General features: G+C 36.6%; 3 protein-coding genes and 1 pseudogene across 6 annotated transcripts; 2 read left to right on the forward strand and 2 right to left on the reverse strand.

The window, feature by feature from the left end:
- Positions 1-9,137: 9,137 nt before the first annotated feature.
- Positions 9,138-10,043, forward strand: LOC145689475 (uncharacterized; annotated as a pseudogene).
- A 27,470-nt stretch (positions 10,044-37,513) lies between these two features.
- LOC145690686 (queuine tRNA-ribosyltransferase accessory subunit 2) lies at positions 37,514-168,301 on the reverse strand. Of its 2 annotated transcripts, XM_081765829.1 has the most exons (10): positions 168,145-168,300; positions 159,322-159,471; positions 156,108-156,226; positions 150,114-150,267; positions 147,565-147,753; positions 141,837-142,003; positions 138,103-138,270; positions 136,130-136,369; positions 48,601-48,726; positions 37,517-46,877 (listed from the first exon to the last, which is right to left on the reverse strand). In XM_081765829.1, exons 1-10 carry the CDS (start codon positions 168,259-168,261, stop codon positions 46,754-46,756), a joined length of 1,554 nt encoding a protein of 517 aa, XP_081621955.1. In that variant the 5' UTR covers positions 168,262-168,300; the 3' UTR covers positions 37,517-46,753. The 2 variants fall into 2 exon arrangements, with proteins under 2 accessions (XP_081621956.1, XP_081621955.1); XM_081765830.1 differs by lacking the exon at positions 138,103-138,270 and having other exon boundaries at positions 37,514-46,877; positions 168,145-168,301.
- Positions 168,302-208,673: 40,372 nt separating this feature from the next.
- Positions 208,674-238,567, forward strand: LOC145690685 (uncharacterized). 3 transcript variants are annotated; one of them, XM_081765826.1, is made up of 4 exons: positions 208,674-208,880; positions 217,957-218,138; positions 228,312-228,507; positions 233,001-238,562. In XM_081765826.1, the coding sequence occupies exons 2-4, from the start codon at positions 217,964-217,966 to the stop codon at positions 234,247-234,249; spliced, it is 1,620 nt and encodes a 539-aa protein (XP_081621952.1). In that variant the 5' UTR covers positions 208,674-208,880; positions 217,957-217,963; the 3' UTR covers positions 234,250-238,562. The 3 variants fall into 3 exon arrangements, with proteins under 3 accessions (XP_081621952.1, XP_081621953.1, XP_081621954.1); XM_081765827.1 differs by lacking the exon at positions 208,674-208,880 and adding an exon at positions 208,941-209,001 and having other exon boundaries at positions 233,001-238,564; XM_081765828.1 differs by lacking the exon at positions 208,674-208,880 and adding an exon at positions 223,257-223,410 and having other exon boundaries at positions 218,001-218,138; positions 233,001-238,567.
- Positions 238,568-283,810: 45,243 nt separating this feature from the next.
- Positions 283,811-284,515, reverse strand: LOC145689476 (zinc finger MYM-type protein 1-like). Its single transcript, XM_081763646.1, has one exon. It carries the CDS (start codon positions 284,513-284,515, stop codon positions 283,811-283,813), a length of 705 nt encoding a protein of 234 aa, XP_081619772.1.
- Positions 284,516-288,358: the final 3,843 nt, after the last annotated feature.

Below are 288,358 nucleotides of genomic sequence, written 5' to 3' on the forward strand. Positions count from 1 at the left end.
CAGCTTCCAAGTTCCGTAAGCCTCCCGCCGGACAACTCAAGGAGGGGAACAAACCATTGAAAAGGAAATTCACCACGTTGGGCACCGCCCCCCGCCGCCGCCAGAAAGCGCTGCTCATGGCAGCCACAGCCCAACTCAACAGCCAAGAACAGCTAGGAAAGATACCCACGCAAGAGACCGACCACTCATCGCAGTCCCCCAACAGAACCAGACGCGATCAACCCAGCTCAGGACGAATTTCCCCTCATCCCCGGAGGCCCAAAAGCCACTGAAAGCAATGATAAGATGGACATCGCAAGGGAAGATCCTCCAGCAGAGACGGCTTTGTTCAACCTCGCCGCACCGCCAGGCTACCCCACAACCAAGCGCCATCCATCACATCGTTAATACTATTCAGCATCAAATACGCTCCCCTTTGCCCCAGGGCATCAGAAGAGGACTGGGGAAATCAAGATCACATCAACAACCAAGATAGGCAAGAAGAAATGGAATATGGTATGGCAACCGCCGTCCCCACCCTCTCAGCAAAGAAGATACCACCTCTATACATTTATGGGGTCAACAGGAAGTGCGCGCTTACAAACTCACTGCGACGGACGTTGGAAGGCCCTATAACTTCGTACCACATGTACAACACGCTAAAAATCCATTGCTCCACTTGGGCGGACTTCTCCAAAGTGGAAGCATTTCTCACTCAGTCGAACTACGAGTTTGAAACAGAGATGCCCAATGCTAACCGTCCACTCAAGGTTGTCTTACGGAAGCTGCCCATGGACGCCGGGCCAGCAGACATCAAACAGGAACTAGAGCAGCTAGGATATCCAGTTGAGTCCGTCAGCCAACTCAGAGGTCGTCCCGACGCAGACGGCAACCGCCCTTTGTTTCCGATCTTCCTGACCACCCTCCTGAAGAGCCCCGGTCCCAATATATACGACGTACATCTACTGAGCTACAAGGTAGAAATTGAGCCATACAAGGGAAGGGACATCTTGCAGTGTCACCAATGTCAAAGACTCGGCCACTTGCAGCAAACCTGTCGAGCAGATGCACGATGTGTCAAGTGCGGAGGAGCTCACCTAACGCAAGACTGCCTGAAGAAAATGAGAGACACACCACCCGTCTGCGTCAACTGCCAGGGGTCGCATCCGGCGAACTACCAAGGATGCCCCTACATCCAGGCGGAAAAGAAGAAGCGGAAGGGGCAGAAGCAGGACATCCCACCTCCCGCCAATGACAAAGACAAGCTAGAGATAACCAACAAGCAAACACCACCAGCGGACAAGAAGGTGAGCACCAGGACCAGGTCCAACACCCAAGAAACTGTGTCCACCACACAAACTCAACCGGAGCAGACCATCGAGACACCGCCAGTCGCATAAGACAGCCAGTCGACACTCCAAGCAAAGCACCAACCACACCACCGCCACCCATTGCAGGGACAGCAGCAGCCACTACAGCAGAGACAACAGATGCCACAACAGCACCGCCCGACCACAACACCGCCACCACTGCAATAGTAGATACCTCCCTGGTCACCACCCTGAAAGAGATAATGAATCTCCTGACCGGATTGAACGTTAAGAAGTTTTTCGAAACGCTCAAGAGCGGACTGCACAAGATCAATGACGCCAAAGACCAGGTCTCCAAAATGACCGCCATCGTGGAAGTAGCTGCCGCACTCATCGATGATGGATCCCACTAGAACCAGAATTAACCGGGACATCAGACTGATCTGTTGGAACGCAGATGGCATCAAAACCCAACACGAGTTCACAGACTTCCTGACCAGGGAGAGTGTCGACGTCGCGCTCGTCAGCGAGACTTGGCTCAAGTCTCACGACATCTTCCGCATCAGGAATTACATTGTATACAGAACCGATCGACCAGGCATCAAAGGTGGCACGGCAGTAATCATCAAGAGACAAATCCCACAGGATCCACTCCCACCCCCAGCCATGCAGTCAATAGAAGCAACAAGCTTAACTCTGCACTCACCGGAAGGACCTATGCACCTGATCTCGGCGTACAAGCCTCCAGCTCAGCCACTTCACGCCCCGGACCTCCAGCTGTTACGAAGACTGGGTTACCGCATCTTCATCGGTGGTGACCTAAACTGTAAACATCCGGAATGGAATTCCCGTGTGTCCAACGTTAATGGAAGAGCACTTCAGCGAGCGTTGAGAGGAATAGACCTCATACCTGCAGCACCCACGGAGCCCACCTTCTATACGAAGAACGGGAACCTACCTGATATACTGGATATAACTCTGACAGCCAACGTAGCAATTCTGGAGGGACCAGATGTCATCCATGCGCTACAGTCAGATCATATTCCAGTGATAACAATCAGAGCCATCAGGCACTACACACCTGCATACCAACTACCGCAGGAGAAGACCACTGACTGGAACATGTACAGACAACTAATGGCCGAAATGGTGGACACACAGCTTCCAGTGGGAACACCAACGGAGATAGATGCAGCGATCCAATCTCTGAACAACAATGCAGTCTGCGTTATGCCCAGCAACAACACGGGCGGCAAAACACCAAGAGCAGCAAGCAGACCACGAACAACTTCGCACCACCGCACTGATGCAAATGAAAAGATGGTGTCGGAAGAAGTGGCAAACTTCGAGGCAACCACAATACAAGCAGCTGTGGAACGTACTTGCCGCAAGCGTTAAGAGGAGGCTGAAGCGACTCAAAATCCAGAAATTGGACAAGACGCTGCAAGAGCTGGACGCACCATCACCGGACTTCTGGAGGTTCCTGCGCTCTATCACGAAACCCCAAGTACCGACTCGCACGCAGCCGATTCGAGGCCCACAAGGAATGGTGTACTCAGCTCTAGATCAAGCTGAACTCTTCGCGGCTCATTGGGAAGACACGTTCAAGGAGCATCAGATCCACCCAGATTCAGCAACCTTGGAAGAAGTAGAGGAAAGCCTACGGCTCATCCAACAACCAACCCAGTGCCCAGCAGACCAACTGACCACGCCAAGAGAGGTGCAGCAGCTCATCAGAAGAATACACCCAAAGAGAGCAGCCGGAGCAGACAAGATACCTCCTCTAGCATTCAAGTATGCCCCACGGAAAGTGATAGTCCTCCTATGTAGAATCATCAACGGTATCCTGCAAACAGGCCATTACTCTTCCTGCTGGAAGGAGGCTAGACTGATAATGATTCTGAAAGGAAAAGGATTGAGGTCGGAAATCAAGAACCACAGGCCAATAAGCTCCTATCACACATCAGCAACGTGGCCGAAAGGGTCATCCAGAGCAGACTCCTCCAGCAAACAGAAGAACTCAACATAGTGCCGCAGCATCAGTTCGGATTCAGATGTGGTCATAGCACGACCCTGCAACTGGTTAGAGTGACAGAAAACATCACATACCAATTCAACGCCGTAGGCCACACTCTTGGAATTTTCCTCGATATCGAAAAAGTCTTCGATAGAGTGTGGCACTCCGGACTCATCCACAAACTCAGGATAGCAGGAATACCACCGTACCTAGTTAAAGTGATACACAGCTACCTCCAGCATCGTACCTTCAAGGTCCACCATGCAGGGGTAACGGCAGCAGCAAGACAGATTAGAGCAGGGGTCCCTCAAGGATCATGCATATTCCCTCTGCTATACAGCATATACACAGCCGACCTCCCGACGACTGCGCGCACGATGAAGGCCACCTTCGCTGATGACACTACGATCTTCGCGAGTAACCGCAACCGGGGCTATGCGGAAGTGGCGCTCCAAAGACATCTGACCTACATAGAGCACTGGACCAGGAAGTGGAAAATAAAAATAAACCCAGCGAAGACAACGCTCGTCGACTTCGGAAAATACCACAAGAGGAGGAACTACAACCTGACGCTGCACGGCACCCATCTCAAACAACAACCACATGCCAAATACCTAAGAGTTATCCTTGACAGAAAGCTGACGTTTGAACATATCATCGAAACGACAGCAGCTGTTAACAGAAGATTCAAGGCACTCCTTCCGATTCTTCTCAGCCCACAACTATCACATGAAGCACACAGAAACGTGTATGTAATGTTCATTCGTTCTCTACTGCTGTATGCGCACCCGGTGTGGGAGCATGCAGCGCAATACCACCTTCGGCGCCTCCAGTGCAAAACAGAGCAGCAAGGGCGATCACAGGCTACTCCCTGAACACACCTATCGCGCAGATACACGAGGACTTGGACCTGCCTCTCCTCAGCGAAGTAAGGCAATCGCTCTCGACCAGATTCTGGACCAATGCCCGATCTCAAACGAACCCAGCAGTCGCCCAGATTGGAACCAGACCACCACCGCCAAGAAGAACGTATCCAATGCCACGCCCGCAATAGGCTAGACAGAAGAAAGCACAAAGGACTCGCGACAGTTGCAGTCCTTCAGAAGAGATACGTCAACAACCAGCAGTCAAGTCGACACAGCACATGGAAGGCAGGAGCCTAGGCTCGTAACTTTTCGCAGGAAAAATGTCAAGAATACTCAATGCTCAATGCTATATGTTCCCGTCTCGAGCGCTCACAATCTGGGGGCTCGCAGTAGCAACGCACGAAGTGGGGGCTCGCAAAAGCCAATCAGAAAGTGGGGTATCGTACTAGACACTCACTTCTAAGACATCTTGACTTCTAGATATCAACATCGACGATACTCCAATTCCTCCAACAAACATATTTACCTATCTTGGGATCACATAGGACTCGAGGCCAGCTTGGACTCTACACCTGCAAACCATTATCTGAAAAGTCCGAAACCGACTTAATCTTTTAAAACGATTATGTTGCATAACATGAGAACTCAATGCACATATACCCATCCATACCTCAAACCCTTCTTAAGACGTTCTTACCTATGACCACACTGCATGGATCTCAGCAAACTAAAACTTCTACGAGAAACTAGCCTCACAGTCTCTAGTTTAATTCCTGGAAAGGCATATAGTCCGCCTCACATACAGAATTAACATCGACCAGAAACTGACAATTACCACTTTTGCTCAGAAGAAGCGAATAGTTTTGTGGAAGAACACAATGAAAAATCCAATGGAGAAACTAGTACCAAAACTTCTTTGGCAAAGCGTCTTGGCAAGTCGAGTGCGAAACATTATACAGAAGACAGTAATCAGCTTAGTTTAGGCGAAGTGAATGTGCATGAAAAACCTAGTTTACTATCTGGCGAGGTGAGCGAAGAACATCGACCAGAAACTGACAATTACCACTTTTGCTCAGAAGAAGTGAATAGTTTTGTAAAAGAACACAATGCAAAATCCAGTGGAGAAACTAGTACCAAAACTTCTTTAGCAAAGCGTCTTGGCGAGTCGAGTGCGAAACATTATACAGAAGACAGTAATCAGCTTAGTTTAGACGAGGTGAATGTGAATGAAAAATCTAGTGAGGAATCCACTACACAATTTCGTTCATTGGGTCGTCTTGTATTAGTCCCATATTCGGACTCTGAAGAGTCTTTTGACGAAGATTCCTCTGGCTGTAGTGGCGTTTCTCTCCAAATGAATGAAAAAAAAAAAAAAAAAAAAAAAAAAAAAAAAAAAAACTACGTCAGAACTTTGTGCTAGTTCTTCCTTTAACAAAACTGGAGATTCATTTAGTGAAATATCCGGTTATAGTAGTGAAGAAATGGAAACTGACACTCACGTACTTGATTCAGATGATTCCGAAACTGATCCTACGACACTGATACAAGCGAAACTGATACAAGCCGCAATTATTTTTTTAAGAAATCTCCCACATACATCAAGGTCTACTGTAAATTATTTTAGTATCGATAATAATACCAATCATACGAGCGCTTCTGAAAATATTACTGCAGTAAACTTTTCAGAAAACCAATCCGTAGCAGATTCAACATGTAAATTGGATTATTGATCTTCTGAAGAATATTGCGGTACTAGCTTGTCACACAAACAACCATTCTCTTCTGCAGAGAGAGAGAGAGAGACTCGCGATGTTTTTCCCGAACCAGTCTCCAGCGACATTTCCGAAGCAACGAAAAAAAACATTGACAATATTCTGAAGAAAAAAAATGTCATCATTAGAGGAGAATAGAGATGAACTGAGTGTGAACACAAGCGCAAATATCTCTAATACCCAGACGAAAGCAGTAATCAGTACATGTAAAAGCGTGAGAACTGCTAATGTACACTGCTACAACAGAAGATCTGTATGTTTGTATTGCTCAAAAATTGTATCAAAATTATCGAAACATATTTATACAAAGCATAGCAATGAAAGCGAGGTGGCCTTATGCCAAAGTTACCCCAAAAAATCTGAAAAAAAGGAAAACAATATTAAAGAAAATTCGATATGCCGAGAACTTCAAGCATAACAAAAGTGTAATATTAAATAATAGTGGAACGGTAATTCCAGCAAAAAGGCCATCTAGAGAAATACCGATTCAACAATACGTTCCTTGTAACAAATGTTTAGGTTTTTTCTTAAGAGAGATTTGTGGAGACACAAGAAGAAATGCATAGGAGCTGAAAACTTCCAAAAGCAATGTCGTCAAGATGCATCATTAATGTTATTACCTTCACCAGAATTTTGTACAGAAGAATTCAAAAATAACGTGCTCAACCGTATGCAAAGTGACCAAATTACATTAGTAGTAAAAAATCATAGACATATTTTGCAATACGGACGAAAGTTGTTTCAGAAGCATGGGCATGAACGTCACTTACATAATTATGTAAGTCAAAAGATGAGGGAAGTAGCTAGATTTCTTCTTTGTACAAGTAAACTTGATAACAGCGTAAGTAACTTATTAGATTGTCTAAAACCAGCTAAATTTCCTGTAGTGATAAAAGCCGTGCGAGAGTTATGTGGTTTTGATTTTGAAACACATAAATTCAAGAATCCGTCCTTGGCTTTAAAATTGGGGCATAGTTTGAGGAAAATTGCATTAATAATTAAAAGCGATGGGATAACCATGAATAACCTGGAAATGCAGAAGGATTCCGATAATTTTGTATGTTTATTAGATATGGAATGGACAAGTGAGGTATCTTCAAATGCATTAACTACCTTATCTACGAGAAAGTGGAATAAATTGCAGTTATTTCCAGTGGCAGAAGATATTAAGTAACTTCTTAAAACTATCAAAGAGGAATTTCAAAAGTGGAAGTCGTATTTGGAAAACGATTATGACAAACATGCTTGGTACGAATTAAATAAATGTACAGTTGGCATCCATTATTTTGTTCAATAGGAAAAGAGGTGGAGAAGCACAAAGGGTGTTTCTTCAAACATATTTAAATCGTGATACCGAACAATGTCACCCTGAAATACAACAGACTTTGTCGAAGTTTGAGCAAACTCTTGTGCAGAATTACGAAATTGTAGAAACAAAAGGGAAGGAAAGTACCTATTTTCCTTTCAAAAGAGGTAGTAAATGCGATTGATTTACTGATATCACACCGATCACAAGCAGGAGTTTCAGATCAAAATCCTTATTTATTTGCGAGACCAAACGCCATGTCAATATCAAGCATCAGAGGCTCTGATCTAATGCGACATTACGCATTATTAGCTGGAGTTAACAATGTAGAGTCACTTACTTCTACTAAATTAAGACAACACATTGCAACTATGGCTCAAGTATTCTGTTTGTCCAAATCCGAGTTAGAAAATCTTGCGACATTTTTAGGCCAGGATACTACTTTCTTCCATTCTAGCTACATGGCCCGCCCACCTAAGCCTCCTAGTCTTGACGACCCTAACAATGTTGGGTGAACCATATAAAATAATATCTCGTACATTTCTAATAAATAAGAACGTAAGTAAAAAGTAATTGTTCATCAAAATATGTGAAAAAAGTGAATGTTGTTAAAGATACATTGTGAAAATTACGAAGTATGTTGACATTAATTATTGTTCCTTTATTTTACAGTGACTTTTTCTGCTATCATGGACACCGCCAATGTTGTTGGGCTGTCTCGGAAAGACCTCTTCGTGCTACTGAGGGACCACTTAAATGATAGCGCGGCTATCATTTACAGCACAATTGAGGCAAAAATGACCAGTCAACTCGGTCGCTCTTTCAAATTGGCCCAAGGTTCGAAGTCCGGAATTCACAAGCTGGTGAGCGATTTTCGATCTAAGTGGCAGGAAGTTAAGAGCACTGAACTGAAGCCTTATTCTTCGAAAAGTTCGGAAGCTTGCTAGAGGTTGTTGTTTCTTTCAACGAAATGGACAGTGCAAAATGCGAGCAAAGTCCACAAAGCTCAGGTCGACCTTCGTTGAGTTTCAATGCTGCCAGCGAAAGGACAAAGCGGAGGAAGACAGAAGTACTACGGGCAAGTACATCTCTCGAGGAACTGTCTTACGCTACTCAAATGAGTCTTCGGGAAATGTGAATGCTGAAAATATCGTCAAAGGGGTTTCAAATGATCCATCAACCGCTAGTACCTACAAAAAAATCGGCATCTTTCATTCCTGAAACGCAGTTATCTGGCGACTCTGCTCTGTCTCTTATGATCGAACAGAAACTGTCAAGAAATCAGTACCAAGGTTTACGAAATACAAGCTAACAAAATAATTGTCATTTATATCCGTCATATAAATTAGTGCAACAGGCTAAGCGAAAATGTTATCCCCCTAAATCTGATATGACAATAAATGAATCTAATGCCGAGGTAAAGTTGCAATCCTTGCTGAATCATACCGTTGAACGTATTTTAATAATGCAAACAGAAGTTATTAAGAAGTTGACTTCTGATAACGCTTACAATATGAATTTGATTTGCAAGTGGGGATGTGATGGTACCTCTGGCCAAAGCATGTATAAACAAAAATTTACTGACGATGACGGATCTAAATCAGATTTTTTTTTTTTTTTTTTTTTTTTTTTTTTTTACTTCGATTGTACCTTTGCAACTGATTTATATGAAAGACAATTCAGAAATTGATGTTTGGAAAAATCCTAGACCTTCGTCTCCTCGGTTTTGTAGGCCTATTATGATACAATTCTTACATGAAAACGCCAAAGATACACTTTGCGAAACCAATTATATTAAAGATCAAGAAAAAAAAAAAAAACTTAATACCTTTTATTACTGTGATTGATAGGAAGGAAATAATTGTGTCGTACAAACTGGCATTAACGATGATTGATATGAAAATTTGCAACGCAATAACGAGCAATACGTCCACTCAACGCTGTTTCTTATGTCAAGCTACGTCAAAACAATTTAACGACTTAGACAAAATTTTAAAATTAAAAGTAAATGAAGATCATTTAGATTTTGGAATGTCCACGTTACATGCGTGGATAAGATGTTTTGAAATGTTTTTGCACTTGGCGTTTAAGCTTGAAATAAAAAAGTGGCAAGCGCGAACACCTGAAGAGAAGCAAAAAGTTGCGGATGCAAAATATATATATATATATAAACCGGATTTCGCGTACAGCTTGGACTCATTGTTGACAAACGCAAACCTGGCTTCGGTAGTACCAATGATGGTAATACAGCTCGTCGTTTTTTTGAAAACGAAGCTGTTTCTGTGGTAATCACAGGGGTAAATGAAGATTGAGTAAAAAGATTTCATGTAATTTTGCAGGTAATTTCATGTGGTCATGCTATTAGTTTGGATGACTGAAGAGTACTGCTTACAAACAGCTAAAAAGTACGTCGAACTGTATCCGTGGTTTTTCATGCCGACTTCCGTACATAAATTGCTCATACACGGAAAACAAATCGTGGAAGCATCATTGCTTCATATTGGACAAATGTCAGAAGACTCACAAGAGTCGTGTAACAAATTGTTAAAAAGGTATAGGGAAGATTATGCACGGAAGTGTAGTCGAGTCAAAACTATGGAAGATGTGTTTCTACAATTGTTAGTGTCTTCAGATCCTTACATTTCTAGTTTGAGAAAATTACCGCGTAAACAGATGAAATCGTTGCGACCGGAAGCTCTTCGATTATTAATTCCTCCAAACTCTTCCCCAATTATTTACACATCTTCTGAAGAGTCTAGTGATTACGACACGGACGATTCAGGCGATTACTAGACTTTAATTCCAATTTATAGGCGCAATAAACAGTTGAAATAAGATTCATTGTTAAGAGAGATCTCAATTAAAATGTTAAACTTGGCCGACCTTAAATGATGTATCTGTACACAAGATTAACGAATAGTGACATCGTTAGTTTCGAAAGCGTAATCTTCGTATGTTAAACACTTGTTCATTGTGCATATAGATGAATTTGTGTTTGGCTCCAAAACTTAAATTATTCACCTTTAGTTAAATTTAAACATTCGCACCCATACTAATTCGCCATCATCGCGTGACATCATACGTGTGTGCGCGCATTTCTAATTAGTTACTAACTTCAAGTTGCATTTAGTTTTAAAAGAACAAAAATTGATCTGTATTGTTTTGATTGTAATAATTAGTGTTGATAATATTGAATTATTTAACATTTATATTTTGTTACATGTAAATAAAGAAAATAATTCAGTAGGACATGTGACTTATTATTTTCCACTTTTTCAACCTCGACAATATTAACAACGTTTTTTTTGCCAGCTTTAGGTACAGAATCGTAATGAGCAACCTCACAAACTCCTTTATTACCACTTTTGAGAACATTTCTACGACTTTTTCGACTTTTGCAAATTTTATTCCGCCATTTTTTTTTTTTTTTCAACTTTAGTTGCAGAATCGTAATCAGCAACCTCAATAACCCCTTTATCGCCACTTTTGAGAACATTTCTACGACTTTTTCGACTTTTGCAAATTTTATTCCGCCATTTTTTTTTTCAACTTTAGTTGCAGAATCGTAATTAGCAACCTCAATAACCCTTTTATCGCCGCTTTTGAGAACATTTCTACGACTTTTTCGACTTTTGCAAATTTTATTCCGCCATTTTTTTTTTTTTCAACTTTAGTTGCAGAATCGTAATCAGCAACCTCAATAACCCCTTTATCGCCACTTTTGAGAACATTTCTACGACTTTTTCGACTTTTGCAAATTTTATTCCGCCATTTTTTTTTCAACTTTAGTTGCAGAATCGTAATTAGCAACCTCAATAACCCTTTTATCGCCGCTTTTGAGAACATTTCTACGACTTTTTCGACTTTTGCAAATTTTATTCCGCCATTTTTTTTTTCAACTTTAGTTGCAGAATCGTAATCAGCAACCTCAATAACCCCTTTATCGCCACTTTTGAGAACATTTCTACGACTTTTTCGACTTTTGCAAATTTTATTCCGCCATTTTTTTTTTCAACTTTAGTTGCAGAATCGTAATTAGCAACCTCAATAACCCTTTTATCGCCGCTTTTGAGAACATTTCTACGACTTTTTCGACTTTTGCAAATTTTATTCCGCCATTTTTTTTTTTTCAACTTTAGTTGCAGAATCGTAATCAGCAACCTCAATAACCCCTTAATACTAAATTTCATTCAATTTGAATATAGTTATAATATTTTGGCCAGCTTTTTGCGTTTTCGCCCCACTGTGGCGGCAGTTCCCCACTTCGTCGGATTACACCCATTCTTTATTTTTAAAGATAGAACAAAGTGAAATATATATTTGTAATCAGCGTGATGAGACCAACACGAAAATAGGTGAATTTTCTCCTAGGACCATTATTTCTATGGGCACCCACAACGTTGTGTTTTGAACGATGGCCCCACAAAGCACAAAATACAAACAGGGTGTGTGTGTGTGTGTTTTCTCTCACAGAAAAAGTGTCAATCAATATCCTAAAGAACTAGAAGAGTCTGAATAAGTGATTTGGATTAATCGCTCTTTTCACTTTTTCTCTTTTAAGTGCAACGTTAAGTTTTTTTTCTTGAAACGTCAGTGACTTGCAGTCCCTTCTTAGGGAGCTGCTAGAAATATTTGTAATCACTATTTTGGTTATTATTCTTGTATATATTATGTGTTGGTAGTTAATATAGATTTGGAAACAAACCCCGGCGAGTAAATCATTATTACAGTATATAAAATCTATATTTATTCTTGTCTTTAATATAATTCGTGTTTTATGTAGTTTAATTGTTAACTAAGAGCAGTTTTCCTTCTTTCCGAAACATATATATTTTTTTAAGAGATTGGTCTAGCAACAATCTATAAGGGGATCTTTAATTAATAGTTCTTTTTTTTCTGCTCACTTAGGGGAGAGCCAAAAACGCTAATCTTGCTTTTCAATTTCGTTGCTTAAAAATAACTAAATAAATAAATAAATCAAGTGTCTGCATGGTTACCGTTAAAGGTAGTATTCCGTGGTAGTATGCTTAAGGCACAGAGCTGCTTAGTTCTACATACCAAAACAGTAATGTGGATGTAAGTTCAAGAAAACAAACTTATTCAGTGCATATAAATACAAACAGTAAAAACTCATATTCATGTCCGTGTCGTGGTGTTAGTTCGAAACAGCAAAATACGTCTCTATTAAAACTAGGTTGTTAGAATATACCCAAAGCCTACGAAACAGGTGAAACAAAGTTATATGCAGTCTCATTATGTATACTGTAGTCTACTTGTTAGACACTGCTAAAACAGTCAGTCTGGACGTCAATCAGCAGTCTCTTCTTTAATACCTCATCAACCCATCAGGACTATAGCAGTATGTGAAGGAGACCTATCGGCTACAGAAAGATTTGGCTATCAAACTGGTTCGTCATTTAAGAAAAAAAAAATCTTGATCCAAATTCCTTCGAGAAAGTTAGTATACTGCATGCCGTACAACTTTTGCTTCTTCCGTCACTTCCACAATAGAGTACATCATGGATAACGACCTGCTCTTCAACACACAAATCAATTTTTCCGAAGCGGCTTCCACAATCAAGTTCATGAAGAACGTATGCATGTTTTTCAATGTGCATGATGTCAGTGACACAACAAAACCTGCAAGGCACAACCATGAAAACGCTATACAGTTTTAATCACTTCCCGATCACCGCCTCAAATGGCTAAATGAAGAATTTTGTGTGTATTTAAAGGAAATTTAAGAAGAATCTAAGAGAAACAAGTCTCAGAGGACTAACAAGAGAAACCTCTGAAGCTTTAATCTTCACTGCGCAATCCACTGTATCATGCATCGCTCATCTCTTAGACAACGACTTTTACTATATGTTGACGAGAAGGTTTTCTAGTGATCCCATAAAAGCGTTGTTTAATTCTGTAAGAATGGTGGGTGGAAGCAATGACATGACTGATGCCAGAACAGCCCGAAATGCCATAAAAAGAACTGTAAGATCTGGACTTATTCTAGCATCAAAAGATGTAAATATTGCATGCCAAAAAGACTGATTCTATCTCAGAATCTATCAATTTGAATTCGAATACTATAATGCCGCCAATATCTGAACTACCACGTTCAGTTCTGGTAATATTAGAGGAAATTCACGAGCCAAGAACGTCCCTTTATGTAAATCTGGAAAGTGCAGCGCAGAAAATATAGGCTGCACTACATGTATCGAAAATATTTCGGTGTCACCAACTAGAACACGATTAATGGATTTGATACGCACTCAGGATAGAGGAAGACTTCGTTATCCTACTCCTTACTTTCTGCGAATTGTGAAAAATATACAGGCATTTATTGAAACGGCTTTATTCTGTTGCAAAAAGTCAGACTGCCTTCTCCAAACTATGAGTCATTATATAGCTCCAGCGTTATGCCAAACTACGTTCAGATGCCCAAAACATACAATTCACTTATCTCAAGTGGCAAATATAGTGCTACAGAAATTCGTAAAATCTCTTCTTACAAACATTGGCAAGAGACAGTCGGAGAAAATGACACGAATTCGTTGCAGATCAAGGCCTCTTTCACGGAAAATATTAAAAAATTGTGATTAGTGAACTAAAAACCTACGGAAACAACAGAATTTCCAATGTTCAATATTGTTCTTCACATGGCTCTTCTTTGATATCAGAACACGAAATTATAATGATACAAGTATGTTTCAAATTCTCAAAACATTATAAAAATGAGTCTATTTAGGAATACATGAAACTCTTACGTGAACTTTTGTGTAGATATTGCTTTATATTTGGAGTGTGAGTGATAGCATCGTGAATGGATGAACCGCGAGACTTACTAACGGTTTGGAACGGCATCGCAAGAAGGTAAGTAATTTAGTGTTTCTTTGCTTAGATTTTATTAATGAAAATAGAAACACGCACACAAAATGATAAATACTTTGTCAGATGTGGCCTAACAATTTCACAGAAATTTCTTGGTAGTGTCCCTTTGAACAAACATTCAAGAAATAATTATACTCAAACATTTAGAAGCTCGAGTCCTGTGGTGGTATAGTAGTGACGCCACGCGGCGAAGTCTGGCGCTACTCGTGTACATGAAAACTCACACGAGTAGTAACGAGCGAACCTCCCGTCCGTCCAGCAGGTGGTAGTTCAAACATAATGCTAGAAAACAAAAATGTGCACTCCAAGACGGCCACTACGCTCTAAAGAAAAGACCACGGTTCGAGACCCAGGAATACACATTACAGTAACTAGGGGTCTCCAGCTGAACGTCTATACGGACAGACAAGGACGAGAAGCCAAAACCGTCTACTAGCAAATTTTAGGAGTTGGAGGAAGATTTAGACTACCTTGAACTAATAACAGACAGGGGAAAGACCTAGATGTAGAATCCCTTCCGAAAACGCCGGGAAAAAATCGAGAACTAGATCGGGATATACACGGAGAGCCAGCGAAACGTAAGTTAAGATTCTGATCGACACTGTGGAGTAACGGACATTCGTGAGTGCAATGCCGTGAAGTTCCATTTGTGTGTTTCTTTACCAAATCTGTGTGAATAATTTTGAACAGTTCCGGACTGGAAACGTTCTTGATTACACTAGTTAACAAATTTAAACTTTTTGTTTATTACATGAGAAAAATCACCTGATCTTAAAGGAACTTTTTGCGCTGAATTCGAATATGCACTCGGTTTCTCTCCATCACGTACAGTTTTCCCGTAACAGAGGGATTTTCGGGAAATTCCCTCAAAAATTTCCCTTTTTCAGATATTTTATTCCCCTAGCTCCTGTCCTCTTACATATAGTAACAGAAATTATACCTAAGTATACCTTGATTTATATTTAATAAACCCTAAAAGTCTCGTAAAAATCGCTTTGTTCTTTCTAGAGAAATAAATATATTTGTATGTATACTGTGTGCACTGTTTATTGCACTTGATAGTAATGCTTTCAGATCTCCTGAGTTGGGGTAAAAACGATTTGCTTTATTACTACAAACCCAGACATAAAAATGAATATTTACAATAGTCAACAACACACTTGTATTGCTCTCTGTAAATTAGAAACGTGTATAAAAATAGAATGTACTTCCAACGTATATTTTTTTTTAAACGTACAGTATATGTATATCTTAATACATATATATACAATACTCCAAGGTAGTTGTTATTTTATTAGGACTGCAGTGCGGTTACACGAAGTACCAATGTTTTTTATGTTTATGGGATAGCCGAGCTGATGACAAACATTATGAAGTGAAGGAATGGGAACCTAGAGTGAATTACGTACCTGGAGAATGCAACGTCAAATACGCTCCTTTGGTAGATCCTAATAAGATATTACTATCGCCACTTCATATCAAGTTAGGACTTATGAAAAACTTTGTCAAAGCCATGGACACATCTGGTGAAGGTTTCAAGTATTTGCGACATAAGTTCCCTAACCTGAGTGATGCTAAGATTTCAGCGGGAGTGTTTATTGGTCCCCAAATTAGGAAATTAATGCTTGATGATAGCTTTGACAGCAAGTTAAACAGTGCTGAGCTAGCTGCCTGGACAGCATTTAAGTGTGTTGTGCGGAACTTTCTGGACAATAACAAAGCTGAGAGTTATACAGAAATCGTACAGGACATGATACAGAAATACAAAGAGTTGGGTTGTAGGATGTCTTTAAAAATCCATTTTTTGCACTCCCACCTCAGCTTCTTTCCTGCTAACCTAGGTGCTCTCAGCGACGAACAGGGGGAAAGATTCCACCAAGATATAATGGCAATGGAGAAAAGGTACCAGGGACGATGGGATCCTTCAATGATGGGGGACTATTGTTGGGGTCTTGTTAGAGAATGCAACATTTCTTACAAAAGAAGGAAGTAGTGTACGTTTTTGTAACCCAATGGAAGTTTCATATATTGTGATAGTTTTGATTGTCTTTTCATGACCTTTTGGTACATTTGTATTATTGTTTATTGTAAATTGTCACACTTGTAAATTATATTGTATTATATTTTATATATGTGTTTGTGGTAATAAAGCAAAACATTTTACCTCAACTTAAGAGATCTGAAAGCATTACTATAAGGTGCAATAAACAGTACACACAGTATACATACAAACATATTTATTTCTCTAGAAAGAATAAAGCGATTATTACGAAACTTGGAGGGTTTGTTAAATATGAATCAAAGTATACTTAGGTATAATTTCTATGTTAGTATATGCAAGGGGACAAGATCTTGGGGTGTAAAATAAACGAAAAGGGAAATTTTTGAGGGATTTTCCCGAAAATCCCTCTGTTACGGGAAAATCGCATGTGATGGAGAAAAACCGAGTGCATATTCGAATTCAGCGCAAAAAGTTCCTTTAAGAACAGGTATTTCCTTTTATGTAACAAAACCTTTGTTAACTAGTGTTATCAACCACTTTTTTTTGTTTGTTTTCTCTTTTCCCTTTCAGCAAAAGGTGTATTTAGTGTGTGTTACTATTTTTTTTTTAAAAAAAAAAAGTGAATTACAAAAACAGTAGGAGGTTATAAACAGTCGGGCCACAGTAGCCCTGAAAAATATATATATATATTCACTTTTTCTTAGTGAAAGAAGTCTTTTGTGTGAGTGTGAAACTGTGAGTAAATATTAGTGATTTCTCTAGTTGTTCACCAAGAGAAATAGACAGTTAGAGACTAAGAGCTGTCAAGGTTTGGAAAGACATATCAAACTAAGACTGACCAAATTTCTTTCTTTCTTTTTTTTTTTTTTTTTTTTTTTTTCAAGAAAGGGAATTTTGCATGGAACCCCTCCAGGCCCTCTTGTTGGTTTCATACATATTTCTAAATATATATATATATATATATATACATACATATATATATATATATATATATATATATATATATATATATATATATATATATATATATATATATATATATATATATTTCAGGTACCTACATAAATTAAATGCGTATGCTTGTATATTTGTAATTACTAAATAGATATAAGGAAACCAGCGCTGGTTCAAAGGTTTAAAAGTTCTACTGAATATATATATTTATTATTGCTATTACTAGTATTCATGTAAAACATCTTGTATTTACTCTGCATAATTTGTATATTAATCTTGTATATTCTTTCTGTAGCATTTAAATGAAAATAGATACTTTTCCTCTTCCATAGATATCTAATACCAGTTTTGGAAATATTGTTCCGTTAAAACCTGTGTAGGATAGCGACAGAGGGGAACGGGGACCAGATTTACTTTCTTTTTCTGTTAATTCCGCCAATATCTTCTATAAGGCTTAGTGGGTAGTTTGCGAGAAAGGCGATTGGAAATTGGTTCTTACTCCATTGATTCTTAAGTTATTTAATTTTGAAATTTGAAAATTTCGAGAAAATTAGACGCGTTTCGAAATATTTAATGAAGTGCAGAGCAACCACCAATTAATACACAGATTAATATACAGACCTGAGAGTGGTATGGTTTAAAAGCTCTTTTAACCCTTAGATGCATGACAGGGGTCTTTTGGACCTTAGTACCATTAAATTTCTTTGTAGGTTTTATAATATTTGGAAAAAATGACATCTTTAAATTTTACGTCCCACGGATATGGCGGTTAGGCTAAAGGAGACGGTGATGATGAGAAATGAATGAAATGGTGGAATGAAGAAAGTGGGAGGAAACGGGAGAATCCCAAGAAAACCCACGAGCACGGTGTTTGTCCACCACAAAGTCCACACGGCGCGAGCTGGGATCGAACCAGGGTTTATAATATTTGGGTTCGAACGAAAATATTCTATGACATTTTTTCAAAGTTTATTCTACAATGAAATTTGCCCTTTTTATATTTTCACTGCCTTATATTTCATAAATAATCACTAATTTCCCTTTGTACTCCTTTAATGCATGACAGGGGTCCTTAGGAGCCCAATCGTCTATCAAGCTTTATATTACAATACCCTTGGATATAATCAATTAGTAATATGCGCAATTTATTTTTTATGTTTCACTGTGGTCAATAGATGGCTCGCAAGTAGTGCTGTAATTGTAATTTCTGCCAGCAGCACAATATCACGTAGTATTTGAACATTATCCTATCAAATTTGTATAATCTCCATTGCATCTACAAATATTATTCTGAACTTCTGTTTTGCCTCTCAAACTAATTTGTTACGGGTTGTACAGCAGAATATACTTGTATGTTTGTAGTGTAATGGTATATAGTGGACTATTGTATACGACGTCTGTGTTATATTGGATTGATCCGTGCTCAAGTTAGTGAAGTGTGTGGGGTTCTGATGGCGTCTACGAGCAGGAAAACACCAAGAATTCTGTGAATTCTCTTGACGAAAATTTCACAACAACGGTAAATGAATGGTTGGAAGAAGAGTATGAAGATGTTCTGGACTCCGATGATAGTTCTACTAGTAGTGTGAATGAACATGATAACAGTATCTTTCAGACTCAAAGTGAAAACAGTGATTCTGAACCATATTCTGACAGAGAATATGAATCAGATAAAAGTGACTCAGATGATATATCGGACGTAGATATTTCCACCAGAAGCAATACTAACGACACATTCGTTAGCCTTGATAATTCTGTTTGGGGAAAACAACCACCGACTCTTCGTCAAACTCCTGCCCACAACATCTTCAGAAAACCTCCATTCTATTTCTGGCACCAAGACCAATTCACCGAAAGATTCTTGGAATTACTTCATCACTTCCGAAATGATTGAGGAAATTGTTAAGTGTACTAACAAAGAAGGAAAGAGAATAGTTGCCATAAAACAGAAAGTCTGGCAAGATGTTAGCGTGAACGAAATGGAAGCATTTCTTGGTACACTCCTATTTGGCGATTGTGGCAAGAATTGGGATGTATCAATAAAAGATTTGTTTTTAGATAAACATGCCAGTCTCATGTTTCGGGCCGCTTTCTATGTAAATAGATTCAAGGATATACGGTGAGCCATTCGTTTCGACGACAAACGAACAAAAACTACTCGAGAGAAAGACGACAATTTGGCGGCTTTCAGATACATCTGGGAACAGTTCATTCAGAATTTCCGGCGAAGATTCAATCCCAGTGAATCAACTACAATTGACGAACAGCTCTTGCCCTTTCGAAGATGTTGCAAGTTCATTCAATACAACCTGCGAAATCCAGCGAAGTACGACATTAAAATATTTTGGCTCTGTGATTCATCGACATCTTATGCCATAGATGGAATGATCTATTGTGGAAAACAGCCCGGTAAACCTGTGTAGAAAAATCTCGCTGTTCTTGAGTTGTTAAGTTCTGTTTGGGGTACTGGTGTTAACATTACAATGGATAGTTATTTTACAAGTGTGCCATTATTTGAAGAGCTGCTGAAAGAAAACATTACTGCTCTCGGAACAATGAGACTCAACAAGAGAGAAATATCACAGGACTTGTTGCCGGACAAAAGCAGAGAAGTCACTTCTTCCATCTTTGCGTTCAGAAAGTACTTGACCATCGTAAGTTATGTTCCAAAGTAAAAAAAAAAAAAAAACGGTTATTTTAATTAGTACTTTGCACCACGATAAGAAGGTGGGTGAAACTAGCAGTAAGAAGAAACCAGAAATTATTCTTTTTTACAATAAAACTAAAAGAGGGGTAGATTCTCCTGATCAAGAAGTGCGAAACTACTCTTATAAGAGACAATGTAGAAGATGGCAATTCGTTTTGTGGACAAACGTTATGGACGTGGCTGGACTCAATGCATTTATTTGGTTTATGCAGCAACACCTGGACTATCAGAAGGGATCATTCAATAGACGAAAGTTATTTCTACTGGAGCTTGCAGTGCAGTTAATGCTTCCACACTTGCAAGAAAGGATAATGGATCCCAAGCTGAAGGCAGTAACTTTGGAGGAAATGGAGCGCTGTGGAGTGAGAAGACCTGAAGAAGAGAAAAGCTATGAACCAAGTGCGAAGAAACGAAGGTGCTCAGGATGTCCTGTAATCGTGACAGGGAAGTTTCGAAAGTGTGTTACAAGTGCAAAAGAAACATTTGCAAGGAGCACAGCATCGTTCAGTGTAAAAACTGTGCTTGGTAGACTCACGTAGCAGAAACATTCAGGTACCATAATATATAATTATTATTGGAAACAGAGTGATTTAATTTAATTACATTTTTGAAAAATTATGTTTTTATGTTTCTGTGTGTGAATGATAGACTGGAGTGAGCAAGTGCGATGTATTAGGGATGGCCAGAACCGGTTCCTGGTGGAACCAGTTTTCGGGTATGAACGGATCCGGTTCTAGAACATTCCGTTCCGAACCCGGCTTTTCGTATCCAGGTCTGAACCGGTTCCCAAGATCCGGTTCTGAAAACCAGATCTCCAAGAACCGGTTCCGCTAGAACCAAAACTTTGAGACCATCCCTACGCTAAACCCGAGCTGTTGGCAGGCTGTGAACAGTGTGCTAGATGAAATGGTGGAAGCGACAGGCAGGCGCCCAGGCGGCGGCCGCTTCTCATTTGGCTAAATTAACTGGGTAACTGGCTAACTCATTGGCTAAACAGGAAAACTGGCCAACTCATTTGGCTAAACATCGACTGGTGGACCAATTTTTTTTCTGGGGGCAGAAGCGGGTCTAGGCCGGGAGGGCACAAGCGCATGGTCCTCTTTGCACTGTTTTGAAGGTGAACTTTGTGCCTCCTTTACGGGTCTTTGGGGGCTTTCGGATCCAGGTCTGGAGCCGGTTTCTAAGATCCGGTTCTGGAACCGGGTTTTCAGATCCAGATCTGGAACCGGTTCCTAAGGTACGGTTCTGAGACCGGGTTTTCGGATCCATGTCTGGAACCGGTTCCTAAGATCCGGTTCTGGAACCGGGTTTTTGGATCCATGTCAGGTTCTGAAAACCGGATCTCCGAGAACCGGTTCAGCCGGAACCGGAACTTTGTGGCCATCCCTAGTGTGTATACCTTGAAATTATTGAATTTCAGATTGGGATCTGAAGGACCCCTGTCTTGGATTAGTGTAAATTCTTCCTTTCATGCATCTAAGGGTTAATGGGCTTTCATATGAAACGGTACTTGGTAGTTTTTTTTTTTAATCAAAATTTGTTTTTGAAATTTTCAAAATTCAAAAAGTAACAATTTTAAAATTTTGAAAATATTCTCAGAATAAGTTTATAATGTCTCCTTGCATCACCCAAAGTTTTGTTCTGGGATCTCCATGGGATCAGAAGTTACAGTGCATAATACACACACACATTCAGGAAAAAATGCACTTGTATGACTATCGTGTTCTTAAGACTGACAGAAGTTTCTTTTTGCACAATTTCCAATGGCAGGTTTTGCCACTGTAAGTCTGGACAAGTTTGTGCGTATCCACACCTGACCATGAACTGCTCCTTCCACTTCCAATAGCGAGCTATAAATAGGGTTTTGAATTTAGTCACTTCGTGGCTAGATCTGGGCATTTTGAGAAACTTGAAAGCCACAAATTTGCGAAAAAGCCACTGGTGGCTTTTCTAGGCATATGCTTTTTGCTTTTAGCAATTTCTAGCAATTTTTGGACTTCAGCTACTTCTGGATATATTCTGAAGTTTGATTCGTTCGTTCTCTAACCGAGATCTACTGCTGGAATTGACCCCCCTAAACGATTGCATTGATGGTCATATTGATCCCGCCCCATTTCTTAGTTACACAGTAAAGGCGCTCGAAACCTGTAAGTTACCACCAGACGCTGAGCAAAATCTTCGAGGAAGAAGTATAAGTTTGAGAAAAAAAAAAAAAAAAAAACTCGTTAAAGAAATTCAGAATAGACCTCCTAATAATATAGACACCCTTCAGAAAATGTCGCTTCTTATCATCCATGAGGATTTGAAACCACTGAAACAGTCTTTTAATAACTTAGTTTTGCTTCACTTGGGGATTTGAAGATAATATCGATAAAATTGATAATCAGTGACGAGCATAAATTTCATGAAATGGGTAAATAAGTCTTCAACTAAAGAATATTTGCAAGAGGTAAATCTGTGCACAGATGCTGAGGGAGAGTTAGTTTTGTTGGCTTTTTTTAATGCTAAAGCTTCCACATTCAAACACGCATGTGAAATATGTATTTAACCAGGTAAATATATTTAAAAAAACTCAGGAACAGGTTAAAAACAGAAACGTTTCTTCAATTTTAAGTGTGAGATTTAGGTTGCGCCATGTGCGAAAATATTGTTTTCTATACGAAATTTCAGCTACAGGTTTGCAACTAGTTGTAACTAAAGAAGCCGGGTACTAGCAATCGAGATAAATGAAGCATCGCCTCAATCTGAAGATGATGATATTGATGACATTTACTATATTTCTGTTAGAGGCGTCTTGTTTTAATTTTATGTTGTTATAGAAATCGAATTTATTTCGCACGTCTGAGCGCGAAAGCTTGCTTTTTTCCCTAGCCAGTTCTGGCCATTTTTAACTATTGATTGTAGCCACTTTTTCTAGTTGAGTGTTGGAACACTAGCCGTAATCAGTCAGTGGAGCTCCAGACCTGAAGGAGGGTAGTTGATCCATGTGAGTGCATTGTGTTCAGTGATTAGTTCTAGTGGGTCGTGTACTACAAATCTGCAGAATGGATCCTTCAGACAAGAGACAGATTAAATTGTTTTAATCCTTTTGATAAACCTAACTATTCACACATTAGGAAAAGTCTGACACCTGTGACCCAGTGGATGCGTGTCTTGATTCCAGAAACAAGTGGCAATTCTAGTGTGTGATAGTTGCAGGAAGAAACTTTCCAAGTTGAAAGAACAAGATACCGCTTCTCATCTACCAGACAGAACTCAGGAAGATGCAGATGTTTGTGATTTACCTTATTCAAATACAACAGAGGCACTTCAATCTCTAAACTGATCTGCTTTAGAGATGGGAGAGTCACCTGTGGATAAAAGGCAGATTGGTTACAAGTCATGCTCGAAGAAGAAAGCAGCAAGGATCAGTGTTGCAGTCAAGAGGAAATTGGTGAATGCTTCTTCTATTAATGAAGACAGTGATACTGAATGTGATTTGAAAACATGTCAAAAAGATACATGCAAGCTGTACTAGTAGAAAAAAGAAAGTTATGTTGCTGGCTCTTGTGCCTGATAATTGGAGTATAAGAAAAACAATGAAGGAATTTCAGGCCCCAACTACATTGTAAGACAAGCGAAGACACTTTTGGAAGAAAAAGGTGTCTTGTCAAGACCTGACATGAAACCAGGGAAAGAATACCAACTGAAACTTAACTGTATCAGACTTTTGTGCAAGTGACGAAGTCAGTTGAGTGGTACCAGGAATTCAGGACTGCATTTCTGCAGTGAACAAACAGGTACTAAAGTTAAAGTATCCAAAATCTGACACTTTGTAATTTACAGGAGGTCTACAAACTGTTCAAAGAAAAGTTCGCTTTCAAAGTGGGTTTATTCAACAAGACCAACACCTTTTCCTAACCTACAGCACCTGATATACTATGAATTCCCACTGCAGATGTGATATGCACAGTCAATCCAGTCACAGCAACTGGTCGAACATACATTTTACCAGAAAAGGAAATGGAAACAAAAATGTGGAGTCATTTCAGCAGTTCAAGGCTTGTTACTAGAGACAGTAAGTGATACAAGTGCATTTTTTACTGAATATGTGTGTGTTATGCACTGTAACTCCTGATCCCATGGAGATCCCAGAACAAAACTTTGGGTGATGTAAGGAGATATTACGAACTTATTTTGAGAATTTTTCAAAATTTTAAAATTGACACTGTTTGAAAAAAATAATTTTGAAAATTTCATAAACAAATTATGATTTTTTTCAAAATAACCCCAATCAAGTAGCATCTCATATGAAAGCCCATTAAAAGAGCTTTGAAACGATACCACTCCCAAATGTATATCTTAATTGGTTGCTACTTTACACTTCATTAAAGATTTCAAAAAGCGTCCAATTTTCTCGAAATTTTCAAACTTCAAAATTAAATAACGTGAGAAACAATGGAGCAAGGGACCTAAAATTTGAATTTTTCTTCATAGGTCTATGAGGCCAACAACTGTACCAAAATTAATCGAAATTCAAACATGTCAGTCTGGATTACTGTGCTGAGTTGACGTGGAATGACCCTGTAATGGATTATGAAGGAAAGATATATCAAGATGTATACGGTGTACCTAATACATTTCTATGCTATTTTCAAAAAACATTTAGTAATTCCACGAAAACTAAAATCGAAAAGGTACATGAAAATGTTAATAATGGTATTATTGGCATTCCTTTTATATCTGCGGCTGATGTTTTCACAGTAATTAAATGTTTGAAACCTTGTACATCAATAGGGCGGGATCAAGTTCCCAATTACGTCATCAAAACATGTGCCAACAACATTTCACCAGTCCTTACTGACATATATAATATTTCTTTACGGACAGGTATTTTTCCAGATCAATGGAAGAAGTCCATTATTGTGCCAGTATTCAAAGGAGTAGACAAAAGAAATCAAAGTAATTATAGACCAATAACTATCTTAAATGCCTTCGGGAAAATATTCGAAACGTTGATCTATGAATATTTGTCCTTCCAATTAAAATCGCTTATAATAGAACAACATAGTTTTGAAAAAAAAAAAAAGTCCATAATGACACACTTAATAGAATCCGCGCGCAAAAAAAAAAAAAAAAAAAAAAAAAGTGATATATATAGACCTCTTAAAAGCATTTGACATGGTACAACATTCTTTGTTATTACAAAAGTTAGACTGTTTAGGTATGTCACCACAATTTATAGCATGGTTCAACAGCTTTCTTAGTAATAGAGCTTTTAAGGTAAAAGTTGATACTGTGCTATCAGATTGTTAAAGGGTACTCCTCAAGGGTCGGCCCTAGGACCATTATTGTTTACAATTTTTATTAATGATATAACTTACAACCCTGAGGATATAAAGATTTTATTATATGCTGACGATGTAAAAGATTTTAAAACGGTGACAAGTGTAAATGACAAAACATGCATTCAAAAGGTATTAGATAACATTTATAAATGGGCGTGTATAACGGTATGAGTATACAAGGTATGGCTAGAAAAAAAAAGGATTGATTTAGCTATTGGCAACCAACGTGTACCTGAAGGTAAAGCAATGCATGATTCTATAGCATGATACTCTGCCTACTAAATGACAGACTGCCCTGGATGCAGGTCCACCAGTTTTGCTGTGGTCTTTGTAAAAAACGGAACGTACGTATGTGCTCCGTCGGAAAAATGATGAGTGTTAAAATGGAACAGCGTGCTAATGTGAAATTTCTGTGCAAGCTGAGAAAATCCGCAACAGAAACGTACGTTCCGTATGTTAAAATCAGTGTACGGCAGGGGTGCCCACAAGGAGCGTAGGACAAAATCCAAGCGGACAAAACCCAAGAGGACAAAATCCAAGCTAAATTCTGGCAAGGCGGACAAAATCCAAGCGGATAAAATCCAAGGAACAGTATCATGTCAGTAGTGCCTGTGAACACCCTAATTAAATTGTACGTTTGTTTCTTTCTTCAATTGTCATGTATTCTAAAGTAATTTATTTGTAATTTATTCCGGTGGAGGCAACGAAAAAACACCTCAGCATTCTAACATTACCATATTCATATTTTGATCTTGATAGGTACATTTGAATTAAATTTTTATAAAAGAAAACATACAACACTACAAAAAAGGCTTCTATATGCTATCTCACAAGAATGAAAATCCAATATAATTTAGATAAAAACAAATTGACTTCATTACCTTCAAAGTATTTACATCAGTTACACTTGCCGAAACAATTAATAACCTATACATTTTCACATTTCGATTTTCTAGATATTGCATTATTAAATTCACATACGTTATTATATTATTTAAAAAAAAAACACACCTCTTGCTTGGATTTTAGATTAAATTTTTATAAAAGAAATCATACAACACTACAAAAAAGTCTTCTATATGCTATCTCATGAGAATGTAAATTCAATAAGACATGTAAGATTTTCCCAGTAAGAATGCAGATGGACATAAGCATCCATCCATGTGGAGTGCAATCCAAGGTATCAGGAAGGATCAAGTTCTGGTAGCCACAGTGATAGAGCAGGCAAAATTTGGCAAACCACCAAAGAAAAGGGTAAAAAAGTCAACAGTTCATTTTCAAAGAAGAATTCAGAATTTGTGCACTAGACTAATTGACAATAAACTAAGTGTAAGTGATTTTCTGAAAAGTGCATCACGTTGTATACATTTAGATTGAAGCGTACTTGGTATGTGATTGATGTAAATTAAGTTGTAAAACTATGTATTTTCATTTTATTTATATTATACATGTAATAAGCATATAAAAGCCTTTTTTGTAGTGTTGTATGACTATTTTTAAATAATGTACTTTTTTGACTTGTAAGTGTATGACTTGTGTGCTTTTTTAAATAATGTAATAACGTATGTGAGTTTAATAATGCAATATCTAGAAAATCGAAATATGAAAATGTATATGTTACTAATTGTTTCGGCAAGTGTAACTGATGTAAATACTTTGAAGGTAATGAAGTCAATTTGTTTTTATCTAAATTATATTGGATTTTCATTCTTGTGAGATAGCATATAGAAGCCTTTTTTGTAGTGTTGTATGATTTCTTTTATAAAAACTTAATTCAAATATACCTATCAAGATCAAAATATGAATATGGTAATGTTAGAATGTTGAGTTTTTTTTTTTTTTTTTTTTTTTTTTTTTTTTTTTTTTTGTCCGTAGCCTTCACCGGAATAAATTGAAGAATTACAAATAAAACTTTAGAATACATGACAATTGAAGAAAGAAACAAACGTACAATTTAATTAGGATGTTCACAGGCACTACTCACATGATACTGTTCCTTGGATTTTGTCCGCCTTGCCAGAATTTAGCTTGGATTTTGTCCGCGCCCCGCCCACAAGGGGGTGGGCTATGACGCAAACTGCGTCATTGAAATATTTGATGGGGGTAAAAATCTATATAAATATGTTTGAGAGGGGTGTAAAAATTAATCGAAATAATTATTTTATTTTCATGGAAGAACACCTACAAATAACACAACGCATAAAATTTTTCTTCTGTTCTTTATACTACGATACTGACCATTTTGGTTAATGATTGAAACGGTTTTAAGGTTTTCGGTTGCATTTATAACAGTCTTGATTAATAATTTCTCATACTGAGGATAGTGGATCGAACATATTGTTTTATTTTTCATAATGGGATATTATTTCTCCGCAGAGACAGATAACTAGAGGTTGCCTGTTTACCGCTGTTTGAAGCTGGTGTGAATGAAGAATTAAGTTGTTAATATTTGTTATTATTATACCTAGGTATGTTAATGTGTGCGAAGAGAGCAAAGTGTAATTTTATTCAAATTTACAATGCCGAAGAAATAGAAACTCTATAAATACAAATGTTTGGAAATAATGTGCAACCAAGTGTCGAGGCAGGACAAATGAAGAGAGCATTGTAGAAAGAAACATGCTTACAAAATGAAAAACAATTTGAACATAAAATTCAAAATTATAGAAGTCAAGTCAAGTGACAGTGCTAAATGGAAACCCTACAATCAAAATGAAGAACTTGCAACGGGCATTTGCTTTCAAGAGAAGTTATTCAGATGAGCCATGAAAATGTTGAAAAAAAAAAAAAGTTCCAACCATGTATCTAGTGTAGTGTGGTGTAAACGTGTTCCTAAATTTAGCTATTTAACTGGAATCTACATATTACTGGTGGAGTTTTACTGACGTACAATGAATTGTAAGTACTCTGGAGCATCATGGTTTAATTTATATACAAACATATAAAGAATCTTTCCAGTAAACTGCAATTTTACATGTATGTGTAGTGTCAACAAATGTAAACAAATGGACAGTCAGTGTTGGGAACTACGAAAAGTATTGAAAGTGTACAATACTGTGAATCGTATCGCGTCACATCGTATTGAATAAAGAAATTAATTGATTTTACGCTCCAAATTGTAGTTATTTTCTTACTAACGAAAACAAGTGTAATATCTTAATACACGTGCATAAATATATCATCCAGTGATATTATTAAATTGTAATATTTGAGGACACATCTTCACCAATTTTTTCTTCTTTCTTTTCTTTTTGTCACAAAATGGGAATTTGTAGTAAATGTTCGAAACCAGTAGCCCGGCAGGAAATTAATCAGAAAATTTAATGTAAATCATGTAACAATATGTATCACAGTACTTGCGCTGATTTAACAGAAGAGGATATAAAGTTTATTCGGTCAAGCGATCAAACGTGGCGTTGTAACAATTGTGAGAAAGTACGACGACAAAGTATGGGTAGTGAGAATGCTATCGACCCATCTCTTCAGTGTCCTTCCTTAAGTGAAGTGTATAAGTTATTACTGTCTATAAAGGAAGAATTAAATAATATTAAAAAATAGAATGAACAAACTGAGGAAGAAATAGGCAAATCTTTGAATTTATGCCATGAAAAAGTGGACGACAATTCAAACTTACTGAAAAATCAAAGTGAAGTCCTACAATCATGTATGGAAACAATTGATAATCTTAAGGGTGAAAATATAAAATTACAGAAACAAATTGACAAGCTTCAAACACAGTTAGATGATTTGGACCATAGCAGACGTAATACGCTAGAACTCTATAGTATCCCCGACACACCAAATGAAGACGTTCTATCTACTGTAAAAAATGTAGGTCGTGCACTAGATATAAACATCGAAGACAGTATGATTGATGTATGTCATAGATTGAAAAAACACCAAGGTCAAAATTCTGCAGGTATAATTGTAAAGTTTGTAAGAAGAGTAGACAAAGATAAATTTTTACAGAAAAGGAAGGTAAAACGTAATCTGAATTGTGCAGGTATTGGGGCTTCTGGTAGTACCATTTATGTTAATCAGAGTCTTTCGGTACAAAGAAAATTAGTGTTTAGTGAGGCCCGAAAAATTAAAAGGGAAAAAACATTGAATTCTTATGGGTTGACTGGTCAGGTAACATAAAGTTAAGGAAAAGAGCAAGTGATACTGTTGTGTATACTCTTAGAACTATACATGATGTTAGAGCTTTATTATAAAGATTTATGTCAGTTCATGTTTTATATATAGTTAGGATATGAGTATTTCCGATGATCGTATTTCAATTTATTACCAGAATGTAAGAGGTATAAATACGAAATTACATGAAATTTTTACTAGTATCCTTGCTTAAAATTATGATTTGCTATTATTAACAGAAATCTGGCTAAATAACTACGTATATCACAATGAGTTTATTGATGATAGGTATAATATTTTTAGGCAAGATAGATCTGAAAGGATGGGTGGCGGTTCGTTAATTGCAATGTCTAAGAAATATCAAGTAAAAGAAATTAAGATAAACATGGAACACGTATCTGTGTTAAGGTAACATTAGGCATGCGTTTATATATTAGAGTTGCAGTAGATTTTCCACCAAAATCTAAAATTGATACGTACTATAATTTTTTAACAGTTTTGAGGATGTTCTACATTTTAAATCTAACAATATAATAATAATGGGGGATTTTAACGTACCTTCAATATTAGATTCAAGTTATAATCTCATCGAAGGAGATCATATATGTGCAGCTCTATTTAATTTTCTATCTTTGTTTAATTTAAAATCAGTTAATAACGTAAAAAATAAAAATGGAAGAACACTTGACTTAATATTAACAATTTTATCCAAATATAATATCTATCAAAGTGATTATTCTTTAATTACAGAAGACATACATCATCCTCCAATATTGTTTGAGTTGCCTATTTTTATTAAAATATCACATGTTAAGTGTGACGCTATTTCTGTGTATAATTATTGTAAAGCTGATTTCTATAATTTATACAAAGACTTACAGAATGCGGATTGGGAACGGATATGTGTCTACGAAAACCCAAATAATGCTCTATGTTACTTTTATACAATATTAAATGAGGCAATCAAAAATAATGTTCCCAAAAAGAAATTATATAATAAATGATCCTATCCAAGTTGGTTTACTCCTGAAATAATAAAACTTTTAAAGGAGAAGCAATTTTACAGAAAAAGAAAAGAAATTTCGCTTTACAATCACAGAAAATTTGTTCAGTTACGTAGGAAAGTGAAAAGTGTGATCAATCAATCGTACAAATCATTTGTACACAAAGCAGAGAATAATACCCAAGAAGATCCCAAATCATTTTGGAATTTTATTAATAACAAAAAGAGAAACAATAGGACCGTACACGAAATGATACATGAAGTCCAAATTATACACTCTAATAAGACAATTGCCGACAAATCTGCCGAACACTTTGAGCACGTATATTGCTCAAATTCATCTTCTTATGAGATACCTGGAGAGACATGTAATGAAATGTCATATTCTTTAGATATTACCGAAATAAGTGAAAACGAGTATAAAAAAATCAATAAGAAATTTAAGATCAAGTAAATCCACAGGTTTTGATGAGATTCCTACACATATATTTAAAGGTTGTGAATTGCTTTGCATGCCTCTACGTTACTTATACAACCTCATATTAAAAACTCAAATTTATCCAGACAATTGGAAAATAAGTAAAATAACAACAATATTTAAATCTGGTAATCTATATGAGATAAAAAATTATCGACCAATATCTCTTATATCAGCACCTTCTAAAATATTTGAACAAATCATATATAAACGAATATTTACTCATGTAAAACCATTTATATCCATCTTTCAGCATGGTTTTTACCCAAATAGAAGTACAACTACAAACCTAGTGACTTTTGATATCTTTTTCATTCTTTTAATGAAGGTTTTTCGGTGGATACAATTTATACGGACTTTAAAGCGTTTGATAAAATAGATCACGCAATTTTACTTCAAAAGCTATCAAATTCTGGTTTCTCCTTTCGCTTATTAAAGCTAATATCTTCTTACCTGAATGGTCGTAAACAATTTTGTCTCATATAAAAATGTAAAATCATATAGTTTTGAAGTAAGATCTGGCATACCTCAGGGCTCTAATTTAGGACCATTATTTTTTCTATTATTCATAAATGATCTGCCACGTGTTGTTAAGTTTTCAAAGTGTCTTTTATTTGCCGATGACGTTAAGTTATACAAGAAAATAACGAATTTCGCTGATTGTTTAGAGTTACAGGATGGTTTAAATAAATGTTATGACTGGTCTATGAGAAATAAGCTACATTTTAATATTAGCAAATGGTTTGCAATCACACTCCAGGCAACATACTCTTGTCAACTTCGAATATACAATTAATAACACAGTAATTACCAGAACAGCTACTATAAAAGACTTAGGCATATTATTAGATAGTAAACTTAACTTCAAGGCACATATAGAAAAATGCGTTAATGAATCACTCAGAACTCTGGGTTTTTTACTGACGAATTCAAAAGATCTAACAAACTACAGAACTTTAATAACTTTATTTAATATGCTTATTAGAGGTACGTTGGAGTATGCTTCTGTAATATGGAATCCCTTTTACCAATGTTATGTCAAGAAAATCGAGAGAGTTCAAAATAAGTTCTTACGGCATCTGTATTACAAGAAGCACAAAAAGTCCTCGTACAAAGAAAATATTTCGTATATAAGTCTGATTAAGGAGTTTAAATGTGATAACTTAATTGCTAGAAGGAAAATTGTAGACCAGATGTTTCTGTTCAAAATGGTAAATGGAATATTCGATAAGAAGAATGTTTACAACAATTGAGGTTTAATGCTAGAAGAACTAATTTACGGACTAGACAAATGTTCTATCCAAAAAAAATCAAATTCAATTGTACATCTAAACTCACCACTACTAAGAATTACAAGAGACTACAATGTTTTAACTAGAGAAGGTAAAAATATAGATTTCTCGATGTTACGTAATATGTTTATATCGCAATTAAAAATATATATGCATTTAGATAAATAATTGTACAGAATAATTCTACAGGCTATGTATCTTGTTACTTGTCTCTTCTTATATATATTCTTGTATATATATCGATTCTATGTATTTAATATATAGGGCTATATTTCAGTTGTATATTGTAGATGCACTCACTTATCAATTATTATTATCATAGATTATTTGCAATTATCTAAGAATAATCTGTTTAAAATTATATGGAAATAAAGTCAAGTTTTGATTTCAAAAAGAATAAGGAAAATGTAAACAATAATGAGTAGTAAACTATTACACATGGTTTTGTTATTGTTTATGTGACATTGTCTAGACACAATGTCTGCAATATGTTGTAAAGAAGAGAGTTGAGAAAAGAGCGTGTAAGCTTTATAATGAAGCAAGATATTTTGTAAATTCAGCTTGTTAACAAAATACACAATTTAGGATATGACATAATATGCAGATCGGCAGAAATAAACTGTCTGAGAATTTTGGACATGGCATGACAATGGAGAAACGAGAGTTTTCCAATAGCTGTGGCAACTGACGTCAACCCAGAGATGAGCTGACAAATTCCATCGTCTGGAACAGGACAATAAAAACCAAATCTTTGTTGGATTAGGAGAAGTTGAGTGGAGGTACTCAAGCGAGATTAGTCGAGAGAGAAGAGGTCGATGAGGTGTGAAAACCTCGGTCTTAGGATCGAGACCAGACGGTCTCCAGTAGTTGGCTTATAGTTGGATAATGGTCGACGAGCCAACGCCAGTTCGAGTCCAGAAGGAGGTCATATTATTGTTCCAGACTACGATCAGTTCCAGGTATGTCATCAGCTATGTTGTTGCCTATGTCTAAATTCTCTGAAGTTTTCGAATACTGAAATCTGAGAGTGTTATGTCGTATTCATCTTTAACATCACACGTTACATCTTACTCAATTAATCAGAATACATTAATTATTTAAAATAATTTAATGTTTGTCATTTAAATATCCTCTCGCAAACTTATATCAGAATTGGGTTAATACCTGTCCATTCCGGATAATGGACGGAAGCAACCTGCTGGCATCATTACGCAAATCATCCCCAAATTAAAGGCACGATGCAGCGAGGTTGTCATGGCGGAGATGCTCGAGGTTCGATCCCCGGTGCGTGTATAAAAACTAGTTTAATTACTGTGTTTAATCACCATTGTTATGGTGGTGATAGTTTAAGGTGGAGATTCCTAACATAAAATTTAAATAGCTAATATTTAAGTGCTTAAAATCTAAAGAACTAAAATAACCATCCTCCCTCACAGAAATTTGTTTGAGAAATTAAAGTCGATATATTGGTGAAATATGTTATCGTTAATAAATAATCATAGGGTTCATTACCCTGTGATGAAAGATAATGGGAAGCCTGCAACCATGTTTTCGGAAGCACGGTACTATTATCTGGATCAGGGAGTATTGCGACACTTTGTCGAATACAGTCCAACATTTGGAGAAAAAACTGAGGGTAAAATCACAGATAATATACTAGGTAGAGTATACAAAAGTTATTATGTAGTACAGTTTACAGAAAAAGATCTTAGCATGGATGATTTCGTAGAACTGGGTTTCAGACGACATGTGCTTGCGACTATATCAAATATTTCGGAAACATGCATTACATTGCGTGGGGCAATATTTTTGTCATAAAAACAGAAGGGTACAAATATAAGATTTGTGCTGTATTCAAAGCAAGTAAAGATCAAATGAGAGTAAATCAGTGGCTAGAGAGATTTAGGGTTCGTTTTGAGTGCTCTCAAGCTATTCAAATTGCCGAATTACTTCCTACTGTTGCTCAATATGAGAAAGAGGCCAAATTCATTATAGCTAATGACAGATTGTCATTAGATTTAGCAGCTTTTGCTGACTTATTCATAAAAAGAAATTTTAAGATGTTCCAGTAAAGTGAACAGTCAGTTATGTAATTATATGTAGATAGTTAGGCTTAGATTTAGTAGCAGAAATGAAGTTAATGAGTATTATAGTTAAATATTATTATATATAAATATAGTTAGAAGTATGGTTATGGTTATTTTAGAAATAGGTTAGTGGCAGTATTATTATTATATTATTATAAGGTTAGGTTAGAATAATAGTAGAATTATGTAGTAACATTACGAAGTTAGAAAGATTTAGTTGATATAGTAAATAAATATATTAAGTATATAGTAAATAAATAAATTTAAATGCTAAACCAGTGAGATAAATTGAGTAACAGATAAATATATATATCTAAAAGATAAAGTAATTAAGTAAACATAAGGAGTAAGTAGGAGTAGCAGAAATAAATTTAGTTGTGAGATAGAATATATAAGGAATAAATAATGAATACGATATGTGACTATAAGGAAGAACGGAGATATAATAAATAATGCTATCTATAAATGAAAATATCGAAAATAAGAACAGTTCAGTATAAGAGGAAGGCAAAGACTAGACAAAATGAAAAAAAATGCATGATGAAAATTAGTGGTTAATGGCTGTAGCTGGTAAGAAAATTAAATTAGACAATGAATTAATTGGTACATGAACATTAAAATTTAGGCGAATTTCTTGGAGGATAAAATACTAAGTAGATGGGAAATCACATTCTCGTTGAGTTAAAAGTGGGTCTTTCCAAAACGTCAATGAGGATATTTTATTTAGAGTATCACATAAGTCTTCGATGATAGAGTTAGAAGAGACACGGAGGATGCCTTGTTTATCATTTGCAAAGCGGTGACTAGTTTTTTTTTTGGGGTGAATCCAGTCTATTTAGAATAAAATCTAACGAGCACGAAATTAAGAGTTAAAAAAAAAAAAAAAAAAAAATATGTACGAAATTAAGAATAAAAGAAGTAAGAAGTAACAAGAGAAGTAATTTTAAGATAACAGTAATTTTAGTAACTAATAGAATAGAGGCTGGCGGATCTAGTAGAAGGCTAGGTTAGTTTCAGGCTTAGAAGTAAGAAATAGCGAGTCATTAACGCTTATTTTCATAAGGATTGAGACGAGAGATGAAAGAGAGAATGAATGTAAAATCAGGATAGTAAGAGAAAGAGAGACGTAGAATAATAGATAAATGGAAAATTGATAGCATAATGATAGAGAAAAATAGTGTGACAATTAAAAAAAAAAAAAGATAAGTATGGATTTGACATGAATAATACCTAAGTTAGACAAATAGTTGATATATTATAGTAAGTAAATATGAATATGAAGAAGAATATAGAAAATAAATACGAGAAATAGTATAGAAAATAGACGAAATATAACTATATAGAAATAAGTATGTATACGCTAATAAAAAATATAGAGAATAAACAATAAATAATGTTATAGAGAAAATATAGTAAGAAAAGAAAAATGAGAGAAAGAATAAATAAGTTTAGGGAAGAAAAAAATGCAGGTATTACCGATCTAAAGTTGCCCTAAATAAAGATAAGAACAATTCTGAGACGGTAGACATATATCTATGTTAATATACTAGATTTACAGTGATCGTTTCAAAGCTTAGGCCAATGGCAGTTAATATAATAAATTTATAAGGATAATATAGATACGCTGGATGTTGCGTATGGTACGTGATTTAAGTTATACTTATAGGATTATACGATAAAAGATACACTGATATAGACGATGGCAAAAATTGTTTTGTTGCTGGTTAGACACCAACACAAGAAATCGAGCCAATATACAGATCTAGAAGAATCATACCGAATTTGATAATTTATTAAATTTTATTTATCTGCGTACGAGGTAATTTGAATTTTATTACGAATAATGAAGAGAAAATAGTTAGGAGACGTCTTGACTATTATTATTATTATACGGAAGTATAATACCGATATTTGACGAAAAAAAAATGTATTTATGGGTGTGAAGAAGAATGACGGTTTTTGAAAGAAAGTGATAAGTAAATAAAGTTTTAAATATAGTGATATATTTAATAGAGTTTAATATTAATAGATAGGTTTTAAAACAAAAAGATAACTAGAAACAAAGCAGGTTTATAGATACACGGCTAGTCGAGCAGCCGTTGAACATCCAAAGCTCATCGAAATCCAAGGAAATGTGAATTTCCATCAATTAAAATCACGAATCTGTAAACAGGTTTTGGTTTTAGTTATCATTAGGTAGGTTGATTAAATAAATATATATAATCAAGTGCAATAAATAAATATAATGATTTAAATAAAGGAACGCGGATAATATTAATAATAATGTTAATAATTTAACTGTAAATATAATACATAAATATATGTACTTACCCAAACAGTAATAGTATCCATTCTATGCGTAGTTCATGAAAAACATAACTAATATAGCGAACCTACACTACACAGAACATAGCACAGATAAGTTGAAAACATTTCATTCTCAGATTGCGGTGTTTAATATGAGTTTAGCATAGGTTAACGCGGATATAGATGACGGACCAAATTCAACAAAATTGAAGAATATTGGTGAGGATTCCGAATGTAATTCATGATTTGTGGAGTAAAAAGAACTTGGTGAAGACCGGCTTGCTGATTGTAGACTAAAAGTGGGACACGTCAACGGGAGTCATTGTCAAGGTTGACTGAAAAAAAAAAAAACACTGACACAGCAGTGCGATCAAAAGTGTAATTAAGTGTTGCCAAATACACAAAAATAGATTGTGGAAGTTGGTACAGTAATGGCATAGTGAAATTTTTTTTAACGACGTAGGTTATGAAGATAAAGTGCTAAAATAATGAAATAGTGTAAAGCTAATCTGTTGGTGTTTTTCGTGTGTTAAATTACAATAGCATTAGTGACAAGAATATGGGAACCAGGTAAGGATAATTTCCTGGCGACTAAAATAAAACTATTGGAGTTGGAAGTTATGGTAATGAATTATATGTGGACATCCGGAAGGAAAATTCCATCATTCAGATGTGTGAAAACGAAATGATAACTGAAGTGAGTATATATATATATCTTGGTTGAAGTGATCAGTACCATATAGTTCATGTTTTAACTAATAGATGGCAGAGGAATACATTTTAGAGACTATGTGGATATTATGAACGTTTGAAAAAAAAAAGAAAATAAACAAATATACAGAATGAATTAATTTAATAAATAAAAATAGTAGAAATGTAAATAAATAAAGAAAGTCTTAGAAAATGAACGAGATAAATAAGGAAGAGAATTGCAATTTATGTGTTTTTGAATGATTAATAGCATTTTATGTTAAAAAAAAAAAAAAAAAAGATGTACGGTAATTTATTATTTAAAAAAAAAAATAGGTAAAAGAGAGACCGATCTCCACGGAGATCTAGTCGGTAACGGTGTTACCTCAGTTTTGAAAGGGGGCATGTAGATGCACTCACTTATCAATTATTATTATCATAGATTATTTGCAATTATCTAAGAATAATCTGTTTAAAATTATATGGAAATAAAGTCAAGTTTTGATTTCAAAAAGAATAAGGAAAATGTAAACAATAATGAGTAGTAAACTATTACACATGGTTTTGTTATTGTTTATGTGACATTGTCTAGACACAATGTCTGCAATATGTTGTAAAGAAGAGAGTTGAGAAAAGAGCGTGTAAGCTTTATAATGAAGCAAGATATTTTGTAAATTCAGCTTGTTAACAAAATACACAATTTAGGATATGACATAATATGCAGATCGGCAGAAATAAACTGTCTGAGAATTTTGGACATGGCATGACAATGGAGAAACGAGAGTTTTCCAATAGCTGTGGCAACTGACGTCAACCCAGAGATGAGCTGACAAATTCCATCGTCTGGAACAGGACAATAAAAACCAAATCTTTGTTGGATTAGGAGAAGTTGAGTGGAGGTACTCAAGCGAGATTAGTCGAGAGAGAAGAGGTCGACGAGGTGTGAAAACCTCGGTCTTAGGATCGAGACCAGACGGTCTCCAGTAGTTGGCTTATAGTTGGATAATGGTCGACGAGCCAACGCCAGTTCGAGTCCAGAAGGAGGTCATATTATTGTTCCAGACTACGATCAGTTCCAGGTATGTCATCAGCTATGTTGTTGCCTATGTCTAAATTCTCTGAAGTTTTCGAATACTGAAATCTGAGAGTGTTATGTCGTATTCATCTTTAACATCACACGTTACATCTTACTCAATTAATCAGAATACATTAATTATTTAAAATAATTTAATGTTTGTCATTTAAATATCCTCTCGCAAACTTATATCAGAATTGGGTTAATACCTGTCCATTCCGGATAATGGACGGAAGCAACCTGCTGGCATCATTACGCAAATCATCCCCAAATTAAAGGCACGATGCAGCGAGGTTGTCAATATGGATATGTATGCGTATGTGTATGAATGTACGACAAAAGATATATGTATATGCATGAATGTATTTCTATTCAAGTATGTGTGTATGTATACATGTAAGTACATGTGAATGTGTGTATGTGTGTGTTGCGGATATATAATTTTTGCTGCATTTCTCTTTATTGATTGATTGTATTACAGTTGTTTCTCTTATTCTTTTCATTTTTGTAATAAATCTTGATATTTTTTTCAATTATTGCAATGCTTATTGTAAAAGGAGCAATAGCTCTGTCATAGGTGAATGATAAATAAATAAATAAATAAATAGAAATTGTTCACTGGAATTATTTCTTTTGTAAAACTAGCAGTACCGTTCCACGGACAGACAGAACTAGCAATATTGTGAATAGGCCTACAAAATTACACGGATTAACTTCCAAAGTTGGTCGTTCGTTTAGTCGGTTATATTAGTTTTTTTTTTCTTTTTCTATCTTTCTTTTTTTTTCTTTTTTTAATGTAATAGCACTTTAAATGTTTTATAGTGACAGAAACTTCCACGTATCAATTGCCCCAGATAAGATATTCGTTATCCTGGGCCGCTATCTTGAAACTATTTCAGGATTTCTTTTATTTTTTATTTTTTTTATTTTATTTTATTTTTTTTATTTTTATTTATTTTTTTTTTTTTTTTACTTTTGGCATATTGTAGGTGTGCTTGAATTTTAGCCAGTGTTCTTTGCATTTTTCTTGCTGAGAGCTGTTTGTGGCTCGCAGCATGAATTTTTTATTTGAACTTAAAATTATGGGTAGTAGAATAGGCGATTTGGCAAGAGAAAGCGTATATAACATTTAAATTTGAATTGTCATAATTATTCGGTCAGGCTGGGAGGGGGGGTATGTCAGACAGTTGGGGGGTGCGTCATGGACATAAGGGGGGTGGGCATCATTGGCGTACGGAGATTATTGCTTATCACGCACACTAGTGTTTGAGTGGTTTGAACGTTTTAATGACGAACGAGAAATGATCACAGACGACCGGCGTCCAGGACGACCTAGACCGTCGAGAACGGAAACGAACATTCAAAAAGTGAGTGATGTAATTCGGAAAGATCGTTGATTGAGCATTAGAGCTGTTGCTGACATCACAGGAATAGACAAACAAAGTGCTCATCAAATTTTACACGAGAATTTGAACATGAATAAAGTGTGTTCAAAATTGGTGGCAAGAAACCTGACATTGGAACAGACGGAAGCTCAAGTGAACATTTGCATTGACATTTTGACAAGCATTGAAAAGGATCCTACATTCTTAGACAAAGTGATTACGTGTGATGAATCGTGGTTTTTCACGTACGATCCTGCAACAAAGCGCCAATTAATGCATTGGAAGAGCCCGAGTTCTCCACGCCAGAAGAACGCTCGAATGAGCAAGTCGAAATTCAAAGCCACGATGATTGGTTTTTTCGACATTTTTGGGATCGTGTACGTTCATTGGGTACCCGAGGGTCAAAATGTAAACGAACATTATTATCTTGATGTTCTCACAACCCTTCATGAGCGAGTAAGAAGACGACGAACTGATTTGTGCAAACGAAGTCATGGATTCTGCACCAAGATAATTCTCCTATCGATACCGACATATCAGACAAGACATTTTTGGCTAAACATGGCATTCCAGTGTTAGATCACCCGCCATATTCGCCGGATCTTGCTCCGTGTGACTTTTCTTATTCCCCACTGTGAAGTCAGCCCTGAAAGGAGCCACATTTGAGACAGTACAAGCTGTGAAAAGAAAAGCGAAGGATGTCATGAACATGATTTTAAAAAATGACTGGCAACACTGCTTCCAAGAATGGAAGAATCGTATGGAACGATGTAAAAATCGTGAAGGGGAGTACTTTGAAGGTGATAAGAGTTCCCATTGTGCAGAACGTCCAATAAAAGATTTTGTAGCATCAGTCAGGTATCTTTCTAGCCACACCTTGTAAATAGCAGCAAATGCAAACATGTAACATATATAAAGAAAATTCAGTACTTGGTAATAAAATATAGTATAAATGGTAAAACTATAGAAAGGGTAGAATCTATCAGGGATCTTGCAGTAACTTTTGATCGTCAACTTACATTCAACCTCCATGTGAATGACGTCATCAAACATGCAAATGTTGCAACAGGTAATTTACTTAGAAACTGGTTGGATTTCAAGAACCACGTCACGTATATAAGACTATATAAAACCCTTATCAGACCTAAACATGAATTCGCAAGTGCGATTTGGTCAAACATTAGTAAAACAAATAGTGACAAGATAGAAAGGGTCCAAAAAAGGTTTATAAAATATGTATATTTCCATTTCCATTTGTATCAATATTATTGTGACTACGAGAGATTATTAGAGCTTTTAAATCTCGACCTTTTATCAGAAAGAAGAGAACAACAAGCGTTAAGATTTTTAGAGTCCATTCTAGAAAATAAACTGAACAGTGAGTACCTTGTAAATAATATTTCATATAGAGTACCAACTCACAAAGTAAGGAAAACAAATTTATTGTGCAAGAACGGTACAAAGAACTCTGTATTAAGCACCTTACTCACTATGTTTAACATCAGAAGACAGGACTCTTAGAAACCAGGGTTGTGTTAGGTTTTTAGTACTTTTATCCTATCTGTTTTATCCTGTGGTAACGGTTCATACATTGAATTTTTATAAATACTTGTATTTATATCTTATTATTAGACAACCTAATCATTAGGATTAGGGCTATTTTAGTGGTTTTACGTTCTTGTACAGGGTGCGGAAGCGTTCATAGCGTAATTTGACTTGCGTAGTACAATGACGTATTGCATGAGTGCGCGCAAGCGTGCCGCATTCGTGTACTAATGATTTCGAGTGTGACAGTGATATGGAGCGGTGGAGTGCACAACATCGTGCCTTTGCTGTTGAAAGTTATTTCAAGAATAACGACTCTGTTATTGCTACCCATCGTCTATTTCGGCAACATTTTAACTTGGGACGTCATAGGAAAGTTCCAGATGGACGGACCATTGTGAGGTGTGTGCGTGCATTTTGAACAACAGGTTCTGTCTGCAATTGCAAACCGGGAAATGAAAGAAATGTGCGGACACCAGAAGCCGTGGAAAATGTTCGTGATGCAATATTGCGCAGCCCAAAAAGATCTGCTCGTCGTCATTCGCAAACTGTGCATATGTCCAATCGCTCATTCAGGAGAATATTGCACGAACATCTCCATTTTCACCCATATAAGCTGTAGATTGTTCAGGAAATTAGGCCTCGCGATTGGGTTTCACGAGAAACATTCTGCTTAACCATGCGTGATCTCCTTCGCCAAAATCCACAAATGTTGCACACCATCCTGATGTCAGATGAAGCTCATTTCGAGTTATGTGGTTCAATGAATAAACAGAATATGCGTTATTGGAGTGATGTAAACACGCATGAACTGCACATCAAGCCCTTGCACAGTTCTCGTGTCTCAGTGTGGTGTAGAGTTGCTTCCATTGGGATTATTGGCCCTTACTTCTTTGATGATGACAGCGGTGTGGCTGTAACTGTCACCACTGAACGCTACCTAAAGATGCTGCAAGACTTCGTTCTTCCCCAATTAGGTATGGTCGATGTGGATGTGGAACAATTATGATTTCAACAAGACGGAGCGACCTCGCATATAGCCAGAATTTGCATACATTTCTTGCGACAGACATTTCCAGGTAGAGTAATTTCCCGTTTTGGTAACATTTCCTGGCCGCCATGCTCATCTGATCTTTCATGTGCAGACTTTTTCCTTTGGGGCTACCTGAAGCAAGAAGTTTTCCGAACACGTTGTGCCACCATTCCTGAGTTGAAGGATCGCATCAGAACTGCCGTCGGCAATGCCCCAGGGAATACGTTACGCAGAGTTATGGAAAGCTTCCAACGCCGCCTAGATGCAGAGGGGGCATCATTTCACAGAAGTCATATTCAAAAAATAATCCACGCAATGGACAATGACTTATACATTAGTAAATGGCATACCTTTAACTATTAATTGACATAAGAGGTAATAAATAAATTACAGTTACTGCCTGATGGTGTGTTTTTAATATTCTACTATGAACGCTGCCGCACCCAGTATCTTACTTTATATGGCTCAGTTTTAAATTATGTTGTGAGACAGTACTATACTTGGCCAACGCTGTTCTTAGCACTTTAAATATGTTATTAAATTAAATTAAATTATTGGATTTTTTCTCTGCTGAATACAACTAACTCCTTCCTTCTTAGAGACAGATTCATTCTATAGCAATCTGTTATTCGTATTTATGTATAGGTGTCTTCAGTACCAAACCCTGAAAGCAAAGTGTGACACTGCATTTAATCTGAAAATTACTAGGTAGTGGCGGGTCTTGAGGGCAGTCCCCAAAGGTGTTGAGGTGTTCACTTCCTTATTTGTGTTTTATCATAATACCCGTTACTCATTAACGGCTATATTGTGCCTACCGGTGGGTAGGCAATTTACACCCACCACAATCACAAAAGCCCAAGAGAACGTGATGCCAACTCCAGCCAGTGCATCAGGAACCCCAAAGGATGCAGAGGAAATGATCAAATTGGACTCAGCCAGTGAGTATGACACATAGGATAACGAGTTCCGTGAACAGAACAGAAAAGAAGCAAAGAGAACCACGAAAGAAACCATCAACTCGCTCATTCAATTCCAGAATCGTTATACCTCCCTTACAGATCCTACAGCTTCCCAAAGTGCAGCCAGTGAATAAAGACCACAGGTACCGACCTGCCCACCACCAGTGGTAAGCTCTTTTCCCAAGAAAATACAATTTTCCTCAACATTTTCATGAAGAAGATACCATCTTTGCTTGTACATTTACGAGATGGACAAGACACACACCTTCGTAAAGCATGATTCAGCGAACTGCCACACTCCCTCTAGCGTGTATCCCACCAAGCAATGTGTAAATATACACTGCCAATCAATGGAAGTCAACAATAAAGTTGAAACATTCTTCTGTATTTAACAAGGATATTCGTACGCGTTCGAGCTACCCAAGATAGCCAGGGTATAGGAACAGTACATAATGATTATAAATAGGATGTCCTTTGACAAAAATATATTGTCAATGCTATAAAAAGGTCGTATAGTTTATCAGGTTTCAGTTTCTTAGGTTACCTCCAAATCAGGCTTTATACGTACATAAAGAATATTGCTATCTATAAAGGAAAAATGAAATGAAATTTGTGAGTTTTCCGTCCCACGGTTATGCCAGTTAGGCTAAAGGAGACGGTGATGATGGAAAATTAATGAAATGGTGAAATGAAGAAAGTGGGAGGAAACGGGAGAACCCAGAGGAAACCACGCACACGGTGTTTGTCCGCCACAATGTTCACTTGACGGGGGCTGGGGTCGAACCCGGGACCTCAAGCACCAGAGATGAACGCTCTAAAACTGAGCCACCGCGGCCCACTATCTATCTATAAAAGAGTCACCAATTTCTACGAAAAGCTACAAAAGCAAATCCAGGCTTAATTCAGCTAATCTAAATTATACTTAAGTTAAGCAAACTTATGTCTACGAATTCCACGTTCATTTAGGCCCTATGTTAAGCCACATGATCAATATACGTAAAGACAATTAAAAATAGACTAAGCTAGCCTATCCAAAATTAGAGATCAGTTAACCACATCTGGGCTAATCTGAACTCCATACCCGCAGCAAAAATACATTTCTAAAAGTGAAACGAAATAACACCTATCTCAATGCTTTCGGCACTCCAAACCTGTGCTTTACCTTCCACCACTTCTCCGGCTCCTAAACTCCTTAGTAGGCTAAGACACACTTCTACTCATATGCCATAATAGAAATAATAAGAGTTGCTGTTACAACTTACAACAAATAATTTTAAGGAAATAGGATACGAAATATATAAGTATTAGCACATGCCCACCTAAAACTAATTTTCACCTAGAAATGTAAAATCGTTTACACAACTGAACTTTCTGTGGTTTTGGAAAATGTTCAAAGAAAGTACATTCGCAGCCCTTGTCTTTATGCAGGTCCTAACTGAACTTCCATGCGCTAAATTAATTAATACGAACTCTTACTTACAGACCATAAAATTATTGTTTCTAACTTAATTGCCATGTATCAAATGTGTCAAACAATAATTTACTTCCCAAGTTAATAACAACATATCGTTTTACCGGCTACCGAAACCGAGAATGTTTACCTTTCTCGTAGTCACTGCCTAAAAGTATTGTTGCTAGGTCCTGTTTAGTTTTCAATATTAAACAAAAACATCACTAACTAAACTCATTATGGTATATAATACGTGTTTGAAGATTGTAACTGTACCAATAAGTGATCACTGACAAATTTGCCAGTCTTTTCCATGAAAGTTTATTTAAAGCTTATGTTGTTAATACTGCGAATTGCATATTTAGTTGAATACTTTTCTGGCATTATTCTGTGTAGTTTGAACTGGCAATAATGGCAAATACAAGGTGATAAACTCTGAAACTTATTTGGCTGTAAATTTTAAATTCAATAATACATGTGTGTAGATTCTACGATTGTGAAGACAGTCTTAGTATCAAGGTATCTTACGAAAGGTAACAAATTCGTAACTGTCTCCACTTACTCGTTTATTCATTTACCCCCCCCCCCCCCCTCACAATCCTGGTTTCAATAACTCTCAATCGGTATCTCTATGTTTAGTTTAGTCAATATAAAATGTTGACAGTTGATATTTCAAAATTTTTAAGATACGGAAGGTTGTTTCAAGTTTATGGTAACGAATTCGATCGCTAGGTTGAAGCATGAATGAACACACTGAAGATATTGCAAGTAGTTTGAGAAAGTGGTGTGTGCTGACTTGCAGAAAGAACGGCTGTTGTGTGTAGGTGATCATATGGCTTCAAACAATACGATCTTTTAGGAGGGTTATATTTATTCCCTTTCCGACGTAGATTATAATTATAGCCAAATAAACAAACAAAGTATGACGAAAGGTTTCTGTTTATCAAAGAAAAGGATAAACAGGTATTGAATCGCAACGGAACGGATAACCGTATTGTTGTTGGATTCCAATATTGGGCACCGTAGATATCGGGACTCTAGGTATATCACTGATGTGCCGTAAAAGAAAAGCAGGGACAAATGCGACCGTAAATCACATAATTACGCAAGATTTACATCTGATAAAGAAGCATAAGGCTCCAGTTCATATTTTCTGGCTCTCACATATCATGGAGAGAAAGATGAACAGTCGAAAGATGTGCGAACGCCATCTTGCAGAAGACAGGCAGACGTTTGTAGTCAATCTGGACGGTCGGAATATGACAAAAGGAGGGCAATCTTCTATCATCCCCTTCATGCATGAGATCGTTCTGACTGGGTACGTGAATATGCGGGAAGTTTTTCACATTCAGCTTTATGGTTGTTGGTATTTGCTGCTATAATGGATAACTTAAGGATATGCAGAGTGGTTAAAAAGGCTAAAATCAATGCAGCTTATTACTAGACGAACATTTTCGAGCCACAATACCGCCTTGATATTCCATGACTATATGGCAGACATATCTCGCGTTGTCTCTCACCAGTTACACGACGAAGTCAACGGTCACATACATGACGCGAATGGTACGTCAAACGGAATTCTTGTAATTCCTTTTAGATATTCCGGTGAAATCCTATGATGCATTCCCCATGGTTATCTGGGTTCCCGTTGTTGAAAGGGCCGTCGACAACACCCGCGCACTCTAAACCGTCTTTGGAAAGTATGCAAATCAGATTGGAACAAACTTGGTCAAACTGTGCTTCAACACAGCTAGTAGAAATTGAAATGCAAGGTTATAGCTAACAGGCAGGGTCTATGCATCTTGCACGACCATTGTGGCATCGCAGTATTTCTTAAGCTGGTTAGGGTGCCAAATTCGTTACGATGAACCCGAAACGACCTTCTGTAAATACACACATTGTTTGTATAATTGCCAGAATCGTTTGTACGTTTTCTGCTCTCAGGTATTCTTCGTTAAATACGCCACATCTATTCAACAATTAGTATATCACAGACATACACTTGTACATTATTTCTGCTTTGGTTCTACATTCTACCTATTTTCCTCGTAAGATTAATGGAAGAATTGTCAATTCAACCCGTAACTTTGCGCATCAAAGAGGAATGTGTTAACTAGTCGGTACTAGTTACATATAATACTTGGCCCAACATTTACGCCTTCCTGAAAGGTATCACCACAAAGTAATATTTCAGTTCTCGGTGTCACTTCTTCTATTTTCTTTAGATACAAGGAGCTTCAACTCACTCAGCGATCCCTTCTTGATGCTATCTCTGATAGATTTGAAGAATTCAATGTAATGATGAAGATTATGTCTGCAAGAAATAAGAGATTGTTAGATATCTTTAAGTAAATATGAACATTCTTTTTTTAATACACAGACGTAGAAAATAACATATTAATACAAACACACACACACACACTAACTCTAGAGATACAAGTTTGTTTTAACTCAATTCCAGCTACGAAAAAATTAAAACAAAGTCCAACGTGAGGTGGTAAGGGGTAGGTTCTGTGTTTCCATAACAGGAACCACAAATAATATAGATTCATAATACAATGCATTATAGAAAAAAAAGGACTAAGTTAAATAACACGTAAAATTATTTGTGAAACAGGAGCACTTGATTTAAAAGGATCAAAGGCAATAGGATGCTTGTCGAAATCATGCCAGGAATATAAACACCCGATTAGGATACCCAAGGTACATAAAATGTGTTAGTTAATCTTAGTAAAATATGCAAGATTGTGTGCATTAAAAGAACTGGTAAATGCAATTTGAAATAGACAGAAACAGCAACCATCTATAGCAAATACTTAGATTACATCATATGACAGATTACTTCACCTGCTACCGACAAGCCGAATTACAGCCCATACCGAATGGAAGATATATTTGGAGGTAATTGACAGTCTATTCGAGGAGAATACTATGCAATATAGTAGTAAATAAGTACTACAGTATAATAACAAAATACCCAACAGGTATTCTTTTCCTTCAATCTACTCTTCTTGTTAATTTCTGTATTTTCCAAACAAGTTCAATGTTCATTTCTGCTTATTTTATCGAATTACATATAAAAGGATAAAATCTTATTGAATTACATCTTTTTTTTTTTTTTTTTTTTTTGAAAGAGAGAGAGAGAGAGGTGGAATGAATTTTTAATGTTGTTCAGAATCTTGGTATTTAACTTCTGAAATTATAGGGAAGACTGAAACACTTTAATCAAAATGGAAAATATATTCTAAACACCTATTAAATACATACTATTGCACTTGTAAGCAGCGCCTAAATCAACAGCTCAGAGGGGGCCGCGGCGGCTCAGTGATAGAGCGTTCACCTCTGGTACTTGGGATCCCGGGGTCCATCCCAGCCCCCACCAAGTGAGCTCTGTGGTGGACAAACACCGTGTGCATGGGTTTCCTCGGGGTTCTCCCGTTTCCTCCCACTTTCTTCATTTCAGCATTTCATTCATTACTCATCACCACCGTCTCCTTTAATCTAACCGGCATAACCGTTGGACGTAAAAATCAAAGATTTCATTTCATTTTTAACAACTCAGTTACAGTTACATGTTCTATTAAACCTAAATGTTAAAAATGTGTACAGAAGTTTCCTATCTGCATAGAACATTAAAAAGATATGACAGTTACAGTATCATAAACAATTCCATTAGTTTTCACAGCTGAATTAAAAAATAAGGAGTAGAATAAAAGTAACTGTATGCAGCTACGCATAACACATACAATTCTGTGCCCTTTGCTTTTCAATGACTTAACATTTTAAACAGACCTGCAGTATACTGATGATGATGACATACGGTATAGTGTATACACGATGGATTCTAGTATATCATTACATTATCATCAGCAGTTTAGCGAAAAATGTATATTAGAATTCGTACTTATAAAATTGCAGAAAACATAGCACTGAATTATGAAAATAGTGTTGAAAAGATAACATAAACCCTGTTCTTTGTCGTATTACTATAGGTATATTGGGAATATTTTTCTCTAAACTTGTATATGAATACTTACATCATTAGTAAGACTGGTCCTAGCATTTCTTTTGTCATCAGAAGATGGTGAATATATGCACGGGTATGTTTCCTGCACGTTAGACAACTGCAAGATTGACACAATGGAGAAAAGTCTTCAGCATATCTGAAACAATACGTTGAAATATAGTCAGTTAATTTACAACTTGTGTCATTTTATATACATTACCAAATAAAGGAAAAGAACTGATTATTCTACCTTATTTTTCAGAAGTGTGAAGAGTAATGTAATTCAAGAGTGCAGTAGTGCGACTGAATCGCAATGGAGCCAATCTTACCAAGTTATGTGCTAACTATTCTATCCAAAGATCACTCATACACTTTCATGCTCAGCCATTCAAATCATATAGACTGTATAGTTAGAAACAATATAAAGTATATATTGGAGGTATCATTTCTTATACCTCCAACGTATACTTTATATTGTTCTTGACTGTACAACTCATTTAGTGACTGAACAACCTAGTATCTGTACCAGGTATATGAAAAATATTTAATATTACGTATGTTATCTTAGTTGGGTAGGTTAGTTTGTAGGTTTTATATCAGTAGCGTATTCTGAATATATGGACGTGTTTACCGCTGCTTATATACGGCAATACGTTGTCAATGCAACAGAATTTCTCGATAGCCAACATATTATATTTTGATATTTTATGATATGTGCATAAATGCTGTCTTCGCAACAATCATGTATCTACTGTAAGTTGTAAATTGAGCAATTTATTTAAAGCTATCAAGCCGAATTCAGAAAATAGATTTCGACAATATCTATCATACATACCTAGGTATATATATATAGTGAAACCTCCCTTAACGGACACCTCTATAATACGGACAGATTTTTTGGTCCCGGCAAAAACGTATGTTCTCTTACGGAACAAAACCCTCCCTTTTACGGACACTCTCAGATACGGACGCGGACATTCCTTCTTTCCCCCAAACATTTCAATAACCTCTTCATAACGGACAGAAATTATTCTGGTTCTGCGATACATAAACACACACACACACACACACATGTTTCTTCATCAACCGTACTGAGGATTCTCAGTGAACACTTGCTAAAGAGTTCTACTACCGAATATAATAATGTATCTACCAGCAATAATATTATTTAACAGAAATAAATTTCTCCTTCATCCCTCCCAGTAACTCAAATACGTACTAGAGTATTTTCATATTAAATTTTACGTATTTACGCTCATACATAATGTATTTTCTGTATATTACTGCATATAATTACCGTTGTGAGAAATTAAATTTCTGTAACCTCTTTCTAACGGACACCTCTCAGTAACGGACAAAAGTTCATGTCCCATTGGTGTCCGTTATTCAGAGGTTTCACTGTATATATATAAACAATTTGAAACTGTTTTAGAATGTAACTTTATATAGTGTAAATTTTAGATATTTTTTCTAACACTTTTTTTCTCTCATCTTCTGAATAGCATATCATAATTAACGTTACATTTATGAAGAGGCACGCTGACGCAGAAATGCTTGAATTCGGCACTGAAATTTGGACATATTAAGAAACCGAGCTCTACCACCACAACGCAAGCAAGCACAAGTTTACAGTCACAATTCTACTGTAGTTTTTATTATTATTATTATTATTATTATTATTATTATTATTATTATTATTATTATTATTACTATTATTATTATTATTATTATTATTACGGGTAGTTTAGTGAGTGTGTCCTGTTGGTCAGATATCATTTTAAACGTGTCTCGTCTTCTATACCTCTGTTGCTGATGTAGAACGTAAATACAAACTAATCAATCATTTATTTCGTTTCGCCCTACGCTACCTTTTTGGACGTACTATTTTTGAAGGTAATATCCAAAAGCGAATTAAATAATATCAACTTGCAATTTAAATATTACATTCTTTCTTTCACACTTTTGGAAACAAGTACTGAAGAAATTTAACTACTAAATATGATAAAATATCCAAAATAAACCAGGGCTTGCTAACTTAACATAATGTGCGTTATTTTTAATTCGTTATTTGTTACCATACCTATATGATAACAAAAATTAAGACTAAATGAATAACGTTACTGCGTTAAATACCGTTTTAGCTGTTACCGACACAATTACGGTACTTATTAAAAATAACGTTATTGCCAGGCGAAGAGAGCATTTCGTTATTAAGATTGGGTTAGCACTGTAATAAAGTTAATATATGGTACCGTAATAGGTCTCATAAAAATGATAACGTTAAAGACATAACTGTTTAACTTAATATCATTGCATTTAATTGCAGTAAATGTATTCGTTATTTGTTACCGTTCCTATATCCTAACAAATAACGAAACCAATTCAGTAACGTTATTGCCACGAGTATTATTTCAAATGTTACTCTCACAATTACGGTACTTATTAAAAATAACGTTATTGGCAGGCGGAGAGAGCATTTCGTTATTAAGGTTGGGTTACTGCTGCAATCAAATTAATGTATCGTAACGTAATAGGTTTCATTAAAATGATAACGTTAAAGACATAACTGTTTAACTTAATATCATTGCATTTAATTGCAGTAAATATATTCGTTATTTGTTACCGTTCGTATATCGTAACAAATAACGAAACCAATTCAGTAACGTTATTGCTATGGGTATTATTTCAAATGTTACTCTCACAATCACGGTACTTATTACAACTAACGTTATTGGCAGGCGAAGAGAGCATTTCGTTACTAACGTTGAGTTATGCTGCAGTAACGTTAAAGTATGATAACGTAATAAGTTGCAACAAAATTATAATGTTAAAGACATAACTGTTTAACTTAATATCATTGTATTTAATTGCATCAAATATATTCGTTATTTGTTACACTTCCTGTATCGTAACGAAAAACGAAACCAATTTATTAACGTTATTGTCATAGGTATAATTTCAAACGTTACTCTCACATTTACGGTACTTATTAAAAATAACGTTATTAGCAGGCGAAGAAAGCATTTCGTTGTTGAGGTTATCGTACCAAGGGTGCCGACTTTCCAAAACTTATGTGGGTGCATATCAATGGCAGGACTTGTTATGCGTTTTCAGGGGAGTCTCGATATTTTTTCATTGATTTCCTTTTAGTTAAAAGATTTTCTGAACACTGTCATAAAGGGCTGTGGTGTGATAAAATAAAACATACCGGTACTATAAGGATAAGTTGGGGCTGCCTTAACACGTCTGATTTAAACGCAAGAGAAACGGGTTCAAACCCGGGTCCAAGGTTAAGGATAAGTTACTGTAATGAATATCCTCAACATATGTAATCGTACCATTAAGTGTATATTTTAAAATAACTTATATGATGCACAATGATCGCAAGAGGCAATGATATTATCAACACGTTACTAAAAGAAAACACCACATTCATACATATTAAAGTAAAAAATCTTCATAAAAACAAATAATTTTAATGGTATTGCAGAAAGAACTGTATAAGGGTTTTGTTGTGAACATAAACTACAAAATAACTGACTTACAGTAAATGCATGCCGAAGATACCTTGCGATCGAGATCGAGATTTAAGTCGCGGTCGCTACCTCGATGTTTAAGTCGCGATGATGAAGGGCGCACATAGGGAGGAGGTCGCACCCTCGCTGTTAAGTTCTCAGTTTAAGGGAAAATATTGCTGTGACGCATGTGAAATTATTCCGTCAGTGCACAAAAATCACTGCAAAACCAGAGTTTGAAATTGAAAGCACCAAACAGTTTATAAATAGGGATGGACGCGAGACGGGATATGAGAAATACCAAAGTCTCGTCTCTTGTTTCGCAAAAATATTTGAGTCTCATCTCTTGTTCATCTCTATCAATATTCTAAATCAAAGACTTTTACATTTTATTCAATTTTCTGTGAAGGAAATGGCCTCTTTCAGCACTCAGGCGAGAAGTCGTTTCCCAGTAAAATTTAATAAATAAATAAATCAGGTATGTCTTCAGATTTTGGGGTGGAGGTGGTATTAACTGCAGCAAATGAAATTTCAGCACTGCAATTCCAGTATTCGACGTTTCCTCCCTATGGATACGTGCCTGTCTTTACAGGTATTTCTTTGCCTTACGTCAATAACGAATTTAGAAGAAACCCTTTTTATTCATCTCGGAATTGGGGGAGGGCGTGGAGTTTTTAAGCATAGATATTATTTACAATAGCTTCTTAGCAACTGAAATGGGAATGTCAGATAAGTTATTTATTTGAGAATTATACTGTAGGTTATTATTATATAAGGCACTATATACGTTTAATACTCGAAATGGGGGTGGCGTGGAGTTTTTAAGCATAGATATGATTAACAGTAGCTTCTTTTTTTCTTTAAAAATTCTACAATTTATGGACTTCAGTCCGAAAACCCCCTCCCTGTGACCGCCACTGCCTTATATAATAATAAGCTACAATATAATTCTCAAATAAATAACTTATCTGACATTCCCATTTCAGTTGCTATTTTCTTCCATTCTGTATTTAAAACGTGCCTATTATGAAGTTGTTTGTATTTCTTATTCCATATTGCTGGAACATTATTAGTTCTATTAATATATCTTTCATAGGGCCAATCCTATCATCTTCTGATATCTGTCTGATACAGTGGCGTATTTACGATTTTGTTTCGGGAGGGTTTTGCTAACTTTCGGGGGGGGGCTTTGCCTGGAAATGAGAAAATTCTGCATTATATTTCATTTACTTTACTATACTAAGTAAGATTTCGGGGGGGGGGCTTAAGCCCGGAAGCCACCCCCCTAAATACGCCACTGGTCTGATATAAATATCCTCCTGACATTTTTCCGATAAGTGTTCTACAATGTCCTGATAACAATCAGGTGGCTGATAAACCCTATCGGCTGGTTGGTACTTTGACAGGAAGTTCAATTGCCTGTTAACAGCTATCAGCTACTTGTTAGTTGTCGTGTAGTGAATCATGGACGAAATCGAAGAATTGTTGATGTTGTCCGAGGACGATGAGGAGATTGTTCGATATATAGCGAGGCCTAGAAGACCATTTTAGCTCGAATATATGCCAATTTATAATGATAAGTAGTACCCGTTGGCTACAAGTGCCCGCACATAAGCGCCATGTAATTTGTATAGTTAGAAGATGAAGAAATATATTCTATATAAAATATAGAATTTAATTATTGAAATTGAATGATCTATAAAATAATATCTAAATTATTAATCTAATTTACATATTTTTAGAGGTGGAATATCAAATAAATGAATTAATTAAAAGCTCAGATCGTGTTATTACGTGTAGTATTATAAAATGGAGTGTAATATATAACGAAATTAACGTTATATATTTTAGTAATGCTTCTTAGGTTGTATTGACGAACAGCAATATTTCTATCCTATATAGTACCAATGCATATGTAAGTGTAGCCTAAAAAGTGTTTATTACTTAAGTTTGTGTTTGCCTTTACGATAGTGTACTACTGGACAATAACGTGCATAAGAAAAAATACCCGGTACTCATTTCTGTTTCCCATGTTTTCAATAGGATAATTTAAACAAGCATACTGAAAACGCACTTGACGTTTCAATTGTTTTCAGTATGAGCAACAGAAAACCAACCAATCAAATGGTCCGTTAAAACCTTGATTCGGGTTAACTATCTGACAGAGTATATATCAGGCACAGTATATTGTAGAACGAACCACGGGTTAAAGTAACTGACAACTTCCTGATATCTAATTCTGACTGATAGTAATCAGAAAGAATATCAGGATATTGTAGGACTGGCCCTAATCAAATATAATAGTGCAGCAAAACCTCTTGAGCATAGACACACTCAATCCGCTGCAGACGAACTTCTAAACAAATGAAGACTTTATTCCGTGCAGCGCTTCAGGGAGAACCAATGAAAATACGAGCCACAGTAATGCTTCCGCTGAACATCGATGTCAAAACAAACTCAGTTCATCATCGCGACCACTAATTCACCCTCGCAGTCGACCTCTAGGTCGTCATGTAGTGTACGTCATCGGCATGCGCTTACCCATTTGAATCCATGTTTATGTGCTAGTATCGAGGGTGCGACCGCGACTTAAACCTCGACGTCGATCGCAAGGTTTCTTCGGCATGTCCCTGCCCTTAAGTGTGCTGTTTGGTTGCCTTTGCACAAACACATTTGAAACAAACAATTATGTTTTAGAGGTTAGAAATTTTAACTTCCATCTCAATGTTTTAATTGCTTATTATTTTTTGGTAATGGCAATCAAGTGAGAAATGTTTATTTTATTTTATTTCTATCAAATTAAAAATCTCGTGGCTGCGGCTCACCCATAAGATTATTTGTGTGGGTACTAGAGCCCCGGAGCACACACGTAGTCGGCGCACATGTATCGTACAGTTGCAATAACTTATTGCATGCTAACTTAATAGATTGGATGATAATTTAAAAGACAGAACTTTCAAACGTAATATAATTTCATTAAAATATACGTTATTACCATTTCCATTTGTATAAAAAATAATGTTATTGACAGAAAAAAAAACAGCATTTCGTTACTACGATTAAGAATCAGTTGCGCACAGTTGTATTAATGTTATTGAATATAAGTGTGGTAAGTTGTAAAGGAGAAGACTTGTTAAAAAGAAAATGAAAATAAAATATTTGAATTTTACGTCCCATACTTATGCCGGATAGGATAAAGTGCATGACGATGGTAAGAATAAATGAAGTGATTGAAGAAAGTGGGAAGAGACGTGATAACCCTAAGAAAAAACATACATATTGTGTTTGTCCTCCATAAAGCCACTTGGCGCAAGCTGGCATCGAACCGGAAACCCCACGTTGCATTGGTGAACGCTCTACGACTGAACTACCGCGGCCTCATTCCTTTTTCATGCACGACTAATATCCTTTATGTAATTAAAGAAAAGTATATTAAAACTTAACCAATATCCAATATTTGTTAAATTTACGAATACGTTCTCCCAAAGGGACAGAGTATTGGAATTCCATCCATAGACGCTTCAGAAAATGTTAAGCACGGAAATTAAAGAAATTTTGATGAATTATTATAGTAACTCGTAAATGTTACAGGAAAGTGGACTATTTCAATTTTGAATCCAAACTATTAAATTATAAACAGCGTTTTACTTCTTCTGGGCACTTGTCTTTTGTGCGGGACGCCTGGGGTTGATTTCCGCCATGAGCTCATGTGATTTGGATCCTACGTAGGACACATCACACAAAGTTTGGACAGTAAAATTTACATTAAACTCCAGACATGTAAGCTTGTTTTAGTCACTCTTCAATGTCATATTTTCCATTGTTTATGATTGGTTAATTGATTGGTCTGGAGTTTACCCGTATTAAGCACTGAAGCTATGTGAGACGTGGGTCTATAGCTTACGTAGAATTATGAGGACTTGATTTTCTGCCAGGAATCAAATCCTGCTCTCCCACACCAAAGGTTTGTACAGTAATCATGTAGCCACGAAAATATGAAGTGTAGTACTTTAAAATTTGTGCCTGCTTACGATGGAGGGCGTTTATTTTTAAACAATAGCATAAAAAATAATAATAAAAAAAACAAAGCACTCGGACTTCAGATCCATCAATTGCAACAGCACTATGAAACCTTTCAAGTAAAGTTATCTTCCAGTGTAGTTTACCAACAACAGTTCATCCAATGAATTTACGTTTATGTGAGAAAATATGAAACATTTTGGTTCACTGCTATCTCAATTCTATAAATATAGATGTGAAGGTCTTTCAGGCAGGTGAAGTTTACGTAAGGATTACTCCAGTAACGTCTCATTTTCTTCTTCATAAATAACTGACTTGACGAATTCTGTGGCCTATGGAACCCGGAGATTCGAAGCCGTATTCAAAAAAGCTCTTCATTGAGTTCTGTCTTTAGCCAATTGTCCTTTGTACTCCTATTTCTGTGAGATCCATCTTAGTTTTGTCCTTCCACATACGCCTAGGTCTTCCTAATGGTCTTTTCCTGATTTGCTTTCCAATTAATATCTTTAAAGTGGTTCTACTTTCTTCCATTCTCGCTACATGACCTGCCCACCTGAACTTCCTAGCTTAATGACTCTAACAATGTTAGGTAAATGGTATAAATTATGTTAATCGTTATGAAGTTTCCGCCATTCACCATTTTCATCCCTCTTGGTCCGAATATTCGCCACAGGATTTTATTTTCGAATACTTTCAGTCTGCGTTCTTTCCTCACAGTAATTGAGCAAGTTTTGCAAACATACAGTCCAAGAGGCATAATAACTGTTTTATATATTTTAAGCTTCAACTTGTTTTTCTTTTTAGAGAATTCACGAAGACAAAAGAGTTTGGACTGAATTCAATGCTTTCAATCGACATTTAACTTCTTCACGGATATGATTCTGGTCTGATAATGTGGATCCTAGATATTTGAAAAGGTCTACTATGTCGAAAGTATTGTTTGATATTTTAACGTATCCATTACTTGAGTATTGTGATCACGGTGCATTTTCATGTATTTAGTTTTATTCTGTATTTACTTCTAAGCCCATATCCCTGCAGGCATTTAATAAAACCTCTGCATGTCTTTCAATTGTCCTCACATAATCTCCTATCAGTTTGACATGATCAGCATAAGCCATAACCTGCTGAATGCCATTAAGCTCTAAGGCCTTGTTGCTATATTTAATTTTCCTTATAGCATATTCCAGAACAAATTTGAATAATAATTGCGACAGTGCATCTCATTGTTTTAGTCCCTTCTATATGTGAAAGATCATGGCAAAATATTTTCCTACCCGGACTTTTCTTTGAGTTTTATTTAAACATATCTTTACTAATCTAATTAGCTATTTTGGTATATGCCGAGTTCGGTAAGAATATTGTATACACGACTCCAAAAGTGCATTACCACCTGCAATTCTCGTTTTCCTGCAATAGCAGGCAACCCAAAAAGCTCGGCGGTTGGGTTGGTTCCGAATTCGAAAGGCGTTGGACCAAACCTCAATTTTGTTAAAAATATATCAGTGTGGCAAACTGAAAAATAAGGAAATAAAACAAATTGTTAAGAATGACAATTTTATTATCGTGACGGAGTTGGATGACATCAAAAGATACAAAACGATCTTACTTAAGCAGTTCAAAAAAGATAAATGGCAAAAGACACATATCAGAAAAAACATTTCTCTCCTTCTCTCCCCCACAAAAAAATAATTTTAAAAAAGAAAAAGTTACATAAAGTAAAGGTTTAATATAAAAGACTCACCCAAAATTTTGAAAATTGACACGCGAAAGGCAAGAATAACTGAACCCAAGTGAATAAAATTGTGCACAGATATTGCAGACGTAAAATGTGGGAATACAGGCTTCATATTTTCCTGAAAAAAAAAAACGGTAGGGTGGGGCACGGACCCCTCCAAACCCTTGATCACGAGATATCAAAAATGCTTGTAACAGTATGTCAGATGTGTGTAAAGGACATGAAGAATTGTAACGAAACTTTTTCTATGGACAACACGTAAAAAATAAAGGAATACGAGGTTTTAATGTTCTGCGGAAAACAGTTTTAGGGGGCAAAAACCCCCACGAAAAATTTTGAAATTTGACGTCCGAAAGGTAAGAAGAAGTGAACCGAACTAAATGAAATTGTGCACAGATATTATAAACATAAAATGAGGGAATACGGGTTTCTTATTTTCCTTTAAAAAACGGCTGGGTAGGTCGCGGACTCCTCCAAACATTTGATCATGAAATATCAAAAGTACTAGTAACAAATGTCAGATGGGTGTAAAGGACATGAAGAATTACAACGAAACTTTTTGTATGGACAATACGCAGAAAATAAAGGAATACGTTCTTTTTTATTTTCTGCGGAAAGACAGTTTTATAGGGTAAAAGAACCCACCCCAAAATTTTAAAGTTGACGCGAGAAAGATAAGAAGAAGTGAACCGAAGTAAGTGAAATATTGCAAAGATGTCGTACGTTTGAAATGAGGAAATACGGGTTTCGTATTTTCCTGCAAAAAAAGGTTCGGTGAGGCACGGACCCCTCCAAACATTTGATCACGAAATATCAAAAGTGCTAGTAACAGTATGTGAGATGTGTCTAAAGAACATGAAGAATTGCAACGAAACTTAATGTATGGATAATATGCGAAAAACATACGAATACTGTTTTTTTTATTTTCTGCGTAAAAATGGTTTTACGGGGGAAAGCACCCACCCAAAATTTTGAAAGTTGACGAACGAAAAGCAAGGACAAGTGAATCGAAATAAATGAACTTGTGCACACATATTGTAAACGTAAAATGAGTGAATACGGGTTTCGTATTTTCCTGGAAAAAACTGTTGGAAAGGGCACGAACCCTTCCAAAGTTTTGATCACGAAATATCAAAAGTACTAGTAACAGTGAGATGTGTGTAAAGGAAATGAAGAATTGCAACGAAACATTTTGTATGGAAAATAACCATAAAATAAATCAATACGAGTTTCTTATTTCCTGCGGAAAAACTGTTTTAGGGGTCAAAGGGTCCTACCCAAATTTTTGAAAGTTGACACCCGAAAGACAAGAAGAAATGAGAAGTGAATGAAATTTGCACAAGTACTGCAGACGTAAAATGAGGATAAGGGTTTTATATTTTCTTAGAGAAAACAGTTAGGTGGGGCGCCGACCCTCCCAAACGTTTGATAACAAATAATCAAAAATGATATTAATAGTATGTGAGATGTGTGTAAAGGAAATGAAGACTTTCAACGAAACTTTTTGTGTGGGAAATGTGCTGAAAACAAAAAAATACGGGTTTTTCATTTTTGCGGAAAAATGGTTTTATGGGGCAAAAGGCCCCACCCCAAAATTTTGAAATTTGGCACCGAAAGGGAAGAAAAAGTGAACCGAAGTGAATAAAATTTTGTGCAGATATTGTAGACATAAAATGATGGTATACGGGTTTCGCATTTACCTAAAAAAAAAAAAAAAACGGTTAAGTGTGGAACGGACTCCTCCGAATCTTTGATCACGAAATTTCATAAGCGCTAGTAACAGTATGTCAGATGTCTGTAAAGGACATGAAGAATTGCAACGAAACATTGTGTATGGAGAATACGCAAAAAGAAAATGAATACTTGTTTCTTATTTTATGCGGAAAAATTATTTTGTGGGCAAAAGAACCCACCCCAAAATTTTGAAAGTTGATGCCCGAAAGGTAAGAAGAATTGAGCCGAAGTGAACGAAATTGTGCACAGATATTGTAGGCATAAAATGGGGGAGTATGGGTTTCGTATTTTCCTTGAGAAAACGGAAGCGTGGGGTGCCGACCCCTCCAAACCTTTGATTACGAAATATCGAAAGCACTATTAATAGTATGTCAGATGTGTGTAAAGGACGTAAAGAATTCCAAAGAAACATTTCGTATCGACAATACGCAAAAAATAAAGGAATACGGTTTTTTTATGTTCTGCGGGAAAACGGTTTTAAAGGCTATAGCCCCACCCAAACTTTTGAAAGTTGAAACCCGAAAGGCAAGAAGAAGTGAGCCGAAGTGAATTAAATTGTGCACAGATACTGCAGACGTAAAATGAGGATATGGGTTTCGTATTGTCCTGGGGAAAACGGTTCCGTAGTGCGCCAACCCCTCCAAACCTTTGATCACCAAATATCAAAAGTACTAGTAACAGTATCTGAGATGTGTGTAAAGGACATGAAGAATTGCAACATATCTTTTTGTATGGACAATACGCAAAAAATAAAGGAATACGGGTTTATTATTTTCTGCGGAAAGACTGTTTTATGGGGCAAAAGAACCCACCCCAAAATTTTAAATTTGAAGCTGGAAAGGTCAGAACAAGTGAACCGAAGTGAGTGAAATATTCCACAGATATTGAAGGCTTAAAACGAGGGAATACGGGTTTCGTAATTTCCTGGAAAAAGAGGTTGGGTGAGGCACGGACTCCTTCAAACATTTTGATCACGAAATATCAAAAGTACTAGTAACAGTATTTGAGATATGTGTAAAGGACACGAAGAATTGCAACATAACTTTTTGTATGGACAATACGCAAAAAATAAAGGAATATGAGTTTCTAATGTTCTGCGAGAAACGGTTTTAGGGGGCAAAAGACCCCATCCAAAATTTTAAAAGTTGACGCCCGAAAGGTAAAAAGACATTAGCCGAGGTAAATGAAATTCTGCACAGATATTACAGACGTAAAATGAGGATATGAGTTTCGTATTTTGCTGAAGAAAAAGGTTGGGTGAGGCACCGACCCCTCCAAACCTTTGATCACGAAATATCAAAAGCGCTAGTAACAGTATGTCAGATGTGTGTAAAGAACATGAAGAATTGCAACGAAACATTGTGTATGCAAAATAACCAAAAAAATAAATGAATACTGGTTTCTTATTTTCTGCGGACAACTGTTTTAGGGGTCAAAATCTCTCCCCCAAAATTATGAAGTTGACACCCGAAAGAAAAGAAGAAATGAGCCGAAGTAAATGAAATTTGCACAGATATTGCAGACAGAAAATGAGGTTACGGGTTTCGTATTTTTCTAGAGAAAACAGTCGGGTGGAGCGCCGACCCCTCCAAACGTTTGATAACGAAAAATCAAAAGTGCTACTAACAGTATGTCAAATGTGTGTATGGGACATGAAGAATTGCACCGAAAGTTTTGTATGGACAATGCACTGAAAACAAAGGAATACGGGTTTTTTATTTTTGCGGAAAAACGGTTTTATGGGGCAAAAGACCCCATCCCAAAATTTTGAAATTTGACGCCAAAAAGTAAGAAAAAGTAAACGGAAGTGAATGAAATTTTGCACAAATATTGTAGACATAAAACGAGGGAATACGAGTTTCGTATTTACCTAAAAAAAACGGTTAGTTGGGGCCCGGACTCTTCTGAACCTTTGATCACGAAATATCAAGAGTGCTAGTAACAGATTGTCAGGTGTGTGTGAAGCCCACCAAGAATTCCAAAGAAACTTTCTGTATGGACAATACGCAAAAAATGAAGGAATACGTTTTTTTATTTTCTGCGGAGAAACAGTTGTAGGGGGCAAAAGAACCCACCCAAAATTTTGAAAGTTGATGCCCGAAAGGCAAGAAGAAGTGAGGCGAAGTGAATTAAATTGTGCACAGATATTGTAGACATAAAATGAGGGAATACGAGTTCCGTATTTTCCTGGGGAAAACGGAAGCGTGGGGCGCCGACCCCTCCAAACCTTTGATCATGAAATATGAAAAGTGCTAGTATGTCAGATGTGTGTAAAGGACATGAAGAATTGCAACACAACCTTTTGTATGGACAATACGCAAAAAATAAAGGAATACGGGTTTTTTATGATCTGCGGGAAAACGGTTTTAGGCGGCAAGAGACCCACCCAAAATTTTAAAAGTTGACGCCCGAAAGACGCGAAGAAGTGAACCAAATTGAATCAAATATTGCACAGATATTGTAGGTTTAAATTGAGGGCAAACGGGTTTCGTATTTTTCTGAGAAAAACGGTTAGGGGGCTCGGACCCCTCCAAACCTTTGATCACGAAATATAAAAAATGCTGGTAACAGTATGTCATATGTGTGTAAAGTCCACGAAGAATTCCAACGAAACTTTTTGTATGGACAAATACGCAAAAAAATAAAGGAATGCTTTTTTATTTTCTGCAGAAAAACAGTTTTATGGGGCAAAAGAACCCACACCAAACTCTTGAAAGTTGACTCCCGAAAGGTACATGTTGTCTCAAAGGTCGAGGGCATTCTTTATTGCTATTTTAAGGAAAAAAATTTTCTAAGTCCAGCTTCGGGTATCTTCGGGAAAAAGTAAACCAGGTTCGAACCTCGAAGTCACCCTTTGCAATCGGGAGAAATTTTGCAGATGTGTTTTTCTTCTTTTAAATATAATAAGACTTGTTGTTAATTGTATAAAAAAGCAACATTGATTGAAATACTTAATAATTCAATATTTCGAAGCTTTGTATTAATATCAGCACATGACTGTTTGTCATTTAGCTCTCCATACGTAATGAAACATTTAGATACGTAAACGAATCTTTCCATATGTGAAAGAATGCAGAAAATTAAGACATAGAACACAATTCTCGTCTGAGTACTAAAATAAAAGTCAAAATGGAACAAAAACAGCATTTGCAGTGGATATGAATCAGAGCCCTGCACGGGCCGGGCGCGCCCGATTCGGCCCGGTGCCCGGCCCGGCCCGGCCCGACCGTTTCAAGTAATATCAAACTGGACCAAGCCTTAACCGGGCCGGGCACATTTCGGGCCGAACCGGGCCGGGCACATTTCGGGCCGAACCGGGCCGAGCCGGGCCGGCCCGGCTCGGCCCTATAGTCTGAAAGACGGTTCGGAAACTAATGTTGTCTGCCTACTTGTTTTTTTAATGTCCTCCACTACCTCTATTTTTGCCGTGTTTGTACGGTCTTACTGTCAGCCTATGTTAACCGTAATGTGTTTGGGAAACTGACTCTTTATTCAAGACTGTGATGTACTGGTAATACTATTACTATTACTACTTCTACTACTACTATTACTACTTCTACTATTACTACTACGACCACTGCTAATACTACTACAAGTGCTACGACTTCGCGTCAGAGTTGACATGTCTGATGGTACCGAATTTACCTTCTAAGTACAGAATAAAATTGAGAAATGCTAGTTATTATGGCCGGTCTGCGTAGAATGTGAACCGATGCTTGATCTACGAGGGAGAATAGTGGCTCAATAGAAAAAACACTCACATCTGGTGCTAGAGGTCGTCGGATCAATCCCTGCTCATGCTATGCGAGCTTTGTTGTGGACAAACTTCGTGTGCATGTGAGTTTCTGGGGTGGTCCCGCTTCCTCCCACTGTTTTCTTTCCACCAATTCATCCCATCATCATCCATTCAGCCTGAGCCGTAGTTACCTAAAGAACGTATGGTAAAGTCAAGTACTTGACCTAGTAAGTAGAATTTGGTACGCTACCATTGGACCACGGAGGGCAAAACCATAAACTGGCGTGCTCATAAGATCAGTGAAATTTCTAGTAATGTTCAATTAGCAAGGCAAATATCGAATGGTGTTACATGTTCATGTATTGTTTATAGTATGATGCTACAAATATAACAAAATATAATGATCAAATAAATCACCAAATCGCCAGGGTCGATTAGGTGTTCCTGGAACGGTGGCTCAGCGGTTGAGCGTTCACCTCTGGTGTATGGGGTCCCTGGTTTGATCCGAGCTCTCGCCAAGTGAACTTTGTGGTGGACAAACACCGTGTGGGGGGTTCGCGGCGTTCTCATGTTTCCTTCCACTTTATTTACTCCACTATTTCATTTATTTCTCACCATCGTCTCCTTTAGGCTAGTTGGCATAACTTGGAACCACCTACCAAGAAGAATAAACTAATGGATTGGGAAGATAGACATTCAGTCTCTGGTGAATTTGATGATGAAGTAGACATCTACCTCAACATGTCATCATGTGTAAGAGAACTAGATATACTGCAGTGGTAGAAGCAACAAGAACAAACATTACCAAAATTGTGAAATTAACGCGTCAGTATCTCGTCATCCCTGCTTCTAGTGCGTCTACTGAAAGAGATTTTAGTACTCAGGAACGGAGAAATGCTCTAAAGCCTGAAACTGTTGAATCTGTTTCCGTGCTATTCGATGCGTACAAGGACATACAGTAAAGCGATGTTCATTTTGCACTATTGGTTTCTTAGGAAACCTTATATTTTCATTTTCTTAATATCAACTATCCCTTCTATTATATGAGATGTTAAGAGGCATTTTTGATAGCTGATATCTATACATTTTTCATTCAGGGGACTTTTGAGGTATTTTTTGATCAACAATGATATGTGTGGATTTTGTTTTGATTTACTGCCTCGCATTCCGTCATATAGCTCTGTTATTTACTTGTTACGCACCGTTCCAGGAACATTTCATCGATCCTGGGGTCTGGGTGATTTATTTGATCATTGTTTTTTGTTATTATTATTGTAGCATCGAATTATAAAGAATACAGGAACATGTAATATGATTTGGAATCTGCCGTGCTAATTGAACATTACTACAAATTGCGCTAATCTTATGAACACGCCAGTTCATGGTTTCGGCCTCCGTGGTCTAATGTAGCGGAACAAATTCTAATTAGTAGGTCAAGGACTTGACTTTCTCATATGTTCTTTAGGCAATTACGACTCAAGACGTATGAATGATGATGGATGAATTGGTGGAATGAAGACAGTGGATGAAAACTGTCTAATCCAAAAACTCCCACGCTTACGATTTTTGTCCACAACAAAGCTCACATAACACGAGGAGGGATCGATCCGACGACCTCTAGCACCAAACGTGAATGCATTTTACTGGCCAGACTACGCAGACTGGCCATAATAACTAGTATTTCTTCGATTTTTTCTGTACTTAGATTGTAAAGTATGTACCACCAGACATGTCAACTCTGACGCTCGTAGCAGTTGTAGTAGTAGAAGTAATAATAATAATAATAATAATAATAATAATAATAGCAGTAGCAGTAGTAGTAGTAATAAGAGTAGTAGAAGTAAAGTACTTTACAGTCTTGAATAAAGAGTTAATTTCCCAAACACCAGTGGCGGCGGTTGGACGTTAAAAGTGAGGGGGCAGGACATGATCTGAATATTTGTATATAAATGTTAGTTTTCCTGGTTGTTTCTAACATTTTGTTTGACGAAAGGTTGTATAACTAATAGGATACTATATTTTCAGTTAAAATACCGTATATCGTATATAATAGTTTATTAAGTAAATTGAGAAGAACAACGCAAGTAGATACTAGCCCTTTGTACTCTTAAACAACGAAAGTGTAAGAAGAGATTTGATTCCTTGCTCATGAACATCTTAAAATTCTGTCTGGAAAATTGTGTGATCAGATTATTTAATAAATTTGCAAAACAAATAAATAGAAACGATAATATTAATCATAGTAATGAATAATGATGCTTGTTTTGCAAAAGTTATATTGAAACTGAGGATTACTGAAAAACTTAATATTTAATTCCACACATGATATTAAATGTATGTTATTACTCTTAGAAAATGAAAGACAGTAAATACTACAAGCATATGCTACGACATTTAAAGAAATATTTGCTTTTGCAACTTCTTGAAATATGTTCGTTGCCATTAGGTGCAGATTTCACTTTCTTGGAACACATCAAAACACAACAATACTTACAATCCACACTTCAGTTATACAAAACAAACTTAAAACCTAGAATTATGTTCAATTTACTAAATTTTATTGTATATACACTCGTACATCCTTAAACACAACACTTCACTCGTATATTACACTACAAAACAATGGAAAAGGTAGAAGTTGTTTCTTATCACGCTCTTTTTAATCGATATTCCTTACTTTAGAAAGAAGAAAAGACATTTTAGGAACTGTCAATTTTTGTGCAATTAAAGAATAACTTGTGAAATAGGCCCTACTTTTTTGCATAATGTTCTTTCGATTAGCTTCAAAACGGCTCACTAACATATCGAGCCCTTGTAAGAAGAAATGAAAGTATGCTGAAATTGTGCTCCAATAGGTTATTTTTTGGGGTTATTTTCTGTGGCGATTAAAACGCAATTACTGTAGCTTTCTTTACTCCACGGGAAGACAACCAATACGTATTCACGCAACAGCAAATATTATATGGCAGCATTTTTTCCTATTAATCAGTAACACATACAAAATCGTTACATTTCGAAATGAAACTATATACATTAATTGGTTACTTAAAAAAAGTGCGGGGGCAACTCCCCCCTAATCGCCGCCCATGCCAAACACATTACGATTAACACAGGCTGCCAACATTAGTTTCTGATCCGTCTTTCACAGTGTTCGGTCCGAGTCGGGCCGGCCCGGCTCGGCCCGATTTGTGCTCGGCCCGTTTCGGCCCGATTTGTGCCCGGCCCGGTTAGAGCCCGGCTCGAGATTCGGGCCGGGCCGGGTCGAGCCGGGCACAGAATTCAGATCCATTCGGGTCGGGCCAGGCCGTCTCCGGGCCTGGGTTTGCAGGGCTCTGCCCTGCACGGGCTGGGCGTGTCCTGTTCGGCCCGGACACAAATGCTATAGGGCCGAACCGGACGCACGTATTTCCGGGTTGGAACCGGGCACTCAAGGACGGATTGGAAACTAATGTTGTTATTTTTTCCCTTAAATGTCCTCCACTACCCCTGCCTTTGCCGTGTTCGTACGGTCTTACTGTCAGTCTATGTTAATCGTAGTGTGTTTGGGAAACTGACTCTTTATTCAAGACTGCAAAGTACTGTAATACTACTAATATTACTACTACTTCTATTATTACTACTACGACCACAGTTAATACTACTATAACTGCTACGATTTCGCGTCAGAGTTGACATGTCTGGTGGTACAGAATTTACCTTCTAAGTACAGTATTTTATAACAAGACTTGTCAAACAGGGTGAAATATCCCTATTTTCATTTTCCAACCATTTTTGACCATAAATCGACTTTTGCGAGGTGAGAAAGGAAGATACGACAAAAGGAAAACAAAGTTATTGTAGAAGCATTATCATCAATATTTTGCATTCCAAAATACGGAATGTTACTTAAAAAACATAACTTTAAAAGAAATATCTACTAAAATGAAAGAACAATCATGGCATTTTAGGCGTGTGCGTAACAGTAATATACAAAATAAATATTACAATACTTTTGAGGATCTAGATCATTTAGATTAGATATTGGTATTCCAAAGGTAAACAAATGAATTTTTTTTCTTTTGAGTGAAAACGTGATTTTGAATTATATATATATATATATATATATATATATATATATATATATATATATATATATATATATATATATATGTACAGACTGTTATACAATTCGTGTAATTTTCTACAGCACTGGGAGAAGATGAAGTTTTCACACCATTAATATAAAATTTGGCACTGTTGTTGAGAAATATATGAATTTTTCTAATTTCTAAAGGAAATAGAAGAAAATTAATGTTTAGCCCCCCTTTTGGAAGTGTAAACACAGAAGTTCATTTTCCTTATGGGAGGTTCAATGTTAAATTTTGGAAGCAGTTTTCTCCAATAATTATTCGTAAAGATTTTGGGGCAAATGAGTTGTATTTGTTACGAAATGCAAAAACACTCATTCACAAAGCTAGTAAAGCCGTCTCAAACATTATTTTGGGAAGGCCCCCCTTCGGGGGGCAAGGGCCGTAAAAAGCTGGTGGGTGATGTGTTACCAAATCCCAAAATTTATTTTCTGAGTGCCAGTAAACGTCAGATTAATCACGAATGTCACATAATTAATGCTCCAATGCTCCTTACATGTAAGAGTGACTGATAATGGAGCTACAGCCCCCTTTCAAAAGTAAGAAAATCACCAGAAATATCCTTAGTAGGGACATACGAGAAGAAGGTGTTTTTGTTAATTAGTGTGAAATTTGGCGTCATTGTAGCAAAAGAGTACGCATTTTTGAAATATGGAATGCTATTTTGGTAACGCACCGCCTTAGGGGGGCACAGGGGACGAAGCAGTAGATGATGTACCTTTATAAAAATTCAAAATTTTGTTCCGGAAATGCCAGTGAGCGTCAGATTTTTCACAAATGTCACAGAATTAATATTCTAATGCTCCTTACATGTGCCAGTAACTTGTGTGGGGCTATAACCCCCTTTCATAAAATATCCCCATAATTCTTCAATTTATTTGAGGTGACCTTTGTGCTGCCTCTGTACCATATTGGGTTGTGCATTAATGGAAGCCATGGCTAAAAATAATATACATTTCCTTTTCCCCGACTTCGATCCGACATTTTGTTCTCGAGTTACGGCTGTTTTGGGCATTTTTCCGATTGGTTTTTTGCTGGTCATAGCGCCAAAAGGAAGCATTGTGCACCCAGGTTGTCTTATCACGGTGTCAGGAATGAGCTCTCAAACGTTGTAAGTGTTGTTTTGAAACACCCTCTATATTTCTATCCTGTTTCTGATTAGCTTCTCTTTGCCAATCAATTTCCAGTATTTCCAAAATAAACCAAAAGTGAACTAAATTCACTAAATCGCCTTCCCCCTATGCTTTCTTCTTGTATAGTACTTATTATATATTTATATTGTAATTGACAGAGATTGCCAATATTGATTGAAATATCTGGTTAAAATTCTATTAGAGGAATTCCCTCTTCAGTACAGAAATTCCCTCCTTGCATCCTACCGCCATTTTAGGCGAGATGAGATTAAGTAAGATAGAAATTCCCATCTCGCCTAAAATGGTAGACATTCTTATTTTGGAGATATAAGTGGCTGATAAATCGTTAGGCGAGGTGGGATTAGGCTAGATGGGATGGAATCATCTGAAAAGGTAGGGGTACGGTAGGTAGCGGCATGACGTCACGCCGTCCCCCATGTCTATCTTTGCCCATTGTAATTGCTTAGGAAGTGGGAGGACGCCGTACACAGTTTTTTGGAGGTGGGGATAGGGTCCCCCGCGTTCCCACGCACTTTTGCCCCTGCTGCTAAGTATTCATTGTTGTGAGGACTAACGAAAAATATTATGTGATAATAATAATAATAATAATAATAATAATAATAATAATAATAATAATAATAATAATAATAATAATAATAATAAAAATAATAATAATAAAGTATCTGAATGATACAGATATTTTTTCAACTTTTATTACAATTGCTGTGGGTTCCCATGAATCTGGTTATATTGTTTTTGAAAGGAATAAAGATGCTTCAAACAACAATATGATTTTTGTAAAAGAAAAAAAGCCTTATCAGTTGCAAGAACTGACAAGTGGCCTTGTGTCTGTTTTTTTAAACACAATGTTACGAGGCACAGAAGCCACCACGCCTGCGGTGTGCTTGCTTTTTTGCCTCAGGCAGCTTCAGTACTAAAATTGACTTTGCTTCAGGCAGACAGTACTAAAATTCTGTCAATTTATGTGTAGCTATCAGCAACCCACAGGTTCTTTGAAACGCTGAATTTTACAAGAAAGGTTTTGTCCATCGGATAGGAAGCGAACGAAGCCCATCGTACGTTGTAATCCCTTTCCCTCTTTTGCACACTGTGTGAAATTTAACTTGTATACTGTAGTAAGTTACAGAAAAGAGAATGCTATTTTTAAAAAAATGACATTATCGAATAAGATTGACCATTATTACAATATATTCAAGATGAAAAATATTCTTTTAACAGTCGTCGTACTCAGTTGTCTGCACTGAAATTCCCATAATGTGCTTTCTTCTTTTCTAATATGAGCTCCGAGCTTCTTCGTGTCTAAGTGGTTAGCGTACGTGCCTTTGGCGTGGGAGACCCGGGTTCGATTCCGGTGAGAGCTCATGTAGTTCGGGTTTGTCAATTAATCAGTAGGTCCCGTCTTATATAGCCTCGCTGCTGAAAGGGACGACAAAATCAACTCAACTCATATTGAGCACCATAGGAGATATAACTCCGAGGTGAATTTTGTCCCTGGAAAACCTCCCAAAATCACCAACGGTACGAAATATGTCTGCAATGCAACATGTCTATCATTTCCAACTCTATGCTCTGTGATCTAGTTTGCTTTTCATGTTTTCAGTAAACTAGACAGACAAAAGGAAGAATAGAGGCTTTCTTCCAGAAAATTGTGTTCGAGGGTGGGGGGTCACACAGGCTCGTATCCACGGGGAGTCTAGGGGGCAGGGCTCACCAAAAATTTTTACATTAGAATGATTTATGAGCATTAAAGTAGTCAGCCATTAGGATTTTTTTTTGTTTTAGGATGATACCAGATTCGACTCCTGGTGTAAGCTCAACTTTCAGTATTGTGTCATTTGCAGGTCTCGTCTCATACAGATTCGTTGAAAAACCTCTAAACATGTGCTATGACTAGTATGCGAACTAAAGTTTTTTTAGCAAAAGAGATAAATTTCTTGCTTTAGACTCTGCCCTGTAATCCAGTTTTTCTGGAGGCGAGATAGTATGGTTGGGAACGACCTATCAGATTCAAGTTCCGAACCCACATATAAAATACCTTCCTTTATAACCTTGGTGTTGTATAAAGACGAAAAACAAAAATATACTGATAGCTCCAGTAATAGATATTATAGCAAAGAGATTTAAAAAATAGGTGGTTTTGAAATAGAGAAAGGACAGTACCTGAGCTTTATTAGTATTACTAGCATATATTACCCGCTTTGCTAAGTTAAAATGAAAATTTTAAAGCACAACTCCGTATTTCATGTGTTTATTACCCGTGAAATATGCTGTTTTCGTTTTTAATGGCATCGATTTAAACAGCATCGGAAAGATCATTGATCAACTCGGCGACCCCAAAAATCATGGATTCGACACCAATAATGGTCATTTTCGGTCATTTATATATATATTTCCTCCTCCCCTATGTTGCGGGCCATGGCAACGAAAGTGTCACTGTTCATCTCAGCGACCCCCCACAAATGTGGATTCAGCACTAATTAACGGTCATTTTCCATTATCTTTAAATATCTCTTCCTCCCTTTCCCCCAAGTTGTGGGGTTGAATTTGAATTTAAACATGATCGAAAGTACCACTGCTCATCTAAGCGACCCAGAAAACTATAAATTTGACACTGATAGTGGTCATTATCGATCATTTTATATATCACTTTCTCCCCTTCCCGCAAGTGGCGGAGCTGATTTTGCATTTAAACCGGATCGAAGATGTCACAGTTCATCAGAATGATTCCGAAAACTATGGATTAGGCACTAATATTGTTTATTTTCGATTATTATTATTATATATAGCTCCCCCTCCCCCGTGCTGCGGCACACGAAATCAGAATTGTCACTGTTAATCTCAGCTACTCCGAAAACTATTGATTCGACACTAATATTACTCAGTTTCGATCATTTTTAAACGTTTATCCCCCTCTCCTCCATTGTACCCTCCACCTTCCCAACTATTAGGGCTGAACTTGGATTGAAACAGCATCAGAAGTGTTACTGTTTGTCTCATCGGGCCCGAAAACTATGGATTCAACATTAATATCGGTCATTTTTTTTATCATTTTTAAATTTCTCTCCCTCTCGCCCTCCCCTACGTTGTTTCGTCAAAGTAAATAGCCTAAAGTAATCCCTGCCCCTATACTCATGTATATTGAAAATTTGATTTAGATCGGTCGGGTGGTTCAAGAGTGATGAAGTCACAGAGACAGGCATTTTTATTTTTATTTTTTTTACATATATCTGCCCCCTCTCCCTCCCCTACGTTGGCTCGTCAAAGTGAAATGATAAAAAAAAAAAAACACCCAAGGCCCGACCCTCATATTTGTTGAAAATTAGATCGAGATTGGTTGGGTGGTTCAAAAGTTATTAGGTTTTATTAGTTTATATTTATAGTTCCCCCTCCCCCCTAGGATGTACCGTTAAAGTAAAATTACAAAAATGTTTCCAGATCCAAACCTCATACATCTTGAAAATTTGATTGCGATCGGTCGGATATTCAAGATATAGTTCAAGAGTTATTAAGTTACAAAAATAGTCGCTTTCAGTCTTATATAAATTGATTTTTATATATATCTCTCCTCCTTCTCCGCCCCCACGTTACTTCGTCAAATTTAAATAACACGATCCCAGGCCTGAGCCTCATCTATGTTGAAAATTTGATCAAGATTGGCCGAGTGGTTCAGGAGTTATTAAATTTTATTTATTTCATCCCCCCCCCCCCTAAGTTGTACCATCAAAGTGAATAGCCTAAAACCAGCCCAGCCGTAAAACTCATCCATGTTTCAAATTTGATTAAGATCAGTGGGGCGGTTCGGGAGAGTTATAGTCACAAACATAGTGTTTCTCAATTATATATATATATATATATATATATATATATATATATATATATATATATATATATATATATATATATATATATATATATATATATATTAGTAGTGTCGAATCTAGATTTTTTCCTATGGGAGCAACGTAAAATTTTACGGCACATTCCACCAGCCCCCCTTCCAACAGAACGACGAATATGCATCGTTTTTACCACTACCACTCTACATTGAGACTTTTCCCAAATATGCAGTACTGGCTTCGATAGAAGGAAAAAAAAAGTTTGAAGGGCCGGATCGGGACAGTGAAGAGAAGAGTGGCAGTGTTGGGCAAATTTCAATTGAATTGACAATTAACAATTAATCTGTAAATTTAATTGTTAATTGCAATTGACAACGGAAGTAAGTAATGGTTAATTGTTAATTGCAGTGGCCCATTAATAAAGGAGAATCAATTGCAATTAATCAATCGATTGAAAGTAATTGCAATTGAAATTAATTAGCAATTAATTCAATTGCAATTTTTGATTTCCACAGCAATTACTTTCAATTGATTGATCAATTGCAATTGATTTTCACTGATTAATTTTCAACACTGTAGTTCAGAGAGAGTGTGGGGCAATGAAAACTTTAGCCACGACCAACTGACCCACCACCCATCGTGACCCATGACCCACCGTGACCCACTCTGTCCCACCACCCACCATGAACCACTGTCACACACTGTGACCCAAGACCCATCGAAACCCATTGTCATCAACTCTGACCCACGAATCATGCCCTCTTCTCTACTGACTAAAGAGTTTAAACTTGTAATAAAACAAGGCTATGAAATTATCACTCATTGGATTTTAAATTTCTACGATCAATCACTCAAGCACCGCTCTATTACAATAACGGTGGATCAGACCTTTCTAATATAAATAAAATAGAGTTTGCCTGAGTGTCTGTCTCTCTATCTGTGTGCGGCCCGTGGACCAGACGAGTGGACGAAAGTTTTTAAAATTTGGTCGCGGGTAGCTTGGTCTAGGCCACAGATCAAGACGAAGAGTTTTTTTTTTCAACCGGGATCGGCCTGGGAACCAGACAAGTTGGCCGAGAGTTACCAAATTTTGGACACGGATACCTTGGTTCAGGTCCCAGACCAAGGTGAAGCGTTTTTGACTAAATTCGAACCAGGGGGGTCTCAGGAGGGCGTTAACCCAGACATGTAAAAGTAGTAGAAAATGACCGATATTAGTGTCGATTTCATAGTTTTCGCGGTCGCTGAGATCAATGGTGATACTTTCATTTGCGATGATTTTCTAATTCAGCCACCATTGTATGTGGGCCGGGAGTCACCGGGGTGGAGAATTGCGAGACATGTAAAAATAATGGAAAATGACCTATATTAGTCTCAAATCAATAGTTTTCACTGTCGCTGAGATGAATGGTGATACTCACACAGGCGTTGACTTCCAAATACAGCCCCCATCGGCTGCTGGCCAGAGGCATGGTTTTTTTTAAATTGGAACCAGAGGATCATAGGGGCTTTTATCGGAATATGTAAAAGTAGTAGAAAATGGCAGATTTTAGTGTCACATTCATAGTTTTCGCGGTATCGGCTGGAGGCCAGAGGCGATTTTTTCACAATTCGAACCAAGGGGGTCTCAGGGGGCGTTTGCCGGGACATGTAAAAGTAGTAGAAAATGACCAATATTTGTGTCGAATCCATATTTATCTAGATTGCTCAGATGTATAGTGACAACCCCGATAGTGTTTACGTTCAAATTCAGCCCCCATCGGCCTTCCCAATGAAAACACATGTATATATATTATTTTGTTTTCCATGTAGTTAACATTAATGTCATAGTAGATTAAATGATAAAATTCGAATTAGTAATTCTGTTTTGCATTGCTCCATACATACACTGGAGCAAATCCCGGGGGGATGAAGTGGACATGTCCCCTCCAATCTTGGAACTGGGGAGATTGTCCTCCCCAATAATCCGATTTGAAATGTGTTTTTTGGGAGAGAAATTTGAATATTTGTGTCCGATCGCTAGAAAGGAAAGTGAGATGAAATTAATGTCCACTCAGAATAAGCCTCAAATCTGCCCGCCTCTCAATGTTGAAGACAATTCTGCTCCCCTGATCCTCTACAGCATTGTTTCTCGGCTACAGAAATATTTTGAACATCGCTATATATGTATATATATAATATGGGAACGATCTTACCCGTCCCTCCCTAATGTTGAAGACAGATTTGCGCTGTTGTATACATACCTGTCGTTTCTCGTTTCTTTTTGTCCATGAACTCAAAATCCTGGACAAGGCTTGCATAAATTTCTCGCCGTGCTTTTTGCTTTTCAATCCTGTCCTCGAAAGAGTCTGTTATCTTATTCCATATGCAAAGTCTACATTCCACAAGTTCAATAACGGTTAAAATATCGAATTGAAAAATTCCTGCCATCTCTAAAAATCTAAGCAAAACTAGAAAGGTAAGAATGCAATAATACACAACCTTTTGATCCAGTCACTGTAGCTAAAATGCAGAACTCTATCAGGGGGTCGATCCCGGTACAAAGGGGAGAGGGAAAACTTGGATACATAGCTTTGGTCTTTGTTTTCAATTGCCATTCTACACATTATTTTTTAAAATGGGAGATTTGGGATAGTTTTGGAAGTGAGAGAAAAAATCTGTAACAAGTGAAGCATGAAGTCACATCCCTATTGTTGAGATCACAATCAAGAAAATGCCAAGTGAGTAACTTGTCCTTGGAGCTTGGGAAAGAGTGTTTGATTGTGTTGGTTTCGTTTCAAAATAATAATTCTACTTTATTCAATCACTGCTTATTGAGTGGAACCGGGAAAAGTGATCTGCACACAATTCTAATGAAAATAAAAGGAAGTAATAATAATCAGGATTTTTTCCATATGCTTATGTTCACAGTGTATCAAAATTTGAAAATTACGCTTAAATTAATTTCCAGAATGTATTGAAATTTAAATGCATTAATAGATTAAAAAATATACCATCAAAGAGTGTGTGTGTGTGAGAGAGAGAGAGACAGAGAGAGAAAGAACAAAAATTAAAAATTAGTGGAAAATAATCAAGAACTTGGTTATCTAAATTTTCTATATTCTATTTGGTAATAGCTATTTAGAGGGAAACCAGTACTCTTCAAACTTACCACATTTTATACTTATTTAATAAAGGGAATTAGCTATTCCAAAACAGAGACTGTAAAAAAATAATAAGCTGTTCCGAAGTTGTTTATAGGACAAGATAATAATAATAATATTATTATACAATTATAATAGAAAAAATGGAAACAACAAAATTCCAAAGACAAAAAACGAAACAAAAATATACAGCGCCTTGTCACTCACTCTCTTCATCTAACCCACTGGCCGGCCGACATTATCAGCCACATGTGCATCCAATCATAAGAAAACATTGCCACCGACAAAATCGGTGTCGGCGATACCGCCGACATTATCTGGGGCTTGGCCGACAGCATCTGCGTGTCGGAGGATCGGCCGATAATATCGGTGGCGTGTGTAAGCTACGATTTGAGTACATTGAAGTCGATTTCACCGCCGACATTATCGATGCTTCCACCGATATTATCGTTGCCGTGTGCAAATGCACTAAGACTTCTCTTTGATCTGTATGTAAACTTTTGTCAGTTGATGCAAAATATAAGTGAGTTTGTTCTACGCTCTACATTTCGAAACTGATTTTATAAGATGAACAGACTCCCCACACTTGAAAACAACATAGACAGATTTTCTGAAACTTTCGTACGTTGTTATCTGCAATATTCCTGTACAGGTAATTATTCGCGGAGATGTTTACATAGAATCAAGGAAATCTTTACGATCTATGAAGAGAAAGAAAACAGACTTTGTTCTTATTAGCTGTCAATCTGCATTCCATCGGTTTCTTTTTCTCCGCGGACAATCCTAAGTTCACGCACGTGACCTAGCGAGGGAAGAGAGAGAAAGAAATCTACCTGGTTAGATTCCTATCTGCTGTTCTGCACTGTTGCAAAATGCAGCCAATATCTTAAACAGCTTTTAAACGGAAGAAAATTAATTTTTACTTAGCGCGCTATAATATTACCTTAGCAAGAAAAAGTAAAAGTGAACATGCAATATTAATACTAATAAACATTTGGCCGAATTTTGAACTCTATAAAATAAATAGTTTTTATAAAATTTTGGAAAGAAATATGCTATGTTATTATATATATTAGGGATGGCCAAAAATTTTCGGATCCGGATATCCCGGATCCAGTGAGATCCGGATCCGGATCTCGGATCTGGATCCGAAATTCGAATCTCAGATCTTGATTCGTATCCAAACCTACATCTGAAATTGTGATCTTATAAAATTGAATATCTAAAATTCGTTAACACTTTTTTCGGATTCACTGATATAGTAGGTTGCTGTGCTTTTAAATGTTTAAGTAACACGTTTGTGCTACCTTTGTTCTTTATTTTATTTTAACCTTGCAATATTTACATGTTGCACTTTCTGTCGAAGTCGCTTTAGTAAAATGTTTCCAAGTTTGATTTCTTCCCATTTCAGAGTATAGTGAAATGTCTGAAAACTGATGTAAATGGTAACAAATTCTTCTGTTTAGCTCCTCTTCGAAACTTAATGTTAACTTCACATTGATAATATTTATTTTATTCTTAGAAAATAAACTTTCTCCTTTTCTCAGATACAAATGAAATATCTTTTAGATAAGGTCCTTTTAATCGCAGGAATACTAGACAAAACAAACCCTTTATTAATAGTAGTTTCTGACTCACTGGTGTCCAACCATCAACAAATGTAATAATGAATATCTTTCACTTCGAAGGTATATACAACAAAAATACAGACTGGTTGGCGTGAGAATTTCAGGAGAGCGATATGGTTGTGTTCGTTGTATGACTTTATTACCTAACTTATGGCTTCTGAGGTCGGTCGTTTGTTGAAGGAGTAAATATAAAAGAGATTTCTATTATTTTTTCTTCACCCTCCATGTTTCTTTAAACATACATTGCAGGAGGTAACCAAAACATATCCATGCGACGTATCATTGAAGCGTTTTGTGTTTTGTATATTAAAGTGTTCAAAAATATTTAACATATTCGCATTTGTTCATGTGATCTCAGGTTCAATTCTCGGTGGAAACATACATGAGAAAACTGAAAGCTGAAACAATATGAAAATAGTATATAAAAGTCAGGAAATTGATATTAAAACTTTAGCTATATATTGGGACTGTAAGGCTGTAGTTAAATTAACCCACACGTTTCGTGAAGATATATTACGTCGTTATTGTTTTTTCACTGTAAGCTACCAGATACATCCTCAGAGGCTACTTTACACTGTAGTAATCAACAGATGAAAACATTGGAAAAGGAATGGAAGGAAGATCTCCAGAGCCTTAGATCAAGGTACTAACCTAGCATTTGCCCAGTGTAACTGAGAAACAACCCTGGAAAATCCTCAGTCAGGATGGCTGGTCTCCGAATTCGAATCCGGTATTACCCAATTGCGAAGCAAGAATCATAACAAGTAGCCTGAGCTCGCTCAGTATTATTATTATCATTATTTAATTAATGTAATGTTTTAAAATTAGTGCAAATTAAACCGTACTTTATTTATTGCTGATGTTATAGTTAATAAGTCTACATGAGACATCAGTCCGCTATCAAGAAAGAATACTAGAACTGGAATTCAGGAAGCGGGGGTAAAGAGATTAATGGGGATGAGGAAACTATGTACGATGCAAAAACTGAGTAATTATGACTTCGTCAGAGATATATTCACTTACATACGTCAATTAATATTTCTCTGATACAGTGCACTCTTACTTTCTATAGTGGCAGGAAAATGGCCCGCTTTTGTAAACGAACACACTAAGCACGTGGGTATAGGTGCAATGTCCGTGCAAAGAAATATAGGTAAAACTAGAAAAAAATAGGGAAAGCGAGGGGAAATGATAAACCGCCCTTCAACTTAAAAAAAAACTAAAGATAACTAAACTTAGAGCTACGAAAGACGCGAGACGAATTTTATTGAAAAGATTGTTTTTCCAAAGTGATTAGTTCTTCTAACTATGAACATGAATTAAAAAGAAAGCAAGTAGCTAGCTCCGAGTTTCGCAAACTAGTTGAAAAGAAAATATTGGATAAAATTTAATAATAAAGAAGGCATTTATGATAATTAAAACAAACTAAATTCTTTGCACGACAGTCCTTTGGTTCCTACCAGCGGCCTTACGTTCAAAGTGGGGATGTGTAGTCAACGCATCGACACCCGAAGTCCTTATGCCGGCTTTCTAGACTGGAGTCCGCTACCTCTTACTTAAGATAGCTCCCCCACGATGCTGGGTGAACATCGAAATTGTTGAGTGCCTCTCCGGAAATTGAACCCATGACCACGGGCACCGAAGGCAGGCTTTCAGTCTTCTATAGACGGAAAGCTATAGTTACCCACATTATCTAATACAGAAATAAGTTCTGATTTTCAAATAGCTGCTGATGGTGATAGTCAAGGTTCACCGAAGCATGAACCCAAACCCAAACTGAGATATTGATGTCACTGGAACGCCTGAAAAGTCATTGTGGGCAAGTGAATTGCCCGGATGTCCGGAATTGTCAGGATGAAGGGCGATGGTGATGTGAAATGCGGGGCTGTCAGAGGTACTACTTATGATAATTGGATTTATAATCTATGTTGCCATAAACCCTCTTCAAGAACATAACTGTTAATCTTAGCTTTGAAAATGTTACATAAGGAGTTTTATTGCTATTATTAGGTTGCATTAGGAATTATCGGATTTATTTTAACGCTTAATTTTTACATCTCTTCTAATTTACGAATATTTAAATCGCAATTATACCCTTAAGGTCAATTAGTGATATTTTAAATCATGAAATGAAATGAAATATTTAAATTTAACGTCCCGCGGTTATTCCGGTTAGGCTAAAGGAGACGGTGATAATGATAAATGAGTGAAATGGTGGAATGAAGGAAGTGGGAGGAAACGGGAGAACCCCGAGAATACCCACGAGCACGATGTTTGTCCACCACAAAGTCCACACGGCGCGTGCTGTGATCGAACCAGGAACCGCAATCACCGGAGGTGAACGCTCTACCACGGAGCCACCGCACCCTTCATTTTAAATCATTTCGAACCAACTTTATATACGGTTAGTCTTACTATATTTGAATAATTGAGACCAGAAGCAGTCTACACGCTAAGTCCAAAAGAATCTTGGTCGACCTCCTGATAAACCACGTCTTTCAGAAAGGTGAATTGTGGCAATCCGATACCCACATGAGGAAATCTTCGGTTCAGTGTGAAAGCTTCCAAAAGAACCAGCACTCTCATCAGTTAAATGTGCTTTGGTAATTTTTATTCAATGTGAAAGTACCTAACTATATTGCTAAAAAAATGGCATTTATTTCAAACAAGTCGCCATTACAGTTTTCGTATTTAAACACAACACCCATGAAAAGTCATGTTAAAGCGCGACTTGCCCCTGAAAAAGAATATATATCTGTTTTTAGTTTCTCGTGTTCCCCAAAGTACACCCGGACTTAGTGCAAGTGCCTTCCGCTCGCACTACCTAGGTACAAACGGCTACGATCTTGGTACTAGCACTTGTTTCGGTTTCCAGATCTCAAATATTTATCTTTCAGCCTGATTCTATGTATGAATCCGAAATTTCAAATCTAGATAAGGGGCACCAAAATTCATAGTTTATTCTCGGTGCTCATATTGTGATTTATTAAATAATTATTAAATGTAATTGCAAGTTATATATTTGATATTTTGAGCAGACTGAGCAAGATAAATATACGTAAAAACTAGTCAATACTTATCTTAACTGTTTATGTTTTCTTAACTGTCAATGAAATAGGTGTGTTGAGGAATTTTAAATATTCGTGTTTTGTATTCCGGTTTCAAATATAAATATGTATGTATTTCATCTCGGTCCTGCAACCGGGTGGACTTAGATTCGACATTCGAACTCTCATCCGGATCAAATCAGATTATTTTTTAGTTAGGCAAGCATTTAATCGTTAGTGTAGATTGAAGGAGACAAATAGACTTGCCAGTATTCTTCTTAATTTTCTGTTTTCTTCTTCACTGTCAGGACTTCGTGAAATTTCTTTCGGCGAATTTTTGATATTCAAGTTTATCACAATTTGGGTGGGATGTGGGTTTGGATAAGAATCAAGATCTGAGATCCGAATTTCGAACCCAGATCCGAATTTCGAATCCAGATCCGGATCCAGATCCGAGATTCGAGATCCGGATCCAGATCCGAGATCCGGACCCAGATCCGAGATCCGGATCCAGATCTTCGAATCCGACCAGATCCGGATCCGGCCATCCCTAATATATATAACGTTACCCTCGCGTTCCCCCTCAGTTTTACCCCTACTATATATGAGAATTAACATTTCCCTTTATACTTATTATGGACATAACAAAATGGATACTCAGAACAGTTTTGGTTTTCAAACACTAATGCCAAGAAGCAAGCATATCTCCATGAAACAAGCATATCGTTTTGTTTATTTCTTTCTTTCTTGACTCTTCGATCTAGTCGATCGCCTGAAGGCAAAACATCGCACAGCAAACAAGCTGCTTCGACACGTGACAACGACAGAACGAAGTCTTGATTTTAGTACTGAAACTACACTCAAGCAAAAAAAAAAGCAAAATGCCCGCACGCTTCTGTGCCTTGTAACATTGGGTTTAAAAAAAAACAAACACAAGGTCAGCTGTCAGACAACTGATAAGACTTTTATACAAATCTTCGTTGTTTGAAGCCTCTTTATTCCTCATAAAAACAATATTTCCAGATTCGCAAAAGCCCAAGGAGATTGTATTAGAAAGTTAAAAAATATCTTTATCATTCAGATCATTTATTATTATTATTATTATTATTATTATTATTATTATTATTATTATTATTATTAGTAGTAGTAGTAGTAGTAGTAGTAGTAGTAATAGTAGTAGAATTACCACATAATATTTTTCGTTAGTCCTTACAGCAATTAATACTTAGCAGCAGAGGTAAAAGTGCTTGGGAATGCAGGGGACGCCGTCCCCCACCTCCAAAAAATGTGTACGTCATCCCCCCAGTTCCTAAGAAATTACAATGGGCAAAGATAGGCATGGGGGACGGCGTGATGTCATGCCGTTACCTACCGTTCCGCAACCTTTTCAGATTCACTTTATCTTTGCTTAGCAGGAAAATCGATACAAGAGTTAGTAGGACAGCCACTCTTTATTGATAAAAATCGTAATTTGGCGTTACTAAAAACAAAATTTCTGTGTCTAGAGGTAGAAGAGAGGGGACCATGGAAGTTACTATTTCCACGTACAAAAATGAAACCTGTATTCAACACTGACTACGTATAATTCAAGGATTTTTTTAAAGCAAAATGCTTACACCTTTTCAAAAGTAAAATTAAAATAATTATTAAGAAATACATTCATTGAAAAACTCAGGGGTGGCAAGTCCACCGTTTTAAATCTGCTGCAGAGCGTTCGAGTCCAAATTCAAGTAAAGTTAACGCATGGAAGACCCAGGTTCGATTTCCGGTAGGAGTTCATGTCATTCGGATTCGGCGTTAATTAGTAGGTCCACGTTTTATATAGCTTCGCTGCTGAAAGGGACGTTAAGTTCAAAATCAACTCAAGAAAAGTTAAAACAATGAGAATGTTTTCTACTGTTTTGTCGTATGCAATTCTATGTTAAATAAAACTACATACACTATTTGATAATGGAAGCATCGTCAGAAATACAGTATCCAATAAATAAAACTTTTCACGGAGGGTTTATCTGAAGATACATACAAATATTGAAAATAGTTTAAAAAGGTGCATAATGCGGAAATACTATTTTATCTCGTATGAACTTAAGGCTTCTAGAACAGCAAGTTCTGACCAGATATTAACACCGCAGAACCAGAATATGATCAAGGGATGGACTAAACCAGCGTTTCCCAACCGGTGTGCCGCGGCACAGTGGTGTGCCGCGAGGAAATCGGAACAAAATTAGTAATTCTATAGCAATCAAATTGCAAGACATACAGAAAAAGGTATATTTGTATTTCAAATTACTACTATGAATCTAAAATTTAAAGTTTCATACTGTGTTACTTTTCTATTAGAACATTTTTCTGTACATTTCTAATTTTGAAAAAAAAAGTATTTGTTATCATTGTTATGACCATTATTGCTTCTTTATTGTTGCAGACTATTTCGTAACTTGAAATTTTAAAATATTATTCAATCCTTCCGGCAAAGTAAACATGCATACGAATTACCTATATTTGTGTTTTAAAAGTAAAAGAGATTCGTTTGTTCGTTCGTTATGTAGTGATCCTCCTTCTTAATGAAAGGTGGACACAGTTTTCGAAAAAGAAAGTGTATTTTTAACAACTTGAGCCCTATATCTGATTGTAATTGTTTTCTATTTTTAAATTAAAATGAAAAGTAAGCATAATGATTTACCACGGGGAAAAAACAGTGGTCTAGCTTTCTTCTCTGTGAGAAGGATGTCAGTAATCAGAAAAAAATACTACAGTATTTTATATTTTCAAATAATAATAATAATAATAATAATAATAATAATAATAATAATATGTGTGCCGCGAGAATTCAAGTTACCCTGAAGTGTGCCGCAAGTTGAAAAAGGTTGGGAAACGCTGGACTAAACCATAGTTTCCAACTTTACCCAGTGTAAATAAAGTAGGATTGAAACCCACTCTATCCAGTGTACACCTGAGCGTCATGGGGGGGGGCTGTATCCCTATCCCCTATAAAATTCCTCTTGGATCCGCGCCTGTTTAAACCAATTCATATTTCATAACTTCATACACGGCACGATCAAGCACAGAATCTATTGAAATCTTACTACATAAAATAATTATCGAGTGTCTACACTTTTTCTATTAAAGCTCATAATATATTCTATCATAATATAAATTGTCACTCATGTAGTGTGTGCTAATATAACTAGGGATGCGCACGAGACAAAATTTGTGGCTGTCTCGTCTCGAAAATGTGCTGTAAAAGTGATGTCTCGACTCGAAAAATGTATATTTCTCTATTGGAAGTGCTATGTCTCGACTCGAAATTTGTCAGGAAAATCCTGTCTCGATTCGTCTCGTGCGCATCCCTAAATGTAACTCATGACAAAAATGTTTTGTTTTAAAACAAAATTAAACGGTTGAAGTGGACTCTGCCGAGTAGAAGACATCCAATTTATTAAACTGCCTCGCAACTCACTTGGCAGCACACTTAGGTTACACTCTTCACCTTTTTCCCATGCTATCTAAAGTATCGGCTAATCTTAAATTCGCATTGCCGATTGGGGTTTTCTAACAAGGATTATTATGTTGCAACTTAATTTGGATGTGAAATCCTGACTTAATCAGCATTTAAGAACTTCGAAGTCTGCATTAAAATCATGACAGAAATATAGTTAAATCTCAGTTCTAAATTTTATGTCTACCTTGCATCTAAATACTTGTGCTGTCATTTCTTTCAATGTTGGTAGGAGCCGAAGTTCCAATTGATCCCAATTTTTCGCTTTAATTCCCTCTATTTGTTCATAAAATTTTAGAGAAATATTATTATTAACAAGCAACTCTTCTGAAGTGTAACACTCCGATCTTGATAAAATTTGGAAGGTAGATATTATACATGAAATAAACGAATACGTGTTTCTTATTTTCTGCGGAGAAAAGAGTTTTAAGGGGCAAGAGACCCCACCCACAATTTTGAAAGTTGACGCCCCAAAGGCAAAAACCAAGGAAACCGAAGTAAACGAAATTTTACACACATATTGCTGATATAAAATGAGGGAACACGTGTTTCGTATTTTCCTGGATAAAACGGTTAGGTGGGGACCGGATCCCTCCAAAACTTTCATCACGAAATATCGAAAGTGATAATAGCAATATGACAAATGTGTTTAAAGGACACAAAGAATTGCAACGAAACTTTGTGTATGAACAACATACCAAAAAATAAAGGCACACGTTTTATTTTGTGCTGAGAAACGATTTCAGGGGGCAAAAGCTATCACCCAAAATTTTGAAAGTTAAGGCCCGGAAGGCCAGAGGAAGTGAACCGAACTGAATGAAATTGTGCACAGATATTGTCGAGATAAAATGAGGGAAAAAGAAAACCGTTTACGTGGGACACACACGCCTGCAGGACTTTGATCATGAAATATCAAAACTGCTAATAACAGAAGTGTTTGAAGGACATGACGAATTGGGACGACACATTGTGTAGGGACAATACGCAAAAAATAAACGAATACGGTTTTTCTTTTATTTTCTGCGGAAAAACGGTTTTAGGGGGCAAAAGCCCCCATCCCAAATTTTGAAATTTGAGGCCCAAAATGCAAGAAGAAGTGCACCGAATTAAATGAAATTGTGCGCAGATATTGTAGACGAAAAACGAAAAATTTGCCGTTACCTAACGGAGTGATGTCATGCCGTTACCTACCGTTCCGCAACCTTTTCAGATTCACTTTATCTTTGCTTAGCAGGAAAATCGATACAAGAGTTAGTAGGACAGCCACTCTTTATTGATAAAAATCGTAATTTGGCGTTACTAAAAACAAAATTTCTGTGTCTAGAGGTAGAAGAGAGGGGACCATGGAAGTTACTATTTCCACGTACAAAAATGAAACCTGTATTCAACACTGACTACGTATAATTCAAGGATTTTTTTAAAGCAAAATGCTTACACCTTTTCAAAAGTAAAATTAAAATAATTATTAAGAAATACATTCATTGAAAAACTCAGGGGTGGCAAGTCCACCGTTTTAAATCTGCTGCAGAGCGTTCGAGTCCAAATTCAAGTAAAGTTAACGCATGGAAGACCCAGGTTCGATTTCCGGTAGGAGTTCATGTCATTCGGATTCGGCGTTAATTAGTAGGTCCACGTTTTATATAGCTTCGCTGCTGAAAGGGACGTTAAGTTCAAAATCAACTCAAGAAAAGTTAAAACAATGAGAATGTTTTCTACTGTTTTGTCGTATGCAATTCTATGTTAAATAAAACTACATACACTATTTGATAATGGAAGCATCGTCAGAAATACAGTATCCAATAAATAAAACTTTTCACGGAGGGTTTATCTGAAGATACATACAAATATTGAAAATAGTTTAAAAAGGTGCATAATGCGGAAATACTATTTTATCTCGTATGAACTTAAGGCTTCTAGAACAGCAAGTTCTGACCAGATATTAACACCGCAGAACCAGAATATGATCAAGGGATGGACTAAACCAGCGTTTCCCAACCGGTGTGCCGCGGCACAGTGGTGTGCCGCGAGGAAATCGGAACAAAATTAGTAATTCTATAGCAATCAAATTGCAAGACATACAGAAAAAGGTATATTTGTATTTCAAATTACTACTATGAATCTAAAATTTAAAGTTTCATACTGTGTTACTTTTCTATTAGAACATTTTTCTGTACATTTCTAATTTTGAAAAAAAAAGTATTTGTTATCATTGTTATGACCATTATTGCTTCTTTATTGTTGCAGACTATTTCGTAACTTGAAATTTTAAAATATTATTCAATCCTTCCGGCAAAGTAAACATGCATACGAATTACCTATATTTGTGTTTTAAAAGTAAAAGAGATTCGTTTGTTCGTTCGTTATGTAGTGATCCTCCTTCTTAATGAAAGGTGGACACAGTTTTCGAAAAAGAAAGTGTATTTTTAACAACTTGAGCCCTATATCTGATTGTAATTGTTTTCTATTTTTAAATTAAAATGAAAAGTAAGCATAATGATTTACCACGGGGAAAAAACAGTGGTCTAGCTTTCTTCTCTGTGAGAAGGATGTCAGTAATCAGAAAAAAATACTACAGTATTTTATATTTTCAAATAATAATAATAATAATAATAATAATAATAATAATAATAATAATAATAATAATATGTGTGCCGCGAGAATTCAAGTTACCCTGAAGTGTGCCGCAAGTTGAAAAAGGTTGGGAAACGCTGGACTAAACCATAGTTTCCAACTTTACCCAGTGTAAATAAAGTAGGATTGAAACCCACTCTATCCAGTGTACACCTGAGCGTCATGGGGGGGGGGCTGTATCCCTATCCCCTATAAAATTCCTCTTGGATCCGCGCCTGTTTAAACCAATTCATATTTCATAACTTCATACACGGCACGATCAAGCACAGAATCTATTGAAATCTTACTACATAAAATAATTATCGAGTGTCTACACTTTTTCTATTAAAGCTCATAATATATTCTATCATAATATAAATTGTCACTCATGTAGTGTGTGCTAATATAACTAGGGATGCGCACGAGACAAAATTTGTGGCTGTCTCGTCTCGAAAATGTGCTGTAAAAGTGATGTCTCGACTCGAAAAATGTATATTTCTCTATTGGAAGTGCTATGTCTCGACTCGAAATTTGTCAGGAAAATCCTGTCTCGATTCGTCTCGTGCGCATCCCTAAATGTAACTCATGACAAAAATGTTTTGTTTTAAAACAAAATTAAACGGTTGAAGTGGACTCTGCCGAGTAGAAGACATCCAATTTATTAAACTGCCTCGCAACTCACTTGGCAGCACACTTAGGTTACACTCTTCACCTTTTTCCCATGCTATCTAAAGTATCGGCTAATCTTAAATTCGCATTGCCGATTGGGGTTTTCTAACAAGGATTATTATGTTGCAACTTAATTTGGATGTGAAATCCTGACTTAATCAGCATTTAAGAACTTCGAAGTCTGCATTAAAATCATGACAGAAATATAGTTAAATCTCAGTTCTAAATTTTATGTCTACCTTGCATCTAAATACTTGTGCTGTCATTTCTTTCAATGTTGGTAGGAGCCGAAGTTCCAATTGATCCCAATTTTTCGCTTTAATTCCCTCTATTTGTTCATAAAATTTTAGAGAAATATTATTATTAACAAGCAACTCTTCTGAAGTGTAACACTCCGATCTTGATAAAATTTGGAAGGTAGATATTATACATGAAATAAACGAATACGTGTTTCTTATTTTCTGCGGAGAAAAGAGTTTTAAGGGGCAAGAGACCCCACCCACAATTTTGAAAGTTGACGCCCCAAAGGCAAAAACCAAGGAAACCGAAGTAAACGAAATTTTACACACATATTGCTGATATAAAATGAGGGAACACGTGTTTCGTATTTTCCTGGATAAAACGGTTAGGTGGGGACCGGATCCCTCCAAAACTTTCATCACGAAATATCGAAAGTGATAATAGCAATATGACAAATGTGTTTAAAGGACACAAAGAATTGCAACGAAACTTTGTGTATGAACAACATACCAAAAAATAAAGGCACACGTTTTATTTTGTGCTGAGAAACGATTTCAGGGGGCAAAAGCTATCACCCAAAATTTTGAAAGTTAAGGCCCGGAAGGCCAGAGGAAGTGAACCGAACTGAATGAAATTGTGCACAGATATTGTCGAGATAAAATGAGGGAAAAAGAAAACCGTTTACGTGGGACACACACGCCTGCAGGACTTTGATCATGAAATATCAAAACTGCTAATAACAGAAGTGTTTGAAGGACATGACGAATTGGGACGACACATTGTGTAGGGACAATACGCAAAAAATAAACGAATACGGTTTTTCTTTTATTTTCTGCGGAAAAACGGTTTTAGGGGGCAAAAGCCCCCATCCCAAATTTTGAAATTTGAGGCCCAAAATGCAAGAAGAAGTGCACCGAATTAAATGAAATTGTGCGCAGATATTGTAGACGAAAAACGAAAAATTTGGGTTTCGTATTTTCCTGGGAAAAGCGGTTGAGTGAGGCACGGACCTTCTAAACCGTTGATTACGGAATATTAAAAGTGCATATAAGCATACGCAAAAGTTCCTAAAGAATATGGAGAATTGGAACGAAACTTCGTAAAGGGACTATTTGCAAAACAGTATATGAAACGTGTTTTAATTTTTGCGGAAAAACAGTGTTGGGGCCTAGGTCCCAACCCCCCCCCCCAAAAGGAAATATTACCGTAATAGCTCAGATAGGAGTGGACCCAAGCAAATCAAATTGTGTGTAGACATTATATGTAAAATAAGGGCTCTCGTCTTTCTCAAGTGTTCCTATCCGTTTTCCTTCAAATTTGGCATACCAATAGCAAACTGGAAATAAATCGACACGTGTTTTTCTTTATGCTGAAAAAACATTGCAAGGGTAAAAGTGCCTCCTGAAATACTATAAAATACGCTATACTGTTTGTGTTTGCTGTTACTTGATCCGCCAAATTTGAAGAAATCGGATGGAGACACGACACTTGTGAAACACGAGAGGCCATATTTTACATATCCATACTCACAATTTTTTTCTTTCAGGAAAATACGAAACACGTATTCCCTCACCTTACCTCTACAATATTAGTGGACATTTCATTCACTTCGGTCCACTTCTTCTTGTCTTTTGGGGTCAAATTCCAAAATTGTAGACGGGGGCTTTTGCCAACCAAAACCGTTTTTAACCAAAATTTAAAAAAAATGTATTCGTTTATTTTTTGCGTATTGCCCATACTCGCAGAGCTCCTCCGTGGCTAAGCGGTTAGCGTACGCGCCTTTGGCGTGGGAGACCCGGGTTCGATTCCCGGCGGGAGCTCATGTGGTTCGGATTCCACGTTAATCAGTAGGTCCACGTCTCATATAGCCTCGCTGCTGAAAGGGACGCTAAACTAAAATCAACTCAACTCAACCCATACACGCAGTTTGATGCAATTCTTCATGTCCGTTACACGCATCTGATATACTGTTACTAGATATTTTGATATTTCGTGATGAAGGGTTTGGAGGGATCCATGCTCCACCTGGCCCTTTTTTCCAGGAAAATAAGGAAACTTATTCCCTAATTTTGTGTCTACAATATCTGTCCATATTTCATTCACTTCAGTTCACTTCTTCTTACCTTTCACGCGTCAACTTTTAAAATTTTGGTTTTGGGTTCTTTTGCCCCTAAAACCGTCTTTCCGCAAAAAAGAAAAACATATTCTTTATTTTTTGTCCACAGAAAGTTTTGTTGTAATTCTTCATGTCTTTTACACACATCTAACATATTGTTACTAGCATTTTTCATTTTTTGTGATCAAAGCTTTGGAGGGGTCGGTGCCCCACCCAACCGATTTCTAAAGGAAAATACGAAACCCGTATTCACTCACTTTATGTCTACAATATCTGTGTACAAATTCACTCCCTTCGGTTCACTTCTTTTTGCCTTTCGGGAGTCAACATTCAAAATTTTGTTTGGGAGGTTTTGCCCCCCAAAAACCGTTTTCCCGCAGAACATAACAAAACCCGTATTCATTTACTTTCTGCGTATTGTCCATACACAAAGTTATGTTGCAATTCTTTATTTCCTTTACACACATCTGACATACTGTTATTATTACTTTTGATTTTTCGCGATCAAAGGTTTGGAGGGGTCTGTGCACCACCCTACTGTTTTTCCCAGGAAAGTACGAAACTCGTACCCTCATTTCACGTCTGCAATATCTGTGCACAATTTCATTCACTTCGGCTCACTTCTTCTTGCCTTTCGGACGTCAACTTTCAAAATTTCGGGTGGTGGCTTTTGCCCCTGAAACCGTTTTTCAGCAGAACAACAAAAAAAGTATTCATTTTTCTGCGTATTGTTAATACACAAAGTTATGTTGGAATTCTTCAAGTTGTTTGCACACATCTGACATACTGTTGGCAGCACTTTTAATATTTCGTGATCACAGGTTTGGAGGGGTCCATGCAGCACCCAACCCTGTTTTCCAGGAAAATAGAAAACCGTATTCCCTCATTTTACGTCTACAATATCTGTGTAGAAATTCATTCACTTCGGTTCACTTCTTTTTGCCTTTCGGGCGTCAATTTTCAAAATTTTGTGTGGGAGCTTTTGCCCCCTAATACCATTTTTCAACAGAACATAAAAGAACCCGTATTGCTTTATTTCTGGTGTATTATCCATACAGAAAGTTTCATTGCAATTCTTCATGTCCCTTATACACTTTCTACATACTGTTATTAGCATTTTAATTTTTTGTGATCAAAGGTTTGGAGGGGTCCGTGCCCCACACGACTATTTTCTCCAGGGAAGTATGAAACCCGTATCTTTATTTTGTCTACAATATATGTTCATATTTGCACTCACTTCGATTCACTTCTTGGGGCCGCGATGGCTCAGTGGTAGAGCGTTCACCTCTGGTGCTTGGGGTCCCGGGTTCGATCCCAGCCCCCGCCAAGTGAACTTTGTGGTAGACAAACACCGTGTGCGTGGGTTTTCTCGGGGTTCTCCCGTTTCCTCCCACTTTCTTCATTCCACCATTTCATTCATTACTCATCATCACCGTCTCCTTTAGCCTAACCGGCATAACCGTGGGATGTAAAACTTAAAGATTTCATTTCATTTTTTTCGATTCACTTCTGTTTGCCTTTCGAGTTCAACTTTCAAAATTTAGGGTGGGAGCTTTTGCCCCCTAAAACCGTTTTCCCGCAGAACTTAGAAAAAAACGTATTCGTTTACTTTTTGCGTATTGTCCACACACAAAGTTATGTTGCAATTTTTCATGTCCTTGATACACGTCTGACATACTAGCACTTTTGATATTTTGTGATCAAACGTTAGGGAGGGTCCGTGCCGCACCCACTCCTTTTTTTCCAGGAAAATAGCAAACCAATATTACCTCATTTTATGTCTACAATGTCCGTGCACAATTTGATTCACTTCGGTTCACTTCTTTTTGCCTTCCCGGCGTCAACTTTCATAATTTTGTGTGAGAGCTTTTGCCCCTAAAACCGTTTTTCCATTTTTTTTTGCGTATTGCCCGTACATAAAGTTTCATTGGAATTCTTCATGTCCTTTACACAAATCTGATATACTGTTACTAGCACTTTTGATATTTCCTGAGCAAATGTTTGGAGTGGTCCGTGCCCCACCTAACAGTTTTTTCAGGAAATACGGAACTAGAATTCCCACATTTTATTTTCACAATATGTGTGAAAAATTTCATTCACTTCGGTTCACTTCTTCTTGCTTTTTCGGCGTCAAATTTCAAACTTTTGGGGTGGGTTCATTTGCCCCCCTAAAACCGTTTTCCTGCAGAACATTAAGAAAACGTATTCTTTCATTTTTTGCCTATTGTTCATACACAAAGTTTCGTTGCAATTCTTCATGTCCTATACACACATTTGACATATTGTTACAAGAACTTTTATTTTTCGTGGTCAAATGTTTGGAGGGGTCCTTGCCCCACGCGGCCGTTTTTTCGAGGGAAATACGACATTCGTATCCTCATTTTACGTATTCAATATCTGTGAAAATTTTTATTCACTTCGGTTTATTTCTGCTTTTCAGGGGCCGCCGTGGCTCAGTGGTAGAGCATTCACCTCTGGTGCTTGGGGTCCTGGGTTCGATCCCAGCCCCCGCCAAGTGAAGTTTGTGGTGGACAAACACCGTGTGCGTGGGTTTTCTAGGGGTTCTCCGTTTCCTCCCACTTTCTTCATTCCACCATTTCATTCATTACACATCATCAACGTCTGTCTCCTTTAGCCTAACCGGCATATGCGTGAGACGTAAAACTGAAAGATTTCATTTTTTCTTCTTCCTTTCGGGCGTCAACTTCCAAAATTTTGTGTGGGAATTTTTCCCTCTAAAACCGTTTTCCGCGGAAAATAAAAAAAACAATATTCATTTATTTTTTTGTCCACACATAAAGTTTCGTTGCAATTCTTCATGTCCTTTACACACATCTCAGATACGGTTACTTGCACTTTTGATATTTCGTGATCAAAGGTTTGGAGGGGTTAGTGCCCCACCGAACCGTTACTTCCAGAAAAATACTAAAACCGTATCCCCCCATTTTATATCTACAATATCTGTGCACAATTTCATTCACTTCGGTTCACTTCCTTTTGCCTTTCGGGCATCAACTTTCAAAATTTTGGGTTTGAGCTTTTTTCCCTTAAAACTTTTTTTCACAGAAAATTTAAATAAATGTTTTCCTTTATTTTTTGCGTATTCTCCATAGACGCAGTTTGATTAAATTCTTCATGTCCTTTACACACATCTGACATGCTGTTACCAGCACTTTTGATTTTCCGTGCCACGTTCCGTGCCCCACCTAACCGTTTTTTCGAGGAAAATACGAAACTCGTATCCTCCTGTTACGTTTGCAATATCTGCGCTTAATTTCGTTCACTTCGGTTCACTTCTTGCCTTTCGGACATCAAGTTTCAAAATTTTGGGTGGGAGCTTTTGCCCCTAAATCCGTTTTTCCGCAGAAAATTTAAAAAGGCCGTATTCCTTTAGTTTTTGCGTATTTTCAATACAAAATGTTCCGTTGCAATTATTCATGTCTTTTACACACTTCTGACATACTGTTGCTAGCAGTTTTGATATTTCGTGATAAAAGGTTTGGAGGGGTCCGTGCCCCACCCAACCGTTTTTTCCAGGAAAATACGAAACTCGTATTCCCTCCTTTTACGTCTACAATATCTGTGCACAATTTTATTCACTTTGGTTCAGTTGTTCTTGCCTTTCGGGTGTCAACTTTCACAATATAGAGTGGGGCTTTTATATTAAAACTTACGTAACTTTATGTAACTTTTTCTTTTTTATGAGATTCTTTTTTTGGGAGGTGAGGAGAGAAATGTTTTCCTCTGATATGTGTCTTTTGCCATTCATCTTTTTTGAACTGCTTAAGTAAGATCATTTTGTAACTTTTGATGTCATCCATCTCCGTCATGATAATATTATTGTTATTTTTAACAATTTGTTTTATTCTCTCATTTGCAGTCTGCCACACTGATATATTTATTACAAAATTGAGGTTTGGTCCAGCGCCTTTCGAATTCGGAACCAACCCAACCGCCGAGCTTTTTGGGTTGCCTGCTATTGCAGGAAAACGAGAATTGCAGGTGGTAATGCACTTTTGGAGTCGTGTATACAATATTTCCCAAGTCGTAGGCCTATCTGAAATCAATAAACTGATGTACCCGAGTGTTGTATTCCCATTGCTTTTCGAACATAAAGAAATGGGAATTAATTCCTTTTCTTCTTTACAAAGTTATAAACTAACTATACGAAAGCAACTAGTTTCCTGTGAAATTCGATCTTGAATGCGTATCCATTAGGGATGGCCAGATCCGGATCCGAGATTTCGGATCTTGGATCCGGATCCGAAAATCCGAATCTTGGATCCGGATCCGAAAATCAGGATCTTGGATCCGGATCCGAAAAAACGGATCTTAGATCCGGATTCGAAAATCAGGATCTTGGATCCGGATCCAAAATTTCGGATCTTGGATCCGGATTCGGGAAACCGAATCTTGGATCCGGATCCGAAAATCCGGATCTTGGTTTCGGATTCGAAACTCCGTGTCAGAAAATTCGGGTGTTCCGAATCAGCAAAAGTTTCGAAATTATTGACAAAGTGATTTTCATTCCTATGCTTAAAATAAGATTTTAAGACACTTTTGGTATCTGATCGTGTGACAGCCTTGCGTTCTCTTCATTCTGTTGATATTTGGTTTTCGTGCCTTAATATGTCACAATTACTCCAAATTTGATTGAGTAAAACTGTCGACTTAGGTGAGAGCAATCTCACTGTCAGATTCGATTCTAGTGGAAATACTTGACCGAAAAGGTAGTAAATCTTTTTTAAAGCGGTCGTCCTCATGGAAATTTGTCCTTTGTTTTCTGTAACACTAGTCAAATGCTGGGATGAAACCTTAGTCTCAAGCCCAAGCTTCTTCATTAGACTCAGGCTGCTTACTTTTCTCATTCTTTCTGAGTTATTGTGGTCACTGAATGAGGCCATTTCCTAGTCGTGATGGGCTAGGCCATTGCTAATAGAACAGCCCATAAAATGTAGATCAAATCAAATTAAGGAGCAACTACCTTTTCTTGTTCTTGATGAGCTTTTTTTTCTTTCTTTAAAAATACGTTTCTCTATGACCGTACCACTCCAGTTAGAATTAAGAATTGTAGTAGAGATGAAGTTCTAAATGGCAATTAATGTATCAAAATCAATGTATTAATGTACTGTATGTGTATACAAAATACCATATGGAGCCTCGAGCAGTAACATGTATCTTTGTAATTAGTAATCCACTACTATTAACTCTGCATAGGTTGTATAAGGAGCTATATCATTCATGTAAACACACAGGCGGATGCAGGGGGAGGGCGAAAAGTCGGAGGGTGGTGGCTCAGTGGTAGAGCGTTCACCTCCGGTGCTTGGGATCCCTGGTTCGATCCCAGCTCGCGCCGTGTGGACTTTGTGGTGGACAAACACCGTGCTCGTGAGTTTTCTCGGGGGTTTCCGTTTCCTCCCACTTTTTTCATTTCATTTATTTCCCATAATCACCGTCTCCTTTAGCCTAACCGGCATAAGCGTAGGACGTAGAACTCAAGGATTTCATTTCATAACGAATTTTTGTTCAAATAAGAAGTTTCATTTCTCTAACATTCCAGGATTCCGAGATATAAAAGTCTTTTCTCCCCGCCCCTTTTCTTCCCCTCTAAGACATATATAAAAAAAAACGCTTAAGTACATACCTAAGTATTTCAAATGTAAAGTCCAAATACCAAATTCTATGCTCCTAACCTTCAGAGGTTCCCAGATATCGACATGTTATTATAAAAATTACAATCCCCACCCTCTTTCTTTTCCATCTCTTTTCTTTTCCTTTTTACTAAAACGTCAAAAAAACACTGAAGCACATGTCAAATTATTTTCAATGAGAAATGCAAATACCAAATTTCAAGTCTCTAACCTTAAAAGATTGAACATATTAATACAATAATTGTAATCCCCACTTAATTTTCTTCTTGCCCTTTTTCTTCCCTTCTGGGCCACATATATAAAAAAAACGTTGAAATACGTATCTAATTATTTTAAGTGAGAAGTCCAAATACCAAATGCCATGTTTCTAATCCTTTAAGTTTCCGAAATATAGGCATATTATTATACTAATTGCAATAATTGCAATTACCACCCCTTCTTTTATTTTCTACATCTTCCCTGCCCCTTCTAATTTAAATATCAAAAAACACTTAAACAAGTATCAAATTATTTTCACAGAGAAACCCAAATACCAAATTTGAAGTATCTAACGTCAAGAATCATCAATATTTTCCACCCCATTTCCCCCCTTCCTCGTCGAATTTCCCAAAGTCTTTCCTTAGTGGTATCCTACGTCACAAAGCCTATAAACTGTCCAAATTTCAAGTTTGTAGCTTAAGCGATTTGGCCTGTACGGTGATCTATCACTCACTCACTCAGTCACTCAGGACTTTGCCCTTTATATATAGAGAGATTTAAGATTTTATGGGAAAGCCATGGATTTTGTCCTAAGGCCGCCAGTGTCTTAGAAATGTAATAGCTTTGCTATAAACTTTAAGCAATCAACTGACTGATCTGTGTCTATATGTATTATGTAAAATACCGCTTATGATATTTATTTTGCTCGTAATAAAAAAAAAAAAAAAATAGAAATGATGACGAAAATTCAGACATCCATGATTTTAGCGTAATGCTGCAGGAGTTCAGATCATTGAATTAATCATAAGAGCCGACTGTATAAGATAGACTACATTAAATTCCAATGTGGCACAAAGAAAATATGCAACATTACTATGCAGTTTTTCAACGTTATAACTCAGTCTGAAAATATTATCATAGGTCTCACAAACAATCGAATTTTAATCCTAACTCGATTAATATAAGGCAGATCTATACAACTACTGACTTGAGATGAAAGTGGCATACTTGTAGTACGTTTAAAGATATACTAAAGACTAAATGATGGAGTGTGCGCAACAGTGGTCTAATCCCGAAAAATGTGAAAATGAGATTTTGATGTAATCTTTTGTCATTTAAATTGAATTGTCTTCCCACAGAGTTAGATAAAATTCACCTAGTAAATTTTATTCATATGGATATTTTAGTTCTGGGTCTCAATCTAAGGCCTAAAATATTCAAAACAGGAGTCGAAATCTGAACTTCGAAATTTCGGGTGTGGATCCAGGAACCGGATATCCGGATCCGGATCCAATATTCGAAACTTCGGATCCGGATCCAAGATCCAAAACTTCGGATCCGGATCCAAGATCCGAAATTCCTAATCCGGATCCAAGATCCGGATATCCTGATCCGGATCCAAGATCCGAAATTCTGGATCCTTATCCAAGATCCGGATATCCTGATCCGGATCCAAGATCCGAAATTCCGGATCCGGATCCAAGATCCGAAATTTCGGATCCGGATCCGAGATCCGGATCTTATAGAATCAGGATATTCGAGATCCGGATTCGTCTGGCCATCACTAGCTATCCATAGATTTGTTTCTGCTGCCAATAATGCCAACTGTCACTGCAATGCCTACACGACCTCGCATCAACAACACAGGAAATAGTCGCGGATTGATCGTGCGACACTTATTGCCCGTGTTCATCAGGGCTACAGGTACACGGTCAGTTCCGCATTTAGAACCTCGGCGACCCCTTCCCCCAACAAATATCATGGCACCCACCCTCTTCCTTTGATTCCAAATTAATTGAAGGGGCGTGGAGACCATTCCTGGTATAGGAAAAGAAGCGTGTTGTATCGTTACTGAGTAGATGCGGGGTGCTTCTTTGTTAATGTAGATGACTGTTTTTGTATTTATTACAACATAGATTTGAAGGGCACTGGCTTCTATCTAACGTAAAAGATCCTTAATTTGTTCTTTTTAAGTTTGTAACTCAAAGTGTTTTGGAAAAGGTTATAACTACTAAATTTCACGCCCTTAAAAAAGTTTGCGCTCTAGGCACGAACTTATTTGGCCTAATGGGAATTGCGGCCCTGTATATAATGCTATATTTATTGATAAATTTTATTGCAGAACAATATCACGAAGTAAAACAAGGGAAAACGAAATACTGTAGACCTTAAAGTCATGAAGAATGCTATTCAAACAGTTTCATATCACCTGATACAAAATATACATATCTAAAAGATAGTCATGCAAAAAGTAATGGAAAATTTGCAATAAGGTGTGTAATGTAAAATGTTTACAAAAAGCCGAATTTATTGTTTCTTTTCTTATAATTCCGCCTACATGAAGTGAGTGATCCAAGGTACATTATGTTGTGATCACTGGTACAGCCACTTCCTTAAGACCCTGGACCTAAGAAAGAAACATTTCTCCATTCTAACGGTAAGATGAATCTCTATCATTTTGAGCGTGTTGTTTAATATCATATATTAATGGCATTGGAACTCTTTGCGTCTATAATGTATTATCTAAACACTTACTGGATGTGAGATTGGTTGGTTGGACTAGTGTCTTGCGTCCATTTCGTATCAGAAGCTACACTATGTGATCAAAAGTATCCGGACACCCCGAAAAACATACGTTTTTATATTAGGTGCATTGTGCTGCTACCTACTGCCATGTAGTCATTATCAGCGACCTCAGTAGTCATTAGACATCGTGAGAAAGCAGAATGGGCGCTCCGCGGAACTCACGGACTTCGAACGTGGTCAGGTGATTGGGTGTCACTTGTGTCAGAAGTCTGCATGCGAGATTTCCACACTCCTAAACATCCCTAGGTCCACTGTGTCTGATGTGATAGTGAAGCGGAAACGTGAAGGGACACGTACAGCACAAAAGCGTACAGGCGGACCTCGTCTGTTGACTGACACAGACCGCCGACAGTTGAAGAGGGTCGTAAAGTGTAATAGGCAGACATCTATCCAGACCATCACACAGGAATTCCAAAATGCATCAGGATCCACTCCAAGTACTATGACAGTTAGGCGTGAGGTGAAAAAACTTGTATTTCATGGTCGAGGGCTGCTCATAAGCCACACACATCACGCAGGTAAATGCCAAACGACGCCTCGTTTGGTGTAAGGGGCGTAAACATTGGACAATTGAACAGTGGGAAAACGTTGTGTGGAGTGACGAATCACGGTACACAATGTGGCGATCTGATGGCAGTGTGTGAGTATGGTGAATGCCCTGTGAACGTCATCTGTCAGCGTGTGTAGTGCCAACAGTAAAATTCTGAGGTGGTGGTGTTGTGGTGTGGTCGTGTTTTTCTTGGAGGAGGCTTGCACTCCTCGTTGTTTTGCGTGGCACTTTCACAGTGCAAGCCTACATTGATGTTTTAAGCACCTTCTTGCTTCCCACTGTTGAAGAGAAATTCTGGGATGGCGATTGCATCTTTCAACACTATCGAGCACCTGTTCATACTGCACGACCTGTGGCGGAGTGGTTACACGGCCGTAACATTCCTGTAATGGACTGGCCTGCACAGAGTCCTGTCTTAAATCCTATAGAACACCTTTGGAATGTTTTGGAAGCCGACTTCGTGCCAGGCCTCACCGACCTACATCGATACCTCTCCTCAGTTCAGCACTCCGTAAAGAATGGGCTGCCATTCCCCAAGAAACCTTCCAGCACCTGATTGAAAGTATGCCTGCGAGAGTGGAAGCCGTCATCAAGGCTAAGGGTGGGTCAACACCATATTGAATTCCAGCAGTACCGATGCAGAGCGCCACGAACTTGTAAGTCATTTTCAGACAGGTGTCCGGATACTTTTGATCACGGTGTATATTAAACGTGAATTCAACCTTGTAAGATATTATGACTAAAACGGAGCATTTGATTTCTTCGAAAAATATATTCAAACATTGCAAGAGATTTAGCTTCCAATCATTCGCCGTGACCTGAGTTGAATCTCGTTTGTAAAGCAAAGAATTAACACAAAAGTGAAAAAAAGAGTGAGCATGATGTTTGTGGAAAAAAAAATAATATAATAAATGATTCAAGTTACTTATTATATGTAACGCTGAAATCCGTCAGACTGTGAGCTATAGCTATTCGTGTCTCTATCACAAAATTTTCGACAAACTTTAAAAAATAAAATAGAATAGAATAAATTATATTCAGACTCGTATCTTAAAACAAAATAAGCAATCTCCAGGGTAATTAACTTAATAAACAGGTTTATAACTCAGGATCTTATCTACATATGAAATCATAACACATGAGTTACCTCTATTAAAAGTTTATTTAGAAAAAGTTGATAATTCTATGAAATATCTATCTTTGAAAGCGCATGAGAAATACCTGTTGGGTATCCTCTTCTCTAATTCCTCTAGTTTTAGTAAACTTTATAAAGCTAAGGTTTCTCTAATTATGTGCCTGTGGCAGACAGAAGGGTTAGCCCTCACTAAAAGCGTCCTTTGTCAACCTTAACTTATAAAGGGCATTGACTCACTACATCAAAAGCCCTGGCCTACGACCCTATTTCGTGTACTCCCTTAAATAGGAGATGCACTAGAAGGATATCTATCTAAAAACTTATTATAGGGATAGGTAGGTAAGGAAAATGAGTTCGCCTTATAGTAACGAAAGATCCTTAAATAGATCTGGGATGTAAAGGTTAGATAAGAACCATACTCCCTGAATTAGGAGATGCGATTTAAAAAAATCTAAAAACTCTATCAGTAGCCTCTTACGAGTCCACTTCGAGAGATCGAACCCAGGAATCTGTTCAGAGTATTCATAAAAAAACTATTGTGTCCTGCAAGAGGAACAAATTACCTTATTACCGACCAAAACCGTATACAGCTTCAGTTTTGAACACGTACTCAAAAATTCTAGTATCAGGGAATTGTTAATCTAAATGCCATATCCACCTAAATATGTAATGTAGCATTTCAAGGATCAAATCCTGTCCCTATTTTACGGGGCCTAATTCCCTAGCAACATTCTGTTTCTTGAATTAGTATAAGAATTATTTTTCTATATCCCTTCTTCTCACATAACCTCATTTTAGTCCAAGAAAGAAGTCCCTTAAAAATGAAAACCTACTAGAAGGTAGAACCTAATATAGCTCATGCCTTCTGCCCTATTTAAGACTCGGAGAACCTAACGAGTCTAAGCAAGACCTCTGTAATGCTCCCCCTTCATTTACTTGAAGTATGATATTCTCTTACGGGGAGAAAAAAGCTCCCACTCGGCTCACCGAACCGAGTCCGTCCTATAGACTACATTTTTGAAAACTGTTCGAAGTCTCCCCCAAGACTGACGGTCAACTGACACCCTTTCCTGTAAAAATCTTCCGTTTATATAGGAAAGCTATCATATCATAAGCTATGTAGAAAAAACGAGTGGTAGGGAGGAGGGTGTTCTCCTACCAAAAAGAAGCTTTCTCTGAACACTTTAAAACTGTTATTCTCTGAAACAGAGTTGCTATCTAACTATTCTTTTTACTAGAGGTATTTTTTGTAATAGCTGAAAATAGAAATAATATAAATATACATAGTAAATACAACAATTACATTTACATACAATTAATAATAACAATAATTAATCACCAATGACCAGATCTGGATTTCTTAACCTAATAATAATAATAACTTAAAATATATAAATCAATAACAATATACTGATATAAAACAATATATAAATTAAAAGCATTATTTAAACATAAAAACCAGCAAGTGACCCAAAAGTGTCACTTACAATGAGAAAAAGTCAAGTGGTTTCGAGTAATACGCTAACACTAATTTATTTCTGAGCTGTGATTTTTGTGTCATGTTCTTTTAACTTCACCCCGAGACTGAGAACACTTTTATGTAACTATTTTTCATCTCATTTCCTTTTAAATTGTGTTAGGAAGAAATGTTTTACAAGTTGCAAATATAAAATACACTAGCTGAAAACAGATATAACTATTAGTTCAAAAGCTACAAGGAAAGCAAGGTTTTGGGCGAAATAACTTTTGTGAGCGTTTGCCAAAAGATGAAATAAAGGTAACAAAATGAAATGAAATATTTGAGTTTTAAATTCCATGGTTATGCCGGGTAGGCTAAAAGAAACGGTGATGATGAGAGAATGAATAAAATAGTGGAATGAAATTGTGGTATTATCCTTTGTTCAGTTCTCAAAACAGAAATTACTGGAAGTGCGAGTGGGTTTTTCGGAGCTCTTATGGTCAATGTCCTATTACTATCTATTTACAACACTGTGTCAAGTAAAATCAGATTCTTTGGAAAACCTGCCATGTTGTTCACATCACTTCAAAACAAATAAGTTCACAACTTTACTACACGCACAAATTACTCAAATGAGTAATAGTTCAATTTAATATTTAGTAGACACTGAGTTCAATGCAATGGCGAAGCCAGCGGGAGGGTTATGGAGTCTGTTTACCACCTCCCGGAAATTGTAAAAAGCTGTTAAAATAAAGCCTTAAATTCCGTTTCCAGTCTAAATATTGCTAAAAAGTTTCTAGGGGAGAACCCCCGGACCCCCGAAAGATTTAAGTCATTACAATAAAGCCGAAAATTGCGTTTCGAATCCACACACTGCCAAAAAAATTTCCTGGAGGACTCCCGAACCCCCTCCGAAACCTGGCAACGCCGCTGGGTTCAATGACAATTTATGCATTAGGTTTCACGTCAGTTAAACTGTTGTCCTAGGATTTGAGTTATTCCTTTCACTGGGCATGAGTACAATCAAATGTGTTTACAACACGAAAACGCACACGAGTGACACCTTTTTTATTTTGTGACACAAACAAATGTAAATCTGTCGACGCGACGGGTGTACTTCAGTATCGTTCTGCACATAGCTTACATTAGCTCCCGGATAAAACGTATTTCAAGGGGACACATTTTTATCATCTCTTTCAATCTTCAACAAGAGAGCAAAAAGTCTTCCCTTGTTCATCCAACCGAGAAATGTCTTTGGAAGTAATCAGATAAGAAATTTTGCAGGTGTCCACTCAGCCGTGGACTCAACACCTCTCGTTATCTTTCGATCAGCTTTTTCTTCAAGAAAGTGATTCATTGTCACGCATTAAAAGTAACAGGAAATCACTAACTAGTTCATTTTTAAAATACTGATTCCATTTCACAGGTAGGGAGGTATATGAAGACACAATTATATATAAATCTCCAAAATTGAATTATAAATTAGATATTTAAAACAAAAAAATCTGTGCATTGAGATTTATATAAAATTCGTTTATATGAGTTTTACACTCGTAAGCAACAAAAGTTCAAGTTGCTAGTTCGATTCAAATAGTCTAATATATATGATAAATACATATTCCTTTTTTGATATGCGAGACGGGACATAAGTGGATCTGAACCACTACTTAAGTTTGTATTTCCCCGGTTAATACGGTTCTATAATAATATCCGGAGGAATTGGTGCGTACATAAATAATCATACAAAATCAAATTCCTCGTAACGGGGAACAAATGCATCAATAATTATGTGCCCATTAACTCTACAATTAATTAGTAAATCAAAAATCATGTTATATGAATATATGGTAGATTTTTCTCACTACTGTTTCTCGCTTCCAAGAGATGGCTTAGGGGAGCATTTACATCCATTTGAATATACGTATATACTCGTACTTTGAATTTTCATTATCTAAATGTAAGTTTAGAGACCAGATTCAAATAAATGCAATACCTATAAAAAAACAGAGTTAAAGAATAAGAATATAAATAGATTGTTCAAATGGAAACATAGAACAAATTACTAGAATACTTTACGATTTATGAAATTTTAGAAAAGGAGATGCTAGATGACAAAAATTGCAATTTTTGAATGTGGTTCAAGTACCAGAAGTAGGCTAAAATACAAGCGGATGTATCCCAACATTCTTCTCACGAATCGAACACTAACATTTAGTATGTTTAAAGCTTTGAATTAAAAAAGTAAAAGGAAAGAAACTTTTGGATGTAATAGTACGCAAGAGATAAAAAAACACATGTTGTACTAATATATCTAATTATTTATTGAAGGTAGTTAGTGAGGCCAGTGAGAGCATAGGGGTTGAAACCTAGGATCATGTGTGTCTAATGGTGTCTTCTCGTTTGACCAATTTTCTTGTCGCCTACTGACTTAACTACCAGTTTACACTATGATTTTTATCTCATTTTAGACGGCGAAATGGTATGTCCATCTCACTGACGCTCACTCAGCAAAGCATATTTAGTCTGATGGAATTTCTAACAGAAATTTATTAAGAAGATGCATTTCTCAGAGTGAACAACAGCACCCACAGCCATCTGTAACAATATATGTAGTGACGAGGTGGAAAATTTTCGCTATATTTTTCCGGAAAATTTTTCCTTCTAAAAAAATAATCAGTAATCAAGTAACAATTCCTCAGCAATCATAAAATTGGTTAAATTCATGTACAGAAATGTAAAAAAGTGAAAGATCGTTTAAAGAATCTGAACATTTGCACGGCTCACACAATTTTCAGTAGTAAGGAACAAGTTAAACAATTATTCATGAATCGAAATATTTTGTCTTATATGGAAAAATTGAAGAACTTTTTATGAGTCAGAAAATTTTCATCATTTTGAAGCAAAAGGTAAAACAACTTTTTCTGAATCGGAAAGTTTTATTGCTTTGTAGAAACAAGTGAAAGGAATTTTCATAGATCGGAAAATTTTCATCACGATGTAGAAAGAAGTGGAAAAAACTTTTCATAAGCCGGAGAATTTTGGATATTATATATAGGGATGTTAGGTGGAAAATTTTCCACTATATTTAACTGCACATTCAGCTACAAAATTGAATTTCTGTAGAGGAAGGTTAGTCAGCAACAAATTATAATTTTTCAATTAGCTTTCGGGAACCGGAAAATTTTCTAATATTTCAAGTTGGGAAGTAAACTTTTACACAGTGTTTCTCTCTCTCTCTCTCTCTTCATCTGCGAGCTCCTTCGTTGCTAAGCGGTTAGCATACGCGCGTTTGGCATGGAAGACTTGGCTTCGATTCCCAGCGGGAGCTCATGTAGTTCGGATTTCACGTTAATCAGTTGGTCCCGTCTTATATAGTCTCGCTACTGAAAGGGATGTTAAACTCAAAACCAACTCAATTCAACCTCTCTCTCTCTCTCTCTCTCTCTCTCTCTCTCTCTCTGTGTGTGTGTGTGTGTGTGTATGCAAAGAGCAGAGAACATGAGCTCGTAGAGTACAAATATCCCATTCTATTAATTAAAATTTCAATTTATTAAAAGTCATGAATATTTTCCGATTCATAAAAACATACTCCACTTATTCCTACATCGTTGTTTAGCCGTAGAATTTATTGGTAATAAATATTGTCTTAAAAAGTTTCATGAAATGAAAATTTAACGATTCTTCATTTCAAGAATGTTTCAAAAACTTCAATACGTTCTTCCCTCAGAATCCACCTTTGATCTTACAATATTAGGTTTCGTCAGTTTAATACGCATAAGACGGTTTTCTCATAGCTTTACTACTTTTATAGATTTACATTCTGCAACATTTAGAAATAAGTAGATATAAGAGAGAGAGAGAAACACTATGTAAATTTTTACTTCCCAACTTGAAATATTAGAAAATTTTCTGGTTCCTGAAATCTAATTGGAAAATTATAATTTGTTTCCTCTACAGGAATTGTAAAATGAAATGAAATTTTTGAGCTTTACGTCCCACGCTTATGCTAAAGGAGACGGTGATGATGAGTAATGAATGAAATGGTGGAATGAAGAAAGTGGGAGAACCCCGAGAAAACCCACGCACACGGTGTTTGTCCACCACAAAGTTCACTTGGCGGGAGCAGGGTTTGAACCCGAGACCCCTAGCACCAGAGGTGAACGCTCTACCACTGAGCCACCGTGGCCCACTACAGGAATTGTATATCTCAATGTGTAGTTAAATATAGTGGAAAATTTTCCACCTAACATCACTACATATAATATCCAAAACTGTCCGGATTATGAAAAGTGTTTTCACTTGTTTCTACATCGTGATGAAAATTTTCCGATTCATGAAAATTCCGTACATTTGCTTCTACAGAGCAATAAAACTTTCCGATTCACAAAAAGTTGTTTTACTTTTTGGTTCAAAATGATGAAAATTTTCCGACTCATAATAATTTCTTCAATTTTTCCATACAAGACACAAAATATTTCGATTTATGAAACATTGTTTCACTTGTTCCTACATACTACTGAAAATTGTGTGAGCCACGAAAATTTTCAGATTCTTTAAACGATCTTTCCATTTTTAACATTTCTATACATAAATTCAATCAATTTTATGAATACTGAGGAATTGTTACTTGATCACTGATATTTGTTAAGAACGGAAATTTTTCCGGAAAAATATAGAAGAAAATTTTCCATCTCACATCACGACTAAACAACGATGTAGGATTAAGTGGAATATGTTTTTATGAATCGGAAACTTTTCCGTTTCAAAATACTGAGCAAATGCTAGGTTAGTACCTTGATCTAAGGCTCTGGAGACCTTCCTTTCACTCCTTTTCCAATGTTGTTTTCATCTGTTGATTACTACAGTGTAAAGTGTCCTCTGAGGATGTATCTGGTAGCTTATAGTAAATAAACAATAACGATATAATATATCTTTACGAAACGTGTGGGTTAATTTAACTACGGCCTTACAGTCCCAACAGATAGCTCAAGTTTTAATATCAATTTCCTGACTTTTAAATACTATTTTTTATATTGTTTTAGCTTCCAATTGTCTCATGTATGTTCCCACCGAGAATTGAACCAGAGATCACATGAACAAATGCGAATATGTTAAATATTTTTGAACACTTTAATATACAAAACACAAAAGGCTTCAATGATACGATGCATTAATATGTTTTGGTTACGTCCTGCCATGTATGATAAAAGAAACTTGGGGGTGAAGAAAAATAACAGAAATCTCTTTTATATTTACTCCTTCAACAAACTCCCGACCTCAGAAGGGCAAGCCATAAAGTACGTGATAAAGTCATATAACGAACACTTTTATTAATACTAATATTACTACATAACCATATCGCTTTCCTGAAATTCTCGTGTGTATGTTTAAAAATCTACTGTTGTTCCACGCCAACCAGTCTATATTTTTGTTGTACCTTCGAAGTGAAAGATATTCATTATTACATTTGTTGATGGTTGGACTCTAGTGAGTCAGAAACTACAATTAATAAAGTGTTTGTTTTGTCTAGTATTCCTGCGATTAGAAGGGCCTTATCTAAAAGATATTTCATTTGTATACGAGAAAATAGTAAAGTTTATTTTCTAAGAATAAAATAAACATTTTCAATGTGAAGCTAACATTAAGTTTTGAAGAGGAGCTAAACAGAAGAATTTGTTACCATTTACATCAGTTTTCAGACAGTTCACTATACTCTGAAATGGGAAGAAATCAAACTTGGAAATATTTTACTAGACTTCGTCAGAAAGTGTAACATGTAAAGAACATTACAAGGTTAAAATAAAATAAAGAACAAAGGTAGCACAAACGTGTTATGGAAACATTTAAAAGCTCAGCAACCTACTATATTAGTGAATCTGAAAAAAAGTTTTAACGAATTTTAGATATTCAATTTTATCATCACAATTTCAGATGTAGGTTTGGATACGAATCAACATCTGAGATTCGAATTTCGGATCCAGATTCGAGATTCGAATTTTGAATCCAGATCCGAGATCCGGATCTGAGATTCGGATCCGAGGTCCGGTTCTAGGTCCGGATCCGACAAGATCCGGATCCGGATCTCATTGGGTCCGGGATATCCGGATCCGAAAATGTTTGGCAATCCCTACCTAATATTGCTAAAACTTATACTATTCAGAGAGATAAGAGATACATAGTATCAAAAATATGTTTCTCTAAGTATAATACTTGACTCTTTGACTATTGGATGGGCTTCGAAATGGCAATAATAAATGCTTTAAAAAAAAGTTTCGGACCGAGTGTAAATGTGAAAGGCTGTTTCTACCTTTTGTCGCAGTTTGTGTGGAGGAAGATTCAAGCATTAGATTCACGAGCTGTATACAAGGAAGATAAATCAGTGCGTACACGTAGTGAAATGATTTGTGCTTAGCATTTCTAGCAGTGAACCAAGTTGAAAGTGGCCTGAGATATATATGTAATGTAGAACGTATTGCAGAGCGTACTGAAGAATGAGGAACAGCAGACAGACTTGATAGATTATTTTGACTTATGTGAGGAAATCTTTTGTCGAACTCAGTAACTAACTAAGGAACCGAACGGTAATGGCATTATATCTGCCAGCATAGAATGAATGTTGTCTATCACGTACGAATAAATTCTGCGAAGCGTAAAACAAAGACTTCTCGCACTTGATTGGACATAAGCATGTGAATTGTAATACGAGGTATCAAAGAGGACCCAAGTTTTCGGAGCTACAATACAAGAGCAGACGGAAATTGGCATTGAAAAAAAAGCAATACTTCGATTTGAAAAAGGAACTCAAAACTTATACACTAGTCTAACTGGCAATAAACTAAGGAAAACTGATTTCTAGAAAGTGCAATACATATTATATATTTAGATTAAAACGCACCTGAGATGTGATTAACGTGCATTAAATTGTGAAAGTAAATATTTTTGTCTTATTACAGGGCCCACAACAGTTTGTCATATAGACAAGTATAACTAATGTAAAACTTTGAGGATAGAGAAATAAATACGTTCCTTTCTTGGGACATTGAATCCATATGAGAACAGTGGCGGCATTTCAGATTGTCAGAGAGGCAAGATTATGCTCCGACAAGAGCTTGACGTTTTTTGTTATATATTAGTATAGGCTACATTTAAAAAAATGTATTTCTTACTTAAGTAGGAACAATTGCTTCCCTGCCCTCCCAAATGACGGCCCTGTATTAGAAAGTCATTACTCGCTATATTTTACAGATTTTGATCTTCGGTGATCACATTTTAAACCGGAAGAAGTAAGAAAAATTAAACTCCTCCGGTTTTGTAGAGTGCTACGAGAGCAAATGATATGATTCGTTGAAACGCTGAACCAATTTCCAAAATCCGTTCGTCCCTATCTATTACCGTTTTTATGGTACGGCTATCAACGTTAAAATTAGAAATTGTTGATTTTAACACTCCCGGTTTCAATAGAAGGTTAACGGAGTAGATAGCATGTATTGTTGGAACGTTTAATCGATTCCAGGAAAACATTTCTCGGTATCTCTCGCCGTTTTTGCTTAATGGAAATCAATAATGAAACCAAAGGTACTAGTGAATTTCAAAAAATGTTCGATTTTAGAAGAATGTTAAAAGTGGAGATGATATATTTTATTGAGAATTTGATTCAATTCTAAAAATACAGCTTCAAGCCATGTACTATAGCTTTTTGTTCTATGTCAATCAACGTAAAGCCCTAACTTCAACGTCCATACATTTCTCAATGACCAGCAATAAGAAATTCAAAGCAAGAATATTTATTTGAAACATATACTAGACAACTTTAACTGGAATAGCAGTGAAGTTTGGAGATTCATATACCTATATAATTGTGCCTTTATATACCTCACTACCTGTGAAATGGAATCAGTATTTTAAAAATGAACTAGTTAGTGATTTCCTGTTATTTTTAATCCGTGACAAGGAATCACTTGCTTGGAGAATGTTTATAGTGATCTTAGAAGAAAAACGCTGATCGAAAGATAACAAGAAGTGTTGGGTCCACGGCTGAGTGGACATCTGCAAAATTTCTTATCTGATTGCTTTCAACGACATTCCTCGGTTGGATGAGCCCAAGGAAGACTTTTGCTTTCTTATTGAAGATTGAAAGAGATGATAAAATGTGGCCCCTTGAAATGCGATATATCCTTAGCTCCCTCTTTCAATTATTTTTGTTGATTAGTAAGGTTAGCGAGGAAGCAAGAAATGTAGGGTGAAACCTAAATTTAAAACTCTCTATAACGTAAGTAATAGCAGCCCCGGATTCAATTTATTTATTTATATATTTATTTACTTATATATTTTTACATATAGTTTCAGTAATAAGCTTTAAAGCACTGACAACACATAGACTACAGTATCTACAAATTTCAAGTTTCAAAAATATGCCGAGATAAAACAACACAATCGTTACTAACTCACATGTCCTGAAAACGAAAATGCAATCCGTTTTTTCGCACCGATATCACCCTCAGATTTTCTGCTATGATAATTATGATGATTAACTGCTGACAGCAAGGGCGCCCATGTTGTAGTTTCCAAGGGGGGCACGTATAAGCGACATTTCAGATATAGTTTCAAATTTTGTTGTAACTATTTTAAAAATTCAATTAAGTTTTCGATATTCTGAAGTACGATTTCTTCTAGCGGGCGAGCGCCCCACGTTGCCCCCCTAATGTGCGCCCTTGACTGACAGGAGTAAATGTAATTTGAGATTTAAAGTAAAAAGTTGTTTAATAAGATAAATTCTAAGTTTTAATTAAAGAAATACATGTGTGTGATACTAAACATTCAAACACATAATTTACAAATGTATGTGTAAACGTATTCATATATGCAATAACGTATTCATATACAGGATGTTCCAGGAAAAACCTCAAAACTTCGCTTATGTTGAGTGAGTTGATTTTGAGTTTAACGTCCTGTTCAGCAGCGAGGCTATATGAGACATGGGCATACTGAATAACGTGGAATCCGAACCACGTGAGCTCCCAACGGGAATGTAATCCGGGTCTCCCACGCCAAAGGCGCATACGCTAAATGCTTAGCCACGAAGGAGCTTTAACTTCGCATGTGTGTTAAGAACTTCAATGCTAGAAAAAATCAGCAACTTTGATCGAAAACGCTTAATTACGGAGATAGGGATAATAAAAGGGCAAGGAGGATGACTGATTCCAGTAATTACTTTTTAATTAACTCTCTCCGTAATTAAGGGTTTACAACCAAAGTGGCAGAGAAACATTTTTCTTGTAGAAACACTGCAGAATACTCCCTGGATGTAATATCTATTTTTACAACAAAAGTTGTAAGCGTAAAAAAATAAAGAAACTACTATAGCATTTAATTCAGAAAATTTTTGCTTATGCCCGGTAACTGAATACAAACTATTCATTTACTTGTTAGGGAGAGGCCATACCCTCCCTTGTGGAGTCCACGGATGTATATGTATTGCAATACGTATGTTGTGTACTTGAAAACCGAGAGTAGCAGTGCCGTCTTAACGGTACCATGACCACTTGGCCAGGGCCCCGCGAGCAAAATGCCATGTATTAAGTACATGTACTAGGAACAAAATTTAGTCATAGGGACCACAACACACTTGTTTACTTTGCGGCCCAATACGTTGTTAAAACGTTACTGGAGAGTAGGTTAGACTGGAGGGTAGATGACGGCAATAGCACGGGGCACCCTTAGGCGCGGGGCCCGGTTAGGAGCAATCGGTCCAGACTATTGTTAATAATAGATTTTTCTATTTTGCTTCGATTCACAGAAAGTACTGTCTAGAAGTGAAACGTAAAATATTATTGTGCTATCATATGATTTTATACCCCGGTAATTGCACCGGAATAATTGCACCTGTCTCGCTACTGTTACTCAATTTTGCATGTTGCTGATAAGACGTAGCTTGAAACTTGGCAGCACCCAATCGTTCTAAGAGAGGTAGCCCTTGCTTGCTTGCTGCTCTGTGTTGTCTTGCCTTCAGGCGATCGAGCAGAATGTTTCGAGTGTTGTGTTTACCACTACCGAGAAAAAGGAAACGTTACACGAAGGGAACAAGAAAAAAAAAAAAAAAACTATCTATCCTTTGGAGTTAGTATTGGACAGTGAAAAAATCACGTCATGAGGTACAAATTGTTTCACCCCTATATCTGGTGCAGGTCGGCGGGAACGTAAGAAAAAGTCTTGCGCGTCAAACCGGGTGCTTTTGGTTACAGTAAGACCCCGAAGGTTTGAAAAAGGCCAAACTTTATGTCATGTAAGGTACAAGAAAATTTCTTTCGCCGTCTTGTTCCTTTCCATGTGTCAATCACCAAAAGACTTCGTAAGACGAAAAAATTATAGGCCAAATCCCCTTCAGACAAGAGTTTTGAGAAAAGGGCTAAAAATTACGTCATAAGATAAAAGAAAAAAACTTAAGGGGGTTTGGTGTGGAAGGATATCGTAATGTAAATAAAAACTGATGACAAGTTGCGAAGTCATATTCATCATTTCTAGAGCTCCTCCGTGGCTAAGCGGTTAGCGTACGCGCCTTTGGCGCGGGAGACCCGGGTTCGATTCCCGGCGGGAGCTCATGTGGTTCGGATTCCACGTTAATCAGTAGGTTCACGTCTCATATAGCCTCGCTGCTGAACGGGACGTTAAACTCAAAATCAACTCAAAATCAACTCATCATTTCTATTCGCGCCTTCCGTATTTCACGTCATGTCTCATGGGCATGTATGCTTTCGCCCTATGTTAAAAAATGTCAGTTTACTCTTGCCCTTATCAACAATGTCCTTATAATAGTGCCACCTTATCAGTAAGTCACCCTTGATATCTTACAAAGAGAGTGTGTAGACAGAAGTTTGCGATGATTATATTTACTGAATGTTTGTAAGGACAAAACATATTATACTTTAAAATGATATGACTACTTAAAAATATTACATGTAAAAAACAGGTATGTGTTCAGAAACACTCACAGAAGCCTTGGACCGGAACTGATAACTTTGCACGTCCCTAGCAAAAGAAAATGGACATGAGATTTCGAACATGGAATATTAAAAGTCTTTATAGGGCAGGCGCATTAAAATACGTAACGAATGAGCTAGAGGAATACAGGATGGACCTAGTAGGAGTTTATTAAGTTAGGTTGGAAGGAAATGGATCTGTGAATTCCGGAAATTTTATGTTCTTTTACGGGGAAGGAAATAAAATTCACCAATTAGGAACAGGGCTTTTCATTCACAAACGAAGAGTATCAGCAACTAAGCGCGTTGAATTTATTACTAATAGACTTTCTTTTATTTCTCTTAAGGGTCGCTGGTGTGATATTATTCTTTTAAATGTACAGTCACCAGCAAAAGTAGCTCCCTCCTAAGTGTTCTAATTCCATTCCTTGGGGTCCAGATAATTTGCACTTTGTAAAACGCCTGGACAGATGCAACCCAACTTACACGAAACTTTTCTGTACGCTAACAGCAGTTACTAGCGCTGATCCAGGTGTTTATGCAGGTATCCCCTGAAATGGGCAACTAGGCCGTACCTTGGGTCTGGGAGAGAAGGCTGCGTGGTACCCTAACACGCTAAAAAAGAGTGGGTAGTTGATGTGTCCAAGAGTGTGGGCGGATCCAGCGCCATACCGGGAGAATGATGTAGGTACTGCCCCCAAGGTGAGTGTAATGCGTTCTCTTGGCTCCGAGATGGGATACTTAGTATCCTAACTCATACTCGTACCTCAGGAGCGCTGAGGAAGTGAGCAATACACGGCCCTACTAGAGGAGCCGCCGCTCTTAAATGGCCATTGTCTTTAAAGGTAGACAGTCTACATCAGCCATTGGGTCTGGTAATATACGGTGCACCTCTACCGTAATTAGAGGTGGTTCCGTATTGTTCGAACGGCCCTAAGGAAGGAAGGGTGTGGGTGTCCCTTCTAATGGTGGGTTACACGTACCATTGGGATTCGGACAAGTAGCTTAGCTAAAACGTGTACGTGGTACCTAAACACGTAAAAGATAGGTAGCCCCGTATTGTTTGAGCGGGCCTACCAGGGGAGACACGGCTCCCAAATGACAATGTCTGCCTTTGAGCAAACGGTCTACATCAGTCAATGGTTCTGGTAATGTACGGTGTACCTCTACCGTAATTAGAGGAAGTCCAGTATTGCTTGCACGACCCTACCGGGGGGAGTGTCGGATTCTTGCCTGCGGGGAGACCAAACGGAGGTGGTGAGGGGCCAATCCCAGGAATCTGGGTAACGGTTTTGATCCTGCTAAAGGGAGGAAATTCTGTGGGTATGGGCTGGCACCAAACTCAAATGGTGACTTAACACGTACCATTGGGTCCGGGATGAGATACGGGAGTATCTCGACGTGTGCGTGGTACCTCTACACGACAAGGCGGTTGCCAGTTGAACGAGGCAGGCAGGGCCGGCATTGAACAAGCCCCCTCGGGCATTGCCTGGGGCCCCGGATTTGGTTGGACTCTGTCGGGCTGTGGTCATACCGTGGGATTCGGTAGCTTGTGGGATCCAATCCCAGGAATCTGGGTAACGGTGAACACGGGCGGGAGGTGAGCTTGCCTTATAACGCTCGGGCGCCATGCCTGCAGAGCATAGTAGGACTGACTCGCTAGCAGTCTGCCTCAACCAGTAGGTCAACTGGTAGGCACTCAGGACTTCGGTCCGGCCGCGCAGTGGGCGTATCCCACTCCCTCGGAGAATGGGGGTTACATCGTTTAGGCGAGTCAGAATTAGGGGACAAATTCTGACGGTGCAGCATGTGCACGAGCATTCAATAGCGTATTGAGGAACTACGGGCGGGGTGCGATACATTTGAGCGGTACCCGTCCATCAAATAGACCGAACGGTCGCGGGTATGCTCTCCATGCATGCAACTAAGCGTAGACCAGTAGACCGCTAGCATCAAAGTGTACTTTTCACCTTACATTTCATTGTAATCTTTCTCTTTCATAGTGATTCTGATCCCAGTTTACACTCCTATATAGATTCGAAGCTGACATAGAACATAAAAATGGTATCACTCAATTTCGTTTTTCAAATACATCAATATTTTGTGACACTGCTGACATTTTGTTATGTTATACTATCTGTCTTATGCATTTAAACTAAATTCATACTACTTTATTACCATCTGTTGCCACATATCAAACTTCTCCATTGTACATTTTCAGCAGACGTAGGTGCAATAACGTGCAACACTGCACCACTACACTTCACTGTTATGTTTAGTGTTAAAAGTGCATTTAAAATCTGTGCACATTTGTATATGGTGCTATTTCAAATAAAATATTTTTATGCTGAGTTGGCAACACTGCTTCACCTATGGAAACATTGCTTATGCTTTTCGATAGGGCATTTTGTTCTCATTATATTGTGCAATTTTTGTTTTGATTGCTTTAACGGTTTTCAAGATATTTACTTTAAACGTATGAAATTCTATAATACAATATTTTGGATATTCAAATTTTGAAGCCTCCTAGCGCCTATCCTTCTGGTCCATAGCACCTTAAATTTTGCTAATGTTCATTTCTGATGATTCTCTATCAGATGTGCTATGGGGCAATAAGATTTTAGTGACAACTTGTGGGACCCTCCCGTCTGAGTATGTATTGAAATTGAAATTGAAACATTTGAAAAAAAAAATGGACCTATCGGGGACTTGAGCGAGGGTTCACAGAATAGAAGTTCAATATGCTAACCACATACCTACCGCTTCACTTTCGCCATCCATCCACACTATTAGCCAGTTATAATCGTTGCATGTAAGACCATACACACGATCCTAATGCTCGTATAAAGAGACGTTCTTCATGTGAACGTCACAATCACTTACTCAAGATTTTCTTTAACTCAAAAACAAGTTATATAGATCTCCGTCAATGAGAAAAATATCACGAAACTTTCTTCAAGTTGACGCTACGTCATCGTTTTCAACGATGGTCTCGATTTATATTACATTTCATCACCTTAACTTCTAATTTCCAAAGAAGAAACACGGCAGACATTAGTTTAGCACTCTTTTAATTGTATCAACTCGTGTGGAAATAGAAAGTTATATTTTTGTCTTCCGTAACTACTAGTTTATTTTATATTCGTATGATGAATTTGGTGAAGTGTAGCCGCTGGCAATAGCCGAGTAGCCCACAAAAAATAAAAATTAAAAAAAGCCTCGGGATTTCGGCTTCGTATCATGAGTCGCAATCAACTAGGTGTTCGAATCCCTCTGAGAAGCAAGGTCGGAATTTTAACTGTCCTCGATATCTCTGTGTTCGTGTCCCTGTCGTGTTTGGAATACATCGAAAGGACATGAGGTGCCCCTGGCGAACAATCATATTTGATGTAGAAATCGTCCTTCTCTTACCAATAACAATCACCATCAATAACACTAATACATTGGAACGAATTTTAAAAGAATAAAAGGTGTGAAAGCAGGGTACTATATGCAGCGATCTGGGTTCGAATCCCGTCATGGCAACTATTTTTCTTTATTGGAAGGAATTGTTTTCGTAATTGGGATTGTATTTCTGCTATTCCTTTATTATTATTATTATTATTATTATTATTATTATTATTATTATTATTATTATTATTATTATTATTATTATGTAAATGAATGAATCCCAAAGTAAAGTCCGGATAGGATTTTTTTTCATGAGCTTTCATGTGGAGAATGGCCTGAAACAAGGAGATGCATTGTCTCCATTATTATTCAACTTTGTCCTGGAATACGCTATAAGAAAAATCAAAGAGAGCAACCAGGGCCCAGAGTTGAATGAAATTCACCAGGTTACCAGGGTGCGCGGTCGGTGACTCTGAAGATATTTCAACAGTCCAAAGGCGCAAAAATCTATTGGGCTGGCATCTGAGCTTTCCACAGGAATGTATTCAAAAAGAATAACACAAATCCTCAATTCCTTTGCCATCACCTGATAAAACCGTAGCAATGTTCTGGTGGTATTAGTCGAAGCCTTGTCTATATGGAACATCACCTGATTCGCGCTCATTCCATACAATTATGGGATCTATTTCCAATAGATAGGTGTTGAAATAGACCCTCGGAATTATCTAGCATTCACATTCACGTTTTTCTCTATCTTGTGTATCATTAACTTATCCTCATATCTGAATCCCGCAACAACCATGATGCAACGAGAAAAACTGTCCCTACACTCACCAATAAAGTTGTTGTGTCTTTTACCGTCAATGTCACGGTATATGATTGCCGGAATGAGAGCACCAGCAGTGAGATGGACATATGGATAATCCACTGTGACAACTTTCTTCCATTTGGAATTTGCCAGGTACTTGGAACTTGCGTACGTACGAAAACTTAGCATGGAAAAGGACCATTACCTAATCTGCCCATACTGGTTGTTTTTCGACGACATTTGATAACACTCACGCACTTAGAAGGTCACACACAACACCGCTTCTGCCAACAGACCCATAGTTCCAGTATGATACACCAGGTAACAGCACCGAATCGAATATGGTCGGATATAAGCAAACGACCTAGTGTATAGTTTTTTTCTTTTTTCATGGACGATGAGCTACTTTCCCAGCAAGTTTAGTACAGATCCGGCCAGTAGTTACCGAGAAATAAAACATCATACCTGGTAGTAACCTATACCCCATGCCGTAAACGTTGCCAACACCTAGTGGCCCACTTGCCAGTAAATGTCGATCATCGATATAGCGACGCGTCGAAGGATTGCCGCTAGTGTGCCACTGGCGGCAGGGTTTCGTCGGGTCGAAAGAGATATCTATAGTCGGGGTATTGAAATTATCACCCGGTGAGGCTGAAGGAGACGGTAATAATGAGAGATGAGTGATATGGTGGAATGAAGAAAGTGGGAGGAAACGGGAGAACCCCGAGAAAACCCACGAACACAGTGCTTGTTCACCACAAAGACCACAAAGACCACACGGCGTGAGCAATCTTGAGATGAGTGCGTATAATTATATGAATTTAAATGGCAACTGTCACCGATCATTTGAAAGTGAATATGGGAGAATCATGAGATAAAGTAAATAGACGCGCGTCATTTTGTTATAAAATTGGATGGCGAGCGAATTTTATCTGATCGCAAACGGTTATCGTCGAATATGCACGGTTACAGTAGCACACTGATTAGCAAAATTAAAAAAGATCTCAAGTATTTATCCCTTTACATGCAACGTTTTCTTCATCGCCTCAGTGGCCATATACGTTCGTGAGACTTCGTGCTATTCACATCGTCTCTCGCTCGCTGTTAGTGTTGTAACACACGACGAGTCGATTTAAGTTTGTGTACTGTGCGATTATCTTAGTGGGATATTGAATTTATTAGTGTCTTCTAGCTCTTCATATCTTTATTTCTTCGAGTGATTTTGTGGTCGTTCTACGACGAAATTTTGACATGAGTTGTTTACGTGAAAATACCTTACGTATAAATTTTGGTCAAGTAAGTCAAAAGCCTTCTACAATTTTTGTCCATGAATGGATCCGAAACACGTTTAAATTAACCATAGATCAAATACACAGCATTGAACTGGACTATATCAAGAAACAACTGTATATTAAGTTAGTCAACAAGGTTCTGTGTGAACGAATTCTATCTTCTACTCATGGTGAAGTCAAATTCACCGATAGTGACAAGGAATATTTACTTCCTATTGATCTCGCTGACAACAGTATTACCGTCGTTAAGGTGTCTTTGTGCCCCATGGAACTTAGTAATCAACAGTTAACACGAGTGTTTTCTCAGTATGGTGAAATACAGTCAATCCTAGACGAACAGTATTCTGCGGATCATGTCTATGTCACCCGTACTGGATGTAAATTAATTAAAATGAAGGTTAAACAAAATATTCCTTCATTTATTACTGTGTGTGGTTTGCGCCTCTTCTGTAGTTATTCCGGTCAAATCCAAACTTGCGCGTTGTGCAATTCACAGGACCATTTTGTTCAAGAATGCCCCCAAAAAAGGTCCGCCCTTCAAAGTTCACCCGCCAGTTCGCAGTTCTCCACTGCCACCGCTTCGTACCCCTTGTAATCTCCCACATGAAAAGCTGTCTCTGCATACTGATAACTATACGGAATTTCCTCTGCTCACTTCTGCTCACCCTGGTATTTCTTCAAGTCCTGACGTTCCAGCACCTGAAACATCCCACGATCCCGTCATTCGCCCCGACCTACAAATGGAAGAAGATCGTACTACTGACCCGGAAGTTATTGCCCCTCTGGAATCTACTGCAGTACCTCAGTCTACTCCTGAATGCAAGGCCCAAGAAATTCTCAAGGAAGGACAACTAGCTCAGGTAGGTGACCAACAGTCAGTAAAGGACTTACAAATGGATTCTAGTGCTCCCTTGGACCACGATAATCAGTCTGTTGTGCCATTGGTAGCCGAATCGAATACCAACCGTGACCGGAATGTGCAATCACTCACAAGTGATTCCGCCAGTGAATCCGATCTTAGTGCCCCTGTATATGAAAAACGTAAACTTTCCAAATTAAAGGCAACTGTTACTGGAGTTTCAAAAACTTCTAAAGGAGGTCGTTCTTCAGATGTTACACCTGTTTCAGGTGCACGAACACGGGCCACCTTGAAAAAGTTGAAAGCTGGTACACCTGTTGGGGAAGATTTATAATTATCTTCTTTGTATTATTGTGGTATCATTTTCAGGCCTTTATGCAGTGTTTACCACTTCGTTTCACTTTCTTTTTGTTTATGTATAGTTTTAGTTTTGCCACCATTAACCTAAATGGATTTACTTCTCCTGTTAAACAAGAAGCGTTAAGAGATTTTATTTACAAAGCAGGTATTGATGTGTTGTTCGCTCAAGAAGTGGCCCTTCCAGAATATGGTTCTCTTTCCAATCATACATGCTATTCTCGTTTTACAGAGAATGGGCTAGGTACAGCAATTATATATCGTAGTGATCTAGTTTTTAAGACAATTAATGATTACCCAAATGAACGAATCTCCCTTGGTATGCTTGAACGCATCAAATTATGCAATATTTATGTCCCCTCTGGTTCTCATAACAAGAGAGAGCGCCAAGATTTCTTCAATACTGACCTTGCTCAGGCTCTATTTAATGGTACTCACCCTTGTATATTAGGTGGAGATTTTAATTCCGTTTTACAACCCATTGACCAGACTCCGAACTTTAACTTTTCTCCCGAACTCCAACGCATAGTAAATACGTATGATTTAGTGGATGTGTGGCGTCATTTTCGACCCGCTGAACCGGGTCACTCATTTCATACTACACACTCATCTAGTCGCTTGGACCGTTTTTACATAAGCCGCTCACTTGTTGCACAAGTGCGCCATATTAAGCTCGAACCTGTTTGTTTCAGTGATCACTATGCTCTAATTATGAGAATAACCCTACCAGTATCCAAATTTTTGAGAAGTAGTCCCCTTTGGTATTTTAACACCTCTATACTTATGGACCCTGAGTATCAGCATTTAATTCGAGAGGAATGGCGGATCTTGTTTCCGTTAATATCACGCTATCAGGGCAAACTTATGTATTTTTGGGACCAGCGAATTAAACCTAGATTTCGATCCATAAGTAAACAATATTGTATTCAACGGACCCAGGCATACAATACTCAATACAACTATTACTCTAGTCTTCTCAAAGAATACATGCAAGAACAATTACGAGGCCGTCCGGTCAGGCCTCAAATTCAAGAAATCAAAGCGCATTTATTGTCGTTGCATAAACAACGCATGCGCGGTTTTTTTGTTAGAAGCAAACTTGTCCAGGCCGATGACACGGAACAAGCTAACATCGTGCAAATTCACAAAGAACGACTCAGAGGCAAACAAAAGCTAATTTCTTCTATTAAGGGCAAGGATGGCCAAATTTATGAAGGTTCGCAGGTCCTTCCCCAATTTGTTCAGTATTATAAACAATTGTATACAAAACCTAATGTACATAATGAAGATGAATCTCTTTTGGACTTTATTCCTCTAAACCTAGATGTAAATGCTCAAGAGTATCTCAACAGTCCCTTCACACTTGATGAAGTCAAGAGATCAATTCAATTAGGGAAACGTGGTAAATCTACTGGTATTGACTCTTTACCATTAGAATTTTATGTTACTTTCATTGATATTCTTGCCCCGTTTCTTACGGATCTCTTCAATGAATATCGAGATACCTGTACCTTAGGGGAATCTCTATCCACGGGTATTACTGTATTAATCCCTAAACTGCCTAACTCTAACTTCATAGACAATTATCGTCCTATCAGCCTTTTAAGTGCAGACTTAAAAATTTTAACACGATGTCTCGCGCTTCGTATGAAACAATATGTGGGAGAGTTATTAAGTTCCTGTCAATATGGACATGGGCAACAAGCTTTAATTCATGAAGCCTTAGCTAACATAAGAGATTTTATAGCCTATCATGAGACTGCCTCTCCTACGCCCGTTGCTATTTTATCTACCGATTTCTCGAAAGCTTTTGATAGGGTATCACACGAGTATCTTTTTAAAGTTCTACAAAACTTTGGTTTCAATGGCGCCTTTTTGTCCATGCTCCAAGGAGTATATCATAACAGGACAACTAAATTAAAATTCAATGGTAGTCTCAGTTGTGTCATTCCTTTCTGTAATGGTATTCTTCAAGGTGATAGCATGTCAAGCCTTTTATTCAGTTTCTCGGTTGCACCTCTCATATACGCGGCACAAACCAGACTCACTGGCATACAAGTTTATCAAGCTTCCATTTCTGTCGCAAGTTATCTTGATGACGTTCATTTCTATGTTAACAGTATTTCTACCTTAGAAGATATTCAGAGCCTTTTACACAGGTATCAACAAATTTCTGGAGCAATTTTAAATAAAGACAAAACAAAACTACTATGTATACACCCCGAATACCGGACTACATACAGTTCGCACTATACGATTGCTGACTCAGTTAAAATCCTAGGTATTGAATGGTTCAATAACACCAAACAAACCATTCACTACAATTCTGACATAATTGCAAACAAAATACGTGGTCTTTTAATACAGCATAAGCCTCGCAATATGAACATGATCAGTAGGAATTCATTTCTCAAACAAAAAGCATTGAGTCTTTTGTGGTATTTCTGTCAGATTTTCCCTCTTCCCACAAAAACATATAACTTCCTCAACAGTCACGCTTTGTTCTTTCTGTGGAAACACAAGCTCTTGAGAATTGCACGTGATCAACTTGAGCTTTTACCAGCTCAGGGTGGCGTAGCTTATGTAAACATAGCCCTCCAGGCAAAATCACTACTGCTGAAAAGAAGCATTGAATTGTTTACGAACGATAGGGTCAGTGTGTCGTCATCTGTTCTCTCCGCATGTTTAGGTTGCATTGACCTTGAAGCTCCGATTCATATTTTTCCTTGGGGAATTAAATTCCCACACTTGTGTGAACCCGTCTTAGATATCGCTTATGCATTAATTGAACGAGCACAAATTGAGTTAATGCCTGTCAAAGCACTCTACCGACATTATCTCAGAACGCAACATATCGTCACGCCCCACATTCAATTGAAAGAACCACAACTTCATTGGAATTATATTTGGCAAAATATTAATGCTCCCTTTTTAACTACCCAGCAACGATCTCTTTGGTATTTTATCGTTAATAATAAATACGAAACGCGAGACAGACTATATCAGCTCGGTATAGTGTCTTGTAATCTGTGTGACTACTGTCATAATATAGATACTCTTGAGCATCGCTTCCAATACTGTACAGAGATTCAACATATATGGACCAAATTTAGTACACTCATAAGTAAGATTTGTCATTCTTCACCATCTCATATTACTGCTACTGATGTTCTGATATATCCAGATTTTAACTATTTTCCTAAAGCAAAAAATAACAGTGTAGTCTGGCTCGCTGCATATACGCTTCTTTATGTGCTCACCACACATCGACCATATCATGTCGATGTGTATTTGTCTTATTTAAGGTACCATTTGCAGCAAATGAATGTGCAGTATAAACAACACTTCGCAAATTATTTTGTTGTCTTAGCTCCATAACAATTCTGTAAACTTTTCAGATTTATAACCAGTTTTTTTCTTTTTTTTTTAATCAACTCGCTCTTGTATTGCTTTTATAACTGTCTAATGTACATGTGATAGAACTGTTAATAAAGAATTAAAAAAAAAAAAAAAAGTGGCCAAGTCGGAAGCGCACGTGCCTAATAATAGAAAATTCGGTAGTTCGCGCCCATCTTGGGGTGTTTTTTTAAAACTTTTTAAATTGATTTTTAGACTCACCTTAATGTAAATAAATTACGCATATAGACGATTTAACATATTTTTTTTGGGGGGGGGGGAGTAGTTTTGTTGTTCATTGGCGTTTCGTCGCGTCTCTGGCACTAGCGGGTCGCTGGTGGTATAATTTTCAAAATGGAAGTGGAGTCACTGCGCATTGAATCTGCGGGGCCGCCAATCTTTGGCGAGATATCGCTAGTTGCCCATCGGTGGTCCACCGATGCTTACGACATGTAGCAAGCTCATGCATACTTACACCTGCATTTAATAATACACACAAACGTACAATCATTATTGTATGCATTTTATGCCCTTGCAGGGGTAAAAGTGTGGGGGAACGCGGGAGGACGACGTCCCTCCGCTTCCAGGAATTATCCGTGGCGTCCCCCCACTTTCTAATAATATTACAATGGGCAAAGATAGGCACAGGGGACGGCGTGACGTCATGTGTCCCCCTACCTTTTCAGATCCGCTTTTACCCCTGTGGCCTTATATAAGCTACTTTTCACTGTTTAGTTTATTGTTCTTGTTCGCAATATTTTACCATATGCCATAATATCGATCTTTTTTTTTTTTTTTTACACAAACAATATTCTAGGGGGGCATACTTAGTATTCCGGGGGGCACTGTTGGTAGTATTCTACTTATTATTGTATTATAGATGTATTATTTTGGTCTCCTCCAGGGGGGGCGGTGCTCCCCAAAAACATGTCTGGAAGAAACACTGATAACGATATTACAAAATATTTAGCCAGTATTTTAATGATGCCTTTTTAGTAGTAACAACAATTTTATACAGTCGTCTCGTTTTTTTTTGGGGGGGGGGTAATTTTAAGTTCTAGAGGAGAACTAATTAAAAATGTGGAAAGTATCCATGTACCTTATGCAACCCATACCTTCATATACTGTGTGTAAAGAAACCGTCAGTATACTTTAAGAGAATTGTATCTTTCTTCTTTACTGCTAAACATTAATTTTGAAGTATTGAAATATAAAGCTTCTCCATATACAAGAATTATTACTAATAATATTTTGATTAGATAAATATTCATATTTATTCAATTATTAAAATATTAGGATTAATCTAGAGGTTCTTACCTTTTCATGAACTAAATATTTAAAGACACATTTTTATTAAGCCAACGTAGTTTACATTTGAAGTTTTAGAAAAGGCAGTGCAATTCTTTGTGGGGATGGATTATAGCAAATTTTGATAAAATTTCTTACATGGAAAAGTTCCAGTTCACGAGGATTTTCCATGAATATTAACACAAGTGAACTTAATGAGCTAATTTTGAGTTTAACGTCCTGTTCAGCAGCGATGCTATATGAGACGTGGACCTACTGATTAACGTGGAATCCAAACCACATGAGCTCCCGCTGGAATCGAACCCGGGTCTCCCACGCCAAAAGCGCGTACGCACAAGTGAACTTAAGCGACATGGTCTAAGCTGTCCTAATTTAGTACAAATTCGTTCCATACTTGAGAATTATCTTTCAAGTTTGCAAGTACCTATAGAACACACACTTAATATGGCAGCTAGATGTCTTAGTGTAGGAAACCGTCCCCAATATTATCCGCTTGAAGTTTGCGTAACATTTCACTCAACTTCATATTCTTCTCTGCACACTTCTTTAAAGTTTAATGAAAACACTTATATTCAGGTACACACTCCTCAAAATTCAAAGAAAGAAAATCACACAAAGATTTGAGTTCTTGTATTGCGTTATCCATAGGCATAATGGAAATGGATTTTAGGATTTAGATTTCTGTGCTTTTGGCATTAATGCATTTAGCTTGTCACGTTTGAGGGATTTCGTCCCTCGTCGAGCACACTATCCAACTAAAGGGAAGGAAGGAAGTAGCCTGAGTCATATAAGTTAGGTACCACCCTGGCATTTGCCTCATGTGAATGAGGAAAACCTCATTTTCGACCGAGTGTCCCCACCAGGAATCGAACCCGAGACCGCTCGCACCGAAGGCGAGAGTTAGCGACTACGCTACACGGGGCCACTCCATAAGCATAATGTCACCACAGTTGAACACTTGGGACGATAAAGAAACTTTTCGAACGGTATCCCCAAATCTATCAAAATTTTCTAACAATGCTATCACATATGGTCGCACAACTTCATTATGGATCTTATCATAGTCTTCAAAATCTGCCTTCAGGAATGCTTACAGACTTTCTTTCATCACTTTCTTGTGATACCTATGAAATGCTTCCAAATAACTCGATTAGTCACTCATAATTATCCTTCAAACGAGAGGTTGCTACTGACACTTTCATCAGTAAACCACTAACAGTAAGTTTTTCGGATTATAATATTGAACACATAAAAATGGTACCATGAAAACAAATGTGACTTTTTGGGGAATATGAAAAAGGACATCAACTGAAACCTCGCAAATTGTAAAAACATAAACTGAACGTTAAATTTGAAACTAGCTATATATACAAGGTGTTTCTAAAAAACACTGACAACTTTTGGGAGGTGATTCCTGACACCAAGATAAGACAAAAAGTATAGACCAACCTGAGTTCACAAATACTTACTTTCGGAGCTAGAGGCTGTCAAAGGCATGAAAAATGAACTTTAAAGGTCCATAGCTCCAAAACTAGGGGTTTACCCTAGTCGGGTCAAGACTTCACTTAGGAAATGAAAAATGAAATCTTTGAGTTTTACGTCCCACGGTTATGCCGGTTAGGCTAAAGGAGACGGTGATGATGAGAGATGAGTGAAATGGTGGAATGAAGAAAGTGGGAGGAAACGAGAGAACCCCGAGATAACCCACGCACACGGTGTTTGTCCACCACAAAGTTCACTTGGCGGGGGCTTGGATCGAACCCGGGACCCCTAGCACCAGAGGTGAACGCTCTACCACTGAGCCACCGCGGCCCCAGACTTCACTTAGGAACTAATATGTGTCATATCCAAACATCAATGTTTCAAAATTATAAAATACTCATGCAACATTTTTTATAGAGGGTGTTTGGCATATAATCTGAAGTGCTTACCAACTCTCTCTCTAAAATTGTTGAGGTAGTACCGCAAATTATGAAACATCGATATTTGGATAGGGCAGATACTAGTTCATAAGTGAAGTCCTGACCCGACTAGGGTAGTTCCCATTGTTTTGGAGGATTATTTTTTCATGTTTTCGGCAGCCTATCACTTCGAAAGGAATCATTTTTGGACACATTTTCGTCTATATTTTTTGTCTTATCTTGGTGTTAGGAATCACCTCCCAAACCTTGAAAGTGTTGTTTTAAAATACGCTGTATATGTGTAGCTATATCTATATCTTCAAATTTTTTTTTGGGGGGGGAACGGGAATTCTACAACTTTGGAGAGGACATTTTCCCCTTCTCACATGCCTGGATAAAACACTCATAACAAAAAACATTTTGTTCCTCTAATTATTAGTTATGATACCGTTAAATTAGAAAGTCCTGGGAATAAGCTATCCAATAATAACGTTATTGAAATGTACTATATTTCAGTTGATCTTTTCTTAACGTTATTTAGTGATAGCAAAAAGTATTTAATTTTTTCTAATTCGTCGCTATATAGTTATCTGAAAAGTATAGTAACATTATTGTTTCATAACAAATATAAAAGTTATAAATGGTACATAACGAAAAATTTAATAAATATATTGTTATATTAGGCTGGATTTCCATCTTTTTCGTCATTTTAACGTTAAGTTAAATGAGCAAGCCTTGTGAATAACCTATAAAATAATAACGTTATTACAATATACTATATTCCTATCAAGCTTTTCATAAGGTTATTTAGTGGTAACAGAAAGCACAATGATCCTGCAATCCGTTACTCTATAGTTATCTGATAAGTATAGTAACACAATTGATCCGAAGCAAATATATAAAGTTACAATTGGTACATAACAAAACATTTAACAAATATATTGCTATACTTGGCTGTATTTCCATCTTTTTCGTTATTTTAACGTTAAGTTAAATCAGCAAGCCTTGGGAATAACGTATAAAGTAATAACGTTATTACAATATACTATATTCCTATCAATCTTTTCATAAAGTTATTTAGTGGTAACAGAAAGTAGATTGATCATGTAATTCGTTACTCTATAGTTATCTGATAAGTATAGTAACATAATTGTTTCGAAGCAAATATATAAAGTTACAATTGGTACATAACAAAATATTTAACAAATATATTGCTATACTTGGCTATACTTCCATCTTTTTCGTTATTTTAAAGTTAAGTTAAATCAGTAAGCCTTGGGAATAAAGTATAAAGTAATAACGTTATTACGATATACTATATACCTATCAATCTCTTCATAAAGTTATTTAGTGATAAACAGAAAGTAGTTTGCTCCTTTAAGACGGTACCATTATAGTTATTTGATAAGTATAGTAACATTAGTGTTTCGTAACAAATATATGAATTTACAATTGGTACATAACATAATGTGTTAACAAATATATTACGTTACTTCCGTCTATTTCGTTATGTTATAGTTATGTTAAGTTAGCAAGCCCTGAAATAAACTTAATTATAAAGTGATGAAAGCAATAAATTTTACGTCATCTCCATTCAGTTCCACATTCTGTGCCAGTCTTCGCAAAAATTGTGGGACACAATGCAACCCAATACGTGCACAAATCAAGCGTTAAGATAAACCGTTACGGCTTGGGGCCCCAAGGCGACCAATAAAATTTCTTCCCTTCTTCAGGAAATGAAGCTTCTCTCTATACGATTGAGGAGAAAGCTTGAAGGTTTTCGCAGATATTTAGTGGTTAATTTGCCTGCTATTAGGGACGGGTTACCTCCTCAACGTTCTTCCGCGACTCGTGCATTAATACGGATAGAGGTTGCTCGTGCTGTCTGTCTTGGACTGAAGCACAGAGAACATCATGAAAACAAGAAAGGTGTATTTAAGCTGTATTTTGATGGATTTCCATAATAAATTAAGCTTTAATTATGTTTACTGCGGTACACACTGTAACATACAGAAATCGCCACTATTTTATAGTGTTACGTTAATGGTTCTGGCAATCACATATATAAGAGCAAGGAAATGAAGTTCATACACGAAAAAGAAAGTATTAAACCAGGAGTCTGTATATTAATGGTCGCAGTTATGATTGACTTAAACACACAGACTGAAATCGGTTTTCATTAAGGGTCCGATAGGCAAAACTGTTTTGCTCAGCGAGTAGTTTAAACCGGATTAAGTATGTTAAAAGCAAAGCTTTTACAGTGGAAAATCAGTTGGTGTAGCTCCGATGCTGAAAAGGAGATAAACAAACGAAAGGACACGAGGAAAACGGAGATATCTAAGGTACAGAAAGTGTGGTTCCTGAGGAAGTGTGAATCGAGCAGATATAAAAGACCCGTTAAGATGGAAAAAGAACTGATTTGGAATGAAATTAGGGTTAGAGAACGTTTTTTAAGGCGGAATGAGGAAAAGACAGAAAAACTGAAAATAGACATTAATGATAGTTTATTAGTGTTTGTCAGAGATACAGTTATGGAAAGACTTACAGAAGATTTTAGTATGAAAGTGTACACGAGATTGGAGGAGAAAGGAGTGAGATTAGGGTGCAGGAAAGAAGGTAAACATGACATAGATAAGAAAGTAGTGATGTGACGGTATCGGATGAAGAAAAGAAGCTACTAAGTTTATATTACATGTTTAAAGTGAGGAAACAAAAGTTGGATGCAGAGGAAGTCATTTACTCTGTAGAACAAGCTATAATCCAAGTACAAGACAAAGAGTTAAGAGAGAGAATAAGAAGGGCCAAGGTGTTAGAGAAGAGAAACATAATGAAGGAAAGGGGGAACCTTTCAAAGAGAGAGTACAGAGTGTTAGAGTACATAAGAAGGAGGAAAGATATATGTGTGCAACAAGCAGATAAAGGTGATGCAATAGCAGTTAGGAAAAATAACGGTACAAGGAGAGATTGAATGAACTATGTGATGAAACTTATGAGGTGATAGGTGATAAAAATATTAGTTAAGAAATTAAAGAAAAAGTGGTGGTATCGTTCACAAAAAAGGGTATAAAGAAGGTCTAAATGAAGAAGGTTATGAAGGGATTTCCGAAATTCATAAAGATAATGTTAAAGTAAGACCAGCGTTGGATTATAGAGGCAATATATTTGAACTACTGGAGAAAGAAGTAAAGAAGGTGGCAGAGGTAATGGGGGGGAAAACAAGAAAGTAATACTCAGTGGAACTGAAGAGAAGGTTGACAGAAGGACAATTAAAGTTAAAAATATAATGTTTAATGTTGATGTAAAAGCTATGTTTCCAAGTTTAAGAAGAAAGAATATAATGAGGATGATTACACAACAGTTGAAAGATAGTAAGGTTAATTGCTGAAGTGGGGAGGGTCTGAAAGAGGCCCTAAGCTTCATGTGGAAGAACAGTTACTGTGTAATAAATGATAGGTTAGTTAAAATTAAGGAGGAGCTGAGCATAGGCTCAAAGTTGAGTTCGGCGCTGGCCAGAGATTGTTATGAATGATAAGAAAGTAAGGTCAAAGGAAAATGACAAATTAGTATTCTTTTTAGTATATATATATATATATATATATATATATATATATATATATATATATATATATATATATATTTATAAAAAGGCCTTGTGTCCATCTTAAACATAAATTAAACATAACTTTCTTACAAGGCTGTCTGTATTCTTTATTATAAATTAACGAGAAATGTAACAGTTTCGGAAGTATATCACTTCCTTCTTCAGACTACTATTTCAACTGAAATCATAGATAACATAATTTGTTATCTCTACCAATCAAGAATAATCTTTTTCATTAAAATTCAAAATATATGCCCATTGTTGTGACAATTTTAAACTCTTAACAGAAATAGTACAGGCAAGGAGGAATGAAGATAATAGATATCATCAAGAAAAAGAAGATGAGAAAGTCAGCGGAATTATGTAAGAAAGGAGTGATATATGAAGTACCGTGTGGGATGTGTGATAAGGCGTATATAGGAGAAACCAAGAAGAGAATGAAAGAACGTTTAAAACAGCATAAAGATGATGTAAGATTGAAGAGAGACACGAATGCCATTTACAAGCACGTAGAGGAAACAGGCCATGAAGTAAACTGGGAAGGAGCGAAAATATTGGAATATGAAGGGAGACAACTGGTTAGGAAGTGGAAAGAAGCGAAGAGGATAAAAGAAGTGTACGTTAAAGCTATGAACTTGAATAGTGGTTTGAGTATTAATGAAGAATGGGAGGACATTTTGAAAAGAGAAGAAAGAAGAAAAGTAGAATATAAGGACAATATAGGGTTAAATTTTATTTATATGATTTTCAATATTCACGTAGTTAATTAGTAATGAATATTCAGGTAGAAAATTTAGTATTCAATATTAGGTAGAAAATTTCTATATTTAGATAGTTAATTAGTATTTAATTTAGTTAATATATATTAAAAGAAATATAAAGATTAGGTAAGAATGTATTATTTCTGTTAAGAGTTTAAAATTGTCACAACAATGGGCATATATTTTGAATTTTAATGAAAAAGATGATTCTTGATTGGTAGAGATAACAAATTATGTTATGTTATCTATGATTTCAGTTGAAATAGTAGTCTGAAGAAGGAAGTGATATACTTCCGAAACTGTTACATTTCTCGTTAATTCATAATAAAAAATACAGACAGCCTTGTAAGAAAGTTATGTTTAATTTATATATATATATCTATATATATATATATCGATATCGATGATTGTATAGGAATATGGAAGATGACACGAAGACAACTGGGGAAATTTGTGAAAGAGATTGAGGGTGAAGATAAAGGCATAGAAGCAGAAAATGAGACATCAGTGTTCTTAGACATGAAGATAAGGAAGAAGGAAGGAAGGAAAGATATACACGGAATGGTACCAGAAAAGTTCTGCGACGGGAAACTACTGCCATGCTAGAAGTGATGTGGACTATTCGACAAAAAGAGACTTTATTAATAACACGGAGAAAAGAATTAGGCAGGTGAACAGTAAAAAAGAAAAACAGAAGAGGGGATAGAGGACTTCCAGGAGCAATTAGAGGGAAACGGATACGATAAAAGGAAACTAAGGTACAAACGGAAAGAAGGAAGAAAAAGAATAGGAAGACTAGAAGGATAAAAAAAGAGGAAAGAAAAATGTGGTGGGGAGACAGAGAGTATGGGGGAAGAGACAGAGGTCATCAAAAGAATGCTGAAGAAGACTGGCAGTATTTCCATATACAGAAAGGAAGCAAGAGGTTACTACAGATAATAAGGGAGAAGCGAAGAAAGAGGAAAGAAGAAGAGGAGAGGGACTGATGGAGAAAGAAAGAATAATATATAAGATTCAGTGCAGTAAATGTGGTATGTGCTATATTGGCGAAACGGGGAAGAGATTGAAAGAGAGAATAAAACAATATAAGACGGCATTAGGTTGAAAAGAGAGAGAAAAATGCAGTTTGCACGCACATATGGAACACGGAACATTCACTCAATTGGAGTGAAGTGAAAGTGCTGAACCAAGAACAGAGAAATCCTGTTTCCTGTTTATATCCACATATGTGTACGCCATAATAAATGTTACATTTATTGCGTACGGGCGTAGTGTGGCACGTTAGCAGAGGTTGCTTACTTATCAACGTTCTTTTCTCTCCCCCAGGTAAGACGTGGCGCCGTGTGACACACCAATGGAGGTGCCAGTGACCAACGTTACCAAGGAAGAACAGCAGGATGTGATACGCTTTCTTTGTGCGGAAGGTGTCCATCCAGTGGACATATACAAGAGAATGCAGGGTGTGTATGATGCGATGTGTGTTTCAAACAAAATAGTGCTCAAGTGGCGTCGGCGTTTTCGTGGTGGCAGGGACACACTGACTGATGATGTGCGACCCGGGCAGGTGACGAATCGTATTCCTGATGAGACAGTTGCTGCTATTGACAATTGCATTAAAACGGATAGACGGGTTTCCTTGGATTCTATTACTGCTCAAGTACAGGTGTCCCATGGCAGTGCGCATGACATTGTGCGCAATAGACTTGGTTACCGGAAGTTTTGTGCTCAATGGGTCCACAAGTGTTTGTCCGAGGAACAGCAAGACAACAGAACAGGAATACCACTGAACCATTTGACGCGATATTAGAACGAGAGCGACGATTTCCTTAGAAAGATCATTGCCCGAGATGAATCCATATGCCCACTTTTTGAACCGGAATCCAAACGTGAGAGTATGCAGTGGAAGCATGCAGGATCGCCTAAACCAAAGAAAATTCGTTCCACAACATCTGCTGCTAAGGTCATGGTGACTGTGTTCTTCGACGAGCAGGAGCCTCTGCTAGTGGAGTTCCTCCTCAAAGGAGAAACAATAAACGCTAACAAATACTGCGACATTCTCCGTCGGCTGCGGCTAGCAATCAAAAATAAACGCCGGGGTAATCTCACAAAGGGTATAATTTTATTGCACGACAATGCCCGGCCTCATGTTGTCAAACACAGAATCTTTTGGCATCGTGGAAGTGGAAAGTGCTAGACCACCCCGCGTGTAGTCCTGACTTTAGTCCCTGTGATTTCGACGTTTCTGGGCCACTCAAGAAATACCTCCGGGGGCACCACTGTGGATCGGATGAAGAAGTGAAGCAAGCTGTGACAGAACGGTTCCATGCTCAATCCAAGGGGTTCTTCTTCCAGGGCATTCATAAACTCGCGTCAAGTTGGGGTAAGTGTCTCAACAGCAATGGCCATTGTATATAGCTCTATCCAATAATAAACTCTGTACATGGAAATAGACTCTTTCATTTGACCGCACCTATATCTATTTATCTATAACTACATCTATCTACAAGGTATCCAAAAAAATTCTTCCCGATTTCAGAGTCCGCACAGAGTCTACGTTGTAGCACAAAATACTCACGGATACGTCTCGAAGTAATCGCATTCTGCATCCAACACCTTCTGCCAACGTTCCTGCAATTGTACAATGCTATGGTGGTAAAAGTCAACGGTCTTGCAAGCAAAGAAGTCCGTGAGTGCGGTCCACAGGTCTCCCTCATTTTCAAATTGTCTCCCACGAAGGTAATTGTCCAAGAAATGAGACAGGTGGTAATCTGTAGGGGAAATGTCAGGGGAATATGGTGGATGACACAAAGTTTCCCATCCAAGTTGCAGAATGGTTTCCCGGGTCCGTTTTGCCACGTGTTGTTTTGCATTATCGTGAAGGACCAGCACACCTTTGCGATTAACCAATGCTGGCTCCTTTTCCTGCAATGCACGGTGCACTCTTTGTAACTGCTGGGAGTAGACATCCGCACTGATGGTTTGGCCTGGTGGTAGGAGTTCATGATGAATCACATGGCGATAATTCCACCATACGCACAGCATAATTTTCTTGGGATGCAGAGGTGGTCATGAGGTGTGTGGAACTGCGTCACGTGGCGACAACCAATGTCGAGTACGCTTGAGTGTGTTGTAAAGGACCCACTTTTCCATCACTAGTAATCAATCGACCAAATATCGGTGTGTTCTGGTGCTTGGAGAGCAAGGATAAACTGGTTTCAACTCGCTGTCGTTTGTTGGTCGCTGAAAATGTGTGTGGTACCCACTTACTCAACTTGTATGTCTTCCCTATGCGATGCAGGTGCAGTCTGACTGTTTCTATTGATACATTAAACCTTTCGGCAAGTTCCTGACATGTAAGACTACTGTCCTCCTCGATGGCTGTCTTCGTCATCCAACACATGTAGTCGTCCACTGCGGGGCTCATCACTCAAGCCCAAATCGCCGGTCAGGAATTTTTGAAACCACTGTCGGACGATGCGTTCATTCACGGCATTCTCCCCGAACGCCTGGCATATGCGGCAACGTGATGCGGCCGCTGATAGGCCTATCTTGAAGTCATACAGCAAACACCCCCCAATGAGTTGCTTCGACACCTCCATTTCACTGTGCCACTTGTCGAGCTAGGTCTCTGTAGTGTCCCCAACGAGCGTCTACTGATGTCGGTCAGTGCTCTGCCTACCTCCTTATCGCGTCGTGCGCACGTGACTAACGTCATAGCATGTCTGTGACCCTCGAACAACAAGGCCATCACAAACGGCAAAAACTTATTATATATATAATGCTTATGCTGAAAGGATATGAGATTGATTGAACTTCCTTTGATGAAATTTTGCATGCGCCACTGCTTGGGTTACAGCAGTTTCTCCCTTAATTCAGTCACCGTCTACCGCTGACCGTCTCCCAACAGAAATCTCGTCTACCGGGCTCCAATTTCCTGCCCTGAGTTGATAGATTATCTTCGGACTACTCCATATACATGATTGTTCCCATATACGTTACTAATCTCCTTGCATGTCTATACAATGTTTTCATCCTTATTCGATTTTAAACTCCATGCTTAATACAGCCCAGGGTTTGAAAAATGACACGAAATTTCAACAACCGCGAAACAAGACAAGAAAATACAAGAAAGATGTAGAAGATAATATTTCGAAATTTTCAACGGCTTCTCATTATGAACGACGGAGTTTATGTAGCAATCGATTGTCAACAAACGTCTCGTTTAAAATATTACAGCCGAAGCAAATAAACCCATAAGCTAGAATGTTATACTTGATTAATGCTGGGGTATATACCTACTTTTGGGCTGCCCTGTATATATGACAAATTGTACTTACAGAAATTCCTGGCGCCATGTGCGGCAATGTTTGGTAATGAACAATGGCCCAGCAATATACTTTCCATTGAGAAAGGGTCCGTTGGAAAACTACAAGGGGAAACTCATTTCATTCCTTTTTCACAGGTTTCCATGGTCCACTTACAGTTGTCAACCGCGTTTTGTACAAGCCCATTTAAAAGCAGACCAAATCCACAAAAGAACAATGAACTTAGATCTGGAAACTTCGCAGGTTTCCCGCTGAAAGTTATAACCTGTACTCCAGTAGCCTCCTTCATATCCTGGTAAAATCCTAAGGACGATCTTGAGGTGTATGATGAAGCTTTTCTTGATGGGTGCGGACCATGTTGATCTCATTCCCATACATTTCTGGTAGCTCACGCTCGTAGATCAGCCTCAGGATCTTCCACTGGTAGAACTGGTAGTTGATTTTGCAGTTCTCCTTCGCCCTACGAACCTTCAGTTTGTCTCGGTGACAGTTGCCGGCAACCACTATAAATCTTCCCGGGAAAGCCTCTAGCGTGCTTGGGTCCACTTTATGAAGCGCATCGTACGTTCGTCTCTGTGTATGGTGACTCTTGCTTTGCAGCAGTCGGAAAAGTAAACCAACGCCTCCCCAACCATCGATTTAAAACCACTTTTATTTACCACATGATGCTCGTACAGCTTCCGAGCGTTGCACTTGCGTTCGGTGGGCATTGACAAGGTGATGACCACTAGCCTTGAATACCTTTTTAAGTTTCAGTCGGTAGCACGAAGTGGCGTTTCGCCGATTCGTCATTTGTATTTACACCGAGGAATTCTCTTGCATAGCCATGCAAAGTTTGCCTGCATGCTGGTAGTGACTTTTGTTCACGGCCGTGTTTTCGTCCCCTTTGTTGGAAAATCGAACGCTCAGGTCACGGAATCCTTATGCTTGTCGATCACATTCTTGATTGAAGTGATTATTATTGTGTGGAAGCAGTAATCAGGAGAGATCGATGATCAGGAAATGGATCGTCTAATATGACGACACCACAGGACGACAGATAGTATTATATATAATATTACTAAATTTAATACTTTTAAATAGTCGCACTACTTACATTTCATCTTTGAACGCATTACAGTTTTCGGATTCCACCTTAAATATAGATCCCCGTCTCACTTTGCTTTGGTGCTGAAAGAGATGCTAAACTCTAATTCAACCAACCAATTTATATAAGCGTGTTTAAATATCTAATAATTTGTAGTAAGGGCACTTGAGATGTAGTAATCTCAATATACATAAGCTTATATACGAAGGTGATTCAGAAAATAATGCCTCCACCCCCACTACTTGGCCAATAGTACTGCCAACATTTTGAACTGTTTGTCATTAATGCACTGATGTTTAAGCTATATAATCACTTTTTTCACCTTCCTATCTCTTCTCTTTCCAGAGTAATGGAGCAATCCATGAATCCATGGCATCCAGTAGTGACGTCCGGTTGAAACAGCGGGCTGTCATTGAATTTCTGACTCCGGAAGGTTGTGCGCTCAGGAACATTCATCGCCGGTGACGAGTCGTGAATACACCGTCACAATCCGGAAACCAACAGTCAGTCGATGGAGTACAATCACACGTCCTCTCCTCTGCCAAAAAATTCAAAGCTGTCCTACCTGTTGGCAAAGTGTTGTTGACATTCTACCTCATCCTGCTTATCGCCCGGATCTTGCACCGTATGACTTTGGACTCTTTCCCGAACTTAAGGATCATCTTAAGGGCCAACGCTACAACTGTGACGCAGAAGTGGAAGCAGCAGTTCGGGCAATGGTGTCCCCAGCAACCACCATAATTCTTCGCCGACGGCATGGAAAACCTTGTTTCGCGTTGGCGCAAGCCCGTAATGGGGACTATGTTGAAAAATGATGCCACCATTTGCAGCTGACACTGCAAGTCTTTCACTGATACCTGTATCGGTGCCATCTGTCAAACACAAATAAAGGTGTCACCTTGGAGGAATTACCTTCTGAATCACCCTCGTGTAATGTGAGAGCGTTTTTTAAATTTCCACATCACGTTTTCGCATTAATATGGGCGTTCTTTAATATTTACATTTTCATAAATTCTCCAAGTTAACTTAAGTTATTGAAATTAGAGCTCTTTTATCTAGTAAAATAACATCTACTGCACTACTGTTTTTTAATGGAGGCAAACCTTACTGTTTGTCTTTGAGCCCTATTCCGTATCCAAGAACAAAGCCATTCGTCTCTGTCTTTGGTTTAGTTTCTTCTGCTTCTGAGACACTGGTTTTGTCTACAACATCGCTGTCATTCGTCGCTATCTTTGTTTTGGTTTCTTCTGGTTTTGAGACACTGCTTTTATGTACGACGTCGATGTCATTCGTCTGCATACAGGGCTTCTTAGAGTGAACAGATGTAGTTGTTTCTGATGGATCGCATCTATAAACGAAATTATAAAAATAAATAAATTATCAATTAAAAAATATTTGAAATAAAATTTTGGAATACAATCACTGTGATTAACTGAAACAAAAGATTTTAAAGAGATAGTGTCTTGAAAAGAGACTAAGTACTGTACTCCAGTTTTTATGAAGGAGGATTATATTATTCACATGTAGTGTGCCTTACCAGTGAAGTAGAGATGCTTCATGACCCATGATTAATATGGTGAAGCAACCGACAAACGGCTGTAAACTAAATAAAGTCATATGTAAAATTTGTGAATAAATGCTTATTTTTGAATTTGTAATTTAAGAAATAAGATCACGCAACGTGAGCATAATCCTCTGAAGGGTTTAATGTGTTGTGAATTTGAAAGTAATTGGTAATAACAGATGATACGATTTAAAAATCAATGTCAGTGATTTAAGTTGTATGGATCGAGGCTACCTCAGATAATACAAAAAAGGAAACAAATGTTTTTAATTTTACGGATTTCGTATACAATATAGTATAAAGTATACTGTATTTATTTTTAAATCAGCTTATTATTACGACTACAGTACTTCATAATATAGCGTTACCAGGTATACTAGCTTTTATTTTATTTTTTTATATTATTTTTATTTATTTATTTTTTTTTAAATCATGAATCTGTTTGAAATTGCTTGGATCGAAACTGTTCTATTTTGTTCGTATTTCGATACCAGTTTCCTACGGTAAGCTCATTCGTACCACATTCTGCAGGATTTTAAAGATGATTTTACCTCAATATAATTTTCGGAGTGCCTCCAAAACAGTGTTTGTGTAGGCTTTTATTTTTAGCATTCATTCTTTCAATCGAACATTCTGACTACAATTAATTGTAATAAACGACAAAGAAACGCCTTACAGATAATTTGCATTCAACTGGAAAGTTCAGAAAGAATGAAACTTGTTTAAATTTCTGAATTACAAACATAACTTTATTATAGTTTGAATATACAAAAACGTTATTGACCTCAATGGCCCATCGAAAACTGAAGTTATAATGTGTTCACCTCTGGTTCAAAAGATCTCTAGTTCGATCCCAAGCCATGAAAGTTTATGGTGGACAAGGATGTGTCCGTGGATTCTCCTGCTTCCTCCATTCTCATTCCACCAATTATTTCATAAATGATTCGTTTTTATTAATCATCCGTCTTCTTAAGTAAAGGATATAATCATAGAACGTAAAACTGAAAGAATTTATTTTGATTCATTTCACTGGTGTGTTGGGATAAGAATTCCCGCCTCTTAGAGCTCGGATCTTTCTGCGGGTTCGCATTATTGAGATTATAGTATTCGTATAATTGGCAGACAGTGTGATGAAGTACATCAAATCAAATGTAGGGATAACGAGACCATAAACATTGGAATGTGTCGGCGAGTTTCAGTAAGAAAATAATATGAATGAATAAAGCTAATATTGAACAGAATTGTACTGATAGTATTTGAAATCATTTGAATAATCCACTTACTTTACTTCAGCTGAACACTCATTTATCAAATACGGCAGCTTTATTCTCAAAACGCTATTATAATAGAATACAATACAAAAATTGATACATAATTTAAAAAAAAAAAAAAAAAGGAATTATTATTATTATTGAAATTAAATCTCTTTTATCTATTACAGTAACTTGGCAAAAATGCTTGTATTTCATTATTGTTTAAAGAAAAGAAATGTGCAACACAATGGAGGCATATCTTACTGTTTGTCTTTGAGGCCTATTCCGTAGTTATCAACGTCATTCATAGCTATCTTTGGTTTAGTTTCTTCTGCTTCTGGGACACCGGTTTTGCATCCGACGTTGCTGTCATTCGTCTGTATATAAGGCTTCTTAGAGTGAACAGACGTAGTTGTTTCTGGTGGATCACAGCTATAAACGAAATTATAACTAGTAGCTTAAAATCATTTGAAATAAAATTTATAAATACAATCACTGAGGTTAATCGGGTGACAAATTTGAAGTAGACAATAATAAGTTGTTGAACTTCAGTTTCTGTGAAGAAGGACTTCACTGTTTATATGTAGAATGATAAGATGTCCGAGTAACATTTTCAACCGATAGAGGTCTCCCGTTCATTCCTTCAAGTGTGTTGATTCTATATTCGTATTAAAAGAATATAAACACACCTCAAATTGGGTCTACTGTAATACTATAGATGTCCAAATCAGTAACAGCTTTTTGCACAAATGCTTACTTTATTTCTATACCTGTTTATGGTATACACTTTTCACAAGAACTATCCAACTATTATTTTGTGGTTTTTTTGGATATACAATCGCTACGGCTCCTAACTAAACATATTAAATAATCTCAACTCACAAGTACATTAATTATTTCTTCCTATCTAGCGATTATGTTTCATCTAAACAATACACATACAATTTTCCTGACAACAGCTACATAACGTCATGTGTACTAATTCACCTAACTTTCTGCCTATACTACATCCCAAAACTCTGTTTTTATTTAGACTGCTTTTAAAGTATTAACAATTTAAAAACAACCAATGTATTCACTGCTCAAATTGTTTAAACTGAGTCAAAGGATGAAACTAGATACATATATATGTATTATTCTCTTAGCTACTATATCGTATCTCGTTGCAGATATGATACAATAAATACTTGCGTTCTTAAACATTTCTTTATTATTAATCTGTGCCCAATACGCTTCTTAATTATCACAATCAATCTTTCTCATACTTCTGCTATTATACCTTATTATCCACAATATCTTCATAATAACACATATCATAAAGTCAACTTATACTCCATCGTAATTCTAAATCTTATTTGCAAAGACTATCTTCAGTAACTACATATCGGACATTCTCCTATTTGTGAGCACTTTTAGCCCACTTCTATTTCCAACAAAGTGCAGGTAAAAATTACGGTCAAATCACTCATAACTTCGCCATAAACGAGTTCTACATATATTATCTCTTTTAGCGATTAATTGCTATTACTAAACTCATTCGTTTGAAGTTACATTTTACTTCGAAGGAATATATTCACCAATAACTTTCAGAAACATTTGTCTTTAATACATGTTGCATATGCATAGTACTAGAATAAAAAGTAACTGAAATACTGCACATGGCTCTCTTCATTGTATGGTTATTGTTTCTATATATTATTTGTCATTTTAGGGAAGCAAGACAAAATAATAATAATAATAATAATAATAATAATAATAATAATAATATCACAACTTTGGGTTACTGACTAATGTTCTCATAGTGTGTGTCTAAGGAGGCTTAACAATTATCCTTATTGCTTGGAGCTGCAATCGGTGAAGGCTAAGAATGAAGTACTGACTGCGAATAAAATAAAATTTAAAAAAATCCCTTTTACTGTGCACGACTAGTTGAAGCGAGCTCCTACTAATCAACACAGCCGATAGACATTTGTGTGTCTGTCCTGTCTGTCTCACGATAGTTGCTGTAATATGTATTCCATTTAAATGAAGCTTGGTGTATGTCATCTTCAAACCATCAATAGAAATAACCATATTCTTTGGAGTTTTAATCAATCAAAAAATAAGTAGATAAAACTCATCCCATGATGCAAATTTACACGTATACATACACAATAGTTTTCCAGTATGAACTGCGTGAAATTACTGTTTTGACATAACATAATGTATATTTTCAACAATCATTCTCATTGGTTGTGGTTGAAATCAGCAAGGATAAGTGGGTAAAATGGGGTAGGTTTCGCTGACAGAAGGTTCCTTATCTACCCAATACAAACAAAAGTTTTGATACAAACTTTACATCATCGAGAGTTGGCAGATGGTTGTGGAAATATACATTTAACACCTGTATACGTATAATGTTTTAATTGTCCTTTTTTTTTCTTCTTTCTTTTTTCTTCAGGCAGGAGGGGCATGAACTTCAATAGGATAACCATTTCAGTCAGCGTAAGCCAAGGAAACTGCGAGTGAGACATTCGACCTCGTACAGCCACTCACGGTTACCAGTGTTTTCATCTACCGGACCACAGAGAGAGAAAGCAGGCATCTACTGTCGCGGATCGTCCACATAGTGTAAGAACTTCACAGACCATCAGAAATGTCAGCACCGAAATTCGGTGTGGAAATAAAAGTTTCACGGCGAAAGAAATGAGACTGCATTTACGGAGCACGCCGTGGAAACTCCTTAAATATCTAGGAGTTAACAGAGGTTCTTTAGTGGTTCCTAGAGGTTCACACTATAACATCTTGTTTACGCACTAAACACCACTGAAAAATCTTTAAACGCTCAAAATGACCGGATGTATGCAACATCCTGATCAGAGTGAATCCCGCTGTGGTGGAGGTCTCATATCATGGATTCGCAAAGCTTCATCTCTAAAAAAAACTCGTGATGTGAACTATCAGTCTGATGTTCGAACATCTGTAGCTCAGCCATATCTCTTTGCCAATACCCAGTCCGATTTTCCAACAGGATTCATCTCCGGTCCACAAGGCAAAATCAACGTGGCTCCAACATATTCTCAACTTTATCACGGAAGATGAATGGCCGTCTGGTGGTCCACATGCAAATGTCAACCTCATCACATGGACTAAATTAGAGACTAAGGTCTGCTAGAGGTGACATCTTCACACTTGCCTCCCTGAAACTTGCCCATGTGCAAAACTGAAGCAGCGTTTCCTTTAGAAAGATGCGTGCTAATATCGACAGCAGACCAACGTGTTACAGGCTTGTGACTGTCGGCAGCAGACATTTTGAATAATCTGTATCTGTCATTTGTGCACTGGACTACAGTCAATAAGTCTAAGCATAGAACGTACCCATGTGCACACCTGTCCATGCATACCAGTTATCAACATGAATATCAAAACTTTTGTCTAGACTAGGTAAATAACAAATAATTTTCTTCGATATTTATTTGTGAAAATTATATGAGTTTGAAGCAATAGAGTGTATATTTTCGTTGCGACTTCCCAATTATCCCATTACTTGAAGTCTGTCCACGATAATTCTCGTAAAAAATATAGGTGGTTTGAAGCAATAAGGTGCATATTTCCTTTGAGATTTCGGAGGATCCTCAATGCATGGAGCTTAAATTAGAGAACAAGAAATTGGCAATGTGTTTGAAGATATAAGTCAATGATTCAAAAAATATTCTGAACATAATTATGTCGAACTGTTTTAAACAACTGGTGAACAATGAACAACCTTTCCGTAGAAAAACACTACTGTATTATATAGTAGTTTGAAATTTGTACTAAAGTGATTGAAAACATCTTTCCGCAAATTATATTGAAATACACAAGAAGCACAGAGAGGATAAAACTCCCTTATGAAAGACTCCTAGGAGTTATTCTAACGACTATCAAATTAAAATATTTCTTTTTTTCAATATATATATATATATATATACAACAAAGCCAAACACAGCCAATACTAATAATCCACTGCAAACTATTACCTTGTTTTCTGCAAATTATATTGAAAAGTTAGTGCGCATCCTTCTTCAGTTGCAAGGAACGGATAAGAAGCGTCCATGATATCAATCCCCATTTCCACTAGTTCAATAACAGCCTTAGGCTCCCAACACCCATGTACAATTCGGAACTTATCCAGAGGTAAATGTTCCTATCAAAAATAAATATATAAACATTAAAAAACGCATATATGTTACTGAAAAAAAAGTTACGCAACAATTCGTCTCCCGTAACTAGAGAACAAGAAGTCCAGTAACCTAAGAGCCTTACCTTACCTTACCTTACCTTATATTCGGGGAGCAAAAATTTCTCCCAACTTTTTCAATACTCTCTGGCATCTGTTTCAATATCTTCAAAAGTGCTGCTACAATGGTAACATGACAGTGAGTTGTAGAGATTCAAAACTCCATGGTGGTGTAGGTATATATCTCAAAAATACGTTTAATATTGAATACACTGTTTTGAATTTAGAATGTTTTTGTATTGAACAGAGTTTTGAAGTAGTTGGGTTATTGCTAAAAAGCATAAAAGTAATAATTGTTTCCATATACCGAAGCCCAAACTCAGATATCAATATTTTCATTGCTAATTGGGAAGAGTTAAATATTTATTTTAATAAATACAAAAATTACAAAGTATTCTTTATTGGTGACGTGAACATTGACGTTCTAACTAATTCACCGGTACGAAGTCTATTCTGTGATATCCTCAGATCTCACAACTATTATTACGTTAATGATCAACCAACTAGAAAATCTGCATGCCTAGATAATGTACTTACTAACGAAGATAAGACCAGAATGACGTGTGGTGTCATACAGCCTTTGCTATCTGATCATGAAGGTTTGTGGCTTCTGATTCCTGTGACAGTATGCGTGGATTCTAACTATGTTATAACTAAAAAGTTTAGAATAATGGGGGAAGCTAACATACAAACATTACGAAGTAATCTAAGGGGAACTAACTGGGAAAACGTAGTTTTAAACGGTAAAAATATTTCTGAAGTCTTTCATAATTTCATGTGGACTTTGACTAAATATCTAGATGAATGTTGTCCTGTAAAAGAAAGAACTACTTCCTACAAATTGACCAGAGGAAATCCCAAATGGTTTACACCTCGCCTTCAACTGCTCCGGAATAAAGTAATGGCTCTTTATAACATAGCTAATGCTACAGGGTCAGCCAGTGACAAAGAGAAATATAAAATATCAAGAAAATTGTACAGAAAAGAAATTAAAATGGCGAAAATTGCTGCGAATGAGAATTTCATAAATAAGTCAAAAAATAAGTGCTCTGCGGCCTGGTCTATTATTAACAGGGAGCTAGGGAAAAAGGTTGTTGAAGACTCGATAAAGATATCCCCAAATAAATTCAATGAATATTTTGTAAATAGTGCTAAAAAACTAACTGGTAGGTACAAAAATGGCATTACTTCACAAGTAGATTTCGCTTGCTTATTGACACAGACAAATATTAATCAACATAGTACCGGTACTCATTTTCTATGGACCCCTATAAATACTAGAACTGTACTGTCAGTGGTCAATAAATTAAAAGGTTCGAATAGTGAGGATATATATGAGTTTTTCTAACAACATGTTAAAGAAGATAATAGACATAATAGTTGAACTTTTGACCTATTTATTCAATTGCGTACTTCTCGAAGGTGAATTTCCGGAGTGCCTTAAATTCACTGTTACAGTTCCGATTTACAAGAAAAATGATAAAACGGAGCTTAATAACTATCGCCCAATATCTTTGGTACCAATAGTATTTAAGGTTTTTGAGCAATGTATTAAGAATCAATTGTCAAGATATTTTGAGGAAAATAAATTATTTCATAATATGCATTTTGGATTTAGACTTGGGTGTTCCACGACTAAAGCCGTGGAAAATATAGTATCAGAAGTGTTAGATAATTTGGAGAACAATCTTCATGTTGGGGTTACATTATTAGATTTGAGTAAGGCATTCGATACCGTGTCACATAATATATTAATTGCGAAGTTACACTATTATGGTATTACTGGCTTGCAATTATCTTTAATTGCATCGTATCTTAGTAACAGAAAACAAGCTGTTCGCATTGGAAATGAACAGTCAAGTTTCATGTGTGTAAAAAATGGTGTTCCACAAGATAGTGTATTGGGCCCCTTTCTTTTTCTTGTATATATAAACGATTTTCAAAGTTTTTTGCCCAATAGTTGTGTTTTATATGCTGACGATATTACTGTTGTAAATTCAGACAAAAATATAATTGATATTCAAAGTAGGAATAGCGAAATGTTAGAGTTGTCTTCTATATGGTTTAAATGTAACGGACTTACAGTAAATCAGGATAAAACGGAAACTATGTACATTAATCTTAGTAATTCTACGAGTCATTCAGATGCACGCAAATCTGTAAAACTGTTAGGAATGTACGTCGATTCAAAGTTAAATTGGAATGAACATACAGAAAATTTATGTAGAAAGTTATCCAGAGTATTGTTTTTATTGCGTAAATTAAAAACTGTAATTAGTGAGAAATCTCTTATAACATCGTACAATGCTTTTTTTCATTCACATTTGGAGTATGGAATAATATTCTGGGGTAATTCTTCTGGTGCACAGAATGTCTTCAAATGAAAAAAAAAAAAAAAAAAAAAAAAAGCAGTAAGAATAATTAAGGGATTGCCTAAAACAGCATCATGCAATGAAGTGTTTAAGGAAATTCAAATTATGACAGTGCCTTCTTTATTTATTTATCGATGTCTCATGTATATAAAAGAAAATTTAGATAATTTTAATCACCGAAGTGATGTTCATTCCTACAATACTAGACATAAAGGCGACCTTAATATGTCACAAGTTAGGTTAACCACTACTCAAAAGAGTTATAAGTATACAGGTATGAAATTATTTAATGTATTACCATAAAATGTACGCACAATGCCTCACGACAACTTCAAAAACTTTTGTAAATCCTTCCTTATAAGCAATTCTGTATATAGTATCTCTGAATTTGAAAAAATATGTTATCAAAAGTTGAAAGCAAGAAGAATGATACATAGATAAAACTTGCCTGATAGTGTGATAAAACTTGTAAATATATATACATATATGTATGTTATATTTGACAATGTCTATTGCAACAAATGTTGTTTAATGACAATAAAGCATATCTTATCTTATCTTATCTTACCCTTCTGTGAAAAGCTTTCTCTAAAAGATGTAAGTAACTGAAATCCTCACTGCACAAATCCTTAACTTTACAAGTGGTGTATTATTTACGAGTCTGATAAGTTCCTGCATTTGTCTTTAACAATCATCCTGTTGTACGATGGCGAATCATAAAGCAAGTTACACTAGCTCGCCACGAAAGCACGCTGTGCGTCGTGACTGTGGCCAAGAGGAAGGTTTGTGTGATCTCCTGTCGTGTTGTATGTGCAGATCGGGCTAGGTTCAATGGCGTGTCAATTGGATGTTCACTCCAAATTGGAAGCGCGTGCAACGAGCAGATTTCTATTGGCTAAACGGCTCAATTGCAAGCTGCTGTATATGGTGTGTGTGCAATATCTAGCCCAGGTATTGTAAAGTGGTGTAAGCAATTTGACGCCGGACGCACAGATTTCACGGACGAATATCGCGAAGGTAGGCCTGGAACGTCCAGAACCGTTGCAAATATTGACGGCGTGGATGGGATTATTAGAGACAATCGGCGCATAACACAGGAAACTGCAAGCCTGCTGAGCATTTCGTATGGCAGTGTGTTCTCCATTGTTCACGAGCACCTTGGCTTTCGTAAACTGTGTCAAAGGTGGGTCCACGTCTGCTCACCGATGATCACAAGGGACAACGTTTCCAATCGTCACTGCCGTTTTTGCAACGGTATTCTGTGGAGTGCAACGAGTTTCTGCGGCGAATCATCAAAGGGGATGAAACGCGGGTCCATCAATTCACCCCCGAATCAAAGTGAACATCGATGGAATAGGTGCACACCACATCCACATCATCACTAAAGAAGGCCAAGGTCTAACCTTCAGCAGGAAAGGTCATGACGACAGTGTTCTTTGACATTGAGGGTGTAGTGCACGTGGAATTTATGCCGCAAGGCACGACAATCAACGCGGCTTCGTATTGTTAAACATTGCACCGGCTGCGTAAGGCAATTAAAGAAAAGCGGCGGAGAAAATTGAGCACCGCTGTGATTTTGTTGCACGATAACGCTACACCTCACATTGCCCACCAAACATCCCAATTGCTGCAACGATTCAAATGGGAGGTATGGCAACATCTCCATACAGTCCGGACTTAACGCCATGTAATTATTATGTGTTCGGTGAGCTGAAAAGGGATATCGGTGGACAACGATTCCGAAACGATGAGGAGGTGAAAGCAGCTGTCTCCAGTAGTTACATAGCGCTGAAGGTGATTTCTATGCATTTGGAATCGAAAAGTTGGTTGACCGTTACGAGAAATGTTTACAGTCTCTTGATGACTACGTGGAAAAGTGAACGTACAATGTATTTTGTCATAGCCGTGTTGCCAATGTGTAGACGCTTTCATAAATGGCCATAACTTGGAAGTGTAACTTACTTTCTGATTCGCTCTCGTATTTACATGGTGCTATTGGATGAAGAAAATGCATGAGTCGTTTACAGGATTGCCAGAATATAAAAGAATGCTTCCAAATTTTCTCAGAATCCGAGATCTCAAGCACTACAACAATAAACGAAGCGTCTGCGTTGTTGGGTTATCTTCAGAATGAAGAATTTTGTTTCTGACTATTTTTTTTTTCTTTTTTCACTTTGTTAAGCTACGTCTAGATACTCTACATAACCAACTAGAATCGTCATATAGATGCAGCAAAAATTCAGTCATATTTATCTGTCTTCACTACTGAAATTCAGAAAATCAGAAAGACTGACTGACTTTGAAACGCAAAATCAAAACAAAAGAATTGTTTCAAACATACAGTCAAGAGTGGCGGCAGCCAAACAAGTGTGTGACGTTATTTTAAACTACGTAAACCTCCGCTTGAATTTTATGGACCACCTATCTATACCTTCACTTCTACAGGAACCTAATTTTGATCAGTTTAGTACTTTCTTTCTCCAAAAAATCTTTAATACATGTACAGAGCTCTTTCCTGTTTTTGATAAACTTCATACTGAACTTGGTGTACTTTATACCAAGAGAACAGTTCAGAAAACTGGTGGTGCTGTGAATTTCCTCCAGTATATTATGAAAAAAGTCTTGCTTCCACCTTTTCTGAAGTGTTAAAACTTTTGCGAATATTCATAACGCTGCCTCTAACTATAAGTGAACCTGAACGATGCTTACCTACCCTTAAAAGAGTGAAAACTTTTCTAAGAAATCAATGGGAGAAGAATGGTTAACAGCATTTGCCATGTTATCAATAGAAAAGGCAATGGTTGAAAAAATCCCTAACTTCAATGATAGAGTTATCGAAAAGTTTGCTACAAGGAAGGACCGTCATATACAATTAATTTTTAAATAAAGTGTTTTATTTTATGCAGCCCTTCTAAGTATAAGTTGCACAAGCCGCAACTGCTTGAGACCATAGATTATTTATTCATAGAAAGAAAACTTTGTGATTATATATACAGGTGACCCTCTCACGATCTATCAGTATGTGAACCAAGTTACTTATCAAGCCGCCCTTATACACTGAAAATGAAAAAAATCTCACTACAAAATAAAACTTACAAGTGTTTCTTGGATGATGGGTTGGATCAAATTAAAGCTTTCTTGAGTGGATCTCTTTCCATTCGAGTGTAGTCCGTCAATAGCCACTCCACTAACAGGACACCTGGCAACGAATTCAGCTGCTTTTTTCCTAAGGCGCTGTTCATACCCACCTTCGATCACTCCGATAATCGCACTGTCTTGTAAACGCTGAAAATAAAAGAAACAATTTAATACCTGCATATGTTGCCCCATTCATAAATTCAATTTATAAGATGAATTTCATTTAATATTTTTATTTTATTTTATTTTATATTAATCTACTGAAAAGTAAACACCCGTTCATCCAAACGTTTTTGAAATATATCTCCACACTAATAAATTAGATTGTAGCGTGTAAATAAAAGTGGATGTAGTTTTTTTTTCTTTCTTTCTTTCTTTTTTTTTTTTTTTTTTTTTTTAATAATAATAAAGCGGACCCTTGGTTCGCAAAGAAATCGGAGAAAGAACGTGTTTTGTAAATAATTGTTCCTTCAGCTTAATTTCAGGTACAAACGTACACGGATGCACCCAGTTGTGATTTTGCGCATTTGCCGTAAATACTATATGCCAAAATGCTGTGTTAAAATACTTTCTGTTCTTTTTCTACATTTTGGGTCTTTTAAATCTCATAGTGTTTTGTTTCGTTTAGTATTTAGTTAGTTAAAAAAATAATAACGCATTACGAAAACAACTAGGAAACATTTAATAATTCAATCGTTAAAGCTTAAATATTTTATATTCACTGTATATAGTATAGCCAAGTAGGATGTTAACATCTGGATAACAAAAGAATATAGAAGTGAACTAGAAGAATGAAAGATCATAAAGGGACATTCCTGGCATAGATAAAGTAACGCTGTAATAAACAAAAACACAATTATTAATTGTGGTTAAATATAAAACATTTTTCTCTGTAAATTACGCAATATACGGATATTGGTCGCTGGTCACAAGCTGCTGTGTGATAACCTAGTATTTTCTCTCTGAATATTACCGTCAATAAATAAATAACTAAATATATATATATATATATATATATATATATAAACAAGAAGTACTGCTGTTTATGCTTCGCTGAAATATTTTGGGTCGCATTCATTTAATTAATATATTGCGGCATTTCCAAAATATAATATTTGTGAGGTAAAGCAACTGATAACATACTAAAAACATTTTGTGTTGCTGTCTTAATATCTTCTTATTATCTTAAGTCTTATTATCTTCAATCAAGAGTTTTGTTGTCACTTGCAGGTTAATTGTCGCAAAATTTGAAGCTTCCACCCACAACGGTTTATCGCTAATCTCTTTGAGTATACACAAGAAAGGCACTATTTAATATTGTTTATAAATTACATTTTTCTCTTCCCGTTCCTTCTTTATATTCCACTATATTATCACATCACATACAACACTCCTCAGTTTCTTTTCCACTTGTTGATAATCTCCAGTATTACTCTTTTTCCTCCAGGTTTTACTACTATTTTTCCCATTAATTTTTCGTTCCATCTAGCCATTTTTCTGTATCTTTCCAGTCGCTTTTTCTGCTCTTTTGTAATGTTCATGTTGCTTTATCATGCAATATAATACTTCTCAAGAAATATTTAATGAATATTTTCTTAAATTCTTTATATATGCGATTTATACTTCATAGAAGATTTCTTTGCCATTTTTTTTTTTAATTTCCTGAATCTGTGTGCGTGCTCGATGTATAAGCACACTGTCTTTTTAAGAAAATTTCCCACATTTAAGGAAAATCTTTTATCACATTTACTTTCTTATTCTTAAATCTCAGTTCATATTAATATATAAAGTAACATGTATTCTACTATTTTGTAAGAAATAATAAAAGAGCATGGGATTTGATCCAGGTCAAATTGTAATGCTTTCCTACGCTGTTATTCGACTAATACATCCACGAAGACTCCGGTGAAATTACATACTTTTAAATCATACACTTAGTTTTTCTACGTGCAGCGCGTAGGTTCGAGACTGAAGAAACGGATTTATGTGTTTCTATATTTGCGTACAAAATTTTGATTACAGAAATCAATGTATGTTTGACAAACTGTACACACTAGGTTGAAACCAAGAAATGCAATATTCTAGTCCAGTTCTAGTTCCTTTACTTAAAATTTAGTCGATTTGCCAATTTCTTTACCTCCTGTTGCTACAGGAACCCCTCGGAAACAGTGTTGCCACGACTGAGCAGGCATTCTATCAAGATTTTGTTTTCTTGCTCCTATTTTATTGATCTCTATCATCTTTTCTTTTTCTTCTTTTTATTTTTATTATTATTATGTAACAGTTTCATACTACAATGCTATTTACCGTCTCCATTTACTCACCATTCAACTTCAACCAAAGACGGAAGGAAATATGTAATAATCGCGAAAAATTGTGAATTACAATATTTGCGAATGGGTGTGCAACTGTTATAAGCCAACTTTTATTAGTATGATAAAGAAAAAAAAAATTATAACTGAGTTTAAAACAAAAATGAAGAGTGACGTAACAACTGCGTAACTTACCTCAGAGTTCTGATGGATTTCAATACACTTCTGAAGGAAAGCCTGCGTTCTATCAACTGCTTTCTCAGCTCGCTTTTTTGACGAACTAAGTGTATCCCCATCACATAATGCTTGATACATATCAGGTTGGAAGGACTCCATGATTTGCATGTACCTGATAATAGAGAAATACAGAACGTCATAATTACAACTGCTGTGCAAAAGTAAGTCAATTTCAATTACAAGAATTGTAATACTGTAAGCCTTCCACCGTCCTCAGTGCATAGAAAACTGCGTATTAAGCACATACTTAGCCACCGTTCCAGAATCCCGTTCGAGTTCCAGAATAATTTTTCCCCTTTAAAATGATAGATGGATGGATTAATCCGTTCCTGGGTTTCACGAACTCGAATTTTCAAAATGTTTTTATAAAAATAGCAACAAAAATCACACGAGATGGTTTCAATACAGCTTCTGACAATTAAATAAAAACTACAAAGCATACGGCAGCCCAAACTCTCACGAAACATATGCATAAAAACACAGAAACACAGTGCTGGAAGTTTGTATTCCGAAGCAAAATTTTGACCGAATTCTTCGTTCGGATTGCAAGTTGCTGGGCCATTTAGACGCGGAGCCTATATTATATTTATTTATTATTTACATTACAACAACCACACAAATTTTCTCTTCTTTTCGAGTGAAGAGGGATAGCTGCTGCATTAATCACATAATAAATAGGCTCCGAAGGAACTACGCAGATAAAAATTTGTTTCGTGCCAAAGTTAATTTGTGTGTTGATATGCTCTGTGTCCTCCTATACTGGTCCTGCCACCAAAAAGAGGTGTCAGGTTACCGGTACATTTTGTACAGTTCCTACCAGACTTTTAAAATTCACTTAATAACGTATCATACATATTTCCACTTGAAACAGCTTGCTCATGATGTATACTAAAACTACAAAATACAGCTCACGTTCAAGGGTTGAAAATGGAAAACAAAGATCCTTATTTTGATTTGTTTTACTGGATGCAATAAGTATGAAAATACAGGGTGCGGCATAAGTAACGCACTTTTTGACCTCCATTGCTTTCTATTACATATTATTTTTATGTTTTGTTTGTTTGTTTAGTTTTACAATATTTTACAATGTATCTTTCTATTGTACGAATTTGAGGAATATTTCTTTTTATTCTAGGAATTTGAGTTAAGTATGGCCTTGCGATTAGCAGAGGAGCAAAGAGTGACAGCGGTTCAACTTTTTTTTTTTTATTATTTATTTATTTATTTATTACGAAAACAAGGAAAATGGTATTGAAACCGCTCGTTTGTTAGCTGCAGAATTCAACTTTCGACAAGTGCAAAGTCGAAACATCACAAGTTTAATAAGGAAATCTGAAAGAACAGGTAGTGTAAATGATGCTCTAAGATCCGGTACGCCAGTTTCGGCAACAAGTGTGGAAAAGTGTGAAGAAATAAGAGAATCATTGTTGAGCACTCCTCAAAAATCCAGAAGACGTCTTTCTCAAGAGTTAGGTATTAGTGATAGAAGTGTTCGTAGTCTTAAAGAAACTTAAGATGAGACCTTACATCCCTCGTGTACTACAAAGTGGCATGATGAAGATGGTTCGAGTTCTGTACAATTTTCATGAACAAAGTTAATGAAGGCGAGGCTTTTCTTGATAAAATATGGTGGTCAGATGAAGAAACCTTCAATTTGAACGGACATATCAATCGCCGTAATTGTGTATACTGAAGCGATGCTAACGGACATGTCGTTTTAGAGACAGATGTTAACCTACGAGGAGTTACAGTCTGGGTTGCCATTATTTCAATGGGAATAATAGAGCTGATATTCTTTGATGGTATTGTTAATCAAGATAATTATTTACATATGTTAGAAACTGAATTCTGACCCCGAGTTCAGAATCAGAATGACATTTACTTTCAACAGGATGGTAAACCGCCCCATTATGCGCTAACTTCGGGAATGGTTAACTGTTCATTTTGAAAGCACGTGGATAGGAGGATGTGGAGCAACTGAGTGGCCAAAAAGGTCACCAGACCTAATACCACCTGACTTTTTCTTGTGGGATGTATTGAAAGATTTTGTTTACAGCCTGAAGCCAAAAACAATTTCTGAGTGAAAACAAGCAATTTCCGATCAATTTTCTGAAATTAAGTGGAAACGTGTCAAAAGGTTTGTAGAAGTGTTGCTGGTAAGGTTTAACATTGTATTGAACAAGAAGGTGGGCATTTTGAAAGTGTTATTTAATCTCAATGAGTGGTGTTGTTTTCATGGAGCAATACTTAGTTTCTCATAAATTACTGTACTTTATTTTATACATTTAACTAGTGTAATAAATTTAATTAAAAATGAACGTTACTTATGTCGCATCTTGAATTTACTTGTGTATTATTCAGTTTTAGTGCTTTTCGAGTTCTGCGTCTTAAAATAGCACCATGTTTACGATGGACTATATCAAATATTAAAAGGGCTCCGAACAATGGTCACGGCTTAAATCTGGTGCATAGACTATTATGTAAGATTAACTCCCACAGAATAGACCATTCCCACCACACTATCTCGCCTCCGAAAGAACTGGATTATAGCATCATATGCCCCGGCCCCAGTACTTTGTTTCTGCAGAATGAACTCAAATGAAAATTTACGTGTTCGGTACAAGTAACTTAATTAGATCAAATTACGTGGGAATATCGTATTGCCATGAAATTTACGTATCTGTAGAAAATTTCAAAGCTCTGGTTAGTGTGGAGGTACATGAGATTTAAGTTTCAAGATTTGACTCAACAGAAAAGTAGCCTAATTGAGTCACTGTAATAAGGACAACTTATTTAGAACACATGTGTGAGTGAGTGTATTAATTAATGTACGATATGTTTTACTTCCATGGTTTTATAGTAAAGTGTAAAAAGATAACTCACATTCTTTCAGAAGCAATAAATTAAAACTAAGTCACGTAACACTAATCTCTCAGCCATATAGTCCATCTAAGATTACAGTTGGTCAGAAATGTGTGGTACGTGGTGAGTGTGTTAGTCTGCTGGCTCCATTATTTCAGACTTCCTACACACGAGTTCCGTATCTCTTAATTCAAGTAGTTCTTTAACTCCCTCATGAGTCAATACCGATTTCTTAAGTCCTACCGGGAACTGAACACTTAAGCAAAGACGGCAAAGGGGTCGCACACTAATCAGTTGACTACACCAAAGATCATTCAAAACTCGATAAAATATAGTCTCCAGAAAATACGGTCTATGTGTCTTTGCTTGATTTAACTCTATGTATGTATTAAGAAAAGACTTTATCACAAAATGTGGTCGCCAAGTTTTAAATCTAACAATACATTTTGTTTAAAAATACTTAGAAGTAAATTCACATGTTTTTGCTGAAAAAAAAATTCGAATGTAGTTAGCATATATCGATTTGAACTATCAGTAAGAGCATTTCTCTTCGTATACTGGTCACAAATACTGAGTCAATTCATCAAAACAGTATTTAAGATGCATTTCGTGCTGGAACATATTATCTAACAATTATCTTTTCCATTCTTCCTCCCTAAAGAACAATCATAATTTTATTACAGTAATATTATGGCTAAACAAGAAGAATCAAGCCCCAGTTTCTTGCCTTAATCTATTACAGACATATTAAGTTATTCGAAGTCTCGAACCACTTAAATAATTTCTGGATATTAATTTCTAAATTTAATAATACTTTGTAGTGACTACAGGCCTGCCAGCAAGACATTGAAAAACTATAGGACAGCTTGGTTTATAAAATAGGACAGTTTATTTTCCACAATAGAATATTATGCTCTGAAGCACAGAAAAAAAATATACATGTCTTATAAGAAAAGGCCACCCTTCTTCACCCCAATGGGCAACGAGAAACAAGATTTAGGTTATTTTCTAAACTTAGTAGACCTGCTGTATTATTTAAAAAAAAAAAAAAAAAAAAAAAAAAAAAAAAAGACAAACTGATTGAAATAAATGACTTGATTTATTGATTAAAAGAAAAATTCTTGTGGTCTGAGTTGAACACGCCTTTCCCTCGATCTACAACTATTATACTTAAATACATTTTTACTTTTATATTTTAAAGGTTCAACAATGAACTGTAAAACACAAGTACACGTGTTACTTTCGCGACACGTTTGTTCTGGCATTTTTAAGTTTTTTGGTTCCAGCCTCAATCAGGGCTTGTGCATGACATGTCATCCATTAGTCGATGCTTTATTGCTTTCTGAAGCCGAATGTTTCACTCTGAAATTAATTTTTCAGCTTCACAAACTTCAACACACATGTTTCCTCCACTAATTTTTTGACACTCACTTTTGTCTTTTCTGCTGTGATCTTATGCTCACTTTCTTGCTGTTCTAAGTTTCTTTCTTTCTTTTTTTTTTTTCTGTCCGTATCTTCACGATACTTCTTTGTAGTACATGAACAATCTTTAGTGATATTAACTTCATTTACATTTTTACCTACTGCATCTTTGTATCCCATTGATGGCTCGTTCCTTCAGCTCCTAATTTCTCGGATGGCATCATGTCCTTATTTGTCGAGAAACCACGTTCAACAGATGCCTCCACATGTGAAAGTGTTAACACTGGTTTCACAAGTTTAGTAACTGTTGGATTTGGTTTCCTTGTATTATTTTCCAGCAGCATTACTTTGTTCCAATGCACGTCAACGTTACAATCAATAAAAAAGTCACCGTGTATACTCTGATCACTCATATAAATTCACTACTCGTCTACAGCCTTGTCAATTTCCTGACTGGTCAACACCTGAGGCACACAAGACGCTAATCGTTTAAAAGATGGCAATATCTTATCTTGCTCTTCCTTTGTATGTCTAACAGCAGGATGCAAAATCTGACAATGTTTCAAAATCCGGTTGTTTAGCAGCAGCCTTTGTTGAAGGTAACTTATTACTGTTGTGAAGAATTTCTTTGCATTTAATATGAATAACCGTTGTTGCACTTTATTCACTTCTTTCAATGCCAACCATGCGCCTTCACCGACATTAATTTTGTTATCTGGCAGTAGATTTTTTTCTTCTTTCACTTTTATATTCAGATCAGATTCAGTTTATTATTATTATTATTGTACAGATCAAATACTACAACTCTTGCCATTATTCTTTGAAGAAACTCAACTAATTTATCACAAGAAGTGCCTACAGTAATAAGGAAATGTAAGTATGCAAATGTAACTGGAGATCTCATGTACTGACGGATTCTCTTCTATGTTCTGACTGTAATGAAATTTGATTTTGTTTGGAAAGGAAATTAAAGAAATATTCTGTCAGTGCTGGCCACAGGGAGAGAGCATTCTACAGCAACCAGGATTTTCACCATTTTTCTGCTTTCCATGATATTTCCAGGGCATTTCCACGACACATTTTTATTTCCAGATTTTCCAGGACGCGTGGGAACCCTGCATGTTATGCACAGCAATTTTGGAAGGCACTGAAATAAGTGAATACCAACACACCTCAATGCCTGCCAATATTGCTGCACACACACACACTGTTGAAAGAAAATGTTAACACAGCTTGCTTATAAGAAACTGGAGAATGGCAAGTTTCTTTAGCTAAGCTTCATTGAGAAAGAATAAACACATAGGAAATAAAGAAAAAAGTGGACATGGAAGGATAAGAAAAAGCAAATAAAAAATAATAGTGTGAATTAGTGACTAATTCCTCAGAAAAAAAAAAATGCTACGACACATTTAGCATGTTGCTAACATGTAGTAACTTAAATCATCACTGGAACTGCCCTTGGCTTGTATTTCTAATAATTCAATCATTGAAAAATATAGGAAATAAAGGACAGGATTAAAATATAGGAAAAAATAGGAAAATAGGGCAGCTGAGAGCCCTGTGATTACTATGCTCTTCCTGCTACATCATCTCAGGTCATCATAAATGCAGTGAAGTGAAGAAGAATAATAAAAGATTATCTATCATAAAAAAAAAAAAAAAACTTACTCATTAACATCAACATGATGTACTCCATCATGAGCCAAGACAGCAACTGACTTCTTCTGGTTAAGACCTGTAGGAGTAGCTACAGCAGGATCTTGAACTGTACTGTATGATAAGTAATCCTGAAACGAGAATTTTTTTCGTTAATTTCCTTCTATTAACACAATGCACTCTTCTATTATAGAACATGTGAAACATATTATAAATAACAATCCATATTAGACTTCCAGAAAGACATATAAAAGTTTGGTTACGAATTAACTAAACCAAAAATTTTACGATCCAGTCTTTATACCTTTACATACATTTCTCGAAGAACAGACAGACGGCTCTTGAGGGAAGTCACATTGGTGAAAATTAAAATTTTATCACCACGAAGTAAAGGAAGAAGAACTACGTATTTTTTTCTTTCTTTGGTTTGTAGTAAAAACTAAAATAATTTTTACTATTATGAAGCCCTCAACAGCAGCCACTGCGTAAACATGTACTTTTCACTAGGAGTACTGGTATAGTATCATGAAAAAACAGCATGATCGCACATTGTTTTGGTTTCTTTCGTGCACTCGGCGTTACTATCGAAGTCGTCTTGGAAGGATGAACATCTAACCCTCTGCCTGTAACATCCGGAGTAACACAGAGAAGTGTACTTGGTACACTCTTACTCATATTGTACATAGATGACCTGGCTAATCGCTTCAACTCAACCTCCAGTAGAACCTTGTTATTTGCAGACGTCTGTAAAATCTTCAGGAAAGTGAACAGTACAGAAGATTCCGACCTACTTCAAAACGACATAAATAATTTTTCCTCTTGGTGTAAAACAGTGTTTAAAAGTAATATTATATATTATATACTATATATATATATATATATATATATATATATATATATATATATATATATATATAGTACTATATATATATATAGTACTATATATATACTCATACAATATAAATGGTTCGCCCATCACGAGAAGATCACGGAGTTATTTCCAACACAAAACTAACTTTTACAAAACATATGAACACTATCACTACGCAAGTATGCAATCGATGCGTCTTCTAGGACTTTCGAATAGTTTAACAAAAATACGGAACATCTCTTCCTTAGCAACGTTCTACAGGGCAATAATTTCTCCTAAAATGAAATATTGTTCACTTATATGAACAAGTAAGCTCCTACAAACCTATCTCGGCTAAACTTACTTCTAAACTTTTTCCTGGCAATAGTATGTTATAGAATACCTCGCACACGTGCGATGACAAAACACGAACTGTTACGAACACTAAATAGTCAACTACCTGACACTCGTCATAAAATCAGAGATCTCAAATATCTGTATAAGCTCACACATGGCCAACTCAGATCCAAAACGCTACTCTCAGAATTGTATTTCTGAATTTCATTCAGACAAACTCGTAACACCTATAGTTTTCATATAGTACGACCTAGACTGTCGGTAGTTCAACGGTCTCTGTTCTACGCGCTTCCTACATTATACAATAAAATGTCATATACATTTGTAGATTTGTTTAATTCTGAAGCTGCATATAACTGCACTACGTCATTTTAATGGATAAATTCTAGTCAGCTATTGTCAACTTTTCTTGTTATTACTTAGATGATGTTACTTTATTATATAATAATAATAATAATAATAATAATAATAATAATAATAATAATAATAATAATAATAATAATAATAATAAATCTTATGTTATCATCTTTTAAATTTGTTAGATATTCCAGTGTAAGCTGGCGTTCAGCTGTATCTGGAATTATGTTCGTAAATAAAATAAGTTAAATAAATACTTAAAAACGATTCATTACGTCCGTTCAAGCATCGAGACTATTGAAAACAGGACCTAGTAATTAGAGAGAATCCGAACCACTACTCGGTAAGTGTCCAGGACAAGACACTCACCGGGACAAAGTCGTAGAAAGCATAGGCATTAGCTACTTGGCCACGAAATAGTACACTCATGTCCAAAATTATTGTCGCATGTTTATAAATTTTTGTTATAGGAATATAATTTGATAACGAATTCGCCCGGTATTTCTTATAATGTTAGTATGTGTATAATCAGCGAAGACATGTATGTGGCAAATTTCATGTCAAAGGAGCAGTAAATAAGAACAATAAAACGATAATAAAACTTTTTTTGACCATTTAGCAAAATTTTGTTTTATACATTTCACGATTATACACATAATATCAGTATTAAAAGCACCATACAAAATCATTATCAAATTATATTTTTACAAGAAGACAGTTATAGATATGCGACAATCATTTTGGACATGAGTGTACATATTCAGTAATGAGTAGCGTAATGTTAAAAATTGAATTTTGTACAGTTCTCAACAAACTATAACCTTTGTAATTTAATCGTATTTTACCAATATGATCTGTCCGTCCAACGAAAGGAAGAATATAGGAATTGATGACATCTGTTTTGTATGTTTTGTCTTTGACGTCGAAGAAACACCATAAATACAAACGCAATCAATCTCGTCACTATTTAGCTAACACACAAACTCATCCGCTGCGTGGTACTGTGCAACACTTTGTACACCCGTACGAGTTGTAACTGATCGGAGGCCACTAAACTAAAGAACATAATGAAAGTAATTCAATTGATTGGTTATTTTTTACTTTAGGTCCGTATGCAACATCCAAATTTATGGGAGACTAAACTTAGTATTTACGTGGGCCCTACACCACATCGAATGCATCTGGCGATGAGCAGTCTTTTCCCTACAAATCAGATGGATTGCAGGAGACCACCTTTCTCAACATGAAGTCAACTTTACACGGATGCCGGCAATAATTTACCATTCGAATAAAACCACAAAAGTAACTCCACTTCTCCCCGTAAGTTAAATGCAAAATCAATTTATCAATGTAATCAATGGAACTACACTCCCCTTTTGTTCTAAAACAATCAAAGAACATTTTCATAACCCTGTATGTGGTTGAGAATATTTCAGATTTTCTTATATAATGTTACAGGATTTCTGATATTCATCACACATTGTTATATCCAAATTGAAAATCTATAGTACGTTTTGTTCTTTCTAGTTTATCTGAAAAGTAAATTTCTGATTCAATAAATCTTGATAGGAATCAAACACCTCGCGAAACATTCATTACATTTTATGCTAGAAATGTATCAAAAGAAGTTCTTTCTTATTTTACAGAAATTTACTGAAGTACCTTCAATCCAATAAATGACGTTATGCTCTCCTTAAACTGTGACACAGCGCTGCTCCAATTAATAGTGGATGTTAGCGGAAGCTGGATCGCGTGGTGTTCAGTGGTTATCATCTGAAGTACATCATACGTTATGTGCGGAACACTTCCTGCCTAAAAAAGTAAAAGAATTTCAAATAAGAACTTTCCATGTTCGAATAATATAGATGTTATTTCCAATCTAGTGACAATTTTACGATGTGCTTACCTCAAGAGACGCCAAGGGATCATCTACGATGCTCTATTTGGTAGTTCTGCGTTCTGGTTATAGCCCGGCATCGAAGTATCCATCGGAAAAGGCTGGCACACAGTGCAGGCATGTCTACTCGCAATCATTCCTCTTTACAGATTTTCCATAGATCGTCGATGATGAAACGGTCTCTATTGTGTCAAGACCCGTTTGAAAGATCGTAAACGCACGTCTATCGGTGAGGCATTCGGAGATTTCACTACAATATGAGTAAGGGAAACCTACGGATATAAATTTCTTCTCCCATTTGTTGAAGAGATCCGTCTTGAGATAGGTATGGCTGGATGCCTTGTCTTGATGCAGCCATACCTGATTTAACTCCTTCCCTTGCACTTTTGATGTCGAAGTGAATTTTTAACTTTCCATCCTAGCAGAGATTACCAACAATCGTGTATCCCTTGCATAACTTTCTCTACATTTACAATACTTCCTTTGGAAGTCTTTAACATAACATTCCCTACCAAATTGCATGTGACCTATTATAGCTATTGAGCTACACATGATCGTCCAATGCAACAACGTATTTTCATCTGTCATCCACGAGATGGTACTTGCAGAACCATGAACAATTGGTGTGAAGTTCTGCAATGTGCTTTAACAGTTTCTGAATAGTCCCTTTCTAAGCTTCTCCAACTCCAGATCACGATGAATTATGTGATTTGCCTTGGGGAATATTGCAATATAGTTTACATTACTTTGCCACTCAGTTCACACACACTACTTAAGTATGGCAGAGGAGTTTCTGCCAAGTGGTTTAAATCATTTTTGTGGAAAGAACAACGGACTAACTCCCGCAGATGGCGGCCCCGAAATGCAAAATTTACGGAGAAATGAACTCAGACTAAATGTCATCATGAGAGTAACAGAAAAGGTAATATAGGTCATCAGTGTACGTTGATTAATAAGGGAAAAAAACGATGTTAAATTCTAGAGTATATGAGTTCGCGGATTGATGCCATATGAAGTGAACAGGCAGTACAGCATGCAAGGGACCCCTTCAGGGCCACTTGCTAGTTTCTTATATATTTCTATTATTATTCATATAAATTTTAAGGTAACTATATATATACATAAATATGAATATATTCTTGAATATTTGTAATTACAATATAGGTATAAGATAAGCTAGCGCTGGTTTCAAAGGTTATGTGATATATATATTATTTATATTATTACTATTTTATGTAAGATATATTGTATTTACCATGTATAATCCATATATTAATCTTGCATATTCTTTTCTGCAGCATATAAATGAAAAAAAAAAAAATTCCTCTTTTATAGATAACGAATGTTAGTTGGAAACATTGTCCGTTGCCAGCAACGTTTAGGATACAAACAGAGGGGAGCGGGGACCTTATTTTACTTTCGTTTTTTTTATTCCGCCTATGCCATCTATATGGTCAATTAGGTAGTTTTGCTAGGAAAACAGTTGGATATCTCTCCGAACCTCTCATATATATAGAAGGCATTCTCTTGAAGCGGGGAACCATTTAGTGCTTCGAATAGCGGGAGAGGCAACTTTGTCCTTCTCTGGTTCCATTTCAGGGGATGGGAGTTCCTTTGTTAGAAAAGTCTAAATGATGACTGTCGTTAGAGTATCTTCGAAATAAGCCGAAAAGTCCATGTATAGTATAGCGAGTGGGCAAGTGAGTCCACGGGGTAGCTTAAAGCTTTATTTCTTTCACTTTTCAATCTAAGGAAATAAATAATTTTATTTTTATTTTGGATAATGTTTAGCTCGCGATTTCTCCTTAAGCATTTAAATTAGGATATTTAGTGTTTGTAGTTTACATTAGAGTCTGCCTGGGCTTCTAGATTGGGTCCAGTGGACAGGCTTATTGATTTTGAATTAGAGGGCTTCGGGTTCGAGTCCGGCCGACGTCTGGCTATATACGGCCAGGCCGATAGATTGATTTTTAAAAACACATTTAGTTCCGCTCTAGAATGCTAGGGGACTAGAACGGGGTGAAACTTAATCTATACCTATAGATCTGAGTGCTGATCTAGAAAGGCCTCTTATTGGGGTCGATTTCTATATCCTTACTGAACCTAATTCTAGTAAATTTTGTTAGATAGAATCCTTCCTGAGGAAGGTCTGGTTCCGGACTTTTCCTCGCTTAGGTTTAGGCCAGGTGCTGGATAAGTGGTGAAGGCACCTTTAGAACAGTAAATTGGTTCACTTCATCAGCTTGTAAGAGAACGCTTCCTGAGTGAACCCTGATGATTTTGACTATTAGTTTATGTAATCTTGTGCTAATGACTGAAGTAGGAATCTTAGATCCATTATAGTAGGGACTATTTTCCTATTCTTTAGGGATTAGGATAAAAATATACTTAAGTCCCTCTCTGTCTCCGGGAGGGCAAATAGAGACAGATAAATATTTTATCTAGAGATCGTAGACTATTTTCTCAACTATCGTTCGTACTTTATTGCAATAAAGATATCTAAAAGAGGAAATTTGATGAATTTTCATTATAATTTGAGTCTGTATGCTAGTTGTAGTAAGAACTCCCCTAGATTCTTGCAGACAGGGTGAATAAATTGGTTAATTTAGCATTGGTCGACAGATAAGGTTGTACGAGAATATTTCAAGGATTAAGAGATATTTAACTCATCTTTTCCCTCTGCCTCCCCTGAGTAAGTTAAAGGAAATAAGGGAGAGAGGAGAATCTTAAGCCGATCTGGCCGTAAACAACCTTTGGTGAAGTTAATTATTTGTAATTAGTGATTCTATCAATCCTCCAAAGGAATATTCTTTTGGAAAGATAGCTGTAAACTGGTGGGTGAGGTAATATCTTTAGATACAAGGAATCTGGTAATAGCACTCGCACGTAGAGAGGTGCGCCCTTAACCGTTACAGCTCAGGGCTCGTAGACGGAGCCCTACAAATTGGGGGCTCGTAGTAAGCCCTTACATACAGTGGGCGCGTAAGGAGCTACTTACAAGCATAATAAGACAATGTTTCAAACCCACTATATTATTAACGTAATGCAGGAAAACATATAAATGTATAGCGAAAGCTAGTACGAGGGGAGTTACATCTGAGATAAATGTAGTGAAATGAGGCAAAATTTTGGGTGATATCCCACGTTATAAGGGCACAAATTTGAAAAATCCACGGAAGAAATTTCTTATTCGATTTTGCAATAGGAATACAAAACTAATAAAAATATCGGGATGTTACATATTAAATATATAATAAGGTAGAAGAATAAAATGACAAGTGTGCTTTGTGATTACACAATACTCAATAACAAAGACATGATGAAAGGAAGTGCTATGTCAAGGCAGTGTGCAAAGTGATAATCCAAGTATCCAAGGTTTGAAAAAATCAGGTTTTTTATAAAAAGCCCAACCCACCTGGGCCCATATGGGTTTTTCGGGTACTTTCGAATTTTTTTTTCGAAATATTTCAATGTCTTTGGGGTAAAATGTGATTTATATTTCAAGATTATCTTTGGCACAACTTGCAACTATTTTCCATTCACTGCTGTTTTGAAAAAAAAAAAATGGCCGCCATTTTGAAATCTTACCTTGATCGCCACCAAAAAATATACAACTAATTTACAGTGTCTCGTGCTTCTATTTTGAAAATTTCAACTTGAAAGACCGAAACTTGCGCTTTGTAGCGCGGATATCCGCTATTTTGAAAAATTTTGAAATTTTATATTGCTATGCCGCCAAAATCTATACAGGATATACAGGATATTCCCAAAGATTAAATTAAAACAATTATCAAAGATATAATTCATATTTTATAAAGTAAATGTTTCAAAATGAAATTAATCTTCCAGCGTAAAATAAATAGTTTTAATGTTGAGGTATTCACTTCCGATGCTGTGTGCGTTTAATTGCGGCATTTCCCGAGCACTTTTTTTTAATGCAGCTTTTTTTACTGTACATCGAAACTTCCACTAGTACGGAAGTTTGAATATAGCACTTGAAATAGTAAGCATTACATAGTCTTCCGAACTCCGAGCATTAAGCTTGTTAAATTTGACAAGAATTTTTACGCTATTACTGCTGTTGATTCTACAAAATGCTTATTTAAAATGTAGCAACAAATAACTAAACTAAACTGCTGTTGTTGGAAAACCAAATTTTACTGAAGAATATTTGTGTTACCATCAAAGGTAATAAAAAATAATACTAATAGTTTTACTAATGCACTACATATTTACTGGTAGTACCGGCACCTGTGGCCTTAAACCCGTCAAACGAATAAGGGACAACGTTCCTCGGCGTCGCCGAGTCTGCGTGCACACTATTCACGGAAAAAATTTTCTAAAATATAAAGCTGCATATTTTACTTCAAACAGGATATAAGCACAATTCATATATTAATTTTTCTATAAGTATCTCAAGCTAAGGTAAGATCTTCTTTTTATTCATTCAGTGCATTCAGAACTTATGTTGAATGTTGCTGTATACCTGAACATGAAAGTATCTAATTCGCCCAAGGAAAGTCCAAAATCTGATAAAATTCACTTTCAATGTGATCCCCTTAGTTGTACCAATTATGTACTAACAAAAAGCTTAAAATCCCAGGTGGGTCCAACCCGAAAAAACTCGGTAGTTTTTTTTTCACGCTGGGCCCACTTGGACAAACCCTGCAAGTATCGCAAAGCTTTGCGACACACAATCCATATGTTTTATGCTGTATGGAGTGTTTTTCCACTATCCTCATTTATGCGTATATCCAACGTCGCTGACGCATCAGCTCACTACGGACGCACCCCATCGCTGCGCTCTTGTCCTGACTCGGTTAGATAGCATTCGTGCTTTTTAGCCACCTAGAGAAGTTGGTTCGTGCTTAATGCAATGTAGTTCTTATGCCATACATGCACACATTGTATTTATATGAAGCCCTCGTGAAGTCAGTTTGCATCTATTAACGGAGCTCCTTGTTTAAGAAACACTTTCTAAAGCAGTAAAAGAAGAGTACATGTCATGCTGAAAGAAATTTATTTTCCATGAATGTATGTATTCCCCGTTAAGTAGTTAGCATACTGGAAAGAAGTATTTTCGTATGCGTTTTGTAACTTTTAATGTCCTACGGTCATGTCTTTGATAGGGAATTGCACCCCAAACCTCCATGAAACACGCAGCAAGGAAGGATGATTCAAAAACTTTTAGTAGTAGTTTCGAAGCTATGTCCTCCATCGTAGGTAAGGATTCATTGTTCTAATAATTTCTAAGCAGTGTGTAGTTGGCAACACTTAACTGTTCGAAGGTGCTAATTTTGTAATAATACTATATAGATGCATACAGATGTAGGAAAGAGCAACGTAAGCATGAAAATAAGAAATATTTGTGATTAACAGTGAAGGCCTGAAATAAGACAGGGGTAATTGTAGATACGATATATTAAAGTAAGAACAGATGAAATGTAAGACAACGTTGAAAACAGGTTGATGTGGGTCTTATCCGGGGCCACAGCCAGAACAAGATGATGTACATATTCCTCATTATGATAAACTAAGAAATATAAGTGACTATAAATCAGATATATAGGAAATAAAATTGGAAGTCCTATAAGAGTGTGTACTGGGAGCATTGTTTTTCATACTGTATAAAAATGACATTCCAAATTCCGTGGAGATAGTACATATGACACTTTTTAAACATGATATGAGTCGAAAACGAAGTATTTAGTCTTTCAACCATCGAATGTCAAAAGAATAAACAAAACAAACGTGAGTCTGAGAACTAAAACCCTGCATAGAAATAGCACGATTAAGTTGTTCGTTATAATACTAGAGAATCTTAAATTTGATGACAGAACAAAACAACTGCGTAAAAAATTGAGCACGATGTGCTTTGTTATTCGCTCATTAATCGATAAGATACCAATGCATACCATTATAACGTTATACGGGTGTGGAATCTCATATATGATAGGGAATTTATGTTTGAGATAATATTACAAATCACATGAATCCTTCAAAACACAAAAGAAAATGATCAGAACTACCACACAAAATAATCAAAGAACTTACTACAAACCTTTACTTAGAAATCTTACCGGACAAATTTCAGGAAATTTACCGGGTGAATTGGAGAATTTATTTTGGTTTGTGACGAAGAGTGAGTAGAAGTCAGATGAGGCGAACAGTTCAAGTTTAGAAGATTGCTCGAGTAATGCTTCAAAAATAACCAAGAACACGACAGTTCTATCAAATGTCAACACATTTCTTACATTTTCCGGGTGGGTTGCAGCTTTGTATTTGATTCAGCAGAGCACACACTAAATGAGGAGCTCCATTACTACTTGCAGAATGATTTCAGGAGAGTTCAATATAAACAGTGTGGATGTATGGTATAAAAACTACAGTGCATTGAACACGAACCAACTTCTGCTAGGTGGACACTGAAAAGTAGGAATAATATCTAACCGTCAGGACAGGACCGCAGCAGGGACACCCGAGCGGCAGCGACGGGGCGCGTCCGTAGGGAGCAGGAGTGTCAGCGACGGGGACTATACGAACATACGAGGATAGTGCAAGAGCACATTACACATACAATACTTTCACCATCACTCAGAATTTATTTCAATATACTGCGCACTCACAGTAATTATTTACTTTACACTCCGACTCCTTCAAGAAAAACGCTTCACGTCGTATTTTACTTATAAATTTTCTATGGTAGAATCGTCTGCTCGACTGAACTCATTTTTGATGTTGGTAGCGGCACTATATGTGGAGGCGGAAGGAACGATTTGGCGGAGTTACACTTGTTATGATTTAGTGGTGAGGAAAGCAATATGGAAATGGCATTATATCAAGCTTGTAAAATATTGTCTTTGAGTAATTTCGAATTATTCAGAAAATTATGTGAACTCAACGTAATCTAGTATTCGTGTGGTCCAGCGATAGAGCGGAAAGGCTTTATCCAGCTTCTCCTAACGTGCATGCTACATTCCTGCACTGGTTTGGTCAGATGCAATCTGTGCGTTTTAGTAACAATCTAGAATTGCTTGATTCGTATTTTTGCATTACCGTATATGTCTAGACGTTGTATTTATACCTATAATAATTACATTTCCCTAAAAATCAATTTGTAGCAAACGCCACTAGGAATGTTACTTCCCTCACAAGGAGTAATTTGAAAGGTATATGGGTATATTTTTGGAACGGGGGGGGGGGGGCGAGGTTGAATATTTTGCTTAAATTTCATGCTTTCTTGCTATATTTTCTGCAGTTTTTGATGGTTCAGGTTATGATTTTTGGGTTTTGTGGGGACCAGAATTCTTTGCTTAAAATTTGTACTATCTTCTCACATTTTCTGTTTTTCATGGTTTAGGCTAGGTTAGGATAGTGCTAAGTAATTACTCTTACGTAAGATCAACTCATTTTAACTCTTGAATATAGTATACATAAAGCTGCATCAGTTCCCGAAGGAGCAGGACGCTCATACTTTTAGGGATTATTCATTGAAACCTTTGAGTTTTACGTCCCAAGGTTATTCCGGCTAGGCTAAAGGAGACGGTGATAATGAGTAATGAATGAAATGGTAGAATGAAGGGTAATAGTATACAACAGTGCCTCATGATCTGTGCGCGTGGATACTTCCTACTGTTGCACTACGTATAAAAATGATTTTATTACATTTAGAAGTAGTAAGAAGCATCCACGTGCACGTGACATGCGATATGTTTCAAATCCCCCACATATACTCATACACTACGTACAAGGGCACATTATTATTCTTCGCATACCATAAAACACAACGAAACGCAACGCAAACCGACGTACATTTTATTTTATATTACTCAGTAATTAAATGAAAGTCGCATTTTTACCTCATTTTCAAGTTCCTATATCCTCAATGAATAATCCTTAAAAGACTGCACTTCGTGAGTCCTCGCTAAATGATGAGGCATTCTCGTATACTATATCCGAATGAAGAAAGTGGGAGGAAACGGGAGAACCCCGAGAAAACTTACGCACACGGTGTTTGTCCACCACAAAGTTCACTTGGCAGGGGCTGGGATCGAACCCGGGACCCCAAACACCAGAGGTGAACGCTCTACCACTGAGCCACCGCGGCCCAGTATTATTCATTATGTACGAACTTACAAAGGGGGTAACAAAGCGACTTTTATTTACTTATCGACTGATACGAAAATAAAAAAGAACGTACCTGTACTTTACATCTGCATCTTTCGTGCCCTTGTACTTTATCTATGATTGTGTGTGGGGGGAAGGGGGAATTTAACGCATATCGCATGTCTTGTGCACATGGATACTTCTTACTATTGCACTACGTAGAAAATTTATGGTATTTCATGTAGAAGCGGTAACAGAACACAGAAGAAACGCGCATCAGGGGGTTCTCATTACTTCCAAAGTTATCCTGGTATTAGGACTACATCTAATATCTAACACAAAACAGCACGAAAATAACATTAGATAGTTCCGTAAGTTTTAGAAATTTATGGTCCCATAAAGTAAACCGGCACCAAGAAGGTATTAATATATGGAGAAAGTGAAAATAATTTTGATTGTACGTAGTGCCACTACTGCATTACCTTCGTGTATAGCAACAATAAAGGTGTCTCTAACGTAATTTCAGGTAATCTTCGTATTTCTGTTAAAAATCCAAGACGTGCACGTGTGTTTTCAACGGAGCGAAATATAAACTTCATATTTTACGACTAGTTACCAGTGCTGCCAATAACAACATCCAAGGTTCCGTAGATCCGTGAACAAATCCACCACATAAAAATATCACTAGAAATGTACTATTGATAGTGACATGAATTTTCGCTTTAATTTCCTTATAAATTCGGCTTTGTATTTTAAATCACAAAATTAGTGTTATTGTTCGGGAAGAAGTGATTTCTTGTGGGTCACACACACACACAAAAATTACTTTTAAAATTACCGGTATCTTACTCAACGCAAAGATAAGTAACGGTTTTCGTCAAAGTAAGCAAACTATTCGATAAGTATAATCACCATTGTATTTATTGATTATCATTGGTATTGGTTTATTGATTTACATATCTCCATACTAAATTTAATTAGGTTTCCATCGCTAATGTAGTTTCTAAAACTGGTAATTTTCCAGTAATGAATGATGCATATCTCGCAAAAACTGTTTGTTATGCTTTCTTTTTCTAGTTCTTTGCATTAAGTCTAGTAGCTCTATCTTTATTATCTCTGTAATATATATTATGTTCTTTCCATGCATCATTTAAAAGATGTATACCTTCGTCTCCTCTTTCTAATCGTTCTTGTAGATTTGTACCTTGCAATTAATCCTTTAACTTTGTTAAAGTCTGGACTATATCTTAATGGATTATTAGTTTGTCAGACTCCTCACCATCACACCCGTTTTCATTCTCTGAGACGGCTCCCTATTACACTGATCTTTATAGTTTTTGTGTTACACAATTCTTTCCTTGAAGTTTTTAATACTTTTTCCTTCTTTATTCTCACATTTTACATCTCTCTCTCCTTTTGTTTTTCATGCCATTCAGGATCTTCCTCATGTCGATGATAGTAGACTATGCTCTTCTTACTGCTAGTTTTTATCGTGATCTCTTGTTCTGTGTTGATTATAAGAATATGCTCTAAGAACATTAACACAACATGTTTATTACATTTATCAATTTCTTGTTCTCTAACTCTTAATTCTTCATTACCTTTATAGCAGGGACGGCACTAAGGGTGGGCGACCGTCCACCCGATGAACGGCCTTGCCCACCCAACCGCCCACCCCAACAGAAGTAGAATAATGAAGGTGATATCCTGTACTTCAAAAGCAATAAGTATTACTATTGATTGTAATGTAATAGGTTCTAGGACCGTGTTTAACTCTGCAATGAAAAATGATTTTCTTTACAAACATTATTCTAGATAGTTGAGAATGGGGGAATGGCGGTCACCTAAGCAAAAATCGTTATAATCTAATCTGATTTTCACGAAGCTTTGCACATCTTGTAAACAATGCAGACTGCAGTGCAGAAATGTTTCCAACTAATTAAACAAAAAATGTTATATGCAATTTTGTGCTAAGAAATGAATAAACAAACTGAAGGGGGGAAAACAATGAGATTAAAAATAAAATGGCATGGGCTTGTGATAAGAGAATCAGGAACCATTTTTTCTCGTTTGCAGTGGCGTACGCACTGCTGTCCTGAATCTTTGAATTACTATGTAAACGCATACACGCATCAGGAGGAAGAAGGGCAGAACTTTGAATTTCTTCTACCAGTGTAAATTACAATTAAAACTTACTATCCCCATTCCTAACGTTTCCTCTAACTGAGAATCTACCTTAAATGTTAGGATTCAGAGCCACTATTACATGATGACTCAGTGTTCCTACTAGCAGATCTATGGTTGGATGGATGGATTAAAGTTTATCGTCCCCTTCAACAACAAGGTTCTATAAGATTTGGACCTACAGCCGAACGAATGATCTGAACAAATGAACGTCCTCCGGAAATCGAACGCGGGTCTCCCGCCTGGCGACGAGTACGCGGATCATTTAGCTACAAAGGACTTAATTATCAGATCTAGAAACATGTGCAGTTGTACTCACGACTTCTATTCAAAATTGAGCTCTTGGGGGGCCACGGTGGCTTAGTGGTACAGCGTTCACCTCTGGCACATGGGATTCCTGGTTCGATTCCAGCTCGCGCCAAGTGAACTTTGTAGTGGACAAACACCGTGTGTGTGGGTTTCCTCTGGGTTCTTCAGTTTCCTTCCATTCTCTTTAATTCACCATTTCATTCATGTTTTCATCGTCACCGTCTCCTTTAGCCTAGCGTGCATAATCGTGGGACGTAAAACTCGAAAAAATTCATTTCATTTCATTTCAAAATTGAGCTTCTTGTACATTTCCATTATAGGCGAGCGAGTGTTTGGAACAAGCAATTGTTCATTCTGCAAGAACTTGAAAACTACTGAGTTTACTTATTTATTGAATAGAGAATTTATTATTTTATTTCCTTTGTTATATTAATAAAATACCTATAAAATATATTTTGAATCCTCGTGACTTATCCTTTCATTTGATATATAACAGAAAAGCTACGCCATAAACTAATATCTGTCATGAGAGTATAAAGACTCTATCGACATCTTATTCAACAAATTCCAAGAAACTTTTTAGATTCTACATAGGAATAAAGACACATTATTTAACATGCACATAGTACCTCTTAATTTCACTGCAGCCAGAATAAAATAAGACTCAAAAGTTATGAACATCCCTATCCAATATTATAAAAATCTTAAATGTTGAAGATTCCTTTGTACATTATTTCATTTCTGGCGCCGAATATTCGGTTTTTGCATCTTTTAAATGGTGATTTATTCTGATCGAGTGATTTTAAAAAGGCGATATACAAATTATAACTGAAAAATTAATCTTATATTACTTCGTAATGAATCACTAAAACAGGTTTTATCCTCTTTAACTTCTCTCTATCCCCATCACTCTCTCTCTCTCTCTCTTTTTTTTTTTAATTGACTATTTCCTCATCTCTAATGAAAGGTCAAACAAAATTCTGGAACACTTTAAGGAACTTATTATCTTCAATAAGAACACCGAGTTCACTTGATTTCTCTTTTTCATTTTCTTAGCCCATTTTCATGAAATGACACAGCTGTTTGATAACCACTCTTTGCGAAAAACTGAAAAATAACTATGAGTTAGCAACATTGAAAATAAGACTAATAACAGTTTATTCTTCCATGAGCAAATAATACACAACAAATGCAATGTATTATGGTAATTAATGTATTGTTAAGGCACAGTAAGATCATTTAGATTTCGACTCAAAGTATGTATCTATATGGGATCGAAATCTTGAACCAAAATCGAATTTATAAGAGAAAACTGTTACAACAAATGACAAAACACAAGAAGTGCGCGCCACAATTTAAAGATGTCGCTACATCTTTAAAGATGATGGTTACCTGCTGCTCCGAGTTATTCTGTTAAACATAAACAACGCAAACCCGTAAGTGCAGAAGAAAAGCAAATACTTTATCAAACGATATCAACGTTGTTCAATTCACTTGAAGAAAATTAAGACCTATAATAGCTAATTTTCATGTTCTCATAGAATATTTATTTACTTACTTTGTAGTACTGAAGTTAGTATTTGTACATTCGCATGCTATACAAGGTAAGAAAGCACATCAATAAATTGAAATTAAGGGGGAAAAGTACCATCTGTTTTTCATGGATATGCATAATGATTTAGGTAATAGATGAAAAAGAAATAATCTCCCATAATGATAAATATGCTTGCTGTTACATACCAGAGCAATCTCTTTATCGTTCAGTTGATAATTTGACATAACTCATTGTAATTTCATCTGTAATTACAGTTTGGAGAAAAATAACAATGTTCAGTTGCTCTTAAAGGAGGGGAGATTATATAGTATTGGGTATTTTGTCCTATATCACGGCAATGGTGTGAGAGTGAGACGAGTAATGCACATCGCAGTAGCAGAAATACATGCACGTGCTGCAGCAGAAATATTGCGGGAAACAGTCGAAACAATTTCCTCCTCACCAATCAGCAAATAATCGTGCGCGCAGTGATACAACATCAAGTTACGCTATTTGTTTTTGAAAGGTGCAAAGGACTGTGAAAAACGCTTTAGCTCCTAAAGCACGAACAGTTTCCGCGATAAGGTAATTCTGTTTAGATTATTGTGACCAATTTCAAAATATATCTCTTATTTCGTTGCCAGGTTAAAAACGAAAATATGAGCATACTCAATTGACCGTTATTTCCCACACGGTTGGGTAATGGCAGTCAGGGATTACTCCATGCTTTACATATGAAAAAAAAACCTCAACACCATTAAGATTTTAGAAACTACTTAGTCATTGAAGTTACATATATTTTTCGTCAACACCTTAATATATTTGAAATATAAATCTATTGGTATTGGCAAAAAATCATCAAATGAATATATAGTCTGGATCCAGTGGACGTCCCTTGTTCAACTTCATCATCTCTGTCCTCTGAGTTAGATTACACTTGATGAGCTTTGTTTAGGGATTGGCTGTCAATACTTATTTATTATCGTTTATTTTAATGTCGGGGAGCCCCGGTCACTGACTCCCATTACCCTATCCGTTTGACCGGGGCTACCCAAAATGCCTGTTTTAAGTTGAACACGGTCAACATCAACATACAAACAAATGAATGCATTAATTTATTGATTGCTTTAGAACTATATAAGCATAGTGTCTACCTAAAAATTCACTTAATAAAAATATCAAATGGAATAGTACTTACAGTGTAGAATATTTTTTCCTGATATTACATCAAACGCAGCGAAAAATACAATAAGGCTTCATTTAAAGCCTATCACTCCTAAAATGGCGTCGCTTTCAAAATTACTTTATCTGACAGCTGCCAGTAAGGCGCCATTGTCTGCTTCTATTTACTACAAGTTTTTCACGCTATATCGAACTAATCGGGGTTACCTCCTGAACGGGGCTACCCTTCTCTCCCTTACAACTGAACGCCAATTTACACTGGAATAAGCAGTCTTCACCCTAAAAGTGAACATTTCCTCTCATTTGAGAAAATTGAACCACTTGAACGTCATTATGGATGTGATGTCGATAGTGTAGAGGTGGAAATGAAACTTCTCCCGAAAGTTTTGAAACGTTATGAGATGGAAAAGTAATGCAAAATTACCTCCGTTTCTCCGTTTACTGAAGTGATGGATCGTTTCAAAATTGCTTTTCATGAAATTCACAAATTAGCCGTAATTGCTGTCACCATTCCTGTATCTAGTTCACCATGTGAACGTTCTTTCTCGTGTCTTAGACGGGCTAAAACATCTAAGAAACCGAATGGAAAACTGTCGCCTAAGAGATCTTAGTTTCCTTTCAGTAGAAAGAAAACTTGTAATGAATATTGCTGTAGAGAATGTGGTAAAATTATTCGAGTTGGACAGAACAATCAACGCAATGTACTCCATTAAAGTGCAGGTATAAAAGTTTATTGTAAGCTTGTTCGTACCATGCGATCAGCCCTTCATAGTTTAAAATACATTGTTGTTTCTGTAGATCATGATGAAGTTTTGTTAATTGCTATTTACTTCTTTATCCAATTTATAATTGTTCTATTTTTTTTTCAACTTGAGCTTTAATTTCAAAGATTTCTGTCTAACGTATGATCAAATAATTATGCCGTCGAATTTCCCTATTCTTTTACTAACATAGATCTTTGCTGTTGCTTATAGAGATCACGTCAAAAAATCTAATGTGAACAAATTAAGGACATACGAGAGAAAATATAAATGATTTATTTATTTTTTGGTCTCTTGTTTTTTTGTAATAAATGCTTCAAAGATAAAAATCTTTACAATAGCCTATCCTATTCCTGTTTTACTTTACTTATTGTGTATTTTATGTTATTAACGAAAGGTATAGGATTATCTGTTAGTCTGTGTTGTTTGAACCTTTGTTTATTTCTATGCATTCATGTGCGTTCTTGGAGGAAGAGGATGTAAAGCTGTCTTGAACTTCATCGACTACATAGTACACCCCGTTATTATTGTTTAAAAAAACTGGAAGTAGAGGTAGTGTGTCTGCTACGCGGAATTCGGTAGATCGAGCATATAGCCACGAACTGCCGCAACCCATCCTAAGTCCTGCATTACTTCAGTTCCACCAGGCGAATGCCAGAATTGTACCTTCTATAAGGCCAAGACATCCTTGTCCCCCCCCTATTTCGGTCTGAGCCTTAGCTAACTAAAGAGTTTAAAGATTGAAACTTAATTATTGTCCAAAAAATGTCTACATTGCCCAGTTCCAGAGTTGGCGTGGGTCAATGAACACTTGACCCACGACACACTGACCCACCTCTCACCATGGCCCACTGTGACCCACCATGACCCACCACCCACGGTGACCCACTCTAACCCACCACCCACTCTGACCCACCGTGACACACCACCCACCATGAATCACTCTCATCCACTGTGACCTACTCTGACTCACCAAAATCCATCGTCATCAACTCTGAACACGATCCACGGCCTCTTCTGTACTGACTAAAGAGTTTACACTTGTAATAAAACAAGACTATGATATTGTCACTAATCGGAGTTTGAATTTCTAGTCAATCGCTCAAGCACCACTCTGTTACAATAACGGTGGATCTGACCTTCACGATATAATATGGTAAAGTGTTTGTCAGTGAGGATATTGAAACTGTCCGAGCCGAGGTTGGTGGAAATTAGTGTGTGCCTGAAATAAGAGAGTATTCTTGCAAGTGTTAATTTCTGAACGCATTCCAAAACAAACTTCTATTCGCAGGAAAATACCCCTGTACAATATGGAAAAGGTTATGGTTTCTCAGTTCACAGTATTTTTCTCACAAAAGACTTGAAAAAAATCATTTTTACATAGTGTATAAAGATGCTCGGGTATCCTATGTAAGAGCATCTCCATAAAGTATGCTCATAATTGTAATTTGTGTAATCACTAAAATACCATGTTAAATTTAAGTTACAAATATGCATAATTGCAATTATTATGAATATTTATTCAAAGTAGTTTACCTAAAGCAAAGAAGAGACTTACTAAAAATTAGGTACAAAGTTAAATAACACAAATAAGCCATTAGTAATACAAGTATACATTTTCCATAACTCGTAATTTTCCACCTTAAAACAAATCTGAAATCGGGTTTATTTCCTGTTGGTAGCTTTTTCGTGGTAAATCATCCGCAGCAGAATGATGTTCATCCTTCAGCCAAGAAATAACTAGCTCGTCTACTTTGAGCTTGTCTAGCGGTAGGCCATTAACATTGATGAACAACAAGTTAGACAATGTTTGAGCACTTAGTCTATTTCTAATATCAGTCATCTGTAAATTCACAAGGGGAAATCCCCGTTCGCACTCTGTCGTGGAAATTGATAATACTTCTACCCGATTTCTGCAACTCCTCATCGACAATCTGCTTGTTAAACTTAAGTCTGATAACGATTTTTCTTGGTCAGTTTTGAAATACTCAGCAAGAAGTATCATCTCTCTATCACCATACAACATCTTTTCCATATCGACCATGTCAGTTAGCAATGTCGACTTATGGAAAACAGAAACTTCATCTACCACGCCTTCGATCAAGAATGTTGTGAATGAATTACCAATTAAAGCCTGAGAAGCTACATAGGCACTGCCCTTAGGTGTTACATCATGCCGTTGCAGGATGTCTGACATCTAACAGTTTTCCGTGTGTCACATGCATATACTTATGTTACCTTCGTCAGCTATATGTTATATACGTCCATTTGTATGTGAGATCCTGACCGCCTACATTGTTTCATACAAAAAGTACGTATAGATGGAACACTTATACAGAAAGTATTATAAAATATCCGTTTTCAGTTATACGTCTGCTGTACGTTAAGTCCAAGAACTACAGGAATTACACATGTAACCTATCTTTTTAAGTACGCCACCTACATTTTTTTCTCAGTGTACAATCCAAACTTAAAATTTCCGTGTAATTAAGCTTACAGTACATATTTTATGCCTATTTTTCTCACAACTTTATTTGTTGATTGCCCTGTACTGTAGGCGCTCCATATAATAAACATAAGCTTCAGCAATTATTATAGTAGAAAGCAATGCGTATATGAAGCCAAGCACTGTATTTTTTTGGTTCTGATTTTTTTTCTTAAATACCATCGATCGTGTTTGATCACTTTTACAAACCAACTCACTACCAATTTTCCATATATAGAAAATGTCTTCCCTCCCCCGCCATATAGGAGAATTTTAAAAAATGCTAGGACACATTCTGTTTATTTTCAATAAAGAGTTAATACACTGGATTTCAGCTCCGTAAGTTTAACGGCGTGCGAGGTACTATTTTTTTTCGCAAAAATTCGGATCCTCACTACCTCCTTAGGATATTATGCATTATAATGAAAGCAATATAACATCCCACTTTGGATTAAGGCCTAACTATATACCAAAAGTAATTTTATTTGACTTTGCAATTTGACTCTGGTGACAGGCACACATAGTTACATTCAATTTTTTATATAATAATTTATATATTACAGTGATTCAAATATGTATTTTTTCCAGTAGTTAGTTCCTCTAAAACCTCACAGGTCTCAAAAGCCAAGTAGTAGTATAAGCCTTATTGCTATTATTACAATTAAAAATATCAATATCCAAAAGTGCTTGAATCTTTTTTTTTTCCTTGGTTAGATATACTCACCTCAGGTAAGGAGACAGAAACAAATGGAAAAGGAAGGGAAATGAAGGTCTTGAAAGTACAACGAAGACAAATTTACCAGTCTTCAAAAGATATTGTCTACAATGCAGTGAGCAGAGTGGATAGGTATATCATGCTGAGGCGGTGGGTCGCAGTGGGTAATGGTGGGAGGTGGGTCGCAGTGGGTCACGGTGGTTGGTGGGTCACAGAAGGTCACGGTGGGTCTCAGTGGGTCACGGTGGGTGGCGGGTCACATGCTTTTGACCCACGACCCACTAACCCACTCAGAAAACTTGACCTACTTGACCCACTGCATCTCTGCCCAGTTCTTATTTTCATTGTCCGCCCATCCAGCAACTAGGTTCGCCTCTTTCCGACCACCCCATCAAACGTTTCTGGCGCCGTCCCAGAAAACGTACCTACTCCATTATTTCTATATGCACGCTAATTGGTTTTGGATTATTCTTTCTTGCATCATCTCTATAACTACTCATTCTTTGACATAATCGCATGGTTGTGCTTCCAATATAAATTTTATTATTCACTATTCACAAGTTTACGGATAACTCCTTTCATATTTTTAATCGATTTTATTTATTAGTTCATTTTTTGGTAACGTAGAAGCTCGCCAGTGGACAACGCAATGCTAACCGTTATTCCTAGTCTTCGGTCATTACTCAAGTTTCCTCTAAAAGTTCCCTAATAGACTTGATAGCTTAGGCTCTATAGACGTTTTCGGAACAAGGTGTTTATTGGCATGGTACTCAGAACATGATAACAACCCAAAAATGACCGCAATAGCTAAATCCTGGAATATGTACTTCAAATAAGAGTTTTTTAATAAACACATTTACTTATCCTTTTCTATAGTTCTCATTGTTCCAAAATCTTGTTGGTAACTTATTTATTATCTTTACCAAATAACCTAAATCTTTTGAATCATTGGAATAAATTGTGAGAATTTAAAATTAATCACGTACACAATACACACTTTCTCATTGTAAAAATTACTACCATTTTTTCTTCTCCATCAATAACAATTATTCTATCTACTAGTTTTTGAACATCAGCTATCCAAACATATTCTTCAGGGAGTTCTTCTTCAGACATGCGATTTTCTAGATTTAGGACTTTATGTTTACTTAAACATATTCATTCACATTAACTTCGGTCTAATCTTCTGTTTTTTCTTGTTAATAATCCCAATAAATCTTCTGTTCCTTCATACAACTTTTCATTAATTGTTTAATTATCACCTTGAATTTTATCTTCAGAATTTTTTATTATGTTTATTATTTTAACATCTTCTCCAACACTTCTTATTCGAAATACATAATCATGTTTTGGAGTATAATATGATGCTGGAATCTTAATAAAATAAGTTTCTTTAGCTTTTCCCCCTATTCTTTCTAGTTTATTTTTAATTTCTGTTTCATGCGTTTTAACTGCTCTGTCACTAGTGAATCATGTTCACCGATAGAACTATCATAACTTTTTTGTACTAAGAGGTGTTTCTAATAAACTCGAGTCTATTCTTGCACATTTATGTACAGTAGGAACAAGTTTTTTAATTGAATTTTCATTTTCTGTTACTTCTTTAATCTCATTTCCTAAAAGGTAAATAGTTTACACCATTAATTGTTGCTCTAGCTCTTTATACTTCTCATATATTTCTACTCTTTCTTTTCTTAAATTCTAAAACTTTAATATGCAACTTTTTGAACATAAGGTTCCCATTAAATTCTTTTCCATCCATTTATTATAAACAAAATCTTTAAACGTTGATGTTTTAAAGTATGGACGTTGACGTTTGAACATTAGACGTTGGGTATTGATCGTTGGATGTTGATGTTAGGATATTTGGATGTTGAACGTTAATATTAGATCTACGATAGATATCTTAGAATTTACCTGTTTTTTACACATAAAATATTCCGAATTCGTTAGTAAAAAATGTGTGAGATTGTACATTTGAAGGGGTCTACAATTATAGGATTCTTTTATATCCTATCATCTTTATCTAAATTAAAATTAATGAGTATATATCATATTTATTAATGAAAAGTGTTATAGGATGTATGTTTGATAGTGCAATTTTGGTGCTAATAATATTTGAGATGGTTTTGTAACCAAGAATAGTAATATCTAGACCTTTTGGTGTGTCAGGCCCGATAAATTTTCGAGTCTTTTTCTTTTGTTAAATACTGATGCAATCCCCTTAAATTAACGGGTCGTATTAAATTGTTTTAATATTCTTCATTATCTTTCTTGTCATATGAATTGTCATAAAACCATAATCATATTTAAAGCAAGTAAAACATGTCTCCTTAAATATATAATAAGGTATATATTCTCCTACAAACTCATTGTGTGCATGTTTAAGATCGGTATCATCTTCATGAAATATGTACAAGAAATTAACATTATTTCTAGCTAATTGTTTAAGTATTTTTGAATCTATTTGTGCAAGATAAAGGAAATTTAAATGCTTATGTCTTACTCTTGTAAGATAATCTCTAATGTTGCTCTGGTTTTCTCAGATACAATCACCAAACGCAGCAAAAGAATAATCTTTATATTCATCAATTGGAATAATAGAATCATTACCAGATAAAAATGTTGCTATTTCATCTTTAAATTTTAATTCTGATTCTTTAAATCATTGTAGTTGTTGATATTGTCGTTGATTCATGCTTTTGGAATATATATAATATAATTATTAGGTAACCAACTTCGCTGTATTAAAATTTAAATAAGCGAAAAGTCTTACCACTTCTACATGGAAGTACAATGAGATATCGTATATCATCAAATAATAATTTTCCAATTTTTAAACTAATTTTTCTTTAATCATTTGTTCTATATTCCAGCAAAAATCAACAAAAGATACTCATTTTTATAGAGAAATTGTTTCAAGTGTTATAAAATCTTACTTTAAAGGGTTCCAAATATTATAGACCTCTACATCAAAAGAGATAAGGAAAACAATAAAGGTTGTATATTTAGAAAGGAGCCTAATTAAGGGCCCTTATATCTTTATATTGTTTTTTTGATATTTTTGAAAAGCTTCGTAAATTACGGCCCACGTTAATTTACTGTTGAACTATTGCATCTCTTGTATTTTATATTTTAATATCCAAATTTGTTAATAATTCAGTGTTTGAACATATATGTTTGATAACAATTTTGGTGTTATTTATTTAATTCACCTAATTTGCCTCATTATACGGAATGGTTAAATAGGTCATCATAATCACGACTACCAATAAAGAGAAAATGTTTTGGGTGTTTCTTTAATTATACTGGCAATATTTTAAATATTTTTTCGTTCATACCTCCATTTAATTTTATAATAATTTTTAACTGTTCTTTAAATGAGTTTATACAATTCGCAATCTTTTTACATTCATCTATTTTCTTGCTAATGTTTAATTTAGATGATAAAGCAGTTATTACTGCTCTTCCTGTAGCTCGAGACGTTATTACAATTAAATAAATACGGACAGAGATAAATACATTAACAAAACCATTTTTGTAAATAATAATACTGGTAAAATAATTAAGCTATAATAAATGTATTTAACAAATCGTAGTGTCTTCTTCTTAATTAAATTATATTCTAATTTTGTTACGATGACTTCAATTCATTTTACTTCTTTGTCTGTTGTATTATCTTTACTGACTGGTTATACTTCTTTATTAAAGAAGACATTTCACTATGATTTAGATAATATAAATTATGATTTAAGTACATGATTGGTAGGTTTTTATAGTACATATTTAACTCGAAACATTAAATAGAAAAGAAATCAACTTAAATATGATGATAATTCAGAAGAACAGTACAGTTTAAAAGACCTTCATGATTACTTCAAATCTCAAAGTATAACACTATCAGAAAATCAATTGTTAACAGACAGTAAAGTTACAATTGAAGATATACGAACAGTTGTTGATGTTGATTATGGAAAGAGTTAGAAAACAATGAACTAAATATAGGTAATAAGCTTCCAAAATTTCGTCCTTTTGACATAATTAATATCCACTCCAATGTAGCTGATGGAAGGTTGTTAGAAGTAAGAAGTATACTCATGAAGACACGAGTCATAGAATCATTTACGATAAATGAAAAGTTTAAACAGAACTATACATAAACTTTCTTATCCTTTATTTTTCCCAAAACAAGAGATATTAACACAATTTGCTACGCAGTTTTATTTGGATAAAAGAATTTTATATATGATCCAAAGAATGATATAGAGATTGAAAGGATTTCATTAGTTCATAGTGTAATGTATTTATATGTATGGATTATTATTCATAAAAAGTTCTATTTAAAGATTTATATAACAAAAGAAGGAATCATATTGCATTTTAAAGTAAACTGGGAAACTTAGAACAGAAACAAGTTATTGATTTAAAATAGCTGTACTTAGATACAGAATATGAAATAATAAAGTTGGAAAAGCATGGTAGGAGCATTTTAGTTGGATTTACTTGAATTAATGCATTTCTTCCACCTAGATTTACAAAACTGTTTCGCAACGCTGTCCAAATACAATAAAAGAAATCAGTATGAGAGAAAAGAACTTTTAGACAATCCTGCAAAGAAATTGAGGTTTGCCTTTTTTTATATAAACATTGTTGACTTCACTAACGTGTTTCTAAGTGCGTAAGTTAGTTTCACGTGTTAATCACGCTCTTAATACAACGCTGAAAACGATTCCGCATAAGGCCCAGTGCATAATTACTCAATAGGATGTTTGATTTTATGTTGTAGTTCGATACTCAATGCGGATCCATGGATGGTGAAGGGTCGTTCGCTCCCTCCCGGCCGGTACAGGTTCTAGTGCCCCAAACCTAAGCCGACATAAATAACTTAATATTTTAGGCCAACTATATACTCTATGACATATCTCGTAGGAAATCCTGCTGTTTTGCGCCATACACGTTAGGAGTTTTCCTATCTGACTGAATGACGTTTTTCAATATTATGAAATAGTTCTATTTTATAAAAGTACAAAATTGATGAATTTCTATGCTAATTACACTGCACATAATACTAATATTAATACCAGGCGCTATATTGTTAAATTGGATACCTCTAAAAGATATATAAAAATATAAAGTAAAAACATAAAAATATAAAGAAGGGTGCTGGTGTATTCTTGGCGCACCAAGTTTTAGATTTATAGGTAAAATTTAATACTTTGCATGAAAAGACATATTTATAAAGAACAAATTTCTGCAGCCAATACAATCAAATACAAAGTAATACAACTATATTTTATGTTTACAAGTGTAAAATCATTAGAAGTGTTTTATGACGGATAAAATAAGTGAGGGACAATGTATAGCAGAAGAGGTCCAGCTATTTTTTCTGAGAAATGTTACAATTTCGGTAGTTTCTGTTCACATTAGTTTAGTGTATGTTAGTTCAGGTTAGTTGTGGGTAGGTTAGATTATACTAGTATAGGCGTCCGCATAATTTTCAAAAGATGATAAATTTCGCTTTTTTCTATTAATATTAGGTTAGTTTAGTTTCATTAGGATAGATTCAGTGTGTTTGGTTTAAGTACTTACATCTTCCATTTCTCCTTTAAATTTTGTATTTTTTTACGTTCTCCTGGACTTCTGCGAAACATTTACCTAAGTGAGTGCATATAAAGAATGACCAGTGATAATATTTTTCATCACCGGTGTATTTCTGCACAATTTACAGAAACTGTAATTTGTATTTACGAATTGAGGGCTAATAGCATGATACTATTCAAACCCGTATCATTGCCAAAACCCACTAGTTTGCATTACTTTCTCTGACGCACCTGCTTCCTTCGAACACACTCCTCGCTAACGCTCGTTTCTCCGCTTCGACCTGCACTGACTCGGTTAGATAGCAATCATGCCTTTAATGACCACCTAGCACAGGTTGGCTTGTGATTTTTGCACTATAGTTTTTATACTATACATCCGGACGCCATATTTATAGACAAAACGTAAAATTTCTGTAGTTTCTGAATAATTGCTTTTGATAGTCCCCTTGAATTTTATTTATGCCATTTGAGATATTTTCACGTCGCTCAGCGCAAATCACTTAGAAAATAATAATAAGGAAATGAGTGACAAGTTATAATTTTTCAACAAATATTTCGAGTGGTGCACCAAAAGTAAACCTGCACGATCAGAAGTTAAATTAGCAACACATACCGCATTAGGGGAGTAGGAAATTTCGGTGTAAGAAATTTCGGTGTAAGAAAATTCGGTGTAAGAAAATTCGGTGTAGGAAAATTCGGTGTACAGAAAATTCGGTGTACGGAAAACTCGATGTGGGGAAAGTTAGGTGTAAAGAAAGATTCGTTGTAGTAGGCCGTAGGATTTATTAAAAACTCAACTTTGAGGGTAAATGAGCGTATTAGTTTTAAGTTCAAAATGTAGCAGACCGTAGGATTTATTAAAAACTCAACTTTGAGGATAAAGGAGCGTATTAGTTTTAAGTTCACACTTTGTGTAGAACGTACTTTTACTGTCTACTATACCAAAGTTTAAAAAATTGTGATGGTGAAATAATTTGAATTCTAGATTTCGACGGATTTTAACATTTCATGGCCCTTACATGACGAGAAATTTGTTTTCCGATGTCCGTTCGTGTGATTTAGCGAAGCGACCATCGCTACCAATCGACATTTAATTTAAAACTTAAGTTTTTATGCTGTTTTGGAGGATGTCTCCTAGAATTTTCTACTTTAAAAAAAAGCTAGGTTACTGAACGGGTAAAGTTGAAAATTGTAGATTTTTCAAAAATATTCTGACGATTTAATGTCTATTTTATAAATAAATATTCAAATCTAAATTCTTCAAAAACGACATAGTTTATTTATGTTACTCAAAGGTGTAAAAATAAATGCCTCAACTAAAGTATCTACGCCTGATTGGAGAAGAAGTCAATAAGGAGTCAATAGGGTTGCAGTACTTGTTTACTTTAACTTAAGGCAAACAAACTAAAGTATCTGATTGGAGGAGAAGTTACTATTTGTACAAATATTATCTGATAAAACTATCCTGCTTTATATTGCCCTTTCCACTAAGACTTTTTTGATCAATATATTTTTGCATCTTACATATGTATATGCAGAGTGATTCTTTCAAAACTCACGGATTTCATTTGGCTCTAGAATTTCTAACTGAAGTCCGGTTTTCATGCGGTTTGTTGCAAATCATCAAGGGAGGATGGGAGATTTATGGGACTGTGTTTACTGGTTTAAATTCATCCGGGTAATATCGAGCAGGCCGCAAGAAAAACAGCAAATATTCGCCATTGTACGTTACAGTTCGAATAAGATATTGGATATTTCAAGCGAAATTGAAGAATACAAATTAAGTGTTGGTGAGAATACAAATTAAGTGTTAGTGGTAACACACATAAATCACATTTTGAATAGAGATTTCTTGGGTGACTTAGAGTCGGTAACTGAAATCTTCCACAACATCCGCCAGCGCCAGTGTGCGAATTGAAAACTTTTCCCAGGGGGGATGAATTTCACCCATATGCGCACCCAGTTCTCCCACACACATATTCATGTATATATATATACCGTGGGGGAATAAAAATACGGAATTTTAATTTTCGATTGAAGTAAAGTTATTTATAGTTCGCTTATTATCAATTCTTTCTTGTCTTTTAAAACTCACGAAAATGCAACACCTGAATGCTCATCATTGTTTCTCAGACTGTAGACTGTAGAACAGGACATGGCTACCCACCGAATATCAAAACTACGACCAATTTTTTTTGTAATTCAAAATAAAGTTTCTCTGCAACAACTTCTAAACGTCGTCAATTCTTTGGACTTGCTGAGAAAAGGGTGTATAATGAATCCATAAAGGACTTAAAATGAAGAGAAGTTGATTGTTCGTTCATTACGTCATGAATGGCGAGCTCTAACTTGTGATTTAGGCAGTGTATTACAATTAAATTATAATTAAATCTGTTCTTGAGAATTGATGCAGCGCCCTCCTGATAGTGTCCCTAAAGATTTGCTGCACCATAAGAAACAAAAGCAACTAACTGTTTTTTTTTTTGTTTGTTTTTTTAAAGATTTCTTCAGAAAGTCCATGTCGCCCTAAGCACAAAATGATTGCATCTGCTATTGAACTACCTGTAAGAGAGGATAGTTCCAATATATCGAAGAAGTAATTGCATGCTTGCCCGTCAAACTGAGTACGAACATACATTATTAGGCAAGATTTGTTCGAAATTGTAGTACTTTCGTCTACTAAAATATTAAAAATATTGCCTAAGTGTACAATATGGTTAAAGTTTCCTGCATTTTCTTAGCTGTGAAATTAATTATATTTGCGCAAGAATATTCTGAAATGTAGCATTTGTCCCATATTAGCCCCGTTAAGGCGTTGTAAAGTGCATCATCTTTAAAGAGTTTAAAAGGTTCATTTCGCTTACACAACAAATAGGGAGTGCGGAAATTACGTGAAGTCACTTCCACCTTCGATTTATTTTGCTCCTCCTACAAAGACATACTGTTAGACAACGATGATTTTAGCTTTTTTGTCTCTTTTCCAAAACACTCGCGCAATCTATGTGATAGATTTTGCATGGTTTGATATTTTATCAATTATTTTTTTACTTTTCTTTTTTGCAACAACTCCGTTCACAAATGCAAGTTCCATTCGCGTATTGCTGTTCTTGAGAGTTTTTGCACATCACTACAATACAAACAAATCACTTCCCCACTATGTTTTGCACTCAACCAGGGTCGACTTTGCTTCCATTTTTCAAATCTTTGCTTCTCAACACAATTACCAATAACTGTACAAGTTTCATTTTTATCTTCATTTAAATTAACACTTTCTGAATTTTCGCTTCCGTTTTCCGGTTACTACTTTCTGAATTAGGTATTTGAAAAATCGATTTTGCTTTTTTTTCCCTCGAAACAATCTAAAATTGTTTTTTGACGCTTCATTGTTTCCCGAGCAATGACACCCTGACTTCGAAACACTTAATGCTCTTACGGGTCCGACGACAATACTTCGTTACAAGCTCAGCCGAGGTGGTTATGAATCAGTGGGTTAACATTCATTAGAACGGGGAAGCGGATCTAGATACAAACAATTATTAAGCTTCTATGAAAGTAGTTATTTCCGTAAATACAATTTCTCTTAAAGCTAGATTTATCATCCTTATAATGAAATCGTATTGGATTGTCTTAATCTATGTTATCAAACATATACACAACTTAACTAAACACTACTCGATATTGAAATTTCTTCTTAATACAAATGTGTTTGTAGATGAAACTACATCATCATCAGTTTGACTAAATCTGGTGACACGGGTTCTTTTCCAGTAACTGCAGACTCAAATATTTGGTGACCTTTCCATTCTTTTTGAGTTTCCTTGCGTAATTCGGACCCACTTTGCCTCGGACCCAATTGCGACTTTAGTTTGTGATAATGGATTCCCGAAGGAGAGCTATTGTTTTAGCTGGAATATATTATATTTCAAAATTCCGCCGTCGGAAGTATGTTAGGAAAATGTGGTGGGTTCACCCCATTTTCCAGCTTCGACGAGAATACGGAGTATACAGGGACCTTTTCTTTGAATTAAAATCCGATCCGGATAAATTTTATAAAACAAATAAAAATATTAATAAATCATACTAAAGCAGTTTCAAATTACATTGCTTTTATTTTAATAGGAATTGATAATTTGTACATAACAGTTATTGTATGAACTATCTATTGTTCCCGGTAATACAACTAATTAACTACTCAAATATAAAAGTACTAACCATCGATACCAATATTCTCAGCAATATGATGCCATGTTTTTGTCCTTAATACTGAATCCTTGTATTTCGGATGCTTAAGGTTGTACAAAATTTCGTTTTCTCTTACTTGTTCTACGAGCAGTTCTTCAAACGTTGTTCTTACCTCCGCCATGTTAGTCAGTGAATACAATAGTGTACGCGCGCTACTTCCGTCAGAATTGAACAAATTTCTACTCTGACGCGAGTGTAGCGCGCCATATCCGATGCGTGATTTCATTGGCTGTTTAGCACAATCGCTCGCAACTCACGGAGGTAAAGGACACATGAAAATCCGCCTTAAGACAAATCGTAAGAAATTTCCTAGGATATATCCTATAGTGTATAGTGGGCCTTATTGTCACCCCAGAGCAGAGTTCGTAGGTTGAGCACAATTTCCCTAATCTAGAGAAATTTTGTATGTAAATTTAGCAAAATGGGAAAAAAGATTTTTTCCGCTGAAACTTGAAAATCCAAGGAAATTCTTGCTCAGACTATTGAGCAATACAAATGTTTAAACTTTTCGTTGTTCTTCGGAAATGAACCAATACATTACCAATAGTGTGTGTGTGTGTGTCTTCAAACTAGTATTATTTGTACTGTAATTGTATTTGTATTTGTAATGGATCCCAGTTTTACCTTTCCATCGACACCAAAACTGTTTACCTATGTCTGTAAGAAAAAGAGCTACATGATTTTATGTAATGTGGGTGTTGTATTTTGAGTCGCTTACATACGCAATTCAAGTACTGTTGTAAGACATCAAAACAAGAAGGAAGTTGGCAGAAAAAACAAATGATATTTTGGACTGCTGGGTAAAAAAGTAATTATAACTACTTCCATAAAGCTAATTTTCATCAAGTTCGTGCCGAAGTAAGGGGAATACGCTATAGACGAAAAAAATAAACATAGTTTTTCAATAAATTAGAATTACATATGTAATAGATATTTTTTATTTACACTATTTGGTACGAAACATCACGTAGGAAAATTATGCCGTAATCATAACAATTAATTTTTACATGTTTTTCGTATTTTATGTAATGCAAAATGAGAACAACACGTGAAAATGAATTGTATTCATAGTTCTTGTAAAACGCGTATTGCGCTACGAAGCTGACTAGTCCAATGATAACGTACGTTTAGGGATACGGCTGTTTCGGTGTAGGGTGTTTTGGTGCAGGGCGTTTCGGTGTAGGACGTTTTGGTGCACGGATGTCTCGGTGTAAGGACCTTTAGGTGTGAGGCTGGTTCGGTGTAAAAGTTCCAATGTTTTCACCGAAACGTCCACTCTTCAAAATGAAAATTATTCGTTAGGGAGAAATAGATTCATGAAGTAGAAAATATAAATTAATAAATAAAATAAAATTTAAATGCTGCTGTAATTGACAGGGGTTACTTATTTATAGTGAGTCCCCTCACTTCACTCTGTCAGAACTTCTTATATCCTCAAATGTTATAAGTATGAATTGATTGGAAAAACGTTTTATGGTAATGATATATAGTAAAAAAGTGTGTGACGCATAAACATTGTGTACACCACACACACCTTATTACGGCAGTAACTATGCACAAATCGCAAAATGCTGCACAATCTTTGAAAGAAAATTTTCAAACACAGGTGGTTTTTCTTCCAAATAACCGCTTTTATATCATGCATACCCAATAAGATTAGCAAATCTAGGAGAAGAAAACTGATTATGAATCAGTGTTTGGATCTTAATTATATTATTACGGAGATGTAAATTCATGTTATAGTTGTAGAGAAGGACAGTGTCAGAAAAATATCTCAAGATTTTTTTAACGGCCTAAAGAACGCAAGAAGAGGCTGAATCCTACCAGTTGTTCCTGCATAAATGGTTTATGTTATGAGTTACTCTTTTGTTCTTAAAATAGGTTCAAAGTTGATGAATTGTGACCACTCCACGAAGCTAATAACAAAATGAACTTTGCATTAGACGCTTGAAGAAAAATCTCTTGGAACCATGATCTCACAAGATTTGATGTTAAATTTTCTGGAGTTGATGCTTTCAAAAGGATATCTGCAAATTTAAAGAGGTTGTGTTGTACTACAAGGCCAAATGTTCCATTGTTTTCCTACAAAACAATTAACGGTGGTGATAACAAAACACTATTTGCAGAAATTAAACGCTGTCTGATGTAGCTATGAGTCATAGAATTTACTGACTGTGCCACACTTTCTACTGTTTGTGTTCCTGTAAACACTAGAGTAAGTCCCGTCTGAATTTCCAAATTAAACCGTATTGTTCAGAGTTATAAATATTTTCTTTTTCAATAACATGTGTTGCTTCACATTCGCGACAAATGCATTGGCACTGGCTTCTAACTATTGGGGCTATAGATTTAATCAAACGTCCTGTTAAAATAAGTACAGAAAGGGGTTTCACGTCAGCGTGCACCTTCTCTCAGTAGTCCCTGCCAATTATAATTGTTCTTGGCTAACTGCAGAACATTTCAAACCAGAAGACTATTTGTAATTGTAATCATCATATTGGATCCGCCAATTTGAATTTTGTAATTTTAACGTCAGGTTCTGAATCACCTGTCCTAAAAACCCCTTGGCAGTAAGCTGGCAGTATCATTTAATCTTATATTTTAATCATTATTTTCTGTTTATGCTTGGAGACCACCTCTAACGTTCAAAGGGTGGTTTCATTGTCAAAATGAATAAAAATACGTGACGATTATTTGTTGATATTCTACAAGTATGCAAAGTTTCATTCAAAATTAGTAAATTAAACTTCCGTAAGTCTCTTTGTTAGTGCTGTTCAAATGGAACAAATAAGTTAATTGGCGAACATGAAGTCAGAAAAAAGAAAAAAAAAATACGCCGATGTTACGAACAGACTGAGCAATAACAATGAGACTCAATAGCAATGTTAATCAGTTTACACTATTGCATAGTGGCTACACTATGACACTTCATGGTTGTTCATTACAAGCATACGATTAATGCAATCAAATATTAGGCTATACACCGAAACGTCCTTTACAGCCAAGCGTCCGTACACCGAAAAGTCCTTATACCGTAACGTCCGTACACCGAAACATCCATACACCGGAACATCCTACACCAAAACATCCTACACCGAAACGTCTTAGACCCGTACGTTTATCAAGGCCACCGACATTATCACTATTAATGACTCATTTATATACAGAATGTTTTTATTAACGTACAAAGTTGTTATAACAAATAGAGTATAGATGAACAATAGGAGAGCTTTCTTATTTAACTTAGAAATATGGTCAAGTGAACAAACCAGGTTTTCTGGTTGCTTTAAAATGAACTAAAAACTACAAAAGTAACTCAGTGAATACCAGGAAGAATAATATACACTCTTTTCATAATTTATCATGATTGAAAAGGAAAATGCACGATCAAGCAAAATTATTTTTCTTCAATCACAATTGCATGAAGCAGCAGGTGAAGCACTGGCACCAGAATTAGTCATCATCCCTTTCTGATTCCACTTCTGTCGCATCTGTTACATTATGACATGTGTTTCCTGGGCATTCAGAGCAGGAACTTGAGCAGTCAAGGCCATGTTTCTAGCAGTTGCATTGCATGGTAGAACAGAGTTGTAGAGCAGCCACATTTTATGAACTTCAACAACTGCTCAGGCGCGGGGAGTTGGGTCATCTTCACTGCTGACAGATATCTATTATGGAGTTCCCAACCCGATTGGAGGGGGTCGAGGTCATTGGAAAGCCAGGCCTGAACTTGAAGATATATACATAGAGGGTGATAGTAACAGGCATCTTCAGTAGGCGGCAGTACTTCAGGTATCACTTAAGGTGTCGATTTAACTGTTTTGGAGATAAACTTGTGATAACGAATGTTATTGAGAATTTGACCAATTCAGTCCCCATATAGACACGCCATAGCTTCAGTACCAGATGTCTTGATTTGTTCTTGTGTTCTCCCTGCAGTTCTGAAGATTTCGCCTGTTCTTGGAAACACTTGTTCTTCCGCAAGAGTAGAATGAAATCCCGTTTCCCTAACCCATATGTTTTGGATGTAGTGTCACATCCCAGATCCCAGTAATGCATGAGCGAAGAGTATGTGTGAGCACACGGCATCATCCTGTGCTTGTTTCATTGCCCTAATGTCGTAGACCATCATACTTTTTAAACTTTGCTTCAGGACACAGGAAGACATCATTGAGTTTGTTGTCGAAATAGTGGATTAACACGACTAGAAAGTCATAGTATTCATCAATAACTGCTGTCGGACACATCTGCGATCTTCCAATAGCTTATTTTACAATAGGACAGTGGCGTAGAGATGGGGGGCTCAGAGGGGCCGGGCCCCCCAAAGAGATCCGACAATGTACTTTGATATTTGTAATATATATATATATATATATATATATATATATATATATATATATATATATATATATACAGTGAAACCTCTCTAAAGCGGACAGCCGTGGGGAATCAAAAATTGTCCGCTATAGAGAGGTGTCCGCCTTAGAGAGGTTTCAATATCTTCTTACGTAAATTAGTACAAGGTATTGTGCAACTAAAAAAATAGTTTTGCATGAATCATGTATTTATGAATATTACCAAAATATTACTGTACCTGCATTATCTTGCGCCATCCAATACTCTATGTTCGAGGCACAACATGGAAATAAGATGTCATACTTCTCTGGACTTTACACTTATCGCTACTTACTACATTTTCGGTGTATTGCTTTAATTTGTGAGTTAATTGGAGTCCAGTAATGACTTTTGAGACAATATGCGTACCTGCGGGCAAATAATACCAAACTTGTCTTTTGCTTAGTTAGAGATTCCAACGGACAATAGAATGATTTATCATCCCAAACGGCGGGCAACTGTCAACCACTTTTGTATTTAAAACAAGTTGGGTGAGAGTAGAATGCAAGCAAAGAACATGAGGATGTTGTCAAACGGAGACCTTTCCTATTGAGCAGACAGTTGAGGAGGCAAAATGTTGTCACACCCTCATGTGCTTCCTTGCTGACACACGTATGAATCACAAAAAATTTTTTTACTGTACTTTTCAACTTGTTTCTAAAGAAAGTGTCCGTAAAAAAAGACCTATAAAAGACAGGAAATGCTGTCCGTGTCCTACTAGAGAGTGTCCGCTTTAGAGAGGTTTGCCAATCTGCTTTTTCCTATTACAGTGTTTGGGAATTACAAAATATGTCCGTTATGAGAGGTGTCCGTTAGTAGAGGTTTCACTGTACTATGTTTATATATTTTTTGTTTGTAATCTTTCTATATGTACCTATAACAGCACTTGGGCTTCCCCCAAACACACATCCTGACTACGCTACTGAATAAGGACATCTGCGTCATCGGGAGCATGTTTGATGTCTTACCCAGCTTCCGTAAACTTTTCAGGCAACAGTGTTTCAAAAGTCTGCTTGATCTCTTTGTTGCTCAAGACCATATCCTTGGTGATGGCGAGAACCGTAGACTGAGTTACATGGACTTTTGGTTCCTCGAAACCTCTGTTGCGTTAGCAGTGAGATTGATAAGTGTTCTTTTTTGTAGTAATTAAAATAGTTGCTTGCCCCAACTTTGACTTAACATACTGCGCATATGAAGGAAAGAGTGCTTCAAATCTCTGTTGCTTATTCCAAGGTAAACGGTTATGACCAACTATTTATAGGACGGTGTATGCGCTCTACTATGAGTAATCACTTACCTATGGTTCATATTAAACAGAAATATCTTGCCTTGATAACAGTAGGTAATCACGCGTTTACTAAAAATCCTAATTCAAAAAAGTGAAGATAAAGTCTCTAACTGGATACCTCAGTATGCGTTTAGTATGAACAACATGATGTAATATAATGATCTTTATATTCTTTATTAACTAATACAACTACTATACTTAGGCCGTGTCCAAAAGATACAAGTGCACATTTGAAGTACGCTTATTTCCGGAACTGACGTCACCTAGTGTGCGTCAAAAGGTCCAAGTTCACAAGTCTGCGAGTGCATAGTGCGTAGTGTGCGAGGATGTACACTATGTTAGTATACTTGTGTGCTTAACATGGCGATATCTAATAAAATAACCTATTAAAATTTTAAAAGCCATATTTTTAATATTTTTGTTGAGGTGAATTTATTTGTAGCTGATCTAATAATAATTTACTTGATAAATATACAATTTAGTGATATTACAAGTGAAATATAAAAATGTTACACAAATAACAAGCCTATTTACGTTGTTCTCAGCATGCAAAGGGAAAGTAATCAAGTAGTTTGTTTAATAATGCTAAAAAGACATTTGTGTTCAAATATTACATGGTTTATGTAGCTTAATTGAGATAATTAGACTATCGGCAATATAGCTATTTGCACGTAAACGAAAAATATTAATTCCGTATGAATTAAAATATTAAGCTCTAGTATAGAATAGTGATAACCTAGATTATTCATTTCTCTATAGCTACAGTTACAGCTGCAGCTGCAAATGTAAATTCGTAGGTAGATAGGCCCAATTTTCTAGTTTTGATTCTAAACAAATTATATTCAAAGCTAGCATGTTTCCTTGCACTTGTGAGACTAATATGCCAATTATCGTTCATTTTGCATTTTTAACAGCTGCCCAAAAGTGAAATACATATCAAAAATGTCTTTCCATATACAGGGGTGCCCACAGGGGGGGGCTATGACGCAAACTGCGTCATTGAAATTTTGGGGGGGGTTAAAATCTATATAAATATGTTTGATGAGGGGGGGTAAAATTAATCGAAAAGAAGATTTTTCATGGAAGAACACCTACGGATAGACAATTGGGGGGGGGGGGGGTGCGTCATAGACATAAGGGGGGGTGGGCACCACTGCCATATATTTATCAAAGATTTCACAAATTCCTCTTGGTAAGTTTTTACTTTGGCCATTTCATTCATTTTTTCGATTCAGTGATTTGATCTTCCGTTACCGGTTTTGAGAACTTGCCTGTTAGCTCATACATATAAGTTAGTAGCTAGGTTGGTTCCTTTCTGTACCAAAGTTTAATATTTAATTCACGTAGTATTGCCGAGCGAGCGTTAGCGAGTGAAGGCGGATTAGAGACCCGGAGAGCACGTTATTTTCTGTCTTCGTTACGAATCGGTTCATTGAACGATTCATTGAATGAAATGGCCAAAGTAAAGACTAGCCTTCCTCTTAATTCATATCATCCCATTACCCACCATGAAAAGATTATGAACAAATAATTACTTCCGTATAGTTGAACAATGAGAGCGATTAGATAAGACATACTGTATTTTTTCATAAAACTGTTTCTTTATTTTCATAGCATCTAAGAGTAACATCTAAGGAACTTCATTACTAGCGCAGTATGGTAGAAATAGTCCAATCAGTATTCCTGTAACTGGAGCAATACACTAGAACTACGACAATTATGTGTCATATTCCGTACAAGAAGCATTTATACCCAATATGAACTCTCTCCCAAAGTAGTTTTGAGCCATATTGTTACAAATAGCGCTTCCCTCAGTACTTTCGGTGACCTGACGCTCTTGCAAATTGCCTACTTTCGCTTACAATAAAATTCCTAAACTACTTCGCAATAGTGTTGTCAGCGCCCTAACCACCAGTCCTACTGTTCTTCCGGGAATTAATAAATAGAACATAGAGAATAGTTTAGTGGTTTCTATGCTGTTACGAGTTTATTGTGCACATAAAACAACACACACACACACACACACACACACACACACACACATATATATATATATATATATATATATTGGATTTACGCTCCGCTTTTGTTGATCTGCGCTTGAAAGTTCCGAAATGACAAATCTTTGCAGGTACGGTTACCCCATATTGTCAATCTGTATGATATATTTATATTTAATATAACTGGAAAACCATCCATTAAAAAAAAAAAAGCATGCTTATTTTTTCTAGTACGCGAAATTCTCCGTTCTTTTGTTATCAATATTCAGTGTTCCACCACTATGAGGCGTTGGAATCAAGTGCGGATCAAAAGCTAATTTGACGAAGTGTACACTATTTAGTGTGCACTCCATTTGTAGACTTCGAGTGTGCATCCTCGAAGTGTGCACTATATACTTTTGGACACGGCCTTAATAAAGGCTTTATAATAGTTGTGTGGTTTAGATTTGTATACTTATTAATTGTAATATCAGACAGATCACTGAACAACAACACTGAACACACTCATGACTGAAAGACGTTATTAGTAAAAATCCTTCAACCGATATTTTGTGACAGTGATATTCTTTGTGTGTAAATAATTAAGCAAATCTATATGAGTTAATATTAATTATAGGACTTTTATTTTTACGACAATATAGGTACTGAGAAATGTAAGTTATCTACTTGGTATATTATTGTATATTCTACACTTTTACTGGTGGATGATCTTTATATTCTTAGATTTCTGTAAGTGCACTAATGGTCGTAGCCACACGGCGGTACAAATCGATGGTTACTAATATAGACAAATATCGGCATATACACAATCACTTTTACACTATTATAGCAGACATATAACACACAGAACTTCCACTTAATATTTGAACACTTATTATCCACATAACAACGGATGGCTGTTATACCTTCGGATTTTTCTTGATATCACTATGTTGGCGTCGTCCACTTTCTCAATGAACAATGCGCCTCCTAATTATTCAAACATTCATCTTCCACATTCGACATCAGGCAGGCACGTAGCCAGGATTTCGTGAAGGGGGGGGGGGTTCGTGATATGAAATACTGTGGTCATCACACCAGGGGCTCGATCATTCTAAACTATTTTACTGGAACATATATTGGTTCGTTTACCCAAGATTTCGTGACCGGGGGTGGGGGTGGGGGGAGCGACACGAAACTCTGAAGGCCCGGGACCTTGATGAATCAAAACTACTTTACTATCAACATATACTGATATGTTAGGACAATAAAATGAGGATATGTTGGTAAGTATTTTAATGAAAAAAAAAACTATGAAGAAATCTCGAGTGAAATAATGAAAAAAACGTATTGAAAAAGATATTACAATATTTACGTCCTTCCTCTGTTTATTCAAATATAACAATTTTCCTTTCATTATGACCTCAACTATTATAAAAAGTACATTTTCACTATTATGAAAATACATATTCAATACTGTCTTTTAAACTATTTTACAATATCTGCGTTCCTTTCTCAGTTGAATCAAATGCTAACAGAATTTTCTTTCCACATAAATTTTTGTTTTTGTTATTCCGTTAACTACTGTCGGTTCCAAATGAGATTAAAGGAGAAGTAGAAAATTGTTGAAATAACATGTTTGATACTGTAAGGATGCGATAACGAAAAATTATGATAAAAATCTCCCACGCTGTTATTCAACAGCACTATGCTTTCGGAAGCTTAAAATATCCCTGTTTAGTAGCAGAAATTCTGACTATTCTGCAACTTTTCTTGAGATTTCAAATTCCCTCACTTCCAGGATATCTCGCTCACCTCGCCTCCATGTATTGCAAGTAATACAAATTTCCTCATAAGAAAGAGTAACCAAAAGGTTCCTGTAGTTTTTATTTTTAACGCTGATCCATATTTTTCTCATTTCATTTTCTTTTATACTTCCTTAATTTTTTTATTACTGGTCTCGAAGGGGGAGGGGTCCGGACCACCCCTTGGCTGCGTGCCAGTAGTACTTGCATGACTTGATCTCAATTTTCCGCCCCTTGGAGCATGGCGCCCGCTGTCGCACCTAAAGTTTTGCGCTCTGGGCACCCATTTTTGGGGTCACGTGGTATGACGTCATAGGGTCACGTGATGTTAGGCCACGTCTCTTTGATCACGTGATGTTAGGCAATATCTTTTTGGGTTACGTGGTGCTAGGCCACGCCTTTACGGGGTAGCTTTACCGAGGGGGAGTTGATTTTGTTCTCCTTTACGGCATAAAATTTGGAGATTGTTACCTTTTGATGGAATACGGGTGTATGTATAGTTTACCTTGCGGTACCTAATTCAAGTTTTGCGCCCCCGGCACCCGTAGGCAACACCTCGTCCCCTTTGGCTTACATAGTTTTACGCTCCGCCTTTATGGGGTAGTCCCATCTATCGGTTTATTTCGTTCAATTTTATGGCATAAATTTGGAGATTGTTACCTAATGATGGAGTACAGATGTATGTATAGCTTATTTTGTGGTACCTGATTTTAACTTTTGCGCCCCTGGAGCTGAAATTTTATGCCCTATCCCCTCTGAGCTACATGGTTTTACGCTTTGCCTTTATGGGGTAGTTTTACTGAGGATCTATTACGTTCCATTTTATGGGTATAAAATTTGGCGAATGTTATCCGCTTTCTTACCTTATAGGGTGTATGTATAGCTTACCTTATTTTTGTCCCTTTGATGGGCAAAATTTGACGCCCCTGCGCCCACCTTAGCATTGCCTTTGGGATCACGCCAGGGGGTCACGTGGTGTTAGGCCATGCTCTGTTTTTATGTGGTAGTTTACTGAAGGGTCTATTTTGTTCCCTTTTATGGATATAAAATTTTGAAGATTATCTTCATTTCTTACCTTATAGGTTGTATGTATAGTCCAAATTAATTTCTTTACGTTTCCTTTGATGAGTATCAATGATTGATTTTGGAGCCTTATTACGTTATATGATTATTTGGAGGTGTACTTAAGATTATTTCCTTAAATTTGATATGTACTTCGTGATCCACTTCGTTTCTTAAAATATACCTCAGGGATGAACATAGATACCTTACATATGTTGATTACTATGTTATAGACATTGCAATCGTCCCGAGTTCGATTCTTGGTCCTAGTTTCAGGGAACTTTAAGTTTAACGTACCCGTGAAAACGATTGTGACGAGAAATGGTAGGATGAAACAGGCCAACACATCATCAACTGACTTGGCTGAGGATTGAAGCAGGGCCTTTACACATCAGAGACAATTGCTGAGCCACCGTACTCCATTGAGAAGTTTTAGTTTGTTGATTACTACGTTATAGACATTGCAATCGTTCGAGTTCGATTCTTGGTGCTAGTTTCAGGAAATGTTGAGTTGAACGTCCCCTCGAGGCTAAGGGAGACGACGATGATGAGAAATGATAAAATGAGAAAACATCATAAACTTACTTGCTTGCGGATTGAAGCAGGGACCTCACACATTAGAGACAAGCGCTGAGCCACCGTGCCCCATTCGGTGTGAGCAATTTCACGAATGAAAAGAACATGGACATGTTATGTTACATTATGTGAAATTGCAGAATCTGCTTTTACGAAGAGTATAATGTCAGTTCGTTTATTGAATATCTCTAAGATGTGTAAAAGTGAGGCGATTCCGGACCTGGTTAACAACATTAATTTATATCGTTTTTGTTCGCAGATTGAATAAAAATGTTGCAAAGTTTAAAAAAGCTTCTTCGTGCATTGGCTTATAATCATATGTTTAGAAGCAAACGTCAGCTATATTGTGTTACATGTGCTTACGTATTTGTTGTCAGTATCATTGAAATTCTTTTGTTATTGCATATTGAACATATACAGCATTTAATTGTCAAATATTGTGTAATGGTTTACTTTGAAAGGATATATTTATTCTTTGAGAAGAATAAAAGGGATGGGATGATGGGACTTTGGACCTAGCTAGTATCTCTCGTTTCCGTTCGTGGATTAAATAAAAATATGACCTTTGCTTAAATATGATTAGTTCATTGTGTGAGCGATTTTTTAAATGCTCAGCGTTTTGTTGATCAGTAAGCGCTTCATTGATGGAAACAATGTTGCCAGATTTTGAAAATCTAAACGGCTCCGATTCTTTTTCGAAACGGTTCCGCTGAGTGCAAGAATTTTCAAAACTAAAAATTTTGAAAAACTAAAAAAATTCAAACAGAAAGTTTTAGAATCAAAATCTGAAACTCAAGTTTCGAATTTAAAAATATTTTCGAACTACAATTATCAAACTCAAACTTTTCGAAAATTTTAACAGAGATTGAACGTGATCACCTAAACAGATTACACCGTAGATTGTGAGTTGTTGCTAAAGTTTAAAGTGCAGTCAGTTTAACGACTTTTTACTGATGTGAATTTAAATTATCTTGGAGAAGTATTCAGGATTAAATTTGATATATGGTGAACCGTTTGGCTAGTCTTTGCTAGTCATTTATTTCGTAACTGAACATTGAAATGAAGTCTCAAGCTCATCTCATAAGACAAACTATCTAGTCAGCCCTAACTCACAAATCGTTTCGCTAGTTGGTAAGCCGTAACTTTTAGTAATGTAACATAGTTTACGGTTCAAGATTTACATTGTCTTGAGAACGATTGAGTTCGTTTATGTAATGAACCCTTTGGCCAGCCATAGCCTGATTTCACATCGTAGCTCATGAAAGCAATCTTGTTGTAGTTGTTTAGTCGTGACCATTTTGTTGGACATAGCCTGTGCGATCACCAGGAATGAAATACTACTTAGTTTAGCGACTATTAAGACGTGAAATAAAGTGAAATCTGAATCATCAAATTTTAAGACACCCAGCGATACAAGAAACAAAAATGTGTGTTTTCCTTACCTGGAGTCGAACCCCGGATCGATTTGGCAAAGGTGTAGATTTTTTAATCAAGGGACACATTTCGTTTAGCACAGCTATTTATACCTTATGAGCTGGGAACTCGGACCTCAAAATCGACGTCTTCTTAGTTGTTAAAATCAATGAACCAATTTTCCGTTTACATTGCCAAACTCTTTAAAATTAGGGATGCGCACGAGTTGAGTCGAGTCGAGATTTAAGCCTGTCTCGACTCATCTCGAGAAAATGTCTCGACTCGACTCAAATTCGAGTCGAGACGTCTCGAAATTCGAGTCGAGACAAAATGCACGACTTAAAATATACGCACACATCAGCAAGACCATTATGACTACCTACCTAATTATCAGTATGTCGACCTTTGGTACGGATAACAAGGGCGACGTGTCTTGGCATGGACGCAATGATCCTTGGTGGGTCGCCGGAGAGAGTTACACCACATATGCACACACAGGTCACCTAATTTTCGTAAATTCCGGGGAGGGGGCGCAGCGCCGTGACGTCACGTTCAATCACATTCCAGATGTGTTCGATTGGGGTCATATCCGGCGAGTCGGGGTACCAGCACATCACTTGGAACTCGCTCCTGTATTCCTAGAACCACTCCATCACATTCCTTGCCTTGTAACATGGTGCATTATCTTGTCGAAAAATCCTACTACCTTTGGGAAACATGATCATCATGAAGGGGTGTCCGTAGTCTGCAAGCAGTGTGTGATACGCTTCGGCCGTCATGGTGCCTTGCTCGAGCTCCACTAGACACATGGATGCTCACGTGAGTGTTCCCCAGATAATAATTATGCCGGAGCCCGCTTGTCTCCGTCTCGCAGCACAAGTGTGAAGGAGCTGTTTCTTTGGAATACGACGGATTCGCATCCTCCCATCGTCATGATGAAGCAGGTATTGGGATTCATCAGACAATGCAACGCTCTGCCACTGTGCCAAGGTCCAGTGGCGATGGTCACGTGTTCATTTCAGTCGTAGTTGCCGACGTCGTGGTGTTAACATTCGCACATGAATGGGTCATGTTCCAATTGATTTTCTGTGTGCGCAAAATGCTCTCAAAATTGAGGAGACGATTTTGAGTACCAGGGTCATACAGGAAGGGAAGGCAAGGGACCCATAGCCCCAACCACCTGAACCAACGGAAACTACTAATCACTGCTTCTATCCATTAATTCTTCAAGATAACTTACAAGAAATTTATCTAGTTGGAAATTTGGACCTGACTGTACAAGAACTTAGTTTCGTAATATTCTTCTTAAAAGTTGAACAAAGTATATCTTTAAACGAGGGCCCAGATACAAGAAGATCCATTGAGCCAGATATAGGGGAATTGTGCCTATAATGGCATACTCGGATAAAACGGCATAGCATGGTTTCTTGCCGAGCTGTAGATCTGGCAACGTTGAGCACATTTGTGGTGGAAGCCAGTAAGGCGCCAGTGAAACAGCGTGAATGGTGGTGCGAACGGAGTCGTCATTGAAGAGAGAAAAAACATTTTCTGAAAGGTAGGTAGTTGCAATTTTTTTTTTATTGTTGATCAAGTATCTTGTTTATTGAAGAGCTCGTGTTTTAGGAACATGTCAATATTTTTTACGTATAAAGATACATATACTGAAACGATTGGTGAAGGTCAAACTTCCAAAGGATTGTTTGGTAGCTATTGTCAATCAATTGAAAGCAAATATGGCATCAAGGGTAAAACGCCATATCTCTGCTCTGGGCAAAATGGCATATTATGCCGTTTTGCCCTAATACTTGCAAAATTATTAAAATTAGCTTCGAATTTAATATACGAGCCTATAATATTTGTAGGTCAAATTAAACAATGTGATTGCTAAATATATGTTTATTGTTGAGATAACTTTGATATTATAAGTATTTTGTAGTGTATTTTAATTAAATCATGGTATCTTGCTACTTGCGAAGCAGGCCCTGGCCCTTTTGGGCTGTTGCGACAGAAGGCTTTTTTTTATATCTAATTATGCAATACCTGGACCTAAGTTTTAAAGGTAGCCCATATGAAATGCTCTACTGTATCTAATTTTGTGATTGAATCTTAAATTTGCATTTACTAATCAATATTTATTGTTTTGTATCTTTTCAGATGGTCGGAAAATACGTAAGGTCAACTGATAGACAGAAGTGGGATCCTACAAAAATGCAGAAGCAATTAAAGCTGTCACATCAGGATCAATGGGTTGGTTGAAAGCATCCCAGACTTTTAATGTACCTGCTACAACTTTAAGACGGAGAGCTCAAGGTAAGAACAAGAATATTACAGGTATTATGAAAGGACTAGGACATTATCAGACAACTTTCAGTCGGAAAATGGAGCGTGAATTAGTCGCTCGTTTGAAGCTCCTTGAGTCAAGGTTATTTGGCATGACAACTACAGAGGTAAGAAAGGTTGCCTTTGAACTAGCTGAAAGTAATGGTATAAGTCATCGATTCAACAGGGAGGACAGAATTGCTGGATGGGATTGGCTGAAAGGTTTTAGGAAGCGAAACCCTGATATAGCGTTGAGGTGTCCAGTACCGACTTCCATCGCACTAGCTGAAGGTTTTAACAAGGAGGCTGTTAAATCATTTTTTGATGTGTATCTGAAAATTGTTGAGGACAATAACATAACTCCAGCAAGATTATGGAACATTGATGAATCTGGTCTGTCTAGAGTACAGAAACTGCCGAAAGTTTTAGCCACCAAGGGGAAAAAGCAAGTGGGATCTATAACAAATGCAGAGCGTGGAGAAAATGTCACTGTGGTAGCCATCATGAGTCCATATGGTTTTGTTCCTCCAGTCATTATTTTCCCACGAAAGAACTGGAAGAATGAATTGATTGATGGTGCTCCTCCGGGGACTTTAGGACTCGCAGAAGAAAGCGGGTGGATGACAAGTGAGGGATTTCTCAAAGTCCTAAAACATTTTGCTTAGTTCGTGAAACTTAGCGTTGATGAAAAGGTGCTTCTAGTTGTTGACGGACATCCTAGTCATAAATCACTGGACATTCTTACTTTCGCAAAAGAAAATGGAATTATAATGGTGTGTCTACCCCCTTATTGTACCCATCGTATGCAGCCGCTTGATGTGTGTTTCTTCGGTCCCTTGAAAACTTTCTACCATCAAGAAATCAATTACTGGCTTAAGTCTCATCCTGGAAGGCCTCTAACACACTATCAGTTGGCATCAATATTTTGTTCGGCATATGGAAAATCAGCTACTGCACAAAATGCTCAAAATGGTTTCCGCGACAATGGTTTGTGGCCTATTAATCCTGGACTATTTCAAGAACATCTATTTATCCCTTCTGAAACTATGGAATCTGGTCCCGCTTCAAATGGAGAAGCTGAAACCGCTGTAGAATCTACGTCCAGGAACCACGAGGGAACCTCTTCTCAAGGATTACCTAATGCAGTTCAAGGAAGTGCAGGAAAAACCAACTTTTCTTCTACGGAAACACAAACTTTGCTACCTCCTAAGTGCGTCAGTGTAGAACAAATCTCACCACTTCCAGTCGTTTCTCATGACACAACCAAAAGGAAGAGAAGAGGAACAGACAAGTGCTCAGTTCTTACCGCAAGCCCATATGTAAATGATAAAAAGAAGAAAGCCGACCAAAGGAAGTTAAATCTCCGGAAAACGTCTGCCAGGAAAGTGAAAAAGAATATAAATTTTGATACGGTAAATGAGTCTGAAGTAATTATACCTAGTGATGATGATGATGATGAAAACGATGACTGTCCCTGCCTCTATTGTAATGAACTTTATTCATTGTCTCGTTCAGGAGAAGAGTGGTTGCAGTGTATGACCTGCCATAGCTGGGCTCACGCAGAATGTGCAGGAATATCAAAAAAGACAAAGATTTATGTTTGTGAACTCTGTATGTAATTAGGTTTAGTCCAATGTGTAATTTTTATGTGTCCAATATGTAAAACTCCATTCAAGCAGTTTATTTAATTAGTCAAGGTTCATTGTTATTATGTTTATGATCATAAAATCTTTATCTACGTTAAATACAACATTGTACTTCTTAATATACAACATTTAGAGCTTATATTGCTCAGGAGTGATGTTCAGTAGAGTATCGTATGTTGCATATATTGTTCACTAAGTTTTGTATTTCACACTAAAGAACATTTTATATCTGTAACCGTAACAATTATTAGTATGCCATTTTACCCAAGTACATGCCTAAAATAGCACACTGCGTACAAAATCAGTTATTTGTCCACATCTTTATTTATGTTTACTTTTATGTCTTCAAACATGGCCTGTAAAAAGTTCAAAGACCAACACATAATTTTGTTTTAAATTCGAGCTCCATTGAATAACGGACTCTCAGAAATATCAATAACAAAAAGTGGTATGCCATTTTAGGCACAATTCCCCTACAGTCACTTCAATAAAAGCGACATCTGACTTCTACCAAACAAACAAACCCGATCCATTTGATCATTTTGAATCATCTGTGCCGACTCTAATGTTGCAATTGGTTTAAATGGGTCCGCTTACGGCTTGTTCACCCCAGAGCCGAGCTCGGAAAAACGTTAACCTGTCATGTCTACTAAGCCGATGTCTCACCTCAAGCGAGCCGGCTCGACATGATGGCTCACCTTAGCCGAACCGAACCGAGCTGATGGCTCATCCCAACCGAGCCATCGGCTCACGAGCCAAGTTGGTGGTTCATCCCAACCAAGTCGGCTAGAGCCATCGCTCAATTGAGAGGAGTCGATGGCTCATCCCAACCAAGCCGGCTTAAGCTATCGGATCAATTGAGCCGAGCTAATGGATTATCCCAACCTAGCCGGATCGAGCTGTTCTCTCAGTTGAACCGAACTGAACCAGTTGACATCATTGCCCGGGTTGGGCTTCTGCTTGGGTTCAAAAATTCGACCATACAGGTCTCAGCCTTGATAGTAAGAATTACATCCACTATATACTTGTATTGGTGCTCACGACATTTGAGACTATCTCATTATAAAAATCTATTGTTGTCTCGTTATCGAGACGAGACGAGACGCGAGCAATATCCTCTCTCGTAAGCAACATTAAAAGTAATCCACATTACTACTTATATTTCTCATGGCTTTCGCTTTCCAGTCTAGTCAGGTTATGATTTTAAAACGAGTTGAAACGAGCTGAACGAGCGAGCTATGTATCAAACTCGACTCGACTCGAAACTCGACCTCAAAACAGTGACTCGACTCGAGAAAATTACCTTTGACTCGACTCGTGCCCATCCCTACTTTTCACCGGCGATACGGTGAAACAACCACCCACCATCAATGACAGTATAGATTTCCTGCTGTTGTAAAGGTTGCCTGACATTGCCCGCACAAGTACGTTGTAAGCTGGGCCTTTCCAGAATCTCTCATAAGTTCATGTGCGTCAAATATCGAAGCTGAGTATATAGGCTACTTAGCTCGTAATGGAAAACATGTTTCAAATCGAATTCACTGGTTTTTGCGCAAATGAGAACACTCTGAAGAAACAATTGAGGGTCATATAAAATGCCTCATCCTTCGCCCTAAGTGCCTGTACTGCCGTCATTGGTTTCACCATTTTGTTTCTCTTGAATGAAAATTGTGTAACCAATATTTATGGTTCATATCAACAAGAATTCTGCTCCCTACTTCACCAGCTATTTCAGGATTTGTTTCTACAGAGTGTGTGATGTCTATAATTACGTTTCGTAGATTTTTCAGGATGGAAAACACTGGGTTGTTCCACAAAGTCCGTATTTTTTGAGCGTCAGAGTTGTCCCTCTTCACGCGGGATTTTATAAGGGTTATATGTTGCTCAGTCATCTCTACTGTTGAATCCCAGCAAACCCTTACATCCCTGGTCAGGGAGTGCAAAAAGGGTCGCGACATTACCCATACGAGCTGCTTCTCTTGTGTTATCCCTTTACCTTGTGTTAACCCATTGCTAATGCCTTTCATGTTCCTCATTAGTACCTGTTCAGTTATCAGATCCATGGACGGTCCGGTCCAAAACTTGTTACTCCGCCTTACAACATGTAATCCTCTCATAAAACTACTTGTACGTTTGGAGCCACATCTTCAAGTTCTAACATGGTTTGTAAGTATATTTGTGCTGAACATGCATATGAATTATGGCCACATGCTGTGAAAAAAGGAAGCATTTCATTTACCCCCAAGGAGTGCACCCAAGGAAACTCGTAATCGTGTGCAGACCTCCTAGTCTGAGGATACATTTCGTTAACGACTAGCTTGTGATTTGTTGGTTACGATTCCAAATGGTTTCAAGGACAACTGGTTAAGAAAGGTTATTATGGGAACTTAATTGTGACGTGCTACATGCTTTGCTATAAATAACAGCGTTGATAGAATGCAAGGCTCATTCGTTGGATCCATGTCGATAATACGAAGGGAAACCACAGATACAAATACAGTATGATATTCACCCTTGTGATCCAGTTGACTCCGCTCTGCCAGTCATACACTTGGCTATAGAAGATGTGAAATTTCCCACAGTACGTCGACGTTTTTGTTGAATCGTGGTATTCCACATCTCTGTTTGGTTTCTATTTTATAAACAGCAGTCCACCTCCCTGTGTGCGTTTTGAGTGACAGGACAGATGAAAATCAGTCTTAGAGAAGCAGAGTTATAGTTACTTTTTTTTTTTTTTTTTTTTAAATCCAGCGATCAATAATATCATTTTTTGTTTCTGCCAACTTCCTTCTTGTTTTGATGTCTAACAACAGTAATTGAATTACGCAAGTTAATTACTCAAAATACAACACCCCGCATCATATAAAACCACGTAGCTCCCTTTCTTTCAGACATAGTTAAACATTTTTGGTGTCGATGGTAACTTAAGACTGGGATCCATTACTTTGATTGTGGGATGTTTTCCAATATCTTTGAGGATTTGCTATTTATTAGCAGTAGTGCTATTCTAATTTTTTAACAACCGGTTTTATTATATATATATATATATATATATATATATATATATATATATATATATATATATATATATATTGTGTGTGTGTGTCTGTCAGTCTGTCTGAGAGCGATAGTAGATATAATTCTCTTAGGGAACTTGCCATTCAAGGTGGATACAAGAGTCCATACGTTGTAGAACGCAACGTCAAATTACCACCGTGGGTTCGAAATAAGATCTGGTTCTATTATATTTTGTAGCGCCACGTTCAAACAAAAAAGACTATAAGAAGGAAATAACCTATGACAGGATATACAATTATGCAGGCACCTAGCCAAGGGAGGGGGTCCTGACCCCCGCCCTTCAAGACTTCAAAGGAAAAAAAAAGAAAAGATGAAACAAAATGAATTGAGAAAAACAAGGATCTGCGTTAAAAATAAAAAGCTACAGTAAGCTTTTGGTTACTCTTTCTTTTGAGGAGATTTGTATTACTTGCAATACATGGTGGCGAGGTGAGCGAGATAACCTGTAAGAGTCAGGGAATTTGAAATTTCTAGAAAAGTTAGGGAATTCTCAGAATTTCCGCTACTAGTCAGGGAGATTTCAAGTTTCCGAAAGCGTAGTGCTGTTGTGTAACAGCGTGGACATTTTGTATCATAAATTTTCGTCATCGCATCCTTACAGTATCAAACATGTTATTTCAAGAACAATTTTCTACTGTTCCTTTAACCTGTCATTTGGAATAGACAGTAGTTGATGGAATAATAAAAACAAAAAATTATGTGGAAAGAAAGTTCTGTTAGCATTTGATTCAACAGAGAAAGGAACGCAGATATTGTAAAGAAGTTTACAAGACAATATTGAGTATGTACTTTTTATAGTAGTTGAGGTCATAATGAAAGGAAAATTGTTATATTTGAATAAAGAGAGGAAGCACTGAAATATTGTAAAATCTTTTTCGATACGTTTTTTTATTATTTTACTCTAGATTCCTTCATAGCTTTTTTTTAAAATTAAAATACTTACCAACATATCCTCATTTTATTGTCCTAACTTATCAATATTTGTTAATAGTAAAGTAGTTAAGATTGATCGAGCTTTTGGGCCTTAAGAATTTCATGTCCACCCCCCCCCCCGTTACGAAATTCTGGCTAAACGAACCAATATATGTTACAGTAAAATAGTTTAGAATATCTAGCCTCTGGTGTGGTTTACCACAGTATTTCATGTCACGGATAACCCCTTCACGAAATCCTGGCTACGTACCTGCAATAGTGTATTTGTGTTAGTGAGATTTAGTGCATGCAGTTTCTAAGGTTCATCAAAACCAGTCTTTTGTTGTCTGGAAATTTTAAATGTTTATTCTCATTAATACAAATATAGAACACTCAAAAAAAATTACAATTAACACTTGAAAATCTTTTATTAACATGACTTCTCTATCTGTCATCTCAGACAAATTTCTTGGCGCCGGCCCATGCAAATTTCTGACTACAATTCAATTGTAACAATTCAAAGTTACTTGTTTTCAAGGTATCTTGTTTTCACAAGAATGCATGTGAGCGGGAAAAGTACGGTGTTTTCACAAATTTGTTTGTCTGCTTTCTTTCACTCTTGATGAGATCATGCTTATTTATGCATGTTTGTAGTTACGTCTAGTTATAACGAACGGTCCTGCTAACTCGAAATATTTTAACAACCGGTTCTAACGATGCGGTGCGAACCGGCTGCATGCACCACTGGTTATTAACCATGAAGGTGACAAAATAAGAACAAATCAATAATTCAGTCTAACAGTAATTGTATTTAAATAATTCTGTATAGAATTATACCAATTTTACATTTTCCTGTTTGCATTGTTTATTAGCTTTGATTAGGGACAAGAACCAAGTCTTTTAGCTTGATTCATTACGAAAATATTACAACAAAAATTTATCAAAATGGTTTGTGAAAATATCCAAGATGGCGTCCCAAAATGGCGGCTTTCCCGTAGTCAGGACTTTGGTAGACTTTTTATATGTTATTTAGGACACTCAATAGGACCGGGAACAACAAAAATAGCTTTTATTACAATCACTTCTAGGTTACTTCCTTTTCTGGCCTAAATTTACTGGTCTATTAACAAACCTACTGACACGGACCCAGAATCTCTTTATTCGCCTCTGTCCATTCTACTGTATTAGATTGTTTTAATGATTATTATTAGTATTATAATTTTTCGTCATATTTACATAATTTATCTATTGTTAATATAAGTTTATTGATGTTATGTATCATTGCATCACCCCGACGGCGCACACTTGCCGTTTATGGCTTGATAGGAGTGTTATTTATGAAGGAGGTTAGTTTAAACGTTTTTGCTTGAATAAAAAGAAAACTGATTGGGTACCAATTTAACGCAGCAAGTATATATGGGTGTCGTCTTCACAAAATTCTGCGTTTTATAATGTAACGCAAAAATCATTATATGCCGATAATTTAAAACTAAACCGCAAACTTTGCGTCGTTTTGACTCAATCATATACGGTGTGTGTGTGCAGGATTTGAATGAGTGATTTGCAGTTGGCCATTCTGATTGCTGGAAGTATCATCTATAAAGAAGTAATCTATATTTGTGTTTTTGAAGGAATTCAAAATGTATTTATGTACAAGAGATTAAATGTTCCTTTTAGAGGAGAATACCATGTGAATAGGCCTAATTGAGTTTAGTTAATCTCTTTAATAAAAGGTAGGGTTGCTATTTTATTAGCATTTCTTGTTCTATAAGGTTCATGTGAATATACTTTAAACAAAGGTCTTAATGGGGTTCAGGTATAGTTTTGGCGCACCACGTTTTGGAACATTTACAGGTAGAATTCAATACTTTGCATGAAAAGACATTTACTATACGGATCCATAGATTGTAAAACGTACAGAAAGATCGGGACAAGTCTTTAATTTGACCATATCATGTCGACAACAATCCAACCATCCCTTCACTCCACTTTTTGTGCGAGGTCTTCTAACCCTATTCCACTACTACTACTACTACTTATATGAATACGTATAATAAAACTGGAAGAATAAATGTTCGTGCAGTTTTTTACTATACGGATCCACGCAGGGGCTGGTTGGGATCCGTTCTCGACATAAAATGTGTAACTTTAAGACGCCCAAATTTTTGCACACATTTTACAACCTGTGGGTCCGTATACTAAAACCCCAACATATTTATAAGGATAAGGATTTTTGCAGGATATAGAATTAAATACAAAGTAATACAGCTGTATTTTAGGTTCACAAGTGTGGAATTACTAGTATAAAAGACATTAGAGCCGTATCACCGGACGACTTTGAAAGCTGAAAAGAAGCACCAAAATGCACTGCACTCGGTTATATTTTGTTGGATTACATTAAGTTACGTTAGATTACGTTACTTTAAGAGCATAATAAGTCCAGTGCAGAAATAAAACCTGTGCTAGGTGGCCAGTAAAAAGCAGAAATGCTATCTAACCGAGCCTCAGCAGCCCGAGCGGAGCAGGCGCGTCAGTGACGGTGGGTATACGTGTAAGCGAGGATAGTGACAATATGTGGGTTTTGATTGTCACAAAAGTTTCAATAGCACTTGTCATGGTTTCATACTTGGAACGCTTCTCTTGTTAATACAATACAGCTTCTGTACAGTGTTCAGAAATACATTTCCGTTCAGTTAGAAAACACACCTTCAAATCTAAGGCTTCTAAACTTTTCCAGTTTCAAGAATAAAATCGTGTACAACAGTTTCCTGGGGTTTTGTTAGCTTAAATAAATACTCGTCCTTCTTCCCCAACGCCATGCTTTTCGCGCTACTATATCATAAGAAATGTATCTTTCCGCGAAATAATCTTTCCGCCTGCACATACAGTGCCGTTTACTTTACAATTGCACATACAGTACAACTTTCTTTACTTTTACTATTTCACTTACCTCACTTTCACTTATTCCTCATCACAAACTTAAACAAATTCTCTAATTGATCCGGTAAATTTCCTAAAATTGGTCGGGCGATACGGCACTTAACCCGTATAAAATCATTACAAGTGCTTACGACGGATAAAATAAGTGGGTGGAAATGAAAAGTGGCTCTCTGTGATGCTATTTTGCATCCACAGTATATTTCTACACAGTGTACATAACGCGTATTTTGTTTACGAGTGGAGTGTTATTAGTATGAGACCATGAAAAGTGCTATTGAAACTTCTACCATTGCCAAAACCCACTTATTTACACTACCCTCGCGTGGGCGCATACCCATCATCGCTGACGCACCTGCTCCCTTCGGGCGAACCCGATCTTCGCCATGCTTTGACTTGGTTAGATAGCATTTTTGCTTTTTAGTGGCCACCTAGCACAGGTTGGTTTGTACTTTTTGTGCCGTAGTTCTTATACTACACATTCAGAAACCGTATTTATACACAGATCCTAAAAGAATTGTAATTTTGTTTCAACATTTACTTCTGGTGGCACCCTTGATGCCAAGTGAGATATTTTCATATAGCCGAGTCGAAACCTTTTAGGGGACAATAAGAGGGAAATTAGTGAAGGAGTTACATTTTTTTCAAGAATTCTTTCCAATGTGCGCCAAAAGTAAACCTGTACGCTTACTGACTTGACTAGTTAACAACATACAACTCTGTACAGGGTTAGTATAGGAGAATCATGATCATAGTTAAAATAACGAAGTCAGCATTGAGTGAGTTAAAAGACTCTAATCACTGAAAGAACTGTTGTGTAGGGTTGTAGTAACACTTCATCACCGTTTAAATATATTACTTACTTTCCTGGTTTATTTTATGTTAATTTTCTTTTTTAAATAATGAGCGGTGTGACACTGAGTCAATGAAGTCTAATAGTGTTTTCAGGCCAAGTATCCTGTGCGAGGGTTCTCTCATTTATACTATGAAATGTGGGATTAGTGTAGGTTTCAGGACTTTTTTTTTTCATTCATTTTCCATCCATCCCTGGATAGTGTGCTCGCCGTGGATGTATTCCTCGTGCGTGATACGTTTAAGACCAATGATGCCAGTAATGCCCAGAAATAAATGGTCCTGTTTAGCCTTTGTGCCGCGAAGTACATCGAGCATCCAATTGGTTAAGTTAGCTTAAGGTAAAGTAGGTTAGTTTAACTTCGCTTAGGTTCCAAATTCTTGGACCTACTCTGCGGCATTTAACTGATGTTTATCACTTAGCATTCTAGAAGGAAAACATTACGTAATGAACTGCTATCTGAAGATAGGTAGAAAGTGATCATAGACGTGTCGTAAAGCTGTGCGAGGACGCAAGGCATGTACTTAATGCCATATGAAGATATTTTTCACATGTCTCATTTACGAGTGTACCCCCATGATCAAAAAATTGCGAGTATATTGTAACTCACGATTTTTCGTATTTATTCCATTTTCCTCACGTTTATGGATAATATCCAGTTATTAGTTACTGGAGTTAATAGAAAGCAATCCATCTGAGATATTTTTAAAAAAAAAAATGTAAGCAAAAAACAATATTATGCTCTGTTTTGTGTATACTGGCAATCGTTTTCGAGGGATTTTTGCAGTAGCAGAGTACGATTGCGGAGGGAATTTCTTGGGAAAGTTGGATCAAGAAACTGGAAAGTGGAGTAAAATATTGCATTTATTGGTATAAACCTAGTGTCTAGATCAGTGGTTCTCAAACTTGTTACCGCAACCCACATTAAATATTGAAAAGTATTTAGTGGTCCACCTACTTCTATTCAAATACACATTGACATTCTGCGTAATGGTGGTGTATTTCAAAGCAGTTAAATTTTGTAAATCATATCTAATTTCTACATAGAAAGGTAACGCAGAGTTAAAACTATTCCCGATTCAATTCCCTATCCCGTGACAGATTTTGACTCACCCACCCTTTCCATCCTAACCCAGCATTTCTACTGACTGCACAACAGGGCAGGGCTCTGAGTAACCACATCTTCTTCACCTCATTAACAAGTGTTTCCAATTTTTATTTTCTGAATAGTAATTTACATCTGTTTCTGCATCAAAATAAAATTTTCATAATTAAAAGGATAAACTTCTGGCGACCCACCAAAAAACGACCCGCGACCCACGCTTTGAGAAACACTGGTCTAGATTGTCTGCCAAATACAAATTAGCTTCTGTAACCAAGATGTCTTACGAAAATATAGAAACAGACAGGAAAACTCCTGTCTTGAGGTTGGAAGTGACACGCACTACGGCCAGGGTGGAAAAAAATAATTTTTGATGATTTTTTTGATTTAAATCGATTTTTTTTTATTTAAATCAAATCTTTCTCCTCGTATAATACAAGTCGCGAACTGAAGAAAAAGCATTACGAATTAGTATTAATGCCAGTTATGCCATTTAAGTGAAAGTATTGAGATTGAATTTTCAAGTAATCCCCAATCGTTAACCTATATCAATCCCAAACAATGTTTCTTAACAATTTTAAATTATAGCTTTTTTTTTTTTTTTGGTAAATTATACACTTTCAGTCAAGCAACATCCCTATTTGTCCTAGGATCATGGTTCATACTTCATTCTCTTCAGAATAGAACAACCTTTAAAACGGTAACATTCACATTTTCCCTATCATGTCCCTGAAGCGGAAAATTTTGAGAGATGGCGGGATTTTTTCTGATTTTTTTTTAAAAGTTTGAATCCTCTGGACTCCCCTGTGTTAACGCACAGATTTCAAAATCAACTGGGAAATACTAAGGGTGTACTAAACTTTCAAGCTTCTGTCTTGATAGTAAGGGAGGGAAAAAATATTTAACAGTGAGCTAAAAACATCCCCACAATACCCCAGATGACCCGGATGTATTATAAAAATTTCCTCAAACATCCCTATTTATCCTAGAATCATGATTTGTACATTATTCTCTTCAGAATAAAACAGAGTTCCAAACGCTTCCATTCAAATGTCTCCATCGTGTAGGCTATCTGGTGCTAGAAAATCACGAGAAAAAGGGATTTTCTGTTAAGAAATATCCCCTTTTTTACTTTTTATCCTTCGGTACCGCGTCTGTTTAAAGGCAAAGATCTGAAACAAATCTGAAAAACATTAAGGGGTGCAGTGAATGAGTATCCAAAATTTCAAACTTTTAGATGCAAAAGTAAGCCCGCGAAAAATAATATTCCCCAAATACCCCAGATTCCCGTACAAAACAGGATCTCAGGTAACAGTTTCCAGAGACATCCCTATTTATTCTAAAATCATGGTTCTTACATCATTCTCTTCAGAATAGAACAGCCTTTCAGATGGTACCATTTATATGTGTCCATCTAAGGCGGGAAAATCGCAAAGAAAGCTAATTTTTGTTAATAATATTTTTTTTTTTACATTTTTGCCCCTCTGGACCCCCCCCCCTGTTTTCACGCAGAGATCTGAAATCATCTGAAAAATACTAAGGGTGCACTGAACGAGTGTGCAGAATTTCAGTCTTCTGAATGCAAAATATAGGCCCGCCAAAAAATAATAAAAATAGGCACAACATAGGTCATCACATCCTATGTCTTGACGCAGAGAGGAGTGAAAGCATATGTAACGTGCCGTACAATGCCTTCAGTCCTGAAAAAACGAAGTAAAAAGCTTTATTGGTACTTTTTTAATCAAATAATGAAGATTTTATCCTATCACCTAATAATAGGTGATATACAGTAGAGCGTCGATTATCCGAAGTAATGGGGGACATGGGTGTTCGGAAAACTGGTTTGTTCGGATAATCGAACTGTACATGTTTATTTGCCAAAAAGAAGTACTGTACAGTAAATTTATTCATAAAAACAGCCATCTCTTTAAGTATTACAAAGTAACGTACAAAGGCAACTTTAGTAGGAATGTGGTACATGGCGCAGCTGTTGCTGTGAACAGCTTTGATACTGCTGCTACTTCTACAGCCAGTGCCAAACCGACAAAAGTGTGCTGATTGTTGAATCACAGCGACTGGCGGCTTGGCCGGTCAGCAGCGCCTTATGAAGGCCCCCATTAGAAGCAATGTTCCGCCAGCGGTGGCTCAGTGCGGCAACTACTGTGGGAAACTTGGTTTGGGAGTGAGGGGGATGATAAACGGTAGGGTGGGAGAATGAATGAATGTATGGTGGTTAATGGGGACGTCAGCAACGAGGCTATATGTCCCCGTCACGATTAACACGGTTGCTCTGGACTAAAAGATTTAAAGAGAAACGTTAAAATACTAAAGCGCAATAAACAAAAGTGCTGCTAAATAAAAGGATAAAAGCAAAAGAGAAAATAAAATAATAAATAAGCTAAAACAGATAACAATAACAATATATGGAAACAATAAAAGCAAACAGAAATTAAAAATTTAGCAGCAATAAAAACCAACAACATATTAAAATAGCTCAGAGAACGTGAGCAACCCCACAAGCTTTAACAAAGTCAAGTACCCGGAGAACTATATCACGTGAATCCCCCAAAGCGCGAGTAAGAAGAGAAGGCAATCCGAAACGTTCTCTGAGAGCTGAGTATTCAGGACATTCAACAAGAATGTGCTGAATACTCAGCGGGACTATACACTCCTCACAATACGGACGGTTCAATCTTTGCAGGAAGGAGCCATGCGTCAGATGAGAGTGTCCGATACGCAGACGCGCCAGGAGCACTTCATCTCGACGACGATGACACGAGGACGTACGCCATTCTCCTAGGAGTGGCTTGACTGCACGTAACTTATTCTCAAAAGCCTGGTCCCAATCTGCTTGCCAGTGAGAGCGCAACAAAGAATAGAAATGACGCTGAAGATCGGAGCAGGGAAGGCTATGCTCCAGTGCAACCACGGCCAAGGCGGCGTTCTTGGCAGCTGTGTCAGCACGTTCGTTTCCCCGGATGCCGACATGACCCGGCACCCAACAGACAACGACGACACAACCCTGTTGCTGCAATTGATGGCATCTCACAAGAATGTCCTGCACGAGAGAGTTCATACTAAAGAGAAATTAATACTACAGGTAAAGATACCCACTTACAATAATGCGAGTTCAACTAATTTTAGAGTTTTATCCTTCCTGTGAGTAAAATCGTAATTAAATTTTACAGAAATATATTAGAAAAAGTACGATTTACATATTAAATATTTGCTGAGGTCGTTTTTGTTTTGTCTGAAGCACATTGACGTCATCTATGATATATAATAAATATCAGTGATACATAGTCTTCACAGATATATGTATATTAAATTTCCAAAATAATTGTAAAATTTAATTTACAGTTATATAGAAATTCATTCCAATTTCCGCGCAAAAGATGGATAAACGTTTTCAGTGTAGCGTTTAGTATTTAACATTTGCATCATACTTTTCTAAGAAGTTGTTTCGTTTAAGTAGTAGAAAGTGGTCAAGATTCATCTGGAGTTTTCTTACTATTTTACTCACATAAAAAACTCAAGATTAGTTATAAACATTACTAACTGCACAACATACGTTTGAATTTAATAAGTAAATAAATACAACAAAAATTATAGTTATTGACTGAAGTTAGTCTATTTTTTCCAATTTGTAGACGTCCCCGAAGAAAGTGTCAAAGGAAACTCAAACAGTATGAGTGAATCATAAAATTCGAAAAAATGAAAATACGAAATATTTCAGTACCACTGTTACGAAGGAAGTTGGAGGAAACCGGAGAACCCTCAGTAAATTAACACAGACAGTATTTATCCGTCACAAAACCCACTTGGAGCGAGTTAAAACCTAACCAGGGACCCCACTCACTGGAAGTGAACGCTGCACCACTGAGCCACCATGGCCTCCAATTTTGAACATTCATGATTCAAGGTATTACTGTTCTTATTTGAGTTATGTATCCTATAGCATCTATCAGCAAATACTTGTGATATAATAAAACAACAGCGTAGCTTACTAAAAGCAAAATTCTTGCCATAAAGTAGTTTGTATGAACAGAATTTCTATTAATGTCTTAATACCATAGAAATTATTGTATCGTGTAATTTTATACAAGTAAAATTTTAGTTTTGTATATGACAGTATATTTTGGTGTGTTTACTTATTTAGTTACACGGGGTTGCAAAACTTAAGCGAGATAGATGAAATAGTAGTCGATGGAGATGAATAAAGGCCCGGAAGCATGTTGCCAGAAGTCATCCACACGTGAACAGGGACCAAAACATTGCATAGCGTGGCTGTACTGCCGATTGGTCTACTTCCTCAACACGAAGCAGTGAAATGAAAAGGACGAGACAATGCGTGTCTATCAGAGAGTTGTTAAGGTGCATTGTGGCGGTGTTACTTATAACAACATAACCCGGAAACAATATTTTGATAACTACCTGGAGAAGAATCGTCAGGAAACTGGAAGAAAGACAATGTGCGACTCAAGAGCTTCGTATTATCCACAGCATTTTTTTACGTATATGAGAAGCATTTCAAACCACTGACAATGCTGTGCGAAGGAGAGGTGGTGGTCGACAACTACATTGTGAAACAGGCAAGAAGGAACCAACGTCCAACAGCGAGGTCAATTGCAAACACATCTAAGAGGGCTGCAAGTCGCCAAGTCTCACGCTTCACGATGGAACATTGACTGCATTGGATTGTCTATTTGCCCGTACTTTGTATTCCGTTGACAGCCGCTTACTGGTGGCACCGTTCGTGGTGGTGCCAAAAACATCAGGACGGGACCGAGGATGAGTGCAGTTGAGTTTTCTCCGATGCGTGCAGATTCAAACTCAGTGCTAATTCTGGACGTACACTTAACACACAGAACATTGTACATTTGACCCAAAACATTGTCGAACATGATCATTTTGGTTGTCCGGTGTTATTCTTTGGGGAAGCATAATTTGCTTGGGAATACCGACCTCTCAATTTTTGAACGCAATACATTCACCGATCAACGTCATTGTAACATCGTACTCCTTCTCCACTTGCAGCTTTTCAAAGGTACAATTGGTCCCACCCCCACTTCTTTATCGATAATAATGCGCGACCACATCGAACAGCGCAGGAACGGAGCTCTTGGAATGAGAGGATATCCTACGAATGTACTGACCTGCCTCTCCTGATGTTAATCCCATCAATCACGTATGATGCTATGAAAAACCTCTTGTAGCACTTCCAGACGCATCAACGACTATCTAGAATTGTCAATAGCGTTGGAGTACTGGAAATCCATACCACGTCATTACCAACTTTATGAACAGCATGGGAGCAGTTGCAGAGCATATATCGCAGTCCGTTGTGATCATAGGGAGTCACGGTGGCTCATTGGTAAAGCGTTCACCTCTGGTGCATGAGGTTCTTGGTTCGATCCCAGCTCGCGGCAAGTAAGCTTTGTTGTAGACAAACACCGTGTGCGTGGGTTTTCTCAGGGCTCTCTCGTTTCCTCCTTCTTTCTTTATTCCACCATTTCATTCATTTCTCATCATTACCTCCTTTAGCCTAGCCGGCATAACCCTGGGACGTAAGACTTAAAGATTTCATTTCTTTTCATTTCCGTCGTGACCATACACCCTTTTAAGGACTATTTTCCTCCTGTACTCTTAGAACATTGGAAGCGGGTCATCATGAGTGGCAGTGCTTTTAATGTAAGTTGTGGAAAAGAGTGCCAATTTTTGGTCTTCTAATCACGTGTTTCTTTCTGTTGGTTCCTGTAGCATATTGTACCATTACTTTCTATATATAGATCAATTTCACCAATCTATGCCGCTTGGGAGTAAAACGGTATACGAAAATTACTTTCGTCCTTAAGTACTGTACACCAATGTATTTATTTATTTATTTATTTATTTATTGGATTTGTTTATTTATTAGAGACTGAATGGACTCCAGTGATGAAGAATGTCAAACAGAATACGTATTTGTTTACTGTGATGGAACGGAGGTTAAAGTGGAACCTGAGGAAATCTTTGAAGAAAAAGTGATCGATAATGTTCCGTCGACAAAAGCTGAATGGGAAGGATTGCAGATTGATGTCCCTGTTTCCGAAGCCATAGGTAAGTTTCATTCTTCATAATTTATTTACCTTTTCACTTGTATCTCAGCATTTATTCCACCAGAGAACCTTAAAGAAATACATAAAAGTATTTGGTCTAGGAATTAATTCGTGCGGTTGGTACGCACACATTGAAGCTGTAGTACAAACACAAAATACATAAATACCTTAAGAAAAATATTGTCCATCGCTAGCCACCATTTTCGCCCATCTGTCAGGCAATGTACGGATTCCGTGGCGAAAGAAGTCTTCATCCTTGGAAGCGATCCAGTCAGAGACCCATGTTTCGATATCTTCTGAAGAAGTAAACCGCTGTCCAATCAAATCGTTCTTCATGCAATCGAACAAGTAGTAGTCCGAAGGAGCAACGTCTGGTGAATACGGCGGGTGGGGTAAAACTTCCCATCCGACATTTTCTAAATAGGTTTTGACCGGTTTTGCGACATGTGGGCGAGCGTTATCATGTTGAACAATAAGTTTATCATGTCTGTTCTCCCATTCTGGTCGTGTTCTGGCCAGAGCTTGCTTCAAACGCATTAATTGTCGTCGATAACGTTCTCCATTCATAATTTCACCCGGTTGCAGCAGCTCATAGTACACCACACCTTTCATATCCCACCATATGCACAGCATAACCTTTGCACAGTGAATATCTCGTTTTGGTTGTGATGGACCTGGTTCACCTGGTTTCACCCAGGCCTTTTTTCGTTTAGGGTTCTCGTAATGGATCCACTTCTCATCACCCGTAATAATTCGATGCAGAAACCCCTTTCTGCTCTGTCGTTGAAGCAGCAATTCGCAAATGGTTTTTCGTCTTTCAACGTCTCTGTCTTTCAATTCATGTGGAACCCAATGTGACATCTTTTGAATCATTCCCATGGCTTTCAAGCGTTTGGAGACTGTTGTTTGATCAACGCCTAATGCTGCTGCAAGTTGTTCCTGCGTTTGACACGAATCCTGCTCGAGCAATGCTGTCAATTCTTCGTCTTGAAATTTTTTTGGCTGTCCAGCTCGCTCTTGGTCTGCCAAGCCGAAATCACCACTTCTAAACCGTGCAAACCACTTCTGACACGTTCGCTCAGCTAGAGCATGGTCACCATACACTTCCACCAAAATACGATGACTTTCAGTCGCACTTTTCTGCATGTTAAAGTAATGCAGCAGGACACCCCGCAAAAACACTTTATCAGGCACAAATTGCGCCATGTTCACTTAACTATAAACTGGTGTTGTTGACGCTTTAATCCACTGCCCTATACTACGAACGATACGCGATGACAGGGGTTTGCAACACATGTGTGGATACACGGAACTGTGGGACGCTCCGTTCGTTGCGCCATCTCTTGTCCACCCGCACGAATTAATTCCTAGACCAAATAATATAAAGAGAAACTAGCATTAAGGTGGATTACCACTCGGAAGTCAGTACATCTTTTAGCTTATTCCCTTAACTACTGCGCAATGAAATATTATATAAAGAGTGCGGCAGAAATAGCTAGACGATGTAAAATGAACATAGAAAACTTAACCCGATAGATAACGTGCTCATTGTTGTTTTGTTTTGTAAAGTGGTTCAAAGCATTGTGTATGCATGTAGGTTCGACTGTTCGGTGCGCATGCGCAGTATTGGAAGAATTACATAAGCCTTCCGTCAGTAGCCATGGAGCGTTGGTCGGACGAACATTGCGCTTTCGCAGTGGAGTGTTTCTTCAAGAACAATGACTCTGCAACAATTACGCAGCGTAAGTTTCGGAGTCATTTTAAAACATTGGCAGAAGTGAACAAGTACCGACACGACAAACTATTCTTAATTGGGTGAGAAAGTTTCGAGCTTCGGCTTCTGCGGGATCAAAGAATCCCCAGGTCGTCGACATTCAGTTAGAACACCAGGCAACGTAGAGAGGGTTTGAGAAGCATTAATTAGAAGTCCAAAGCGTTCAGCTCGTTGGCATGCTGTGTCACTTGGCATGTCAGATAGGAGTGTGCGGCGAATATTACACCAGGACCTAAACTTCCACCCATTCAAAATTCAGATGATTTACAAGTTGCTCACTGAGGATTTTAATGCTCACGTACAATTCTGCAATACGCTGTTGCAAATGATTGATGAGAACTGAAACTTTCTACAGAGGTTGATCATGTCCGACGAGGCTCATTTTCACATTGATGGGTGTGTAAATTAGCAGAATTTTCGTTACTGGGCACTCAGAAATCCAAGGTTGGTGCATGAAGTGCCCCTTCATAGCCCTAAAGTAACAGTATGATGTGGTGTTTATTTTGTTGGAATTATTGGACCATACTTTTTCAACGACGAGGATGGTAACACTGTAACTGTCACGTGTGCTCGATATGTTGACATACTCGAAAACTTTTTACTCCCAGAACTGCGACGGCGTCGCCTTAGACAGATGTGGTTCCATCAAGACGGGGCCACGTCACACACAGTAATTGCATCGATCAACATTCTTGGGAGGATGTTTCCAGGACGGGTTGTCTCTCGTCGCGGCAATGTTCCTTGGCCTGCACTCTCGCCCGACCTGTGGACATGTGACTTCTTACTATGGGGTTACTTGATGCAACAAGTGTATGCAACAAAACCTGCAACATTATAGGATTTGCGTGAATCCATTCAACATGCAATCCAACAAACCTCGCTGGACATGGTTCAACGAGCCGTGAGTGCTGTGAGGCGACGTGCAGAGATCTATTTGAATAACCATGGTGTACACCTCACTGACATAATTATCAAGACGTAGGTACCATATGTAATGCTTTTCTATGTACATTCTGGACATGTAAAACTTTTGTTCATAAAAGGTCATTAAAATATTTAATTTGCAAAGCAACATCATCTAACTATTTCTGCCGCACCCTATATTATAAATATTGTACTTTAAGATAGAGTAGTGTTTCAGCTACAGCACAAGACACTGATTAATTTGGTTGTCTCTCCTGATATCGAAAAATGTAACAAATAAAAGAAAATATTTGATTCGTTTTATAATGAGCACACAAGATGGCACTTGCTGTTAAATCTTACTAGAAGTACTCCGTTTTATGAAATGTTTATTTGTATGTGTAAAGTATTTTAAAGTAACGATCTTATTACGAAATAGATATATTGTTTGACCGTTTCTCGTGTTATGTTTCACATTTTATTTAAATATTAATTTACGTTTAAGGAAATAGATTTTGAGATGAAACTTGCGCAGAACGCCGTAATGCGTTGTTGTCAGGTTTGTACGTTTACTGTAGTAGTCACAATAAGAAAATTCCTAGATTCTAACGTTGCAGTTCGAGAAGCGAGATTGCTTTAAGGGTCGAAAACTAATTTCTCCATTAAGTATCCAAGCAGAGTTCCATCATTACTCCCTTTATTATCTGGCATCAGTAAACACTCGACACTATCTGGCAACGCCGCACTATTCAAGCAGCGTTTAGCATCACACTGAGAACACCTAGTGATCCACCTTAAGAAATATAAAGGATATCCCAACAAGAAGGCGGGATTCAATATACCTGAAAAAGACTTTATTTTTAGAAAATGAAAAATATTTTTACGCATTTACATCAGGTAAATGTTTCGACTTAAGCATTAAAATAATGTGTGTTCTGCAGCTCCGCACTCTTCCGATGAAATTCATAATCGCTTTTTCACACGTATGTCTATCGAGGTAGTTAATGACACGTTCAGTTTGCTCTGTAGAGGTCTCTTCGTTCTTGGTTTGTTTGCGTAAACCCGTGATTCCAGGAACCTCCATTGTTTCCAATTTCTTGTTCATCAGTATTCTCTTGTGCAAGCAAAATACTAGCAGAAGAACTGGCACGTCTCTTGTGTACGGATTAACTGGTAGTTGCGGACTTCCGATAAACTACAGTCACGAATTTGTTGTTGTTCCTGTAAATAGTGATATCTAGGTAATTGACTGATACTCCTTTTTCGTTTTCTAAAGTGAATTTCGAGGACCTATGCTGTTTAATTTTCTTAACAGAAACTTTAATAGATGTATGAAGATCGAATCATATACAATCCTGTAATTCATCTCTGTTCACTGCTAGTTAGTATGGTGGGGAACAGCCTATACTTTGAGAATTGTTCTTGCGTGATGGTCTGTGAATTCGCCAACTCCACTGGATTTAAGCCGTGCTCGTGATTCGAATCGTATACAGTAATATTTCTCTTTGCGTTAGAATTCGCACCAATGGAGGATTTGGTGTGTAAAGTGAACAAGATCGGTTGTTTCCCCTTTCATTAGTATATATGAAATTACAACCGTCATAAGGTGCTCGGTATATAAACACAGGATTGTTCAATTACAGTAGGAATCTGTGATACAATCCACGTGGTCCGAGATGAGAGCACTGACCTCGAAACTGAAAAAGTGAGTGCCTGTTCTGGGAAGCGGACTGGGTGGCATAGTAAACGCATCGGCATGGCAGGCCGGAGGTCCCGGGTTCGAGTTGCGGTGCAGTCAGTCACTTTTTCACTCTTTGCGTTGCGTTCAGTAAATTGACCCTCTATTTCTATTCATCTTGTCAAAATACATTCACGTTCTTGTAGACTTACTTTACATAAATTATCAGATTTACCTCACCCGCATATAAGTAACTGTTTCAATCAATGTAGTGACGTATAAGTTTCCTAATCGCGTATTGCAAACCGAAGTTAAAACATGCTGCAAGAATGTTTTAGTGTGCTATAAGAATATTTGACAATATTTTGTAACCTGTTCCCTTAGCCCACTTACATAAGCGTGGGACGTTAAACTAAAATAATTCTTATGATATGGAATACAAAATGACTTCAAGATATTGAGAAGGAAAATAATAATAATAATAATAATAATAATAATAATAATAATAATAATAATAACTAGTTGGTAGAAAAGAAATATAATGAAAAAGAAAAACTAGAGAAGAAAATTAATATAATTGTTAATTAAAGAGAGAAAAAAATAATAAGGAAATCAAAAACAAATTATATTTGTGGGATAATGCACAGGAACACATTTAGAAGAGCAGAAAGATAATGATTCAGGATAAATAATCTTCTGTATATTTATTTTACTCATGCACTTAACTCGTTGTTGTTAAATATATTTTGCAAATATTTCAACAGCTTTTTTTAAGCGAAGGAAACTTAAACAGACACTAGACTTTTTCATGTCAACTGGAGATATTTGCTTGAAGGTCCTCCCTAGAAGGAAGAAAGGACTTCAAAACGTGTCTAGCCTGATCAGTTGATTTATGGAATGCAACATACCTTCAATGAGGTGGGTTTGTAGCAGAATGAAAATTTGAAATAGAACAGAGATATTGTTATGCCCTGAAACGGGCCTTAACCGTTTGTTTGTATTTTCAGTTTTAATTTATTATTGTTCATAGGCGTACTTGATTATTTAAGATGTTCATATCAATCAGTTTCATAACGTTTATTTAATTTGCCGAAAGCTGAAGCTTTAGATTTAATTACTTAACAGATTACGATCTGCATCGGATGATTATGAACTATTATTTCTAAACACTAAATGACAAAAGTGCTTCCTATCGTCCAATGAAGAGGAGGAAAATTTATATTTTGAACCTAGAGAAGAAATAAATATATAAATAAAATAGAGATTCGATATAGTTTTGAAGAAAAAGTTCTATTCCTTTGAAAAATATCAACTAAAAGCAAGTTTTGGATCTAAACGTATGATCCAAGGAATAAATACCATTTATAGCAGTCTGAGAACATAATTGTAGTTATTAGAAAGTATTAGCAGCAAATATTTTAGTAAATATTTGTATAATACTGAAGTTACAAATTTTATGATGGAAGGCAAGCAAATAATAGTCATGCTTAGCTAGAAAGTTCCTTCTGGGAGCTTAGGCTCTTCTTCCACATCGTAATGCCACGTTATAAAATTAATGTATATAACTTCATGATTTAATAATTAGTAGAAACTTAACCTAATCGGCATGATAGTAAACTTCGATATATTTTACGTTTGTACTACTCGTAGTTACAAAGACCCATGGTATTTCATCGGCATAGTATGTGGAATAATCTTCATTATCAGTAATTTTTAGTAGTACTACATTCTATACAAGCTATTGAACCTGAATACGTTACAAGCATCTTTCATGATGTAGTTATGAAAGGCGTTGCTTACCAGCATCAAAAATAAGAATTTGAAAGTCATTGGAAAGGTTCTATTTATTATTCAAGACTTTAATAATGATAATAATAATAACATATCTATATGTATGGTAAGTAAATGCAAATATTAGTAAGTATGTTTGACGAAGGAATTTCCATGGGAAATAGAATTGACTTTGATGAAAGAATTTTAATTATTCAATGTTTACAGGAGTAAAGCAGGTATCAAACCATTCTTAATGTAACGTAAACGCAGGTAACTTCTAAATATGATGTGTTGGTGTCTGCTATTTTCCAAATGAATGTGATTAAAACATTACGGCGATAAATATCCTGATAATAATGACTATACACTAAAGAATGAACGAACTGTAATTAACTGTTATAAGAACGCAACTGTACTACATATGAAATAGATTTATGATATAGAATACTTCAGGTGATTAACTACAGCAATAAATTGTTATCGCTGGTGTGGAAGGTCGCTTCTATTTCTTCTATTTATCCTTGTACTCAATGACCAATATGTATTGTAAATCTCTCAATCATCTTCCTCCACCGAGATACATAACATGCTTTGCCAACTGCCACTCAAACTTGGGATGATTTGAGTGAGATTTGGTACGCAACGTGATCGATCGTGTTCGAGCTATCTGTGTGTAATGATTAACACTATAAGTCCTCTTTTTACCTTTTGGACTTGGTGCGAGAGATAGTTCACTGCTCCTGCAAATTATGAGAAAGCACATACCACAACCTACGTCCTCGCGGTATGAAGGATTGTCAAGTTCAAAGCTAAATGATTACGTCAGTAACATATACATTTAAATGGTCATGTTTCAACTTCAAAATTATCTGAATTACATATTTCTGCTTTAGATAAGTAACCTAACATACACATCAGAACACAATAAGAAATACATTTGACATTTCACAACAAGAGCTACTTATACAGCCGTGAGAAGCTTTAGAATAAATTCTGTTGTTCTAACTAGACCTTTTTTTCTTTACTTAAAGATCGATTAAACCAAAAATATGTAAATTCAACTCTCGGCGCAAGTGGCTTATTCGCAAAATAATGCGTATAATGAATCTTACTTTTTACTTTTTTTTTTCTTTTAATAAATTCGTAGTAGGCGTGCTGGCTATTTGAAATGATTTTAGATCTTAACACAATTGAAGAAACATAGCTCTCGCGAGAGATAATTCGCTGAATATTCCTGTCGCTGTGTCAGAACAAAATTGGCACATTACTTACAATTGCATCCAGGTAAAATTCCATAGAACAACGTGTCCTGTCGAGAAGTACGATGAAATGGTCCTCTGACGATTTGGTATCCTCCCAACAAAAATTCTCAGCACTTTAAGACCACTGACGAGTGTCTTCTGCCTGATGACCAAGAGAGATGCTTTCCTCTTTCAACAATCACAAACGACCTATATTCAAAAACTACCAAAATAATGTTCGTCGTAACCTGTCGTTCGGTTAAAACACTTGACTTAAAGTGTATCCCAAAAAAAATGTAACAACTTGTTAAAATAAGTTCTCGTAAATAACAAGTAGAACAGGACTCATTTCATTGTGTACTTGAAGCTTGCGGTTGTGAGTAGTGCTGTAGCTAGTAGACGTTTGGCGTTGTCAAACAGTCGTGCAAGATGGCATCAAAACAACTACAGACACGTAAACAAATGATTTACAAATATGAAGAAAATCCTGAACGGTCATGTGCATCCATAGCAAAAGAACTTAAATTGAATAGGAAAACCGGAAGGGACATTATTTTCCGTTTCAAGGATACATTAACGTGTGACAGGAAGAAAGGGAGTGGAAGGAAAGCTGGTGTAAGTGACAGTGCATTAGTGCGAAAAATTGTGAGTGCACATCGAAGAGATCCAGCCACGTCTGTACGCAGAATGGCTGGAAGGTATAATACAACGAAGTCAACTGTATAGAGGATTAAAAAACAGCAAGATTTAAAGTCGTTTTGAGCTGTTAAAGTGCCGGACAGAAGCGAGAAACAACAAAATATTGCAAAAATGCGTGTACGAAAACTGTATGCGCATATGCTTCGCAATTTTCGAGGTGTCTCATTATGGATGATGAAATTTATGTTCTGGCCGACAGTCAACAACTGCCAGGACCAAAATATTATGTGGCAAAGAGTCTAATGGACGTTTCTACAGACGTAAGAACCAAACGCACAGCAAAATTTCCACTAAAGTTCTTGATATGGCAAGCAATTTGTTCCTGTAGAAAGAAAAGTGGGGCGTTCATCACTTCAGGGGCAATTAATCAGGATATTTACATATTAGAATGTTTAGAAAACCGGCTTTTGCCGTTTGTTAGGCAACATAATGCTAATACTATTTTCTGGCCCGATTTGGCTACTCCTCATTACAGTCGCAGGGCTTTAGTATGGTATGAACACAATAATGTGAACGTTGTGCCGAAAGCTGCCAATCCACCAAACTGTCCTGAACTTCGCCCCATTGAAAAATATTGGGCAGCAATGAAAAGAAAGTTAAAGGAGAGCAACGTAGCAGCGAAGAATGTGCAAGAATTCAAACGGCAGTGGAAATGTGCTAGTGATAAATTGGACAAAAACATTGTAAATCTCCTTATGTCGCGTATTAAAGCAAAACTCATTTTTTTTTTCCTGGACATATTGATTAGTGTTCTTTGGTGGTAGAAACGAACGTACACACCCCAACATATGTACAGAACATCTTCTCACATCATTACATTTTTTTGTTTTTCTACTCATGAATGTTTTAGTTGTTACATTTTTTTCTGGGACACACTTTAATTGTCCACTATTAGTTTGTCGGGCTGCTCTCTACTCAGCCTCTCCGCTGTGGAGGTTTCAGTCTGTCGTCCGACTTCTTTCGCCCGATTTTTCCTCCCGTGATGGGGACTTCGCCGTTTGTCGGCAGACTAGCTTGTGCTTCTTCTGATCACCGTGGGTCACGTGACTAGCAACCACTCACTGAATATAACATTGTCCACTATTGGTTGATGACCAAAAATTGTCCAATCACAAATTAATTTAGATTTCACTTACACACTTGGGGTGACTTACTAATTTTCGTTCTAATGGGAACTGAAGTAGAAAAAGTCTCTCTGCAACTTTTTTAAACAAAGGGTTATTGTTCTACGCACACACATATATAGAAATAAAGTTAATTTTGTCGTCTTTAAATAAGTCGAGGTTGAAGATAAAACGGATCTCACTGTTTCCAAGTAGTGTCCTTTTCACTAAAATTAGTTGGAAAAATTTAATAAAATAAACGTTTTAAATTTCTTGCTTCGATGAGCGTCCCGCTGTCGATAGCAAAATTTTGATAATATTGTATGCCAAATCTAATTATCAACACTATGAATCATGTATCATGTAACATTGTGTTCATTTTGACAACTGTACTCTAATCCAGATACTCAAGCTTTATAAAATAGTTACAGTAAAATCTATATTGCTAGTTATTTCTTATAACTAATTACTAATTATACAATGCACATAAGAATTCATGGTTGTTATGTCGTCCTGTGCAATGTGACTATGAACTCGTTATGGTTATCTTTGTCACATCATCACCGGTCTTGGATTTTCCAAGAAGGAATTCTCACGTTTGTATACGTGGTAGCGGCCTATAGAATTTTAGAAAATTGTCACATCATTAAACTGGCTTATCAGAAACTAGTCAGTTCAAAAGTGATGGTTACAAGGTAAAAACTTTCAGTCAAGAATGGAAGCTTAAACTTGAAAGAAGTGACGTTATAAAGTTTTTGGCGACTTCCAGTCGGGATAGGAAGCTAAAACTAGTTTCATCATAAAAATATCGTATTACATCTGTGTAGCAAAAAAGTATTTACTACTGGATCACAAGGTGAATTTCTTAAAATGAAGGAAAACAAATTAAATGGGTATTTATTGTGACTTTTGTTGACTTTAATGCCGTAGATGGCGGTAATGCCCAGAAATATGTGTAAATATAGTAATTATATTCAGTTCGTTATTATTCTTTCTGCTTCAGGTGACATAGGCACAAGTGGCAGAGAAGCGGAATTTGAGAAGAACGTGGAAGTAAGCAATTACTTAATTACAGATGTTGAAATCAAATTAGAAACTGTTGAAAAATGTGAACAGCAAATGATAACTTTTAGTGAAGAGTCACTAAATTTTATAAATTATGGAGGTGTTATTAACGGCCAAGGAACCGATGAGTTAAAGTGAGTAATTAAAATATGACAGAATTCTTTACAAGTTTTGTCTTCAAATTTATTACTGTAGATCAGAACACAAATTTTCCTTTTATATATATGTATATACTTGACTGTAGGAAATTTAATTACTAGGACACTCAGTGCCAGAATTGTTTAGTTACTGTATTTTTTTTTCTTGTTTTTTTTATTTTCTTGCTATCTCTTGATCGAGAGGTTGGATATGAATCATATTAATTTCCTATAAATAAGGAATGTAAACTTGCTTTAAAAATGTCGTAGTTTTTATTAATTTTTGCTTCTTCGTTTTCCTTAAATTGAGATTTCAAGTATTACTGCTACTCAGAAACAAGTGCGATATATATATATATATATATATATATATATATATATATCAAACTTACTTTGTGTTGTTTGTTTGTGTGTGTTAAGCAGGCGTAAATTCTTCAAACGAACTTCGCAATTCTTAATACGGGGAAAGAATGGACTCTTTTTCGGTTTAAAAGCAAAGTAGATTACACAACATAAAGTGTAGCTGTGTATATTCTCATACATTAGTTCCACAAGGCTCTAACAGCAGTTTTCATCATCTATAAAAATTATTTCGTGTGTAAGATGGACAAAATCGACTATTTTTCTTCTTTTGCGTGAGGATGTATTTTTCGTAGATTTTTCATTGACTTCTTAAATAAAAACCATATAACAGCACCGTTTTACATATCTGAAAAGGAATGATGCGAGGCTTTATGTACATAAAGTAAAAATGTCATGGTTTGTACAGAAGACACGATGTACTCTATGCATTTAAATTCTGGATTAAATTCTTAGTGGAAGAGCATATGAAACTCATTTCAGTGAATGCTACGTGATATTGTTTTGTGTTTTTACTAAGTCGAGCGTCCCTTTCCACTACCGAGGCTTCATGAGACCCCCAAGTTAAAGTGCAATACGGATCAGCATAATGCTTTCAATCCTCTCCTATTGGGAATCGAATTCGCAATCCCGTGTACCAAAGGCGGGCGTGATACCCACTAAAGCGTTTTTCACAGTCCTTTGCACCCTTCAAAAACAAACCGCGTAACTCGATGTTTTATCACTGCGCGCACGACTATTTGCTGGTTGGTGAAGAGGAAATTGTTTCGTCTGTTTCCCGCAATATTTCTGCTGCAGCACGTGGATGTATTTCTGCCACTGTGATGTACATTACTCGTCTCACTCTCACACCATCGTCGTGACATGGGGCAAAATACCCAATACTGTATAATTCCCCCTCCCCACTCCTTTAAGAGCAAGTAAACATTGTTATTTTTCTCCAAATTGTAGTTACAGATGAAACTACAATGAGTTATGGGAGATCATTTCTTTTTCATCTATTACCTAAATCATTACGCATATCCATGAAAGCAAATGCTACTTTTCACCCTCAAGTTCAAATTCTTGATGTGCTTTCTTACATTGTATAGCATACAAACGTACAAATGGCAACTTCAGTACTACAAAGTAAGTAAATAAATAATGTATATATACTATTCTATGAGAACATGAAAATTAGCTACTTAAGGTCGTAATTTTCTTCAAGTGAATTGAACAAAGTTGATATCGTTTGATAAACTGTTTGTGCTTCTCCTCTTCACTTATGGGTTTGCCTTGTTTATGTTTAACAGAATAACTTGGAGCAGCAGGTAACCTGCTGGCTTTCTTGGACGACATCTTTAAATTGTGGTGCGCACTTCGCGTATTTTGTCATTTGTTGTAACAGTTTTCTCTTACAATTTTGATTTTGGTTCAAGATTTCGATCCCATATAAATACACACTTTGAGTCGGATTCTAAATGTTCTTACTATGCCTTAACAATACATTAATTACCATAATATATTGCATTTGTTGTGTTCTGTTTGCGTATGGAAGAATCAGCTGTTATTAGTGTCATTTTCAGTGTTGCTAATTTATAGTTATTTTTCAGTTTTTCACAAAGAATCCTTGTCAAACAGTTGTGTCATTTGATGAAAATGGGCTAAGAAAAGGAGAAATCAAGTGTACTCGCTGTTCTTATTGAAGATATTAAGTTCCTTATAGTATTTCAGATCATTGTTTGACATTTCATTAGAGATGAGGAAATAGTCAATTAAAAAAGAAAAAAGGAGAGAGAGAGAGAGAAGTCAAAGAGGATAAAACCTGTTTTACTGATTCATTACGAAGTAATATGAGGTTAATTTTTCAGTTATAATTCATATATCGCCTTTCTGAAATGCGATCAGATTAAATGACCATTTAAGAGATGCAAAAACTGAATATTCGGTGCCAGGATTGACGAAATGTACAAAGGAATCTTCAACATTTAAGAATTTTATAATATTGCATAGGAATGTTCATAACTTTTGAGTCTTATTTTTTATTCTGACTGCAGCAAAATTAAGAGGAGGTACTATATGCATGTTAAATAATGTCTCGTTATTCCTATGTAGAATCTAAAAATTTTCTTGGAAGTTGATGAATAAGATGTCGATAGAGTCTTCATACTCTCATGAATGGTATTTGTTTATGGCGTAACTTATCTGTTGGATGTCAAATGAAAGGATAAGTCACGTGGATTGAAAATATATTTTATAGGTATTTTATTACATATAACAAAGGTAATAAAATGATAAATTATCTATTCAATACATAAGTAAACTCAGTAGTTTTCAAATTCTTGAAAAATAAACAATTACTTGTTCAAAACACTCGCTCACCTGTAATGGAAACGTACGAGGAGCTTAATTTTGAAATGAAATCTTTTGAGTTTTACGTCCCACGTATATGCAGGCTAGGCTAAAGTAGACCGTGATGATGAAAAAATGAATGAAATGATGGAATGAAGAAAGTGGAAGGAAATGGGAGAACCCCAAGGAAACCCACGCACATGGTTTTTGTCCACCACGAGGTTCACTTGCCGCGAGCTGGGATCTAACCAGGGACCCCATGCGCCAGAGGTGAACGCTCTACTACTGAGCCACCGCGGCCCCCAAGAGCTCAATTTAGAATAGAATCGGTGAGTACAACTGCACATGTTTCTAGATTCGATAATTAACTCCTTTGTGGTTATATGATTCGTGTACGCGTCATCGGGCGGGAGACCCGCGTTCGATTTCCGAAGGGAGTTTACGTAGTTCGGATCGCTCGTTAGGCTGTAGGTCCACATCTCATAGAGCGTTGCTGTTGAAGGGGACGATAGACTTTAATCCATCCATCCAACCATAGATCTGCTAGTAGGACCACTAAGTCATCATGTAATAGTGGCTCTGAATCCTAACATTTTAGATAGTTTCGCAGCTAGAGGAAACGTTAGGAGTGAGGATAGTAAGTTTTAGTTGTAATTTACACTGGTAGAAGAAATTTAACGTTCTTCCGTTCTTCCTCCTGGTGCATGTCTGCGTTTACATAGTAGTTCGAAGATTCAGGAGAGCAGTGCGTACTTAAAGAGGTTTCGGGTTTTTAACAATTCTTGAGCAAAGATATTATGCAGAAAAAAATAATTACGATATTGAGATACACACACACTTGAAATTAGAACTTCAAAGGGTGAACCCCTTTCTCTTCAGAACTTCCGCGTACGTCACTGCAAACGAGAGAAAATGGTTCCTGATTCTCCTATCACAAGCCCATGCCATTTCATTTTTAATCTCATTGTTCCCTCCGCCGCCCCCTCCCCCGTTTCAGATTATTTATTCATTTCTTAGCACAAAATTACATATAACATTTTTTGTTTAATTAGTTGGCAACATTATATTCCACTGCAGTTTGCATTGTTTACAAAGGGTGCAAAGCTTCATGAAAATCAGATTAAATCAGCGGGGAGGGCACTACGTGGTCTGTCAGTGAGTAATAAATTATTAAATTTGCATTGAGAAACTAAACAATGAGTTACAAATTTACTTTATACTTTAGATCATCTAATTCTGCTACATTGTTTGCTTGCTGCTAACTGAAAAAAAAAAAAAAAGATAAATATATAATTCATTTCTTTTTCTTTGTATATATATATGTATATAAATACAATATTTTGTTAAAATAAATACAATATGTCTACGCGTCATAACGAATACTTAAACTTTCAATATAGATTGCTCTTGGCCTTCTAAAAGGAGGAAAGAATTGAATTGATAAATCAATAAGTAAGTAGTCAATCATCAAGTCAGTACTTTTTCGTTTTTTTTTTTTTTTTTTTTTTTTCAAAATTATTTTTGCAGAAAGGAGACCGTCCTATGTTACTTACTTACATCACTGTTAACACCAACTGCTTCGATGTGTACGTTTGAACTTGTATCTTAAGTCACTTCTAAAAATTAGTAAAAATGGACAACTGTATGTTGTTTCTTATACAAATTGCAGCTGAAAAATATATAAGTTTTACTAAATGTTTTCTGAGTATGTCTAGATAAACAATTAAGGAATTGTTAACAAATATTTAGTCTCTACCTTAAATATATAATAATAATAATAATAATATTTGTTTATTCAGGAAGGAAGATGACTTCGTTATAGCTAAGGAAGAGGAAGTAGAAGGCGCAGATCATCTTGATTCTTTAGTCTGTCATCATTGCAAGAAGACATTTCTTACTAAGCATCTACTGAAAGAACACTTACGGAGTATATCAGATGACAATTTATTTGAGTGTGGAATTTGTAGAAAGAGATTCTTACGTCAGACATACTTAACATCTCATATGCGTGTTCATAGTGAATATAAGCGGTTCATGTGTCATTTTTGTGGGAAGAGTTTTTCTACTTCAAGTAATCTCAATGTACATATAAGGACACACACCAACGAAACACCATATACTTGCAGTGTTTGTTATAAGAATCTTTCAACCTTAGGTTCACTCAAGAAACATTTAAGAATACACACAGGTGAGAGATCGTATAAGTGTACGTATTGCGAGAAAGCCTTCTCAACATTACAAGTTCTTAAACAGCATTTAGTGACACATACAAAAGAAAAGCCTTATTTGTGTCATATTTGCAGTAAAGCATTTTCACGCTCAGCGTGGCTGAATGACCATATAAGGGTACGCCATTCAGATGAAAGACCGTATAAATGTCAAGTTTGTGGAAAGCAATTCGCACTGGCAGTTGTTATGAGAAAACATATGAGCGTACACGGGATTAGTAAAGGGTCGTTTGCTTGTAAACATTGTTCAAAACGCTTTGAAACAGAGAAGGCTTTGAATTTGCATTTAAAAAGATGCGGATCAGGGCCTTTTACGTGTCGTTGGTGCAATGAAGTGTTTGATTTGCTGGATGATTTAAAAAGTCATAAAACCAATAAACATACTAAACAGAGGACGTTTCGATGTAGTGAATGTAGCAAACATTTCTCGCATCATACAAGTTTACGTCAACATTTGTATATCCATACTGGTGAAAAATCTTACAAGTGTAAGTATTGTGAGAAAGGATTTACCCAGTATTGTGGTCTCTATCAGCATTTAAAAACACATTCAAGCGTAAAACCGTTTGTATGCCAGTACTGTCAAAAAGGGTTCACAAGATTGTCATTTCTGAAAGACCACATACGATCACACACTAAGGAGAAACCATTTAAATGTGACCTATGCGAAAAAGCGTTTACCTTGGCACCATCACTTAGAGTTCACAGAAGAAAACATATTGGGGAATATCCTTACGTTTGTCAGTGTTGTTTGAAGGGATTTGCTGGATCTAAAGAATTAAAAGTACATCTAAAGACTCACATGGTAAATAAAACGTGAGATCGTGAAGGCTGTGGTTACATTTGTAAAAGTAATTCTATTTGAAAGATCGTGTTAAGTTCCTTCACTACCAAAAGTCAACGTTTTGTAAGAAGTGAAAATTTTAGTACAAAGCTTTTATACGACGGTTCACAAATTTTGTATAGTCTTTACATTGATTAAATGAAGTGAAAAAGTTCCACGTATAAACTAAGGTAAGTATAATTAAAAATAAACTAATCGCTGAGGGAAGCAAACCAATTTATTATTATAAAACTAATATCTTGTGACAGTTTCGCCAACTGGCTTCAACTTCGCTTCATCAGACACTATGCTATGCAGATATTAGTTTTATAATAATAAAATTGGTTTGCTTGCCCAGCGATTAGTTTATTTTTAAATATAGTATAAATAAACAAAACTGGTATAATGGAGAATATCACAGTTAAGATAAGTAATTCACGATTTCAACGAAAATTGGCAAACCGAATTACGAACATAGGTGACTGATAAAAGTAGCTGGTAGGTGCTAACAGGGTGATCGGGTTAATGTGACTTGGCTTGCCGCAGGCTGGGAGAAAGCTAATACACAATACGGTTCGAAGGACGGAAGGTATTATGTAGAGAAATAACATGCATTTTGCGTCATTAGTTTACACACATTCCACATTCACTTCGTTCGTATTTACTAGCAATAACGATAAAAATGTATTCAAACTTCAAATCGGGCATAACTTAATTTCCCTTACATGCACTTTCATTTGAAAAATTAATCTAACGTTATGACTCATTAGAGTCTATTTGGATCATCTTCGCAATTATTTTTTATCCATGATAGAGAGTAACTGGGTTCAAAATTTTTATAAGATGATTTGTTTGAGAAATATTCGGTATATGGAATTTTGCCTAGTATTTTTCGTTTCAATGGTTCGTAGCTGAATAGCAGGATCACTTTTGTTTGAGATCTTATTTAAATGAACTGAATATGATTGTGGGATATACTTTCGGGTGAATTTTCTTCATTAATTATATGATTGAGGGTTCCTGCATAGTCCAGTGTGAATATACTTGCATTTTTTATTCTAATTTATTTACCAATTTACGATGACGGGGTCAGCTGATGTAACTGTAGTGGTTTTGAAATGCTAGCTAACCAGCTCAAGATATTCCATTCACATCCTTGATGTGATTGTGCAATTTATTTTTATCACTAGAGCTCCATCGTGGCTAAGCAGTAGCGTACGCGCCTTTGGCGTGTGAGATCCGGGTTCGATTTCCCGCGGGAGTCCAAGTGGTTCGGATTCCACGTTAAGCTGTAGGTCAACGTCTCATATAGCCTAACTGCTGAAAGGGACACTAAACCGAAAATCAACTCAATCTTTGTGACTAGCTAAAATATCCATTCTTTGTATAGGGTGAATAGATGTATGGGAAAATATATGCTACTTTGACAAATTTTGAAACACCCTACCTGCATAGAATACGAACTTGAATCATAATCGAAGTGACATAAAAATGCACCTTGAGGTTTATACTATGTTCCCAAGGTTATTTCAAGCCAATCAGTCGTTTTCCAGACCCCGAAAACTATAGATTCTACATTATTCTCGGCTATTTTAGATATTTTATTTTTCACCTTTTCTCACATACCATGCCGATGGGGACGGGACATGGACTTAAATAGCATCGGAAATGTGTCGTATTCATCTTTGGGATTCTGAGAACTATGGATTCGACACTAATATAAGTCGTTTTCGATTATTTTTATGTTACCCCCCTTCTGACCCAACCCTAGAGATGCTAGGAGTATCTTACTCCAAAGCATTTTTCCTAGATCGTAAATCACGTGTGAGCCAAGTTTGGTTGAAATAGCTCGATGCATTTCAGAGTTACGGCAGAACATGGATATACAATACACACACATACATCTTCATATATAGAGAGAGTTGTATACTAGCAACTCCTTCGGCGTTCGCTCTATCAATTCCCGTCCAACTGACATGCGCAGTACAATGCCTCCAGGATTGCTCCCATCACAAAATAATGAACTAGAGTAGAATATATGACGACAGACAACGCCTTCCTGAGCCCACTGACATTTCAATTCTTGCCTAAACTTGAGCTTAAATATCATCGGGATTGGCATCTAACAGCTTAGTGATTCCGAAAACAGTAATCGATGATGGGCCCAGATGTATTCAACAATACATCTTAGGCATTTTAATTTTCACTCCCTTACCTCCTGTACCGATGGGGGTGTTAATTTGAACTAAAACTGAATCAGAAGTGCGACCCCGAAAACTGTCGATTAGACGCTAATATCGATGATTTTTGATTATTTTCACACGTTCCCACTTCCCATACATCCCTAGGAGAATTCGATGGTCTTACCTACTGGAGGCTGAACTTGGGAATGTCACCAACTAGCTTAACGTCCTTGAAATCAATTGATTCGACACTAACATCGGTTGTTTTCGAATATTTTATGTCTCCTCCTCTCCCCCAAGGGGTGCTAAAGTTGAACTTAACAACACCGTGAGTGTCACGATTCATCTCAGCGACCTCGAAAACTATTTATTCGACGTTAATATTGATAACTTTCGATTATTTTTGTTAGTCACTTCCTGCTCCCCTCTAGGTGTGCTGGGGTGTCTTACCCTGGGGGTATCACTCTGCACTTTGTGAGTTTCGGCCGGCGTTCGTGATGACGTGTGCAATTGGACAAGCCATTCACTCTAGGATGGAATATTGTTTACAAACAGCAATTGTAGTGTAAGCGTCAAAACCTTGCTTCTCAAACCTACATGGTTGCCAGGCACATGAATCGTCAAACTGAATGTATCTACTTCTGCACTGTCATGGACCAATTATTATTGCTACATAAATTGCTACTTTTGAGATGACTGAGACAATAACATTATGACACATCGATTTAATTACGATGTAATACAGTCTTACATATAATGCCCACTCAATTTTGTACAATAGGGTGGAGTGAAATAGTGGTCAAAAAATTTTTTTTGGAATTAATTTTTTTAATAGGGCGGAAAAGTTGTCTTACCATTAGAGTACTGTATCACAAAAATATTAGTCTCGTTAATTAATGCCTTTGGGTGTACACGGGACTTGAAATTTGGCTGAAATCCAATATTTTTATCCGTATTGGTAAAAGGGACAAAATTATTTTTTTCTGTATTATTTTTTCTAATAGAGAGAAAAAGTTGCCTTACCATTAGGGTACTGTGCCACAGAAATATTAGTCTCCTGAGTCATTTCCTTTGGGTGCTATACGGACTTGAAATTTGGCTGAAATATGTATTTTTTAACAGTATTGTGAAATGAGGCATTTATTTTCTGTTCGGAAAAGTCGTTATATAACAATATTGTATCACACAAACCTCACTCCTCTGAGTCAGGTCATTTTAGTGTTATAGATATAGAGGGCTCGAAAAGTTAGTTGTAACGTACTTATATTTTTTACATTATACTTGAATGGAAAAATGAAACTAAGTATCTTACATATATGCTATATTCGAATACAACATCTTTATAATTATTACAAATATTACACAAGTTTCATAACATCAACTTTTTTGTTTCTTATCTAAGTTTGAAAATCAGTTGGAAAATCTTTATAAACTTATGTGAACAAACATAAAAAGGAACACAACCTTGTACGTAAAATTGGACTAGATTTATGTGTAGTCTGTATTACCCTACGTATATACTCGACTACAGGCATCATTGATAAATACTGTATATTAATAATATTAGAGAAGTTAGTGAGGCGATTGTTCATTCTTGTCTGTTTGAATATAAGCTAAATAAGCTTTATAATATGATATGTGAAAAAAAGATGACAAAAATACACCACTCAGTACAAACATAAGATTTAGGTTTTTGTGTGTAGTGTATGTTACAATAGACATCTTCACACAATTTTTAGATTAATTGCAAATATAAGAAAAGTCATGTAATGACATGAACATTTCTGATCTCAGTTTGAAAATAACCTAGGAAATCTTATGTGGAAACATGACAAAATACATTACTTTCTATTCTTGAAAATGAGTTAGGAAAACTTCATATCAAAATAATATATGGAGATACATGTCAACATACATTACACTGTAGAAAACTCTGACTTTGTGTTGAAGACAGGCATACGTCTTTGGGCCTCGAATCTTGCCCTTATGTACCCATCTCGTGCACTTACACCACAAACACAAGACGATGCTTCTGTCCCCAATTTTATACATCGTTCTACAGCTTGGCTAAGGCATTGAATATTCGGAATTTCAATATTTGTGATATCACCTTGAATGACTCTATGAATATTTGCAGCAGTGAGATTCATAATAAGTGTGTGTGTGAAGGGGGGGGGGGGGGGCAAGTTATAGCCAAATCTGTCCAGTTTATGTGTTCTGTGTAGTCTTCAGCTTCAAAATTGACTAATGGAATGTCGTAATTTCTGATTCCAGGCATTTGCGAGGTTTTTGCCTTAAGGACTCGTCTTAAGTCCAGTTCTCTGATATGTTTCTTCTCATCTGTCATCATAGAGAGGAGAATGTTTTCAGGATGTGCAAAGTATCAATTTCTTTGAAGTACAGGATCAATGACAGCCTTGTACGTTTCAGGAAGGAAGCGCGATAACTGAATTATTTTGAAGAAATGTCTTGATCCATCTGTGCAAAAACATTTTCTGTTTTATGCTTAACCAAACTGGCGCATACACTTTTACAACATACTGAGAGAGCACTTTTAATTCTTCTGAAGGGTTTGGTGTAGCTACATACAATCGAATAATTCTGTTTGCTTTAGGAACCCACCTGACATGCGAAATGTTTCCTGGATAGCGTTTTGCCAAAGAATCAGGAAAATGTCCATTTGAAACCGCCCTGCAAATCTCATACAAATATTTCTGATCCTCACTGAGATCACTATAATTCTCGAAAGCTGAAAGATGGCTCTCAATTACATCTTATTCCACAACTGGTTGGTAATAATGATCTTCTAATTTGTCCAGAAAATGCATGAGGACCTGTTATCTTACCATCAATTGATTCTAGCAAATGTCTTAAAGGGAGCTCATTTACGTGCAGCAGACAAAACAACCATTGCAAAAGTCTCTGAACAGACTCTTCTAAACGTCATATTATTCCACCCTTTCTGCCAGTATTTGTAGCAGTTCTTGTATCTGTAGCACGAAAATTTGAAATATTTTCACTCTACGTATTGTAAAATGCTTTGGCAAAATAAAAAACACATACTCTCCATTTCAATTCTTTTTAGTTCAAGTTTCTAACACAATTATTTGGCAGGATATCAACCATTCCTCTCGTCTCCTTGCTCGCCAACCTAAAAGTTGGAAAATTTTGCGGAAGGAAAGGGTTAACCATGCTGGTGGCACCCAAAGATAATAGATTTCAACGAAAATAAATATTGATTTTTAAAATACTTACTAAGGAGCAATATTCCCGCACTATTAGAATACCGATGTGCAAACTTCAATTTTTCACTCCACCCTATTGTACAGCGGTGGACACTTCTAAATGGTACAGCCATATGGAGATTTACGGCTAAGGTGTACCATTTAGAAGTGTCCACCGCTGTACAAGTGTCCTTGTTCGAAAGTGTGCGAAAGCGTTCTACGCCTGACAATATTGGGAAGTTGCAGTTTGTGTTGTAAAAAATAAGAGAGAGAAAAGACCGTTAGGTTCACTGGACAGCGTTGTTTTCATGATAAGGTGACAAATACGTACTGATTGTAAATAGGGACCTGTAATTTCGATGCGAGTGTGGGTGCAAATATTCTCGCCACATATTGCTTGTTGGTGAAGGTTTGCAATGTTGCAAACTGCCAAATGTAGAATTTCATAATAATTGAACGAGCTGTGAGAAGGAGGTTTATGACGCAATAATTATAATGACTAACAACCATAGACTTAAAGTACTAGGAAATAAAGCATGAAGCTGTAAGAAGAATAGAATACACATTGAATTAAGTGTTCATAGTATAGCATGAAGCGAATTTTAACTTGTAAACATTTTTAAGCAGTACAGATTTGCCCTCACTGTCTGGGTACCCTTACTAGACACTGTCCAACACAAAAAGCGACATTAAAATTGGTAGACCTAACGTGGCCACAAACCCGGCTCTGGCCGTTCTTCTTGGTTAAAGTTTTCCTCTGACCGACGAGGTGAATGCCTAGATGGTAGCTTCTGTAAGGCCAAAACTGCTAACTTTGCGCAGCCTTGTTCCTCTCCTACATAGCACAAGTATATTCTCATCATATACTGCGCATATAACCACCGGAATATGCAATATACTCACCATATTACTGGTATATATATATATATATATATATATATATATATATATATAGGTTCACCCTATATATAGCGTGAAGTTTCACTGTTTCACAACTTTATAAATTAGAGCGTTTTGTTTACTCCAAAACATTTTCTAAATAAATATTACAGATGCACATACACCAAACGCAAACAATTTTTTTACACAAATATACATACTCAATACAATTCAGAGACAAGAAACACACACACTTCTTGTACACACATATTTACATAGTTAATATAAGCCTAGTCTATACCTATACTTCAGAATACCGAAACACAATCATACTTCTGCACACGAAGTCTATAGGCATACTTCTAACGGTGGGCCACGAAATATTTTTTTGTACGCAAATATACATATATATATATATATATATATATATATATATATATAGTAAATAGTCTATATACTTCAGAGTCACCAAATATACACATTTATTTTATACACAAATACACACAGTTAGTATTTACAATATAGGAACGCGAAATACCCACATGTCTATATACAAACATCACCAATACAAGTCATAATGGCTCGATATCTGTCTCGTCACTTTCAGCAGCTATTTCTTTAGCACTGTCGCTCATAACTGCAATTTCCATGGAACTACCAGTACTTGCAACGGTATCCGAATGCATATTGATATCGCTTCCGGTTTCTGTGCAAAGATCTGTGCATCTGAAGCGATGTTTGCCCAGCTTGCATTTCTAATTGGAGCACTGTCCATTTCAGAGGCTGTTTCTGTATTGCTGTCTGATTCATCTTCAACAGTTGTATGTCGATTCACTGGAAGCGTCTTGAATCAACAATCATGGTTTCTTTAACTCCAACCTGTTGTATATACGTCTTTTCTGTTTTCTTGACATGTATACCCTCCTTTATCTAATCTTCCCTCGTAATCGGACCAAATGCTTTCTCGAACAGTGCTTTCACGTCCTGAAGCTTGAAAGTTACATTTGTATTATCGATTCTATTTGTCACTGCCCACACTAGTTCAATAAGATTAAGGCCCGGGTGGTATGGTGGTAAACGCAAACACTTGTGTCCATGTTAACGGAGAATCCGATCCATGTTGAAATCTGTTTCTCTGTTTTTCTCGATCAGTTCATACAGTCCAGCCTTGGACATGTTTCCAGTTGTATGAATGTTGTTTTGGTTCAACCATTCCACCACAGTGGCTTTCTTTGCAGAGCGTGGCGGTGTTTTATTATGCACAACATTGTGGTAAGACGTATTGGCCATTATTACCACACTGTTTCGCGGCAGGTTAGGAATCAGCTGTAGATGATTTTCCCACTTTACGAAATTAGTTGCGTTCATGTCATGGTGATAGTCTCCTGACTGACTACTCGATTTCAAAATAGCCAAAACACTTGGAATGAAACCCATCTTCTTCCCCCCGCGCGCACTATCATTAGACGTGATCCTTTACTAACAGGTTAAAGTTCACTAACAAACACAGGATAGTATCAAATCTTTGGCTGGGTGTGTGAACTGTGTACGTAGGTTTCATCTACATATACTATTGGACGATTCTCTTGTCGATAACGCCTTATTTTTCTTAAGTACTGAATTCTCCGATTTTTAATGTTTCTCTTTCGCAAAGATCCCGCTGATTAGATTTTAAGTAATCGGAAACCTAATTTCTTGATTATTTTCCACAAAGTTGTACGACCTCCTGCAAATCCTGTTGCTCTTCTCTTCTCATCCTTAACAAAAGACGCCTTATTGACGGAAAGCATTTTTCCTGCTGAACAGTCTGATATTGTCCGAGTCAGTAATGATATGTCGAATTCTTCTGATTCGTATTTTTTCGTCGATAACGCTTTTTGTTTGGCGTAGTGAATATCTCGGATGCTCCTTGTTTGATTATGCGTCGTAGGTACTTGCGGGCACTTTCGCTTTTTTTTTTTTCCTGGATAGACAAAGTGTATGAAGGTTAAGCTCAAGAATTTTCTTCTCTGTTTTTTTGAATATTGAAGAATTGTACTTCGTTTCTAAGATCTACAATGCCAGAACGTATTAAATCTACTGATTTAATTAGACCTAAAACTGTTTGGTTCTTTCCCTGTAAAACTACCTTCAATTTTTCTAGCAACACTATCAAGTCCAGTTCCATTAGGAGACCCGGGTAAGTTACACCATTTCCAAACACGTGAAGTAAACCACTTGTTCCTTCAACTCCTTCTTCGTCAAGTTCTTGAAGCGTTTCCAAAACAATCGGGTATTTGTCCACAACCTCTTGAATTTGATCTCTTCTGTAACACCAACGAACAGGACATAGAGGTCGTATTTTTGTGAAGCAGGACCTTCATCTTCTCTTTCTTGTACATCACGAAATTTTTGTTTGGCTTTCGTTGATTGACTAAATATAACGCCAAGCTGATGAACCTACTGCATGGAATTGTTTATCGTTTGGAAAGCATCACAACTGTTCTTAATAATTAAATTTGTCAAATGAACCCCGCAATATACGAAAGATGTCAATGGCTGCTTCTCAAAAATAATTGCGTGTACACTTTATTTTTTCATAGTCATATTTAGTGTTGTAAATAGAAAAAAAAACCGTTCGTATTTTTTCAGAAATGTACGTTTTTTTTAGAAAAAAACATTGCCTCTCGTTTTTTTTTCTAAATTTCGTTTTTTTTCAAATAGTCATTTGTAACGCATCTTACGTCTATTTAAGTATGAAATATTTTTAGGTAGGTATAATTACCGTAAAATGCAACAAAAATTAAACGCTAGATACTGATACGCTACAAATATTTTACAATTTCTATGAATAGCATACCTACTAACAATTCGGGTTTCAGCAGTTTTCATCAATATCAACTAAGAAATAAAAGTAGAAATGAAATTTTGTTTTTCCGTGAAAGCAGGTCGTTAATAAGTACGAAAACATTGTCACGAACAGTATAAAATTCAAATAACTTGTCTAAAGATAAAAACTAATACTAATTTGCCTAATAGTATTTTTCTAAATATCATTTATAAATAATTTGTCAACTAGATATATATGATATGCAGAGCCGGTTCTGCCATATATGCAACACGTGCATTTGCATGGAGCGGAAGTTTGGAGGGTCCGGCAATTTCTGTCATAAGCATATTATTTAAATGAAATATTTCTTGTTGGAAACAGACTTCATGATGATGGTAGTTACATTTACTAAGCTGACCTATTTGAATACTACATTCATAAATTATGTTTCAGTCGCATTGGTTTAAGGTCACATGGACAATGCTAAAGCAAATGGTCAAATAAATCCGAGTACAAATTGCTTGACTGTTGTCAAATGCAAGAATTCAGTTCTCGAATAGTAGTGAATATCTGTTTCATTTAGTTAGTTATCACAGTTTTGATATGATAACTAATCTTGTTTTTGTCAGAAGCAAGTTCCTTATCATTGAAGATAGAAACAAGTTTTTTTAATGTTAACAGGTGTAGAAGAAAAATCAAGAAATAAAGATAAAAGAGCTAGTTGCACTGGAATTGCAAACTGATACACTGAGATTAAAGCTCGATATTGAATTCTATAAAAAGGATTACCATCTTTCCTCTGTAGTTGTGTTTGCTTTATCTTTCACTATCATAATAGATTAATATTTAAAGAAAAAAAACAGACACAACTGTATTGTATTTTTAGAAAGTATTTAAGCCTTTCTGAGTGCGACTGCATTTATCCTCCCCTTCGTTGTTCATGCTGAAGTAGCATACTTAAAATCATGACTTTTAAGATTTGTTCTTTCTGGAGAAAGGAGGAGGCGGCAAATTATGCCATTGCACGGGGCTACAAATTGCCTGGGATCGGCCCTGATGATATGTATATACAAGACATGAATATAGGACGACACAATTTGAAGTAATGCAGGGTATTTCAAAATTAATATTAGGGTTTTGAAAGTTTGTAGTATCTATTACAATTAATTTACAATTTTAAATATTATATGTAGAGACCGGATGTTAGGCAAAATGCCTATTCTTTATCATTAAAGATATGATGAAAAATAACGTTTTAAAATTTATATGTGGATTTATACTTTCGATTTAAGCCAATTTTATTTTGCCTATTTTGCCTATTTTGACCTTTAGTGCCTAATATTGCCTATTCTATGCATTTTCTTCAAAATAAGCCTTCATTGGGAAAATATATAATTTATATAACATAAATAACACACACATATAAGTGTTTGTAAATACAAGCACGTGGTACGTTACGATATATATACATGGTGAACTTCAAAGATGTACACATACTTCGGGAGGTGATTAGTAATATCAAAAGAAGACAAAATGTTTTCTTGCATTTTGTCGAATTCCGTGTCTTGTACGACTGACAGAGTGCCAATTTGGTATTGAAAATTGAATCTTGACAATTGGAACGGAACAGAAAAAAGTGCACATACTTTGAGAGGTGATTCGTGACATGAAAAGAAGACAAAAAGTCCTCTTGGATGTCACGAATCACCTCCCGAAGTATGTGAACACCTTTATGTCTCGTTCCAATTGTCAGGATTCGATTTTGGATTCCAAGTTGGCCCCCTGTCACTCGTACACGACGCAGAATTCGACAACATGTAACAGGACTTTTTGTCTTCTTTTGATGTCATGAATCAGCTCCCAAAGTATGTGCACATCTTTCAGGTTCACCCAGTATGTATGAAATGCATAACAAGCTTCGTTTTTATATATACAATAAAAGAAGATATTAAGAAACAAGTATGTTTCTATATTCTTTGAACATTATCTATGACTTGAATCTATTTTTTTAATGGTATTGAGTATTTATCTTCATTATTTCGAGTTACATTTTAGTGCCTATTTTACTGCCTATTTTTTAAATTTTTAGTGCTTATTTGCCTGCCTATTTTCCAGGTTTTTAGTGCCTAAACATCCGGTCTCTAATTATATGAAATAAAGCAACTCAAACAGTTTTGTACACACGCATGCACATGCATTGTTTCTTCTGTCTGCCGTTAGAAAGATCAAGTAGCAAAGATGGAGACTAGAGAGCAGAAAGCTTTTTGTGTTTTAATAAAGACTGAATCTGTAGTTACAGTGCAACCGTCTGTGTGAAGAATATTAAGGAGACGTTTGCAGTTGCTACAGGTCTAAATCTACAGAGTACGGTTTACGTGCCAATTTCGCAAGTGAAATATTGCTGCATAACAATGAAGATTTTCTGGATCGTGTCGTCTTCAGTGATAAATCGACATTTCACCTAAGAGCTAATGTGAACACTCATAATGTTGGCATCTGGCCGTCAGTAAATCCTCAGGAGATATTACAGTTGAAACGAGGCTCCCCTAAATTGAATGTGTTTTGTGCCATATGGTGGAAAGTTTATGGGCCTTTCTCGCCTATCGACTAGATGTGTGCCGTGTGACGAATGAATCTCACATCGAACACTTGCAACAAAGACTGTTTGAGGTGCTCTTTCACTTGATGTATTGTTTATAGTTGTACGTAAAATGTAATAAGTAATACGAAGACTTGAAACCCCGATATTCATTTTAAAACACCCTGCATTTCTCACCAACAGTGTTGGAACTAAGATGTAAAAAGGAGAGAAAATTTTCCTATAAAGTTATTGTTTACAACAACGATATTATTATTAGTCAAGACTATAACCACAACAACACGGGTTAGTAGTCAAAAAAATGTAATCAAATATACACTCGTAACTCTTGAGGACCCAGGTGGCCGAAGTGCCACACACGGGTGTGTCACTTTTTTTAATCTGCTCTTGTGTGGACACTAATTAAGATATCGGGATATTTATTTTTGCCAAATGTGGTTGGACCATACTTTATCATATTAATTTCTTTTTCTTCTGGTGTCGAATTCCCTTCTCAAATTTCACCCCAGTCAAAAATTCGAGAATTTTCGAATTTCCGTTACTTCTTTTTTCCCTGTAGCTTTCTTCGTTGTAGAGAGACCTCCTTAAGACTTGTCAGGTAGATACCTCGGATGGATACCTAACTGTTGACATCAATTAGACGGGCCTGCGCGCAGTGTTGCTAATCAGGGAAATTAAAATTTCCCTAAATTTGGGCGAAAAATTCGAAATTTTTGTTTATAAATCCGTATGTATACGTCCGAGTGCAAGTCAGCTTACGCCAATCGAACATTTGTTCTTACTGAACAAACGCGAGTACAGATCGTTACAATGGGGTAATTAGGGGACGCATGAAAAATTGTATTTAAGTTCTAACCCTTGTATTTTCTAGTTTTTTCCTACTTTTCTGTTTACAGTAATATATTTTTGGTAATTAGAAGCTTTGTTCATTAAATTTCGCTATAATACTTGTAGGATACATTAGTGGTGTACCAATGTTTAATTTAAGATAGTTTGCGTCTGTCTGGTGGCAGTGTTGCCAGCTACAGAAAATTTTAATTCCAGATTTAATGGGGAAATTTTGGGAAAATTATCTGTTTTGTCTCTATTATTTCCCTCTTGTTGGTTACATTAGAACAAACGTACCAGTGTCTAAAAGCCTCGTTCTTATCCTACACAGCACATCATGAAAAGTATCACTAGAATAATTACGGGAAGTACAGTTGAGATTTATAATAAACCATGTTCTGTAAATGGTAAGAAAATGGTGAATTTCTGAGTTAGAATGAGATATTTTTTATTTTATTTTATGCTTACTTTGTTAGATATCGCCGTGATACTTGTAGGATATATTCTTGGGGTACTAAGGTTTATTTTCAGATAGTCTTCGTCTGTCTGATGGCAGTGTTTCCAGCCGAAACAATTAATTCCCAATTTTAGTTGAAAAATTCGGAAAATTTCCCTTTTCCCCTTTATTATTACCCTCTTTTTGGCTACATTCAGACAAATGAACCACTACCTGAAAGCTTCCTCTTTGCCCTACAGAACGCACTATAAAAAGTTTCAATAGGATAATTAGAGAAGCTGTAACCTCGCCATATCTGTTGATTTTTGCTTCTGAGGCGTAAAAAGTGTCAAAATTTCATATGTATGATGACAGAGAATTTTTTCTTTACCTCTTTGAATGAAAGCCAGCGACTTCAGGATTTCACTGTACCTTGCCAACATACCACAGAATTTTTTTAGGTGATTTGAACCCATATGGCAGCAGTGGTGATAGATACAAAAAATTTTGAAATACGGTTAGGGATTTTTTGGTAAATTTTCACCCCTAAATTTCCCTCAACAATTTCCCACCCGTTGGCAGCATTGAAATACAACTTACACCAAAAAATAGCCACATGCATTTTCTAAAAAAACAAGGTCTTAACCATATCAATCGAATAAATGGTTTTTGAGCAATAAGACACTAACTGAAAATGTAGGAAAACACCCAAAATTGACTTGGGTCAGAAAGGAATAATTTACACAATTTTGCTCGTATAGGTACAAATAAACAAACGATTTATAAATTACGAGTGCTTCGACTCAAGTTCTATTGATTATTTCAATAATCTGCAACATAAATCAATAAGTAATAGTTACCAGAAAAAAAAAAAACACTTTAAAAAAAACATGAAAAAGAACGATGTTTTTATTGAAAAAAAAACTTCACAGAAAAAAAAACGTTTTTTTACAACACTAGTCATATTGCTTGCTCCGTCGTACGTTTGACCACGCAGGCTACTCACTAGTAGTTCAAGTCGTAGAAGAGCGTTCAAAATCAGTGTGGTTATTACTTCATCCGTTGTGGAAGGTGCGTGGTACAGGTCTAGAAACGTTTCATTTAGGCTCCAGAGTTTCTCTGGCAACCCAACATACACAAATACTTAGTTGCTCGCACCCACTGGCATCTTTTGTGCTATCACAGATCATAGAAAAAACGAACGGAATGCTAGACTTGATTTCACTGCAAATCACTTTTAACACTTCATGAGAAAATAATTCTACAATTTCGTTTTGTATTTCTGGATATGACATTTTACCACGATCCTGCAGTAGCCACCGTCGAAATTCGGGAATATCCTGGCTTCGTGTTTTTAAAAGTTGCATTAGGTTTCCTTCGTTTTTATGCCCTCTGAGAGAGTCCTTATCAGATACTTTATAGAGCTTATTATAACCAATAAACATTTCCAGACAGTATTCTGAGATTCGGCCTTGGCTGAAGAAAGCTGTCTCAATAGGGTTTCTCATTTGAAGGGTAAAGGGGAAAAAGAAGGAATGTCACAAAACTGTATTTTCGAGAAAACGGCATTTTAATGTTGAAACCGCGTACAAAATGAATAGGGTTAGTCAAATTTTTGCTCCTTTTTACATGGGCATTTCTACATCTATACAGTCAAATAGTACCAAGAGTCATTAACAGATAGGACAAAGCACCCGTTAAAGTACATACATGGACATTCCTGGTTTTTTCCCCTTACCCTTCATTTGTAAGTAGCTAAGTATTGCCTGAGCATGAGACTTCGACTTTTCATGGGTTTTGAACTTTTCACGTGCGTGATTCCAATTTTAAACCCAACTGAGGTAAAAGCAGGCTCCATGCTTTTGGCTAAATCTTTTTAGGGGTTAAGTCTGAAATAACGATTACAGTAAAACCAAAAAAACACTATCTCTACATCTAATAGGAATAACACGAAGCCACTTTAAGTCACTGTACCATGATGATTGAAATTTCAGACATCCTTTTTTCACAGGTTGCACTGGAAGGTTTGAAACTTCCACAGTTGGTTGGTAAGGTTTATCATTATCATGTCGAATGCTACTTGCAATTTCGTCACTTTTCTCTGTAGTACATATTCACAGGGCTCGGGTTTATAAATTTGCGGTGTATCGTCTTCTGTAGGCTAGAGTATTATCTTTGTACATCCTCAAGTAAACGTGGACACTTTTCTGGCGTACATGAACTTGAGGCACTTGTATTTTCACCAGGACTTTCCGAAGGAGCTTCCAAATCACAGACTTGTCCATAACGGAACTAAAAATCATATGACGGTGGATGATCAAATAAAGTAATTCTATACAAACTATACAACACGAAAAATTTACACAGAAGCTTGTCGCACTATCGCTGTCCAATGCACTACTGCTGTTCCACAACCCTCTAACTCAATTACTACGCAGATAACTTCATTTGTTTTCACTTCCCCTCAGTAGAGCGCATTGTGTACGCCGTAGTAGGACGTTTGGATAAAAGAAAAAAAAAGCTGTTGAGAATAATTCTTAATTGTTTGACAATTAAATATTTTTTATTATTTTGAATAATCAGGTCTATAATTAGCATAGTTATAAAGGAGGGGATAATTCTTAGGATATGAGGAAGAGTATTGATATGATGGGAGAGGGAGGGGAGCGCAGAATCAAAATGTTTTGTGCTGCGCAACCATAAAAGAAAAAAGTGACCGATAAAAGTATAGTGTCCCTCCCTCCTCTAAACATGGTTGCGGTGACTTTTCATGTTCAGTTGTGATTTAGTGTTAGTGTAATCTGTGCGGAAGTTAGAAAGGAGAGGCTCTGTTAAAGCGAATAGTTCTTAACTGGAACTCCGCTAAAGTATTTCTGGAGAAAGTCTTTGTTTCGTTCATTTTTGTTCCTTTAAGACGTTCAAGAGTGAGCCCTTACGTATCGTAGTGAGAACACAAAGGTAAATTAAAGGGACAGAAATTAAATGTTTTCAGCATTTTGTGCAATATATATGCCTTGGCATAGTCACCTATATACAGGCCTGTGGACAAAAATGTGACGTCATCATCGGTAGGGCTTTCGTGTACAATATAGGAAAGATTGAAAGCCCATTATATTCAAAACGGTTCTAACAATTTATATGAAATTTGGTGGTAGAACGTTTCTTGATACGATAAATCGATTTAGCGTGGTCTAAACTTTCGAAAAGCTTGTTCAGTGGCGTTTCTAGACCCATCAGTTTGGGAGCGCTTCTCTTGTATTACAAAAGCAACAAAGGGTGTTCCCAAAATTTTGTATGAATCAGTTACCTACATTTAGTTTAGAGGCGTTTTCGGGTGCTTCATTTTAGGGGTACCTCAATTATATTTCAAAAAGAAAAAATATGTAAATGAAATTTTTCGCAAATATATTTTCGCGTACAACAAGAAAGCGTTTTAGCTAAGTTTCAAGTTCCTCAGATTAGTTCAGTGGAGTTTTCGGAACTTCATTTGGGGGGCGGAAAAAATTAACTGACAAGATTTCTTACGATCATCGTGAAATTTTGTAAAACTACTCGTATTTATAATTCTTTTCCTATGAAATTTACCACAAATCTACATTTCCCGATTATACACATAGTATCAGTATTAAACGTACCCTGCAAAATAATTATCAAATTATATTCTTACGAGAAGAAGTTATTGATATGCGACAATCATTTTGGACATGAGTGTATCTTCGATCGAATAGCCCACTTCGTAAGATCGTCATATTTTTCAAATAGGGAGGTGCTTTTGCGCGTCTTTTTGGACTTTTCAGTTTTTTTTTTCATTAAATTTGGCCTCCCGTCGGATTTTATACACAGTTGCTTGTCCCCTTGTCTGTTTCTGCCGTCAGTCGGCCAATTGTTGTACATTTAAATGAGGATGATGTTCTCTCAAAGAAACATTCAAAACGCAGCACCTCTCACCACTTCGCTAATCTTTTCTGCGTTTATGTTTTATCATGGAACTGCAAGACATACTGGAATTTTGCTTAACAGCACACACTACAAACGCGTTACAAATAAATATATTTTTGTATGTATTACACATATACCCACTAATACACTCCCGACTATATACACGCACTACAGTATTTTCACACACTACAGACTTCACACACGCTAAATTCATACGACAATTTTGACAACGATATTCCACGTATTCGATATCCAATCGAATATTCAACTATTTTTGTTTCTTTCTTTACAGTTGGAAACATACGTCAACAATTCCTAATAGCTCTCTCCACCTTCTAACAAAAAATGAAAGAATCAGCATAAAGTTAATTTATAAACAACTGTTGTTATACCTTTTTTTTTAAATGATTAAATCAATATTTATTAGGCCTATAAAATACATAAACAATTCTATATTCTTTTCTTAAAATAACTATTAATTGAAGTTATGAATGATGGGCGGGTTAAGAGCAGCTAAAAGGAACAGCAAACTTCCTTACATTGACAGAAAGCGCGCGCGTAGTGGAGTGGAAAATTCAGATTTAAACAATACTGAATGTCGCAAATGTTTCCTTCCCTGTCAGGGGTGTTATTGTTATACCTACCTGCCTTCCCCTCTTACGGCGAGAAAGAGGAGGAGATTAGGGGAGTTTTCTCGGTTTCCTATTAACTAGTTTAACAGTAAGATAGAGTTTAGTATTATTGTTCTTATTGCTACTTGGGTATTTTTCACTGGCTTGAATATACGTTTAAAAGTCTGTTTCGCAACGATTTTCAACGGATTTGGCGGTTGTATTGGCTTTGGTTTGTCTAACGGAGTATTTATTCGGTTCTGACGGCGGCTCAGCATTGATTTAATTTTGTCCGGATAGAGCGGCAAGTTTCGATGTTAACTCGTGAACCGTTTTGCACATATGAGTGGCAGTGGTGCGAGACTCCTAACCACTAAAGGAAGGCAACTAACCACTAAATCCACTAATTCAGCCTCATCGGGCTTGTCTGTGATTTCATAATAGTCATTTATTGTGTTTCAAGCGAAATTGGTTAATGTCCCATGTTGTGCCTCATTATAGCGACGCGATTGTAAAGCCCAATCTTGTGGCCTTTCAATTTGGTCGCTACAATACTCTTCACAAAACAAACGGTCGAAATCATCATAGGTTTGAATCTTACTCTTGATACTTCGAAACCAAGCAAGAGCATGAAGTTTTAGTCGCTTTTCTGCGACTTCAGTCCGTTCGCGGTCCGTTATTGTAATGAATTGAAACGCTGGCGCAATTTCTGAATAAAGACAGGGTTTCCTTCAAGAGTACCGTCATACTGAGGAAAATGCTGTTGATCACGAGGTTTCATCCTGGGTTTTGTAGATTGGAATACATTCACCTTATAATTTGTTTCTTTGAAATTTAGTTGCTTGCGCCACCACACAGCAGGTGCAGGAACAGTGGTATCTGACATTCAATCGTTACACCTTACGAACATAGCGCACACACTCTTTATCTTTCTTAATTCATAAAAAAATAATTGTACTGTTAACTATTATAAAATTAACATTTCATATTTGGCACACGGAAGTTAAATGTGATTGTATGAAGCAGAATGTAGATCGTTCTCTTCTCAGTTTGTAATAATTCTACATAAAAAAAATTGTCTAATGGGGGTGCCAAGGCACCCACGTTGCGCACGCCTGTGTATATATTAGAACAAGATATGGTTCTTGTCTTAGAATATTACTATTCTTATTAGTGTTGGTGTGGTAGTACAGTGATAGAGTGTGACCTATGATTCGATTCCCCTGTAGGGTATGCTATCTGCAATGCAATAAACCGTATATGCTTCTTCTTCCTAACGAGGCTGGGCGATAAGCCCCTGCAACTCCATCATAAATAAGGACGTCATTATTTTACAAACTACGTGGTGAACCTTCGCTAATATAATGCTGCTAGTTCTTACAAACTTTCGTAAAACTTATTTAAGAATTGCAAAATGGAATAAGAGAGAAAACATATAATGATGATGATTGTTCATTTACATAAGCTATACATACAACAAAAGAGAATCTGTTAGTCACTACTGCTTATCTGCTAAACCAGGGTCAAACTCTGGTCATAAAAGTTAGTTTAAGAGAGTTTAATTAAATAATATAGATTCTGTCTGACCTATAAAGAAAATCATTATATCAGCAAGGTAATTTGAAATAATACGCCAGGCATAAGATAAGCCTTGGGCTATGTCGCTTAGAACTGCCTTAAGAGTGAATTTATCATTTATGCATTGAATTCTATTACTAGCTACTTACATGTTTCGGCCTTGTCTTGGAAGTCAGCTTCTGGTCTTATATTCATACCACACGATAATCACGCACTAATTATGGGCACTATAGATCACTAGATGCATCACTTCTTCTTCTTCCAAGCCTAGAGCAGCGATCAGATTGCAAGCCCACAACAAACCTCTTTGTATGGCTACGGAGTCGGGATCGAACTTTGGACCTCCAAGGATAGCATCAGTGGTAGCCCACAGCAAACCTCTTTGCGTGGCTTATGGAGCTGGATAGAACTGGCTTGAACTCAGGACCTCTCTTTTCCGAAATCGAGGCAGCCTGTTAATCAAGAATTCGTCGGCAGACGTGCAGCACCTTTGCCTACCATTCGAGAACGACCTCTGTGACCTCAAAACCTGAAATTTAAATACTGCTTGCTGTTCTTGGTTTTCAGGTCACGAGCTACTTTCTGTAATTAAATTTTACTTAGGAAGTTAATTTTTAGCTTGTGTTCTGTCTCTTAATGCAGCCACGGAAACTTTTCCAACGGTTTCTTGTTGACTTGTAGGAAAACACAGGTTTATTTTGTTTAATATTAGAAGTAAAGTTTTTATATATTTTTTCATTCTTCCGGTGTATATTGTCCTGATCCTAGGTGATGTGCGGTAGAGCAATTATCGTATTTGACTTTCCCATCACCTTTTATTATAAAAGATCCTCCTGAATACAGAAATATATTACAATAAATAGTTTCCTCTACTATTTTAGGTAAGAATGAGGAGGGAACCCATTGACCAAGCGTCTTAAGGTATTTGTAGGTGAGATTACTCTCTTTTACTAGTCGTCATGAGAGGGAATGAGTTTGTGAGATAAGGTGTTTCTCGGTGACCGGGCGTCGTGAGAGAGAAAGGGAACCCAATGACCAAGCGTCGTAGGGCTTTTAGGAAAGGTATCTCTGAATTAACCAAGCGTCGTGAGAGAGTAAGGGATTTCCAATGGCCAGGCGCCTTAGGGCTTTTGGTGGTTTGATCAACCTGAAAGATTGATGATTCTTGGGGTGTGCTGCTGTCTTTTATCCTAAAATGTTGGCTACCTTTGTTGATCTCCGTCTTGCCGACTGTTAGCGATGGTGGGTGACTCCTCTTCGGTACTGTCGTCTGCGCTGTATTTATTTACTGCAAACACGTGTAATAAACACATGGCTACAGCCTGGTGTGAAGACATGCAAAACCCTACCATATATATATAAGAAGTGTCAGTACCTTCTGATAAAGCTCGTTCATTTTGGGGCTTAAATTCTTTAATTTCTGTGTGCATCACTCAGCACCACACATCTCTAAATTTCTCTAATCGGAAACCCGCTGTCCCTCACTCCGAACCAGCTTCGACCGATGCTTACTTCTATCAGGAAAACCTGACTCCAACTTTTCATCATTTTTTTTTTTTTTTTTTTTTTTTTAATAATAATAAAATGGAAGGTTAACTTATTGAAAGAAAATACCATCATTCAAGTCTTCTCTGGCCTAAAAACATTATCTAGTAATTCAGTATATTAGAAGTTAAAATTCAGATTTTAGCTAAATCAGCATGGAAGAGACCATCACTCAGGCCCAGAGAAAATTACTTCTCTCTGCAACTATCATTATTCAGATAGTTCCCTAAAGAGAAGACAGAAAAAAATCAGAAAAACATCACTCAGCCCTCCGATCAGGGTCGTCTTTTATATGGTCGGTAATGCTTTTCTTTCCATTTTTTTTTACAAGGTTTATATTTTCGCAAAATTCAAAAAACAGCTTGGGTAGGCAAAGCCTCCGAGCTTCTGGAAAGTTCCAGTTTGAATTTACAGCCACCAAAATGGTTTAAACTAAAAGAAAAAAGTACATTCTGGCCAGACCTAATGGATTGTATACAACCTTACTTATTAAATAATGAATATTAATATATATTATGTATATGTATAAAAATATATTTGTTTTACCTTATTTTTACATAAACCAGTAAGGGCGAAGATATGTCTTACACGGTGGAGGAAATAATGATTCCACTTGCTTTTTTACTATTCCTCTGTACGTGGAGTTAAATGCTTGATTGTCACTGAAACCTTGTTTCTTGAAACGCGGATCCAGTAGCGTCGTTTCAGCCGACAACACATTTTCTTCCGCTTTACCAAATCTATTAATTCTTCCGAAATTGTGTCCAGCATTGACGTTATTTCTTCAGGCAAATCCCCCTCTGCTCTTACTTTCGATATATGTTTCGCCAAGGGTCTACTTAATAATATGCATTTTAATGTTGTGATTCCCTTCTCACTACAGAGGTTGTTGAGTCTACATTTGGTCAATTTCGACTTACCTAAAAATTTAGAAGAATCCATGGCACCAGGTCCGTAAGTGCTCGATGTGTTTCCCTTGGTTCCTAACGATAGCCCGATAGCTAATTTCACTGTAATAGGCTTCTCTGAAGAACTGGGAGGGGAATCTTGTCCCATTCCCTTTGCACAGCTTTCCAAAGTCCTTCCACAGTTGTTACACACCGTTTTCCCAAAGCCCGCTTCAGCAATCCAAATCCACAATATTCCACAGGACTTGCATCTGGAGATTTAACAGGTATCTCATTGAAAGGTATCACCTGTATACTACTTGCCTCCTCCATCTCCCTGTAGAATGCGAGGGACGATCGTGAGGTATGTGATGAGGCCTTGTCCATGTGAATGCGCACCAGATTGGCGTCATTTCCGTACATTGTTGGAATCTCATGCTCGTAGATCGGCCGCATGATCTGCTCCTGAAAATACTGCGAATTTATTTTGCAGTTCTTCACCACCCTACGAATCTTCAGTTTGCCTCGGTAACAGTAGTCAGTAACGACCATGAACCCTTTTGGGAAGGATTCTTTACAGACACGGACTCACCTTCTTAAGTTCTTGGTGCCTTTCTCTCGGTACATGATGGCTCTCGGTTTGCCGCAGCCGGAAAGGTAAATCCATGCTTCATCGAGCGTTACGACCCACCTTTGTTTTGCCAGGTGTCGTTCGTACAGCTTCCGCGCGTTACACTTTCGTTCCTTCTGGTGGGCATCCGTGAGAAGATGGCCGCGAGCTTTCATGACTTTTTCCAGCTTGAGTTGATGGTGTAACGTCCGGCTCACAGTCCCCAAAGACACGTCAAGACTATTAGCCATACACCTTTGTGTTGGCGGATTTTCTTGTATTGCCATTTCGCGAAGTTTCCTCTGCATGGTAGAGGTGGCCTTGGTGCATTCCCGCTTCCTAGGCAACTTCGTTGGTGATCCAAATGGTGGAGCTTCGTTGCCCTTGTACTTTTTAATAACATTTTTTTATTCCACTTAAACTGATGTTGCAACGATTCTTCTTGCACTGTTTTTTAATGACAGAAACACTAAAGTGGGCGTCATAAAGAGCCGCAAGATAGCCTCCCCAAAACCGGCTTAGTTTGGGCGGCATTTTGGTCACAGAGCGGAAACCCACACACTTGGAAACAAATTGAACACAACACTCACAACAATGGTCCTGTTTTGTGCATTATTGTCGTCCGCGCGGAAAAACAACTCTGTTCCCAGGAAGCCACTGCAGAACACTGCAGGACGCCACGAGCCAGATCGGGTGAGTCCATTCTGCCTGGGAGGGGGAAGGAACGAAATCGGCCAAACATAGGCTGAACAACCTCTGTACTAATCTTCTGGGTTACATCCTCCAAACATTTCAAAATAACACATGTTTTTTGTATTGTTACCCATTCATTACTAGTTAGCTGCCTCAAATCCGGACTAGTCACTGCTAAAGTGGCTACTACTGTCTCCCTAAGCTTCAGTTATCTCTCAAGCATATAATAAGTTGAGTTCCATCTGGTTGAAACATCTTGCTTGAATTGGAGTTCACCATATCCCATCTGCTGTTGGATAGTTTGAGTGTTGCTGAGGCTTGTGACTTCTTTTGAAAAATTCTACAATAGCTTTTGCTTTTTTGTGCACATATTTTATGTTTGTTATTCCTGCCTGTACAACTAAATTTAAGGTGTGAGGAAAACAATGAATGTGCCGCCAGCCACGAATTCTAATTGCTGCCTTGATGTTGTCACTACCAGTTTCTGACATCTTATGTGAAATTCCCCACTCCTCGAAAACACGAAAATCTGCTGCCAAATTTTCTGCAGCATGGTCTTCTTGAATTTCAAAGCAGCCGATGAGGCACGATTTCAATTCACATTTGTTGTTAATGAAATATGTAGTTAGTGCGAAGTAACTTTGGTTCTAAATTGAAGTCAAATAATCAGTTGTTACTGAGACGGATGTAACGCCATTAACTTCATTGCATACTTTCTCTATTGTTTGATTGTAGAGGAGAGGGATAAAGGAATTGAATATGGTTTTCCTAGAAGGAAGGTTGTAGCATGGATCTAGCAATTTAACGAATTGGCGAAATTGGACGTTCTCAACTATGGTGAAGGGGAGGTATTTCTTAACCATCATCGTAACCAATTGTTCATCGATTTTCTTCGTTTTGTTAGGAGCAAGAGGTTTCTTCATAAATTGTGATACCCGTATTTAATATTGTCTTGGAGCAGATATTGTTGTTTGAGGAGGATGGATAGTTGCGGAATATGGGATTTCTGCAGTTGCTAAAGATGCTTGGCTTGAAGATGAAGTGGGAGTAACTTCTTGTTCTTAAAGGGGAGGAGTGGGTCGTGGTCTTTTTACATCTACTGTTGGATGTTTTCTGTCAATGTGTCAATATGCCTTTTCAAGTTCGCATTCGCCCTTCCACAGGAAAAGATTGTAATTGAGCAAAAACCTCATTTTGCTCTGCCTGGTGCTACTTCAGTGGGGCAGTGCCAGATAAGATTACACTTCCTGCATTCTTTTTTCTCGTTTTCCATTTCGATAATGGCTATTCGCAAAATAAGATGTTTTCCTTAACGGAATGACCCAAACACAATAGTCACACTGGTTCACTCACACTGGTCACACATATACACACACAAAACAATCCAAAAAGAATAAATATGATTGATTAAATAAAATTATACTTAATTCTCAAATGACACACACAAATAAAGAGCGTTAAATGTTCGTCAGTTTCTACTTCGAGTCCACGAGAAAGAGCTGCACAAAATTTAAGAACCACAACACTACACAACATGACTCGCGTTCCTCCAAACTAGAAACTGACCAAAGACAGTGCCCACCAGCACTTATCACCGATTTTTGAGGCTCATCAATCATTGTAATTAAAAGCAAATGAACAGCTCATGTTAACCTTAAATTTTCAACCAAGCCTCATACATATAAAAGAAAAAATCCAGGAATCGCTCTCTCTCAAGCATCTACATGTATATTTGCGTCTCTATGTGTGTAGCTTGGAGGTGTCGAGATTGCCTTAAATGGAAAATGGAACGAAATCGCCTACGTACTGTCTGCATTCCTTGTGACTGTTCTCTTCGATTTGGACCCGTAAATCGGACTTAATGGAAAAGTTCTCTTTTTTCCTCACGCTCTGTTACAGACGCTGGTTGAAGAAACGCATTCAGTCTGTCGTGCTTCCAGCTGCAAGACAGCAGGGCCGTGCCGTAACACGTTGCTCCAAATTATCCAAAAGCATAAGTGAAGTGTGTTCGAGTGCGCTCCCCACCCCGTTAGCGAGGAACGGTTGGTCAAATATTACTGAAATTAAATTACCCTGATTTTAGTTATGTTTTAATGTATTCGTGTGTTTACGCAAATTGATGAACTGTGTACCGTTTAAAAGTTTGAGAAGAAACTTCGGAGGCCTGGCAAGAAAACTTTAACACCAATTAAAACTCAGTTTACTGAAGTGAATTTGTAAACCCTATCATCTCGTCTGATCGCATTGGCAAGAACGGCTGTGGACTCCGTGATAAACTTAAAAAGCTGCGCAGTAAGTTGTATATAACGTTAAAGCCACCTTGTTGAACGAATATATATATATATATATATATATATATATATATATACAGATGGTGATCAGAAAAATGGAAACACCTGTAGTTGGCAACACTTCAGATGTTTGGGTTGGCAGTGGTGTCGTGGCGCCCGCAGCGCTGGACCGCTGGTGGTGGTGTGTTAAGTCGGTCTACATACTACGTCAGGCGCAGTGGAACAGCAGTGTCCAGTGGCTGCAGCAGACGGAGGTAGTGTAAAATGGGAGACCTCTCAGATTTTCAAAGAGGGTAAATTGTTGGTGCGCGGTTATGTGGAGTGAGTGTGACGGCAGTGGCTACTGTGTTGGGTGTGTCGCGTGGGACAGTGTCGAAGGTGATGACGGCCTACACAACACACGGGAAAACCACATCGGGGAAGCGGAACAGTGGGCGGAAGAAAATCATGAGTGACAGGTCACGTCGGGTATTAAAGCGAATTGTCACGCAGAACCGTCGTGCCACTGCGGACCAAGTGACGGAGGAACTCAATCAGCACCTCCCCCACCCTGTTTCGACAATCACAGTCCGCCGCGAATTACATGACATGAACTTACGGGGTCGTGTTGCAGGGGCCAAACCGCTCATCAGGTACCATAACGCTTTCGCACGCCGCAAATGGTGCCGCGACCATGCAACTTGGACCGTTGAGGTCTGGAAACGTGTGATATGGTAGGATGAGTCATCCTTCACCCTATTCCCAACTACGGGCCGTGTTTATGTGTGGAGAACGCCCAAAGAAGCTTATGATCTGCAGTGTCTCCGCCCAACTGTGAAACATGGCGGCGGCTCGGTGATGCTGTGGGCCGCCATATCATGGTTTTCATTGGGGTCACACTTAGTGGACGAATCACTGCCAACGATTATGTCGCAATTTTATGAGACCACTTGCATCCTATGGTCCGGATGTTGTTCCCGGAGAATGATGCCATCTTCCAGGATGATAATGCACCCATTCACACAGCTGGTGTTGTTGCAGCGTGGTTTGAGGAATATCGGGATAAAGTTCAACACCTCCCCTGGCCCGCCCAATCCCCAGATCTCAACATAATTGAACATCTGTGGTCCGTCTTGGAAACACGACTCCGGCGACGATTTCCACCTCCATCCTCTCTCACAGAACTGGCCGATGCCCTGCACGAGGAATGGTGTAAAATTCCACTTGCTACCATTCACGACCTCTATGCCTCCATCCCACGTCGTACTATCGCCTTGGTGAAAGGGGGTCGTACAAGCTTATTTACATCTCTCGTTTACACTAATTTTGAACTAGAAATTTTCCCAATCATCCCTTCCACCGGGAAGTATACGCATGCTTTGCCAACTTTTGCCTGAGCTTGGGAACCACTCAAGCAGAAGAGTTGGTGGCAACGTAGTTGGTTGCGTCCGAACTATCCAAATACAGGAATTAATAAATGAAAATATTGATTTAACCTTTCTTATCTAACTTGAAGTTTGGCGCGAGGGATAGTTCACTACATAAGTATAATTAAAAATCATGTACATTCCGCAACCTGTTCTCGCGTCTCTGTTCAGAACCAAAAACAATCACACAAAAAAGAAATATCAGGCAAACAATTGAAACACTGAGACTTAGATATCAATCGTTCATATTTAACAGAAAGCAAAATTAATAACTTTACATGCACTGGTTTTTACACGGAAAGATCGAATACTAATATATACCTGTGCTGAAATGAACAATAAGTATTAATCATTAATATCACTAAAACAACACTTTTATCAATGACGTCAAATACACAATAACATTCGAAGTAGTACTTTAGCTGACAACTCTCTTTTTTTTTTTTTTTTTTTTTTGATGGAATTCCCTATCTAGCTAAACAACATGTAAAGAAAAAAAAATGAAAATATTTACATGATATAATTATACGCATGCGTTTTAGTTAGTTGTGACCGATTATGTTGTAAGCTTACGTTTATTATCAATTCTTTTTTTCTTTTCCTTTTTTTTTTTTTTTAATTCGAGGTTCACTATTTAATGGTGGACGAGATATCTGACGGATAAAACACAATTCCAAAGCTAGAATCACTTCTTCATTCCGTCAATAAGTTCCTGAATTAGGCAGACTTGATTTAATGCTCGCGAGACTTATTTTCCCGATTGCTCCTGTTACTTTAATTCACATTTACTTACAGTACATTGTCCTCAGAAATGGCGTGGTAACTTCGTTGTTCCTTTGGACCTGCAAAGCTCTAACGGAACAAATTGCATAAATCTTCGAGTCTTCTTGTTTAATATGGTGATCGTTACTTCCAAAAATCATTTACACACGTTAAACTTTTTTTTTTTTGTGCATATTGTTCAAATCACGATGCTTCTAAAAAAATGAAATTTCACTGACAAACTGTTTTACTGAATCGGGTCATGTCCGCACCTGTTGAATCTTCCATCCCGATTACTTAGCGTCCCTCAGGATTACACAAAGCATGTGAGTAGAGTACACTTAGGACGTAACATAGTTTCTGATTGGTCAGTCATTGAAAAGTTGTCCAATCACCACTCACTTTAGAAAATCACCGGAAGTACGAAATGATCTAGTAGCTTCTAGAACTTTCTCGAAGCTGTTCAACCGGAAGTTTCAACATCTTTGAGACAAAGAATCTCTGCTTTGCACACACACACATTCACAAGAAAAGTCAGTTTGTGGTGTCGAAGAGAAGTCATGTGCTAAACGAGTATGCACATAGTTGCCAACTACTATGTTTTATCACCAAAAGTATTTATAAATTTAATAAAATATACGCATTAATTTTTCTTGCTGTCGGTGGTCGATAGCAAATGGCGCCCACAGAGAATTGGCAATATTGTATTGACAAAATTGCCAAAGGACCCTGGGTGTTTACATGTGGTCCTTAATTTTGATGCACCCTGTATATGGTTTGATTTTACTGTTTCATGATAACGGTGAACACAATGTTTCCTTGTGGGGACGAACACGCCACTGTAACACTATGTAGGAGCAACTTGGGATAAATGTGGAACATCAGTTGTATAATTTAGGGGAACTATTTATTGTTGTCACTATTGTAGGAGCATTATTGGTGGAGCATTATTTACGAAGCACTAATAACACCATTTTGTACTATTTTATATGCCTTGCTATTATTTTGAGCAATAGGTCTTTACACCTGTATGTTCGGCCACTTTTTTTTTTCGGTCACTTTTATATAATTATGAAATGTTTTCTGTCTTTTAATGTCTTCTCATTAAAATATGCAATTTTCTATCATTTTGTTAATTTTTACTCGGTATTCTGAACTAGGGTTTCTCACCGTGTGCTTATGTTTTATGAACATTCACTACCAACAAAATATATTCACTACAACATTACGAAAACATTATTTTAATAATTATACAAGTCCCATGTGGGTGAAACTTTAAGATTATATGAAAAGAAATATTCTTTCGACCTAACGAAATTATACATGACCTTTTTTTTTTTTTTTTTTTTTTTTTTTTTTTTTTTTTTTTTTGGATACGTATCGGAAACGGATTCGGAATTCAAAAGTTAAAATGGAATCAAGAACGGAATCGAATTTGTGCATTGCTTTACAATATAGAAACTTCAATACTTAATGGCTATAGACAAGCTTTGATAAACTCCCTTTCTTTTTCGCTAAAAGTACGGATATCCTTTTCAAGCATTTCAAAAAAAATCAATACAATCCAAAATGAAAAATATTATTTATGTAATAATCTTTGTCGTTACAACTTAACATTATTAAACTTAGAAAAAAAATCTTTCACTTATTAATTTGTTGGAACAGAATTCAACAATCCTAAAGTTGTATTTCGTAATAGAGCTTATTCTCATATGTTCTATCATGTGGTTCAGTATTTGAGAGGATTTTTAAAACAAAAATTCGTTCTTAACAATGTTTAACTATTCTGTAACAATATGACGGCATCCATTAAGGCTACATAACTATTCATATTTTCTGGGTATTTAAGAAATATCATCTCTAACGCCTTTCTTATTAACACATTTTTATCGCATTCACATTTAATTGCATCGAGGGCACAACGTCAACCTCGGTAAACAACATTTTCATAAAACCATTTCGTCGCTACTACTATCAGAGTATAGCCTTGCTACTGCTATCAGAGCATAGCCTAATTTTCTATCCCAGACATACTTTATCAACGGGGTACGCACATATATTTATATCCACAATATTTCTTGAACCCATTTGCAAGCATCGTTATATATTCGCCCTATGCCTCAGATAATTTGTTACCTGTTATTATTCTCTTGCAGTTATTGACCTCTCATTCATTACAATTACCACTCGTATTTCTCGATGACCAAAACAAACTTAGAATACAAACTCATTTTATTCCCACTAAAACAAATGATTGTTGACTATGTTAACGAAAAGAAATTATTTATTTATCTATTCTTCTTCTTCTTTTTTTTTCAAATAAGTATTCTTGCTTTCAAACAAATTTACTTTAAAGTTAGCGCCAAAAGTTTGAAAATGTATCTGTGTGTCTCCGTTACCTCCCATTTTTTTTTTTTTTTTTTTTTTTAAATCGAAAGCAAAGATAATGAAGTAAAAATGTAAAAGTTCAACAAGAAAAAGAACATCTGATTCAATAGTATCTGTATAATTATTGAACTGAACTATATTTCGGGCATTACTAACTAACCTTCTTCAGTGACTTACTTACATATATTTCTTCGATATATTTACTAATAAACATCACATTTATCTAAGAAGCTATAAATATGGACCAACACATAATATGACATTGATTATTAGAACTACTATAACATATCTCGTAAAATTATCACAAAGTTTTATAAAATTGTTAACCACTAAACTAAACAAAATTTTCTTTCACAGAAAAGGTACGTTGCTTATGATTTTAGTTTTAACTATCATAAACGAAAAAATAAAAATGTGGTGAATGTGTATAAAGGCTAATTCCCTAAATAACTCAACTATTTATTACTTAATACGTGAACGATTTGTTAAAAAAAAAAACTGACCTACTTAATTGTAGTATCTTATGTATCATTACGACTAAGTTACACATAACATGAATTATATATGAACAAAATTTACTGTAGTGTGCCTTTTGTATATATATATATGTGTTTATACTTTTCCATACAATAAACCACAGTAGCTTTGAGACTATGAATGCAAACTTTGTGGAACATTACGTAAAAACCTAACATGTAGACGTAAAATGGTACATGATTAAATCCAAATCCTATATTCATCCACTAAATATACAAAGTAAATATATTCAAAAAGGGCTTACAAAGTTTGATATTAATAATAATTTTCTGTATGCAGTATATGACATTTAAATCTTATTACTATTACATATGATTCGATATATTATTCTTTATGTATCAAATGATTGAACTATTCATACATAAGCTTGCTTTGCGTAACTTAACTAATAAACTATCATACATTTGAATACTTATGTACAAGTGTGAGTGAAACGGCGATTAAGCCTGACGTGGCGCTACCCTGTGTGTCATTGGTTGACAAAACAGGTCGTAAGCCATTAATTAAACAAAAATAGAGGTTAATGATTTGATCCCGAAGATCAATGAGCGCTGGCTTACTATTTCCCATAGCTAGAGTGTGCGGGATCGCTGAACTTCCCGACGATTTACATAAATCGCTCTCGCACTAAATCCAAATCCCATCCCAGCTGAATGCTTCAAGCATTACAGCTATGTCATGATCGGGTAAATTGTTCCAACCCCAATTGGACTGTCAGTATCTAGACCTACAGAAGGTGTTTCAAGAAAATAAACATATGAAAAGGACAAGAAGAATACCCTGGGGGGGGGGGGGAAGAGTTCGATACTACAGTGCCGCATCTCAATGCCATTATCACCAATTAATTATTAATTAATTTTGGCTCGCTCCTGCCTACAAAATTAGTAGGTTTACAACACATTCTCTTAAGGAACGCTAGCCAATACTAAAGATTGTGCGGCCTTACTGGCGAATTGCACTTATCAAATCCGGGTACATAGTCATATTCGAGATTAAAGTCACAATCGAGTACATCATCCACCAATCTAACATTACAATAATCCATGACGTGAAATGACAATTTTCCAGTAAGCTGATAGAATTACAAATGCGTAAGAGAACGCTAATCGGCATCCAGCACAAACGTGTCATGCTTAATTTTTCCATTTTTTTTTTTTTTTTTTTTTTTTTTTAATGTTGAGAAATGAAAAATAAAAGGGTAATAACCTCAACGAAACAAGGAAATGAGGTCAACATGACGAGTCTGACTATGATAATCAATGGGTTGAAAATGTTCAATTAAGAACCAACAGACTCTTCTCATACAAGAAAGACCGAAAAGAACTGAAATTGGAAAATTTTCACATTCTGAACTGATCGTTACATCCGACAAATATCATTTAAAATTAGAATATCATATTCGTGATTTAATTGATTTCACTTTAAACGATCATTATTCACGTTTTTCATTTCCAACAATAGATTCATTTCAAAACTTGAAAAAGTATTTATCAAATTTCATTCAAAATCACCGACATTAATAAATTCCAGGTTGATAATAATTTTGCTTATCTAATTTCCATAATGTGTTACAACCAATTTATATTATATCTATATGCCAATTTTATAACCCAAATTTATATATTCCAGTTTTATGATCCAAATTTATTATAGGTAATCGCTACCTAATTAAAATAAACACTTTACACATCGATACCAAATTATATCGGTGATCATTGGTAGTGCAGTTTTCAAGAAACATTATTATAAATAAACGTAATATTCCGTGAAAAGCGCACTACAGGAAGAAAAGAAGAGAAAAGTTGTTTATCAAAACCCAAATGAACGCAATTTATGATCTCTTTTTCGTCAATTAAAAATAAATATCTAATAAAATGTGAAATTTTAAGCGTCAAATTAAATATCTTGTTTTTAAATAAATAGATTTAGAATGTCACAAGCCGAAATGGAATTTAGAAGTGTGTGTGTGTCTAAAGGCCAAATTCACACACTAGCTGAGGCCCAATCGGACGCTACACCGATTTCGTCACTGTAATTTTGAAAGAGAACAATAGTGACGCCTCTAAGGGTTAAATTGTATCTTAACCTCTTCATTCTTCTTAACTGGTAACCTGATTTTTAGATTATACTAAATTTCAAACTTTATTAATATGATAACGAATACTTGTTAACTTTACGTAATAATTATTCGTATGACTCAATTTGTGATCAAGTTTAACAGTTTTGACCTTATTTTGTATTATTATTATTATTTTTTTTTCAATCACATTTAATAATATTTTAGAATTTTGACACTGCAATGTATAACCAATCCAATTTTGTAAATTTACTATACTCTTACATGTATTCAATGACAAAGACAATCATCAACGAACGAACACATTTTTTTTTTTTTTCAAGACATGTTTCAAAACACAATTGTGTTTACATATTTTCGCCAACAAAGTAACGACAGAAATGTTTGCGAATAATTTTAAGTATGCATGTACTCACATTTGTGATATACGTTTTCTAAAGATCCTATGAGAGACTCTAAGAGTACCTAAGCAATCTCTAAAATTCCTATTAATGACTTTAAACAGGGTTAACAGGTTTTAAAATTCACATTTCTTAATATTATGGTAATAAAACAACACAAAATGATATAGGTGAAACTTTATTTAGACCTCTTCTCCTTTTATCCTGAAATGAACACAAATACACAAACAAATTATTTAAATTTCGTGAGTGTGGTAGCGTCCACACAAAATAGTAATGGTTGGAAAATGGGTTGTGTTTGTAAAATTTTGAATCAAAATACATTCGCGGACTAATTTCAATTGATCTTTACCTCTCTTTTTCCTTAATCATCCTTCCTGGATCCCTTTTCTTTCTCCTGGTCATCCTCAACTGGAATTAATCCTGAAATAAAATTTTATTAAGCACATATTTATTATCTCACGTACCTGTTGTAATGGTGAGAAATATGGCTGGCTGGATGGATGGCCTTCTTTATTAAGCTGTAAGAGAAATCCCTAAACATACGGATTGGTGGGGTTCCTAGCCTTTTTTTTTTTTTTTTTTTTCAACGGAGCAATTGTAATCCACTGGAAAAATTAGTCATGGTGGCTTTGTTTCCTGTCTCTTTCGGGATTCAGTTTAAAATTCGGGATAAGTTTACACTTTAGTCACACCAACCCTTTTCTTTTCCATCGATGCCGATTACACTTGTATGACTGTACTTTTCCACGCTTACGAACACTTCTCCAATTGTTTTTCCTAATTCTCGGACCCTTTTTCCTTCTTACTACAAGCTCATTGAATTTCCACGCGAGGGTACGTTTGTGTTTGCAGTGGTTGGATCTACCATGCCTAGTGGTACCTTGCACGAATAACTGACTGCGCTTGCGTTTCTTAAAATTTCTCTGAGTCGATGATTTTACAATTTGGATGTTCAGTTCGGGATGAACTCGCTTATATTTTAACTTTGATTTACGTCTAGTTCGTTTACGATTACGCTTAACTCGTTCCTGATTACGTCTACTAACGTGTTTTTCTCTTGCTCTGCATATACCATCTAGCACATGTTTGGCATTTGTTCGCTTGCATTGCACACGCATTGTGGGGTTAAGCTGACGAATATTCGAGTCACCAAAAGCGATCAGCTGTTTTGCTTTATGTATATTTGCACGATTAAGTGTTTCCTTTTCACCCGTTCGCGATGGTGGGATACTAACTTTAGAGTTAGCACGCGCGAAGAAATTAACTTTACTACACTCATAACCTATTTGTCTATTACTACTTTTACGCCTATGAACCTTGATCTTACTAATTATACGCCGAGACGTCCTTTTATTTCGAATTGACATGCTACGAAAAATCGATTGACTACTTCGTACTGCCTTGCCTTTCATTCGTGTCGGATTCTTACACTTGACTCTTTTTGCTAGTGCGCGTTTATTTTTCAATCTACTCTTATGGACAGAGTTATTTTCTTGTCTGGTTACGGGTAAGAGTACTGGCGAATTAATTACACAAGAACCACTAACTATGCAGAACACGATTCTTTTTATGGGCTTACATTTCAAACTCTTCACTTGAAGTTGTTGACCTATACCACGAAACTCAAAGTCGATGAGGACAGAATCAAATTGCAATAAAAAGACGTAACTCACACTGAAAGACAGATACGGCACTACAGAGGCATATGTAGTTGTAGAATCACGCAAAACAATTTGCTCACAACACAAATACAACATTAAATTCTCAACATCGCAGAAAAATAACAACTTAACTCTCAAGCCTTTCCTGGCGTTTCCGAGAGGGTGGATACGCGCTTCCACTACGCTACCATTCGTTTCGTACAAATCGTCGGCATCTCTCGCCGGTACTGCAACTACTTCTAAAACCGGTCTGCCTACAGATACTCGCATTGAATCGTGATTGATTACTATCTCTGTATTGCCTACTTTCTCTTGTTTTTCCTCACATATGTTTATCGTCGACTTTTCTTCAAACATTTCACGCGACTCATTAATTTTCTGTTCGGCCTCGCAAAACAATTCTTCCGCCACTACGCAAAGTTGTTTATTAGAATCGTATTCAAAAGTTTCGCAAACACTATTTCCCTGAACTACAACTTCCGGTGTAAACAAACAATTATTTTCTAATACAACATGATCTTTAAATAACTCACACTTCTCTTCCGTAACCTGAGCTTTTGCGTACACGGGAGTTTCAATTTCCAAATCATCTGTCACTTCGCATACTACACTTGGAATTACACTAACACTGGCCTGACTTACTATCAAGGTTGATGGTTCAATAACTATAGGTGTAGAAATCTGACATCGTTCCATACAGTGGTTTTCAACGAAGGTGACTTTAGCTCGCGCTTGTTCTACAGAATTTTCCATTGAATTCTTTTGGCTTTCTAAGCGTTCAAACTCGATTGACCTACTTTCACAACTATCCAACTGTTTGACACTTAACGGTGGTGACTGAATTTCAACAGGAGGCAAAATCTCATATGTTTCCTGACATGAATCGTCCACTGTGCTTACTCGCGCATACTGCGGTTCACTTTTCAACGGTGGTATTAATTCCCAACATCTTTCAAAATTCGTAAACTCAAAATCATAAAACGCATGTCTATTCCATACTTTCAGTTCACTTGCGGCTGTGGGGTGAGCCGATGATACTGACCTACATGACGGCTGCTTGCATGCATCTACTTTGGATGGATCAGCTGATTGCTTATTCGTAGTCTTTTGTTTCTTACGCCTACCGGGTTCACTTTCGAGCTCTTTCACAATTTGTTCGTGCAACGATTGATCATACCGCGAATCACCTATTTCCTGATATCGTTCTAAAAGAGACTGTAATTCTTGCAGTGTACGCCTACCTATTACTATAATTCGTCTTCGATCATCTGTTCGCACTTCCGCCGTAACGTTAAATATAAATGGCCAACTTTGTACCGTAAACGTAACTTCCTTCGGAAAATTCGTGTTCTGATTTTTACCTAATGACCCAAAACCTTTTGACAGGTGGATTCTACGCCAAGTAACATAATTATTTTCTTCACTCTTGTCTAAATGTACATCGCAAAGACTTTCATCTATGAACACTGCAAATGACCTCATTTTATTTTACTTTTTTTTTTTTTTCAAAAACAAAAACAAACTCACAACTGAACTTTGGAATGTTTCAAACGTTTGACATTAATTTCCATTTTCTAAGATTTCCCCTCAAACTAATAACCAACAGCATTTTCCTTTAGACTACCAACACTTCCAATCTGTTCTTCTTTCAAACTTTCAACATTCTCTTTCAAACTCACAATATCTTCCTTCAAACTGACAATTGTATCGTTAAACTGTTCCGACTGTTTCTCAAACAATGCTACGAGCATATTCTTTAATTCCTCAGGCTCTGACATTTTGTGCAGGTTCAATAATCAATAACTAAAGAAAGCTAATAATTTCTCTAATTCAAGCTAAAAATGCACTCTATTGGTTGCTAATGATTTCTCTAAAGGAACACAAACATAATAAAACACACAATCAACAACAGTTATTAAAAGTGAAACACATTTAGCAATGCACAAATTGGTCGCGGATATTGCTTTTGTACTTATTAATACCAGTGCAAGGTAAAAATACACAAGGTCACTGTATTGTGAATCTGTCCCGAGCTGGTTTCTGGATCAAGTAACTATATCTTCCCGGGTTAGTTTCGGCACCAATTAAATATACTATCGCCTTGGTGAAAGGGGGTCGTACAAGCTTATTTACGTCTCTCGTTTACACTAATTTTGAACTAGAAATTTTCCCAATCATCCCTTCCACCGGGAAGTATACGCATGCTTTGCCAACTTTTGCCTGAGCTTGGGAACCACTCAAGCAGAAGAGTTGGTGGCAACGTAGTTGGTTGCGTCCGAACTATCCAAATACAGGAATTAATAAATGAAAATATTGATTTAACCTTTCTTATCTAACTTGAAGTTTGGCGCGAGGGATAGTTCACTACATAAGTATAATTAAAAATCATGTACATTCCGCAACCTGTTCTCGCGTCTCTGTTCAGAACCAAAAACAATCACACAAAAAAGAAATATCAGGCAAACAATTGAAACACTGAGACTTAGATATCAATCGTTCATATTTAACAGAAAGCAAAATTAATAACTTTACATGCACTGGTTTTTACACGGAAAGATCGAATACTAATATATACCTGTGCTGAAATGAACAATAAGTATTAATCATTAATATCACTAAAACAACACTTTTATCAATGACGTCAAATACACAATAACATTCGAAGTAGTACTTTAGCTGACAACTCTCTTTTTTTTTTTTTTGATGGAATTCCCTATCTAGCTAAACAACATGTAAAGAAGAAAAAAAAAAAATGAAAATATTTACATGATATAATTATACGCATGCGTTTTAGTTAGTTGTGACCGATTATGTTGTAAGCTTACGTTTATTATCAATTCTTTTTTTCTTTTCCTTTTTTTTTTTTTTTTTTTTTTAATTCGAGGTTCACTATTTAATGGCGGACGAGATATCTGGCGGATAAAACACAATTCCAAAGCTAGAATCACTTGTTCATTCCGTCAATAAGTTCCTGAATTAGGCAGACTTGATTTAATGCTCGCGAGACTTATTTTTCCGATTGCTCCTGTTACTTTAATTCACATTTACTTACAGTACATTGTCCTCAGAAATGGCGTGGTAACTTCGTTGTTCCTTTGGACCTGCAAAGCTCTAACGGAACAAATTGCATAAATCTTCGAGTCTTCTTGTTTAATATGGTGATCGTTACTTCCAAAAATCATTTACACACGTTAAACTTTTTTTTTGTGCATATTGTTCAAATCACGATGCTTCTAAAAAAATGAAATTTCACTGACAAACTGTTTTACTGAATCGGGTCATGTCCGCACCTGTTGAATCTTCCATCCCGATTACTTAGCGTCCCTCAGGATTACACAAAGCATGTGAGTAGAGTACACTTAGGACGTAACATAGTTTCTGATTGGTCAGTCATTGAAAAGTTGTCCAATCACCACTCACTTTAGAAAATCACCGGAAGTACGAAATGATCTAGTAGCTTCTAGAACTTTCTCGAAGCTGTTCAACCGGAAGTTTCAACATCTTTGAGACAAAGAATCTCTGCTTTGCACACACACACATTCACAAGAAAAGTCAGTTTGTGGTGTCGAAGAGAAGTCATGTGCTAAACGAGTATGCACATAGTTGCCAACTACTATGTTTTATCACCAAAAGTATTTATAAATTTAATAAAATATACGCATTAATTTTTCTTGCTGTCGGTGGTCGATAGCAGGCGCATCAAGGCTGTTTTGAAGGCGAAAGTTGGCCCGACACCTTATTAATCTGGTAAATTGCAATTTCGTTCAGATGTTTGCATTTTTTTGATCACCATCTGTATATTATATCGTGCAGGTAAAAAACATTAAATACGAGTGTCATATTCATTTTGGTAGTAAGTGAATGGCATTTCTATTCAATTATATTTTGCGCAAATTTCCAAAGTTTTAGTTTAATGCATGTATAGCATTTAATTACAAGTCAAAATTTACTTAATTGAAGTAATTAAATTTCTCAATATGTAATGTTATATTGTTTCTTTGCTAAGTATTCGTGTTAACACTAAATTAACTGCGCATGCAACAAAAAAACCTCCAACCCTGCAGGTGGAAATTCGTTGTGAGCGTGGTGAAATAACTTTTCACGTAGCAGCAGAAAAAAATAACAGGAAAATAAAAAAAGTAAAGTAAATAGCATACTTGAGTCAGGTAAAAATCAAGTCGCAATGAAACACTCAATTTCATCCAAATGGCGACCTGACAGAACCAAAATCATAGAAATCTTTGGATAATTGTTTTTCAATCGCTATTTGAGTGTTCATACATGATCAGTAAAGTTCAAAGGCCTAAAATTAAAACTCGTAAAAAGAGAGAAAAAACAAAAAAAGTAACATACTCGAGTCAGGTAAAAAATCAAGCCTCAACAAAACACTCAGTTTCAACATGTGTTAAAGAATTTAGAAGAAAGGAACGACAGTTGGGCTACAGCTAAAGTGACACAATTTCCTCCCTCACTAATCACCCCCTTTGACCTCAAGAGCTAAGACAACTGCTTTCAACAAGAATATTTCCGAGTGAAGAAAGAGAAGATAGGTTTTCGAAAGACCCGTACGTTCTATTACTCAAACTTGTGGTATAGCCAGCGGTGTGCAAGAGTATATCCCAAACAAAGAGAAATTCTTACCGTAATCTTGTGAAAAACACCAATCGAGTGAAAATATGTTTATTTACAATTTTCTCTCAGTTAGTTTCTTTCACAAGATTACGGTTGCCTTTGTTTTCATTTCCTATGCATAATAAGGAGTTCAGAGCCCAAAAACTGCAAAGATTCAAACACGGTAAAAATAATTGTTGACCCATTGAAAATATACTTGGGGACAGGAACCAAAGGGTTGTATTAACAACTTAAAATAAATGCATGTGCGTTGAAAATAACATTCATGTTTCCATTCTTGAGGATGTATGTTGATTTTTTCACCGTTCCTGAATATGCAATAAAATGTATAAAATAAAAGGCCTTTATTAAAGTATATGATTGTTTTCATAATTTAGTGACGATTATTTACCAAGAAATATCTTCATACACTACTAAAGTGACATACAAACAAAGAGGCATTCGTTTTGTAGGTATTTTGAAGTTTAACGCCTCATTTCAGCAGTGAGGTTATAGCCTATATTAGACGTAATCTACAGCTTAAAGTAGGGTCTGAACAACTCTAATGCGTGCTCTACCATCGGGAATCGAACCAGGAACTCTGCCGCAGGTACGCGCACTAGCCACGACAGCAGCAGGAGAGCCGGTATACAAGTTGGAGTTTTATATTTTGTAAATAATAAGGTGGTATCTGCATATCTCTTACCAATGACTTCAATAATTTCAAGTTTTAATCTCTGGATGCTGTTATAAGATACAACAGAACAGTAAACAGCTGTTCAACTAGGAAATAGTTAAGAGGAAGGTGCGAACTTCATCCTGAAATTTCGTTTCCTAAATATAATGAAATGGTAGGAGTAAAAAATATATATGAACGTTATATACCGTAGTGAGAGTGGCATTGACTGCTCCGCTCTCAAACTCTGGTATGGTTCTGATCCGATCTTTAATAGTAAGTCTTGTGCTTAAAACTTGCTCCATTCGGACGAAAGTTACAAATGAATTTCCGATTTGAGATCGACTTACATTCAATACACTGTCTACAATTTGAAATCGACTTAGTTGTCAATACACTTGAATAAAAGAAAAAAAAATGATTTAATACAACCATACGAACAGTGAGTATGAGTGAATATTTAGTAAGTACACGGTTGGGGAAGGGTCAGCGTTAGCTTCTTAATTCTGGGGATATCGGATGAGTTAAAAAAATATATGATTACTAGACTTCGGAATTTTAGGCACCAAAAAGTTTAATTTTAGGCGCCTAAAATAGGTACTAAAAATAGGAAAATAGGCGCTAAAAATTAAAAATAGGCTCTAAAAATAATAGTATAAATTATTACATACCCCTTTTTATTAACATCTTTTGTTTTCAGTGAATCAGGTGATTCATTCAGTACACAACTTGCTCATTCGTAATTTTGGAAACAGTAAATTACCAACAGTTTCTCAAAGTTTTCGACTGTCAATCTCTCTCTTTTGTCTGTAAGGATCATCTTTGCTGCCGAAAACGATCTTTCCACTGAGACAGATGTTACAGGAGCATACTTAAATTTCGATACATTTTTCATTTCCACTTCGTCGGGGATGGTTTCATCCTCTCCCATCAAAACTTTCCCTATACGAGCCAACACAAGAAATCCCTCATTCTTCTTCACTACACTTTCCCACTTACACTGCACTTTTTCCCCAACTTTCCCCGTAGCACTTTGGATTTTCTTTTCGGCTTCGTTAACTACTGACACCTGTTCACTAAGTGGCTTTCCCGTAGCTTCCAACTTAGTGATCGTCGTAGGTAAGAATGAAAAATTTGACTTGATATATACAAGATCTCTTTTGAGAATGGGATCTTTGAAAAGTTCCTTCAAAACTGAAACACTTGCAATGTTTTCCACACCAGGAAGTTCGCCAACAACACCAGCAATAGCGTCCAAGTTCTCTGCGTAATACAAAGCTGCTTCAAGCCATGTTCCCCAGCGCGTTAGGACAGGTTGTGGAGGAAGAGAAATGCCAGGCAGTTTTTCTTTAAAGACAGCGATTCTCGATGGGGCTTTGCAAAAAGTTTTTTTCATGTTAGAAATGAGGGCATTGACTTGAGGAAATTCGTTCCTGATTGTTTCAGAAATTCTATGAAAAGCATGTGCTACACAGGTAACATGGATGAGGTTGGGGTAGAAAGGTTTTAGGTTCTTAAACGCAGCAATCATGTAAGAAGCTGCATCTGTGCAAAGAAGAAGAATTTTAGAATCATCCACACCACTAGGATACAGAAGTTGCAAACTTTTGTTCACGGTGTAAGCAATTGTCTGGGCACTCACTTTCTTAATTTCCTTGCTACTTAACAAGTGAGGAGTTGAAGGTCCATCTTCATCAAGTTTTCCTACAACAACATTCACTATGTATCTATTGCATGCATCAGTAGTCTCATCGACGCCTACCCAAATGCTGGAATCGCCAATATCCTTTCTGATTGTATCAAGTGTATTGTTGTATTCAGAATCCAAACACGTTTTCCTGAGTGTTGACTCACACGGTATCGATTGCTGGCACCACTTCTGTAAAAACTGTCGGAATGTTTCATTTTGAAGTGTGTTCCATGGGATGTTGGCAGCGACAAGGGCTCTAGCAAGATCCGCATTAAATGTGTTCGCAGTTCCAGATTCAGATCCAGATCCAGAAGGCTGAGTTAACTGTGTCTGTTTCTGTTGTTTCTTCGCTTTAGATTTGGCAAGATGTCCAGCACCATCAATGTGTTGCTTTAAGTGGCACTTCTTTTCCTGAGAAACCTTAAAAAAAAAAAAAAAAAAAAAAAAACGCTTAGAAATATATTTTCAAATGCTTCTTACAAAACTAGTGAAGATGGTGGCGTTTTAACTTTAATTTCGGTTTCAAATTCTCTAATTTTCTTCGTGTACATTGCGACTAGTATTTTCAAACGGGTCAGTTCGGGTCAGCTTATTGTTGGACACCCTCAGTAACGGGTCGGGTCAGGTCAGCCTAACTCGGGTCACGAGTCTGGTATCGTTAGACCAACTCAGTTCACCAGTCGGGTCGGGTCAAACTATCTCGGGTGACCCGACTCGACCGGTGAACTGAGTTGGTCTAACGCTACCCGACCCGTGACCCGAGTTAGGCTGACCTGACCCGACCCGTTACTCGAGGGTGTCCAACCAAAAGTCGACCCGAACTGACCCGATTGAGAGCACTAATTGCGACAACTACCATCACTGTTTGCTTGCCTTTCTGGTCGTAATGTGCTTTTTTTTTTTTTTTTTAATCGGTGAACGTTACATTATTGATTTAAAGTTGACAAAAAGGCAAACTTGTTGGTCTACCTCGTTAAAGACCAATATACCCCAGTCCCATTTCGAATCAGAACAGATCAAATAAAAGACTAATCGATGAGCATTTTACTTCAGAATAATCCCCAATTTACAGACAGAAGCAATAAAATTGTATATCAATATCTGAGAAATAATATTTAATTTTAAGCACTGTAACTAATTTAATTTTAAGCACTATATTTTATTTAATTTCGAATGCTGACACACTCCAACTTGGCAAAAATTAAAACATAATTTGGCAATATTTTGTTTGAGATTTGGATGCCAAAATAATTGCATGAAAAATTTCAAAATATCGTCCCTTTAAAATTTTCTTTAAAACTGTAATTTACAAAATTTTTAACTGATTTGAACCAAATTTTCCCCAAAATATGATTAAAATGTTTCAGTGTGAAAATCAGTGACCTGTCAAAAATTTAAAATAAGGGCCGTTTTAAAATTTCAAAAATTCAAAATTTTTGCAACTATCAACTGACAGAAACCAAAGTTAGAACGAAAATAAAGTATTAGCAATGCCTTAGTTGAGCGTGAACATCAGCATGATACAATAAATAAAATTGGCGTTTTTTAATTTTTTTTTTTTTGGAAATTAGTTGTCTCTTGCGGCCCTGCGACAAAAGGTGTATGGATATTCTTCATCAGGAGAGAGAGAGAGAGAGAGCAATCGATTAGAATTCCTTTTTTTTTTTTTTTTGGCTTTGGGGAGAGAACATCAGAGACAAATTCTTCCTTTCTTAAGATCTGTCCTAAAATAAAATTATCCGCAATTGTAATTCTTGTTAGACGAGTGTCAGACTGTTCTTTTCTTGCCCCTGTGTGGAATTTATTTGTCTGTAACTATGGATGGAAATCAATAGCATCTTAAGACAATAGACAGTAGCACCTCGAGCAAAATTGATAAATAAAAAAACAAAGAGACAAACAAGTTTCTGCTTCGTAAAACAAGTTCTGAGACAATCTATGAACCTCAAACGCCGTTATTTAACTATTAACAGATCTTTTCTTTCTTTTTCGAGAAAAATAACAAAAAAAAAAAAAAAAAAAAAAAATGGCCTTTAAACATTTTTCCTATCTTTTATGCTTTTCAAGATATTGACATTTCTAGTTTTTCTTTCAAACTGAAATCCTCGTTTTTAGATATTTTCGGGATGAAAGGATATATCCAGTTTCCTTAACTTTTTAAAGATAATCAATATTGGCATTGCACATTTCTTCTTTCAAACTTTTGGAACTGTTGGCATTTAAAAAAAATTGAATCCCGCCTTTCTTAACTTCTTTCGTATTTTTTTTTTTTCTTTTGAAAAACGAGATAGCAAAAATATGTTTTCTTAAGCTCCTGAAACTGTCGAGTAATTGCTGGCATTAAACATTTTTCTCCGAAAAGAGGACCCCTTTTGGAGTTACTGACACAATATGTCAACTTTAACTTACATTGTTTTTAACCTTTACCGCTTTTTTTCGGGGGGGGGGGGGAGTCCTTCGGAAAGAACCGAGAATGCCATGTCCGCTTTTCTCAAGATCCCCGAGAATCCCTAAAACTGTTGAATGTGTAAGTCTAGACACTTTCTTCCATTAGCACTTTCAAAACCATCGTTCATATATTTCATTTAAGCAGGCTGCTAGAAGTCTTTACATTTTAAAGATTTTCCTGTGTTACAGGATTATTTTTATGTTTTTTCTTAACTGATCTAAATTCCATGTAAATTAGATTTTCACGAGTTCAGCAGCTCAGTAACGTTGTCTCTTAAAATAGTTAACCTCCCATTGATAAAGGTTTTACTTTAGCTAGCTATACAGAAACAAGGAGGGGGGGGGGGTGTACAATTGATTTAATTAAATTTATAAATTCTGTAAATAAAAATAGCTTTTCTTACCTGCTTGCTGCACAATGGACAAAAGATTATTCTTCCATCGTATGTTAGATCTGGAAATTCTTGCAACCACTGGCGAATCAAGGTACTTTTTGAAGACTTCTCCTTTGGCATTGTTGCGTATGATACAAAACTTCTTTTTAAGAATCCTCAAGATCTGTGACTGGGCTGTAAGCCGTTGAGTCCAATTGTTCATGCGTTGTAGAGACGATGTATCGTTCTTGAACTACGTGTTTAAGATAAATCACTGCACTGACCCGAAAATGATACATGGATGGATACTCCAGTCAACTGAACCGCGTCACTTCATGAATCGTTTCTGTTCGTGGACTTTGGTTTTTCCCAAATATTGAAAGCGAAGACCCGAAGAGATTCTTGCTTCAATAGAGCTGTGTGTTGATTTGTGAATGTGTGTGTGTAAACTATTGTCCAAATTCCAGAGAGCTGAACGGATCACAGAAGAGCTGAAGTGAGCCGCTACAGAAGAGAAAAGGTGGAATAGTTCCAAGAATGCAGAACGGCAGGGAGGGGAATATTGGTTACTGCGATATGCACTTAGCAATAGCTTTGGTTTTGCCCCTGGGGAAAGAGAGACAGACAGAAAGAGATAGAGATCTTTCAGTACAGTGTCTGCTGGATGCAAAGGGATGGTTTGTCTTTGTCTTTCACAAATGGGCTTGACCTTGAGCAGAAATAGCTCAACTTTTAGAAACAATTTTTTACATACAACCACCCTCTGCGTTTCACTTCTTCATACGAGTTAGACTAAAATTAGCCTCGACAAACACACTCACTCTGCCTTCAGATTTGTCAATTAAATTTCACTCAACACTAAAAAAAAAAGTTTATTTAAAAAATACAGGAATTTTGTATTTTTTGCAGTTTTAGGCATTTTTAGGCCAAAACGGCCAAAATAGGCGCTAAACTCCATTTTAGGCATTTTTAGGGCACTTATAAAGTGTTTTAATAGGCTTAATTCCTCATGATTCGTAAAGATCCGAAGTATTTTTTACTTCCTATAAAGGGAACAAAATAGGCATTTGCCTTAAAATCCGAAGTCTAATGATTACAGAAAAAAAAATGCTATTTCGCTTTCCCGCACCAAGATATTTTCAGAGCCATTCCATGTACAATTGTGAGAAGCTGTGTTGACGCAATAGATGATTATAGCCTTGATTAAATATTCTTGTCTTAGTTTCTTTACATACATTTGTCAAAAATCTGGGGGAACGCGACCACCCCGACGCCCTCATTAACGACGTCTGTGGTTGGGTAGGTTCGATACACGTCACTGGAGTTTTCCTCACCCCACTAAGTTAATACCGAGATGGTGCCTCAAACATTGGCTTTGGCTGCCTCCTTTGATATCTCATTTTGCTTCATAAAATTAAACAATCACATGAGACGACATTACATTATGTCGTCATTATTATGGTAACAAAGAAACAAATATCAGCTAAGATTAATATGTGTACCTTCTCTAAACCAATTAGGCTGGCAGTTAGCGTTTTTGCTTTGTAATCGGGAGATTCAGGGTTCCAATCTGGCGGGCGGCCATCCAGACTGAGAAATTGTCAGGGTTTTTCTCAGCTTTACCAAGCAAATGCCGGGATGGTACCTTAATCTACAGACTCTGGCAGTCTTCTGCTTTCTTGCGGATCTCTCCAGTGTAAAATGGCCTGAGGTTTTATCTGGTATCTTAGTAATAAATAAGTATTAAAAAAAAATCCTGAAAAAGACAAAATGTGTACCATTATCAATGTGTAACTAGTAAAATTTATGATAACAGAGAAAGTAGATTTTTTTTAGAGAGATAAAGTTTACATTGCATCTTTTATTAACCCGCTCTATATATTCCGAAAATAAAATAGCACAGCAGTTCCCTCCTAAAATAATACAGTGAGGGACAGAACTGTGAACGAGGTAAAGTAGGAAATATGTCAATTCAGAGGGTCTTGCAACTGCTAGATTTGATCTTGAACTCAGAAGAGAACTGGATTGGTTTGGCTGGATCGAGATTGGTTCTGTGGAAGGCGATATGCGAACTGATTCTCGAAAGGGCATTCAAATGGAAAATGGTAAATGTCAAAAACAACTTTGTGCGTGTTTTCCGTATAAAAGAATGCGAAACATGAGTATCTGTCTTTCGTCCTTCCTCTGTAATCCATTTCTGACTGTGTGCTCCCCCCTCAGCCCGCGATTGTTCTCTTCTCATCTCTCAAACGCCAAGAACATAACTTGTTTCCCATCGTTTCGCAGGAAGCGAAAATTAAGAAAGAATAGAGGGAGGGGAGGATGTTAGAGGTTTGCGAACGAGAAATATAGACTTCTCTTTCTGTCTTCCTCATACACGCACAAATATATATAAAAAATACAGAAAACGATATGTGTGTGTGTGTGTGTGTGACCTGTGTGTATTTATGATTGAACAGCCCGAGGAAGCACGACTACTTCCGAGACGAAACGATGTGCGAAAATGCAGTTGCAATGAGAATGAGATTGAGATGGGTGACAGAAGTAAGCAAACTATAGAAGTTAATCAGGAATGAAATGATCGAAAGGCTTCGTTCTTTCTAACCAATCTTTCAGACGAATGGAATGAAAAGAATCGAATCCGAGAAAAGAACGAAATTTCCCATCATTAAAATTGATGCTGTTGGAGATCCTGTGGCGTCTTTTATACCCTGTTCGTGGGTGGTGGTGGCGCTAGTGTTCCTCTTCGGTCACGTGTCCCATCGGTGATATCTTCTGCTTGCTTGTAGTAGTAAAGAAGAATGTGGCTTTGTTTACAAATATAAGGCAGGTGTAGAATATATCAACAAGAAGTGAAAACGCAATATGTTGTATTTTCTTTGAATAATAAATTACATCGTTGGATTGCAGTGTTAATAGTGTGACAAATCAGTTCCTCTAATTTTTTTTAAAAAAGTATCCTATAACAAAATCGTATAAAAACAATTTTAAAATGACAAAGACTATAATTTCTTTTATTTATTTGAAAAACAAAAACAATCGTTTTATGGGAAAAATAAAAACGTGTAAGATCTGGTAACCTTCTCCGAGACCAACGTATAATATCAACTATATACATAGCTTTCTCATTAGTTGCACGAATATCTTTTAAAACATATTCTCCAGAAGTAGTTTCTTTTTTTTTTTTTTAACAATAATTAGTAGTGTTTATTTGTTTTATCAGTCACCTAAACGGAGTTATTGCTCCTTTAACAATAGACATTACAATAAATGAAGTTGAAATATACACCAGTACATAATACCTAAAATTTGACACACAATAATGCAAGGTAATTTGAGAATATAGTCACTAGCAAAAGTAGAGTAAACTGGAAAATGAAAAAGAAAGATACAAAGAAAAAATAATACTACCACAAAAGAGCAAATAGCAAAACAAAATTCAAAATCCGTAAAGTACGTTTCTGTGTCATTTATTTTGAATATATGTTTTAATTGTGATAAGAACACGCTACATGACATCAAATTTTTAATATTTCTATTTAAAGTGTTAAAAATTTCTTGTAATTTTTACGCTACATGACATCAAATTTTTTACTATTTCTATTTAAAGTGTTAAAATTTCTTGTAATTTTTACAACAGTTGACTTTCGATGTTTGCTATTGTTTTCGAGTCTTTTAGAATAGAATAATTGTCTAGTTTGTAAATTATTTTTCCTACTGTTAAAGTATATTGTTGTAAACATTCTTCATTTTCAAAGTAGTATCCCATTTACTACTTTGTATAGAAACACGTGGTTTGTAATTTACCTTCTGACAAAGTACGAAATTTAAATACTTTAATTAGGCTTACCAGGATGGCAAAACATAATACGTCACTTTTTGGTCGTTTTGTGATCTTTCACTCCTGTAATTTGGTCACACTTAGATTTATACACCAACTAAAATTGATAATGGATTAATTAAAAATTAACTATTTGGCAGTATACGAGAGGATGCTGAGAAGTTATCCACATACTCCCCCTTCAGTTCAATGCTTTTTTTTTTTTTTTTTTTTTTTTTTGTTCTGCAGAGTTCGCTTAATTCCTAAAAATAAATCGGTTCGGTGTCAAACTATGCATTTGCAACTGCAACTCAGGAATTTTGCCGAATTTTGGTACGTTTTATAATAGGTAGTAGTCAGATATATATAGCATTAATAATCTACTATAGTAAAATACTAATTAAAAATTTTAATTATGTCGGTGGATAGTCTGGCCTCCCGTCTCCCCACAATAATCTGAAATAATCTACTGCTACATACTAGGATAACATTAAAAGCCAAACAAAGCAAAGCTTACCTTTATTTTTTGTATATCAGTTGCAGTCTTCTATTTTTGGCTGTAGAAAACTCCTCTATCACACGCTTATTGAAGTCCGGAATGGCGTTTACCATGTTCTTCTCTATTGATAGCATGACCAGTGCGGTCAACCTCTCGTTATTCATGGAGTTCCGCAAGAATGTTTTTATTCTGTTGAGGATAGAGAAGAATCGTTCGGTTTCCACAGTCGTCATTGGAATCGTCACTATTATTTCTATCACTAGCACACACTCGGAGAATGTTCGCAACATATTGTCATAGAAAAATTGTAGAAGGGGCGTTGCACCGGAGGCACAACGTATATCTTCACGACTGTATAATACTTCCAATTCAGTTCGCAATTTCGGACCATTTATTCTAGGATAGACTTTCAAAATTGTTTGAAAGTCGCTCTCGGGGAAATCATTTAAGTACTGGGGAAATTTGTCAGTCAAGAATAGCTTAGAGGTACACAAATGATCGGAAAACTGGAATCTATGAATAATGCTGCTTGTAATTATATCGCAAACTTCCAGAGCTGCCAATCTATTGCTGTTAGTATTAGTATGTTGAACGCATTGTCGTTTCTTCAGTGGCTCATTACCGTCATTTACGTCATTGCTGTTATTTTCGTACTGTTTTCGAACACTACTTATGGCACTAACGAAATGTTTGACAGATCCACTGATTTTAACAGCATCTGTGTCTTTCTTCTGAATGCAATCAAAGAAAATAGCGACGTGCGGCATGATTTTGTGATAAAACGTTAACCAATAAAGGAACTGGGGATCCTGCAATGTTCGTACAAACCCCGTTGCTTCAGCATAGGATTTTCTGTCATTCGTTTCGGTGTTTCTTATATGTTCAAAACATTTAAGCAAATTATCTTTTTACCAAAAACAGTATCAACTGTACGGTGCTGAAAATACCATCTTGTCGGCGGTACACTACCTATCGTCTTTTGAGCATATTCTATTAGATAATTCATTCTTTTCAGAGACCTGGAAAAGAATGTCTCTATGCCTTGCAAATCTTGAAAAAATATTCTACTATGAGAGCAAGACAATGTCGCGCTTTAAAGAATAAGATTTCCTTGATGCGCGTAACAATGAATGAAGTTTGCTTGCGGATACTTATTCTTCAAGCACTGCACCCCACCCTTCTGTCCACTCATAACGGAAGCTCCATTATATGTTTGACATATTAGCTTCTCAGGAGATTTTCCTATTCGCATTTCACTTAACTGACCTAAAATCGTTGCTGCTAAGCCGCCAGCAGTTCTGTCGAAAATTTCAAAATAACCCCAAAACCTTTCAGATACCTTCCCCTCAATTTGATATCTCAAAATTAATGACAGCTGAGTTTTACAAGAATTATCTGTTGTTTCGTCAGCCTGGAGGGATAGAAAGTCAACCTCGGAGATTTCAGATACAATGTACTTTCTACAAACTAATGAAATCGCATCCAGAAATTCATTCTGAATAGTCTTTGATGTACCTTTAAAGGTACTTGAACTTTCTAAACGATCTTTCAAAACATTGTCAAGGGCTGCAGTATAATCAATGAGTCCTTGAAAAACACCTTGGCTATTTGAGTTCTCTGTTTCACCATGTCTACGCAAAGCCAATTCAAATTCCCCACAAAATTTAATTGCATCAATAATGCGTGACAAAATATATCTATTTTTACTAATAAGTTCGTTATGTCTGCGTACAGACACCCTGTAATCATCATCAAGCTGTACCCTGATATCCGTTTTCCCCAACACAGCGAAACTCATTTCGTTATCCAAATGACATTTTGACAAGCTATGTTTTTTTGCTTTTTTTTTTTTTTTTTTCAGGCAAATGTTTCAAGTCCCGTACACCAATATTAGTCCACATATCTTCTCTACCGAACAAAATGCACGGAAAGCAAAAGAGCGCATTAGCTACAGGACACCCACACATCCATTCCCACTTTTCGTACACGCTTTTACTGAAACGTCTATTGTACGTTCTATTTTTGTCTTTGAACACTTGGTTTATGGATAGCTCTGGTCTTGGTGGGCCTATTTTTTTTGCTAAAAGACGATCTTGATAATCTAGGTTTTTAGTTTGTAAGTATCTTACCTGATTCATCTCACATGAATTATGACACTGCACAAAATAAGCACACTGCACTGACACTGACTAGGCCGGAATAAGCGCTAATAAGACCATAGTTTAAAAAAAAAAAAAAAAAAAAAAAAAAAAAAAAAAAAGCCCGCTCGCCAGTCTCCACGCTGTCTATTTCATTGTTAAGGGGGTGGCAGTTTCATTCGGTTGGGTGCAAACTATCGCGAACACGTTTTCAAGGCAGGTTAAGGGTTGCCATATTATGAACAATTGTTAAGATTGGGGGGGGGGGGAGAAAAGAAACTACACCAACAGTAAAGGACTACTAAATTTCTAGCAGAAAACAAGAGTGACCATTCTCTTAAATCCTGCCATCGTTGAAGATCAGTAGCGTGATATTCAGGGATATATTTAACATTTTTGCCGCCTTCGAGCCAGTATAAAAATGCTGCCCCGTCAATAACAATAAATTAAATACCAGTATAGAAATTCTGAGACAGTTGCTGATTGTGAAACCAAGTTAATGAGATCAGCCAAGTTCAAGAATAATAATACAACATCGAAACACTCAAATTTCTTGTGGTAGCCTACTTTTTCTTCAACTACGCGCACCAAATATCCTGAAACCAACGCCTGCGCTGCAGTTTCCAGATTTACATAAAGGGACGTTCTTGGCTCCTGAATTTCTTGTAATATTACCAGAACCGAACCTGGTAGCTCAGGTATTGGCGACATTATATTATTCGAATTCAGATTGATGGATTCTGAGGTAGAATCACAGTCTTTTTGGCAAGCAATATTTGCATCTTTTGATGCCAGAATAAGTCCAGATCTTACAGTTCTTTTTATGGCATTTCGGGCTGTTCGGGCATCAGTCATGTCATTGCTTCCACCCACCATTCTTACAGAATTAAACAACGCTTTTATGGGATCACTAGAAAACCTTCTCGTCAACACGTAGTAAAAGCCGTTGTCTAAGAGATGAGCGATGCATGATACAGTGGATTGCGCAGTGAAGATTAAAGCTTCAAAGGTTTCTTTTGTTAGTCCCCTGAGATTGTTTCTCTTAGATTCGTCTTGAATTTCCTTTAAATACGCACAAAATTCTTCATTTAGCCATTTGAGGCGGTGATCGGCAACTGAATAAAACTCCATAGCGTTTTCATGGTTGTGTCTTACATGTTTCGTTGTGTCACTGACATCATGCACGGTGAAAAATATGCATACGTTCTTCATGAATTTGATTGTGGAAGCTACTTCGGAAAAATTGATTTGTGAGTTGAAGAGCAGGTTATTATCCATGATGTACTCTATTGTGAAAGTGACAGAAGAAGAAAAAAGTTGTACGGCATGCAGTACACTCATTTTCTCGAAGGAATTTCGATCAAGGTGTTTTTTGCTTAAATGACGAACCGGTTTGATAGCCAAATCCTTCTGTAGCCGATAGATCTCCTTCACATATTTTGAGCTAATAACCCTTCTTTATCTGCCATATCATGCTCCAAAAACTGTGATCTCAAAATTTTTATGAGGTGACAATAATCAAAACTCAGGTACAGTTTTTGATCTGGATCACAAGGATGTACGACCCCTGTTCGCAAACTTCCTTCCCCAAATTTCTTAAACATAGAAACATTTGTCCTGTGATTGTCTGTCACCAGCCGTAGTACATGAAACCACAGTCCTCAATTTCTTTGATTACTTTCTGAACTAGACAAAAAAGTTCTGTCCCCTGCAAACCCTTAACCAGAAAGTAAGCAGCTGGTACCGTATACATTTTAGATAAACCATGGATCACAAAGCACAATAGTTCTGGCTAGTTGGCTAGAACTGGCGCTACACCGATATCACTATCGTAAATATCTTCTGCTTCAACTAAGCCAACAAACTTGTCCTCTTCTTTGTTATATAATAGTCTTTCTTTGATTCCCATTTCATCGCAAATTAGAGAAACCACTTTGTCCGTCGAATTTAAAGTTGAAGCTTCTGCTTTCAGTCTTTCTTTTATGAGAGATGAGACACCAACCTCACACTTGGTATTTCCTAAATATCTATCGAGAGTGCAACGCGAAGGGGCTGGAACTAATTTAGACTCTCTTCCGTGTTCGTAATCTTTTGGGGAAACTATACGCCAAACAATGCAATTACGAATTGTTGTTTCTGACCACTGTGGAAGTTGTTTCCCGAAATTATAAATTTGGTCTGAAATATAGATGGCCGTTGGATTGCCGCCTTCTGCCGCAGTCTTGAGAGCTTTGAGATATTTTAATTCTGGGTCCGTGTTTTGCTTTGTTTTCATATGCACTAACGTCTCTTGTAGTTCCCGCACTTTATTTTCCAACCTGAAGATTTTACATCTAAGTTTATTATATCTTCGCTTTAGTCACTGTAGTTCTGCTTCACTCACTATCTTCACTTGAATACCAGCATCACAAGATTTTTTTATCATTACAATAATTGTCCGTTGGGAAACCTTCCTGAATGTCTGCTACACCTGAAAAACAAAATACAGAAAAAATATATGTAGTAAGACTGTTACGAATGGAATTAGAAAGATTCGCAAAATAATAACAACTAAATAAATACAAATAAATAATATAAATAATGTATTTCATTAAATGTCTGAAATTGTTTATGATCATATTTTATATGAGCTTTAAGGTCTACTTTCTTGCGTTCTTTAAGAAATCAAACATTTTTAAAGCATCCATTTAAAATGACTCGAAACGAACCCCTTGCTTACGAAACAACAAGCTTAACCACACGCCCACCACTTTTATTATTATTATTATTATTATTATTATTATTTAGTGTTAGTAGTAGTAGTAGTAGTAGTAGTAGTAGTAGTAGTAGTAGTAGTATTTACTTCCACAATTATTCATCACTAAACAATCTAGGTTTATAGCCAACCCAAAAATGTAGGGGGGGGGGGAGCGGTAGAAGTTAGAGAGCCCGATCCAACCATATTATAGTTCATTTGCAAGCCTACCGTGAAACTTTTAGATCAGTGAAAATTTAAGGGGGTCCGGCCCTCTCGTGTCCCTCCGTCGATACAGGCCAGAAACAATCCTATATATTCGAAATGTGATCGTTAAATAAAAAATACGAACTTACCTTCTTCCACCCTGACACGTCTTGATTGGCATACATCCTCAACTGAGAAAGAATCTCTTTCCTTTCTGCTTCTTTTCCTGGGAGGTTGCTTGTAAGCGGGATAATTTGGGAAAATGTTCGGAACAGCACTCTGTTTTAATTTTCTCACTTTACAATTTTCCCTGTAATCGTTAGTTTGAAAATGCAAACTACAAAACTACTGCACGATCAGAAGGAACCCATGCGCTTCCTTTGGATGTTCCCTCTCTTGATATTGCTTTCAACCACTTCTGCCTTAGTTCAGTTTCTGAAGGTATTTCATGGAAAGATACACCACGAAACTCTGGTTTTCCTTGTTTTGATTTACAAAAAGGAACACAGCAATATACCATTTTTCAAAATATATCGAGCAGTTTAACAACACATCGTAAAAC

Source organism: Thermobia domestica, chromosome 7 (assembly GCF_964235325.1).
Source record: "Thermobia domestica chromosome 7, izTheDome1.hap1.1, whole genome shotgun sequence".
In the NCBI taxonomy this organism is placed as follows: Eukaryota; Metazoa; Arthropoda; class Insecta; order Zygentoma; family Lepismatidae; genus Thermobia; species Thermobia domestica.

Bases quoted from the DNA above. Each gene is read 5' to 3' on its own strand.
- LOC145690686 (XM_081765829.1), bottom strand. From the start codon at position 168,261: ATGAAGTTTATATTTCGCTCCGTTGAAAACACACGTGCACGTCTTGGA. The intron at 159,472-168,144 runs GTAATGCAGTAG...TTACTTTTTTAG, and splicing joins TATTGTTGCTATACACGAAG to GCAGGAAGTGTTCCGCACAT. The intron at 156,227-159,321 runs GTACTTCAGTAA...TTCTCGTTTCAG, and splicing joins CGTCATTTATTGGATTGAAG to GATTACTTATCATACAGTAC.
- LOC145690685 (XM_081765826.1), top strand. From the start codon at position 217,964: ATGGACTCCAGTGATGAAGAATGTCAAACAGAATACGTATTTGTTTAC. The intron at 218,139-228,311 runs GTAAGTTTCATT...TTTCTGCTTCAG, and splicing joins CCCTGTTTCCGAAGCCATAG to GTGACATAGGCACAAGTGGC. The intron at 228,508-233,000 runs GTGAGTAATTAA...TTGTTTATTCAG, and splicing joins CAAGGAACCGATGAGTTAAA to GAAGGAAGATGACTTCGTTA.
- LOC145689476 (XM_081763646.1), bottom strand. From the start codon at position 284,515: ATGAGTTTCGCTGTGTTGGGGAAAACGGATATCAGGGTACAGCTTGAT.